Source organism: Nyctibius grandis, chromosome 1, assembly GCF_013368605.1.
Source record: "Nyctibius grandis isolate bNycGra1 chromosome 1, bNycGra1.pri, whole genome shotgun sequence".
Lineage (NCBI taxonomy): Eukaryota > Metazoa > Chordata > Aves > Nyctibiiformes > Nyctibiidae > Nyctibius > Nyctibius grandis.
The window spans coordinates 130,119,937-130,408,294 of record NC_090658.1 but is presented as its reverse complement, the minus strand read 5'-3'; the positions used below and the strand labels follow the sequence as shown (position 1 = coordinate 130,408,294).

The following is a 288,358-nucleotide window of genomic DNA, read 5'->3' as shown; positions in this document are numbered from 1 at the left end:
TGCTAGAAGTGTCTTTCTGCCCTGAAAGAACAGGTGAGGCCACAGTGAGTGAGGTACAGGGTAGAGCGGTTGGAAAGGGAAAGGCCTTCACACAAACTTAGGACAACAGTGTGAAAGTTTGTCCTGAATGCCATCCCCAATACAAGTCCTCCTGTGCTGAAAATCTGATCTCCTTCCTGGTGGGAAGCAGAGGAAGATGCCCCAAACAGCCAGCTTATGCTGCACTAGTTACATCCACCCCAGAAGAAATGGTCTCCCCTCTCCTTAGAAGTTGGCTTCTCCTGGAACGTAGCTTTTCTGGCTGTGACTTATTTCCTCTGACTCTAAAGGACTCCAGCACACCTGGCAATCCCTTTTGGGAGAGCAACCTGTAAGACTCATTCTTCTCTCTTGGAGTCATGATGAGGGTGGACTTCAGGGCTCCCTTCTACTCATGCCATCTTGCCAGATGGCAGTTGCCCCATCCTTTGGGGAGGAGTGGATGCAATGTAGAAAGTGCCTGTCCTCGACTGGTTCCAGAGACATATAAATTACTCAGCTCAAATAGGGTAAGTTGACTCAGAATAAAGGAATCTATCTGCAGTGAGTGCCCATGCTCACCTGGTTTTCTTCCAGATGCCTCTCAATAACCCATTTGCTCTCTTCTCTGATGTCCCTTAGGTGTAACATTGAGGTTGCACAGCCCCCACCCTCTTCTTCCTTTTCTACACAATATCTCACAGACCTGCCCTCCAAGCAAAGTTTGCCAGTGTCCTGAAATTCAGATCCTACCCAGAGCATCTGGGAAGCAGAAGGATGTTTGGTTTGAGATACTGTTGTGTATGAGACACCTCTCCTCCCACTCCCATATTCTTTGATATGCAGTGAAATGCTGGACCTTCACAGCTGTGGCTCTGGAGTCCTGTCTGCTGCAAACTATGACAGATGTGGCAGAGTGAGCTACTGTCTTTGTATTAAGGGAGTTTCTTAAGATGAAGCTGATACCTTCTGGAGAAGGTCACAATTTTGGGACATCACTGTACAAGAAATCCACTTTCCCCTTCACCTCCCGGGGTCAGGTGTTTGATGACAGAACTGGTGCCACAAAGCATTTTTATTTTTAATGACCTGGGCAAGTTTGAGGAGGAACCTTCCTAGAGTCTGTCTGTACTGAGCGTTCATTCTGCTTTAAAATATGGGGATGGAGAAATTGCAGGTTCACATTCCCCTATTCCTACCAAAACCTTCTCCAGAGTGAAGAGAACAGCAGTTTCTTGAGGGGAACAGCTATGTATTTCAGTCATGGAGAATATTATCTGATTTTCCTGATAACACCCAGAAGCTATCACCAGAGATCAGCACTCCGCTGGGCCTCTGCAATGAGTGTCCACCCTCCCTTGTTGTTAGTATGCTGTGCAGTCCAACAAGTGGGCATGATGTCCCACACTGGTTATGTCTATAGCAGTAAATTAAACAACTCCTGGACAGGTTTACGAGCATACTTCTGAGTACAGTTTTGGACCAAGTCAACTGAAAGTGTCCCAAATAGTCCTTGGATTTGGCTCGGGAGTTAGAATAGACCATTCCCAATAGGTGGTTTGAATGTTACCACCTTGCTTTGGAGGCTGAGGGAGTTTGGTAGCATGGACCTGGCCAGACAGCGCCTTAGAGCCAAGGATGTAGTCAACATTTACCTCATGATCACATGCAGATTTACTTTCCATGCAACACCAGCCTCCAGCACCAATACAGAGGCCTCACGAGCAAGCTTCTCTTCTCACAAGTGGCACATCCTTGGTGCCCATAGGCAAGAGTTACCCATTGCATGATAGACCTGCGTCTGAAGGCGAACAGCTTGCATAGCCTGCTTCATACTTGGGCTTTCTCTATTAAGGGATGGATCAAAGAGTCAGTTCTCAGTAACTGGGCTAAACATCTGTCTGGGTTCTTCAGGGGGTTGGGAGAGGGACTCAATAAGAGACACAAACTGAAGCTAGAAAACTGAAGCAGAGAAGCCAAAGCACAGCTCATCGACAGCAGTAGATGTGTCCCTCCATGTGTATGGTGGGTTTATGCACCATCCTGGGCAGGGGCATGGAGGAGCAGGAGGTGACAAAAGAGGTGAAGGAAGAAAATCAGGAATACGAGTTGAATCTGGGGGTTTGGTGGAGGAGACAGTCAATCGTTACTTATGGATTGAGTGGGAATGAGCAGGGACCAGACAGGTATCAGCCACTCAGTCCTGGTGTGAGTAGGCTCATGTGGGAGTCTCAATGCAGGGACCACACCACTGCCAGAGAATGCAGACTGCTGCCCTTGCAGCAGTGCACACAGGAGACACGGTGTGGTTGTGCCATCCCTTATCTGGGGACTCCACAGGGAGGTCACATCACCTAGAGCCGGCAGCAGACAACTGGATTTCTAGCTGCATGAAAGTTTACTCTAACCCTGGACCATCCTTACCCACCAGGTCTTCTACTCTCCCAGGCTACCTCATCCTGTGGTTTGATCATTTGGTTTTCCTGGAGCATCTTGCTGTGCTGGTTTTAGCTGGGGTAGAGTTAATTTTCTTCGTAGTAGCTAGTATGAGGCTTTGAATTTGTACTGAGAATAATGTTGATAATAGACTGATGTTTTAGCTGCTGCCAAGCAATGCTTACATTAAAGAACACTTCCTTGAACATGGAAGTGTTCAAGGCCAGGTTGGACGGGGCTCTGAGCAACCTGATTGAGTTGAAGATGTCCCTGCTCATGGCAGGGAGTTTGGACTGGATAACCTTTAAGGTCCCTTCCCACCCAAACCATTCTATGATTCTATGATTAAGCCAAGGACTTTTTCAGTTTCTCATACTGTCCCTGTCCTTCCAGCTTCTTCTCTACAAGAAGCTGGGAGGAGACACAGCCAGGACAGCTGACCCAAACTGGTCAAAGGAATATTCCATACCACAGGATGTCATGCTCAGTATATAAACTGGGGGGAGTTGGCCGGGAAGGGTGATCACTGCTCGGGGACTGGATGGATATCAGTCAGCAGGTGGTGAGCAATTGCATTCTACATCACTTGTCTTCCTTGGGTTTTATATCTCTCTCTTTTTGTTATCATAGAACCATAGAACCGTTTTGGTTGGAAAGGACCTTTAAGATCATTGAATCCAACCATTAACCCAGCACTGCCAAGTCCACCACTAACCCATGTCCCTCAGCACCACATCTACACGGCTTTTAAATCCCTCCGGGGATGGTGACTCCACCACTGCCCTGGGCAGCCTGTGCCGGTGCTTGACAACGCTTTGGGTGAAGGAATTGTTCCTGATATCCAATCTAAAACTCCCCTGGTGCAACTTGAGGCCGTTGCCTCTTGTCCTGTCGCTTGTTACCTGGGAGAAGAGACTGACCCCCGCCTTGCTACACCCTCCTTTCAGGCAGTTGTAGAGAGCGAGAAGGTCTCCCCTCAGCCTCCTTTTCTCCAGACTAAACAACCCCAGGTCCCTCAGCCGCTCCTCATCTCACTTGTGCTCTCAACCCTTTAGTTATGTCCCTTTTCATGAAATAATAATAATAATAATAATAATAATAATTATTATTATTATTTTATGTTATTTTATTTTATTTTATTTCAATTATTAAATTGTTCTTATCTCAGCCCATGGGTTTTACTTTTCTTTGATTCTCCTCCCCATCCCACTGGGACAGGGGGAGGAGTGAGTGAGCGGCTGTGTGGTGCTTAGTTACCACCTGGGATTAAGGCACGACACTTGCTAAAGACACACTCTTGTTCTGCTTTAAAAGAAACTCAGGATTGCCGGGATCTGAAATGTTGCAGATCTGCTTTTGGTTTCATACGCTCTGTGTCCAGTGTGGAAAAGAAAGGAGAGAATAAAAAGACACAGCACACTGCAAACATGTTATTAAAATGAACTGTTTATATTATCTCAGTTGAGTCAATACATTATAATGTATTAAAATGGAAAGGTACAAAATTGAAATAAATACTTTCTGATTCATGTATAAATCTTTTGTCAAGATGACATTTTGTTTGTTTTTTCATCAGTACATGTTTCAATAAAACATTTAAAATGACAAAGTATCGTTTAAAATATGGTGCATGGAAGAAAAGGTTAAAATCAAACAACTTTTGGCTTGTTTTGGCATGAGATCTTGACACAATCTGGGTTCCCCAAAACCACGTAAATGGTGGTAAAATATAAATGCTCAAACTTATTTAAAAAAATAAACAGGCTTTACAAAACCCTCTGATCCTTGACTTAGCCACTTTTCTGTATAGTCTGCACTTACGATATATACATTCATTATTGTCCAAGGGAAGACAGCCACTGACGTTCATTTAAAGAGCTTGGTGGAGAGGCCTAACAAACATTATGCAGCTGACGACAATTAACACGGTTTAAAAAATTCCCAACAGTGCAAAAAAAAACCAAACCAGCTCAGAAATCAAAAGCGTACAAAATGGGGCAGGGAAGAGGCAAGCGCACGAGCCCAGATCTGACGCAAAGCTCTAGGCGGTTGGGCCAGGCCTAACGGAACAGCTCTTGCCAGGATGGGCCAGCTGGTCAACTTCTCCTGCGAAGGTCTGCCATGGGCTTGTAGATCAGCCTGCGTGCTCACACGGGGCATCGCAGGCTCCCCTGCAGCTCCCGGGGGAACTCCTGGGAAAATCACCCCTTGTCACACGAGGACCTTCCGCAGAGGCTCCTTTCTCGTTCGTGGTGAAGGCGAGAGCTGCGCTAAGCGGAATATACTGGTGTGAGCCTGGCCTGGGAGAGGGGGTGATGTCTGGATGAGAAATTGCAGAGCGGGGAGGGAGGAAGGGGGGAGTGTGAGTGTGGGTTTGGGACCTTTGAGGAGAGGCAGTGGGGCATTCACTCCTAGGCAGCGGTTTTTATCAGGATCATGGAGCAGGCTTGTTCGTGTGCTTTAGTCTCAACAGTGTGCTTATTTTTTTGTTGCCGTAGCCATGGGCTGTTATGGTCCCTCTAACCTCTACCATGTGCTTATCGTTCTGGGGCAATGGACAGGGTGCTGCTTGGGGCAGGATGTGAGAGCATCAACTTCCCTCTTGGATAATGGTGGCTTTTTCCAAATTTCAGTATTCCGGGAACTTTTCAAGTTTCACCCAAAAGGGGAAAAGAAAACGGTTACAATAAAAATAGTATTAGAGAGAATCTTCCTCAGTTCAGGTTGGACATTAGGAAGAATTTCTTCTCAGAAAGGGTCATTAGACATTGGAAGGCGCTGCCCAGGGAGGTGGTGGAGTCATCATCTCTGGATGTGTTTAAGAAAAGACTGGACATGGCACTTAGTGCCATGGTCTAGTTGACATGGTGGTGTCAGGGCAACGGTTGGACTCGATGATCCCAGAGGTCTCTTCCAACCTGGTTGATTCTGTGGTATGCTGTGATATTCCTGCCAACCTCTGGATAAAACTTCTCAATGCCTGGTACAGGTCCTGCGGGTTGTATTTCTGCCAGCAAATTAAACGGCATAAACCAAAGAGTGGATTTTCTTTGTTTGGTTGTTTTTAAGGCAGTAGAAGATTTTATCACCTCAGAAAGGAAGTACAGCCCCATCCTGGCTCAGCTGAAGGGCAGGCAGGACTTGAGGCGGTGCTGCCTGTGCTGCTGTTCCTGGTGCTTTGCAGGCTGATGGGGACTAACTCCTTTTGGGTACCTGGTTGTTCCCATCCTGCGAGGGAGCATCTCATGGCACAAGCTGTTGGCGATGCTCAGAACGTTGCTGCAGGTGCAGGGCTCCCATAATGAAGGCAATCCCATTGCAAAGAGAGCCCTGTAAGGTTTGGGATGTGTGGGCTAGAGAGTCAAGGGATGCGAAGGGTATTTTTTGGAAAAAATGTTTTCTCTCCCCCGCACAAAAAGCCAGTGCGTCACAGTTAAAACTTCTTGGAAAAAGCCAGCTTCAAGCTGTTTCGTCTTGAAAAATGCCACAGCCAAGGGGAAATGAAGGACAGGATTTGAGGCTCTTGGATGTCGTCTTTGACATTTTCATTCAGTTTTTTTCATTTCAGAACAGCTTCTCATTGCAAAATGAAGGATAATTGATTAAAAAAAAAAGGAGGATGCAAGCAGGGAAAGATCAAAACAATCTCCCTCCAAGATACCAGAACTGGTTTTGTTGGCATATACATTGTTTTGCATATTTTTGTTTCATGTTTGCTGTTAGCCTTGAGATTTCCATGGGGGTTAGAAAAACAAATTCACAAAAATTCTTAAGGGACGGAACAATTCTTTCCTATCCAACTCCCCTGTGCAGAAAACTTGATTCACCTTAGCCAAAGGTCTCCCCTTCTGTATTTTGAGTTTGTGACTCAGTTTTCAAAGGCAAACGAAGCAGAAGTTCTCTGAGTGCTGCTTTCCAGTCAGGGACACCCACTCGAAGCTGTTCCAAGAATTTCCATGTACCAGTGTGTGTGAAAGGAGATAATTAATCCAACTGTTTTCCCTTAACCAAATTCACATGGTGTACAAGAAGGGTCTTTTATTGGCTCCTTTTCCACCTCTGGGAGGATAATTTGTTCTTTTTTCTTTAGTTGTTTTTTTTTTACCATTTTATGTCCTAATCCAATCTTCTTGCAGCTTTCAAAAGCCCACCTCAATGGAGGTCCTTAGATTACTGGCTTTCCTGAAGGAAGTAGCAGAAATTCCTGCACTTGGACAGAATGGTTTTCATTCTGTTAACCATTCATTCTGGTTAAGATGAACGTTGGGATAAAATAGCATCCTTTGCTGACTGCGGGGCAGGCTAGGAATGTGACAAGGTTTTCCTCTCCTCCAGTGCTAGTTGCTGGGATTCATGTCATGAATCCTGTCTGCTAGAGCCCGAATGCATTGACTGAAGTGTGCATGGTCAAGGAGAGTCTGTCTATGCATCAAGGTGCTAAACTCCTAGCAAAGCAGATAAATGATTTAAAAACCACTTTTCTCTGCACATCCTTTCAAATAGCAACCAGCAAACATTTCCCTGGATGTTCCTGTGGTGCTGTAGGACAGCCTGGAGTGGGTCACAGAAAGCACCGGCATCTCGTATGCAGCCAAAATGTGCACTTGCATGATTCTCCAGTGAGATTTTGCAATCCAAAGACTGAGTGTTCATGGTGGCAAAGAGATTGATTAGGTGGTTGTTGGAGGCTTGGGACAGTAGGGCAAAAAAATTTCAGCTATCACCTCAGGAATAAGAGCAGAGCTTCCCATATCTGATCTCCTCCACATGTCATATCCAGCGTTGCTTGCGGGGAGTCTACGTAAATGCCCCAAACCCTGGCATCAGATGAAAGCAATGAATAAAACTCATAACAGTGTTGACTTCTGCCAACACTGACGTCTCAAGAAAGAGTTTGTACAGGGAACGCTGATGAGCTAATCTGTGAACGAGGGGCATTTCTACCCCACCTTCCAGACAAGGATCTCAGTAACAGAGCCTCACAACACCCCTGCGAGGTAGATATTATTGTACCTGGGTAGGTAAACTGAGGCACGCATAGACAAAGTAGAGAGCAAGTGAGAGGAAAAGCTAAGACAAGGATCCAGGGATCCTTGATGCCAGTCTGTTGCTCTGAGTAGGATTTCCTCTCTGAAGAAGAAGACACGTGGCTGTTTGCTGGAAGGTGGGAGAGACAGACCAATGAGCTCCTGGGACAATGCATCAACATTCGTTTTCCTGGTTGAAGTCCAGGGTTCAGCTTGTTAAAGGTCAAAAAAGGACACTGGGCATAACACCAATGAAAGAGATAATCCAGAAGAGGTAAGAAACCAAGTTGGTGGGGGGACACACAAACAAAAGCACAACCAAAAGGTAGCTCCCAAGGGACATTTGTGGGCTCTCTACAAGAACACCCTCAACTGACCTGTGAAACTATGATGGAAAGACCAAAGGGATTTGCTTTTGCAGATTCAGTGGCTTCCAGTGAACCTTCTACCTCTTCATCTCGCAAGAAAGAAAGAGGGAAGGAAAGACAAAGAATGAGAGAGAGAGAGAGAGTGACTGAGAGAGGGGGAAGAGAAAGAGATAAAAAGATATAAAGAAAGAAGAAAAATAAAAGAAAGGAGGAAGAAAAGAAAGAGAAAGTAAAGAGAAAGAAAGGAAGAAAGAAAAGAAAGAAAGAATGAAAGAAAGAAAGAAGGAAGGAAGGAAAAAGAAAGAAACAAGAAGAGAGAAAGAAAAAGAAAGAAAAAGCACATGCAAAGCCACATAGTTTTCCCCGTTTGCAATCTGCCCCTGCTGGGACAGAGACAAAGAGGGTATTTTCCCTTCCAACATTCTGCAAAGTGCTGCTAGGCAGAGAAAATACAGGGCAGACTGTCCCATGCAGAAGGTTTTGGGAGATAGCACCTGGTGTAAGGTTTGCTACAATAAGTTGGTGATTCTTTATTGCGTTGGAAATAAAACAGTCATCTAAAGTCCTGCATATCCACAGCTCTGGCCTGAAAAATCTCAGCCTCACCTTGACTTTGCTGAATATTTTCAGGGTTTAGGGCTTGAAGGTGTTTTTTTTTTTCTTTAATTTTATTTGTTTTCAAGGATGGAAATTAAAGCTGGTCATGAGATTTGTTCATCTTAAGGGCAGGAAGGGGAAAGTCTGTCTGTAGAGACAGATTCTTCTCACGGGTTGCTAGTGAGGGTGAGTGAAGCAGTACACCCAGCTTGTAAACCAGTGTAATATTTTTTAAGAGGGTTTTTATCTAACCCCAGAACAGCCTCCTATTGAGCAAATCAAAGCTTGGTAGGTGACTAGAAGATGAACATCTTTCTGGCAGCTGGTAGAGGGCTGTGCCATGCCCTTGGCTGGAGCATGTTAGAATAGCTCCAGTTATTTCTGTGGGACTCCGATCATTTACATCAGATGTATGGTTAATTGCTCAAATGAAAACATTTTCATGCTGGCCTTGAGACCGGGGAAGAGGACCGACCATCAGAGGCTGACTGTCTGTAGGATGCTGCTCTAAAAGCCAGATTCCTCTTGATGTATGTGGGGCCACAAAGAGGCAGATAGACCAAGGGCAAGGTAACACTACATGACCATACTTCCAGATCGCATGTGTCAAGGAATAAGCTCTTTTTTAACAGGGCACAACTCCTCCCAGACGCGTTGGAGATACAGAAGGACAGTTTTGCAGAAGCAAATCTTGACTATTAGGAAAGGCTCTTGCAAGGGATTGAATACTGATGTCCTCCATCTGAGGATGCTCCACATACAACCTTGAGGGGTCTGAAGTAACTGATCTCACAGCCTTTGAAAGCAAAACTTGATTTCAGGAGGAGCTTTTCTATGTAAAGACTTAGGACTCAGGATTGACTGAATCCCTCTTGAGAAAGATCCACTGAGCATCACACCATGAAACATCAACCAGGTGATCTTCTCTCGCCAGAAAGCCAGTATTTGGGCATTTCCACTTTTTTAATGCAGAAACTCTGGATCTGGAACAAAATAAGAATAAAGCTTACCAAGCTGGGGAGACGATCGTCATGAGCAGCTTTTCAGAGATGAAGCCAATCCTGCAACAAATCACAGGATTTGTAGTCAGCATCAAGGCCACAAGCCGGCATCCATCAAGCTGTGCGATTTGGCCACAGGACAGTGCATATATCTGCATGCCAAGCAAGGATTCCTGCCAGTGCCTAATGTCAGGCTGTTTATTTCTGTCTGGATTAAAACCAGTTAGAACATCAAGCAGCAAAATCAGAGTGTAACCGTGGTTTAAAAGAAGTAGTGGAGATCAGTGAAGACTGAAAGTTAATTGGCCAATAGCTTTGTATAAAGAAGGGAGGTAAGGAAAGAGAGACGGATGGAGTTGTTTTATTTCTGGAGCAGAGGAGGGGCAGATTTGTTCCTTATGCTCCTGTGCGAAAAGAATATTTTAAAAGCTTTTAGGAAAGAAAAAGCTGATGAAAGCAAACTGGAAAAGTTTAGGTTACTTGGACAGCTCAATGCCCAACATCGTGTGAGGACAGAAAAAAAGAGGGGAACTGCTCAGAAGAGGGAAATTAAATGAGTCAACCTGTCCTCTCCAGTCTTAGTGTGGACTTAGCTGGAGTTGTGCATGTTGTACTTTTGCTAAGCTCCCCCAAAGGCGCGATCCACACCTCTTGCACTGGGCTGTTGCATAGAGTTGCCGTGAGCTGGCAGATGTTGGGCAAGTTCACCCCAGAGGCGGCTGCAGGTTAGTAACAGTGCTCTGCCACTTACAGGCTGCACGAGTGAGATCGTGTTATGCTGGAAAAGCCCTTTGAGACCCTCTGGGATGAATAACACAAAGAAATTGGATAGAGCTATGTAAGTTTAGCTCTGTCTTATTTTTGGGAAAGGCCACTGGAGATTTCTCAGGCATTGAGAGACAATAACGTGTCTGCATTGACCAGCGCAGGGAGGTCAATCCCAGGAGCCATTAATGGTCACTAAAGCCAGCGACTTTTGATGGTGTTGGTGCAGTTCCTGCTGGAGGCTTGGAAATGTCACCATTCTGGTAGTTCAGCAGAAGCAAAGCTTGGAGAAAACTGGTAAGAGGTGTGGTGGGGGTAGGAGCTGTCAAAACGAACCGTGACCATTGCCTGTGCGGTCTCCACTTGGACGTTTGGTCCTAGCTCTCATCACATCCATTGGCCAGAGTCAGCTGTGCAGGGCACAGAGCCAGCTCCTCTTGAACGTGGCAGGTTTGTGCTTCTAGAAGGGAGCATGGAGCTTATTGCGAATGCTGCAGGTTCACTGTGTTTCTCATGGTGGCAAGGGCTGGTCGTCCACACTCCGCTGCCGGTACCCCGTTACTTCAGCAGTGTTGGATGGCTGCCACTAAAAGCCAAATTCATCCATTAGAGAGCTGGGAGAAACCCCAGGAGATGCCTGCTGTGATCCTGATAAAACACGTGCTGCTGAGAGGAAAAACCCAGCCTTCGTTCATTAAGGAGGGACCAAATCCTGCCCTCACACCCCTCTGCTGTCAGAGACTGCCAGGCCTGATGCTTGGTGTCCTGGTGTCCGACTGGAGCAAACCACTCGGGTCCTCCGTGTCCCCATGGCACTCACAGCCTGGCCTCCAGCATCTCCCCGCCGGCAAGTAAGATCCCAAAGGAAAGTCAAACCTGGACTTCACAGCAAATTAAATGGAACGCAACTGAATCACAACCGTGATGCAAAACATCATTGTGCCGGACGAAACGCAGTTTCCACAACCTGGTTTTAAGGAACAGTATTACATATAGATAGATACACTATGCTAGATCTTGAGAAAAAAATAAATAAGTATGCTAAATAAACTAAGACATACAGTATAGGGGATATTCTGATCAACAAACCAATCACCATTAGAATCAAAAAGTAAACCAGCCTTTCACTTAGGACCCTAACAACATTTCTCAATGCACTAAGTACATTTTAAACCATGCAAGTTTACACAAACATCTTAACTAGGTTTTTTTTTTTTTTACTTTTTAAAACACCAACATTATGCATTTCTTTGTTAATTATATTGGTTAAAGTTGCAGCCGTTCACTGCCAAATATCAGATACATCATATACATATTTTTATACAGAATCTGGACAACACAACATTACACAGCCTAAAGAGAGAAAAAAAGATTATTTGTTCCTTTGTTTGTTTGTTTTTTTTCAGTTTTGTAAAAAATATGAAATGATGATAGGAAGGAGGGAGAAGGTGTGGGAAATCTTCTACCAAATTAAAGGATCATATCAAAATAATTCCCAAATCACAGTACAACAAGGAAAAAAAATGATTCAAACTCAGCTCCACATTTAAGATTCTCTTAGCTAAGAAACAAGACTTTACACACAGAATGTATCAGTATTTAAAAATAGAAAGAACTGCAACACCATGCTGTCTGATTCCAAATACATCTTATTTAAAAAAATACTTAAAAAGGGGAAGAAAAAAAAAAAATCAATAAACTTAGTGATTGCTAGGTTATCTCGTTGGTTTGGATTTCCTACCTACTCGCAATGCATTGCCGTGTGATGGAGCTGGACAACCAACGTGGCCAGAACGATGCCAGAATAAAGAAACGTCGTACGATCGGGGCAGCTGGAACTCTGAACGGGATCTGAAACCATCCAAATGGTTTGGGGTCTTTGCTTTTCCTTCTGCTCGGCTTGTTCGGGTGCACCTCTCTGAACAAGAGCAGGGGGTGACCTACTCGGTTCCCACGGCCATACCCTGCCCATCGACATGTAGCAATGCATATGTTTGATTAGACGGAAAGGAAACAGAACCTGGAAATTAACCATGGAGGATGCTGTCGTTGACACGGTAAGTATACAAAAATGCTAAAATCTCAGATATAATCAAAGATACAAAATCAGTTCTGACAAGAGGGTTTTTTTTTTGTTCTTTTTTTTTGTTGTTTTTTAATAGTAACCATTACAGTGCAAGGTTTTTAAAGTTATTATTACAGTAAAAGGTGTGTATCTGGTTTTACAGTAACTGTATCACTGATTTTTGTTATGTATAGTAGGTCCCTGATGTAAAGTGTATGCACCAGTTTGAGAGAAAACCCCGCACAATAACGGCTCTTTAGCTTTAAATACTTTTTTTTTTTTAACAGATAGATACAAAATAACACATCAATTTCACAATTTCACAAGCACATACTTTTGCCTTAATAAAAAGCATGAAAACTTTGTCGAAACCCCGACATTTAAAGAAATGTGAAAACCATTGAATGAGGGATGCGACTGTGCGTTTGAGTGACGGCATTCTGCCACCCCACTGAGCTCCTGGAGTTCACAGGTGATTTTGTGTCATCAAACTGCTGCTTCTCAATCACCCACCAGCTTCTGGCCAGGCAAACTGGTGTTCAGCTTCCCACAGCTGGGATTTGAGTTTGTGCATTTAACATTATAAATGATTGACTTTTTGCATGGACGAGTTCCCTAAAGAAGGGTCATCCATACCAGCCCCGTGACTTCAAGCCACAGATGTATTTGGAAGGGGCTCTTTCTTTTTTGAAATTATCAAGATGAGATGCAAATAACTGTAGCCCTGGCAATAACCCACTGCGTGGAACTAACTCAAGCAAGATGCTCAGCTCCTACCCCAAAAGCCAACTTCACACCTAAGGAAGCAGGCACGCAGAACACACCACAAAGGAGGCAATTCGGGAAATCGCTGTGGCGAAACTGAATTCAACCCCTTGATTCAATGGAGCTAATCCAGAATTACGTTCGTGCAACCAATTGCCCTGTCTCTGCCGGCTGAGAGAGCAGCTGAGGTCCCAGAACTTCATACTTGTGTCTACTCTGAAAGTACAGCAAAACATCTCAGCGCTCAGAGAGGAACCGTCCCTGTGCTGCTTGTCTGTCACTTGTGGTACACTGGAATATGCATCTTTGTACATCTCTATCTACCCTATCACATGCCCAAGACACACACATATGACTTAATGGATATAGCGTGAGACCCTACTGCTCCTTCAGCTCTGTCAGAAGGTATAGATAATCCTCCTGATCTCCTTTGGAAATAAATCCCTGCTAGAAAGTTTGCTTTTCTCTGCCGTATTTACACAGTAGTCTCCCACACTCTGTTTTCATTAACAGTGAAGACTAAACCCTCAGGGAAGCACTGAGTAGATGGACCATCCACTGTGGACCGCTGGCAAAGGTCACCAAGCACCACCAGACACTGTAGGTCAGAGTCAAATGACACAATGCGAGATTAGGTACACCCATCCTGCCAATTCGCTGCTGGTCAGACATTTGCAATCAACAACCTGATGCTAAACTCTGGTTTACAATCAACAGGCAGAAACAGCCACTTCTAGACTGTGATTCTTCTTCCTATCATGGAGGTGGCCAAAATGTGATGAACCACATCCTGATGGTGCCTGTTCTGGCGCAGTTGGCTATAGCAGGGGTATACATAACAAGTTCAGGTGGAGAAGCCTCTTACATTGACTTACAGTTAGGTGAGATAAGTCCCTCCATCCCTGACTACCAGGAGTTCAAGACACTACATCAAACAACAAGAACAAAAAAAATGGATTAAATTAGGACTAGATCTAAGTGCCAAGATGTTCTAGCAAGCAGACAGTCATCTCCATGTATCAGGTGTGGCCACAGTAGGAAGAATTATTTCAAGAGGGGAGCGGGAAGCACAGCTGAAACTCCACAGGGTAGGTAATAAGGCCTTACCATTGCCACTGCACCCACATATAGCCAACCAGAAGTTAAATGTCTATGTGGTTGCTTATGTGGGTCCCTTCTCCCATCCTAAAACAGATATGAGATGGATCATTTTCAAGAAGTATCAGTCTTTTCCTGTTGACCGCGGTGGGGATCTAGACAGTTGTGTTAGACTAGACATCTGCGTTAGGACAGTTTAAGTTTGGAGCATCCAGCCACTTACATTTGTTATAGCAAGAAGGACAATGCCCAAGCTTTAACCCACAACTACTGAAGCCAAAAGCTGTGACAGGCAACACACACCCTCCTGAGAGATGAACTCTCCACCTATTCAAAGGCATTGTCCATGAGCTGCTTTCTGAACTAAGGACTCTAGGATCTCTTATGCCAGCTTGGTTTCTGCACATGCTCCCTGGGGCTGGAAGTGTCTCTAGCTGGCATGGATAAGGTCAGTACTTGATCTTTGATCTCACACAGAAAGAAGGAAGGGCAGTGAAGCCATCAACTTGAATTTTCCCTCCAACGTAGTGTTTCTGTCCGCCCGAGCCAGGACATCAGTTTTTGATGTACTCGTATAAACATCGCTGTAAGCATTCTTATTTGTTAAATGACAGTACCTGGCTCATTATGAAATTGCAGAATTCACTGATTGAAAGGAGAACAAGTGATTTATGAGAAAAAGACATTGAACTGGAGGATGTTCTTGACCACGGCTGAGCAGTTATTTTTTAATCAGAATTCGATGCCATTTAACTCTACTTATGTTCACCAAGAGTTACTGGCTTACTGCAACCAGCTTTGACTTTTCTGAGTTAAACAAGCTTTAAAATAGTAGAAGTATGATGGTAACTTGCTAATTTAGTCAAACACGTTGGTTTTGCTTTATAACCATCTAGACTTTTATCTAAGCAAGAAAACACAGTAATCAGAAAGTAGTCAGGAAGATCTGAGGCTGCAGGTTAAATCACAGCTCCAAGAAGAGGCCTCCAGCTGACATCATAGCCACCTAACTACAAGCTTACAGCAGAAATGTCCCTGTCCCTTGAAGACTATTTCAGGAATTTATTTAGTGCTTGATTATTCAATTTCTACTTCCTTAGGTTGCCTTTACTCAGGTAAATAGGATGAGTTTCATCTGAGTTCAAGTTATTCACCAGAAAGTTTGACCCAAAAAAGTGGTGTGAGATATGTGGGATGAATCCCTCTCTAAAGGTGTCTGTCTCCTTCCACTGATGGTAGAGGAAGCAGATGCAAAGAGGTTAGACCAGGCACTTTAGCTTTTAGAGAGTGAAAGTTAAGTTGAATTAATCCCTCTTTCAAATTCTCTCCCCACTCCAAATGGCTAGGTAGGTAAATATACGATATTCAGGTGGGAAAGGCTACAGAATTACTTAAAAGGAAAATTTTATATTAAAAGAAAAAAGCTCCTATTTTGAAAATTTCATCTGCAATCTTCAGCTAAATGAAGTCCCAGCCAGAGTCTAGAGGAGGCTGGATGAACACTATGAGCTCAATGGAGATCAAGACAAATGTTTTTTCCAAGGTCTTCCATCCCTGCCTCCCTTTAGATTTTATTCTGAACACTTGTGAGATGGTAAGAAACAGCACAAGTCCAGCACAAGAGTGGGATGCTCTTGGTTGTATCAGCAGCCACACATTAGTTCTGGGGACACTACGTCATCCCATCAGGCTTGACTCCTGTAGTCAGCTCCACCATTGCTCCTCCGCTTCTCATTGCAAAGCCCCTCCATGTAGGAACCCACACCTCTCTCACAGCACACCTTGCTCTTGGCCTGAGGAGCTCCTCCACATGGCAAACCTGCCAATGCACCTCGTTTACCTTATTTTTAAAACCCACGTTCTTTTTGAGAAGAACTTGCCTTTGCTGGTGCAGTCTACCTAACACCGTGGGAGCTCACATCAATCCAGCTCATATAAAAGTAAAAAACTTGACAAAATCCCTGGTCAGGAAGAATGCTTTTCCCTTTAAAGAAAAAAGGTTCAAGGATTAGACACATTTAATCACAGTGCTCCTCTACCGTGGGCTTTCATTAAATGAGACGTTCCTCTTGAAGCTTGATGAACCAGTGGAAAAGCAGGCTAAGTATGGAGGCATGTGCTAGGTGTGTTGCCTCACTGCAAGAGGCATTTATTTAACTATGATCTTTATTCTAAAGCAAAAATAAATTTAAAAGACAAAGATAAATTTAACAAAAAAAAATAGCCTTGTAAAAGAAACAGCACCACTCCTCCCAAACTCTAAGCAACAGCAATACAGTGAACCACAAGCCTAACCCAAAAAAGTCTGAAAAGTCAGGATGTCCATGAAGACTTCTTTACTGCCTGCTCAGGAAATACTCAGATACTTAAAGCACAAGCTCCCAAGCTAGAAAAAAAGTAGTCAAAATTTGTTAAGCCAAGTTGCTTAAAGTTAGACTAGGTAAAGCTTTGGGATGCGAGACTCTGAGGCTAGTTGAGAGGGGTCAGCTTCATTATTCTAGGAAACAATGAAGACCTCTACCATCTACAGTGGTTTTGCCCCTTGGATATTAATGTCTGAACTTCTCTGATGAATCATGGATGGATGAAGGACAGCAGGAGTGTTGCCTCATTCTTACACAAAAGAATTTGCTGCATGACTAGTGAAAATGGCCTGTTAGAAAATCACCCTTGGCTCCTTTTGTAGTTGATGGAAAGAAATAGGCATTTCCAGAGACTGATTCATCTCTTATACTTTAGATATCTCTGCTAGGAGAGGTATTATTCTCCAAGAATCAAAGAAAAAGTTGAGCAGCACTAGCTTGAGTTTGGAGAGTTAACTTTTAGTTATCGAACTCTGATAAAAGTATCTTACCAGCAATATTCATTCTGTCCAAGCTCTTAAAAATTTGTGGAGCTTTGGATTTTCTGAAGTACTGACACATTTCAATGCTGTTCTATTCCATCTTGCACTTACCAATCTACCTCTGAGTAACAGCTATCTTAATTTTTTGTTCCTTCATTTCATGCCAAGGCATCACAGCTGCTTTTCCACAGCAGTTGTCAGAACAATTCCTGTCATCTAAATCCACCTGTAGGTTTTTTTCCCAGTTGGGTCACCTGTGTGCAGCCTTTGACTGTAGTCTTAGGTAGTGGCTTTGGGAACCAAACACACTGATCGCTGGAGCAACTCACAACGTGCAGATTCCAGCAAGATGTCCACAAAACTATCTGCAAGATCTGTGCTTTATGGAACACAGGGAATGTCTCAGCACATTAGTCCACTAAAACCTCTTTGGAAGATGCAAACATTTGTTCTGCCAGAAAAAATAATGTCGGTTTTGTGCAAGAAACATGGGTACACTGAAAGATTTCCTCTCAAACTGTAAGGTAGCAGACACTACAGTTCAAGCCTTTGAATGTTTTTTATATGTTGCAGTAAAAATCTGGAAGAGGTGCTGAAGGATCTTGTAGTACCCCTTTGGAAGGGGTTGGCAAGCTGATCTTAGTTGTTTAAGGCTGTGCTACCTTGTGCTGCAAGCTTACCTCAACTCACAAGCTAAGCAAAATTGACTATGACCAAGTCTGGGTAGAAGACCAAGACTGAAAGTGACTCTAGAGTTTCAGCAGGTGACACTTCTCTATTGAAAACCTAAGCTGGGGAAGAAGATGAAAACTAGATTGTTTGGAAGTGCTACTGTACAAATAAGGTATAATCTGGCCATTGAGCTTCCAATGACATGTTTTGCAGATATAGAAATAGTAGTGTCATCAACTTGACCGATAATGTTCAATGTGAGAAGTTCTTTTCCTTCCACACTCATAAAGAGTGTAAGAAACAGAAGATCACCTTGACAGGTAAGCAGTCTGCAGAGTACCCTTTAGAAATTGATTTTGATCTTGAGCCACTGGGAGCCTTATTATCTGAACAAACAGAGATTGATGCTTGTATTTGAGTTAATATCTTGGACTTCTTCTAAAGTCGAGACAGACACAGACATTTCTAGGACATGATTCATCTGACAAAGTGCAGGCAGCTGCTTTACGATGACAGGAATTGCATCCCAGGAGCCCATATTCCTTTCTACAGGCTGTAAAAGTGGCCTCCATTCATCTATCTACTCATGTGGGGCATCCACACTGTAGATGTCTAAAGTCAGGTGAGATGAATCTCACCTTAGATTGCAAAGTTATTATTTTTTTTCATCTTTTTGCCTCCCAAAGCAGCCAGGATGTTATGGAGCAAACAGAAAGCTCAAGGACCAAGAATCACTTATGTGGAAAAGATCCTATTTCTAGTGGAAACTCAGTCAAAATCCTAAAACTTCAGAGATTCCTACTGGAGCTCTGTGGGAGACCATTTCAGTTCTTGCTAAAGAGCCTGGGAGAAACTGCCCTGGGAGAATGACTGGGTAGCAGTATCTTGTCTCACATGTATCCATGTAAGGTACAGAGGGGTGACTAATTGTCATGGTAATGGAGATGAAAGATGCCTTAATAAAGAACAGTAAATCAGCCATGTACTAAAAGCTTAAGTTCTTGCTGCTAAGACAAATTTTCAAAGAACTAAAATGGCAGGGTATTCTCATAGTGTCCTTCTTAGTGCTACAAAAGCAATCAACATAAGATCCTACCATGATAGCACAGCTTGGACACAGCTAGGGGAAGAACATCTGACTGCACACCGGGCTGGTAAAGCTTGCAAGTGTGAAGGACATACCTTCTCCTGGAACTCCTCAAGTAGCTAAATAAAGTGTCGATGTAGCCATGGGACATGAAAATATCTAGACTTTAATCATTGCTTAAACAGTTTTTCAGATTAGACCAACTGAGAAGTGAGCAGAGAATAGTTTCTTCAATGACATGGGACATATTTGAAAGGGAATCAAATGTATCTCAAAGCAAGCAGGCTGGAAATGGCAGCGCTAATGGGTGGAACAGCAGAGCGAAAGAATTTTTGTCCAATGTCCCGATATCCCATCACGAAGGCTGAAGCAACAACGGGCTCCAAGGAACATCTCCATTGGCAATTTCAGCCCAACAGTTTGATGTGGGGGAAGTCATGACTGAAATGGTTGTGTCAGAGTAGTGATGTTGTAAATTAGCAATGCAGAGGTAACTGCACTGATGTTATCAATGTTCATCGACATTCCTCACTGACACCAACTTCTCTTTCCTGCACTGGCTTGAAATTTTCCATTTTTAAAAATGATGCTATTTGGTATAATTTTTAATACCAGATTCATTTCAGCTGTCTTTTTGTTCCGTGTAAACCAGGCACTTCTTTTCCCGAGAAAAGAACTGTACTGCTCCAGTAAAGTTTTATAGGTGATCTCTGCTGTTTTAGTTACCTATATCCGGCTGGTATGGATCAAGGTATCTTGTGCCATGATATAAGGAGAGGCAAATGCATTTGTTTTCTCTATTTATAGAAAAAAAAGTAATAATGCAAAAGCATCTGATGCACTGAACAGAGGACGCGATGGAGCAAGCAAATGCAAGTGATGCAGAGAGCTCTGCAGCCATCTGCTTTACCAGATCCGTGAACTCTCAACCCAGTCTCAAGTTGCCATACCAAATACCTCCTCAGGCCTCAGCTGATGCAAATTCTTTCAGCACTCTTGGCTATGAGTTTTGAGAAAGCCCAAGGCTGAGTTCCTAGTGAGCACTGGAGCTGAAGAAGTCTTTTGGGAAGAAGGCAAAGAAAGAATTACATTTTAGATCAATCTGGGACTGGGGGGAGGGAGGGGCAGCTCTAAAGCTGCTGAATTCTGCAGAAATATCTTGCTTGTCAGAGGGAAATGCACATAAACAGCACATTTTACACTGTTAAAGCTCATGCGGCACCGTGTCGCCTATTTTTTTTTAAAAAAAAAAGCAGGTGTAACAAGGCCATATGCTGTCCTTGAGGCTCTGTTGGCAGGATAACAAAGGGAAGGCATGGAGCAAAAAAATTCTGGGCTCTTCCTGGAACATACTGATCCCCTCAGCTCCCACGGAAAGCAGGGATGGTATTTTTGGAATTAATAAGAAACCTTTGGCACCTTGCAAAGTTGAAGTCTCTTGCTTTGGTGTGTACCCTGGGATAACAAAAGGGTGCAGGCCATAAGGATTAAAAGGGCCACAAAAGTTTGTTAATGCTGAAATGACAATGCTGAGGTAAAATCCACTGTAACACATTTCTAAATACTTCCTAGTCACGTTTTGGTAGCTGGCATAGCCTAAGGTAATACAAGAGACGTGGTTTAAAGGAGAGATATTTTAATAATAAAATATATATTTGTAGTAAAAGATATGATCTCTCCCTCAAACCTTGTCTCTCTTACCAAGCAGGGACTTGGTTGCAGGTCTAGTCTAATATTACCTCCTCTTGACTATCACACCATATCTTGTCATGCCATTTAACTAGCAGCTGGTGAGGTTCATGTTGACTATATATATAATAAACAAAACACTGCCAGGACCCTTTCTTTCTCCCTGTGAGAGTCTCCCTTAGCCTACAAGACAGGGTGCCCACAACCAAAGTGCCTGTTGTCTCCACGCCCCCTGCTAAATCCTCAAGTAGGGGATTGTTTGGGTCAATCCTAGTTGTCCCCAGACAAAACCGTGCCAAGGATCTTGCTTACAATTGAAAAATATTGACAACTGATTGCCAGTCCTTGTACCCAGGTCCTGTACTGCTTAATTTATTAGTGTGGATGTAGACAAGGAGTCCAGCAGGAATGGGATAATAATCTGTGGCTCTTACCAAGTCTAGAGCTTTTACATCTTCAGAGCACATCCAAATGTTATTCAACCCCTCACCCTGCATCTCAGTGGTATATAAAGAGCATGCTAGATCATGAGACCCCAAGCAGGTCCACCAGGAAGGTAGTTTGGTTGTTCATCTTGAAGACTGGAATTGGCTGAGCAGTACAGCGCTCATCTGGTGTCCAGGCAGATCTGTAAGAAATTCACTGCCAAGTGATGTCATCGGTGTTGAGCTAATGATCCAAACAGGGACTGGCACCAAGAAGAGCTGAGTGTCCTCACAGCTAATGCCATTATCACTTCAGAAAAGTAATTCAAGGTACATGTTTGAGACTCAGACCAGCCTCAGAGAAGGGACAGGCCCACTGAGTAGGGGGAAGATTATCCTTTCAGCATCTACCAGCCGTACACCTCCTCCTTGTACGTGTAGTCAAGGTTAAGGTCAGGCAGGACTGTGGGCTGGACAGCATGACCACTTTGGTGATTCCAGGCTAATTCTCTTCAGGTTTAAGATGATCCATCACTTGTTTGAACAAGCACCTTTTCCTGACAGTGGAATAGCTATAACAAAGCTTCACAGTTGCCACCTCAGGCATTATGTCCTTAGCCCCCTTTTCTAAGTGAGTCCATCTTCCAGAGAAGGATTTCAATGGGCTAAAATTGCAGCACTTTTTCTATATATTTTAAGCTCTGGTATCTTTTGTAGGATCTTCTGATGGTGCATTGGTCTCCCCTTCAGCATGTGAGCTTGGGCATGTCCTGTTACCCGACCATACAGCCATTAAGGGACCCAGAAGCCCTCAAACCATGGTTTCACCTTCATACCTTGGACATGAGTCTGCATCTTAACAGAATGGACATCTCCCTCACCTGCTGCCAACCATCTTGACTTGAACTGAGCAGTGAGTGAGCCGACTCTGACTCTGCAGGGCTCTGTGCCTCCAAACCTCAGGAGATAACCAAGAGAAAATAAGAGTCCCACAGGTGAAAGCCTCTGTCAATGCTCTGCTGCCTTGGTTTCTGTAAGGGCTTCATTGCCAGAACCTGCTCAACCCTTTACCCAAATCTTCTCTTTAGTAAGTGAGACAGCAGAAGACATTCCCAATACTATTGTATCCGCTTGTTATAACCCATCTGTTATGCAACAGTCAGCAAAGAGGCAACTCCCACTCAAATAGCACACTTTTCTCACCAATGCATGCTGCTACTCTATGCCAGGATAAATGTTGAGTCACCTCCACTGAAGCTGGTAAAGCTCTCCTACATTTACGGAGTTGAAGTAAGAGGAAAATTTTGCTCATGATAAAGCGGCTAAAATAAATGAGACCTTTATAGAAATGAACAGTCTTACCACCTCGAAAAGGGCAGAGAGCACAGCAGTGAGCATGAAGCTAGAAGAACCACTCTTTCCTCCACAGAGATATTGCACATGATGGAAGAGATACACAGAGCTTCTCAGTAAAGCAGAGCCGATGCTACAGAAGGACATAAAACCTCAAAGTCAGCATTTGCAAACCATCACGACATGATCACAGTAGCAAAGCAACAAGAAGATGTGGCAAGAAAATGCTTCCATGACCAAAACCAAAGGCATCCTGTTAGCATCAGTGGAAATGCTTGTGAGAGCAAGGGAAGAAAATCTAGGCTCCTTTCAGACAAAGAGATGAAGAAAAAGAAATGCTTAACACTTTCCCATTTCATCACACAACCCACCAGCCCTCTGAACATCTGAGGACACCGTTAACTCTACTTCAGACATTTGCTTCATCCAGCACTTATGCCTGCAGCTGCAGAGTGCAACAAGGATAAACCTGATCCCTTGTTAACTTTTATCAGCATGACCGAATCAGATCCACAAGTGATTTGCATGACCTAGTCCTTCACAAACCACATTTCGCTGCAGATGTGATAAAAACTAAGCTGTCTCTTCCATTTACTGGGTAGACTCTTTGTCACTCAGTTAAAAGGAGACCTTTTTGACTTTACAGTAGGTCTTGAAGCAAATAAGCACTAAGTACAAAATTCAACCCTATTTTTAAAGCAAATAAAGAACAAATAAGGCCAGGAATTCTGCATGATTTCTGAGCAGAAATGAAACAGCTGCATCTCTCTCTTTTGCCTAATGCAAGATGATTAATGAACAGATATAAAGGATTATATATTTCATGTCAAAATTTTGGGATTATAATGTTCATATAGGCAAAGAATGAAATAACATAATGGAAACTCAATAAAATTATAACAGTTTAACGATAATTGTGCTTTTTGGTATCTCAAAACCCTCAACCTTCATAAAGTCTCATTATTTCAAAATAAACCTTTCAAACAGCTCAGTAGAATGACAAAATGCTCAAATTCAAACACACACTTTGGAAGCATAATTTTCATATAGATATTTTTCTCATTGTTAGATTTTTTTTTCAAATCAACTCCAACTTGTAATTCCATCTGCTGTACAATTTCATGAACACATCTGTATTTCATTCCATATAGACAAAATACCACACCATAAAAATAGAAATAGCTGGGAACAGGCAACAAAAATAATACAAACAAACCAAAAACCAAGCCAGATTTGTACAGACACCAGATCAGAATGAGGAAAAAAAATGCTGTTTGTACTGAACAATTGTGCCAATCTTAGAGCGAAGACTACGCAGAAGGGGTCTCATGAAACCGACTCTAAATATGCATTTTGCAGTCCTGTCTTGTGCTTTAGGAGAAACCCAATAGCATTTTCTCCATCAGACTCATTTATATTTGGGTTTCATTTCCTGCATCTTTCTTTTTTTTTTTTTTTTTCCCTGATGGAATAGCTGTATTTAAGTCCAGTAGTATTTTTTTCTCCTTTCTTTAAAAAAAAAAAAGCCATACTCCATTTGTGTCCAATTCTTTCTGGCCACTAATTTTTTGTTTGCTTTGACAAAGCAACTGGGGAAAATGTTACTTTCCCCACAGTCTGGTGGAAAGGAAATGGAGAGGGTTCCCCTCATTCTGCTCCCAGTAAAGTCAATGCGTGAGATCCATGGCAAAAATTTCTAATCAAGCAAAGAGTCCCAACATTTGGGTTTTATGCTTTTTTTTCTAATTCCAGCCTATGGGAGCGGTGTGGAGGTTGAAGAAGGATTGCACTGGGCAGATGTGGGCTCTGTCCCCTCACATTTCTGGCATCAGGATCAAGCTGTGAGGCTCTTGGAAAGACTTTACTGGGAATGAACAGATGAGAGGTCCCGTCCACCTCAACAGTCCTTCCTGATGCTCCTCCCCACACTGTAGGACTCAGCCAGCATTTCTGTGCCAGATGTTGGTCATTATGGTATTGCTGGCTAGTCACTGGGTCCAAGGACATTTTCCACCACATCATAAGTGTACAAGAAGTAGGCAAAGTCCTGCTCACTGTACCAGGAGCTCCCACCTTCCTCATCCCTTCCATTGACAGAGCACAAGGGACCACGTGGTTCAGAAAAATGCACAAGACCAAAAAGTGAGACAGTTTCACTTGCCAGGATGATAGTTGTGCACTGACGATGGGAATCCTTGAACCTGGTTTTAGCCCATAAAGTTGAAGTATCTAATGTGAGCTCATCTTCTCAGCTCCACCACAGAGACAGGGAGAGACAGTCATCCTGAAGGAGACGCATCCCACACATCTTAGACAAGTGTCTTAGCACAGGGTGAATTGTCCTAGGGAACTTTTTGTCTCTCTCCATTCCCATAGAAAGGATCTGGATTAGTTGTCTCTGGGTCAGTGACTGCCATTAGACACACAACTTTTCAATGTCTGGAGTTAATTTCTATGAGTGTGGTCCCCACGCTCAGGGAAGTGCCACATTTCAATTATTTCAAAGAATTAATCCCTCTTCACCTAAATTGAAACAGATGAACATATTTTTCCTTCTTCAGTCCTAATAGCCCCTCTTTTTTTGCTGCCTCTCCACCTCCTGCCAAATTCAATGTTAAGATCAGACAAACCAAAATTGAAAGATCAGGACTGCAAATAATTTTCTTTCAATTTCGCTGTTTGATTCCAGTTACAAACAGGCTGTATTTGGGGGGGAAGAAAAAGTAAACCAATTGATGTTTGACAATTCTGGTGTCTATCTCACATCTCAAAAATATCACTTAAATGGAAAAGTGACAGAAATAATAACCATTCACTCATGAACACAACATCGATCCTAGTGTACACAAAAATAGGATCCAGACAGGATTTTACAACTAAGAAGGGAACATTACAATAAAGATTATGACATTTTATGAATATTCGTGTTATAGCTTTGAGCTTTATTGCAAAGCAAAAAATATATATTTGTATATATATATATATATTTTTATCTACATATCACCTCTGACATTGTATACAACACTAAATCACAAGAAATCAAAGAAATCATAGTGAGGTAGATACAAAACAAAGGGATGTTGAAGAATCCAGCTGCTAAATTTGGCTTAACGCAACTGTCATTAACATATGTATATCCAACACAGCAGTGAGCTTTGATTCACAGCTTAATCAATGGATCCTACTAACACTGATATTGATATTAGAGCCCATTTAGAAATAATACCATTTGGAAAGAGGAGGGAAAGGGGAAAGTAAATCAGAAGCATTTCCTACAAACTAGTCATCTCCAAGGGAAAATTTTCCATTGATTTTTCATGACTTTTAATGTTGATGAAACAATTCTGAGAAATAGCCTGTGTTCTAGGGGTACTAATAGTGCATGAGGGCAAACAAAGAGAAAGGACTCTACAGTAGGGGAATCTGCTGGGGCCGAACGTAAGTGAAAGAAAGAGAAACCATTTCCCTTCCCTTTTTAATGGCCAAGGGGAAGCAGCACACCCTGGGAATGCTTGAGGCTACATTCACCAACGTACGCTCGTGAATATCTGCTTGGACTCGTTGATGATGGCCAAGGAAACAAAGCTTCAGCAGAAGGGCAGCCCCTTGATAGAGTCTGTTGCTCTTTTCAGGCAACAGCAGATACGTGGCAAGAAAGACGGTGCAAGTGAAGTGACCAGGCATTGGTGTGACCAGTGTTGGTACACGGTGGGATCTGGCTGCTTGGTCTGCATTCCCCTAAGGAGACTTGTTAAGGCACCTGGATGACTGGGGCTCTTCAGTTAATTGTCGTCACAATAGCTTGGGAGGGATTGGGAATAGCCTTGGGCTTCCTGGCTTTTAAATTTAGTCTGTCAATCCAGAACAATGTGTACCTGGTGCTTCCACAGGAGAAAAGACATGAAGATGAGAAGCAGTGGGTTTAACTATGGCAAGGGGGAACCAGGTTGGATACAGGAAAACCTTTCCAATAAGGTTGAGCGTAGGGATGACTGGTAAAAGCTCTTCCTTGGGCCATTGGACCACCCTCATCCATGAGCTGGCATGTACAGCAAAGGAAGGGCATGACACCCTCATATCCCAGGATGCAGGAGTCACATTTTATCAGGTTTGTAAGGAGCTCTCAGGTGCTTGACATGAAACACAGGTAAAAACAAGTTTGAAGCTCTGGATAAGGCAGCTCCTTTTCTGCTGCTCAAACATCTCCTAATCTTCTTGCAAAGGTAGGAAGTGGTGCCCTGGAAAGAGTATAATTCCCCAGCTGTTCTATAAACAGTGGCAATCTGAGCTTTATTCTCATGTCATTTACAATGTCATGGCTGAATTAAAGAAAATGAAGAGAATTGACCAGAACAGATTGCTAATGAGCAGGAGAAGAAGCCAATGTGATTGTTACCAGGTTGCTGTGTGAATCTACTAAACAAGTCACTGTTATAGCTCAGGTTTTACTTTTTGCTTTTCACTTAGCCAAAGAATGACCTTATCCTTTAGCAAAACACACAGAAGATTATTGCTTGTGCATTGATTTTCAAGGGTTTTTTGTGAACTCCTAGAATGACCAGAAGACTGTCACAGAAAGTTTGTGTCACTTAAGAAAATCAAATTCCGCTCCCTCTTGAGCAGGTCCCACCCTGAATTGCAGTCTGATACCCTTAGTCCTGGGAGGGGAATGCCTGATGTGGATGTGCCACTTTGGCAGGGGCTGCTGAGCAAGCATGGAGCCATGCTGAAGGAGATAACTTTGAATGGCAGAGCAGAAAGAGGACAAGTCTTACAGTAAGCCATGGTGGGAAGTGGTTTGGAAGCATGGTAAATTCTGTCCACTTTTGGTGGCATCCAACTCACCTAAATGTAACCAGCTAAAGAGCACACAACTGATCTAAACCGGAAAGCAACTGGGATGAATCCCTACCTGGAGGTATCTTGCTGTCTTTCTTGAGTATGGAAGGGTCCTTGATAACTCACTGGATACCCACCTTTTCTGGCTAAATTAGAGGATTGGATCCCATGCTCATAGAGCCAGCAGGCAAAGTACTTTGGACAAACATCCCCAAAGGGGGCGGGGGGGGGGGGTGTGTGTCTAGAAATATGCTGTCTCTTGGGGTCTGAAAGCTCCAAGTGGCTTTATACTTGTCCACAAAGTGAACGTCTCCTGCTGTTTGCCAAACACACTCTTAAAGATTTGTTTTCTCATGTCACAAAAAGGCATTTCGAACTGAAACACAGGTCTGCTTTTATTTTAACTCTAATAGGTGCGTCACTTTGCTTTGAAGGGGCTGGGTAACCTGGAGAGGAAGAATATATTGCCAAGCATCCTCCATGTATTTCCTTCCCTTACATACATTTTCTTGGTGAGTCATGGAAGGAAGAAACATTTGCAAGTTCCTCCCTTTAAGAAACTGGAGTGTATGAACTTAAAAGATTTTAGCTGCAAGATTACAGATTGAGTCAAACTTGCCCTCTAGGTTCCTCCATTTGCTGAATCTAGCAATTAGAAAAGTATCTTCTTTTCTTTTTTTCCTTAAGGCTTTAGTACAAACTGCTAACTGGGGCAGAGGATGACTCCACTTGACCTCCTTAGGTAGGCACCTCTCAGCACGACATTTTCAGGGAAGGAAATTAGGTATTCTGCCTTAGACAATATGTAACATGTAAGGCTGGGTGAGATGTGCTGCCATAAATTATTTAGGTATGAATGTTGCTTTCTAGAGAGCTGAGTTAGATGAAGCGCTCACAGGATGTTTCTGAGCCCACCTGGATTTACAGATTAACCAACTGACTGACAACAACTGCAGTCATGAGGTTGTGCAAGATGGCAAGATTGCCCTCAGCTTTTCCACTACAGTTGTTTTCAGATAAATGTGGCTTTAACTTCAGTAAGAAGGCTGACATGAAGTTCTTGTTAAGGAGTCAAGACCAAAAGACTGGCTGGAAGGAGCATCCATGCTGCCACAGACTGATGTGGATGCTTATGTTCCCACTGACACATGAAAGAGATGCCACAAACCCATTCCCCTCATCCTTCCCACTTCTACTGGCTCCAGGAAGAGCCCTTTCTGTATCCACAGCTATGTATGATACCCAGCCCAGCTGTCCCTTGGTCGCTTGGAAGAGCTTCACTAAATCAGGTGTCCAATGAGTCAGAAATGGGGTTTCATCTGCCCTATCCCAAGAAATCTGAGGTCATAGAATCATAGAATATCTCAAGTTGGAAGTGACCCATAAGGATCAAGATCATCAGGTCTGCACATAGTATGTCGGACAAGGGTGGGTTAACACCAGCAACCCAGGGTTTTACCCTTTGCCAAGTTGTTTTAGGGCCTGGAGGTACCATGACTGAGGAGGGTCTGATAATGGTTATTTGAAGAGCATTAGTGTGGTGGCCCATGGCTCTCAAGGATGAGGAAGCCTTGAGTAGAAGGAAGGAGAAGCACAGCAGTGCTCATTTAAAACGTAATGGTGAGGAGATGAAGGTCAAAACATGGCCCAACGAGGCAGCAGAGGGGTTCCTGAACAGAAGAGAGACGGAGGACAATGGGTAGGTTGGTGAAGATCTCACTGTAAACTGGCCTGAATCACCTCCCACTGGTATCGAGGGGGACTCTGCGGTATTTGCAGAGAGGGGCCACGAGTGCAAAGTGCTTAAAGGCCTGGTAGGCATTAGCAACCCCAATTTGACAGGCACAGAGAAGTGGGAGAGATGTGCTCTAAGTTGCATGGTGAGTCAGCGGAGGGCAGGGGACACGGCAGCCACATCTCATAGTCTCGTGGTTTCCTGAGCTCATCGCTGGATGACCCTGTTTCCTCACCAACACTCTCTCCTTGGCACCCACTGGTAAACTGGGGTGGGGAAAGAAAGGTTATAAAGACTAAATCCCCCCAGGAATATGTGCTGTGGGAAACAGGGGAGGATAATTTTCTACCTTTCCTCTAAGGACAGGGAAGAAGTTTACCCAGTAGAGCCAAGCTATTTAATGTAACTTGAAAACCTTAAAGAAATACAAAAACCTGTACTTTTATGGTATAGATGGGCATGATCATGAGTTTGGATGTGTATATATATTACACACACCCTAACATGGACATACGCTATTATATATTTCTGTAATATATAATATAGTATATAATACACACACACACGCACGTGCGTGAGATACTCAAACATCTTAACTCCTCTTAATCAAAACTCTCTTCTCTGAAGGTCGGGTAACACTCACTACAGTTTCTATATAGACAACTTTGTACATACAAGTCGTAAAGTGCCTTAAAAAGCGCATAAAATTTTCTATGTAGAAAACTATATACATATAGCACACATATGTACTAAAACACTTGAAGTTAAGCCAAATTTCACCTTCATCTTCGCATCCCCAATACCTACAAAACAAAACCAGAATTAAAAAAGAAATACATAAGGAAACAAATAAAAAACCAAATCCTAAAACCCAAGAGAGAGAAAAATGAACCAAGAAACAAAACCAAACACAAGAACAGTGAACAGAAGCCTGGCACATGTAGAAAACATCGATTCACTTAGAGAACATAAAGAGGGTCATGTCCGAACCTCCCTTTTCTTAAAAACCAAACCAAACCAAACCCCTTTTGTTTGTCTGTTTGTTAGCTCTTATCGTTTGAGGAAAGACACAGTAGCACTCTCACCTTGAACCAGAGTTTGGAACTTTTTGTGTTTCTTTGTACAAAAGAAAAAACGGTTTAGGTTATGGAAAATAGTTGGGAAATTTGAGGTTGGAGAGAGAAGATAGAGAGAGAAACTGGAAGATTGCATAGTTGTGAACAGTGGCTTCTCATCAAGGTGAAAAAGTGCATCATCTGATAAAATAGCATTTGATTATTATTTTTTGTTCGGTTCCATATGTTTTTTTTTTCCTCAGTCAACTGTACATGTCACACATGAAAAGGTATATACAGCACACACACATGCTAACATTGAACGTCTGACACTGAAACAGCCATTCTTTAAATGTTCCATCAGAGTTTTTTCCATGCAAATTTGTATTCTTTTTAAATACATTTTTTGCTACATCCTAAGTCCACAAACTTGTCTAAGCCCATCTCATGTAATTTTGATCATTAGCAACACAAAAAGGGGAAAAGCACCAGAATGGCTCGGTTTGATCACCAAACCTCTGCTTTGACTTCTTTCTTTTTTATTTTTCATTCCTTCATTCACTGCTGGTTGTTTGCTTTTTCTTTTTTTTTTTTTTTCCTTTGTTCTCATTGTCATTTGTTTGCTTTAATTTTCCAGAGATGGGAAAAAACAATTGACTTCTTTTTTTGTAAGCGTTCTTGAGGTAAGAGTTAGGCTCAGCACCTGGGGCAGGCAACAAAGCTTTCAAAAGCATTTGAGAAATGAAGTGTGAGTCCAAACACTGTCACCAATGTCATAAACTAACAATAAAATAAGCAAACAAAAAATATTGCGATGAATATTCCAGGTTTCTGTGCTACCTACACCTCCCACCCTTTTTCCATCCCTCTTTCCTTTTCCCCAAAATCACAGACAAAATTAAAAGGAAATAAAAGCGACTTGGTGCATTTGCTCTTGCACCAGCCAAATGAAAAAAAAGAGGTGTTGTGCATTAAAAAGGATACTTCAAAAGCTTTTCATGCTTGTTGCCTGCCTCAAGTGCATTTTACTATATGTCTGATCACTTACATTTGTATAGGAAAGTCACATTTGTTACACTTCATACAGGGTCGCTTCATTTTTGTCCTTTTTTAACCTTTTCACTTTTTTTTGTTTTTTTGGATAAAGAGTTGGTTATAACAATCTACAGTAAGGCTGCACAGGAAGAATTCTGTGTATTTTTTTTTTTTCTCTAAGAACCAAAGTATATAAAATGAGGTTTGATTCTAGCACCTTTTACAGTATTATTGGTGTTGTTCCCTTTAGTAGAAAATACCTTCACTCAACATCTCTTCTATCATCTATCTATAGTTTCAGCGATACTTCAAAGGTAATAATAAGGTGATGATTGACCCAACCCAGCAGTCCCTTGACAAAAAGAAGTCCTCCCCCTGAAGTCAGGCAGAACTACTCGCATGAGCAAAGCAAACTGCCTTCGCCAGCTTCCCTCCTCCCTGCCAGCGAGGGCTGCGGCGCTCGGCTTGCTCGGATGCAGCGCGGGGAACCGAGCATCCAAAGAGAAAAAGAAATAAACCAAGTTGGTGTCTTACTGGGGAAGCTAAGATGGAGATGCTCGCCAGCGGGTAGTTTCACTCGTGGGGGAATAACGACCCGGTGGGTGGCATTGCCTTGGTGCAAAGAAAAGGCAAGGGTGCTGCCCCGGGGTGCCACTCTGGGATGCCACCCCAGGATGCCACCCCAGGATGCTGCCCCACCAGCCCCACCATCCTCCTTTCGCGGCAAGGGGAGACCTCCCCGTACCGCGGCGGGAGGAAGATGTCGCCTTGCGGCATACGCTGGAGATGGGGAGAGCTATTTGGGGAAACTGCTACAATGCGAAAGAACAGCTTTCACGGAGTGCGTTTCTGGGAGCGGGGGGGAGAAGGGCAGGAGGAGAGAAGGGAGCTGGAAAATGAACGTGGGAAAGAGAAGCTCCTTGCCAAGGCTGTAACGCTTTACAGGATGTTGAGCTGTTGGTTTCACTCGAGTAGTGTATAATCCTGCAGAGGAATGGTCCATTCCCCATGCAGCGGCATCAGAACCTCAATTATATATATATAATTATAACTATAGCAATATATCTGTCTATCTGTATTTATATATGTATACATTAAAGTCTGTTACTGCACTGGCACATAATACAGAGGAGAAGTACTGGCGTTGCTGTTTGATACAAGTGGTTGCCTTGACTGAAGTCCTGTGAAGGGTGAGCACCACAAGAAAAGGCACCACAGGGTTTTGAGAATTGAAGTGTTGCTGCCCTAACATAGCCTTCATCAACAAACATAAAGGGCTTTTTGGAGTTCATGATGGCAGTTGGGGCCAGGCCAAATTCTGGCCTCACTGACAGCAGAAAAAACAGGGTGTTCCCAGAAAAAATAGTGGGGTTCATGGAGGGTGGCTGGTGCCTTGGTGAAATCAAGACCAGAATTTGGTCTTTTAAGGGGCACGTTGATTTTGCAAGCTCTTATCTAGCACTTTGGACGCTTTTTAACAGCCTGCCTAAATTAAAATGACCACATCTTGCCATGTTCAACATGCTTGCACCAGTGTAAAGGAAGCAGAATTGAACTTTGAACATAATCTAACATAAACAGGGCACAACCTGACGTGGACTGCCTCCTGGGATGTGCTTGATGCCTTCAGCTTCCACTAATCCAGGGGAAGTCGAAGGCGCTCAGCAAGTCTGATCTCATCCCTCTGCAGAGCCCTGCCCTGCATATCTCAATCTGTCACTCCCCGGGAGCCCAGAGAATAAATTGTCCTGGACACAGACAACAATCCTGATGGGTTTACAGAAGTCCCGCTGGACGGAGACGGAGATCAAAATCTGCACATCTGGTTTTCCGAGGTCTTAGCCCATGCTTCTCTTTCACTCCTTACTCAGTCAAAACCTCCATTGCACTAAACTTTTGGGTTGGCCCTTGCTCTATTTCTTTTGCTCATAAATTCATGCTCAAACACACGCACACATGCACACCTTGCCCTCCAAGACACAGAAATTAGAGGAAGAGCTGGGGAATAAGACAGAGCCCTCCTGTCAAACGAGAGGTCACTACAGACGCTGTCTATAAACAACGGACTTCCCATGCGTAAGGTAATTGCTTGGTGATCGAAAAAGAAAAAGAAGAGACTCGCAGGCACTCTATGCCAAGTTAATAGCACCAGTTTTGCATCGTGTTGACACCTGTCAGCCCATCCCATCTAAACCATCCTAGCTTTTCAGACAGCTGCTGACAAGCAGCCTGCCCCTGCTCTCGGCAGCATTGCACAAAATCAAGGGCAACGCCACCGAGACCAGCAGAAATGCGCTTGCTGGACACGAGAGGATGGTCAGGTCTGCCCTCAGCCACTTTTCTTGGCCAGCTCAGAGCAGGGGGTGCTGGCAGTCCTTGTAACTCCCAAGCACCTCGTGTGCGGCTTGCTGGCAGAAGCTAGAAATGGTGTTGATACACCACTGTGGGGGAGAAAAGGAGTTGCCTGTGGCAGGACTTGAAGTAGTTTTCCTTGTTCATTCAGATCTATTTTTGGGGGTCTAATTTCAATCCCAGTCTTTCTGATCCCCAGTAAGGATGGCTCAGATGCAGAAGTGACCTATGAAGGAGCCAACCCCTCCCAGACTAACTGGCAGATCCTTGATCCTAACTTGGATGGACAGGCATCTTCACCTGCAAGCCACGCTGGGTCAGAATGGCACTGGAAGGACAACTTCAGATGAATGACCTAGGTCCAGAATGGGCTGAATTTCGTTAATAAGGCAAGATTCAAGGCATGGGCATGACTAAGTTTCAAGCTTAGTTAACAAAAAATGTACTTCTTGCTAGGAAAGCTTAAACGATTTTTTCTGTCTGATGTGCCTGATCGAGAGTGTCTGGAGTGAGCAAACACCTTCTTTGGAAGATTTCCAACCAGAAAGGATTTAGGGTGGGAGAATAAGACACAGGGATGCCTGTGGCATGAGCTCGGGAATGCACTTGATGACTCACGTGCTCTTTCCATCTCTGCTTTCTCCAGTTCCATGACCCGACGGGACTGTGCGAAATCCTTGGCTTCTCAGGTGACTTTCCTGAATGCTTCCCAAAGGGAGAGTGGAGCATTTCAGGGGACGGAGAAAAGCACTCCCCAAAAGCTTAGCGTGGCATCTTGGGTAGGTTGTGCTAGCCCTCCTCGAGAAACCAAAATCCATATCAGCCTGCCTCTTTGTCTCTCCTGGGCTGCATGGAGACAGGGGAAAGGTGACATGATGCATTGCTTTGTCCTGCTCTGCTCAACGCCACTGCAAGTTTTGATGTTAAGGACTTGAAGTGCTTCACCAACATTGAATAAATAATCCTCACGTCATCCTTGTGAGGTAGGCTTTACACCTCCCATTTTACAGATGGGGAAACTGAGGCACGGAGCGGTTACACGACTTGCCCAAGGTCATACAAACAACCATAGTGAATCTGAAGGCTGTTTTAGGGCAGGTCCATGTCTCTCTGTGCTTTGGTGAAGTGCTTAGCACAAGGGGATCCTAAGCCTGGCTGCAGTCCCTGTGTGCCTACTGCAAGGCAAATGGACAATATTCAGTGGATGCAGTTTATTGCATTCAAAAGCATTAGAAAAACCCAGGTGTCCTGCTTAAATAGCTTTTTTTCTTTTTTTACCATTTTGTAATGATTGGGGAATTTGTTCTCCTTGAATAAGGTTTATCTGAGGAATCAAGTGCAAGAGCATTTTCCAGGTTTTGAATGGTAACAAGTTCCAGCAGCGAGCAGCCAAATTTCTATGTTTATGGGAAAAGTGGCACTTCTGAAATATAATTATTTAAATTGTGCTGTTCTCTATGGCTGTGCCAATTTTCCAGTACTATCAAAATTCACTAATCAAAAATGCTCCTAGGATGAAAGCTAATTTGAGAAGATACCGTGAACTTTCCGAATTCACAGAATCACAGAATCAACCAGGATGGAAGAGACCTCAGGGATCATCGAGTCCAACCGTTGCCCTGACACCACCCTGTCAACTATATCATGGCACTAGTGCCATGTCCAGTCTAAAATTGAATTCCTGAAAAAAACTGAATTCCTTTCAGTCGGAAGGTTCTCAAGAGCTTTGCAAGAAGTACATAACTAGTCTGTCCGCCCAGCAGATCCAGACAAGGATCTTCAAACCCATGTTGCAACACCTGGGACCAGTATGTCAGGACTGGAGGTGGGATCGGTAATTATTAACATATTACACCTGCCAGCAGAGACAACCCTAAAATCCCCTTGGCTTTCCCAACCAACAGCCCACGGCAGAGATGGAGAGAGAACGTGTATCTTCAAGCATCGTGATTTTACCTCCTGTATACAACAGAGCATCCAAAAATATACACACCAAAGGGATAATATTTCCTCGCAATCAAAAGGTCATTCAAAGCCTCCAAAATGATGATCCTCCAAGATGATCTTTCGAGGTAACATTCTGTGAAAATGTATAGCCTGTCAAAATCCTGGTTTTAGGAGAACAGCTCCATGATGGGGCATGCCGTGTCAGGCTCCCAGGCACATCACCATAAGTCTACGATAGGAGACCATGCAAAAGCCTCACCCTAGCTATCATCTCATAGTGGTTTCATACTGGGTAATCACATTGACTTTAGTGGAATGGGCGGAACTTGGCTCAATGACATGAGTGAAAGTCACCAGGCCTAGATGTGAAACAGTCCTTCCCTGAGTAATTTAAACACTTTTGAAACTAATTCCCATTCCTCATTGGAACAAAAGGCTGGAATGGTCAAACAGTTTACAGAGTGGAAACATTAGCCAAACACATTGTTTTTTTCTGATAGGAAAGTGTTTTTCACCAAAAAAAAAGCGCATTTTAGATTCATTTTGGGAGGGGACACATTTTGTAGCTAATGGCAAACTTTGATGTTCAATGTAAAAATCTCTTCCCTCTCACTTCCTTACACAGAGAAGATGTGGGCCAAGGGATTTGGCTGTGATACCTATTTAGACACTTTTTTAGAAAACACGCATCACAGCTCTCCTCCAAATGGCTGCAATTACATCCAATTTAAGGCTTGTTTAATTGCTCGAGTAGTACTAAGAGGTCTACGGGTAATTGAGAACCAGTGCACTTCTACTACTTATCCATTGTAAATTTGTTGACCGATACCCAGTCTTGTAAATGCTGAAAAAAGCAGATTATATGGGAATGGTGTGAAACTGTAGTAACTTGAGGTGTTCGCCTGGGGTACACTTCATGTATAGTTTCTCTTGCAGCAGTGTCAGCTCAGAGCAAGTCCATTGAAGTCAAGTGGCTTCAACTTCAGGCTACTAAAACTTCTACGTGTGTGCATCCCTGTGTGCACTTGGATGCCCTCAGAAACTGAAATAAAATCCTAAAGCGAACAGATTGCAGGTGTAATCAGCTGGCATTTGTCCTGGATCTTCGCTACTTCGGAAGGAAGAGTGTTTGCATTTAAGGTGGAAGAAGGGGAGGAAACATGGGGGCAGCACGCAGGTGGTGTTCAGCTGGGTCTGAGGGAAGGAGGCTCTGGCACTGGCAGCGAGTTTTATTGGTAAATACCGACAGAAAGGAAAATATGAGCTGCTTGTCCTGTTGACTGATGAATGGGAACGACATCTGGAGAGAAAACAATAATCATTCCCTTTGAGTGGCATTTGGTATTTGAATTCTAAGGGCTTGAAATCAGATTTGAGGGGGTTTAATCCCTGCAAAGGAAGGCCCAGTTTGCTGCGTGTATTAACAGGGCTGTTCTCACTGCAATGGCCATACTGGTGGCAGGAGAAACCAGCTCTTCCAGTAGGGCCAGTAATGCCCAGTTTGGGCTCCGCTGGCACCAGCAGAAATGACTATTTTAGCATAGGAGTGTAAAGGGGTACCTAGACATCAATGGAGCTTTACTGATTTATACTGACACTGCGTTTGGCTCTCATTTTCGGTCTGATTTTGGCTTCCAAATGTCTTAAGAAGTGGAAGATCAGGTGGTACAGAATTTCCTCAGAAGGACCTCAAGCTTCTGATGGTCTTTTGTCACTGTTTCTACTTTAAAAAAAAAAAGCATACAAGGAGTATTTATTTCAGCCCTGCTTGTAAATCCCAAATTACTAGCACCTTGCACCAGAAACTACCTTCCTCATCTCAAAAAGCCCTTTGGAATTCACAATGTGTTCATATATATTAAAATATATGCACTGTTGCAGTAACATGCCATGTATGCTTTTCTATATTTCCACAGGACTGTGTATATAGACACAGACATACATGTTGATTAGTCCCTTTAATCCTGAAAACTCATAGCCACCCACTTCAGATCACGCCTGATATATAGTGTGAGGAGTTCTCTCTCTCCTCTCACTTTTTTACCTTCGCAGTTAAAATAGCCATTGCTGCTGAAGTGGGTCAAAGCAAAACAACTGGGTGCAAGCACAGCCAGGTGTGTTAACTGTTGAACAGTACATTTTCAGGAAAATTGAAGGGCGATTTATTCATAAGGTGAACTTTTTGTCTTTTTTTTTTTTAAAAATATATATATATATAATGCCCTCAATACCTTATAGGCTATATCCTATTTACTTCCACGAGGTGGGTGACATCTAGCTTTGAAAGCAGTCTGCATTTACATTTTTTTTACTCTGCTAGATACACATAAGACTTTTAATTGCTTTCAAAAGCTCACTTGCCCTCTCTCACCCCTCTCAGTCCATCCCTGTTCAAGACACAGATGTGTGGTGCTTCTTAGGACAAAGAGGGAAAATCTGTGTGTTGGCCAGCATTTGGTTGGGTCGAACAAAGCAGTTAGTTAGCATAGCACCGAAGGAGTTACATTGCTGGTTTTTTTTTTCCCAGCTTCAATCTTTTTTGGAACAGAAGCAGTAAAAAGAACCCAGAAGCACTGAGCTGAGTGCTTAAAACAGGGCAAATAAACGGCTGGGGAGAAGAACGGGGATGGAGCAGACCTAAAGCTGATGCAGATGAGCAGTGGCCCATCTGCAAGAGCTGGACTTCTGAATTTGCTCTGCCCCAGAGGGAAGATACGCAGCTGCCTGGTTAGTCATGTGGAAGAGCCTGTCCCATGTAGCCAGAAGATTTTGAACTACCTCCCTGTGGTGGATACAGAAAAGGGACAGAGAAAGTACGTGGCAGACCAAGACGGAGCTGGAGGAGGAGGGTTTCCTAGCTTCGTTCTTGCTTCATGCAAGGCAAGTCTTGGGTTAGAGAAGACAACGGCTGCCTGAAACGCCACCTGGTTATCCAGAACAGGCCAGATTTCACAGTCCTTACTCAGGAGAGAAAATGACACCCAAAAACAAAACTCAGGAGTTTTGTCTGAGTAAGGAGTGCATGAGTGGACTTCAAAAAGCTTTTCTAAAAGGGAGCAGGGAGTCTTGCCTCGCATTGCATTTCCAAAAGAGACATCATATAATGGTCAGGACACTCAGACAATAAAAACACTTGGCTCAAAAACAGAAAAAAAAACAACCCAGGCTTTCTATCACATGCTTTTTTTCCCCTTCCAAATTATCTGACCAGCGGCAATATTTGGAGCGATGAACTGGATCCCTTCCCTCGTTCTAACAAAAATTATCCTGGGTTTCACCCAAGTGTCTTGGGGTTCAACTAGGGATGAATCCACCTTGATGGACACAGAAACCACAGTCAAAACTCCCGCGGACGGCAAGGGAAGTTTTGCCTGTGGGAGGACGGTGAAGGCAGGCCTGGTCTAGTCTCTGGATGTGGCACATGTTTTTCTCCAGGAAAGCGGGTACTTCGAGAAGAGTTGCGCGTGAGCAGCGTTGAGTCTAGTTTATCCTTTCGCAACCCACCTTCGTCTTTCGCGTAAGGAAACAGTTCAAAGAAAAAAAAAGCTACTGTACAACCAAGTAAACTGCAATTATTGTGCTGTCCTAGGCAGTCAAGAAACTTAAAGGCAAAAACAAAAAAGAAAAAAGATTTTTCACGTGTTTATCAGTTGAGACTCTAGTTTTCCCATGCCTACAAGAGTCCTCAGCAAACAATATACCAGCCTCCCAAATAAGGTCCAGGCTATTCCAAAACAGCGTGAGCAAATTTTTCACTGTATTCAGATGGAAGCTGATGACTGAAAGATTAGTGCACATTAACCGTGGCTGATGAGAGCAACTTTTAAAGAAATTCAAGTATTCATCAGTAATCTGTTAGGTTCAGAAATACTTTTGTGATCTTTAGTTTCAAGTTTCCAGAAACAGAAAGGAAAAGGGAAAGGTCACCTGTTGGCTAAGAAAATAATATTGCAAACAGTGCTATTATTTCTGACCAGGAAAGCAAGGCTACTCAGTTGGCGCACAACAATTTTCTCCATTCCTTGCTTTTGGGGAGAGAAAAGACTTAAGATCACTTTCTCGACACACGCACGCACCAGCAGGTTTTCCTTCTGCGTGTTGTAACAAACCCCTTTTCTGCTCATTCCCCATAACAGCACAAACCCAGCGAGAATGAAATTTTTACGGCGCACTTCCAGCACCTCTCACACGCGTTTACTTAAGCCTCACAACATCCCTGTGAGGTAGGTAAATATTATTATACCCATGTACATATGGGTAAACTGTAGGCACAGAAAGGTTAAATCACTTGCCCAAGGTTACACAGCAACTTCATGGCAGAGCTGGGGTCGAAACCCAAGAGTACTGTCACCCAGAAATCTGCAATGAGTTTTAGACCGTGGCCACTTTCTACGCTCGCTGTAAAAGACTATCTGACAAACACAGCATTGCACAAATCCCAGTAACTCCACGTATTACAAAGTGCCTGGTTTTCAAACAGTTGCCTCGCTGCATGTGTCCCAAAGGGAGAGGGAAGTAACGTTTATGCTCTCAAATAATTTTTGTCTGCTTGCAACGCTTTCTTTTGTCGTGCTTTTTTTGTTGCTTGGTTTGTTTTTTAGTTTTCTAATATACAACAGGAAAGGATAATCCACATTATTTTATCAACAACATCACTTTCCAATTGGGTTGTGTGTATGTCTGAATATACATTAAGGTCCAGATGGCTTCTGCAGATTTAATTGTCACCAATTGCCTCCCTCCTCATCAGTGAAGAGCCAGTGGAACATATGCAGCTATCTGTCATCTCATTTTTCTTATTATCCTACTGTCTGAGCTTCAAGTAAGGAATGAGGGTTGAACACAGGCAATATCTAGCACAGCAGGAAGGCTCCTACCTTTCTTCACATCACACCTCAACAGGAAAGAGTCACCGCACCGTTATTCCCAAGTTCAAACACAACAGAACAATGAAGAGATTCTGAACGTGCTCATGGAGAAATAAGTGGGTTGCAACAATCTCTAGCGGTCCAAAGGTCTGGAAATGCGTTCTGCACACAGTGAAAGGTTTGCCCACGTCTATTTGGGATAGCCTCAAATCTTCTCGTTCAAACCAGGCTGAGATTCTCTGCACCAGAATACACCTGAGCTCCAAGGAAAAATAAAACCAGCAATAATAACCCTGGGAAACTATCATCCCCAAAGCCCCAGGGCTTTAAACAACTGCCAAAATAACAACATGCAAGCTTCAGCAAGCAGAGGGTACACAACGGAGTTCACGTCATCCCTACCATCTAACAGCGACTACCTTGGCTTCTGTGGGGATTGGCATAGACCTTATTTTGTTGTGGTTATTTGGGTTTTTGTTTTCTGGGTTTTCTTGCATGACCACATTTGATCTGAACAGAATCCAGAGAAAAGCTAACCAAGTAAAAGAAGAAAAAAAAATCCTAGAAAAGCCTGTCTCCGCAATTTTCCGCTGACTCTGGCAGCTTCCAAATTGTCTCTTGCCCAAGCTGCCCAGCAAGCAGGCACTAAAAGGTTTTGCAAATGCACAGTAGTAAGTTTTCCTTTTCAAAGCACCTCTGAGCTTCAATGAAATCGTGCTGGACGAACCTCAGACCACATTTTCTTCAGGAGGTTTAGTCAGGTATGTGGGTGACAGGTGTGTCATGCATTTCTGTGTAGGGATGAGGAGTAGGGATAAATTGTGAAGTGAATCTTGTGCGTACAAAAATGTATCTAAAGAGCACAGGATGATTGCTCTCTGAAAGGCAATAGCAACGCTCCCCTCGTGAGCAGCATCAGCCAGGCTTTAGCAGACCACTGACTGAAGCTTGAAATTAATTTTGTCCTGTTGCATCTAGTCAGCTTTACATAAAAATACATGCAAATGACTACTGCCTTCTGGCAGGTGCAGAGAAGGACAGGATGAAGCAGACAATTAGCTCCAATCCAAAACACTGAAAATATATATATATTTACACTTGAAATTGGTGGCTTGCTTGCACTTTCCGCTGGTAATTATACAACATTGGCTCCTCTTCTGCGGTTCAGGTTGGATATGCTTCACATGAAAAAACGCCTTGTGTGGGTGGCAAAGCATGACAAGGGCATGGGCAGGGACCTTGTAATTCCTCTATTTCCATTGTTGATTTGGTCTGGTGTGAATCATTCCTGTCTCCAGATTAGCTGCCTACAGATGTATAACGCTATCACACTAAGCATGCCGGCCATCTGACATGGATGGAGGGATTGGTTGACATCAGCACGATAAAAGTGACACTGTTTGCAAAATAACCTCAGCAAAAAGAAAAAAGTGAATGGAAAAAAATACTTTGTCCATTGAATCAGGCAGAAAAATGAAAAATGCCAGATCATAGCTGATGTACTGTGATGTCCTCCACCAAGTCCTGTATCGTGGTCTGTGGCATATAGTTACACCTTTATTAGTAAATTAAGCACTGCCAGGATCCGTTCTGGCCATGAAGCCAACTGAAAAGTGCTGGCCACATCCAGACTACTAAACTCTTTCACCCCTGATGCAGAGTGGCTGCATCCAAACTGCCGATTGGGGATGGTCTCTTGCCAGCATCAACACCTGTGCAAACTGTGCCCAAGCCCAGGGCTCGTTGGAGTGGGTCAAAACCATGCCAGGGAAGTTTTGAACAATGTAACAGTGGGGATGGTGGAACCCTCATGCCCTGGCTTTGCCCTGGATTTGCCCTGGCATGGCATAGCTGGCTGGTTTAGATGATCCCAGGGTGAATCCAGAAGCACAAACATGCCAGAGAAGTTGCCCACTGATCTTGTGATGTGAATACATACGGACTCAACCTTCTCCATGACAGTTTGAAAAACCGCTCATGCAGTATCTTCTGGCAAGAAGATGGGACATGGCATAACTAAGCTACCAGGAGAAGCTGAGGAGTTAAAAACCAAGTGAAACCAAAACAAGTCACTGACCATCCTGCCAAAGTGCACACCAAAAATCAAAGAGCAAAAAGACCAGGAGCTGAGGACTAGACTCTTAGCATTGGGATTAGTACCAATAAAGAGCTGGGGGTAATTTTCCTCCCCGAGCTTTTGGCGTGGCAAAAGGCGCTATTTGGCAACAAGATCACAGATAATCCCAAAAGGAAATGGTCACCACACCGAACTGTCCACCATGAGCTCGTTGGGTGTAGTGGTAGAGCACACGCTTTACGTTAAGGCTGTAATAAAGTCCTTCAAAGAGAAATAGTTCTTCAGGGTTGACACAGGCTCTCACTGGAAATCTGTTGCTAAATCAAGATGCCAGTGGATGTCATTCAAAGAAAGGACTAAAAGCAGAGGCAGAAAGTTTATGCAACTAAACGTGATGAAACAGTCTTAACACGCAGTGGAGGCACCTGCCTTCGTTGTTATCCATACTACGAGCCACACAGAAGGAGGACTTTGGAGCATGGATGTGTCAAGCCCTTAGTCAAGCTGGTTTGGCTGTGAGAAATTAGCACTGCATTGAGAGGTAAGGTCACTTCTAGAGTGTTTTGCCCCCCTGCTCCCGTAACAGGATGGAGAGGACAGCTGTTGGTGTGGCGATCTGGAGCAAGGGTCCCGTTCCTGAGGAAGGCAGGCTGCAGATGCTTATGAGAGGCAACACTGAAGGGTCTCCTCCTCGTCTCCTGATGAGTGTGCCTCGGCTCGTTGACTCATTTCACTGTCCTGGTGTGAAGTGGCAGGGTCCAGCTGCTCAGTGGGGCCAGGGAGTGGGATCACATCTCCAAACCAGACCTCAAGGTTGACAGGTTCGGGGAGGAGGACCTTCTCATGGTGCTTTTGAAAATGAGGGTGCTATCTCCTGGAGGAAAGGTCCCCGAGGAACAGCAGGGTTGTTTGTCATCCATTCCGTTCTCATGCTTATGCCAATGAAATGCAGGTGTGTAGAGGAAAGCTCTTCATGGAAGGACCAAGGAGAGTCTTTACACAGCGCATGAGCCTCAGGGAACTGGATCGGAGTAAGTCTACACTAGCATTAAAGGTGAGTCAAAAGAAAGTCCTGTGAGGAGAAACATAGGCCTGTTGCTGGAGGATGGGCACCTTTGTGTTTGTATGACTCAGTAGCTGGGGACAGCAAGTTCACTTCACAAATTACCTCTTTTTATGGAGACAGCATACTGATTAGGGAAGAAATAGGGCAAAATGTTAGTAGGACACTTGAGAAGGGACTGGTTATGGGACACAGACAATGGAGAAGGGAAATGAAAGCTTTTCACAAATATATATGTGTGTGTATACATATATGTATTTATGTGCACAGTAAACAAGGGACTGGGAATTTAGATAGGGGATGACAAGACAAAATCCCTCCCTTTGCATGAAAATGTGACCATCATATTGGTTGTAATCAGAGCCCAGAAACATTTGCCTGAAATGGAGTTTGACTGGGAATTACAGTACCAGTGACAATTTGGCTTCTTATAAACTTTGCCGTGTGTCTATAGTTTGGCATGAATGAGTCCTGCCCTCCTTGAAAGGGACAGACACCAGTTAAAAGTTTTCTTTACAAAACAAAATGAAACAACTGAAGAAACCCCAACATTTTCTCAGAACACTGCGAAGGATCACTGATTGAAAAAAATGTTTCTCTTCAGGTATATTCAGGCGAAGAAAGCATTCAGCTTCTTTAAACTGTTATATAAAATTGGTACTAGTTTCTTTAAATACTATTATAATTAAAAAAAACAACTGATTCCTCAAATTAAAAAAAAATCATAATCATAATTAAAAAATATCCCCCCCATACTGATCTTCTCTTCAGAATAGGTCAGCATGGAAGTTTTGCACCCTAGACAGTTACAGTATTTCTGGAATAAAAAATTGCAATTGCACACAGAAAATACTACAGCATTCACTTAAAAATACCTCATTTTGTTGTTGTTTTTTTTCCCCTCCCAAGCAGAGGGATGGTGGGATTGAAAAGATGCCCTGAAACGGGAATATTCCTTTAAAGGAGCAATACTCTCGCAACGGAAAAGGGTGTTGGATAGACGCAAACCCATGATTTAACTTGAAACAAGAGATTCCAGCACAGAAAACAGAATTCGAGAGATGTGAATGTTCAGACACCGAGCGGGTTATTTGGAAATGTCAAGACAACCACACAACCCTCGGCAGGTGACCATCTAGGCTTTGCCATCATCGGAGGTGGCGGCATCTCCTTGCGGTGAGAAGGCTAAGCTAAACCACGATGCTCTCGCTACGCTCTTGAACTTCCTCTGGTGGTGTTTCTCGCCATGTACTTACAGTAGAGGGTGACACGAGACAGTTTTTATCAGCAGTCCCCCACATGTACCGAGTTGAAGAATTCTCAGCTAAATCACAACAACAACATCAACAAAAATACAAAGCACCAAATCATCTCAAGACGTGAGTCAGTTTACAGGTTATTACCGTTTGAAGAAGTTTGTTGGTTGTTTTGTTGTTTGTTTTTTTTTTAATCCCGATTTTCATGTTTTGTTTTCCTTAAAAACAAAACAAAACAAAAAATCAAAACCCCAAAACCCCAAAATGGAACGAAGGATGCTTTACAATCACTTTAAGGCTCGCACTGAATGAGACATGACAGGTCTTACACGAGATTACAAATAATACATGTATGCCTTTCACAGCCTTAAAATGATACAGTAGGTCAAATTATTTTGCCAGTCACTGATCAAGTATTGTGCCTTTAAATTGACTCGCTTTTTGCTACTATGCTGAGTTTTATTATTACTGAAATATTTATTAGATATGTGTAAATGTACTTTAGGATGATGTTTTTGGTATATAATTTTGATGTTGGCAGATTTCTTATTTTCCAGAAATCAACGTGGCAGGCCTTATTCTGGGCTCAGACAGTTGTTGACTCCACTGAAGACAGTGGTGCTTTAGCGTGTGCAATTGTTCAAAACAAGATCAGATACTGTATTACCACATTAATCTGGTGCAAACCGACCATTACACATGGCCCATTTACACGAGGAAAACGGTTACGTGGTGGGATCGCGTTTATAACACGACTCGGTCAAGGCTCGCAGGCTTGGCCCAGTGGTGTTACAAATGCATTGCCAAATTGAGTTACAGACCTGATTTTGTCTTTCAACTGTTGGAAAAATCAAACTCCATTGGGGGTGTCTTGGCTTTGCTTTCTTATCTTTAGACATTTGGGTTTTTTTGTGCTAAATCCAATAAGAGCAACAAGATTTTTTTTTTCATACATTTCTCTCTTTTTGTTGTTGTTGTTCATTTTTTTCTTTTCCCTTTTTTTTCTTTTTAATTTTAAGGTTTGTATTTCAGTTGGTTGTTTTTTTCCTGGCATATAATCATCAAAGAGTTTTGCATGAGAAAGGTGACAGTACTTAATGAAACTCAGCACCTAAGGGCATAAGGCAGTTGTAGGTTTGTTTGTTTGTTTGTTTTTTATTTTTCAATCAGCACCAATCCCATAAATAATGTTCTACACTTGGTGTACGGTATAAAACTGATGTGGAGATGCCTCCTTCTCCACCTGTGAATCCTAGGTGTGGAAGTTGAAATACTGTTTCTTGTGTGTAAAAAACAAAAGAAAAGTTTTTCTTTTTGTTTTTACTTACAAAACATAGAGAATATCTTTTTTTTTTTTTATACATACAGCAACCAGAAAGAAAGCTTATCTGAAGGTTTGTGTTTGTTTCATGATCTGTGTTTACCGTAAACAAAAATAAGGTCCCCTCTTTTACTTTTGCTTTAAGGAGCTTTTAAAGTGAAGATTCATATTGTAGCAACTCATATAAGAGAGGTCCATCTCTATACCTAATACCTACAGCTGTGGGGGTGACATACTGGAGGATGTTGATAGTTCTTCTTAACCTCCTGTCTACAAAATGAGCATCCCATGCAGGATATCTTTTTCTTGGGATGTCAATCTTAATGAGAGGCCCCTCGGGGGGGTAGGGTCGCCCAGATGGAGTAGATGGTACCATTGCTCTCACCTGGAAAACGGGCAAGCAAGTGTCAGCTGTGAGTTCCTCCTGTTGCTCCGTGACCGCTCTGGTGGGCGTAGCCTGGGCCCCCCGGTACCCAGGGGTTTGGGGTGCCATGGGCTCAACATCGGGGGGCAAAGGAATGCCCCAGAGCAGCTCGGCGCAACAGGAGCTGACAAGGATCTTAGCTCTTGGCCCCATGGGATGCAGCACACCATAATATAACAGCATCAAAGCTATCCCAGCAGCAAAGCTAAGAAAGACACAACACAGTGCTGGCACGGCATATGAGTCAGTAGTGTCAGGATCTCTGTAAAAATACCAAAGGAGCGTCAAGGTAGCGTTCTCCGTCAGGACTACCGTGTAATACGCAAACATTCTGTATCGAGTCCGCCCTTCCTTGACATTAAACCAGCAGAAAATGTACACAATCCCTACCACCATGTTGAAGAGGATCTCCTCCCACTTAGACATGCAGAAATCTGTCCCACCATGGATGATCCAGAAAGCCATGGCACACCAATGGACCACTACAAAGATCCCAAAGTAGAGCTGGAAGATGGAAGCAAAGAGAGCAAAAGAAATAACTCGGGATGAGATGGTGAAGAAGCGCCAGAAGACATGGATGAGGGCCCCTCTGTAGCTCATACTCTTCTTGTCGTCCCTAGAGTCCCGAAGAAGCTTGTGATAGGAGGCTAGCACCCAAGCCAGGGACATCAGGGAGGCCACAGAGGACACACCTGCCGGAAGACACACAGATCCACTGAGTTAGACAGGAGGTTTGGTTGAAACATCATCTGCTCACTAAATTATTGCATCTGGGGCAGGCTCAGTAGCCCAAAGGTTCAACTCACGTCAGGTTGTCCTTACAGTCTAGAGGAGAGAAATACAGAAATATCAGTGTGGAAATTGGAAATGATGCTGTATTCAGTTCTCTGACACAGCACATGATGTTTCTCTTCATGAGCCGTTGGCTCTGCCACCCCACCCCAGCTCTTCTCTACAGGCAACAGCCTCTGTCCTCATCCTGCTTAGATCCTCATTTGAGAATTTGAAATCCAGATCCCATCTAAACGCTGCAGCCCAAGTATGAAGGTTATTTTCTGTAGAAAGGGGTCTGTCTTGGAGTGCACCATCGCAAGAGCACGACATCTATATTCCTTGTAACTGCATGGATCTTTTTTATTCTAAAATACTTTCATACAAGCAACATTCACATTGACTTGTACTTGATTCTGCCTTAATCAGGAATTCCTGTTTGCATTCGCCTTTGGAAAAAATAGGCAGTTTGTCAGGTTTTTTTTGTCACCCTATGGTCCCATGCAGATGAATATATAAATGCAGGGAACATTAAGACTCATCAATACCCTCCAAATGGTCCCAAAACAAAGAATCTGATCTCTCCAGCAACTACCCTGCCCTGTTCCCAGGATGGACTGAACACCTATATGGGACGTAGCTTATCTCCAGCCTTGTCTCCTGGATGGACCACAGACCCAAGTCACAGTCACGTCTCCAGCCCCGTTTCCAGCCCTGTCTCATTCTGCTTCTGGTGGGACCCCCTGGAGGGACCTTGGAACTGGTCCATCTCCTTGCCTTGTCTGGAACTGCTGAGGGAGCCATTACCAGCATGCAGCTCTGCCCAGTGCACTCAGACTCTGTGGTATTGCTCCCATCAGTGAGGGCATTGCCTCTGCTGGGGTCACCCTCGGTTCCCAACTCATCCCGCTGTGCCCTGGCATGGGGCAGGCACCCCATGATATTCCAAAGGGGCCTGATCTTATTCCCCATCACAACCAACACTATTTATTTGCTCCAATGGATAAAATAGTGCCCCATCACACTTCAGGAGCTTTTAAAAATGCAATACCATTGATTATCGCAAGGGTAAATTGAACAACTCATTGAGTAAAGCATCATAATAAAAATTAATTGACAGATTCCTAGGAAAAGAAAAGGCCACTGGCATCTCATTCCTTTGCTCCCACTGCTGCACACTGCACAACTGCTCTGCAGGTGAAGGAACAGATGATAGACTAAGATCCATGCTTGGGAAGTTAAATAATTTGGTAGCTATACTTTGATTGGGCCTTTGCCAAAGATTTCTCTGGGAGCATCACCTATAAAATCTAAAGAGGAAAAATGCTAATGGTTTCAAGCAAACCAAACAATGACAAACATCCCTCCATCTCTGATGTGTAACACACCAGAAAACAGGTCCTGCTCTATTTTGCTTTTATTACTTTAAGAAAACCCAAGGAGCAGCTTGCTGCAGCTGCTCAGTGTTAAAAGGCTAAAATATCTGAACCTCCTAAATTTATTATTCTCCTGTTTTCTTCTCCCTTTTCCCTCTGCCCACAAGGACTTGGGTCCCACGGGGATGCACAGAAGATCCCCTGGCTCTTCAGACCTCACTCTAGAGACTTTACCTCCTTTTTGAGGAGCCCACCCCACAGTGCGGTGGGGTTAGATTTCCCCTCTTCCAGCCAAGCTATGTCTGGAGGAGGAGTGATGGAAAAGGTGGCCAGGAAGGATGGCAGACCTCCATCTCTGCCCCTCACTGAAATTCTCCCAGCCTGCAGGTCCATCAAAACTATGCCTTTCCACCAGCTCTCAAGTCTCTCTCTGCATACCTTGCCTTTGGGCTTACACATGCATTAGCATTTCAGACTGAATTTAAAAAAAACCAACAAACTACAAACCAGTAAGACCAGTGGCCTTATCAAAGAGGGAAGTTTTAGGCCATCATCTTTAAGAAAAACACAATTTTCCCCAAGTTCTAAGTCCTCAATAAGAAACACTTGCATATAGGACTTGGGGAGTCTAATGGATGGAAACTTCTGAAAGTGAACAGCCTTAGCCCCAAACAGAGGTAGATTAGATTTATTTTTAACTTACTAGATGTGTTACATTTTTGGTAGACAAAACGGTTTTGGAAGGTTGAGCAATGCCACACAATTCATAAGGTGAGTGATGCTATGTGTACAAGTACTGTTTGTTGCAGTATCTTCTAGATATTCAGTTTAAAAACTTTCCATGATTAGCAGAAAAGAAAATGTCATGTATTATCTTATTTTAGTGCTGTTATACTAGAAACTTGTACGGCATTTGATGTACCTGTATACTGAAGTCAAGCAGCGCCAACCCACAAGAGAGAGATGTGTCACACTGGCTTAAAAATGTTTCTGTTGGGTTCATTTATTCTAGAATAGAGAGAGGAACAAAATACACCAGAAACAAAACCCCAGTGTACACATAAAGGCTTTTCCCACTGTAATGTTTTCAGTGCAGAAGCCTACACTAATCACAGTCTTTGCTCTAAATTGCACAGAGCTGGATGACAGTGTGTGTGTTGAGTCACTCATATTGCACGGTACCATGCCTGCTGATAGTCATCTGAACGTCTCCTGGAGTCAATAGAGAGAGGCAGACACCCCCAGAAAGTGATTCACCCTGTCCTAAGATCCATGTGTGGGACAAGGGGGGTTGACTCATGCTCCCGAAGTGTCTCGCTCCATCCCTTGACAGGAAGTGTGGGGACTTGCAAACACCAGCAGTCAGGCGGGATGAGTCCTACCCTTACAAAACAGCTCATTGCCTCCTCATTTGCACCAAGATCTGAGGGGGGAGAATGAAGTATCTCTAGACATTTTGACATATTCCTGCTGTTGTTTAAAAATTCATGACTCTGGTGAATGCAGATTTTGGCATCCTAGTGATGAGCAGGATCTGAACCTGGGTGTCAGGGGGGTGCGATCAGTAGGTGGACATCAACAGGAACCATGGAGCAATATGAAGATTTCTACAGTACTTCTTACCGTGTTGCCACAGAAATTATTCCCTGGCTATTTCATACAGGCTTAAATGACAAAGCACGCCTTGGCTTTTGTCATCTTGACCATGAGTTTCTTGTTCCCATCCTTCCCTATTACTTCTAGCCTGTGACATCTTCATACAATGTACAGTTCTCCCAGACTGTGGGATAAACCATTCCTTTCTTTTCCACTTCCCCAGGTCTTATTTCTAAGCAACTATAGAGAGATCTCCAATTATAACTAGACTAAAAAGTCCTAGTAAGTTGGATCACATGGGAAGTATTTTTTGATTTTGATATTGATTTTGCACATGGTGACTGACGCACCTTCATCTACCATGAGTGGGTTTCAACTCCCTTCCAAGGTTTGTTTATCAAAGGGTTGGGGTTGGTTTAAAACTGAAGTCACGTTCAAAAAACCCGCTCCCACTCCTCCCACTCTGTGCTTAGTCTTGGGAGTAGAAAATACCTACCATGCATTGCCACATCTCTATGGGCACTCTTGAGCCAGCAGGACATCATATACCATGGGGCTGGAAGCCCTATGGCTGCATCTATGGTATCTGTATCCCACCTGCCCATAACAAGTCAGAGTGGCATAGACTGGGGTTATCTTCAAACTCTCTGTACCAGTCTGTACACCAGCCCTTGAACTCCTCCTATCACCTGCTAGGAAGCAATGAGTGACTCACAGGCCATAGTCAGCACCATTGAGGAGTCAAGCCCATGTGTCTTGAATGACACATCACAAGAATTAGTTCCCCAAGTCCTTTTAGTAATGTGTCCTGAAGTCCATATGGTGAGACATCTTCAGCACAGTGAGGCAGAGCTCTATAATGTCCCCATCTGACAGAGCAAGCACTAAGATTTGAAGGATTTATCCAAGGTCTCATATAAAATCCATGCTATAGCAGGGAACAGATCTCCTTCATATCACAGTGCACCTGGCCAAGGCATTTCAGACAGGATTCAGCTCCTACTGTAGAGATTCACCTCGTGGCATCCACGGGTGAGTGATGTCTCTTACTTTACTCAATGAAAAAATAAGACTTAGTGCAACCATCACAGATGGGAATCCAGCAACATTTGAGATGCTCTAGGATACCCCAGACCTCTGTGTGGAGCTGGAAGATGTGACAAACTTGCATACAGAAGGCAAGAACATTTTTGAGCTGGGAGCTGGAGTAAGAAAGGGTATTCACAGAATCACAGAATGGTTGAGGATAGAAGGGACCTCTGGAGATTATCCAGTCCAACCCCCTGCCAAAGCAGGGTCACCCAGAGCATGTTGCACAGGGTCGCATCCAGGCGGGTTTTGAATATCTCCAGAGAAGGAGACTCCCCACCCTCCCTGGGCAGCCTGTGCCAGGGCTCTGCCACCCTCAAAGGAAAGAAGTTTTTCCTCATATTTAGATGGAACTTCCCATGTTTCAGTTTGTGCCCGTTGCCCCTTGTCCTGTCACTGGGCACCACTGAGAACAGTCTGGCCCCATCCCCTTGACACCCACCCCTAAGGTATTTGTAAGCGTTGATAAGATCCTCCTCAGCCTTATCTTCTCCAGGCTAAACAGACCCATCTCCCCCAGCCTCTCCTCATAAGGGAGATGCTCCAGTCCTCTGACCATCTTTGTAGCCCTTCGCTGGACTCTCTCTAGTAGTCCCTTATCTTTCTTGAAATGCAGAACTGGACACAGTTACTCCAGATGTGGCCTCACCAGGGCCATGTAGAGGGGCAGGAGAACCTCCCTTGACCTGTTGGCCACACTCTTCCTAATGCACCCCAGGACACCATTGGCCTTCTTGGCCACAAGGGCACATTGCTGGCTCATGGTGAACTTGTTGTCCACCAGAACACCCAGGTCCTTCTCTGCAGAGCTGCTTTCCAGCAGGTCAACCCCCAGCCTGTACTGGTGCATGGGGTTATTCCTCCCTAGGTGCAGGACCCTACACTTGCCTTTATTGAACTTCATGAGGTTCCTCTCTGCCCAACACTCCAGTCTGTCCAGGTCTCACTGAATGGCAGCACAGCCTTCTGGTGTATCGGCCACTCCTCCCAGTTTTGTGTCATCAGCAAACTTGCTGAGGGTACACTCAGTCCCTTCGTCCAGATCATTGATGAATAAGTTAATCAGGACTGGACCTAGTACTGATCCCTGGGGAACACCACTAGCTACAGGCCTCCAACTAGACTCAGAACCGCTGACCACAACCCTCTGAGCTCTGCCGTTCAGCCAGTTCTCAATCCACCTCACTGTCCACTCATCTAACCCACACTCCCTGAGCTTTCCTATGAGGATGTTGTGGGAGACAGTGTCAAAAGCCTTGCTGAAGTCAAGGTAGACAACATCCACTGCTCTCCCCTCATCTACCCAGCTGGTCATGCCATCATAGAAGGCCATCAGATTGGTCAAGCATCATACAAGCATGCCCTGTCATACAGGCATGCCCTGTCATATTCAGGGCATCTCAAATGTCACTAGGCAAAAGTCAACCAAATTGTTTCCTTAGTCATTATGGCCAGTGCAGCCAGAGCTGTACGAACGTCCAGTACCCTGGGGCTGTACTGCCTACATCTCCACTGAATCACAGAATCAATCATTTTGGAAGAGACCTCTGGGATCATCGAGTCCAACCATTGCCCTGACACCACCATGGCAACTAGACCATGGCACTAAGTGCCATGTCCAGTCTTCTCTTAAACACATCCAGATATGGTGACTCCACCACCTCCCTGGGCAGCCCCTTCCAATGGCTAATGACCCTTGCTGAGAAGAAATGCTTCCTAATGTCTAACCTGAACCTCCACTGGTGAAGCTTGAGGCTACGTCCTCTTGTCCTATCGCTAGCTGCCCAGGAGAAGAGGCCGACTCCCACTCTGCTACAACCTCCCTTCAGGTAGTTGTAGACTGCAATAAGGTCAACTCTGAGCCTCCTCTTCTCCAGGTTAAACACCACCATCTCCCCCAGCCATTCCCCATAGGTCATACCCTCCAGACCCTTCACCAGCTTGGTCGCCCTCCTCTGGACTCGCTCCAACACCTCAACATCTCTCTTGAAGTGTGGGGCCCAGAACTGGACACAGGATTCAAGGTGTGGCCTCACCAGTGCCAAGTACAGAGGGACGATCACTTCCCTAGACCGGCTGGCAAATACAAGGGAAGCTTGGACACCCCCATCACATGGAGACACCTTCATCGGAGACGCTATTTTTAGGTGTCTGAACCTGGAGCTGAACTCGCCCATCATCTTGAACTGCCTTGATGCTGACTTCTTGCCTTAGTAATTCTGCCTTTCTCGGGGAGCTAATGAACAGTCCTCAGTGGTAAACACACGTGGCGCAGAGACTGAGCAACAGCAAATGGTGGAGAGAAAGGAGAAAGCAGTGGGAAATAAGGCAGCTATATAAAAGGTTAAACTTTCTGAGAAGAGTGTCAAACCAAGGAATAGAGTCTCTGAGAGGAGGAAACAAGAGCCATTGCTTGGGATCATGAAAACATGAGCGGACTGGAGTATAATGCAGGGAACGATCTGATACCGGAGGAGGGGAGCATGAACCACTCTGAGTTCAAGTGAAGCTCCTGGAGCCTTGCTGAAGCTCGCAGGGGCAGGCTGAATTGCAGCCTGTTTTGGTTTTCAGCCTCTAGTTCCTACTGATGGCCCAGAAAAATAAAATGCCATCTCAGAAATACAACGATGGTCTTTGAAGAATCCACATCCACAAGAGAGACTGAGAACAATGACTCCCCTTAAATTACCATTGCTGTTTTTAAAGCCCATATATGTGCAGGAATAAAAACAGCACAGGGAAAGGCATCCCGGTCTATCTGGGCTATTCGTGCTATGCAGTTACACATGGTTTTACAACCAGTCTAATAAAAGCTGTAGACAAATCACACACACAAAAAATTAATATTTAAAATGAACAATATATACATTTTTCCCTTACTCGTGGTGTTGTTCAGCTGAGGATAGAGGTTTTTCACTAGAGGTGTGTACAGTCTTCATCACAAATCCAGCTGCAGGTTATTGGCTGTAAGCTGAATGCATTTACTGTAGCATATTCCCTAAGTATTTACTGTGGTGCCTGTCCCTTTAAAGCCAAAAACGATGCCTAAACGGTGCTCTATTTCTTTTTTGACATTAATTCTCCTGAAGATTTTACTAAAACAAAATGGGAAGATACCACCATTTCTCCCAGGTGAGCTGGACGGGAAATATTCAGTGCGACAGGAAACCTTCCATCAACCCCTGTGCGAAGGCAGCGGTTGCTTAATGCCAAGTGCCACGTCTCGGTCCCCCCCCATCCCTCGCTGGCTGCTCAGGCCTCTGTGCTGTGAACCCTGTCATCGTGTTTTCCCCTTTGGGTGGCACGTTCCTCCCTGAAGGTCAGTATGAATCGAGGAACAGGTTTTCAATTTGATGCACACACAGTGAAAAAGCATTTATATATAAAAGACATTGAGCCAGATTCTGCTCTTGTAGCAACATTACCTGAAAGATGCTCCCTCTTACTTTTTAATCTGTTTTTATTTATTTGTGCCAGATTAAAATGGGTCAGAATCAGACCCCAGGTCTGATTTCATTTGTTCCTTCTGTAGTTTGATGCTTGATCTTTCTTTTTTTTCTTTCCTTTCAGAGGAGGGAATGACTTTTGTCTTCTTTCCTTCATTCTCCCTCTTTGTTTTTGACTTTGAACATGGAAGAATACGGACCATTACCAGTATATAAATAATAAAGGACTGCACAGACTGTCTTGAGATTCATTTGCCTCATAGGACTTCAGGACACTTCCTTAACCAGTTTGTCCAGCGTGCCACCAGTCCGTTATGGTAGATGAGGACTATTCCACCCATGGCTAACATCACTCGTAAGTCTGACCCAGGAATGGCCTGCCCGCATCTATGTGCCACGTATTTCTACGGTCCCCTAACACTCTGCAGGTGCTCTGTGGGTGAAACCAAGCCCAAAAGATGAGCTGAACGTAATTTCAGTATTTTCAACTTCTCAGCTCCTATGGCTGCTTTTAATGGAAAGAATGGGGTTGGCTAAAAACCAGGCCTCTCCTCGGCAGCTGACTTATCTCACACATCTCAGATAATAGAAGATGAGTCAAGTCATGTTTTTGGAGGGTCTGTCTCTACCCAGTGACTACAAAGGGAGTCAACTTCATTTAGACAGTTTAAGGTAAAGTTTAAGCTGTCTGAGATGAATTCAGTTGCTTAGCGAGGGAGGTGGATCCCATCCTCAGGGCCCTAGAGAGCTGAGGGATCTATTCACCTTCGGGAGATGACTGATAAAGGATGAGGATTTGCTGGAACAGTTCCTGAAGATGAACTTCTCTACATTTGTCATGGGAGTCTGAGTTTACACTGAGATCTGCCTTTGGATGCGGGATTGCCAGTTTACCTCTCTAGTCAACTCAGAGCTGGAGTGACCAGTGATGAAAAACCAGAGCCTGACATTGGGAAGAGATGTGACTTGAACATTGGGTTTTCTACTGGTTACACCAGTGTCTTGTCCTTTGCTCTTTTCTCATGGAAAGTGTTTTGGTTTCATTGGGCAAGGAGCGAGTTTCAAATCCTCGGCATCTGCTCCCTTGCTAGGGAGCTGTTCTGAGACCTTCCTCCAAGGAGCATGCACAGCCCTGTTCTCCCCAGGACCTGACTCCCACAGGACACAGCCTCACCGGTCCATAAGAAATAGAAAACTGCTGGTGACTGTTTGGGAAGGCAGGAAGCAAAGGTAAGCAACTCGATTCACAGACCAGTCTCCAAGTAGATCTGGACAACAAGAAGAGGGTCTTCTACCACTGAAACCCACTGGAACTTTCTGACATGAGGCTTGCTTTGAGTTTCTATACAGGACAGTCCATGTCCAAGCTAACACAAGGAAGGTTCTCTCACATTAGACCAGAGGAACATCCATGTTCCCAAATCTTTTATTGTGAGAGTGTGAGAGTCCATAGCAAGGCATCTTCAGAACAGCTTGCTCACATGGAGAGTTGCTCTCCCACCCCTTGCCAGTTAAAGGCTGGCTCATGTCCTGAAATGTGAATGCTTCCTAAAACCTTTTCTTTTTTCTCAATTAGGATGTCCTCACTGACCCCAGAAACATTGGATCTCTTTTTAGTTCCCCTCCAGCCTTCGTCTTAGCACTGCCTTGAGGAACTGAGGTCCACAGGTTCACTACGGATTGTGTTTCAAAAGGCCTTGCTTTTCTCCCCTTTCATCCTGCTGCCTTTCAGTTCTCCCGAATGCCCCTTTTTCTCTACTGCTAGAAGAGGTGACCGGCCACGTTCGTCTGATCTGTGCTCTCATTATCTCAGCTGCTTCTGTTGTGTCTCCTCCTATTCATCTCCTCTGTGAACTTGGGAACTGCCAAACTGGCTCAGGCCCTAGGGCTATCCAGTCTTGTATCTTCTCCTGGATGCAAGCCAACCACTGATCCTTCTGCGGGAGGCACAAGTACCCTAGGCCAAACAGAAAAAGGATAATCTACCCTCTGTTTTGGATTGTCCTTGAATACCCTCAGCAAAGTGTCAAATCTCCTGTTGAAAATGTTGGCTATCACCCACCACATAAGGACTGGCAAAGCTTCCCCCTGTTTTAAAACACTCCTAATTAAGATCTTCCTTGTGTCATGTGCCTCAGTGTTTATCTCACCCAAGGAGAGCTGTCTGAGACATGGGATGAGCTGCTCTCTGGAAATGCCTCTCCATCGACTTTACCTGGAGTGTGGATGATCAGACTGAAAAGACCAAACAAGGAGAAGTGGGTAAGAGGAGAAGTACCCTAGATAGAAGTGGTTTGGCATCCAACAAATCCTCACAAGAGCTCAGAGGAGAGACCTGAGTCCCAGCAAGGTGAGGAGAGCAGAAAGGAGGCTTGGGGAAACCTGTTCCTTGCTCCAAGATAAGCAGAATAGCTGGCACGGACTTCTGCAGAGCAGAAGTTGCCAGACCCAACATAACGTGGGCAAATTCGCGTGATGCCACACAATGATTTTATACTACTGAAGGCCAAGCAGGCAAAACACAAGGTTGGACTAGATGACCTTTAAAGGTCCCTTCCAACCCAAACCATTCTATGAAAACAACCCCCCAACACCCTCCTGATGAGAGGAGGGTGCTGCCACCAGTGAGAGGACATATTTAAGTTGCATTTCGCTGAACAGCCAGACAGTTATCACCATCCTCAAGAAAGCGGTAGCAGAAAGACAATATCCCCCTGCTACATCAATGAGAAGAAGGTTGATCTCAACAAGCATATATGCACACAGTCCATAATAGCCTTGCCCCTTTCCTAGGATGCTGACTGCAGGTATCTCAGGTTTTACCTATTTATGTAGGCAAAAAAGCTGCTGACATCCACTCCACAGCTGAAACATTTCTGGCAGCACTGAGAAATCTCAGCCCGTGTATATGCACAGGTCTTCAAACAAGCCTCATATCACTTAGCTCACTGAGATCTTTCATCTTACATAGTGGCTCGTCACTGGATAACGGCTCATAAAAAATAGAAAAGAGGAGAAGGGCACATGGGAACCCAGGCCTTGAGAGAACCTGGGTCACTGTGGTGACATCTAAACTAACAAATGAGAAACAGAGCCACGACTATTCATTGACCCTGAGCCCAGCTGGCAGAGTCTGCCATGTCCATACTATTAAACTCTCTCAGTAGTTGCATCCAATCTGCCTTTGGGGAACGGTTCCTGGACTATGTGAACTCATTTTCTCATGCCTGGGAAAGCTTTGGGTAAGGGCTAGCTGGCCAAAACTGTACCAGAGACCATCTTAACAGAATCATTTGAGTGCCAGTGCTTGGGCTTTAACACTGTTTGCATTACAGGTATAGACAGTCCTCTGCCTATCACAAACATGGTCATATAATCCCCTTCATCACTTTAAAAATAATATGGAAGACCTGTGGTTCAACTCCTGGAGATGGAGCCTCTCATATTACCAGATTTTCCAGGCTGGGCTTTTTGGAAGAGTAAATTAGCCCAGGTGGCTGCTGCTTCCAGACAGCTCTGGAGAGCACAGGCACAGCAGCTAGAGCTTAGGTGAGGTGTAATACAGACCTGTAGATGGCTTTATGCCACCAAAATGTTATTTTGGCAGTATAGGTTAATCCTTCTAGGACTCTAGTCTCAGCTACGCTTTCAAAGCTATGTCTGAGGAAAATGCCAGCCTGACTCTATTGCTACAGCTAGATGGGCAAACCTTGCCTTATGGAGAAAAGCCCTCTTCTGAAGGTCCACCCAGCTGCTAGAGTCTCTGATGGGAGTCTAATGGTGGAGTTAAAGGAAATTAACTTCAAAATCACACTTTTCAGGGGGAGCAATGCATGGCAGGTGTCTAAGACCACTCAGGAATCTGGGGTGAGCTTGGTGAATAGCTTCAGTCCTAAAGAAGGTGGAGGCACTGGGAGACGAGAGGAGAGGAGAGGAGAGGAGAGGAGAGGAGAGGAGAGGAGAGGAGAGGAGAGGAGAGGAGAGGAGAGGAGAGGAGAGGAGAGGAGAGGAGAGGAGAGGAGAGGAGAGGAGAGGAGAGGAGAGGAGAGGAGAGGAGAGGAGAGGAGAGGAGAGGAAGGACATACAAAAAGACTAATCTTTCCTTTGTAATCCTTTTTGGTGTGACATTATTATGACGTTATTTATGACATGTAGCTATTTATTTTGAAATCACTCCTCCATTTTGAAATTTCCCCCAAATGTTAAGAAAATTCACTGTCCCTCTCTGACCAAAAGCAAACAGCTCCACTTCAGTGGATGCTATTTTGGGGGGTGTTAATATAGAACAGTTCTTTCCTTTGTGATTTTCGGCCAGTAAGGCAGAAATCTCATTAATCTTACTAATGGTGTTTTTGATGTCGGTGTGGGGCTACATTTGATGGTGTTTTCAACTAGAATAGCTGCTGTTATCGCTTAAATTGGGGTTTGAGTAGCCTGGTAACCCACACTCCCTGCAGTGAGGATTCAGGCTATCTTACACAAGTGCCAGTATCTCTCCAGGATCTTCCCACAATGCCCTGGTGCATCCTTCCCCAGTGCATCCTCCAACGGGCATGCTGAATCTCATGTGGACAGGGCTGCATCGAGGTTCATAGACACTCAGCACCAACAGCTATGTGCATCTCTGTCTTCTAATGCCACACATACAGGAATAAGAGACGGTCTGGGCTGAGCCTGGTCTAAATTTATCCAGGTACCATCACCTGGGCTAATTCTGCAGTGGAAATGTGCTGGGGGCGCAGCAGCCAGGATTTTCCGGGCACATTTTCGTTTGGAAATACATCATGAGAAACTCTTCTACGTGTCTATTTTTGTCAAAGGCTGTATGAATTGCCACTCTATTCAGAGTGAGATACCCTCTGCACAGTCATCACTGTAATTATAAAGACTTCAGTTAAATTCCCATTAATCTGAATGCCTTTAACAGCTGTCTCAGAATCACACTGAAAAAGAATCCCACCTGAATCCCCAAAAGTCAACAGCCACAGACAAGAGGATTTGAAGCTCCTCAAGAGACACCAAGAGATTTCACTTGAAATGCTCCATCAGGATGTCCTGACAACACCTCCAGCAAGGACAGGTTTTAAATCTATGCATGCAGAGCAAAATCACACTTTGTAGGCAATGTTACAGGGCAGTAGAGTCTGTCACAGAAACCTGGTTCAACCTGAAGGAAACACAGCCAGCAGAGAAGTGTACAAGTCATCTCTATAGATGTAATTTGCTTTTTCTTGGTGTACTTTCTGGTTCCTCTTGTGCTCACTTGCTTCTGACCTCAGTTCAGAAATCAGAGTAGCCTGAGCAGAGCCTTGTATCTACATGGCCATCAGTGTGGCCCAGAGGCATCCAAATCTTACCAGGCACCTGAGATGGGAGAAAAGTCAACCTAAACTACCTTTATAGTTAATATGGAGAACTAAGTGTCACCATTAGCATGGATCTACCATGGATCTCTAGCGACTAAAGACACCCAAGTATGACTGTGCTGCCCTTGTAGCCTCTTGGGTAGATGTGCAATGTTGTGTGGTTGTTGATTGCTGAGATGTAGGTTTTTTCCCTCTGCTTTCCCAGAGCAACATGAGAAAAAAAAAAACCAAATGTGATTACTTTAACCTGGAAAAATAAGATGGCAAATCCAAGAAGAGGTACTCTGGGAGGAAAAATCATATTTCCTATTCAAAGCTTGTTCTTTGTGAAGGACACTTTAGACACAACTTTTAGCAGCCAGTTCTTTGCTCAGATTCTTGAGTATATTGAATATCTGAGACTACAGCAGAGTCGCTCCCGATTTACACTCTGCAAAGATCAGAACGAGCCTCCTATACTGGGATTTTTTCAGACCAAATGATATTTGAACTCTACTGCTAGGAAACTTTAGAAGAGAAACACACCTTATGATACTAATAGAATGCACTGAAATGGGGAAAAAACCTTTGCTAAGGAAAAAACCACATGGCTTGATTAAAATAAAATCTTTCCCCATACATTTCTGTGTTTAGACTAGGGGTAGTTGACATGAAACAACACAACTCTGCAAACACATACAATATACTTGCATTTTAACATCGAACGTTTGATATTTGTTACAGCATCTTTATCCTGGCATTCTTTTTTAATTCAGATGAGAACCACGGCCATTGAGAAGAAGTTAAATCTGCCTAGCACAAGTTGGAAGGATGTTGTAATCTTGCAGGTGGGACTAAAATACTCTGAAAAATAAGGGAGCACGTCAGCACTGGGAAGGAAAGCCCCAGGAGTTCTGCTGTCTGCTTCTGAATATGACCATGAGAATCTCTTCCCTAGCACAGGTCTGGAGCAGCTTTTGAACCTGGGACTCTGTGCCTAGAAATCAGTAACCGAGCAAAGCCTAATTCTGTTGACTGCTACGTCCATGTCATTATTCTGTCTCAGCCTCCAACAGAGGGTGGCCCAATCCAGACTGCTTGTTGGGAATCATCCTCAGCGCATGCTAACACCTAGCCAAGCCTGGGAATTGTTTGGGTTGGTTCTAGCTGTCATGGGCTAAGAATGTGCCAAGGACTGTGCTGATAACTGAACCATGTGGATGACCGAGATTTGGTGGCTGTGCTCATGTTCTGATGTGTTTCAGTTTATTAGCATAGATGAAACCCAACAGACTCGTCACCAGATTGGGGAAGCAACATCTTCTGCCAGGGCTTAGTGAAGGAACTTCCTGCTATAAATACACCTCCCACGGCCAGTTCCTTGGAGACAAGGCAACATCAAGGCGATGTTTCAAACAGTCTGTGACAGTACCAAACACGGATCCTGCAAACCACCTCTGGTTAATGGTTTGGCCTGGACACAAAAAGTTTGCAGGCCATTAGAGAAACAACTTCATCCAGCCCTGGAAATGCTTTTGACCTGATGGGGGAAAGGAAGGAAACCCAACTTGGTTCACACTCATTGGCCAAGGTAAGAGGTCTTCATTCAGTGTGTTTAGAGATGACGTGTCAGCAGTGCATACCTTGCTAACCTTATGGTTTATAAATCTTTGTTGTTGTGCAAGGGACCATTGATGGAATTGTCTCAGCATAATTGCAGGTGAGAGGACTGGTCTCCTGAAAAGAAGGAGCATCTCAACACTTCTGGAGAATACACAGGGCTGGCATCATTAGAGTGAGTCTGGCAGAGCATTTCTGTGAGGCAGAGAGACAAAGTGACAAAACCAGATGTGGTGCAGCTGGTGGTGTCTCGCAGTGGGGTAGCTGAAGGCACCAGGGACACTGACTTCCAAGGATAACAGCAGGAACCTGTTTCTTCCTCTGCTTCCCATGCTTTGTATGCTCTGCAAAGGTCTGAGTGATGTGTAGCAGGCCAGAACTCAATGACCTGCCAGCATCCATCGGTTAAGTCATGCTCAGGTTGGCTTGTCTCTCCTGAGTCTTTTTGCCTTCTCAGAAGTTCATGTGTGTACAAGATGGAGTTGAGACTGCCTCTTCAACAGATTAATGAACATCACCTTCCCCCAGGACAGGCTGAGATCAAACCATGCGTCCATTCCCCTACTGCAAATGTCTGTTTGCACCTCAGGGTATTTCAGATATGGGCTTCTGTGATATGGAAATGGCCATGCCTGGTGGACGTCCCCCATCAGTGAGCGTCCGTGCGAAGACGTGGACATACTGAGGGCACTGAGAGCATGAAGTTGGTCAAATGCCACTTAGGACAAAAGTCATTTCAGGAGATTTCCACTGACTCAGTAAATCTGCTGCGCTCCCAGACTCAAGACTGTCACCCCGAGCTAATCATCTAAAACAACTGATAGTTTTTGAAACAAGAAAGTTCTTTGCTTCAGTACTCAGTGATTTTGAGCCAGTTGCATCAACCTCTGAACTACTCCACCTACATCAGGGTTAGAAACCCAGAGAAGTCCCTGCCTAGCACCTGCCCTACATCTTCCCCATTTTTTTTGCACATCTCAGTGGCTATGTGCCCTCTGTTTATCCAGGGTTAGGATGCTCTCCTGGATGCCTGATGTGAACCCCAGAGCTGCACATTAGAGCAACCTGAAGATGAAAAGAATTGAATTTCCATGTATTTTACTAGCCAATTGCACAGCAGTGTGCAGCCACCTTTTCCTATGCTCTAATCATGAGTCTGCCATGAGAGGTATGTCTCCAAGAAAGTCTGCAGCATAAAATTACCTGAAAATGCCTTAATTTCCTGCCTGGAATCTGTTTGGCATGAACTTGCTCCCCAGGAGCCTGCAGCATAGAGATCCTCTCCAAGACCTTAGGCTACTCCAACATCTCCGTCTGTGCCTCAGTTTCCCAGCTGGCCTGCAGCTCCTAGGAACAGCATGGGCTAATGCTTGTGTAGTGCTCTGATGATGCAACCCCCTCTCCATGATTACCACAGTCTTACAAAGCCTAAAATTGGCACCACTGGCTACCTGCCAGTGCTGTCCTGTGAATGGTGACTCATCTTTATTGGCTGTGGCATGTCATATGCGTGATGGTGGCACGTGATATGGAACAGAAGGGGTTTTTATCAGCACTCCAAAATAACAGAGAGAAATCTATGGCAAGGTGGTGGATGGAGAAGCTGCAGGTGGGGGTGGGCTAAGGGATGACGTCTCTCTTTGGGCTTGCTCCAAAGTCCATTGGAAAAAAAAAGCTGTCACTGGCTTCAAAGGCTGCTGGACCCAGTCCTTCCCCACCGCGCTGGGACGATACGGCTGATGATAGGGCAAGCCTTCCCCACGCCACTCACTGCCAGCGTGCCTCAGGCTTGGCCTGCTCTCAGCATGCCCGAGCAAGACGTCCTCAGTGCCCACTGCCAACTGTGGAGATGGCTTTTTGATGCTGCTGGGAGTTGGCCCAGGACCAGCGACTCATTTCAAGCAGGGCACCAAATTGCTATCTGTCATCCGGCTTTGGTGAGAAGGAGGGGAAGGCAGGGACAGAGCCATATGCCCCAGGCTGGCAAAGCGCTTGAGTCATATGAGTGGCCTCCCAGGCGAGCTGCTTATGTGTTTGGAGCTATCTGGGCATTTTGTGAGGTGCCTCCTTGGTCTGCTGATGAACATTTAAAGGGAAACTGTGGTTGACTCAGGACCAACTTTCAACACAGATTACCTCCCTGCCAAGCCCCTTCAGCAAGCACGCAGCTGGTGGGGTTCCTTGCCCACATGGGGCAAGTACATGTCGTTTTTTTTTGTACGGAGCCCTGTGGAATTTGATGCCCATGTAGAAAGGGTAAACCATGACTTATTTATGATGGGTAACTGGTTACAGGACTCTGCACAAATGGGGACAATTTTGTGTACTGAGGCCACAGAGATTTGAACTTGGGGTTTTGGATTAATGTTTGAGCACTGTTGGAATGTATATATTTAGTTACACCCAAATTGAAAGACATCTGTGGAAAACAGGCAGCAACACTCCACAACAAGCACTTTTCCCTACACATGGTTCTCCATCCAGCATGGCCTCTCCCATCCATAGTGCTCTGTGGCTGCATCTCTACTAAGAACCAAGTATCTGCAGGGATTGTTCTCCAACCCTGAGGCCAGCAGGCACACCCTGGCCCCATCTATGCTCCATCTCTTGCCATCCAAAAGTGGCCACCTCTAACTGCCTGCTGGGAATGGTCCCTGGTCTCTGTTTACTCCCAAGAAGTCCTTGGGGATTGTTTGGCTCAGAGTTAGCTGGTCCAAGCCAAAACCATGTCAAGCCCATGCTAACAGGGCAACAGTGGTGATGATGGATGCCTGTCCACTTGCACCACAGAACTGCATTTCTGCTGGGTCTGCTCGGTCCAGGACAGCATGAAGGATCCTGCACTAACTTCTAGTGCTCCTTCAAGGTTCGCAGTGCTACTTGTAGGACGACCTTTCAAATCTAATGAGTCCCTTCTCCACTTTCAGTGGAGCCACGCGAGTTTTAGTCTCTTCAGTTAGGTTCAGGCCACTGTTGATCACATTTGAAAACCACACCCTTGGGCACCTAAAGTCTGAAGGCTTTCTTTCTAACTTGGTTGCCCCAGCTAAGAAGCTTATTTTGATCTTTGGGGCCTGAGTGGGAAGAGGACTGAGTAAGAAGTAATCCATTCATTTGTTGTCCTTTAGATATGGCCTTGTTTTTAGATCTCAAAACATTCTTCAACAAGTTGTGGTGCCTTGGGATATTTCCTACCCTATGAATATATCTAACAGGACATTTAATGAAAATTAATGAAAGAGGGGAGATTTAGGTTAGATGTTAGGCAGAAATGCTTTCCTGTGAGGGTGGTGAGACACTGGAACAGGTTGCCCGGAGAAGCTGTGGCTGCCCCCTCCCTGGCAGTGTTCAAGGCCAGGTTGGATGGGGCTTGGAGCAACCTGGTCTAGCGGAAGGTGTCCCTGCCTGTGGCAGGGGAGTTGGAACTAGATGATATTTAGGTCCCTTCCAACCCAAACCATTCTATGATGCTATGATTCTATGATGCTGTTTCCTACAGTACATAGTTCACAGCATATCCATTATTCACAGCATAGTATTGGTTAACTATCAGCCTGTTATTGGAGGAAATTGACTGAGAAATTTATCTCCACATGAGACTTAACTCATTATCACCCACACAGGAAACCTCTCACTCAGGTGCAGGAGTGTTTAACTTGAGGTTGGCTCATTGCAAACCCACTCAGCTCGACGGGGAATGCCTTCTCTGGGCAGTGAGGACAATTGCTAAGCCACCCCTGCTGCTCATCCTCCAATACCCCACAAAGACCAGTTAAGTTTTCTAAACTAAGTGGCAGGGGAAAGCATCTTAGCATGCCCTTGCAAGAAAGGACAAGCCCTGATCATAAATGGCCTCCAGACATGGTACAGAAATAGTGAGGACATGATGAAACATAGGACTTTGCTTTGGGTGGGACAACAAAACTTGGCTACATCATTTGCGAACTCCACCAGCATAACCCTTCAGCCAACACACATCTCTAGCTGAGACATCTGTAATCCCTTTTAGTGCCTAACTTGCATCACTCTGCTTAAAAAAGTGACCCTCAGAGCTGAAGCTAATGTTGCTTTTTCTTAAATACACGAGCAGCTTCAGCCTACTTATTGCGGGCTGCAGACAGTGCAGGCACCTCGCAAAATCCCAGAGGTTTCAACAGGACTTTGCATAATGAAGGCTTACACTGCAAATCTCTTTCAGATCACCAGCAGGGTTACAGAGGAGACAGGCACAGCGTCGCTGGATAGACAGTCCTCTTTGTGAGGGGAAACCTGGTGCTGAAAACTGCAGCCTCACGCAGGCAAATTCCCAGCCAAAGCATCACATACAGCACTCATGACACGAGTAGAAGGACGTTAGAGGTTCTGCTAAATCTCATTAAGTCTTAAAGTAGCCATATGAATAAAATAAGTAAAAGGAAACCTCTTTAAGAAGAGATTTATGCTGGAAGACTGGAATCCCTCTCACCTCGCTAACTGCCTAGAAGCTGGGTGTTTCATTTAAGCTGGTTATACGTGCTCCTTTCCCTTCAGCGCAGAGGAACAGGCACCTCTGCGGGGTGAAGTGGGTTAAGAACGGTTTATTCTGCAAGAAGTGAGGTGGATTATCTGCTAGAAGTGATTGCAAAATGAAGATCTGGCTTGCTGGGCTTTTTTTGTTGTTGTTAATATTACGCCATGTTATTTAAACCAGGGGAGTCCTCTGGCCAGTGCTGTCCAGGAATCTGGGAGAGATGGCCACCATTTCATCCCATCCTCTCCTAAATCTCAGAGTCAGTTAAGGTGAGTGAGGGACAGGGCTGCATCCTCTTCAGAGTCCTACCACCTCCTTTTGCCTAACCCTAAGGGTAGGTCTAAATGCATCACCTGGGTTCTGTCCAAATTCCCTGGAGAAAGGGCATTATCTCACCTCCTTCAGCTGCTTTTGACATGGGCTGATCCATGGTTTGGAGGCATTCTTCCTCCCTCAACTTTTGTTGACTCTGTTTTGGACCCACGTAGCTGCGGCTGTAGCAGATGAATCACTCTCAAAGGGCCTGCATACCACCACTAGCTTCTTCCATGTGCATGTTCAGGAGCTGATATCAACCCATTTGTCCCAGCACAAAGGACTTCAGCTCAGGCTCTCAGCATGCACCTTCCAGGTCAGATCTGCTCATTCAACAGAGTACACTGAGTTCTTACTTCTTTCTTCTCTGTGCTATTTTCTGCTCTTCCTGAACATTGGGTGACAGCAGCTAAGCTGGGATCTGGTCTGTCTTGTGCTCGGGATGTGATGAAGGAATGAATACTGACCGTCATGAAATCTCAGGGGAGGTTGTCCCAAGCTTTACTGAAGCCAGGACTTGACCTCAAATAACTGCTCCAGCACTTCTGCTGCTGGTGGTGTCAGACCACGCAGGAGATGCTAACTCTTGGGTGAGCAGGGGCTCATTGGTGAAACTGATCCCTTTTTTGAGCACTGATGGAACAATAAACATGGGTTCCACCCAAACCTTTCAAACAGGTACCTCTCAGGGTAAAATGATTCTTGCAAGGCATGGTGAGGCTTTTCTTTCTTCCGTTCACCCAACAGATATGGAAACTTTGCTGTGAGGGTGGTGAGACACTGGAACAGGTTGTCCAGAGAAGCTGTGGCTGCCCCCTCCCTGGCAGTGTTCAAGGCCAGGTTGGATGGGGCTTGGAGCAACCTGGTCTGGTGGAAGGTGTCCCTGCCTGTGGCAGGGGGGTTGGAACTAGATGATCTTTAAGGTCCCTTCCAACCCAAACCAGTTTATGATATCATTCTATGATTCTATGAAACCAGAAAGTTAAGTGTTAGCCTGATTGCACCCCCTTCTACTAGTCCTCACAGTGCTCCCCTACTCACTGCAACAACAACAGGTGAGATCAGCTCTTTCTGTCACCGTGCTCCTAAACATCTCTGGAGGACATGCTCTGGGTTTGAGTAAAGACCTCCAGTGTATTCACTCTGCTTACCTCAACAGCTACCCTAACATGGGAACTAGGAGAAAAAAAGCAAAATTTCCTGACAGCCATTCCAGTAACTCTCTACAGCTCCTTAAATAGGAGAAGGAGATATTTGCTGACCCGTTTGGAGAAGACTGGAGCCTGGCTTGGCTTCCTGCGCTGGGCTTGGCATTGCAGTCTTACAAGCAGGGAGGACTGAGGCTTGGAGGGGGGATGTATGCCACATAAAATGGTAAATCGACCTTGTAGCACTAAATGAATCCGTAAGAGGCTGTGAACCATATGGAAATAGCTGGGGTCTGGACATATTAGCCCGGGCTGTACTTGGGTTTATAAGCCCTGCTGTGGCTGGTTTGTCAGCATGCATCCCTCGGTGACACAGCTGATGTTGTCCCTGCTCAGAGGCAGGACTGGTCTCTTCCCGTACCCTGTGACGAGCCACGCTCACATAGACACGATGAGCCAGGAGAGACTTGATTTGATTTTTAAACACACTGCCTTCCTAGCAATATCTATCCTCCTTTGGTTTCTGCCTGCTTTAAGGGAAAGCTTTGATGCTCCCTTTTATAATGGCTCCTCTCAGCATTTAATTTCCTTTTACATAATTATGTACTGGCCGCGAGGAGGAGGAAGATAGAAGCACCAACCAGGCATGGAGGAGCTCTAGGAAACCTTGCACCTGAGTCAGGAGCGCTGAGCAAGGTCTGCTGCTCGTATCCATCAGCGCGCAGCCCCGAGACGTGTGACCGCATCCCTGGCACAGAGCGGGGGAGAGGCAGGGAGAAGGTGCACTGGGGACCCTGAGAGCTCGGCTGCTGGAGCGTGACAGGCAAAGAGCCCTCCAGGGCTCGGGGAGGCAGGCGGGGACGTGCGCTGCCTCGGAAGAGAGCACAGCTTGCTCGGTGTGGTGGAGGAACAGAGGAACTGCATAGCTGAAGAAGCGGGTGGGGGGAGTTGGAAAATGATGCAGCTCGTTCGATGGATTAGGCAGCCATGCCTGGAAGTGGCAAACTGAAAGAGCCACAGATTGGAAAGCCTAGAGGGGTTATTCGGCCGTGTTGTCCGACCTCCAGCACAACAGAGGCCAGCAAACTTCACCCAGTGAAGTCCAACAATCTGCCTAATGCCCTGGCAAGCCTCTTAGGTTGTGATTTATACCTTTTTAGTAGGGTTAATAATGTTGGAAGCAGCAAGAAAAGGGTGCTGGCACATGTGAGCAGTTCTAGCAGGAGTTGTAGAAAGGCATGTTCATCATGTCATCACTTTGGAGGCCTGGAGAGCTCGTGATGAGAGGTTTCAGAAAAAGACTGCATAAATAGGAGAAAGGAGGCCTCTGTAAACAACTGTGATGGACATGCTTGAAGTATGGAGGGAGGGGAGAGGAGAGCAGCCCAACTTACTGATGCTCTAGATAGTGGTGACCTTGGTCCAACCAGCAAAATTTAACCCTGAAGAACTGCCAAGTTCCAATCCCAGCTCTAAGAAACCCCTCACTCAGGTCTGCCAGAAATGGCATGCCACAAGCAGGCTGTCTTTGGGAAGCATAACCCGAGTGTCATCCCTGGTGTGTGGATTGAGCAGGGGCTGAATAACGCAGCAGCTCATCTGCTGATGCCGCCATTGGTCCTTGGAAAGGACAATTCTCCCTTGAGCTGCTGACTCTTAGGCAGCCAGCATGCCCATGGGCATGGGCTGGTAGAGCTGCTCACCCCAGGGCTGGGACAGGGACATATGCCTCTTGATGGGGGTGGATGCCCCATGCTCCAGGACATCACTGCAGCAAAGGACATCAGAATTGTCAAACTCTTCCCTGTGGTTGCTTCCAAGCCTCTGCTCATCTATGCACCTTTGCAGTGATACCTGCCCTACAACATCTCTGTCCCTAAACAATCCCCTCCACTGCCTTCTCCCCTCTCTTTTCTTTGACTTGCTGAGAACCATGGTACCAATGACCAAGCCTTAATTCCTAGGAACACTTCAGAAAAGGTCCTGCAGCCTTTCTCTATAAAACCAAGCACCTTATACTACATTTCACACCATCAGAGCATTGCACAGGCATTGAACCATTTGTCCTCACAACACAAATTCAAATCTGACCAGTTTTATCATCCTACTTATGTAAGGAGGGAAACTGAGGCAGGAAATGATTGTGTTTGCCTACTGCCAGGCAGCGAACGAATGGTGACACTTGCCATAGCAGCAGAGATTGCCTCCTCCTCCTGACAACACCATCATTTCTTTAGACTGGACTGGGTGTGGGAGAGCTGAATCTCATCTGTTGACTGATAATAGTTTTTTTTTTTTCTCAGAATGAGAAAGAACAAGCAGAAGGAGCAGAAATTTTACCCAGCGAACGCAGCGCGGAGCTGGAATGAGATTTGTCCAAAGTGGCAGCCCCTTCCACGCCAGGTTGTGTAGGGTGGACGGTTAGCAAAACATCCATCGGCAGCTGAGCATGGGGTCAGAGGGGGGAGGCTGGGAGGATGGGGAGTGGGGGGCGAGGGGGCCACTTACATGGTAATGTTTCTGCACGGTTCTTTTGGATCATTATGCAGAGCTGTAGCACCAGTTGAGGGGCGCTCTCGAGGAAAGTTTCCAGGAGGCGCAACATATTTACGTCTGCATATTCGTACATCATAGCCCAGTAGAAACGCCGCTGGTGTTCCTTCCGCCTCTGGCTCTGGATCCCCAGGTACATAGTTCGGATATACCTGCAGGAAACAGGAGGAAAAGCCAAGCGTGAGACTTTGGCATGCATCAAATTCTTTGCTGTGAGGGTGGTGAGACCCTGGAACAGGTTGCCCAGAGAAGCTGTGGCTGCCCCCTCCCTGGCAGTGTTCAAGGCCAGGTTGGATGGAGCTTGGAGCAACTTGGTCTAGCGGAAGGTGTCCCTGCCCGTGGCGGGGGGTTGGAACTAGATGATCTTTAAGGTCCCTTCCAACCCAAACCAGTCTGTGATTCTATGATTCTATCAAAACCTGAGGGGGACAGGGCTGAGGGCCGAGCTGTATGGGTAGAGGGAGGTTGTCTGGGTGAAATGGGAGTCTGGAATGTCTACACAGCTCTAACACCATCTCCTGCAATATTTTGTATTGCAGGAGTGGGAAACCTTTCACTTGCACCACCCAAATGTGAAGCATGAGGGGTAGGAAATGCTCGTGAAACATTTGCGTGAGAAAACAACGCCCTCACTTTGTTCTCGTGATGAGGAGAAGCTACTTGACAAATGCTGGTCATGATACTTGGTGATGGCTTGACAGATTGTCTAAGCCCTTTCAGCACTCAAGTAAGGAGCTTCTCTCACGGACACCAGAGATTTGACCCCATTTCATCACAGGAGGAGCAATGAAACACCACCTTCACCTTCAGCACATGTGTGAGCCACAAATGCAAAAGGCCACAGCTTGCCACTGGTCAGCTATCCAGACTTTGGGCAATGTTGGACTAGAATGAGGTGTCTCATGCACAGACAGGTACTGCTTTATCTTCTGTTTCCATATCAGGCATGTAAGGAGACCTGCAAACCTCACCCTGGGGGCACAACTTCCCTTCAGGGAACATTTAGCCAAGCTTTGTAAATGGAGCTGATCACAGAATCACAGAATCACAGAATGTTAGGGATTGGAAGGGACCTCGAAAGATCACCTAGTCCAATCCCCCTGCCGGAGCAGGATTACCTAGATCATGTCACACAGGAACGCGTCCAGGCAGGTTTTGAATGTCTCCAGAGAAGGAGACTCCACAACCTCTCTGGGCAGCCTGTGCCAGTGTTCAGTTACCCTCACTGTAAAGAAGTTTTTCCTCATATTTATGTGGAACCTCCTGTGTTCCAGCTTGCACCCATTGCCCCTTGTCCTGTCAAGGGATGTCACTGAGAAGACCCTGGCTCCATCCTCTTGACACTTGCCCTTTACATATTTATAAACATTAATGAGGTCACCCCTCAGTCTCCTCTTCTCCAAGCTCAAGAGACCCAGCTCCCTCAGCCTCTCCTCATAAGGGAGATGTTCCACTCCCTTAATCATCTTCGTGGCTCTGCGCTGGACTCTTTCTAGCAGTTCCCTGTCCTTCTTGAACTGAGGGGCCCAGAACTGGACACAATATCACAGAATCACAGAATCACAGAATCACAGAATGTTAGCGATTGGAAGGGACCTCGAAAGATCATCTAGTCCAATCCCCCTGCCGGGGCAGGATTGCCTAGATCATATCACACAGGAACGCGTCCAGGCGGGTTTTGAATGTCTCCAGAGAAGAAGACTCCACAACCTCTCTGGGCAGCCTGTGCCAGTGTTCAGTTACCCTCACTGTAAAGAAGTTTTTCCTCATATTTATGTGGAACCTCCTGTGTTCCAGCTTGCACCCATTGCCCCTTGTCCTGTCAAGGGATGTCACTGAGAAGAGCCTGGCTCCATCCTCGTGACACTTGCCCTTCACATATTTATAAACATTAATGAGGTCACCCCTCAGTCTCCTCTTCTCTAAGCTAAAGAGACCCAGCTCCCTCAGCCTCTCCTCATAAGGGAGATGTTCCACTCCCTTAATCATCTTCGTGGCTCTGCGCTGGACTCTCTCTAGCAGTTCCCTGTCCTTCTTGAACTGAGGGGCCCAGAACTGGACACAATACTCCAGATGCGGCCTCACCAGGGCAGAGTAGAGGGGGAGGAGAACCTCTCTCGACCTACTAACCACACCCCTTCTAATCCACCCCAGGATGCCATTGGCCTTCTTGGCCACAAGGGCACATTGCTGGCTCATGGTCATCCTGCTGTCCACTAGGACCCCCAGGTCCCTTTCCCCTACGCTGCTCTCCAACAGCTCTGCCCCCAACTTGTACTGGTACATGGGGTTGTTCTTGCCCAGATGCAGGACTCTACACTTGCCCTTGTTATATTTCATTAAATTTCTCCCCGCCCAACTCTCCAGCCTGTCCAGGTCCTCTGATAAGTCAGGGTAGCACGAGGTGCCCAGATGTCACAGGATTCATGGCATTTAAGGAAGCCTTTCCTAACAGGACCCTTTCTAATGCTTGCTGATATTAATGATTTAATATTGGGTCTTTTTCCTTCTCATCCTGAGCAGTGGCTGTAACCTCGTGCTCTGAATTTTGGGATGGGAATCATTTCACCTAATGTCGACCCTGAAGTTGGTCATCTGAGCTAGTCAATGGAGAGAAATGTCCCCTCCTGGGACTGTTCATCTGTCCCACCTCAGATGCCAGCATGACGGTGGGATGAATTGCCTTCTGGAGGCTCTGGGAGGGGCTCACAGCACAAACTGGGGTTTCGCCAACACGATTAGATCATTCCTTGCCAGTCGGGGCGAGATTGCACAGCAAGGGAGAGCAGGAGGACAAGACATAAGCTTCCACAGCCTCTGTCTCTCCAAATTCCACACAGGGACAGGGAGCAGAGGTAGCTCTGCAAGCTCTGCCCTTTCTCAAGCACCTTGTCCTTCCCGTTCGCAGTTCACAAGCACAGAAGACGAAAAATCCCGAAAGACACAAGGACACAAAAAAAATGACGCTGAAAAGCCACCAGATGGGGCTCGACACTCGACAAAATGCTACACCAGTCATCTACGACACTGGTGACACTGGTGTGACATCCCCAGCAGAGCCCGAGTGGGGTGGAAATGCCCGTGAAGCCTATGGACACCAGTCCTCCTCCCACTCCCCAACATGCCCGAGGCCACCGCCTGTACTCGCCAACCCTAGAAGCTGCAGGATGACACGGGAATCCTCCCCCGCTTCGTGCGTGTAAGGAATTAAATAAAGGTAGTTTAGCTGGAAAGGCAAAGTTGGGGAGAGTGAGTTGTAATGGCTCAAGGACAACGCAGAGAAAAGGAGCATGTAACTGGTTTTTATAATATCACCAACAAAAGGCTGCCAAAACCCAAGGTGGTGGTGCTCAGAAGGTGCTGCCCAAGTGCATTTGGGCAAAGACAGCATCACTGCCAAACTCTTTCCAGAGATATTTCCTGAATCTGTCATGTAGTCTTGCATGGCCGCCCCTTCCCAGGAGCTCCCATTCCTGCTAGTACATGAAACCTAAACTCCCCTTCTGAAGGTTGAGATGATAATTTATCATCATCCTAGCCATGGACATGGAGAAGAACTTATTCATTTTCACCTTGCAGCAAGTCTTTCACCTGTTTGCACATAGTTACCATGTAAACCCCGATTTCTTTTCAGTTCCTTCTCACAGCTCACATTTTCTAGACCTCTACTCTTCTGCATTGCTGTCCCCACCAGCTGTTTCCAGTTTCTGATTATTTTTAAGACTGTCTTCACTTTTCAGAGCACTCACAAGTTGGCAGAACCAAACTATAAGAATGGCATTGAGTCACTCAAAAAGATTAAGAAGAAACTAACAGAAGGGACACCATGTCCTGCAATGATTTCTCCTTGACCTCTAGGAATTCACCACCATCCACACAGTTTAAGCACGAATGTTTCTAACTGGCCACAGTGAGAGGAAACGCCACCTATCCATGGAGGCAGCATGCATAAAAGGGCATAAGAATGCGTTGGATTAATACAATGCCCTGATCCTGTCTCCATCAACGGCCAGAACAACAGCAATGACAGTAATATCAAATTCTCTTGACTGTTGAGCCCACAGCCTTTTGCAAAGGTCAACTGTATCGTGCCCCCTCCATAGATGGGGAAACTGAGTCACAGAGCACCAAAAGGGCTCTCTTAAAGTCTTCTGGCATCAGAAACCAGATCATTTAGTGCTGTCCTCAGTCTCTAAACACCACAACACCAACACGGGAGTGGAGCACCGCTCTGCCTGCTGATGGTCCTCCATCCAGCGTGGACATACTTCCTTGACACCATAAAGCCCAGCCCTGCCCAATCCGATCAGTGCTGGAAGACCCAGAAGGACAAATCTGTCCCTATCCATCCGCCACGTGGGACTGTGACCTCAGGAATCCCTTGGCGTAATTTTGGCCAGCAAAACGTCACAGCCTCTTGAATGAACAGCACATGAGCTGACCAGCTCCAAGGACCATTTGCAGCTGAAGGGAAATGAACTTCCCTTCGTACTCTCTTTTCGGTCTGTGCAAAAATATGGTGCTCTCTCTTTAGCATCCTTCAGACCCAAAGAGAGGAAAGAGGGGAGTAGAAACCCATTCCTCCTTGATGCCAGTTGACTGGGAGCTTTCAGCAGAGAAAGTGCAAGAGTAACTGGGAAAAGCAGTGTTTCTACCTGGTAGGCTTTCAACAGTTAATATATACCTGTCTAATTAATCAATATAAAATTTCACCCAGCTGTAACATCGGTAATGCTTAACCCTATTTACGAACACGAACGTACAGCACTGCTGTAAGCAGTTTTATTTATTGGAGCGAGTCCAGAGGAGGGCGACCAAGCTGGTGAAGGGTCTGGAGGGTCTGACCTATGAGGAATGGCTGAGGGAGCTGGGGTTGTTTAGCCTGGAGAAGAGGAGGCTCAGAGGTGACCTTATTGCAGTCTACAACCACCTGAAGGGAGGTTGTAGCACAGTGGGAGTCGGCCTCTTCTCCCAGGCAACTAGTGATAGGACAAGAGGACACAGCCTCAAGCTTCGCCAGGGGAGGTTCAGGTTGGACATTAGGAAGCATTTCTTCTCAGAAAGGGTCATTAGACATTGGAATGGGCTGCCCAGGGAGGTGGTGGAGTCACCATCTCTGGAGGGGTTTAAGAAAAGACTGGACATGGCACTTAGTGCCATGGTCTAGTTGACATGGTGGTGTCAGGGCAACGGTTGGACTCGATGATCCCAGAGGGCTCTTCCAACCTGGTTGATTCTGTGATTCTGTGATTCCCGTGTATCTGTTTCTTTGTGGTATTTTATTTACTAGTTTGAGGGTTTCTTCCTACCTTTGCTAACATTGGTTAAGTGTAGACAAACTCTGAAGAAAAAAAAAAAATCAATGTCGTTTCACCTGAAATCTGTTATTCTCGGTCAAGCTGGTAGCAAACAGGATTCTATAATTAGACTTTCAAATCCATATTCAGGCCTGATCTTCAATCTTTAGCAACATGATGCTTCCTCTTATGTCAGTGAAAGCCATTCACCGCTCTGTGCTTTTGAAAATCAGACTAATTTATTTATTTAAGAGCTTAATTTTGGATACAGGAGCCTAACTTTGGGCTTCTTATTTTTTTTGAATGCTGGCTATTTTTATATACAAATATGTGTATTTGTGCGCATGGATGTATTTTTAGTTCTAAGTCCCATCATAGCTTCAAGAGATAGAAATAATTTGGGGTTGGGAGGGGGATTTGGGGCGATTTTCTTTAAATGCACAAAGGATTGGCTGTCCTCTCCATTCTGGCAGGGTTCCCAGAATTCCTGTTGGTATAATTACCCTCACGCTTATTTACTACGTATGTCGCAGTAGCATACAAACTGCACGGGGCAAAGTCACTGCTGTCCCTGCGCCAAAGCATGTTTTTAAGGAGCCAAAGCCATCGGCTCCTGAACTGTGGTCAAATAACCTCTGGAGAAAGCCCTGGGATGCCATCAGGAGGGAGAAGAGGAGATGCTCCTACTGTAAAAAATAAAAACCCATCCTCAGTGCTATGGAAAAAGATGCTTCACAGAACCACAGAATCAACCAGGTTGGAAGAGCCCTCTGGGATCATCGAGTCCAACTCCTGTCCCAGCATAGGACAGACCCAGAATTCACACCACGTGTCTGAGGGCACTGTCCAAGTGCTTCTTGGATGCTGTCAGGCTTGGAGCCATGACTGCTTCCCTGGGGAGCCAGTTCCAGTGCTCCACCACCCTCCGTGTGAAGAACCTTTTCCTAATATCCAACCTAAACCTCCCCTGGCATATCTTCCTGCCATTCCCTCAAGTTCTGTCACTGGTCGCCATGGTGAAGAAGTCAACACCTACTCCTCTACTTCCCCTTGTGAGGAAGTTGTAGACCGCAATGAGGTCTTCCCTCAGTCTTCTCTTCTCCAAGCTGAACAGACCTAGTGACTTCAGCTGCTCCTCGTACGGCTTCCCCTCTAAACCAGCAGAAAGTGTAGGAGGACACCTCAGGCAACAGACTGGCTTGAAATGAAGAGGATGCTGATGTGTAAGAGGGTTGCAGGAGCATGGAAAGGCACATCAGCACAGGCCCTGGGCTACATTTTGAAGAAAGAGTCCTGTTGGTCTGTCCCACACAACCACAAGCTGACCAAGGTCAGGAATCTCAAACTAACTCAGAAAAGAACTCTCTCATCCTCCAAAAGCAGATAGCTGCCTTCATATTCAGTATTGGGAATGATCCCTGATCACTACAGAGTCCTCAACCCTGCCCAGGTTATGATTACTTGGGAGAGTGCTAGTAAGCCTTGACCAACCTAAGCTAGTAAGACCAATACTAATAATTTAGCAGCATGATGAAGTTACAGTGCCCATGAGCAGGCCTTGAAATTGCCTAGTTTGCTAGTTTAGGTATATGGAAAGAGGGAAAGCAATAGGATTTGAGGTATTCAGTCCACTCCTGACAACTCCAGGTTGGGAAACTCTTCTTGACTAAGCACAGCCAAGCCGACTACTGCTTTCGGAGAAGCAAACCCTGGCTTGAAAAATGGGAGAGCACGCTTCAGAAGCCAGAAGCAGACCTCTAGGGAAAAGGAGGAACTCAGAAAATTGACTCTGCTGAGTAGGTTGCAACTTACACCTGCAGCACCTTACATGCCCCTTTGGATGAGTGGGATCTACCAAGACCAGGAAGGCAACAGGTACAACACTCTTTCCAGCATATCATTAACCTCTGCCACTTCTCTCTGGACAACCCTACCTTGCCATGGCAGTATGGTTATATCCTAGGTGTCATGGCAGCAATGCACACCGTATGGATGGACACCATCTCCCTCACCATCCCACGCACCAACCTACTCCCTGGTGCTCACTCCTGGAAGAGGAGGGATGGGATGGGGCGAGTTCTTCAGCTGAGAGCTCACCCTCCTGCTGTCTCTTCCGCAGGCGCTCCTGCTAACTCTTGCAAGGGGCCATTATCCTTATGCACTAGAGGGTTTTTACAGATTAAAAGCCCACTCCTTGGAAGGGAGGAAACGAGGACATGTGTAACTGCTCAGCTGGAAGGCTGCCTGAGTGTACCCTTAAACTGAGGTTATGTAAGGCCAGATCTCAGCTGGAGTGAGCTGGCATCCACAGAGCTCTAGCAATTTACACCAGCTGCGGCTTTGGCCTGCTTTTTTAATTTTAATGAATTATTTTCAATCTATCAGATATAAAAGGAATATAAGATGCAGCGCTCAAGCAACAGGGGAGCATGAAAGTAAAATGCTGTCTATTAAAAAAATCAAAATCAAACTTACAGTTGCCATCACAATTAACGTGTTCAATATCAACATTTGTTAGTGATTTTTTTTCTTTGCTATAATGTTGCAAGTTGGCAATAAGGATTCACAGATGGATAATTATTGTTCCTAGTCTGAGTATCAAAGTAGTAACTACGGGGCCCCAACCAGGTGCTGATACACCACAGCTTCATCTGGCTGCTTCCATGGCATCAAACTCCTCCAGAACAAGGTGGCTGCATCCAAACCACCTCTGGGAAATGGTTCCTTGCCTGGACTAGTCCTCAAAGGGTGTGTAGGGCTTATTTACATGACTGCTAGCAGTCTTGGGCCAAAACCATGCTGGGGACCATTGCTAAACTGGGAAAGATCACTTGCCATCTCAGAAGCAAGTAAGGGCACTTTAAATCTTCTCATAGGACTAAGCAAACAGTGCACAAACCCTTCCTTTAATCCAGCATCCTCATAGGTCATCCCAACCACATACGACCAAATCTCTCATCATTTGATGGCTTTCATCAGGGCCCTGATTTTCAGAATCGTGATTCTCAGAGCTTTCTGAAATCTGGCCACTTTTGGCATTTCTTCAGAATGAATAAAATGCAACAACAAGTGCATTCATCAAATGCTCCAGTCCTTCTGCCTTGCAGTTTCTGCCCTCTTCTGCCCGGTAAACATGCTCCAGTGTACAACTACCCCTTATCTAGTTAATTGCTTCTATCAGCTCCTATGAAACAATTAATAGTCTCCATTCCATGCCTTGTCTTGCTTATTGGAGGAGAATGTCACTGAACACAAAACAAGCTTATTCCATACTTCAGAGACACCTAAAAAGCATAAATGTGTGGCATGACATCATCCATGAGTTCTGTAGACTAGTAGGTCATGGAGGATACTGTATTTCTTCAGACAGAGTTTATCCTCATCTCAGTGCCAAACCTGGAACTCCAATATGAGACTTTATCCACCTTCTAACTTATCACAACATCACTGTGATCCAGGATCAGGCTTAGGAGTCACAACAAGATTACACCACAGTGATTTCATCAAGGTGAGAAGATTGGATTACTTGGCCTATATTATAATTTCTGAGTTAAACTGTACTGGTGCCTGCTTCAAACTCTTTTCATGTTTTCTAGCATCCACACATTCCAGTTGGCTTCTTATTTCCTTATCCCTGCTTGAAAACTCCTCTGTGAGTGAGATTCTCAAAAGCATTGGACAAGATATGTTCCCTTTAAAGCCAAAGGGTCAAGTCAAGTCAAACTTGCTGAATACCCCTAGTTCATAGACAGGATAACCACCACTTCAGGGAAAATACTGGTCTTTTTGTGAATTCAAAACCCTATTCTTTAAATGTGTGTATTTGAGAGGGGAAGATACTTGAATGTCCATTTATATTAGAAAGTCTTGCTTTTTGCAACATACTATTTGCAACTGAAGTATCTACTACAAAGAATGATAGTGCCAGTCTGCTGCTGCTGCTTATATTCTAAGCCAGTTTAAAGCTGTTTTAAAGCACAGATGGCTTTACTATACACCAACCACAAAAGAGGTATCTGATTTATTTTGTAAACTGTACATTGGGGAGGATCATATCATAGAGTGATGGAATAATTTACGTTGGAAGGGACCTCTAGAAATCTCTGGAGCCTCCCCGCTTAACTTTGCAGTTAGAGAAGGTTGGTCATGGCCTGGTGCAGCTGAGTTTTGAAAATCTCAAAGGATGAAGACTCCACAACCTCTCTGGGCAACCTGTTCCAGCATTTAACCACAATCATTGCAGAAATTATTTTCAGCCCAAGGTAATTTTCACTGTTTAAAGCAAGTCTACAAATCAACCCCTCCTTGAAAAGAGTCAATTCCATCAAATAGTTGGAGAGAGACAATAAAATAATGATGCTGCAGGATTTTTATGATCAAATTCCTGCAGCTTTGATGTTGGTAGGCTGATTTTATTTGTGGTTGATAATCTGGGGGCTCTGATGATACACAAAATAGGGAGCTGTGATTGATAATTTCAAAGTAATGTTCCCAGCTCCTCTGAAATTACTGCTTTGGTTGCAATGCGAGCCAAATGGGACATATACCTATACCACCTCCTCTGGGACATCGTCCATGGTCATTGTTCAATTCCCTTTTTACTGATGGTTCAAGCAGATGTTTGGCACTGGGAGACCACATGGCAGAGCTGCAGGTGTGCAGCTCATCCTGCTGACAGATACCGGGGTCACCACCCCCAGCAGATGCATGGGGCAGAAAACTGGGGCAAGGGCATCACTGCAGCTAAAGCTCCAGAGACCAAAAATGCGTGAGCTGCCCGTAGCCATGTAGCTCAGTCTGGGGGATGTTTCTGGGATTCATCTTTGTGACTATTCTCCTTTCCCAGCTGCAGAGTAGTTTTCTCTGACTCACAGACTGGAAGATCACAACCAGAAGAAGAGAAACAAATCATAAGTGCTAGCCCTAAACAGCCCCACTGATTTTCAAACTTTCCCAAATCTGGGCTGTTACTAAAATATCCACGCTTAGCTACAGCCTGGCTAGTATTTATTTATTTGAAAAACAGTCATGAATGTGTCACAGAATCACAGAATTAACCAGGTTGGAAGAGACCTCTAGGATCATCGAGTCCAACCATTGCCCTGACACCACCATGGCAACTAGACCATGGCACTATGTACCATGTCCAGTCTTTTCTTAAACCCCTCCAGAGATGGTGACTCCACCACCTCCCTGGGCAGCCCCTTCCAATGGCTAATGACCCTTGCTGAGAAGAAATGCTTCCTAATGTCCAACCTGAACCTCCCCTGGCGAAGCTTGAGGCTGTGTCCTCTTGTCCTATCGCTAGTTGCTCGGGAGAAGAGGCTGACTCCCACTCCACTACAACCTCCCTTCAGGTTGTTGTAGACTGCACTAAGGTCACCTCTGAGCCTCCTCTTCTCCAGGCTAAACAACCCCAGCTCCCTCAGCCGTTCCTCGTAGGTCAGACCCTCCAGACCCTTCACCAGCTTGGTCGCCCTCCTCTGGACTCGCTCCAACACCTCAACATCTTTCTTGAAGTGCGGGGCCCACAACTGGACACAGGATTCAAGGTGTGGCCTCACCAGTGCCGAGTACAGAGGGACGATCACTTCCCTAGACCGGCTGGCTACGCTATTCCTAATAGAGGCCAGGATGCCATTGGCCTTCTTGGCCACCTGGGCACACTGCTGGCTCACGTTTAGCCGGCTGTCGATCAGCACCCCCAGGTCTCTTTCCGCCAGGCCGCTCTCTAACCACTCTTCCCCCAGCCTGTAGCGCTGCATGGGGTTGTTGTGGCCCAAGTGTAAGACCCGGCACTTGTTCTTGTTGAACCTCATGCCGTTGGTCTCGGCCCATCTATCTAATATGTCATTGGCGTATTCATTACAACCCCAATTTTGCAAGCAGCTCTGCCCAGGCAGCCTCTCTTTGCCTGCATCCCATGGGCTGTGGGGCTCCCCTGGATATCCAAGTTGCAGAATCCTTATTTCCAGATCTTTGGTCGGTAAATCAATACAGCACCAGTGAACAGCTTTGTAGCAGGAGCTACTACTGTTTCGAGCCAGGCTCGTAGAAATCATGTTTATGTTTTTACTTGTCAATTATTTTGTGAGGTGTAGAGTCCTAAAACAGAAAAAAAACCCAAAGACCTCTTCAGCACCAGGGTATGAATGCCCTGTTTTGATTTTAGTGTGGGAAGCATCTCCGTGGCGTAAAGGAGCAGGCAAGGTAGCAGGGGCTGCTGGAGAGGGCAGCAAGTGATGGGTGCTGCAGAGACATGTCACAGCATCTATCACATGTGGGATGGTCTCACGTCCTAACACCGAGCCAAATGCCCTCTTTTGTCACAGATTACCCCCCCCCCCAAATTAGTTATGAACACTTAATCCCTAATCCATTTCCTATTTTACACATACTTATTTACTTAAAGTATACTCCGACACCTCGTGCTATTGCCTCTGGCGAAGCCTTCTGTTTTAAATCAAAGCTGTTAAATAGCTTTACACAGAAAGAAAGAAGTTGAACTCAGACTCAATTTTTGCATCAAGTATTAGGGTTTAATGTCAGGGCTCTCCTTTTGGAAATAAAACTGGTCCCAGTCCAGTAAGCCCTACAGGAACAGATGCAGCCAAAGGTCTTGAAAGTAAGCGGAGGTCTTTTGATAGACTCGTCTTGGCTCCAAGCAAAGGAAGTTTCAGGGCAAATCCAGAGAGCTGCCTGAGGGCTCCCAGAATGTGAGTATTCAACGGTACGATGCTACAGAGACATATGGGAATAGTCACCTTGCCCTCTCTAAAGGATGGGTCACATTGCAGTTCTTAATCCAGATGGTCTTCAGAGGTGATTTGGCATCACATGGACTCACCAGAGCCAGAGGATGTCTCAGGAGAGGAGAAGTTTGCATTGCTCTGGGAGGCCAGTCAAAGACAGGGACACATCTTCATCTCCTCACAGCTGTCTCCAAGATCCCTTGGTGGAGGATGAAAAAGGAACAGAGGGGAAAGCAATGGCTTTAACTAGCTGAATCCCCTGGAAATGGACTGGAGCACCTCTCTGATGGCTGGAGCACCTCTCCTGTGAGGACAGGCTGAGAGAGTTGGGGCTGTTCAGCCTGGAGAAGAGAAGGCTCCAGGGAGACCTTCTAGCACCTTCCAGTACCTGAAGGGGCTATGGGAAAGCGGGAGAGGGGCTTTTTACAAGGGCATGGAGTGACAGGACGAGGGGGAACGGTTTTAAACTGAAAGAGGGGAGATTGAGATGAGATATGAGGAAGAAATTCTTTGCTGTGAGGGTGGTGAGACACTGGCCCAGGTTGCCCAGAGAAGCTGTGGCTGCCCCCTCCCTGGCAGTGTTCAAGGCCAGGTTGGATGGGGCTTGGAGCAACCTGGTCTAGTGGAAGGTGTCCCTGCCTGTGGCAGGGGGTTGGAACTAGATGGTCTTTAAGGTCCCTTCCAACCCAAACCAGTCTGTGATTTTATGATTCTATGAAATGGAGACATAATGTGGTAGTTTTCTCTTCCAAGGGTTTTCCACTTCCTGAGTGATTTAACAAACCACTTTGGGGTAGCAGGTCCAAAGATCTGAACAGAGACAACAGGTTGCCTGTGGTCTAAACCCTCAAAAAGTGTTGTGGACCCCAGCACCAAAGAGGAACATAACTGGGAGCTGGTCCCCTCACTCAGAGGGGAACACTTACTATTCTCAGGCTCTGGCTGCTGGGGAAGATGAGAGGGACACATCTCCTGCTGGGAGATCAGGGAACTGATACGGGAACCTATATGGTTTTTAGGATAGTATTCACTGAATTTGCCGTATTTACTGTCTCCCTGGCCATCAAGCTCACTAATGCTGAAGCAGGACCTGAACACGCTAGACAAGACTTTTCTGTACAGCAAAGCCTCTCCTAACCCACATGGATGGTGGCTTTGTAGAGCTGAGGAGGTAGATGTTCCAGGAGAGACTTTGCCAGTGAGAGGGGATTTTTTTTAACAGCACACCAGAAAGACACCAGCCAGAAGCAACTTAGGGGGAGAGGACTCTGCCTAGAAAAAGGGGGGCTGATTCCTGAGGACCCAGTGAGGCTGAAAAAAAGCCCCTGCCTGATGCAGAGCTGCCAGGGTCAGAGCGGGTGCTTCTCAGCAGCGATCAGGAACGCTGGGGTCCACCCCAGCCTTGCGAGGGACCGTCACAGACCTGGGACTATACGTTCAGCAGCACATCCCCATCTCGTCTGTGCCGCAGGGGTCAAAGGCATCCCTGGAACAAGGCTCCCGACGTGGCAGCTTTGCACGAGGGTTGAGGCTGTCGCCTTCGTTTTGCCATCCGTTTGAGAAGAAGGAGCTAAAAATTGGGTAAGCGCCTGTGAAATCCTGGAAGAACCGCCTCAGATCCCGGCTATTTTTAGTTTCACAGAAGCTGCGCATACATTAGCAAGGGCTTGCCTTCCTCTCCGGGTGCGCAGGGCTCTGAGAAATCACACAGCGTCCTCCCAGCCTGCCAGGAAAGAGTTTAACTCTTGTTGTCTCACCACAGTCAGCCACATCCAGCTGCACCTTGATACAGACACTGATGGGGACCAGAAAAGGGGGTAGAAAGATCTTCATGGCCATTTTATCTCTAGCCAGGTGGAGGAAGAATACGGGGGTCTTTGCCCCATGGCCCTTATATCATTATATCTAGTGAGAGGAGCAGGGATCTTTGGTATCAGTTGGGAACTGGAGGGAAACTCCAGCACGGAAATGGCATCTGACTCCCATCACCATCAGCTCTTGCTGGGAAACAGCCACACTATGGGCTGAGAGGGGCAGGGAGGAGTTCAGAGCATCTGCAGGACCCAAGAGTTGATGTCTCAACTCCAATGACCTTTTGTGATACCCAAGATGGATGCCACTCATGAACCACCATGTGTCACCTTCAATGCACCCACCATGAGATGCTTAATCCGAATTTGCAATCTTTTACAGAATCACAGAATGGTTAAGGGTTGGAAGGGACCTCTGGAGATCATCTAGTCCAACCCCCTGCCAAAGCAGGGTCACTCAGAGCATGTTGCACAGGGTCGCGTCCAGGCAGGTTTTGAATATCTCCAGAGAAGGAGACTCCCCACCCTCCCTGGGCAGCCTGTGCCAGGGCTCTGGCACCCTCACAGTAAAGAAGTTTTTCCTCATGTTCAGATGGACTTCAGATGGAACTTCCCATGTTTCAGTTTGTGCCCATTGCCCCTTGTCCTGTCACTGGGCACCACTGAGAACAGTCTGGCCCCATCCCCTTGACACCCACCCCTAAGGTATTTGTAAGTGTTGATAAGATCCCCCCTCAGTCTGCGCTTCTCCAGCTGAACAGACCCAGCTCTCTCAGCCTCTCCTCATAAGAGAGATGCTCCAGTCCTCTGACCATCTCTGTAGCCCTCCGCTGGACTCTCTCCAGTAGTTCCTTGTCTTTCTTGAACTGGGGGGCCCAGAACTGCACACAGTTACTCCGGGTGTGGCCTCACCAGGGCTGTGTAGAGGGGCAGGAGAACCTCCCTTGACCTGTTGCCCACACTCTTCCTAATGCACCCCAGGACACCATTGGCCTTCCTGTCCACAAGGGCACATTGCTGGCCCATGGTGAACTTGTTGTCCACCAGAACTCCCAGGTCCTTCTCTGCAGAGCTCTCTCCAGTAGATCAGCCCCCAACCTGTACCAGTGCATGGGGTTATTCCTCCCAAGGTGCAGGACTCTACATTTGCCTTTGTTGAACTTCATGAGGTTCCACTGGCTGTGTTTCCACTGGTCCAGGCACATCATGCCAGGGAAACCATTGCTTGGACCCATAAAGGGCCCATAAAGGGCATGAGGCCGGGGATGGGGTATGAGATCACAAGCTCGCTGAAATGCACGATGCCTTTCAACATACTATTAACAGAAAATAATTGCAACATTTATTTCCACGTTTCTTCCTTCACAAAAGGATGCAAAGCAATGCCTGTGCGAGGCGCATGCAGGCGATCTCTGCGCTTCACAACCCCCGTGCATGTCAGCTCCGCTGCCCGTGCACTTTAACATTTTCCAGCTCTTTAATATTTATTACCTCTGCTGCTTTGTATTACTCATCAGCTATTCCTGGCCAGAGGAAATGTCCCGGCGGGCTCCGAAGCGTGTACGTACTCTGTTCTTTACGGGGGCTGTAAGTACAACAGTGGTCAGGCAAACACGCACACGCCGCACCGCATTGGGGCATCGCAGCCTCCTGGGGCTTTTGAGAAGTACAAGAGACTGGAGAAGAGGAGGCTCAGAGGTGACCTTATTGCAGTCTACAACTACCTGAAGGGAGGTTGTAGTGAAGTGGGAGTCGGCCTCTTCTCCCAGGCAACTAGCGATAGGACAAGAGGACACAGCCTCAAGCTTTGCCAGGGGAGGTTCAGGTTGGACTTAGGAAGAATTTCTTTTCAGCAAGGGTCATTAGACATTGGAAGGGGCTGCCCAGGGAGGTGGTGGAGTCACCATCTCTGGAGGGGTTTAAGAAAAGACTGGACATGGCACTTAGTGCCATGGTCTAGTTGACATGGTGGTGTCACGGCAACGGTTGGACTCGATGATCCCAGAGGGCTCTTCCAACCTGGTTGATTCTGTGATTCTGTGATTCTGTGAAGAGAATCAAATGAGCCTAACCATCCCCTCGCAGTGGCTTTTCAAAGGATGTAGTAAGCCATCAGGAGAGGAGACACAGCAGGAAGGTACAGGAGCCCTTACTTCAGCATATTTGTGCTGATCCCTGCAGGAACACCCTTTCCCCCTTGGCGTGCTTAGGAAGTTCACCCGAGCACCCTTCCCTGCTTTACTTCCAGTTATTCTACACGTCTCCTCCCAGCCCTGTGATTAACCATGAGCCTGCCAGCAGCTTTGCCTACTTGCAGAATTTATTCCAGCTGCTGGGGGGATCAGAGGCTCCCAGTAAGGATATAACACAACGAAGCGAGTCAAGCTACGCAGGAGCCTATGGGCTGCAGCACTTGCAGCTGTTTCATTTAATAGGTAACTCCTAATTAAGACTGACTCTAAATAACGTGACAAAGAGGACTACTTTCTAAGGGTCATGTTCAGGAGAAGAAATAGCCCAGGTACAGTATTACCCAGTATTACAGTAATTTTTCTTTTTTTTCCTCTTCTCCTACCAATTTAAAAGGAGCTTTCTGCTTGGAGCTTAGTAGAAGTGAAGCCACCTGACCATGTCCTCGCTCCACCACCCTCTGGGTACAGCTGAGCCTTCTTGTGCCAGCGGACAGTTTATCCAAGTGACACAAATACGGTCATAGAAACTTTCTACCAGTGAACAGCATCTGGGCTGCGAGGTACGGGATCCTGCAGCCCAGCCCAAGGGACTGATGTTCATGCACAGTTAGGTGCAGAAATGGAGGCAGAGAGGTTAAGTGACTGTCCCCGAGCTAGTGGGGGAAAGTGATGGCGGGGGGTGGTGTTTTTTAAATAGAATAGAATAGAATAGAATAGAATAGAATAGAATAGAATAGAATAGAATAGAAATAGAATAAAACAGATGATCGTCCACAATCTGGCCGATACACCAGCAGTCTGTGCTGCCATTCAGTGAGACATGGACAGGCTGGAGAGTTGGGTGGAGAGGATCCTCATGAAGTTCAACAAAGGCAAGTGTAGAGTCCTGCACCTTCGGAGGAATAACCCCATGCACCAGTACAGGTTGGGGGCTGATCTACTGGAGAGCAGCTCTGCAGAGAAGGACCTGGGAGTTCTGGTGGACAACAAGTTCACCATGAGCCAGCAATGTGCCCTTGTGGCCAGGAAGGCCAATGGTGTCCTGGGGTGCATTAGGAAGAGTGTGGCCAGCAGGTCAAGGGAGGTTCTCCTGCCCCTCCACACTGCCCTAGTGAGGCCACACCTGGAGTAACTGTGTGCAGTTCTGGGCCCCCCAGTTCAAGAAAGACAAGGAACTACTGGAGAGAGTCCAGCGGAGGGGTACAGAGATGATCAGAGGACTGGAGCATCTCTCTTATGAGGAGAGGCTGAGGGAGCTGGGTCTGTTCAGCCTGGAGAAGAGCAGACAGAGGGGGGATCTTATCAACACTTACAAATACCTCAGGCATGGGTGTCAAGGGGATGGGGCCAGACTCTTCTCAGTGGTGCCCAGTGACAGGACAAGGGGCAATGGGCACAAGCTGAAACATGGGAAGTTCCACCTGAATATGAGGAGGAACTTCTTTACTGTGAGGGTGGCAGAGCCCTGGAACAGGCTGCCCAGGGAAGGTGGGGAGTCTCCTTCTCTGGAGATATTCAAAACCTGCCTGGACACGACCCTGTGCAATGTGCTCTGGGTGACCCTGCTTTGGCAGGGGGCTGGACTAGATGATCTCCAGAGAACTTCCAACCCCAACCAGTCTGTGATTCTGTGAATAGAATAGAATAGAATAGAATAGAATAGAATAGAATAGAATAATAGAATATTTCAGTTGGAAGGGACCAACAATCATCATCTAGTCCAACTGCCAGTTCAGGAAGTCCTTGTCTCCCTGTCCCTGCTGGGTGGGCTCTTTGTCTCCTTTTGGAAGCGCAAGGTGAGTGCCTAATACAAAAGAAAATAAAGCCTTTCATTCTCACACACGTCCTTTCGACCTCCTGCTACTCAAAATGCTTCCCCAGCCCAATGGAATGCCTCTTGCATGCCTGATACAGCCAACGCAGCTGCCCTGCACTGCGCGGAGGATGTTTGCATTAACACTGACCATTGTAAATGCTTAGATGACATATATTATCTCAGAAGCACCAATAAATTGCTGAACGCATTGATCTAGACGTGACTCAGGAGTCACCACTGAATAATCTCTTTAGGCACCTTCCCCTGGCTGAGCCCGGGCAGAGTTTCTGCTCCCATCAGCAAAGCCGTAGAGGTCTCTTCCATCTTGAGCTTCTCCAGGGCAAGGCCAGCTTAAATGACACGTGGGGGCTATTGATTTCTGTAATGAATGAATGGATTTTCCCTTTCTGTGCTCACACCCCCTCCCTCTCCTGTGGAATAATTCAGCACCTCTGTCATTTACTGCCCAAATGCCTCTCCGAAGTGCAAACATGCAACCTTTCCCTGCTGGCATCGCACGCTGTCTCCAAAGCCCTGGCCTTGGCTCCTCTTCTGCCTTCTCTGTTTTCTCCTGCCTTCTCTGATCTTGCAGAGTGTTGCCTTCTGGAGGGAGGATTTAACCTCGTGCAGTGAGGCAAGGATCCCAGGCAATGGAGAACGTGGAAGTTTTCCTCCCAAGAAGGATGGCATATGGCCAGAGCGGTTGGGTAAGCTCAGACTGTCTGTCAGATGCTGCAGAATTGGCTGGGAAAGGTGGTGCAGCTGCCTGTTGGGATGGACCTGGAAGAGATTCCTGCACTCTAGGGATCTGCTCTTAATCAGGAGCAAAGCAGATGTCGTGGTTGTTGAGGAGCTGAAGGAAATACAGCTGGGGGTTTTGCAGTTATGGGTGGAAGCAAAAAAACCCCTGGTGTACACTAGGGTCAGTTGAGAAGCAAAGGGATGTCCTCTTCTGGCTACAAGGAGTCTCGCTGCTAGCCCAAAATGTCCTTTCTCCCTGCCTCCCTCGCTCCTCCCTAGGTAACCCCTTCCCACCATCTGCTTCTCCACAGCCAGGTCCCCATAGCTTACCTGAAGTGCCACAGCCAATCTCCTGCTTTTGAGACCCTGCCCTTCCCATCAACCCATGTTCAAGTGACCTGTCCTCCCTGAGACCTGCTGCCCTGCTGCTGTTGGCCACAGATTAGGGTGACCGCTCTACAGCTAAGGGACATGCCAGCTACCTGTGCACATGTTCAAAGGAGCCCTTTTGCAGGCACGGTCCCTAGATGTAGCCTGAAACTGTTACCCTTCCTGCCCCTACAAGTCCTGCCTTGCCGTTCACAGGAGTTAGGACCTCAGACATCTCATGGGACATAGCATATGTCACCTCCTACATTCACAGAGAAGATGTTGGAGACACCTGCCACCAGCAACCAGCTTGAACAGGCTCTGAGAGATGTCCTGCCCATAAACCTGAGATCACAGAGCTCAGCGTCCCACCTGCCACCTTAGGGAGCTGGGATTTGACATAAGTCCTCCATTACAAAATCTGAATCTGACTCAGGTTGCCCTTTGCCTCCAAAGCTAAGCCCTGACGGGTTAAAAAGTTGCAGCTGGCTCTAAGCATCTCAGCCCAGGACACAAATCCCTCAAATCCTAGTCTAAAACTTCAGGTATTTGAGTCCCCTAAGCAGGTAAGCTATGGCAGGCAGAACAGGAAGGCCCATTCAACACCAGTGACAGGTCTAGGCCACCAAAAGGTTCATAATTTCCTCTTCCATCCTCCCCTGCCTCCAACACACCATCCCACATGTTGGCCCAGACCTCAACACCCACTAGGAACAGTCCCTGTGCCCTCTCCCATCACTCAGGAGAGTGCCTAGATGGTTTCAGACCCCTTCTTGTAGGTTCAAACCCCTTCTTGTGGGTTCATATCCCTTCTTTGCTAGACATGAAGGAAGGGCTTGACCTTGGCCATCAAACATCACAGGCAAATCAATTAACCACCTTGACCCAACCAAGGAGACAAAGCTCTCAGATTCCTGTGTTGGGGCTACTGTGCAGGATATCTAACACTTAAGCATCTCCTGAGACACGGCAGTGTGTCAGGAAGACTCGTCTGCTGGCTCAAAGGGTGGCCCAGAGAGGATAATGCCAAGGCTCCATTCCCTGCAGCCAGAAACTCTTCCTTAGCTGCACAGGGTGGCCCGGTGCCAGTGGACTGGGTTACGAACACGGTCTCATGTGGACACCCTGTTGGAAAGAGAATGCTGCAGGTCTCAGTCATCTCCAGGCTATGGAGGGAACTAAGCCTCCAGCTTCTAGCCACTCTGCCTGCATGCCCTGCCTCTTGAAGTGGCAGCTAAAAGCGGGACATCGATCATACACCTTTTAAGGTAGCTTTGTGAATGAATCCCTTTTCCCTTGCTTTCCTCACACAACCTTTTTCTCTGGGCTGTAAGGAAAGTTTTGTGTCAAATGTTTCCCCCTCTGATGCCCCCAAGCCTATGGGGTGGCCCTAGATGCTCCAGTTGTTTGCAGCATTTTGTTGAAGCTCCAGTTCATGTGTCTAAAAATCTTTTCTGGAGATGCAGAAGTAGACCCAAGTCTCCTTGAATGGGATTTCCTTTCTTACTTCAGCTGTCCAAAAGTGGGAAACCTAATTTAAACTCATCATCTTGGTTCCATCTGTTATCAATGGATAGAAGAGGGAGATTTCCAGAAAGCCATTCATTCCATCCCAAGATAAGTGCCTACAACACCTCCTACAGATTTCCCATTGCCTTCCCTTGACTACAGAAGGGTCCAGACAACTAGCTGAGATCTGATGGCTGATACCAGATGTCTCCCATCTCCTTGGCATCACTTTCCTATCAGATGCCTCTCACCTCCTTGTTGTCATTTTGATATGCCATTTTGAGGACTCATTTGTGCTGCATGCACATATTTCCCCACAGAAAAGACTTGGGGGTCATGGAGACTGGGGCAGTGCCAGGGACAATGCTAACAGGTAGGAAAGGATTGTCCTGTGGGAAGTAAAGTTCACACTAAAATTGAATGCATTCCCATCTGGCAGCTGGAGTAGGAGCTCCAACAGCTGGCTGGGATATTTTTCGTTCCAGCCATATCTTAACTTGGCTTTCTTTTTCTTTGTGGAGTGAACTCACAGCCTGGGGAAGATGACACACATCATGAATAGCTCTTGTCTAGAATAGACCCTGTCCCACAGCTTCCATGTCCTTCCCCACCCAGAGGAGTAGTCTTGCCTTTCAATGAAAATCCCCACAGAGGACAGTCACACGCATAATCCCCCAGCTGGCTTCTCCAAGGCATTCCTGAAGAAGCTGGAGACCAGGGACAAGACTCATAGGCATCTGGGACTCTTTCAGAAGGTATCAAAGACATCCATGGACTGCTAGCAGGTAGGACACAAGGCATGCAGAAGACCTGTGCCCTTCTAGAGCCACAGCTGAGGGTGCATTGGGACACTCACAGCATCTTGAATGGTGGTGGATGGCCTGTTTGGATAACTGAGCGGAGCTCCTGGGTCTCAGCCCAGAGGGAGAATCTATGACAGCAGGCCACCAAGCCAGGTAGACCATCTCCACCCTGCCAGAAAGCAGGCTTTTCTCCTCACCATGTTATTTATTTCATACAATCATAGAATCATAGAATGGTTTGGGTTGGAAGGGAACTTAAAGATCATCTAGTTCCAACCCCCCTGCCATGGGCAGGGACACCTTCCACCAGACCAGGTTGCTCAAAGCCCCATCCAACCTGGCCTTGAACACTGCCAGGGAGGGGGCAGCCACAGCTTCTCTGGGCAACCTGGGCCAGTGTCTCACCACCCTCACAGCAAAGAATTTCTTCCTCAGATCTCATCTAAATCTCCCCTCTTTCAGTTTAAAACCATTCCCCCTCGTCCTGTCACTCCATGCCCTTGTAAAAAGACCCTCTCCCTCTTTCCTGTAGCCCCTTCAGGTACTGGAAGGTGCTAGAAGGTCTCCCCGGAGCCTTCTCTTCTCCAGACTGAACAGCCCCAACTCTCTTAGCCTGTAATTTCTCCACCTACACTTTGCCCATGGGGAACCACCCAATTTATTCGCCTCATGCCTGGAGATCTTGCCCTTCCCTGGCCCCTGTGGCCCACTGCATGCACTGTCTGGAAGAAACCCTCGCTATGAGACTTGACAGCAGAGTCTGCATGTCCCTGCAAGCCACAACTACAGGGACTCTCTGCCCTCACACCCTCCAAGGCTGCTAGTCCTCCTGTCACCAGCTATGCCCTTTGACAAAGATGTCATTGTTCAGTGCTTGGATAAGAGAAGCAGCATATAAAGGCGGTTTGGGGGCTCTCTCGGTAGGTTTGTAGGCAGCAGAGAGTGGTACATGGACAGAATACATCTCTCTGAACAGCTTTGTTTATTAGGGCAGCAAACGGAGAAGGTTGGGAAGCACGAGGGAGCAGAGCAGCAGTCATGCAGTAGAGCCAAGACACTGTCCACAAAGCCTGCGCTCCAGTATTGGATCAGCCCTATGAGTAAGTGCAACCCCTTTAATTTCTTTCCTTAGGACTAGTGATCAGCTCCATAGGAAGCCAAATCTAACTCGTATTAGTCATTCACAACTGGTTATTCAACTCTTGCACCCCATCAACCCCACATTAAAGTTATTCATAAATAGATCCTGTTTTCCTCTCCCATTCAGCCAATCCTGACCACTATTTCACACGTGCTTTATTCTAGCAATGAGTGAAGTAACTTGTCCCTGGCTGCAATGCAGGGTTGAGAGACCTGGGCACAGACCCCAGGAGCTCCCAGGTATCACTGTTATTTGTATTATAGCAATGTTAAAAGGCTTCTGCTGAGATCACAGAATCACAGAATCACTCAGGTTGGAAGAGACCTCTGGGATCATCGAGTCCAACCATTGCCCTGACACCACCCTGTCAACTAGACCAGGGCACTAAGTGCCATGGCCAGTCTTTTCTTAAACACCTCCAGGGATGGTGATTCCACCACCTCCCTGGGCAGCCCCTTCCAATGTCTAATGACTCCTTCTGAGAAGAAATTCTTCCTAATGTCCAACCTGAACCTCCCCTGGCGAAGCTTGAGGCTGTGTCCTCTTGTCCTATCGCTAGTTGCCTGGGAGAAGAGGTCAACTCCCACTCCACTACAACCTCCCTTCAGGTAGTTGTAGACTGCAACCAATCAGAGTTGGATTGTACTGAGTCCGGTGCATACACATAGTAAGAGATAGCTCTTGCCCTAAAGGTTTTACTAACTAAACTGCCAAGGACAGAAACACAGCAAAAGGAAAGGATGTGTTATTAACAGCAGGGGACTGAGGCATTGAGAGATGCAATAAATCTCCTGTGGTCACGGAGGGAGCTTGTGGAAGAGACAAAACCTGACCCTTGATTTCCCACCGACGCTGTCTTGTCTTAGTCATCAGGGAAGATGCACGCTGGGAATCTGTGTGAGTTGGGAACTTTGCTGATGGTTCAGGTGAGGCCAAGACCCCTGCCAAAACACACAGCCCAGCACAAATGCATTCTTGCCCCGCCCCATCCTTATTTGTGCATGACTCGGAGGGAGGAGAAAAGCCCCTTCTGATACCACCACCCCCAGTGTCAACTGGCTTTGGTTCACCCAGGCCTTTTTACAAAGGCATAGGACGAGTGGGAACGGTTTTAAACTGAAAGAGGGGAGATTTAGATCAGATATTAGGAAGAAATTCTTTACTGTGAGGGTGGGGAGACACTGGCCCAGGTTGCCCAGAGAAGTTGCGGCTGCCCCCCTCCCTGTAAAAAGTAAAAAGCCCCTCTCCTGCTTTCCTGTAGCCCCTTCAGGTACTGGAAGGTGCTAGAAGGTCTCCCCGGAGCCTTCTCTTCTCCAGGCTGAACAGCCCCAACTCTCTCAGCCTGTCTCCATAGCAGAGGTGCTCCAGCCCTCTGAGCATCTTCGTGGCCTCCTCTGGACTCGCCCCAACAGCTCCATGTCCTTCTTCTGTTGGGGGCCCCAGAGCTGGACGCAGCACTGCAGGGGGGGTCTCCCGAGAGCGAAGCAGAGGGGCAGAATCCCCTCCCTCATCCTGCTGGCCACGCTGCTGGGGATGCAGCCCAGGGTATGGTTGGCCTTCTGGGCTGCAAGCGCACATTGCCAGCTCATGGTGAGCTTCTCGTCAACCAGCACCCAGCCTTAGTCTTAGTCTTGAACATGATCCTGTCCCAGGGCACTGACAGCCTGCTCATTCCTGGACAGTCCCCTGAAGAAGGGTAAAGCCTTCAGGATGGGACCCCACAATTCATGACTATGGCTTTAGGAGGGCCCTTGGCTCTAATTTTCTTCACGACACAGACTGCTTATTTGTGCATCGCACTTCTGATGCATCCCAGCATCGAAAAACATCACCCTGGCTCAAGTAGACTTTATGTTTGAGCTAGAGCCCTTGGGCTTTGCAGTCTGCCCCCCTCCCTCTCTCTGGGCTTCAGCCACCCTTGGTGGAAGTTAATTTAGGATGCCAGCCTTCAAGTGAAACATGGTTTGTTTGGGAAGCACCAGACTAAGGGCAACTGTCCATGCAAAGAGGCAGTTGCAAAGAAAGGGCAAACCTTGTTTTTGGGAGTATCAAGGCAAGTCCCCAAAAGGCAAAGCTGTGCCTGAAGCTCCCACTGTCACACTGATCAAAGTCAGAGATCTTCTTGGTGACCACCACAGCACCATCCCCACCAATATCATTTCAATAAAACACAAAGCAAACCAAGTTACGGTAACATGGCTTTTCTGCATGGACTGGGTTGCTCTCAATCAAGGTCTCTTAAGAGCATGTTCCCTAACAATAGGGCTTCACCATAATGGTGTCACCAAAGACTGGCAATGCCACTCAAGAGCCCATGGTTTTAAACAACGTATTTTCCTTCACCGCTATGAAAACTGCAGCGCCTTCACCCGTTCTAATGAATAATGGGAGTGTTTCTGCAAGCTTGCCATGGTAATTTAAAATCAATTTTATTTTTGTATCACATTATAACTTTTGCTATAGGAAATTAATGCTTTAGTAAATCATATAATGTCTGCAAACACAACAAAGCACATTAAATGGTAGTACTGCAAGTTTTGGTTGGTTTGCAATGGAAAAAACAATGGATATATGTATTATAATTTAAATATGTACTTTTGTAGCATATCAGCTATGAGAAACACTGGGAAGGTAGGTGAATCTGGAATGGACCATGACATCTGCTCAGTGATGGAGAGGAACATGCCCAGCCACTTAAGAACAAAAGGTACCCTTGGAGGGATCTTCTTGAATTGTAGAAAATAAAGTGATTGTACGGCTGGGACTTTTCACACCTCAGCTATCACTTTTAATAACTTTCATTCAATGTTTTGCAGGAACAGTATGACTACATCCATGCTAGAAAACTCATCAGCACATGGGAATGTGGAAAAGGGCTGAAGCCTGGCTGTCCACACTTCAATTGCTAGCGTGGTCCTGCCACAGCTTTGTGCTAGGAGAATTAGCCTTCTCCAGACCGTTCCCAGGCCTGGATGAGAAATTAGCTGAAGCCAGGGACCATTTGAAATAAAACATCTGAGGAGTTGCCACATCATTTTGGTGACTGAGAGATTTGATTGTGCAAATGTGAGCAGACCACACAGGTTCGTCTCAAGGTTAGAGAACAGTCACTGATTACTTCCCTGGTTTAAACATAGCCACAAAATCTGGGCTTCAGGTCCCATGTTTTACTTATTTCTCACTTGAAAGCCAACAGAGAGAGCTCCTTTTTAAAAGGTGTGAGGTTTTTTATAAGGAAACTCCATGGATGGCTCTAGAAGACCTTTCCCCATAAACCAAAGGAAGCACATAGAGGATGGAAGCATATTTTGGGGTTAAAACCCAACTTCTCTTTCAGTCTTCTGGGTGGTTATGTTAAGGTGATCAGAGACTGTGGTGAGAGATGATATTGTGCCTACCTAGATGGATTAAAAAACACCACTAAAATCACTAATGGTGCTCTTTCTACTAAACAGAGGTCTAGTGAAGCAATGCACATAACTTTTTTTGGTTCACTGGTGGAACCAAAGAAGAAACTAAAAGAGAAGTGATGCTGGAGGCAGCCAGCGAGAGCAGATCCTCGTGGGGTAGCTCGTGGTGGGTAATGGCTGGAGTTCAGATACCTGCTCAAAAATCAGATGGATGTGGCAGGGGTGGACAAAGGCCTTGGGGTGAGCATGGGTGGATCCAAGGTTGCCCCAAACGAGGCTGTGCCCAGCCTGCACATGCGAGTCAGGCAATGGGGCTCGGGGAGGTTGGGTGCCACCTGCACATGCATACCCTTGGGAGAAGCCAGAATGGCCAAAGCATCACCTTGCTGTGTGCATGATGGTCGCCAGCCCCATAACCAGTGCTGTGGAGGGGGTGTTAATGGGTGGAGGTGATAAATAAAGCTCACTTCAGCCTGTTGTGCTGCAAATCATAGAATCATAGAATCATTTTGGTTGGAAAGGACCTTTAAGATCATCGAGTCCAGCCACTAACCCAGCACTGCCAAGTCCACCACTAAACCATGTCCCTAAGCACCACATCATGTTGGATATGATCTGAACCCATGCCTTCTGCTGGCTGTCAGTTGGTGTCACCAACTGATTACAAGGTATGGTGGAGGACCCTATTCATCCTCCTGCATTTCAGGAATGATGCTCAAACCCTCCGGTGACACTGGTGTGAAAGCCAGAGCTGTATCTTCCATGGCAAATGAACTGCTCCAGCACTCCCAGACTTATGGGGCTGGTTTTCTCTCTGTTTTCCCACCGTTGAGCAGAAACTGCAGAATGTATTGGTTACCTACAGTCCTTTCCATGACCATCACTTTGATAAAAAAAATGCTAAAAAGAAGAAGAAGAAAAAAAAACTCGCCCGTGTCTGAAGTCCCCCATTTAAATTGCCACAGCCATTCAAAAGCGAGGTGTTTCATGCTGTCCAAACCTCCAGATTACCCAGCCCAGCTCTTTAAATGCACAGGAAAAAAAAAAAGGCATTATGCTGGGCCTTCATCTCCTCTCCTGATGATGCCTGCTTTCAGCCCTTGCTGTCAGCAGTCCCCTCCTACCATCAGAGGAATCAAAGGTGAAACCGGTTCCAACATGACAATAACAAAAGCGTCGGCTCCTCGCTCCCAATCCACGAGTCATTAGGAAGTTCCTGCCTTTCTCCCAGTTAATGAGCGGAGGGAGAGACGGGGATGGTTTTGCTCTGTGTTTGAGAGCCAGCTCGGGAGATGAGACCCGCCATTCAGTGGCTTTCACAGGAAAAACGCTCCCCTCCCAGGCTCTAAAAAATCCTCATCAAAACTGGGGTGCGCAGGTGGACGCAGCCTGATCCGAAGGATGGAGGAGGAGGAGGGCTGGCGATGGATGGCTCCTGCATAGCCCGGTTGCAGAAAGCCCCTCTGATCGGCCCGTGTGTTGCCCCTCATTTCCTCGGAGGCATTTCGTAGGTGGGGGTATGAATTTTTAATGCAAGATGACTTGGGGATTAATGCCAAGGGTGCCTGGCATGGTAGGTAAATGGACAAGCCAGGGTGGACATTTAGTGTGGACTTAACAGAAACCTCCTCAATGGTATGGAGATCCCAGATCCACGTCGGACAAGAGATCTGGTTTGCTTTCCTTAGCTTGGTGGCATTTGTAAAATGGGGGCAAGAAGGTAAAATTGTGACAGATGGGACAGAAAGGCTGTGTCTACACCCACAAAACTTGCCTTCAATCTCTTGGCCCCCTCTTCCCCATACGTGCCAGGGTATGGGAGACGCTCCCCATGCCCATATGGACACGCCTAGCTACTTCAGAAGATGGGATCTGGAGCCAGAAGACCATCTTGGACCCAAAATGAAACCCTTCCCATGAAAGCTTTCCCAAGACTGGTGTTTTCCCACCTAAATCAGTTGCTTTAGACAAACTGGCACCTTCCTTTGGGGGACAGTAAGCAGCTTCACTGTAAAACGCCTTGCTTGTGTTAATGAGCATTTTCCCAGGTGCAGACACGCAGGGACCCCCCACCCCTGCCACATCAGTTGGTGAAAGCACAACTATACGCTAAGAGGTCTGGGCTCTGTAAAGCCTCCTGGGAGCTGGCAGGGTGTCTCGTAGGCTTCCTGGTGTACAGTATGTCCTGGGGGATTACTCACGCAATGCCACACCACTACCAAGTTGTATGGGCAGGCACGTGCAGAAGCAAGTACAGTGAAAAATAAAACCTTTCTTGCCCCATCCCCTATCATCCCAAATCAGTGAGAGGCTGCCTGTGCCTGGGGTGCAACGTCCAAGACAATCACTGCTGACAGTGCCTTCAAGGGACACTGTCAAAGAGTTTTAGGCTCATCATTTTGTGAGGGAAAGATTTCATGACCCACTTCATGGGAACGAACCCCCTTTGCAGACATGCTGGGAGTGCAACCTGCAGCCGGTGTGGCTTAACCCCTGGTTCCCACAGCCGGCCACGCTGCAGGATGGTACCACCATCCTTGAAGGTGACGGTTGGGTCAAAGAGGCCGTAGGAGAGGTTGGGTGAGGAGTCAGGTAAGGATGAGGAGGTCTATGTGGAAAGCTCATATTAGGTGGATGGTGGCTATGCTGCAGTGCAGCCAGACCTGATGGGATGGGGCGATGCCCTTGGCTTCTCCTTCTGGTCCATGTTTTTCTAGCAGTTTGGGTACTGCAGGTCACCAGCTTGACACGAGACGTTGGCAGCGCCTTGGGGTTTGTGGTGAGCGGACATGCAATGCACTCTCAGGGCATCAGGTTATTCACGTCTCCAACATCAGACGTCTCATGTCAACCACGCTTCCTCTGCGGCCAAGGGAGAGCAAGGGGCAAGTGCAGAGGGTGACCAGGGTGACTCAGCTCATGAAATCAGCCTCCTGCACTGAGTCACCCTCCAGAGGAAACTTTCTCTTGGATGGAGAGCGGGAGGATGAGGTGGTACACAAAGCTCATGGGCAGAGGAGCAGCAATGGCTGCCAGTGCTTCTGATGGCTGCAGGGGATGAGGCTCTTCCAGGTGGCAGTCAGGGACCCACTACCCACACGTCCATCCACGCTGGTGACGTGCAGTGCCCTTTGTATGCAACAGGAAAAAAAAGCTGTGTTTTTTTACAGTGAGAGCCACCTGATGTGTTTCAGAGGCCTGATTGAGGCCGAGATGAACTATGAGTTTAATTATAGATTATATACCTCATTTGGAAATATCTCCATTGCCAAAGCACCAGGTCAGGTGAGGTGAATCCCATCCTTCTGGTCCAACTGCTCTCCTACTTAGAAACCATCTACATATTGACCTACGAGGAACGGCTGAGGGAGCTGGGATTGTTTAGCCTGGAGAAGAGGAGGCTCAGAGGTGACCTTAGTGCAGTCTACAACTACCTGAAGGGAGGTTGTAGTGAAGTGGGAGTCGGCCTCTTCTCCCAGGCAACTAGCGATAGGACAAGAGGACATAGCCTCAAGCTGCACCAGGGGAGGTTCAGGTTGGACATCAGGAAGAATTTCTTTACAGAAAGGGTCATTAGACATTGGAAGGGGCTGCCCAGGGAGGTGGTGGAGTCACCATCTCTGAAGGGGTTTAAGAAAAGACTGGACATGGCACTTAGTGCCATGGTCTAGTTGACAGGGTGGTGTCAGGGCAACGGCTGGACTCGATGATCCCAGAGGGCTCTTCCAACCTGGTTGATTCTGTGATTCTGTGGTATTCACCCAAATCCTTTTTCTGTCACTGGACTGTTGTCCCACTTTCATCTTTCCTGGGATTTTGCCCACAAGTCTCTTTATGTAATAACTCTGGAATGAATTTTCAAACTGTTTGTTTGTTTGTTTTTTTTTAAATTTATGAGTACCATGCAGGACTATATATCCCAAGGAAAAATATAACATGAATAAATAAACCACATACACATATATATACCCTTATACATACTCTTACACATAGATATAGGTTCATATGTATGTACAAACCTACATGCATCCATATCTATGGCTTATTTATTCATTATAGGTGTATATACATGTGTATATATACACACAGAGGTATATGGTATACATAAATAAATGAATAAAAACCTGATTTATGGCCTATATATTTATATGAATAAACAATATGTGTGTATATATATGTACATGAGCATATACATGGTTTATTTATTCATTTATATATCTGTACAAACAATCTGCTGCTGGTGGAGTAGGTCAAACCAGGAATTCCTGTCCGATGTAAATATAGGAAATCAGCTTTGAGGTCAAGCTGGAATAAATAAAAGAGTATTTTGAAGATTTTTGTTTAAAAGACCTTTGGAATGATTTGGGAAAGCTCTTTTTAGAAACCTAGGAAATGTCACTTCTTGGCAAAACTTTTCTTCCTGGTTGTATTTCACTTTTTAAGCTTCATATTCAGTGTATGCCACCTGTAGTGCTGGATGGGATAACCCATTACTGTGTAACGTATTATCATGGCAAAACACTATTTCAAAATAAAATAAAATATTAAATTAAATTAAATTAAATTGAAAAGGGCAGATGTAACTTAATCCAGATTGAATCACTGTCTTTGGAAAGGCAAAGGGTTTCTCACTGGTGATCCAAGGAAGCAGCTAGGTCCTGGCACCCCTTGTTGCAGCTAAAGGTAATGAGAAAAGTCACTTTATTGGGTTCCTGCTCCACATGGAGGCATCAAGAGACCGTGGCCAAGCTCTCGCTATCCTTCCCCTGTCCCCACACTCTCTGAGGCACCACATGAGCTGACCTTTGCTCACCATCTGGCACATCCTTCAGTCCTTCCATTACTCCCCTGCCTTTCTCTGGTTTCCCTCCTGAGCTGCAGACAGCGGGTCTGGACAGAGTCTCCCCAGAGCCACCACAGCAATGCCGGCGGTAGAGATCGTATCGCTGCTCCTGGCTGCTTGGGAGGGATCACAGAATCACAGAATCAATCAGGTTGGAAGAGCCCTCTGGGATCATTGAGTCCAACCATTGCCCCGACACCACCACGTCAACTAGACCATGGCACTAAGTGCCATGTCCAGTCTTTTCTTAAACACCTCCAGAGATGGTGACTCCACCACCTCCCTGGGCAGCCCCTTCCAATGGCTAATAACCCTTGCTGAAAAGAAATTCTTCCTAATGTCCAACCCGAACCTCCCCTGGCGAAGCTTGAGGCTGTGTCCTCTTGTCCTATCGCTAGTTGCCTGGGAGAAGAGGCCGACTCCCACTGCGCTACAACCTCCCTTCAGGTAGTTGTAGACTGCACTAAGGTCACCTCTGAGCCTCCTCTTCTCCAGGCTAAACACCCCCAGCTCCCTCAGCCGTTCCTCGGAGGTCAGATCCTCCAGACCCTTCACCAGCTTGCTCGCCCTCCTCTGGACTCGCTCCAACACCTCAACATCTTTCTTGAAGTGCAGGGCCCAGAACTGAAGAGTTGCAGAGACATTCCCCTCCTGCTGTCCCTGCCCTGGGGTTTAGTTCAGCTTTTGATAAACTCGAGGGTAGCTGGCCAGAGGGGCTAATTTATTAATGCCTGGTAAGAGGGGAAAGCAGACACAGAGCACAGCCCTGGACCGAGTGCAAGCCAGGGCAAAGAGGAACGTCCCTCCACCATGGTGAAGGATGGATGTGCCACCTGGGAGCGCTGGGGGATGATGCTCCAAGAAGGGGTGAACACCTTGCTAAGGAGGAAAAGAGAAACAGCCAGGATACAGCCCTTTGCCTCTCCTGGAAAATCAACAAAGCAAGCAATAGTAATTGGAGAGCTACTCGTAAGCTGGGCATCTTCTCCCTTGCTAAAAGCTTTGCCTGTAGCGCTGAAGGAGCGGCTTGTGATAAACATATATATACATTAAAAATATCTGCTCTGACAAGCGTGAAGCTGGAGAGCAGAGAGGGAGGGGAGGAGGTAAGGCGGGTAGGAATCATAAATCAAAATATTTTGCTGCTTCTAATTAAATCCACCAACCTGTTTGTAACAAAACCGAGCTCGGTCAACGGGAAGAAATGGAGATGAGAAGCTGCCACTGCGTGATGGCCATGGTGGCCAACTGCTCCCTCCGTAAAGCTGAGCCTCACGCAGCATTATGGTGGCCTTGGTGTCTTTACACTGTGTTTTCAGCTTCAGAAAACCCTTCAACCATCTGTGCCAGGCAGAGGGAGCGGGAGAAGGCAGAGCAATCGCAGCTAAGCAGAGCAGAGGGGGAGAAAAGCATTGCAGGCTGTAAAGGGAGGGCTGGAAACCTTCTCCCTGCACTGCCTCCTCTCCAGCCAGACGGCTGCAATGTGCTTCTGCCAGCCCTGCAGCCGCCGCGGCTTGTGCAGCCCTCACAGCCCCAGAGTGGGTCAAGAGAGCAAAATCAGATAAAAGGGAGGATTGAGAAAGGAAGAAAGCAAACAAGAAATCATGCTACTGCTTCACTGCCCAGGGTGCTGTGTGCTGTGTGTTTGTGGTCCCCACTCAGCTCCAAAAGGATGCAGCAGAACTAGAAAAGGCTCAGGGAAGGGTGAAGGTGATCAGAAGGATGGAGCGGTTTCCATAGGAAAAGCCATCATACAGACCAAGACCTTTCAGCCCAGAAAAGGGACAACTGATGTGATATAAAATAAACAGCTGTAAAATCATGAGTGCCCTGCCAGGAAAGATTTTCCTGGGAAGAGCTAGGAGCACCATATGAAATGTTTAGATGGCAGTTCAAATCTAGCAAAAGGGAGGCTCTTTTATTTTCTATACAGCACAGTGAAACTGGGCAACTCCTCATGCTGCCAAGCATTTAGAAAAAAAATAATAGACAAATTCAACTACTGAGGAAAATTCTGTTATTAAATTGACAGCACCGCATCTAGCTCAGGAAGGCCCTTCAGGAGCATCCTGGGATGCAGCATCGTGGGCTTGCCTTGTTCTTACACCATCCTGCTCAACCTGCACTTGGTGGACTTTAAAGCTGGCTGGTCCAGCACAAGTTATTTTTTTCAATGCCAAACCTGCCTCATTTCAACTTTCTCAGCAAATTCCACTCAAAAGTTGAGTTAGCATCTTCAGGGCAGGCTCTGCTGAGCCTGCTGCTTGTGACTGCAGCAAAGGTACCCAGTGCTCTCAAATCTTGGACACAGATGGATTTGCTGTGGCTTTCCCACAGCTCCCTCAAAATCTGCCTGAACTGAAGCACTTGAAGCCTCAGAGTTGGTCAGGGAGAAGATGTGTGGGCTGAACTGTGATTTATCCACACCCATCTTCTCCTTGCAAATGTCATCATGCACTCATTGCATGTTGGGGCCAGATCATGGGAGGAAGGTGGTTGGGGATATCAAAGCCATAGAATCACAGAATGGTTTGGGTTGGAAGGGACCTTAAAGATCATCTAGTCCCAACCCCCCTGCCACGGGCAGGGACACCTTCCACTAGACCAGGGTGCTCCAAGCCCCATCCAACCTGGCCTTGAACACTGCCAGGGAGGGGGCAGCCACAGCTTCTCTGGGCAACCTGGGCCAGTGTCTCACCACCCTCACAGCAAAGAATTTCTTCCTAATATCTCATCTCAATCTCCCTTCTTTCAGTTTAAAACCGTTCCCCCTCGTCCTGTCACTCCGTGCCCTTGTAAAAAGCCTCTCCCCAGCTTTTCTGTAGCTCCTTCAGGTACTGGAAGGTGCTAGAAGGTCTCCCCGGAGCCTTCTCTTCTCCAGGCTGAACAGCCCCAGCTCTCTCAGCCTGTCTCCATAGCAGAGGTGCTCCAGCCCTCTGAGCACCTTCGTGGCCTCCTCTGGACTCGCTCCAACTGCTCCATGTCCTTCTGATGTTGGGGGCCCCAGAGCTGGACGCAGCACTGCAGGGGGTTCTCACGAGAGTGGAGCAGAGGGGCAGAATCCCCTCCCTCGCCCTGCTGGCCACGCTGCTGGGGATGCAGCCCAGGGTACGGTTGGCTTCTGGGCTGCAAGTGCACATTGCCGGCTCATGGTGAGCTTCTCATCACCCATCACCCCCAAGTCCTTCTCCTCCATCTACTACGATCTCTTCAGCAGGGAGTGGTGGAGCTGGTCCCAAGATCTTACAAACCACCTACAACTCTTTTCACTTTCTCGAGCTTTGCTCCCTCCCTTGCACGCTGGCTACTGAATGGATTAGGGGATCTTTATTGGGCGCTAATGTTTTTCTAGCCATTGTATTGATTGCGAGTGGAAATCTGCTGACCTGTTAGAAAGAAAGGAGGAGGTAAAAGAGCAAGCTCTGGAGAAACACACTGAGGTTACTACTACTCTTCAGTCATCAGACAAAATAAACACTGTGAAATACCCACAGGTTGGTTGAAGTGTTGTGTTAGTGCTAAATATTGCTGTGAAGTGGGCAAAGTGAAAGTGACAACTGAACACTTTAATAAGTGACTGGGATTTTTTTTCTTCACGGGTGCACAGAGTGGGAGGTGGCGTAACGAGACAGTAATGAGCTTCTGGGGTGATTACCCTTAGCACCTAGGGTAGGGAATTTCACTTGAGAATGTCATCAGATTCCTACCATGTGTTTTAGCTTCCAGAAAGCTATCCAGGTTTGACTTATCCATGTAAATAATGGTAAAAAAAAAAAAATCATGGTCCCTGTTGGTGATTTGTTCCCATTACTACCTTCCCACACTGTTCAAAGATGTGAAACTTGTTTGAAGTTGGAATTTGACTGACATCCCTTTCCAAACACAGGAGCTCACTAGGCGATTTTTATCTCCTACAGCAGATATTGCCTTTCTGAGTGTGAGTAACTGATGGTGCCTGTGCAAGAAGTGGCTGTGTTTTTAGAAATCAAAGGTTCCCCCCGTGGGGCTGTTCTGACTTGGGAGACAGGAGCCATGGGAACCATTGTTAGCATTTCACAGCAGAGTGGGTTGATATTTTTTAATCAACATTTGCATGCTTTAACTTCAATTCTATTTTATTTTTATCCATCTCCTTTCTCCTTGTATTTTCAGAGGACAAAAGGAAAGAAAGAAAGAGAACTTTTTAATTAAACTTTTGAAGAAAAAAATAGTACAAAGTGTTCTTTATATTGCAGGAGATAAATCACTGCAAACATTTTGAAGAGCCCTACCTATCCTACTGTGTTTGGCACGTTATGTCAGTGCAATCATACCTCAGAAGTGATCTGGGGTCCAAGTTTGACTCTAGGTTGAAGGAGGCCAGCAGATGAGCTTAGCTGTCACTACCTGCTTATCAGACTAAGGAACCAAGCCAAGGCAACGTGATGCTGGACACATCTTGGGTACCTCTGGCAACCAACAAACATGCCACAACCGTCCTATCCTGATGAGCCACACAGGCATGCAACAAACCGCGCATTTGGGCACAAGATCTTCCAGATGGACACATGGAGTTCCTCTGTACTCGGCACTGGTGAGGCCGCACCTTGAATCCTGTGTCCAGTTCTGGGCCCTGCACTTCAAGAAAAATGTTGAGGTGTTGGAGCGAGTCCAGAGGAGGGCGACCAAGCTGGTGAAGGGTCTGGAGGGTCTGACCTACGAGGAACGGCTGAGGCAGCTGGGGTTGTTTAGCCTGGAGAAGAGGAGGCTCAGAGGTGACCTTAGTGCAGTCTACAACTACCTGAAGGGACGTTGTAGTGAAGTGGGAGTCAGCCTCTTCTCCTGGGCAACTAGTGATAGGACAAGAGGACACAGCCTCAAGCTTTGCCAGGGGAGGTTCAGGTTGGACATTAGGAAGCATTTCTTCTCAGAAAGGGTCATTAGCCATTGGAAGGGGCTGCCCAGGGAGGTGGTGGAGTCACCATCTCTGGAGGTGTTTAAGAAAAGCCTGGACATGGTGCCATGGTCTAGTTGACATGGTGGTGTCAGGGCAATGGTTGGACTCGATGATCCCAGAGGTCTCTTCCAACCTGGTTGATTCTGTGATTACACCTGCGTTAGTAAATCAAGGTCTTAAGCCTGACGCTTTTTCATCTGAACTTCTTCAGGACAGTTCTTGCTATAAATTTTGCCCACTCTTAAAAATATTTGGCAAGCTTCAGGAGTTAACTTGGTTGGGGACAGCAGTCCTCAGTCAACAGCCACTCTGTTTTGGAGGGTGAGAGAGTTTAATAAAATGGATGTAGCCAAAAGGCTCTGTTTTATTTATTACGTATATATGTAGCCAGAATTTCCTGACCTGCAATTCAGCATGGCTGGCTTTCTCCTAGGAAATATCTTCCTGTAGTGACTGGTAGAAATTCAGACTATAAAAGGAACCAGGAATGGGATACACCTCTCAGTTACTAAAACTAGTAAAGGTTTTGGGGTTTGATACACATTTTTCAAAGGAAAACTCAACTTTTCAGCAGAGAAAGCTTAAAACTCCACAGGATTACAGAAATATCATGATGTTTTTTCCCTAGGAGCTGCGATTCAGACACTCCATATTTTCAGTCTCAATAGGATAAGGTTTCTGGGCAGACTTGCATTTCCAGGATGTACCAGCCTTCTTCCCTGCATATGTGACATTAAGGAGATAAAATCCAGTGTCCTTTCATGAAGAAGACATGGAGACACCTAGCACATGCTTCTGCCCCTGGGCCACCCAGACTTTGTTGTCTCTGTCTTTGTGCCTCCAGAAGCAACTGCCAGGATGGTCACTTTGGAGCTGACTGAAACCCTCATGGGTAAAATGCTGGCCTTGACGTGGCTCTTCGTGCAAGGAGATGGAGCAGAGGCCATGGTCTCCTAAGCATGATCCCACATTGTAGTCAAAGGGGGGGAAAAAAAAGAAAAAATGAAGGGAACCTGCAAGAAACTCCTCAGGGGGAAGGTGCAAAGGCAGAGCGCTCTGTGGGCTGGAGCTGGGCTACCTTTAACTGCATACCAACCACTGCCAATGAGAAGGAAAGTCTGTCTGGCCCAGCATTGCAGAAACTTGCCCTGTTGGTGGGCTCCAAAACACCCTCCTTTTGCACACCTGCAAGGAGGCATCTCCCCTAGTAGCCTGTGCTATACCCCTTGAGACAGATAGCTTTGAGGATGCCACCTAGCCTCTTGCTGCTGGTCTAGAAGGGCATGGGGCTCCCACAGGTCCCATATCCAAACCACCATCCCACATGGATGTCTCTGGGTATCTCAAGTGATGCTAGGCACCCAAAATGATGAAGCTGAAAAAGCAGTATGTAATGAATAATGCAACAAGCTGAACTGAACCTTAGGTGACTAAAATATAAGTGTCTACTTTTGAGTTAGTTGCCCCAGGTCCTTTCTGTAATCAACTGAGAGAAATGCATTTGTGCTACTTCAGATGCATGTTTCCCTCCATTAACTGTAAAGGGGGTCAACGTAACAGCTCAGAAATAAGTGTCTACATTGTGGAGGTTTTCTTCTGGTTAGATGACTCACATTATTTATATCGTCTTGTTTTTCCCAAAGGTAGACGGCCCTCTGTTCATGCTGTTTATCCAAGAATCTCAGTTACTGTATGTTGTAGCCACCACTGCCTATATATCAAAAATATGAATGCCCTGAGTTTTTTTTAAAACATCCATAGTGGAAGGGATGGGTTACTACACCAGACGAGAAGGCATCAGCTATTAATAATACCTTACTCTGTATCAGACTCTGTATTTAGGTTGGACATTAGGAAGAATGTTGAGAAGAAAGATGTTGAGGTGTTGGAGCGAGTCCAGAGGAGGGCGACCAAGCTGGTGAAGGGTCTGGAGGGTCTGAGCTCCGAGGAACGGCTGAGGGAGCTGGGGTTGTTTAGGCTGGAGAAGAGGAGGCTCAGAGGTGACCTTATTGCAGTCTACAACTACCTGAAGGGAGGTTGTAGTGAAGTGGGAGTCGGCCTCTTCTCCCAGGCAACTAGTGATAGGACAAGAGGACACAGCCTCAAGCTTCGCCAGGGGAGATTCAGGTTGGACATTAGGAAGAATTTCTTCTCAGAAAGGGTCATTAGCCATTGGAAGGGGCTGCCCAGGGAGGTGGTGGAGTCACCATCCCTGGAGGTGTTTAAGAAAAGACTGGACATGGCACTTAGTGCCATGGTCTAGTTGACAGGGTGGTGTTAGGGCAACTGTTGGACTCAATGATCCCTTAGGTCTCTTCCAACCCGGTTGATTCTGTGGTTCTGTGATCACACCTCTCGCTATAGAGTGTCACTGTGGAGCTCCTACTGCTTCTGCTCTGCTGTCAGTGATGGGCCAACTCTGTATGGGCTGAACCAACACTACCCCAGAACTGGGATAGAGAAATATGAAGACATCAAAGAGGGATATTTCAGGAGAAAACAAACAAAGGGGAAAAAAAAAGCCCTCTGCTCTAGACTACCAGTAGACTAATGCTAAACTCTTCCTCAAATGCTCCTCAGTTGGCTCATTAAACACCGCTGAACACAATGAACTGACAGAACACTTTTTCACTGGTGCCAACAAGGGTCTTGTCATGCTTCCATGGACTTTGGAGCAGCATTTTGGTCATCAGACCCAATTCTCCTGAGCAGCTTGGCAGCAGTAGCCTAGACAGCAGTCAGACCAGCTAATGGGAAAGGCAGGGAGGAAGGCTCCCTCTCCACATGCTGGCAAGGAAGATCCTTGGATCTAATGGTTCATATCCTGGCCTGCTCCTCCTTGTGCAGGAGCATTTGCCTGTCAGATTAATAATGCAGTCAATGCAGCTTGTCACCATGCATAAGGTGAGCTGTGATAAGCCCAACATTCGATAAAGCTGTCTTCAACACTGACAGCTCGTGTAATTTCCCAGACTGTCAGCAGCAAAGGAACAGAAAGAAATTTAATGGGACTCTTCCAAAGTATTTCTTTGGCTTCCTGATCCTGCCACCAGTGGGGGGAAAGCAGGCAGGTGAAGACCAGGATCAGTAACAGGGTGCAGTGTGCCATGGCAGTCTGAGTCCCCACAACAAAACCCTCCCATCTGTCTTTGCTCAGGCACCAAGTTTGGTTGATAAGGGTAACTGCAAAGGACTTCTGTGAAGTACTTGGCTTTGTGTCATGCAATACTCAGGTGGAAAACAAGCTCAGCACTGTATCAACATAGCTTCTGCTACCAGGGTTCGTATGGGCTGGTTAACATATCTCCTGTCTGGTTCAGGTTGCAGAGAATCACAGAAACTTTGGGTGGAAGAGAAATCTGGAGGCCCCTCTCTGACCATCTGCTCAAAGCAGGACTATGCCCAACACCTGATCACGTCAGCCATGGTGTGGGCTAACCAGGTCTTGACAATCTCCAAGGATGGAGATTCCCCCACTTCCCTGAGTACCTCTTCTACTGCTGCACAACCTCCTAGTGAAAAAAGCTTGTCCTAATGTTCCGCCTGAACCTCCCAATATCTTGGAGAAACAACTGAAAAATGGCCAGAGCCAAGGGAAGTGATGTATGAATCTGGGTAACAGTTTGGCATTAGAAGTAAATTCTCAGTGGTACCCAGTGACAGGACAAGGGGCAATGGGCACAACCTGAAACATGGGAAGTTCCATCTGAATATGAGCAGGAACTTCTTTACTTTGAGGGTGCCAGAGCCCTGGCACAGGCTGCCCGGGGAGGGTAGGGACTCTCCTTCTCTGGAGATATTCAAAACCCACCTGGACGCGACCCTGTGCAACGTGCTCTGGGTGACCCTGCTTTGGCAGGGGGTTGGACTAGATGATCTCCAGAGGTCCCTTCCAACCCTTAACCATTCTGTGATTCTGTGTAAAGAGGCACCGAAGAAAGAGCTGGAAAGTATAAGAATTCTAGTCTGACATTTTAAAAACCAACTGTTTCCATCTCCCATGTCAGCAGTTAGCTCAAAATAAAATGGAAAAATCACCCTGAAACAAAGGAACTTTTTTTTAATATATCCAAAAGCAGAGGGTGAGCTGCATTGGGAAGGGGAGGGTCTGCCTCTCGAACACAGAGCACTCAAAATCAGGTAGTAAAATCAGGGGTGGATCCCCCTTCATTCAGTTTCCTCCTGAATTTCCATCCCTGATTGAATGCAGGCGGCACCCTTAAGCAATATGTGGGTGTCCCTCTAACCACGCTGCATCCCAGCAGCCCCTTGCTCTGCAAACCACGAGTTCAGAGACCACACCACGCATTATGTCATCCTGCGAGGAGGAGCTGGGCAATCCTGCGACGACTTCTTTCCTAGCCCTTTTATTCAATCCTTCCTCTAACAGCACTGCTGAAGAACTGGGAAAAGAAAAAAAAAAGCAGCCTGGCTATAGGGGAAGGGTTTTACAAGAGGAGATCCCACGCCAGGATCTCCCGATCAGCATCCCCAAAGGAAAAGTGCTGCGGTGCAGGGTTGAGAGTGGTTAAACCACCTCCCTGGCTGCTGTTCACCTGCCGCGCGTAAAAACCAGCTCGCTCCCGCTTGCGAGAAAACCCGTGTGCAGCAGAAGGTGATGTCATCCCTTCCCCGCTCCTGAAATCCAGCTCCTTGCTGAACAGGGCTCAGGGCTCGTGTTATTAACACTCCCTTTTGACACATCCTGTGCTCTGATGATTTCTTTCTTTCTTTTTTTTTTTTATTTTCCACTCCACTTTTCTCTTTTTGCTGCACAGTGACCAGGCTCCTGAGAATCAGGTTGATTAAATTTCTATGCCTCGCAGCTTCCCTGGAGTCCACATAATTTATGTAAATACCAGAGATAAGAAACGAGGGGGAATCACAAGAAAAATGGAGCATTAAGCCGCCAAGATCCATTAAATTCTCCATCACCCTTTTCAGAATCTCAATGTTCAGCCGTACCGCCCCCATGTTTCCCCCCTGCCACAGCAGCGTGGATCAAATTAACACTCATCGGGCTGAGGAAATCCACAGGATCAGCCCTGCCTCCTGCCTAACATTCAGATTTAGCCCTGCCTGCAATGAATCAGCGCGGAAAACGAGCCCTGTTTGACAAACAGGTGGTGCAGCTGGTCGCAGCCTCCTTGCCTGGCTGTACCACGACGCAATGCCGAGCAGCTGGAGCTCCCTCCAAGCAGAAATGATGCAGGGCACATCTCAATGCACACAGGTATTAGCGGGTAAAGCAAGACGAGGAGGGCTTCTCTGTTACGGGTTACTTGGGAGACCCTCTGCACGTCTTTGGGGTGTAGGTATCAGGTACCTGTACGCTGTCAGGTAACAGAAGGTTAGTCTGAGCCCACTGTCATGACCAGACCTAGCAATCCCCGAAGTCTGCCCAAAAACAGCCCTTCAACTCAAAACCCTGGAGAGCTGTGCTGGGAAGGAGAGGGAATAAGGTCAGCAGCCTGTTGCCCTCCTTCCTGCAGGCTCTGCCCTCCCTAAGCCCTTCCTAAGCACCTTGCTGAGTTTAAACCCCTTCTCCAGCCCGTTCATCACTTAGCTGTGTAGGTAGGGCTTCACAACCAGCAAACATCTCCATGAAATAATGCCATGACATCAGTACTACAGCTCGGTGGTCTATCATCTTGTTAAACTGTTCCTAGCACTGTTTTGGCCCACACTAAGAAGCAAAGACCAAACACAATTCTCAAGGTTGGTTTGGGAAGTGGCCTGGATGGGGGATGGTTTCCAGTTGGCAGGCTGCATGGAAACACTCTGTTTTGAGAAGGATGCAAGGACAACAGGGACAGGAGACATACAGAATCACAGAATCAATCAGGTTGGAAGAGCCCTCTGGGATCACTGAGTCCAACCATTGCCCTGACACCACCATGGCAACTAGACCATGGCACTAAGTGCCATGTCCAGTCTTTTCTTAAACCCCTCCAGAGATGGTGACTCCATCACCTCCCTGGGCAGCCCGTTCCAATGTCTAATGACCCCTTCTGAGAAGAAAAAGGGTCATGATAGTAAGGGCACGGCCAGATTGCACCAGTTGGCCTCAGGGCCAGCAAACACATCTGGAAATCCATTCTGAAGGTGCACAACCACTGGGGAAGTGTCATCCCAGGCACGGGACAGCTGTCTACGTGTGCACACACACATGTCCACCACCTCTGCCTGCTCCCACGCTGGGCTGAGCTCAGTTTGTGGATGAGAGTCACCACGGTCACAACGTCCACCATCAACAGTGGTGCTCGAACCTGCTTTCCCAACTGGCAGCTGAGACCACTTCTGGGAGCCTCGGGGCTGGCCGTGCTGTCTGGAAGTCACTCAGACCCAGACACCTCCTCTTACACACAACCTCCTGCTTCCTGGGATTTCAGAAAATACAGTTAACTCCAGCTCTTCAGAAATATGTATCTTCCCCTCTCCAAATGGATGGCATTACTAATAATACCACGGACTTTTTATTTAAGTTTTGAGTTCACGGGCAGCACGTCAATTGCTTTTCTTAACAAGTGTGACAGACAGAAACATCTCTTTAATGGAGCAGAGACTCTCCAACAACAGTATGATTTTAGGATGCTGGAGCTTGAGGAAAAACATTGCAAATCCTGAGTGGTGATGAAGTCCCAAGAGCAGAAGCCATCAGCTCTCTCTCAACCCTGTCCCTAACTTGGATGCTGCAGCATTACCTTGCGTGTTCCTGCTTACAGTGCTAACTCTGCAGAGTCAATCCTTGGTGCCTGTGCCCAGGGCACAATTAACTACTCCAATAATCAACTATCAACTTATAGATCTTTCAATAGTCATCCAGGATCAAGATCTAATTAGGACTACAAATGAGTTAATCATGTGTGATGAAGTCTTCTAAGAAAATTACACCCAAGACTTACATCCTGGCTGAGCTGCAGATACTTTTGACAAAGCCCCAAAGCAGAGACTAAAATAATGAAGATTAGATGGACTGACGGGTATGAAAAAACAAAACTGCATAGGTTTCAAAAAAAAAAAGGCTACCTATACTCTGCAGCTTGGAGTGCTGAATTATTTGAGACAAATGTGATTTGACAAATTCCCTTGAAATATCTAATAATTTCACAAATCACTTTGCCCCAGCACTCGGTGACTAGGAATCGGAAGAGACCTATTGAGTCTATCCCCTTGCCTGAGCAAAATATCTAGTTTTGAGCTGTGGGCAAATGAAACACGCTACCCAGACTGCCCTTGGTCACAGCCAAAAAAAGGCCAAGGAGAAGTGACAAACTGAACTTCCAAACCAACAATGGAAACAACACAGCAGAGTCTAAAGGGCCCTGTAAATAATATGTGTGCCCGACATTTAACAGGGTTTGAAAGGCCTGTTCCTTGGCTTCATCCCATCCCATGGATGCATCATTTGCTGTGCTATCATGCTAAAAATGACTACGGTCATTAGGAACAATTTATGCTTAGGAAAATAATTACGGTCATTAATGGGGCTGAAAGCAGATGCCATTAGGAAGCAGGAGTGGAGTTGTGACAGCCGACCGTGCATGCGATGTGACTGACGTACACAGCAATTATGGTGTTCATGTGATTAGGCATCCCGACTAACTCCAGTTAAGGCCCAGAAGGGAGCCAATAAGTGATATGTCGAAGGCATGTCTGAGAAAGGCCAATAGGATCACAACAAGACAAGCCACAGCAGCGTCTTGGAGAGCTGACTGGAAACACAGCATAGGTGGTAGTCACCAACAGACACTGTTGACCACCATGGTGTACAAAGTGTGCCTGCAGTTTCAAGTCTACTAAAAATATTCAGTGAGTGGTGTCAGTGGCTCATAAACGAGGTCATGTCTGGCTCTTGGACCATAACTTCACAGAAATATGATGTCTGCAAAGAGGTGCCTAAGGCAGATGCCTAAGTCTTTGGGCCAGTTGATGGTATAGGTAGGACTAAGCAGGGGTAGCTGCGTGGAAGAGATGGCTTATCCTCTGGTGTAGCTCTCCCAGTGGAAAACAATGGTGAAATGAAATCTATAAGCATCCCACGAGGATCATGTTTTCAGGACAGATCACATGCTGTGACCCAGGAAACACCGGTCTGAGAAACTCAATGAGAATGAGAAAGTCCCGTCTGGATTTCCTTAGGCTGCCTCTTTCTGTGAAAAGCATGGGATTATTGGCAGTTAGTTAATAAAGCTCATTTGGGTTGTCTAAAGCTTTAATATATCACTTAACAAAAGACTGAATTTGGAAAGGACAGTGGTTAGTGACATTGGCCAATGGTTGATTAATATCTACACTAGTAATATAAATATCACAGAATCACAGAATCAACCAGGTTGGAAGAGACCTCAGGGATCATCGAGTCCAACCGTTGCCCTGACACCACCATGTCAACTAGACCATGGCACTAAGTGCCATCCAGAGACGTTGACTGCACCACCTCCCTGGGCAGCCCCTTCCAATGTCTAATAACCCTTTCTGAAAAGAAATTCTTCCTAATGTCCAACCTCAACCTCCCCTGGTGATGCTTGAGGTTATGTCCTCTTGTCCTATCGCTAGTTGCCTGGGAGAAGAGGCCGACTCCCACTTCACTACAACCTCCCTTCAGGTAGTTGTAGACTGCACTAAGGTCACCTCTGAGCCTCCTCTTCTCCAAACTAAACACCCCCAGCTCCCTCAGCCGTTCCTCATAGGTCAGACTCTCCAGACCCTTCACCAGTTTGGTCGCCCTCCTCTGGACTCGCTCCAACACCTCAACATATGTGCTGTTTTCATTGAGACCAGCTAGGAAGGGGATTTTATCTCAGCATACGGCTGTTCATATCGAAGGCAAATCTCTTCCATCCCAAAAACAGTAGCCTGAAGTCAGCCTTGCTGGGTACCCTGGCCACACATATGTGTTTCAGGACATGGATGGCCACAGTTTTGCTCCACAGAGGACAGCAGTGATGTCCCAGGCGTGATCAGACCACTGTGCAAAGCCCCAAATCCACCTTCTGATATGACATCCAGGAAGAGTCATGCTCATCCAGGTGCCATCCACTTCTTTGCTACTCCCTGGTTCAAAACACCTTCCTATCCCTTCATTAACTCCATATCCACAGACCATCTACTCTCCTCAGCTTCCAAGTTATACTCTTGGGGAGCAAATTTCCAGCTGGGTCTGTAGACAGACTGAAAAACGTCTTATTCCTTCAGCGGAGAAACGACTGATCATGTTTGTGCTCCCTGCTCTAACCACGTTGCTTGCAAGCATCTGGTCTCCCATTGACTTCCAGGCTGAATTTTGCCAGTTCAGCAGCTAGGATCTTGTTGTGATTTAACTTGATAAATTAAGGAGCCTTTTAGCACAAGGGAACTCCCCGGCATTTATTTAGTGAGCCAGATTAAATCAATCCATAGCATTTTACCCTGTGCAACCTGCTCTAGGTGAACCTGCTTTGGCAGGGGGGTGGACTAGATGATCTCCAGAGGTCCCCTTCAACCCTAACCATTCTCTGATTCTGTGATTCTGTGATTCATTGCGTGCAAATACGTGACTGAAGGTCAGGAGCACAGCCCAAGAGCGTGACAGGGAAACTTCTGCCAGCCCTGCGTGCCTTGGGATTCCTGCTGGTCAGAGGCAAGGTGTCACCAGAGAGAGAAGCACATGAACAGGGGGGTGGCAGGGAAAGAATGGGTTAAACCATCACAAAATATACTGTTCTGTCAAACTTCCCATCTGGTTGAATTAAGCACGACACAAAATGAATTAACTGTTTGCAAACTGAGGATGTTTGTGTCCCAAGGCATCCCTTGGGTGGGAAGACATAGTAATGGACAGCAACATTGAGGTCCCACCATCAGTAAGTCCCTAAGTGTCAGGAGGATAAATACATTAAGGATGCAAAGAGCTCAAACGCTAGCAAAAAAGGCTGTTTAGTTTTGCAGACATGGAGTCCCTTCATACTGTATTCCAGCAGGTGGTACGTGAAACATGGTGGCAGGAGGCAGCATCGCCAGACTTGAAGTGTGGGAAAGGCTAATTAACAGGCAAGCAACCCAGCATCCAGAAAGTGAATCTGAACAGGCAGCAGGGAAAGATTAAGGCAGCCAGGAGCACAAGCTTGCCAGGGAGAAGAGCCTCCATAAAGGCATGGGAAAAAGAACTAAGGTCAACTGCAGAGGTGACATGGATGAGAAGAAATCATAATACATACATATATTTTTTTATCACTGCATTGTTGGGTACAAACTCATACAGAATCACAGAATCAATCGGGTTGGAAGAGCCCTCTAGGATCATCGAGACCAACCATTGCCCTGACACCACCATGGCAACTAGACCATGGCACTAAGTGCCATGTCCAGTCTTTTCTTAAACACCTCCAGAGATGGTGACTCCACCACCTCCCTGGGCAGCCCATTCCAATGTCTAATAACCCATACAAGTGAATAAGAGTGGTGTCAATGATAACTTCCCAAAAGATAGCTATTGGATGATTTTGAGACCCAAAGAAAAAATGGGAGAGTTGACCAGACAATCTCCTGAGGTCCCTTGCAACCTCAAACACTCTGTGATTCTGTGAAATGCCTGTAGTGGAGAAGGTTGTGTCCAGGGACTGCAGTCAACTCATGTAGTCCAAAGCCAAAGAGGAACATGGGCTCAAAAGATCACTTGCAAAGCAATGGGAAGGCAGCCTTTATGGAAAGACAGACGAAAGTCTGATAGCAAAGACAAAATGCAGAGAAATTCCACAAACTTGCTTCCCACAGGGAATTAGACAACAGCTGAGCATGAAGGGAGGCCAAGAAGCAAGACTCTCGTTCCCATCAAGGTTGGTTCCTTGCAGTGTGGCCACAGAGCATGGACAGTCCATAGAGGCAGGTGAGAGAAAGCCAAACCAGCCAGGTTTGCATTAGTAACCTTTGGCTCCTGCAAGCCAGCAATCATTTGCAAATGGAAAGATATAAAAAAGATGAAAAATATGAAAAAGGAAGGTGTAACTGCCCATGTGGAGTATGGAGGAAGTAAAGTAGAAGGAGGAGGCGTCCTAAGGCTGTCTGCCTGCCTGAGGCTGGAGAGCTGAGTTCACTCCTGGCCACCCTTAAAAGAATGTGTTTAGAGATAAAACCACTTAATTTTAGAAGCATTAAGCCTTTTGCCATGCTGGTGCTCAGGGCAGACCAGACGGTGGTCCTTGGTCTATTCACACCACCAAGAGCAGGTGAAGGCAGCATCTCCACAAGCCTTGCAGGTAGGAGAAGGTGGACGAACCCTTGCCTCTCCACTCCACCTCCTGTAACGATATAAAGAGTGGGAGGCAGAACAACCCACTTGTGCCATGCCCTGAGTGCCTCTTTTTGCTCCAGCACCACTCTTTTTGAGGCTCCTGTTCTGTCTATTTGTACTGTCTAAAAGGATTTCGTTGCTCCCCCCTTCCATCTCCTCCTGCCCCCCACCCATCCCCTTGGCTCACCTGGAGCTAGGAGGGCTGCTAAGGCACTTTGGGAGATGCAATGGGAACAGAGAGCAGCAGTTGCACTGCTCACAGGCCCTGGGTTTGCTGTGGGAGGAGGAGATGTGGTGGAAAAGCATCCCTTCATGTTGCGCTGCCCACCAGCTCCCCGTGAAAAAGGGAGCCGGGTGCCCCCCTTGCTCACGGATGTAAATCCACTGATATGATTAGCGTTCCTCCAGATTTAGGGCAGGATTATTGAAATCATCCTCTCCTTTCTCCCCACAAAGAAGGATGGGAGGAGCTGGACTTTTGGGGATAAGGCTCTTTTTTTTTGGTGGGGGTATTTATTTAACTGCCTGCTTAGCCAAAAATATACGAGGGATGAGCTTTTCAAAAGCTCTCAGAATCAATCAATCAATCAATCAATCAACCAGGTTGGAAGAGAACTCTGGGATCATCAAGTCCAACCATTGCCCTGACACCACCATGTCAACTAGACCATGGCACTAAGTGCCATGTCCAGTCTTTTCTTAAACCCCTCCAGAGATGGTGACTCCACCACCTCCCTGGGCAGCCCACTCCAATGGCTAATGACCCTTGCTGAGAAGCAACACTCTGCTCCTTCATTGATTTCAGAGGTATAACCCATTGACTTCACTAGGAGCTGAGATAGCCCAGTGCTGAGCTGCTTTGGAAAATCCAGCCCTAAAAGCATAAATTCTATTAATCTTTTTTTAAAAGATTTTTATAAAAACTATTGCCGTACACATTATCACGGGCTTTCGGCACAGCTCCCACAAAGCCAAAGACATTTTCACTGCATCTTATGAGGCAGTCATAAAGAACCTACTGTCTGCGTTATTGAGCTTTGGTAGATATTTCTTTGTCCTTTACTTGCGGCTGTAGCCTAACAGTTGTGACAGATTTCATTTAAGATCCTTTATTTACAGCTACGATGCCCTCTCATTTAATCAGCCCTGTCCATCTCGCTTTGCACATTATATGTGGCTAACTGTACCCCGGCTGATTTGCTGGTCTGCTTCTAAGAGAAGGACGGGAGACACAAGGAGCAAAACCTAGAATTACAGAACCACAGAATCCACCACGTTGGAAGAGACCTCTGGGATCATCGAGTCCAACCATTGCCCTGACACCACCATGGCAACTAGACCAGGGCACTAAGTGCCATGTCCAGTCTTTTCTTAAATACCTCCAGAGATGGTGACTCCACCACCTCCCTGGGCAGCCCCTTCCAATGGCTAATGACCCTTGCTGAGAAGAAATTCTTCCTAATGTCCAACCTGAACCTCCCCTGGCGAAGCTTGAGGCTCTGTCCTCTTGTCCTATCACTAGTTGCCTGGGAGAACAGGCCAACTCCCACTCCACTACAACCTCCCTTCAGGTAGTTGTAGACTGCACTAAGGTCACCTCTGAGCCTCCTCTTCTCCAGCCTAAACAACCCCAGCTCCTTCAGCCATTTCTCACAGGTCAGACCCTCCAGACCCTTCACCAGCTTGGTCGCCCTCCTCTGCACTCGCTCCAACAGCTTAATTAGAGAGCTAATGACATTTTCCCTCTCCCATAGGTGAATAGTGGATGTCACATTGTTCTCCCCGCTTTTGAGTTTTCCCTGGGCACTCGGGCAGAAATTGCTGAGTAGATTGCAAGGGTGGGTAGACCCCATCAGAGCAAGATGTAGCCCTGACTACTATTGCTGAACACATTTCTTTGGCACTGGCACCTCTCCTGCCCCTATTGCCCTAGTCAAATCGACCAGAGATGGTAGGATGCCTCAAACTGACCTACAGTGGGCATCTCTCCCATTGGGCAAGCAACCCTTTCTTGGTCATCCAGGATCTGAGCGATGAACACCACTTTCTGAACATAGAACACTGGGAGCTGCAGTTGGATGATGTCCTGGAGCACGCTGGTGCTGGCGCTGTAGTGGCACCTCGCCCCTGCCTGTACGGGAAGCCAGGTCTGGCCAGCGTGAAGCACAAACCACCTGGATCACTTGACATCCTCCTGAACCTGCTGGCCAGGTAACGCAGGATGCCTAAGTTAGTCTCACCTAGTAGGTAGTCTGATCATGACCCCGTTCACTGTGATCTAGCAAAACTGCATATACTCTGAACCAAAGGGACACTTCAAGTGTTTGAACCTGGGCCTTGGGCTAAATTCTTGGTGTGGTGCAGTGCCCACAGACTCAGCCACTCGGGACTGGTGCTCGATGTTTCACATACCTGCCACTGCTTCTGGAAGCTTCCCTGACTTAGGAAGGTGAAATGGAGATGCTGTTCAAGTTTTGTTCACTTTTGTCCACTAAGACAAGGTCTTGTCAAGCCACGTGCCAGATATATGTGCACTTCAGGACACACGCTGGCAGAGGACCCACAGCATCAGCCTCCCCAGCCACCAGCTGCACTGCAAGTTCTCCTCCACACTGAAGCCACCAGCTTTGAAGTTTGGCTAGTCCCACGCCAGTTCATGGGACAGCAGAAAAACTGTGGCTCTGGACTGCAGGGGTGTGAGGTACAGAACTTCAGTGCAGAGGGAGTACCAGGAGAGAGACCAACATAGCAACTCTGCTTGTGAGAGCACACAAGAAGAGATGCTAAAATGGACAATCCTGTCTGAAGAGCATCCGTGAGACGTGGGTTCCCATCACAGCAAGCTACATTTGCAGTGTGGCTCCTGGGAGAAGAGCTGTGGCCTCCCCACCACCTCGACATGCTCCACGCTCAAACCACCACTGCTTCACTCAGCGAGCACAGCTCCTCTTCTTGCTGCAGACCTGGCTGAGAAAGCCCAGCTAGTATCTTCATATTAGCATCATCACCATAATCATTCCCTTAGGGAGCACATCAAGAGGAGGCTAATGTGAAGAGATGGGCTTCACCATCATCTGTTCCAAAAGTGACAAAGATCTCTGGTCATTCTAATCTCTTGAGGATTGAGTCCTGCAGCCGAAGGGCAGCTATGCAAAAGGTCTGACCTCACTGCACTTGAGAAGTTCACCTGAGGCCTCGTTAGTGCTAGTCTCCCTGGGGACCTGAGCTGTCTCGGTTGGTCACATCACGGGGGCAGGAGACAGATGATCTTACAGAGAGTTTCCCCTCCCTGATTTAATATATTTTGTATTTCACTAATCCTGATGCCTTCCCACTGCCCTGGAGCTCCCTGTGTACCACAGCTCCTGCGGTTTATTCAGAGCAAAACCTGGATGGGGTTTCAAGCTATGAAGAAGTACTTTTCTCTTTGATCTTCCACCCTTAAAGTATCACCCCATCACTATCCTTGCCCTGTGCTAACTCCAAAAGTGCACCTAGGAACCACCTGGGCCAATGCTATTGGCCACAAATCATGTCCTGGCACTGCCTAATTCATCTATACAGCTGTAGTCTGCAGGTGGCTCCCTGAAATGATGGAGCAGTTGATATCTCAAGCCACTTTCAGGCACTTTTAAGACTCAGGTCTGATACACTCTTGCCATGTGACTGCTGGGATACAACTCTTGACTCCTTGGTTTTATACCATGGTCATTGGAGGCCAGGAGGTCTGAAGACCACAGGACTAGAAAAGAGCATCTGATTCATGGAGTACCTCAGGGTGGCAAAATGAAATACCTTAAAGTGCTGTTACAACATAGAAACCACATTTTACACCATCTGGAAAGCTTGCAGGAGTTTTGTGGAAGCAAAAGCAAGTCCCAGTAATTTAGGAAGATCACTTGCTGCCAGGCGCAAAACCAGAGGTGAGCTGCTTCATGGCTGCTTGTTTTCCTGTCATCGATGCCCCACAGTACCACTCTCAGAGAGAAATTCTCACCTCTCTCTTTTCCCTCTGTCTTTGTCTCATAGCAGAGTGATTTTCTTTACGCTGCTCTGGAGCTAGAAACCTCTGTGGCAGAGCAGGGGGTTCTGTGCTCAAGAACTTCAGATTAATTACTGATGGGACCCCTTCTTTCTCCATGAATAAATCAGAACTTTGCTTGCAGTCTCCTTGGGGACTGTTCAAAAGGCTCCTTCCTGCACTCAGGCAGGAATTTGTTTAATTCATGTCAGTGGGGACTTTTTCCAACAAACAATATCACAATGCCATCAAGCTGAAGAAAGCAACATGAAAGGGAAGACCCACTCCCCATGGTGGTCCGCCACACTCCTGTGGTAGATGGTGGAGACCACAGGGTCTCTCTGCCAAGGTCCAGCTGTTGCCTCACTCACCAACACCACATCTGATGCAAGGTCAGAGAAATGAGGGGTTCAGCATTGTCCCTTCTGGTTCTGCAAGCTAAATATCCCCAAGAAAATGTGGTTACCCCTTGGACATGCACCCTGTGCACTTGATGCTCTGACTTTCTAGAATGATGCCTACACATAGCAGGTGAATTAACACTGACCCAAACAAGTCCCCAGATACAGACTATCCCCATCAGAGCTTAGATACCCCAGGGTCCTTTGCTCAGGCAGCTTATACCAGCCACACAACATTGCTACTAACAGCTTCCACTTAACAGACCTCCTGTTGGCCAACGACAGCAGAATAGGCTCCTTTTTTTTCTTTTTTTTTTCATTTTTCATCTAGATCAGTTCTTAGGATAAGTAGATTTGTTCATGGCACCTGGGATGAAATTTCAAATTTTAAAATTCTTCAGATCTAGAGAAAAGATCAGCAAAAATACAGAAACACTAAATTAGTGGTTCATTAACTTGTACACCAAGTGGTAAACAAATGGGTAGACGATCAGCACTACACCCAGAACGGAGCTCTCCCAACTCCAGCTGCTAGTCAGGCTACCGATCTACAAAATTTTCTCTGCAGATTTATTTTCAGGGGAAAAAAAATCACTCTGATTACAGCAGGAAGAGAGTTTAGAGTAGAAGAGCTATTTCCCAGCGGTGCTGGGGGCTCTTGCACTATATCACATCACCGCAACTTAAAATATCACCGTGCATCAGCTGAGACTTGGTTATTGCTCAGGTGTGTGTTTTTACTCAGAGGTAGGTATTGCTGTGTGGCTTTATCCTCCTCTCTGAGATGTAAAATTAAGCTGAATTCCTTTGAATTTTCTACAGGCTTGCCTGCCTATCCAGTTGGTTATCAAAGCTCAGCTGATTTGTGCTAATTTCTTAACCTGGTTTTGTGGCAGGGTCCCAGGTGGATTGAACTAATTTGGAATAAGGCGTGTCTGACTCTGGAATAAGAGTATCAACACAGGGAATTAATTACGAAGCACTAATGTCAAGTACGTAGTTCAGAATAAGTCCTTGGATAGATGAGGCTTAAGGCTATCTCTAATTCTCTAATTTTTCTCAAAAGCAGATTTTTTTTCCTTGGTCTGTCTCTTGATCTGTCTGTCAGGAAATACTCACACAGGTCTTTTGCCTTTGCCTCATTTCAACCCTCAAGATCAGCCCCGTGAATGGGATGCTCAGTGTGCAAAGTCCTTCACACACTTAGGGCTTCATCTTGCCCTTTGAGTCACTAGGCTTATTTTGTCTGAAAGAAGCTGCTCAGTTCACAGTCCCCACCTAATCAGAGTTTCTTAAGCTTTCCTAAAGACTGGCTGTATGGGAGCAACCCAAAAAATTGAATTGAGCCAATGGAAAGCGTGATTTCCAGAGTGAGTGAGTTACTCTGCATTCAACCTCTACGCATACACCCTCTCTCAGTATTATTTTCGTTTATTTAATTTCATTTTGAGGCTAACAGGGGCCATTTGTTCAGAATATGCATATCTGGGGTTTTAATTTACCTGTCTTAGAAGATATTCTGACAGACCTTCTGCCGTGTCCCCATGTAAATTCAACCTCTTAAGCCTCCACTAAAGTTCAATTGTCTTTAATTACCGTGGTTTAATTTATATGCTACAGACTCTCCACCCGCAAAAAACCTCGAGTGGGATTACAAAATCACAGAATCACAGAATCAATCAGGTTGGAAGAGACCTCTGGGATCATCGAGTCCTACAATGGTAGAATGCCCTGACACAACCATGTCAACTAGACCATGGCACTAGGTGCCATGGCCAGTCTTCTCTTAAACACCTCCAGAGATGGTGACTCCACCACCTCCCTGGGCAGCCCCTTCCAATGGCTAATGACCCTTGCTGAGAAGAAATGCTTCCTAATGTCCAACCTGAACCTCCCCTGGTGAAGCTTGAGGCTGTGTTCTCTTGTCCTATCGCTAGTTGCCTGGGAGAACAGGCCGACTCCCGCTGCGCTACAACCTCCCTTCAGGTAGTTGTAGACTGCAATAAGGTCACCTCTGAGCCTCCTTTTCTCCAAGCTAAACACCCCCAGGTCCCTCAGCCGCTCCTCATCACACTTGTGCTCCAGACCCTTCACCAGCTTGGTTGCCCTTCTCTGGACTTTCTCCAGCACCTCAAGGTCTTTCTTGTAGTGAGGGGCCCAAAACTGAACACAGTACTCAAGGTGCGGCCTCACCAGTGCTGAGTACAGGAGGACGATCACTTCCCTTGTCCTGCTGGCCACACTAGTGCTGATACAAGCCAGGATGCTGTTGGCCTTCCTGGGCACACTGCTGGCTCATATTCAGCTGGCCATTGTTCAACACTCCCAGGTCCTTTTCCATCAGGCAGCTTTCCAGCCCCTCTTCCCCCAGCCTGTAGCAGTGCATGGGGTCGTTGTACCCCAAGTGCAGGACCCAACACTTGGCCTTGTTGAATCTCATACAGTTGGCTTCAGCCCATCAATCCAACCTGTCAAGATCCCTCTGCAGAGCCTTCCTACCCTCCAGGAGATCAACACTCCTGCCCAGCTTAGTGTCATCTGCAAACTTACTGAGGGTGCACTCATTTCAAAGCACAGCTGATATCTGTGCCCTCTGTCCTCCTCACCCGTCCTCCAAACGCAGACAATGTTTTTTTTGGTTATTTGCTCAAATTGTTTTCAGTTAGAGATGAAGTGCATGGGCAAACCTAATTGCAATATAACCATGACAAAGCAAAGATAAATATTAAACTTAGTTTGACTGGATTGATTTGTAGAGCCACCAAGAATGATGCTGTGACATAAAAATGCTGTAAAGACGTCCTTAGAAAAGTCCGTGTGGACAGTAGATAAAATAAGGGGACAGTAGATAAAATAAGGGGATCATATTGGGCAGATCCTTTGGAGATCTCCCAGAGGTAAGGTGAAGTTTCTGGCCTCTGTGTCAGACTATGCAGTCTCTGCTAAACTCAACAAAGTGAATTATTGCTTTGACTTTAGCACTAAGGAAGGGTAATTCTGTGTCTTGATTGCTGCTTGAGTAAACTTGTGACTCCCTTTAATGGTTCTGGTGTGAGTAGTTGTAAATAAACCTAACAAAAGTAACAGTTAATTGGACCTTAATGCGATCTGATGTCCAACATCTGTCTCCACAGGTAGTCACGATGCTACAAAGTGTAATAGGTCAGGACACAGTGATTGCTGTGCCTGGGTGTATGTACAGAGGACGCTTGCTCCACCGCTCTCTTCTTCCCGATGTTTGACACCCCCCAGACATGACGGACATGGCATGAGCTGGGGAGGCTGAGGAAGATGCTCTGATTTCATAGCAATGGGCTGCCAGTAGCAGCGCTCATCTCTCAAGAAGCTCTATCTAGGCAGCGGACATCCAGCTCCCCTGGACTGTGTTTGCTTGAGAGATGCATCCACTGCTGAGGTGGCAAGAGCCAAAAGATGATGGGAAAGATTTCAGGTGGATGCACCTGTCTGGAAAAGAACAACTAAAAACCTCTGGCCAATATCAACCAGAGCTTTGCTCCAGATTCAGTGGGGCTGGGATGATTCCCTACCGGCTTAATGGTGGAGCTTGTTGCTCTGGCATCTAACACCAACAACAGACTTGGTTGTGGTCACCGCAGAGCTGCACCAGCATTGGAAGTGCCACCCATCCGTATTTGGGAAGGGGCTAAGAACAAGATCTCCTCCAGGAGCCGTCATCTCTGCAGGGAGAAGGTCCAGGATGCATCCCATCTGCAGCTTTGCTGCTAGATGTGCCTCCTTGCCTGCCAGAGCTCTTGGGATTAACCCTGGCGACTGGGCACCCCTTTGGGAAGTGTTTGACAGGCTTTGCCCAGTGAAAGCCTCAATTTTACAACCCAGGCAGCAGGTGACAGTGTGAAGATCTCAAAAGAAGATTTTGCATTTTCTCAAGAGTAAACACCACTCCTTTCCCTGAGGCTCATCAAATATCAAGCCATCTTCAGGTACACAGCCTGTATTTTCGACCTGCCCTTCTACATACATCCCTGGGTGCAAATCTGACATACCCCAAACACGCATGGAGGACTGTCTGCTTGGCTCCCAACCCCGCCAGCACCCCCTGACCTCCCCTGTAGGGAGAGATTGCCAGGATGTCCCCATGAGTGCCCAGCTCCTGTTCCCAGGATCCCTGTGTGCTCTGCACAAGGGCTGGGGTTTCAGTGATGTCGTTTCAGGAAGGAGGGGGCAGTGATGTCAGCTCTTCATCAGCAGCTCTCCTGCACACACGTGCACACACACAGGGACTTCAACAGGTCTCCTGTGAAAGTGCCTACCCACCCAAAGTAGGGCCAGCTGGGACATTAGATGAGGATAGCTGAGGATTTCCCTCGCTGCAGCCCATCCCCACTGTCTGTCATCCTTTTATTGGGCATCTCTGAGAAAAGCGTGTTTTGATCTTCACCATACCCCCAACTCAATATTAGAAGACAGCAATTCAACTGCCCTTCACCTTCTCCTCCCTGGGTTGTGCGCACCGGCTTCCCCAGTCCCTCCTTGTAGGTCAGGTATGAGTAGACAGAGGACATTTCCCTGCAATGAACCTGGGATAAGTCACCTCTCTCACTCTGCGACTCACTCTCCCCTCATTTTCTCTAGCAACCTTCTCAATATCCATACAGAGCAGACATTGTCAACCACCTGTGCAGCCTACAGTTGCTTTCCACTCAGGGACTCCAAACACTTTCCAGTCTCCTTGAGAAACTTCACACCTCCAGGTGACTGCCTAGCATACATGGACTTGCTTTTCTCAAGCTTGTGTCATCATCGCACCTCAATGCAACCCACCGACCCCCAGTGGTTGAAGGACAATAACCCAGGACAAGGCCATGACTCTAAACACCACCACCAGGCACTGCTCTAATACAAAGCTGAAGACACCAGAAATAAGGAGGGCATTCAGCAGACTTAGATTAAAAACCTGGAAATAGAGAAATCCTGATTTTGGCTGTGAATTCTCCTACCCTAAGAACCCCTCAAACGCTGGTTTCTCCTCCTTCCCGTAAACCCTCTGTCTTTTTTAAGAACAAAAAGATTGATGAAGCTTAAATAGATGGATTACCTGATCTGCATACTCAACGAAGCTCAAATGCTTCATAAATGTGACATGAGTTTTAACAGTATTTAATGATATGCATTAATCAGTAATTCTTTAAAGATGTCAAACATTTGTAGATTTAAAAACTTCATAACTTTCAATAAATTCAGTGGGGCTTAATGAATTCCTCCAGATTTATACACCTTCTGAAACATGCTCCATCTCAAACAAATTCAATAATGTACGCAATTTTAAGAGAAAGGAAGAAAAGAAGGAAGGAAGAAAGAAAGAAAAAGAGTGGTGGGGGGGAAGAGACAATTTATTAAGTCTTGATTTAATGGGAAATAGATGTATTAAATCACTTCAACATCTTATTATGCTACTTGATTGATTTTTTGTGCAGTTCTGTGGAAGAACTCTTGATGCAGCAAGGGGTGGGGAGCTCACAGGCTGAGCAAGCCACTGGCTGAACAAGCATCCTCTGTGAAAAATTTGGGGTCACCCCTTTTAAAGTGGGTGGGGTGAAAGAGTCCAAAATGGGGGTTCATCCCTGAGGAAGTGATAGAGAACTGAAATGGTCAAACTGCATCCTAGGAGGCCACGGGGCCAGGGTGAACACTGATTAACACTGAGCTGACATGGGACGTTTTGACTATCCAAAAAAAAATATATCCAAAAAGTAAAAATCCCACTTGTCAAATTATTTTCCACAAAGAGAAAGGTTGTTCTGCAGAGCAAACAGGTACAGGATCTCAACTTCCTTCTCCCAGTCCAAGAAGAAAGTAAGAGCTGAGATAGTAACATTTACTCTTGGGTGGAGTCTGATTTTTCCACCATTTCTGGAAATTTTACTGATTCAGAAGATCGCCTCTTTACGTCTCATTTACCAGCGCGAACTTAATTATTTGTATTATGATAGTAGTTGCATTCCCCTCCTTAGAAAAGGGATAACACACAGCTGGAGTCAGTCCTCCCCAGATGATTTACGGTTATTAGCAGAAGAGTTTCATTTACATCCTCCCATAGCACCGAAGCACCAGAGATCTCAGCCTAGGTCCTACAAAGGGCTGTCTTCCAGCTCCGATCAGGAGTAGCGCACTGCAGTGATGGGGGAGTGACGAACCATGTGAAACGGTGTCAGACTCCAGAAGAAAATCCCAACTCCCACATCACAGAATCACAGAATCACAGAATCAACCAGGTTGGAAGAGACCTCTGGGATCATCGAGTCCAACCATTGCCCTGACACCACCATGGCAACTAGACCATGGCACTAAGTGCCATGTCCAGTCTTTTCTTAAACACCTCCAGAGATGGTGACTCCACCACCTCCCTGGGCAGCCCCTTCCAATGGCTAATGACCCTTGCTGAGAAGAAATTCTTCCTAATGTCCAACCTGAACCTCCCCTGGTGAAGCTTGAGGCTGTGCCCTCTTGTCCTATCGCTGGTTGCCTGGGAGAAGAGGCCAACTCCCACTTCACTACAACCTCCCTTCAGGTAGTTGTAGACTGCAATAAGGTCACCTCTGAGCCTCCTCTTCTCCAGGCTAAACAACCCCAGCTCCCTCAGCCCTTCCTCATAGGTCAGACCCTCCAGACCCTTCACCAGCTTGGTCGCCCTCCTCTGGACTCGCTCCAACACCTCAACATCTTTCTTGCAGTGCGGGGCCCACAACTGGACACAGGATTCAAGATGCAGCCTCACCAGTGCCCTGTACAGAGGGACGATCACTTCCCCAGACCGGCTGGCTACACTATTCCTAATAGAGGCCAGGATGCCATTGGCCTTCTTGGCCAGCTGGGCACACTGCTGGCTCATGTTTAGCCGGCTGTCGATCAGCACCCCCAACTCTTTCTGCCGGGCCGCTTTCTAACCACTCTTCCCCCAGTCTGTGGTGCCTCGGCCTCGAGGACGCTGCTCCTCACGAAGCTCCGGAGGTTGCTACGGCTGGTGAGATTTCATTTTCCAACCGGGTGGCTGTCCACAGACATGGACTGCATTGTTGAAATCAGCTATTTCACTGCAGTGTTCCCACCTTGAGAAATATTTGAAATATTCTGTAACCAAAATAGGAGACTTCTTTTTTTGAATTAAGACTATTAACTCCTAAAACATTGTTTTTATTTTACAGGATGATATTTTGATTTTTTGGAATCAGAAGGCTGCAATAGTAGCAAAAATATAGCAGCGAGTAGCTGCAAAATGAGGCCTGGGTACCAATTAGCATATGTGTATGTATATGACCCTATACATATATGTTTCTATATACATCTATGTCTCTATATACATCTATATCTGTATCCATATCCACACAGCTATGCATACACACACTCTCTTTAATATATAAATTTTGTTAGTATTACTTCTGAAGCAAACTATTTCAAAAATCCAATTCCACAATCATATCCTAAAGGTCAACTTCTTACCTCCATTTGGTACGAACACAAAACCTGGATATTCCAATTCCCCCCCACACCTTTGGTAATTACATGTTTCAGAGAAGCTCTTTGCACAAAGGAAAGCAAAGTGAGAGGCAGGGGCAGGGCTGAGAGCAGAGCAGGGGAAGGAAAGAGGACATAACTCATCCTCATGAGCGAGACATGCGTACAAATGGACTGGGATTTGTCCTAAAACAACTTCCCATGCTCATGTCAGAAAAAAGACAAGAGGGACCATAAACCCAGTGAGTTTAGAGAGAGGAATGAGCCTTTGCTCTGGCTTGTTCAGGGAGATATTGATTCTCCCATGCATCTCACCAGCCTTCTAGTCGAGATCACTCATCCCACTCCTACAACATATTGGATATATAAATCTTAGGGGATGGTCACTGAAAATGCTCTCCCTGCCTTCACAAAGGCCACTCTACAAGGGGTGAGCATGTCATGCCACAGGGCACGTTGGCTGCTCTTAGATGATGGGGCTGCAGAAGGAATCACAGGGGCACACGCAGCCACTGCAGGTTTCATAGCAGGTTGGCGTTGCCTTTTCTCAGTCATAATCACCTCGTGGCAGAATCAAAAGGGCACAAAAATCCAAGCAGAGGAACGCAATGGTGCCAATGTAGGTCAGGGTCTTGCCACAGATTCACCAGCAGTGATATGCCTGTGGTTCCTCAAGGTCTTCCCCAATGAGTTTGCATACCTAGGAAGGCACAAAGAAAAACTAGCTGGATTTGCACCCAACAGCTGCTCTCTGAGTGAGCCCTTGGTTTTTGCATAAGTATTCTGAGACCTTCTCCCTTTTTGCTCCCCTCATTTTATCCCCACTCCTGCTCATCACTGGGGACAACAAAAAAGGAGCAAAGGTGCTCTGAAGCCCCTACCCCAAACTGATGCCTCTTCTGTGCTTGTCAGATGCAACAGCTGGGATGCTATTGCTGCCCATCACAGCTTTGGCAGGACCCTTTCTCCATCAGGCAGTGGGGATGCTGAGCCCCTGTGGTGGGATGCACAGGGATGCTGTCATCCATATGGAGATTTGGCCATCCATATGGCCAGGAGGACAAGGGAAGTGATCGTTCCCCTGTACTCAGCACTGGTGAGGCCGCACCTTGAGTACTGTGTTCGGTTTTGGACCCCGCACTACAAGAAAGACACTGAGGTGCTGGAGCGAGTCTAGAGAAGGGCAACGAAGCTGGTGAAGGGTCTGGAGCACAAGCGTGATGAGGAGCGGCTGAGGGAACTGGGGCTGTTCAGCCTGGAGAAAAGGAGGCTGAGGGGAGACCTTCTCGCTCTCTACAACTGCCTGAAAGGAGGGTGTAGTGAGGAGGGTGTTAGTCTTGTCTCCCAAGTAACAAATGACAGAACGAGAGGAAATGGCCTCAAGCTGTGCCAGGGAAGGTTTACATTGGAGATCAGGAACAATTTCTTCCCCGAAAGGGTTGTCAAGCACTGGCACAGGCTGCCCAGGAAAGTGGTGGACTCACCATCCCTGGAGGCATTTAAAAGCCATGTAGATGTGGTGCTGAGGGACATGGGTTAGTGGTGGCCTTGGCAGTGCTGGGTTAACGGTTGGACTTGATGATCTTAAAGGTCTTTTCTAACCAAAACAATTCTGTGATTCTGTGATTTGCACCCAGGGTGCACGTTGCCGACGTGCTGCTGGCTCCGCTTGGCCGAGGGAACGCGCCACGCGTCTGACTCACTCCTGTCGCTCTTGTGCTAAAGGATTGGCTGCTGCTTGGACTCACAGCATCCTGGGAACTTCCTGGCTCTCAGGAAGAGTTAGGAGACAAACAGAGGAAGCAAGTCTATAATTGCAACAGAGGGGAAAGCTGCAGGGGAGTTTGTCTCTGAATGACAAACAGGAGCTGTAAAGGCAAGAAGAGGCTGAGGGAAAAGGGACAAACAGTAGCGAGCGTGGCTTGACCTGCTTCATTGCATGGGCTACAGTCAAGTTCCGTGGAGAAGGGGGAGGCAGGTCTCACTCCTCACCCCTGACCTCACACAGCAGCACCAAAGCACTTTGCTGTGGCCACCCACATGTTGGACCATGCAAATCAGACCTGTACTTGAACTGTTATTGAAGGAGATCTTGCCAAGGCCAGAGCACCCTGATGGCTTGTTGTGGCATTGATAAATAACCCCTAAAGCAATGCTATGGTAATGCTTAGGGCTGCTGATCAAGACTTGGGCAGAGAGGAGATACTCTCGAGCTGAAGTGGTCTACTGAGTCTACAAGTGCTAGGAAATTGAGCCACAGAGCAGTGATCCAAGTTGCTCAGTGCTCCTCTGGCCTGGATGATGCTGCCCTCAAGGAAATAAGCCTTCCAGGGACGTGCGAGAAAGGACAGTACTCTCCCATGAAAACACAGAAGTGATGCTCCCTAGAAACACATGAACTTCATCTATCAACTGCAGCTGGTTTTGGGTTGCTTGTCTTGCCTAAATTCAAAGGGACCACCCCAAGGACACACAACTGGTTGGAGGCACCTAGGAAAGGAAAACTTGAAGAGCTTCTGGGAAAGAGATTAGAATTTTCCTACAGCGCCTTCTCCCGCCCTGTGTTCCTGGCCTTGCTTGAAGGCTTGGGTACTCGTTGTTCTGAAGCTGGGGCGATAAAAAAAAAGTCTGTGGCCTTTTTGGATAATATAATAAAGACTTAGATGCTTTTCGGACGTCAGCTGCTGCCAGTAATCAGCACTTCCCAGCTGCTGAGTCACAAATAGCTTGAAAAATATTTCCAGTCCTTGCTCTCCTGAGAGCTAATCCCAGAATGGGCAGTCTTAAAAAAAAAAGAATCTCCAAACTACCAGAATGGCCCCAGAAATCTCTTTTAAGGAGATTAGTTAGATGTCAGTTCTGGACTGTCTTTATCTTGTGGCTTTCTCCTCCATGTTCCCACCTCTTCTCTTTTCCCAGGACATCCCCACATGGTTGGAAAGGTCGTTCTGTCCTTCATCCTGTCCTTGTGCTGGTGACAAACATAGCCCCAACCTCCAAATCATCCCCATCCCCAACGTCTCAGGACCTCCTCTCCTCCTGGCATGGGCTCTGCCCTTCTGCTCCCTCCTCATACCTGCCCTGTCCCCTCTCAATGTCTGTCCCTGCCAGAAGATCAGATAATAAAGTGTTTCACTAAGAAACAAAGAGATTTTTTTGCCCCCGCCTCCACTTTTCAGGAAGAACAGAGATGTTTCTGTGTGGGGTTGTCCACAAATAACCAAACATAAACCCTTAGCATGGCTATCTGCAAGAGATCTTACCCTGGTGTCCAAAGGGCTCCTCTAAGTTTGTCTTAAGCTCATTCAAAACTGGTTCAGCAGTATTGCTAAGAATAAACAGAAGAAATAACCAGCTCCTTTAGGACACTTTTTTTAAGTGAATGCCAAGCACGCTGCGAGAGTTGTCATCATTAATTAGGCAGAAAAAAGGCCAGCTGAAGCCAACATGAGTGTGTCCACGCAGCTGTTTCCATAATTATAAATAAATAAATAAATAAATGTATATATTTTAGAGCTCCTTATCCAGCTCAGGCCTTAAAACTGCTTCCACACCACCAAATCCTCACTCGACAAAGTAGGGTCATTGCACCTGAGCTGCCTGTTGGGGATGGCCACTACGCTGGGCTGGGCTGGGCTAACTCCCAAACTCAATCCAACAACCACTTGGGTTGGCCTTCCTTGGCCAGCTCAAAGCTGTGTCAGCAACTATGACATCATTTTAGTAGTGTGGATGATTGAGTTCCCTTGTACCTTCTAATTTGCTCATGTAGGTGAGGCTGAAGCTGATCTCCACCTTTCAGGTAGGGCAGGAGATGCCAGAAGCACTTCAGAGCACCATAGCCCCATGTTGTCACAGTGGAAACCACACCTAAGCAGCTTGCTCTCAGTTAATGTCTGGTATGACTGCGTAGGTTGGTGTCTCCCATGTTGGAAATGACATTCCTGGAACTGCATGGCCCCGGTAAGGTTGAGGCTGCCCCAAGGCTGGGAAAATGGGAGAGGAAAGCTCAGCCTTTAGATGCAGCTCCATATTGCTAAACTCTTGTGTCCCACTACTGCTGCATTTACTGGTACAGACACCCTATGGCTCTCCCTGCTTTCCTCTGGATGACCCACTGCTCTTCCCCTCTCTCCTTGTGACCCCAGTTTTTCTCTCCCAGGACACTCCCAACTCCAGAAATCTCATTCCCCTTCCCTTTGCAAGGACTCAATATTTTTATTTAAACCCAGGACATGGGAAGACATGAGACATCCACACGGAGACAGCCTAGCAAGAGCAAAAGCCTCTATAACTCAGCAGAGAATATTTTTAACAATAATAACCGGATGGCCTGGCCTACAAAATGCTGCTACAGGGCATCCATCCCAACATGGCAACGCTCCCGAGTGGCTGCTGGGACTCTCTGAACTAAGTTTAGCCCTGAAATGAGCTCAGACCCCTCACTGAGGTCTCTGACTCATGGTCTCCTAGCTGAGCCGGTGGAAGAGGCTGCTGCTTCCCCCTCCAGCCCGATGCTGATGACTCCTTTGCCATGGGTGGCTTTCTCTACGCCAGAGTAGAAGACACAAATGCACCCGTGGGACATGGCGTGAGCTTCACCATCCCCCCATGGTGACAGCATGAGGCTCTGCTTGTGCTGAGAGCTTTGGCTCCAAGGGATCAGCGACTGCCTTGGGTTGCTCCCTGCTCTGTTTTTGACTTCGTTTTTCTCACTGATGCTCCCGGCTGCCTGTTGCACATGAAAAAAACCCAGTGACCAGGGCCAGACCGCGTGGACAGCCTGGGGCTGCGGTTTTGCCCAGAATCACCCACTGAGGATCATGGCGTGTCCTTGCCAGACCCTGCCTCGAGGCTCATAGCTAGCACACACCCAGGAGGAGATGTCCAGGGAAGGACTTTGGTGTGCCCCCGCGATGCTCCAGGGTGACATCCCAGCATCACCCCAGGCATGGGGACTCCCACGCTTTGTTCGTCATCCCGTGGCTGCCCTAATCGTGATTTTTCCCCAGGGAGCACCACCTCCTCCCAGTCCTTCCCCTGCCACAAATGCGACAGCCAGATCCAAGCTCTGCCTCCCCGTGAGCTAAGCGCTGACCGGGAGGCCTTCAAGGCCTTACAAGGGCAAATAGTGACAGGACGAGGGGGAGCGGTTTTAAACTGAAAGAGGGGAGATTGAGATGAGATATGAGGAAGAAATTCTTTGCTGTGAGGGTGGTCAGACCCTGGCCCAGGTTGCCCAGAGAAGCTGTGGCTGCCCCCTCCCTGGCAGTGTTCAAGGCCAGGTTGGATGGGGCTTGGGGCAACCTGGTCTAGTGGAAGGTGTCCCTGCCCGTGGAATGGGGGTTGGAACTAGATGGTCTTTAAGGTCCCTCCTAACCCAAACCAGTCTGATTCTATGATCTTTACAAAGTATTATGAGACATGGATAACAAGGAAATAAATAAGGAATAGACTGGGGGGGGACACCCCAGGAATCTCAGAGCCATCACTAGGAATATGCACAGGTGAAGGAGGGGCAGCGAGGACCGAGCTTGCTATTTTAAGGACAAGCTCCAATAGTAAAGTAATCATCTCCTGAGCAATGCTATTTTCTGGATCCATGCCCTCAAGTCAGTACGAAGCCACCGTGCTTTCTATTCCAGTCACACCAAAGGCTTCTCACCAATCTATCCATCTTAATCTGAGCCCTGGCAGCAGCATAGCCCCGCTGGGGTGGAGCGGTGCCCGGGGACGGGAGGTGCTGAGCTGGGTGCATCCGTGCCAGCCCACCCATGGGCACACCGGACCATCCTCGCCGTCGCCTTTCCCCCTTCTTTCATCTGCATCCTCGCTGCTGGTGCTGGACAAAATGCCTCTCACGTAATCAGTTCCCAGCCTCCCTCTCCTCCTCCCCTCCGTCGCTCTCCTCCCTCCATCCCCTCCTCTAGCGCACAACCGCTACAGATAAAGGGATCGGTCCTGCAGCGATGGGGTCATTGCAGGAGCTGTTTGCATGCACAAAACCCCTGTCCCCACTGCAGCACCGAGTGACAGGACCCGCTGGCCACGGGGAGCCAAGGAGATGCCAGGATGCTTCACTCAAGTGATGCCTGCTCCTGCATCCCTCCTCTCTGCCACCCCAGCGTGGTGCCCGGCTATTTGTATGCCGTGTTCCCCATCTCACAGCGGGTGAAGAGCCTGGTCCGCCGTGCAAAAGGCACGTGCACAACCTGAGTGCCTGCTCGGCACGGAGACACACGTGTGGCACGAAGCCTCCTTCGCCCCCTCCATGAACAGCATGTCTCCCACCTCCCACCCCCACCCAGGGCATCCAGCCCCAACCAGCCCACAGCAGCGCTAAAAGCTCTTCCTCTCGCTATTAGCGGCACGAGTGTGCTGCCTACATCACCAGGCAGGAGCTGCACTTCATGCTTCAAGGATTTCCCTGCAAACTTCACCTTCAAAAGCCCAAGTCCCCAAAGCCCCAAGGCACAAGGTTTCCTTCTGCTCAGTGCTAACAAGTGGTCAGGAGCTTGGGGTTTTTGTATTGTTTCCTAAATATAACGTTTCTTCGGAAGCCCAAGAGATCAAAAGCCCTGCTGACTTCTAAAAATGATGTTTATATGGAGCACAAAAGGATCTGGACTTTAAATAAGTGTATATACACAGCAACGCGCTTCCACACCAACACACGCTTACAGAAGGGCCCTCCCAGACACAAATTACCCTCTATTTATGCTTTGGGAGGAAACTTTCCCTGAGGCTGTGTGTTTCCTATCTACCCAGACAATACCTAAACGCTAAACATTGCAATAAGAAATATACTGCATTGAAAAGCCTGATCCACCCAGGCAATTTTGGTACCCTTTGCTCCTAGACACTTGGATTTAAACCTCATTTTTTCCATCAGAGAAAAAACCCTGAGCTCCAAGACGTGCCTCCCTCTGTGCCTCAGTTTCCCCACATGCCTCACAGGCTCTGGACTCAGATGACATAGCCACAAGTTTGCGACATGCCCAAGACCTCTTTCTGCTGAAAGAAATCATCCACATATCAAAAATCAAAGCTGAGAAAATGCTCATGGCAAGATGGTTGGGTTTTTTTTTGGGGGGGGGAGAATTTGTTTTGAGAATTTTCTGAAAACATGTATTTAACGTGATCCAAAAACCAGCCATAAACCAGTCACGAGAGACCTAAAGTCTAAAAACAGGACCTCATAATTTCTACCAAAGCCGTAAACCAGCTCAAATAGGGGCATTAATCAAGTTCTTTCAGCACAAGCTTTGCAGCCCTCAGGTGATTCAGATTTGGTCTTTACATTCATTTCCCCATGAGCACCTTTCCCCCCCCCACTTCCCACCCCTTTTGCCTCCAGCTCAGCTCAGCATTTAGCAAGGCAATGCTCTTTAAATATATTGATAAAGAAATATTTATTTATACGCTCAGCAGGTGAGTTTGAGTGAATGAAGCTGAGGAAGAAGAGGAAGAGGAGGAGGAAGAGGAAGAGGAGGAACAGAGGACGGGAAAGGGTCCTCTCCTATGAAGACAGGCTGAGAGACTTGGGGTTGTTCAGCCTGGAGAAGAGAAGGCTCCGGGGAGACCTTCTAGCACCTTCCAGTACCTGAAGGGCTACAGGAAAGCAGGAGAGGGGCTTTTTACAAGGGCATGGAGTGACAGGACGAGGGGGAACGGTTTTAAATTGAAAGAGGGGAGATTGAGATGAGATATTAGGAAGAAATTCTTTGCTGTGAGTGTGGTGAGACACTGGAACAGGTTGCCCAGAGAAGCTGTGGCTGCCCCCTCCCTGGCAGTGTTCAAGGCCAGGTTGGATGGGGCTTGGAGCAACATGGTCTGGGGGAAGGTGTCCCTGCCCATGGCAGGGGGGTTGGAACTAGATGATCTTTACGGTCCCTCCCAACCCAAACCATCCTGTGATTCTATGTTTGCACATGTCTGCACCCGTGTCGGAGATGCGCAGGGGTTGTAGCTCTACTGATAAAATCACTTCCAGGGTCGCTTCCTTGAGCCCATCTGGCCCCGTCAGGCCGTATCCAGACTGTTCAATTCTCACCTCTTGCCACACTGCCTGGGTCAGGTCCTCCCCCCACAAGCCAGGATATAGGTGCCCTAATAGTGTACGTAAAGGTACACACATTCACAAACACACAAACCTGGAGATTTTTAGGTTCCCCACCGCTCCTAAAAAAAGAGGAGGGGGAAAAAAAAGAAAAAAAAAAGGCAACAAACCCAAACCTCTAACAAAATAACAAAATATGATCCTGCTACAGAGTCATTCCAGGTCCCTAAGACTAAATTGGAGCAGATCCCTGGGAGTCACTTGAGCAGCAGAGTGCTGCAAGAGCCAGTCATACACCCCGCAGCTGGCAAAATAATAATAATAGTAATAATAATAAGCCATGTCCAATCAGCCCTAATATCCATCACCGCCATCAGGTTCGATGGAGGATTAAGAACTGGAAGCGAATAAATACGCCTGTGATTTGCATTGCATTTAGAGACTGATTGGAAATCCCAGTGGAGGCAGGTTTTCAGCCACGGATGTATTCCAGCCGCTTCTCCGAGCTGGGGCCGTTGCGGCTGTCTCTTGGCCGTACTCTTGTCTCTCCCATCATCTGATCCTACTCCTCTTCCTCACTTCTCACTTCAGTTGTGCTGTGGCTGTAGCTGGGGTCATGCTGGGCTATAGACCAAGGTAGAGGGACAAAGCCGATGACAGTCTCATGCACCATCAAAATCAAGGACTTACTCTGTCCTGTGTTAGTGACCCCCACTGCCTCAGCTTGGATTTAACCTCCCTAAACACAGGCACACAACTGAGGGCTCAGGTTAGCACCTAATATTTAGTAGGATAAACCAGGGCTCATCCTGGTGCTGGTAAAATACTTATCCCAAGCCCAGAGAATCACAGAATCACAGAATCAATCAGGTTGGAAGAGACCTCTGGGATCATCGAGTCCAACCACTGCCCTGACACCACCCTGTCAACTAGACCATGGCACTAAGTGCCATGTCCAGTCTTTTCTTAAACACAGCCAGAGATGGTGACTCCACCACCTCCCTGGGCAGCCCCTTCCAATGGCTAATGACCCTTGCTGAGAAGAAATGCTTCCTAATGTCCAACCTGAACGTCCCTGGACGAAGCTTGAGGCTGTGTCCTCTTGTCCTATCGCTAGTTGCCTGGGAGAAGAGGCCAACTCCCACTTCACTACAACCTCCCTTCAGGTAGTTGTAGACTGCAATAAGGTCACCTCTGAGCATCCTCTTCTCCAGGCTAAACAACCCCAGCTCCCTCAGCCATTCCTCGGAGGTCAGACCCTCCAGACCCTTCACCAGCTTGGTCGCCCTCCTCTGGACTCGCTCCAACACCTCAACATCTTTCTTGAAGTGCGGGGCCCACAACTGGACACAGGATTCAAGGTGCGGCCTCACCAGTGCCGAGTAGAGAGGGACGATCACTTCCCTAGACCGGCTGGCTACACTATTCGTAAGAGAGGCCAGGATGCCATTGGCCTTCTTGGCCACCTGGGCACACTGCTGCCTCATGTTTAGCCGTCTGCCGATCAGCACCCCCAGGTCTCTTTCCGCCGGGCCGCTTTCTAACCACTCTTCCCCCAGCCTGTAGCTCTGCAGGGGGTTGTTGTGGCCGAAGTGTAAGACCCGGCACTTGCTCTTGTTGAACCTCATGCCATTGGTCTCGGCCCATCTATCTAACCTCTCCAGATCCCTCTGTAGGGACTTCCTACCCTCCAGCAGATCGACACTCCCACCCAGCTTGGTGTCATCTGCAAATTTGCTGAGGGTGCACTCAATCCCTACGTCTAGATCATCTATAAAGATATTGAACAGCACCGGCCTCAGAACTGAGCCCTGGGGAACACCGCTAGTGACTGGCCGCCAGTTGGACTTTGCCCCATTCACCACCACTCTCTGGGCTCGGCCATCCAGCTACTTTTTAACCCACCGAAGAGTCCACCCATCCAAGCCCCGGGCAGACAGTTTGTCCAGGAGGATGCTGTGGGAGACAGTGTCGAATGCCTTACTGAAGTCTAGATAGACACATCCACAGCCCTGCCCTCATCTACTAAGCGGGTCACTTGGTCATAGAAGGAGATCAGGTTGGTCAAGCAGGACCTGCCTTTCATGAATCCATGTTGGCTGGCCCCAATGCCCCGATTGGCCTGCATGTGCCGTGTAATGGCACTCAGGATGATCTGTTCCATCACCTGGCCTGGCATCAAGGTCAGGCTGACAGGCCTATAGTTCCCTGGATCGTCCTTCCGACCCTTCTTGTAGATGGGTGTTACATTTGCTAATTTCCAGTCAGCTGGAACTTCTCCAGTTAACCAGGACTGCCGGTAGATAATCGAGAGTGGTTTGGCAAGTTCATTTGCCAGTTCCTTCATTACTCTGGGGTGAATCCCACCCAGGCCCATAGCCTTGTGGGCGTCCAACTGGCACAGCAGGTCACTAACCGTCTCCTCCTGGATTATGGGGGGTTCACACAGCCCCCCGTCCCTAACTTCAGGCTCTGGGGGCTGAGTCTCCTGAGGACAAGTGTTGGCAGATGATGATGTTACATTGGTGCCTTCTAGTGTCACACAGCAACGCAGGAATCACAGGGATGGGGACAGGGAATTTGCGTTACTCCTCCATTCACCTCTGGATTCTCTTTCTTTCCTCACCAAGAGCCTGCTTTTTTCTTTCTTTTTTTTTTCTGATGCTACAGGGAGGAACGGGTTGACTTGGAGAAGGAACAGTGCAGACAGATCCATCAACTTCAGCCTCGCCAGCGGGGAGGAGCCGAGCCGGCAAGCTGCCGAGTCCCGGCGTGGAAAGCAGCAGCGAGATGTCTCTACCTCAGGGAGATCTCTGCATTGAGGGATGACGGGAGAGCCCCTCAGCCCCCCTGCCTCCCCGAGTCCTCCTCACTCTCGGCATCCCCTCTCTGCCTCCGCACCAACTGTCTCGTTACCGTGACAACGGTTGGCTCACACGAGCCTCTCCGCGATGCAGCACTTGCCCACCCCAGCGCAAAGCACAACCCATGTTGAATGTGCATCCTACATGGGATTTTGCAGGGCTGCCATCAAGCCAATGCCCTTGGGCTGGGTGCTTGGAGGAAGCTCCAAATTGCAGTTGAATCTTGGAGCGGAAAGAAGCCTGCTCGGTTGGGGATCGTCTCTTACCCAGCTCCTAGGGCAGGCTATCAGAAGAGATGGATGCTGAGAGCAGTCAGGATGCAGGAAAGGCAAAGTGGCAAATCCTCGCAGTGCTCGAGGCCAGAGCTGATGCTGAGGTACACGTCTGCAAGAGAATAAACCCATGCTGGAGCCTGGTCTCCAGCCCTAAGGCCTGGCCATGTCCACACTATTAATCTTTCTCACCCTCCTAGGCAGGATGACTGCATCCCAACCACTTGTTGGAGATTGTCCCTGGCCCATGCCAGCTCCTGAGCTGTGCCAGGGATGGTTTGGGTAAGTCTGAGTTGGCGAGGGCTGAAACAGTGCTAGGGATGCTGGTGGGAGTGTGAGGGTAGAGAAGATTGAACCCCACCCCTTGTGTCCTGACTGTTTCATTTACAACTTACAATAAGCAATAATTCAGCTATGGCAGGGCCTGGGCAAACATGACCACATCTCCTGGCTGCTGGCAGCATGCTTTTAATTCATTGGTGCCCTGGCTGATGGCAGGGCAGATGCCTGAAGCAACAGTAGTGACTTTCATCAATGAACAAATCTAGATGGTGACTCACAAAACATCCTTTCAGTTGCTTCTCCTCTGCTCCAGGGAACAGATTCAAATGCCAGCTACTTTGGCTAACCAGCCACCAAGGACATGAAGCCACCTCTATGGACACTGCTAGGAGTGTTTGCAGTGTGCAAGGTCTATGCCTAGGAAAGTGGCCACATGGTGGGACAAAAGAGCAGGGAGGATTTCACAGAATCACAGAATCACACAGAATCACAGAATGTTCGGGATTGGAAGGGACCTCGAAAGATCATCTAGTCCAATCCCCTGCCAGAGCAGGATTGCCTAGACCATATCACACAGGAACGCGTCCAGGCGGGTTTTGAATGTCTCCAGAGAAGGAGACTCCACTACCTCTCTGGGCAGCCTGTTCCAGTGTTCGGTTACCCTCACCGTAAAGAAGTTTTTCCTCATATTTATGTGGAACCTCCTGTGTTCCAGCTTGCACCCATTGCCCCTTGTCCTGTCAAGGGACGTCACTGAGAAGATTTGCGTTAGTGTAGGTGGAAAAGGGACTATAAAGAAGTGCCCATGGATAGAGACGGGACATGTAAGTTGGCTGGAGCAATCACCAGCTCTGCACATCCCTGCTGAGCAGTTAGGAACCAGGAGTGAGGGCTGGGAGGAGAAAGCAGGGAATACACTTTCCAAAATAAGCATGACTCGTTTAGTTGTATTGCTAATGATCGGGAAACGTGGCAGCCCTGGAACCTGGAGCCCAAGCAAACAGTCAAGGAAACATCCCACTCTTGCAGGTCTTCTTCCCATCCCAGTCCTTGGCACCATGACCAGCAAGGTGAAGGGAGGACTTTGTTTGCCAGCATAGTCCCTGGTACAGTCTTGGGCCAGACCAACAAGTGCTGTCCCAAACTATTCCACCATATGGTTTCTAAAGAGGACCCAGGACCAGCTGCTACACAGATAGGTTGTCCCATTTGGTTCCAATCCTACATCCCCACAAACATCACAAAAGGAGTCACCTGGGTGGAAAAGAGAAAGGGAGGCAGACAGAGAGAGGGCACACATTTTGTCCTCCTCTTCGCAAGGAAAAGACTGTCCCATGATCTTACCCCCGCAGAAGACATCAGTGAATCCAGGTGGGATGGACAGCCCTGATCAAGCTTCAGTCGAAACTTGCACCTTTTGAAAAAGCTCATCACAGCAAGCCTGGGAAACCAGACTCAGCCGTAAATCTCTGAGACAACATTTTGAACTCTGCTATAGCAAACACACCAGTGGGAAAGGAGTAAGAGCAGAGTATGTTGAAAGAGAGTTGAGATCTGTAATCAGCATAGACATGGATATAGGAGAGGGCATGATGACTATTTTCTCCATTCCCATTTTAATTTGGGCAAATCTGATCTGGAGGCAAAATCCTTCTGCTTTCCAGTTAGGGCTCAGGGTTGGACACCAGGAATGAGGGAGTTATATCTACTGCTGCCTGTTCTGGCCTATGGAAATAAATCAATGGAGGCGAAAACACAGCTCAGTGTGAACCTTGGACCATTGGAGAAGGAGTTAATTAGCCCCCCTGCAGCTAATTGTTGCCATGAGATCAAGCGTTTTGTGCTCTTTGGAGAATGCCAACCATTCAATGGCAGGACAAAGTGGGGGAAAAGGGGAAAAAAAAGAAGCATCACACTTGCTGCTGGAATTTGTTTGCAAGACCACTTTATCAGGGTCAAGAGAAAGGCAGGCTGGTTTACACCGCAGAGGGCCAAATCGCTCAACCTACTAAAAGGCAGCTTGCTGGGGGGTGAGAGCCTGCTCCTGCCAGCTGAGGATCTTCCTAACGGGGCCCAAAGGTGATGGAGATGTTACTTATAAGCAGCCAAATTCCCAGTGCATGAAGGAAGGGACTGGCGTGGGTAACTCTTCTGTATCACATGGAGTCATGTTTTAACACGGGTTGGGAACAGAGTCCACTTCAAGACCTGGACCCCTAGCACCAGTGGGAATAGAGGCACCAGTGAAATATGGGGTTGACCTCATCGACATTGAGAAAAAAAGCTCAGATTCACTTTGTTGCCAGAACAAACACTGACCACCTGTACTTAACAGTGTGAAGATACAGCTCTGTATTACGTACATACACGCACACACAAAGCTGTCCCAAGCATTAAAATTTAATTACAAGGAGCATACCAGGAATAACCATTATCAATTATATATTACACGCTGCTTTAGTCTAAAAGAAATCTAATGGCCCGGGGGTTCTGCTGCGAGAAGGAGTCTCTCTTGCAAGGTTTGAAGTTGGTTGTGTTGAGGAGCTTTGTGAGTCACCACACATCTGCTCATCACCACCCACCCAGCCCCGTATCGGTACGGTGGCGAAATCCAGCCCAGGAGGTGCCTTACTGACTGTTTCCCCTGGCTCCATGCAGGTCATGCTGGATTATGGACCCCTCTGTGGGATGCCCAGGGCAGGACAGGGGCTGAGGACTGGATCTTATGGCTTTCAGAGAGGTTATTCTGTAAAGCTCTCACTTCTCTGTCTGGATGATGCCACTGTGCCATGGGGCTCCAGCTCTAGTGCTCCCTCCATGTGGTCCTTGTGCACCCAGGCCTTCACGGACAGCCTTGCTCTCAGTTTATCATTGTATTAGTACCAGAGCCCCTTACGTGAGCCACCTGGTCACCTGAGATGCCATCTACAGCCATGGGCACCTCCAAAAGTGGCTGTTCCTGTTGTCTTGGACACCTCTCGTGGGTGGGATGACTGGAGGTGTCTTCACTGCTGACAGAAGACTCTTTGGTAATGACAGAAGGCTCTTTGGTGACCACAGTCTCCTCCTTTAGATACTTTGATCTAAACAAAAGACAGGACCCACATCCCAGATCTGCAGCATGTCCATGAATTTGCCCCATACCATTTCCCTCCAAAAGCAGTGCCAGCCCTCTTTCCAGCATTTGCAGCCACCCAAATCTCCTCTTTCCAAGCCTGAAGGCTGAGCAACTTTTAAAAACCAAGACAGAAGAGACAACCTCCTGCGTTCTCGGCGTGCTCCTCATTGCCGCCTCTGCCTCCAGCCATTTAGCCCCGACCAGCCCTTGACCTGGCCCTATTGAAAAGACCAACTGGCTTCTACATCTTCACGTTGAGGAATAAACGTTTGCATTGTCCGAAGGTTTTCCAGTTAAATGATTCGCAGACCCTCCTTTGTAGATGGCAGAGAGCGAACAATCCCAGTGCCCTGAAAGCTGCTGTCTAATAAAAGGTAATGACAGGGACACTAAGCTGCGATGGGGCGGAGGGAGAGGCTGCCCTGCTAAAGTCTTAACACTGATATTTTAATCTAATTAGGGCTCCTGTGCATGCCAATGCAGCAGCTCCTGTGGAAACCTCAGCGTAAAGGCAGCCGGGTGGGTAACAGCCAGGTCAGGGCTTTGGCCACCCCCTCAATGCTTTTGGGGGAAGATGGAGATGGGGAAGGAGAAGGAAACTAAACTGCAAAGCCAGCTAGACCCTGTCCAGTGGTTCACAGGGAAAAGGAGTTTGACAAAACATGGCTCGGCAGGTAAAAAAATTATTTCATTCGTTTTGGGGCAAGTTGAGGGGTTACTAGGCTGGTAGAGACATTAAAGCAAGATGGTAGAGCAAGCCCAAGCCCAGTTCAGGAGGTAGGATAAGACAGACACCATAGCCAAGAAGCAGAACGGACCTGGCCACCCTGATGGGTGGGAGACAGCAGCAACAGAGAAGGGACATTAGTTGCATGGACATCAGCTGGGCTAACGCTAAAGCGAGTCCCTCATTTCTCTGCTGCCAACAAGCCCATTGCTGCATTTTGCAAGCCCTCCTTCTCTTTCCCATTCGGTAGATCATGCCTGAGAAAGTGATTTCTCAGGATGCAGATTAAAGCAGAACAGCAGAGAGCCCCCAGTGCAATTATGAAAAGGAAGTAATAAAAAATAGTAATTAAAAGTCGTATTTCTGCTGGGTAAATGCCTGGGCAGGGCTAGGAGCTGTTGGAGAGAAAGATGCCTGATAGAGGATGCAGCAGAGGTAGAGATGGCACAGAAAGGCTGTGTCTGCACCAGTGGATGACACAGGGACAGGGATTGCACCATCCCCGCTGTTACCTGTTAGCACAGCCCCGTGCATGGTTTTAATCCAGCAAAATAGTCCTGGTGGGCAAGACTGGGAGTTAGCACAGGCAGTGTGGATGCCTCCACCCTGCTATGATGGGTGCCTCTATGTAGGGGCCAATTCAGGATTCCTGCAGGAAGAATCATAGAATCAAGAATAGGTCACAGTACCACAGAATCACAGAATCGTTTTGGTTGGAAAGGACCTTTAAGATCATCAAGTCCAACCGTTAACCCAGCACTGCCAAGGCCACCACTAACCCATGTCCCTCAGCACCACATCTACACAGCTTTTAAATCTCTCCAGGGATGGTGACTCCACCACTGCCCTGGGCAGCCTGTGCCAGTGCTTGACAACCCTTTTGGGGAAGAAATTTTTCCTAATATCCAATCTAAACCTCGCTTGGTGCAACTTGAGGTGGTTTCCTCTCATCACTTGTTACCTGGGAGAAGAGACCAACCCCCACCTCGCTACACTCTCCTTTCAGGCAGTTGTAGAGAGATGAGTCTCCCCTCAGCCTCCTTTTCTCCAGGCTAAACACCTCCAGGTCCCTCATCCGCTCTTCATCACACTTGTGCTCCAGACCCTTCACCAGCTTCGTTGCCCTTCTTTGGACTCGCTCCAGCACCTCGATGTCCTTCTTGTAGCAAGGGGCCCAAAACTGAACACAGGTCCTATTGCTAGAAGCAGAAGTGGTCACAGGGAAGGGGATCTGGTGGCTGAGGATCCCTAGGCCCATTGGATCCTGGTCTCTGCCGTGACCTGACTGTGCCTCAGTTTCCTATTGTATCAACCAGGGATGATAACGTGTCCTTTGGACGTCCTGTCCGTGTAGATGGTGTGGCAGTGGGACACATGGCTTTCCAGTGTGGCTCCTGAATTGGAGGTGGGGAAAAGCAAAGCACTTTGGGTGGGATGGAAGAGGTTTCTCTCACTGAAATGAAAACATGGCAAGATTTTTATTTGGTTCAACCCTGTACCAAGCACATATGACCTCCTGGAGTGACAGCCAAGGCGTAGCCTAAGGGCATCTCTGATTGGACAGGGGAATTACTAGAAAAAGCCCCCACGTAAAGGAAACATCTGTATATGTAAATTAACCAGAGCCTCTTCTCAGAGGTCCTGAGATCTTCTGTTTTGGCTGCCCAAACTGCAAACACTCTTCCAGGTCCTGATCCAGCTGCACATGCAAGGATCTTGCACCACCTGTGATGCCTCCTGCACCCCTGTGGGAGATGAGGTACATCTGCCCACTCCCTGACCTGGTGTCAGCCCCTTGGACCTGGGCAAAATGAGATCTCCTAGGAAAGGGGTTTGCAGGTGATTGCAGTCTCAACATGCTGCTCTTGGAAACTTTAACCAAGCTCCTGCCATGGATGTACAGGCAGGAGAAGCTGCCAGTAGGATGACTGCGATGAGACCTTCCCAGGAGAGGCTTCACGCATCATCCATCAGCCCATTTCAGCTGCAACGACACGGCGCCAGCCCCAAAGGTAACAGATGAGCCCCCGACCATGATGAACCTTTTGGCAAATGCTCAAAGAAAACCCAAAGCCAACAACCCTAAAGCCTGATGGGACTCTTTGCCTTCCTGCCGCTGAATCACCAGCGATGCGGGCAGCGGGAATTAAACAGAAGAAATAAGAATGGAGCAACAGTCAATGGAGATTGTAAACACGAGCCAGATTAAAAACTTAATGGGTCTAAGCAGGCACCGAGGGAAAGCAGGGTTGGGAGGGAATGGCGTTGAGAGGGAGGGGGGCTGGTTTTGTCTGATGGGCGGGAAGGGCTGTGAGAAGATCAAGCAATCCTGCTGCACTCAGGGGAGGGGAACCAGATGCTCAGGGAGCGGGAGCTGGAAATGCAATTACTCTCCCTGACACGCAGCTGCTGCTGAGCTGGGCTGGGTCGCACCCAAGAGTTCCCAGGAAATTGGGAGTTGTGTGCAAGACAAGGTGGAGGTTCATGACTTCCACCATCCCACCGCTGGCTGTGGTCCCCACATGGGTTTTGGGGCAGGGACTGGGGTACAGAGTGATTTGAGGGAAGCTATTTGAGGGATGATGGAAAATTATGCATATGGAGGAGGAAAAGGTTTTTCGGTCCTGTGTAAATGTTCCTGGGACAAAGTGGAGATCTGCTCATGGAAAACAACCTCCTCAGTTCCCCCCATAAAAAGGAGGGTGCTCAGGCCAGCTCAGGATGAGCCTGGTGGGTGAGACATGTGCCTCAGATGTGGAAGACTGAGGCGCAAATCCCTGCTGCATTTACTTCTCTGTGGTGCAGATGACCATGCTAGGTAGGATCTTCCAGAAAGTCTGTTCCAGAAGAAAAGAAGTAGCAACTCTGGGGTTTGACACACCACAATCTTCCCACCGAAGAGCCATTTTATCTACAAATCTCTACCTGGCTTTGTGCCATCAATGATTCTTTCAGCTGCTGTGTTTTCTCTGGGTAGACCTGGAAGCAAAGTGCTCCAAATGCCCTGTGCAGAGGGATGTTCAACCTGTCATTTTCCGAGGATGTCCAAGAGCCTCAGGGGTCTCAGCCACCTCACAACTGAAGAGGTCTATAACTGTTGGAAGAGGGAATATTTTCTGGGCCAACAACCTGATGAATTTCCAACTCTCACACTTTTTTTTTTTTGTCTTTGCAAGCCATTTGGAAATGATTGTCAGACCAGGGATGGGCCAGATCTGGTGGCAAGATGGTCCTTCAGAAGATCAGGTGCAAGGGCCATGGTCCTTGTAGCTCTCCTGAAAACCCTGCAGCATGTTAAAACAAAGGCTTTCCTGGTGTGACTCTTCCCTGTCCAAAATGCTGTACCTCAGCTTCCTCAGTCTCTGAGAACGTATCCTTACTGGTTGAGATAAGAAATGCTTATTCAGAGAGCAAATATTTTTGTTAGGATATCTAGGATTCAGATCTGTGTTGCAGGTGTTGCTTGTCCCTCACACTCGAGTTTCTGGGAGCTGGTCTGAACTTGCAGATCCCCAGTGCATGGCACGTGCTGAGCATCAGGTTTAGAAGAGCTCCAGCTTGGTCCCCTAAAAGCTGCCTGACCTCAAGAAAGTTCAGAAAGGATCACAGAATCACAGAATCAACCAGGTTGGAAGAGACCTCTGGGATCATCGAGTCCAACAATTGCCCTGACACCACCATGTCAACTAGACCATGGCACTAAGTGCCATGTCCAGGCTTTTCTTAAACACCTCCAGAGATGGGGACTCCACCACGTCCCTGGGCAGCCCCTTCCAATGTCTAATGACCCTTTCTGAAAAGAAATTCTTCCTAACGTCCAACCTGAACCTCCCCTGGCGAAGCTTGAGGCTGTGTCCTCTTGTCCTATCGCTAGTTGCCCGGGAGAAGAGGCCGACTCCCACTTCACTGGATGACCAGATGTGCAGGTTTGGAGCCCGTAAGCTTGCTGGCGTTCTCTTGCTGTATCAGCCAGCATAATAAAACCATGCTCCTTCCCTATGAACTTCCCTTCCATTACAATTTGTGTGATCGTACTTTCAGTGCTGTACATAAATACACCTTAAGTTTCACTCTGCCATCCACAAGAGGTGATTGAAAATGAAAGCCATAAACAATCAAGCCAACATCAGCTTTACTATTATTACAACCGTTAGGAAATTTCAATGTTCTTGCAGTATCCCAGGGTTCAAAGAAAACCCACCTTTCCCATTTGTCTCCTAAAGTGTTTCTTTACATGCTCTAACATGAAATCATTACGAGACCTCTCCCTACGCTACGGTGCAGCTAAGAAAACAAATTGCTCTGTGAGTAAAAGAGCAAAGCGAGGTGGGTTTCCAAGGGATGCTGGATTCTCTGGTGTCCAATATAGCACAACCTCCAACGAAAGATTTACCCAAGGCTGTTACATGCATAAAGTCCCTCTAATGGGTGGTTTTGCTGGAATTTAAGAGCATGTATGCTCCTGGGCTGCTTTTTCCTTCACTGAGGATACGAACTGGTCCCTCCTCTCGGTCTCTTCTCCTGGGTAACCAGCGATAGGACAAGAGGAAATGGCCTCAAGTTACGCCAGGGGAGGTTTGGTCTGGATCTCAGGAAGAATTTCTTCACTGAAAGATTCATTAGGCATTGGAACAGGCTGCCCAGGGAGGTGGTGGAGTCACCATCCCTGGAGGTGTTCAAAAAACGTCTAGATGTGGCACTTCAGGACATGGTTTAGTGGGCATGGTGGCATTGAGTCGATGCTTGGACTTGATGACCTTTTAGGTCTTTTCCAACCTTAACAATTCTATGATTCTATGATTCCTCTCTATCCCTGTGCCTGGTTTTGTGAAACTTGTAGGATTTATCCTCTGCCAAATTAGTATTAAAAGATGTGAGGGGTTCCTCGGCTGCTGGCAGCCACCCTCCATTGCTATGTAGGTCAGGGTTCCTTAGGAAATCAAAGTAAAGCTGTGATAGTCACTTCGGTGAAAGACACTGCACAAAACCGAACATGAAACCTTTGGAAACAGATTTTTGCACCTCTCACGCAAAGACAGGCATTTTAAATGTCTCTGAAGTGAGAAGATTTGACTTCAAAATTTTCCTCCAGGCTCTAACACCTAAGGAAAAAAAAAAAGAACAAAAAAATGGAATGCTGATGATTTTTTTCTCTACTCGCCTGGTTTTAGTTAGTTTCTGAGGGCCTGACGTGCATCCTGGAGAGCTTGGCACTGGCAATGCCATAGGTGAAGTCGATAAATTTGAAACATGGGGGAAAGAGATGGTTGATGACATCAGTGTGAGCTACTGATGGGACAGGGATTCTGCCAGGTGACTTAGCACTCATCTCCAAGGTGGTGGTGACCAAGTTCTCTACCTGCTATGCCTGTCATCCCAACCGATCTCTGAGACCACCATGGAAACGCCAACACGTGCTGTAGCATCGTGCAGACCTCGACCCCATCCACTTTTTGGACCTTCTCAGTGTGTGAGCCACCTTCTCGTGTCCTCCTCCAAGAAGGGATAACAGCCCTGTATGGCTGCCCTTGGGAAGAGGGGACATGAAGGATGCCACCTTCTCTGAGCATGCACAGAATCACAGAATCAATCAATCAAGTTGGAAGAGACCTCTGGGATCATCGAGTCCAACCATTGCCCCGACACCACCATGGCAACTAGACCATGGCACTAAGTGCCATGTCTGGTCTTTTCTGAAACACATCCACAGATGGTGACTCCACCATCTCCCTGGGCAGCCCATTCCAATGTCTAATGACCCTTGCTGAGAAGAAATGCTTCCTAATGTCCAACCTGAACCTCCCCTGGCAACGCTTGAGGCTGTGTCCTCTTGTCCTATTGCTAGCTGACTGGGAGAAGAGGCCGATTCCCACTTCACTACAACCTCCCTTCAAGTAGTTGTAGACTGCAATAAGGTCACCTCTGAGCCTCTTCTTCTCCAGGCTCAACAACCCCAGCTCCTTCAGCCATTCCTCGGAGGTCAGACCCTCCAGACCCTTCACCAGCTTGGCCACCCTCCTCTGGACTCGCTCCAGCACCTCAACATCTTTCTTGAAGTGCGGGGCCCAGAACTGGACACAGGATTCAAGGTGCGGCCTCACCAGTGCCGAGTACGGGGGGACGATGCACATATGTCAGGGTGTGTGTTTATACATTTGTACTGATGTAAGCTTGAGCATATGCATGCGTGTGTGCACAGGTGTGTGCATGCCTGTTTCTGCACCCATGCATACGTGTCTGGGTACGTGCAAGCTGGTTTTTGCAAGTGTGTGCATAGCGTACTCATGCAATGGTGTGTACACACACATGCGGACACATGGGAGGTGTGTGTGTGTACCCAGCCTTGTGCGTGTGCCCTTGTCCTGGTTTGGCCTAAACCAGGCCAATTTTCCTTTCAGTGATTTTTACTTTCAGCTAAGTCTCTTCTAAGTAACTGCACTTTCTGAAACTAACTGCATGTTTTGCAGACAGTGTCTGCTTCTAGGACCGATAACACTCGAAGTTTGTAGTTATCGCTGAGGCACCGGTAGGGATGTTATGCAGAAAGGCTCTTGCTGTACTTAGTCTTAGAGAAACCAAGGTCACTGCTGAATTCCTCACTGCTTACGAGTGAAGAGCTCAAGGGGGGTCGCACCTGCAGGGAGGAGCGGACAGGGCAGGTGACCCAAATTTGACCAACGAAAGGTATTCCATCCCATACACGTCACTCTCAGTATAAAGCGGGGGGATCACGAGGGTCTGGGCCTGCTGGTTTTGGGGGCCTCTGCCTGCTTGGGCTGCTTCGGGCTGCTTCTGCTGCTCGAGCCTTTGGCCAGTGTCCAAGGAGGACTCTGTCCGTTTTCCTGCTGCCCCTGATCCCGATCCGAGCATCCCTGAATCCAGCTCTCGACGGTCGCTGGGCCCAGCCTGGGCCTTCCCGGAGCCTGCCCTGCAGTGCCGGGGGTGACGTGGCCAACATCGTGGGAGCTCGATCTTGGTTTTGTAGATATTTGTATATATTTAATTATTTCCAGTATTACTATTGTACTCTTTTCTACTGTTATAGTTTATTAAAACTGTTTTAACTTTCCAACCCGTAAGTCTTTCTCCCTTTTCTCTTTTCCTTCCCCTTCTGGGGAGGGGAGAGGGTTAATTGTGTCTGCCCCCAGTTTAATAACCAGCCCAGCTTTAAGCCCTGAACACGAAGGGTCTCTTTGCCCTCCAGAGCGTGCAGCAGTGTCCACGTGTGGGTGCAGGGGATGTGCAGCTGTGTGCACGTGCGCATTTAAGGGGGTCCAAGCAAACCCCTTCCACACAGACCCCTGGCTCTCCCCAGAGCTGGGCTGGATTGCAGCCATGGCCAGGGCAGGCTGACCTGCACCGCGCGAGGTGTTAACGAACGGTAACGGGATCTCGCTGTGACTCATCATCACGGATCTGACAAACTGTTGATCTCATTGATAAAAGCCCGGAGGGTTCGGGCACCCAGCCAAATCCCTCCACTTCATTCATGGAAAGGAGGGCCGGGGAGGGAAATCGGCTGGGCTCAGGTCCAGGGAACAGAAGCACAAGCAGCTCTGGCTATTGCAGAGAGCCCTCCGATAGCCATGGATGGAGGCCAGAGGCACGGGCAGGAGCCTGGAGCCGTAGCCATCCCCACGCAACGAGGGTCCAGACAGAAAACAGCAAGACAGCATGTCCTGGGCCAGAAATTCTCCTCGGGGGGGAAGAGGAGCAGACCCTTCGGCAAAGCCCTGTCCCTGGGAAAGGTCATGTCCTTCTGTCCTTGTGCAAATAGTGGTGGACTTGGCAGTGCTGGGTTAATGGTTGGACTTGATGATTATAGAATCATAGAATCATAGAATGGTTTGGGTTTGAAGGGACCTTAAAGATCATCCAGCTCCAACCCCCCTGCCACAGGCAGGGACACCTTTCCTCTAGACCAGGTTGCTCCAAGCCCCATCCAACCTGGCCTTGAACACTGCCAGGGAGGGGGCAGCCACAGCTTCTCTGGGCAACCTGGGCCAGGGCCTCACCACCCTCACAGCAAAGAATTTCTTCCTAATATCTAATCTCTATCTCCCCTCTTTCAGTTTAAAACCGTTCCCCCTCGTCCTGTCACTACTTGTCCTTGTAAAGTTCAAGCAGGGTTGGGCTACCTTTGCCAGGGGAAACCTTTCTCCCATCTCAGGTGCAACCAGAAAGAGATCATGTCATGTTCCAGGGGCTAAATGCATCATCTTATGTCGATAGCACAGAAACTTCTCAATGGACTTCTTTTCAAGTGTCAGGTCAGGAGACCTGACAGCCAACCCTATAATATTTTAAGCTGTGAGGATAAGAACTGAACGACAATCCTCTCTCAGAAGGCAGTGCATAAGGGACCCAGGCTTGGATAGGCTGAACACATCTCGTTTTCACTGATAGCGTCTCCAGGTCTCATGGATGAACCGCAGAGAGTGACAGCCTGTCAAGGACAAAAGACTATTCAGTATGACCCCACCTGGACTTTGATCTCTAGCCAAACCTGTTGTAAGAAAGAGAGAGATGATGGCTGGTTTGCTTTAAAGGCTTCAGCAGGGGCTTAGGTCAGTCCAGCCCCCAGACTAGTGTTGGATTAGTCTCACTCCACTGCTTTAATGTGTCTGTAAAGGTTAAGTGCTGATTCCTGAAGGTGAGAGAGATGCTGGTCTGTGGTAGAGTGCCCAGGAGGGAAGGGGACTCAATCCCACCACCTACTTGGGGCTGATTTTGCCAAATCACAGAATCAACCAGGTTGGAAGAGACCTCTGGGATCATCGAGTCCAAAAATCATTGATCCCACAGGAGACAACTTTACAAAACTTGAGCCTAACACAAGGCAGACATGCAACAGCAAGAGCAAAACACCTACAGAGATCCCAATCCCGCTACTGGACCAAAGCAAGCAAACCCTTGGAGAGTGATCTACACCATCCCCTCAGATCCTCATGTTACTTCCAAGCCTTGATGCAGCATTTGGGGAAGCGCCTGCCTAAGTACTAGTGACTAACTACATCAAGCCGAGAGGAAAATTAATACTTTAGCTGCGTATTGTAGCATTAGTCACGAGTTTCTGTGCATGAAGAAAGTCGATCCCTGTGTTGTGCTCTACCCACACAAGCAGTCTCATTGAGATCCAGAGTTACTCAAGCAGGGAAAGTCAAGCAAAGTGAGGATGTGTGGGTAGCTTTCACAGTGCTTTTAAGGTAACGTTTGAGGTTGCCAGCCAATTTTTCCTCTTGAAATTCACTGAGCAATTTTCTCCCTCTTGTAATGCTTTTTTTTTTTTTTAAACCAAATCCACATTACAGAGAAAAATGGCAAGAAACTGTAATTGTAGAGGAGGGGAGCGAATGAAGAGAAGGGAGAGAAGGCAGCTGTATTGACCATCTGCTATACCGCTAAAAACACCCACTTAAGTATCTGTTTACAAATCAAGTTGCCTGTGTTAGTAGAAACAGAGGCACTTCCTTCAGAAGTATCAGACGACTGGCTGCCAACACGCTGAGTTTATTAGGTAGCAGACTGGGTCTTTGTGAAAATGTGTGGTAGGAGGAATAAAACCAAAAGCTGTTCTTAACAAGGAGATATTGAGAGGCACACGTTAGAAAAAAACAGTGCCTGCAAGGAGCTGCAAAGAGTGTCTACCCCTGAGCCAGCTGCCATTGCTAGAGGAATCCTAAGCTTTCTTAAACACAAGAAACATCTTAAAAGGAAAAGAAAAAGATAAACACTCTCCAGCTCCAGCTTTGTCTCTCTTGTTTACCAAGGACCACATCCAGGAATGCTGTACTGCCACAGAGACGTCTCGTGGCTGGCTCACAACATTGTTAGCAAAACTATTATTCCTTTCAAAAATTGACATTCCCAGTTATTTTAATATTTCTTTACTCACTGAATTCTTGGAGTGCTCAGAATCCCTCAGGAACGGGTTATGTACCATTCAAGTGTTTATCTTCAAAAGACAAGACAGTTAACACAAGACTGTTGTGTTAACACTGTGCAGCTGCTGGTGGGTTCAGGCCTGGGCTGTTTGGCATCCTCTCAGCCCCAAATCATAGAATCATAGAATGTTAGGGGTTGGAAGGGACCTCTGGAGATCATCGAGTCCAACCCCCCTGACAGAGAAGGACCAATCTAGGGCAGGTTACACAGGAACACATCCAGACGGGTCTTGAAAGTCTCCAGAGAAGGAGACTCCACAACCTCTCTGGGGAGCCTGTTCCAGTGCTCTGTAACCCTTACAGTAAAGAAGTTTTTCCTCATGTTGAGGTTGAACTTCCTGTGCTCTAGCTTGCATCCATTGCCCCTTGTCCTATCGCAGGGCACAAGTGAAGAGGTTGCCCCTTTCCTCTTGACACCCAGCCCTCATCTATTTATATACATTAATCAGATGCCCTCTCAGTCTTCTCTTCTCCAGACTGAAAAGCCCCAGGTCTCTCAACCTTTCCTCATAAGGCAGAATATGCGTCACAGTCTGGAGTGCGGCCATGTAAGATCCTTAAGGCTCAGTCTCCTGTAGTTGCAGGTAGAAGCACACCATGCAGTTAATTTGCCTTGGATGCTGGATCCCTTCTCCACAGGTGCCAGTGAAAAGCACATCCCTCCTTTCCACAGGGTTCCCATTAAAAGCCCTGCCTTCAAAACACTTTGGTGGAGACCAATGGCAGAGCGTGACTTTGAACCTCCCACACCACCTTTATGTGGAATTAAACCTCTGTTTTTAGGAGCACTAGAAAACTGCAAATGAGACCAAGTATATGGGGCTGCACAGGCACCTGGGAACAGATGGGTGGAAGACACAAGGCATCAGAGATCAGTCACTGCAGCCTGTGGGTGTTGGCATGTGATCACCCACTCTAACATAGACATCTAAAATAAGTTAAGATGAACTGAGTTCAGGCAGTGCCCATTCACGCTTGTTGCCTACAGAGCAAAAGTCTTGCCTAAAGACTATGCAAAGAGTTTTTCTCAGATGGAAACAACTGTGGACGTTAGCAGCACGGTTCACTTCCTCATGCATAGCCACCTCCTGCCATCTGAGATGTCCTGAGGGATCTCCCACACTCACGCATGTCATACCTTCCTGGAGCAACACCCAGTGGCATCTCAAACCTCATCAGATACTTACTGGTGCTAACCAAATCAATCCCCAGTGATGGGAGTCAGGTCTGGACTCAGAAACCTATATTCTTGTAGTAGGTGTCTCCATGTGAGCTGTGTGCCCAGGCTCTCACCACAGTGAAGGAAAAGGGTCAGTGACTCAGGTTGTCCCACCAGCCTCTAGCTGCTGCTCCAGCCCGTCTGCTGGCACATCTAACAGCCTTATGAGGATGCTCAGATAACCCAGCGTGTCTTCAATGGCACTAGCTGTCAATATGTGGATAAACACTGCTCCCTTAGTGGCACTGTAGCCAAATGCAGCACTTAGGTGAAGGACCAGAGGAATGACTTCCAGGTGAGACCATCTACTTTGCCATTCTTCCCCCTTTGGATAGGTACTGCTATACCCTCACTGCAGAGGAGCCCGAATGCCTATCAGATGGCATTGCGTGGAATTCATATCCATTTTATACAGATAAACAAAAAGCCCCCCAAATACCTTCTAGAGGTGTGTTTAATCACAGCAGGGGTAATGAAGCATCCCAACCCCTAAGCTGTCAGGTCATCGCTCATAAATGCCTAATGATGCAACCGGAGTTTTAAAGATGTATTGCTCACTGATTCATATTTCCATTTTCATCATTGCTCGAGAAACAGGTGCAGGAGGATACAGCTGCATTTTGGGAAGTCTGCACACACAGCTGAGGCTGCCTCAGTTTTGAAAATCACAGAATCACAGAATCAACCAGGTTGGAAGAGCCCTCTGGGATCATCGAGTCCAACCATTGCCCTGACACCGCCATGTCAACTAGACCATGGCACTAAGTGCCATGTCCAGTCTTTTCTTAAACACTTCCAGAGATGGTGACTCCACCACCTCCCTGGGCAGCCCCTTCCAAATAAGGGGCTGTGCACTTCTGACACAGCCACTTCGCAGATGATGCCCTTCAGAGAACAAAAGTTGACTCTCCAGGAACTACCTCACCATCCCATTCCACCCTAAAAAGGATTTTTGGGTAACAGCAATTTTAGGGTAATGTAGCAATAATGTCCTGAAATCATCTGGAGGAAACAAAGCTCTTCTCTGATTACAGAATTCATGGGACAGGACTTAAAAACCAGGGAACAGTGTAGGTAGAGTTGCCATAAGACTAACTGCACTCAACGCTCCCAGCTCCAGTTTCTGGGATTCTATAAAATAGGAAGCCAGGTGCCTGCTGTGTTGGGAACATAATCAACGTAGTCAAGAAGTCCCAGGAGAAAGATGTTTTAGGTGCCAGATATCAGTCAATGAACTACAAAAGTATTCCCCTGGCTCCCAGCTTGGCCACTGCTGGGTACACATGGCAACAAGTGGAAATGAGATTTATGACTAGCATTTATTTCATGAAACAGGAGCTGTTTGCCTTCTCCTGAGGTGGCTGAGTGGTACGGACACCTTTGCCTCCTATGCAGTGCCATCAAGACAGTGCCTTGGTTACAATCTTTGACTCCAGCTCTTCACCGAAGGGGTTGCAAATGTAATAACAATCTGAGTATTTACACAATTGTGGATCAACGAGTGGCCATGACGTTGATGTCCAAGGCAACCACAACTATTGTAAATTAAAGCTGTTCCATCAAGGTCAGTCAATTTGCATTTCTTTACATCCATGAGAGATCTGGCTTGTACTCCAGCTTAGGCATAAGCAGGGGTCAAAGTGGGACTCTGAAAATATCGGTACAGATACTTAGAAATGTTAAGGCAGATGGCACAGCTCCCTCCTAACTTCTGCCCGCAAAAAGCCCTGGCAAACTCCTCTGAAGTTCTGGCTGACCTGTCTGCAGCGAATGCCCACATCAGACCGTACAAAATCATGGCCATATGCCAGGGATCTTCTCCATGACAAACAGTCCCACCAGTAGCCCTTCACATCTCTTCAGCAAAGCCCTGCCTGGCTTTCCTCCCTTACACGTTAGTTTTCTCTTCCTGAGGAGCCCAAGGAAGAAGAGCTTGCACAGGCACGCCAATTTTTAAGCTCCAACGATGGCAGCGAGCAGGCCAGCCCTCTCCTGCAGCCTGCAGTAGGCTGGTAAGTCTGCATGATAGCCAGATCCAGGCAGCTACCAGCCATTCATCTCCTGCAGGAGACAATATTCCCCGTCTCTTTGAACAACTGCATTTTACGAGGGAGTGAAAAGAGCAGACACTGCCGATCAGCTGTTAATGCTCACTCCAAAGATGAAAACATTTAACATGAAATCAGATCTCAGGGGATAGGATTTTTTTTTATTATTCTCTCTCTTTTTTTTATTCCCTTCCCTTTTAATTCACTCCTTTATCTCCCAGGCCTTGATAGTGTCAAAAACTGACTGATGACTACGGTGTTAAGTTGCCTCTGGTTAAATCAAACACCGCTTCAAGCAACGAATGTCTGGCTAGGAGCAATTCAGGAGTGACGGGGAGAAAGGGAATAGGCTATGCTCCTTTGATGGGTGGAGGGAAGCATGCTCTTGGACTGATGGAGAGGAAGAAAATAGCCCTGTGCCAGTTATCCCCATCCTCTGGCACAACATTGCTGCCCACAGTGAGGGTTCAGATAATTTGGGCAAGAGACAGGGTCTGTGAGGCTGGTGCAGGATGGGAGAGGATGCTCCCATCAACACTCCTGCCCAGCTTGGTGTTGTCTGCGAACTTACTGAGGGTGCATTCAATCCCCACGTCCAGATCGTTGATAAAGATATTAAAGAGATCTGGCCCCAACACTGAGCCCTGGGGAACACCACTGGTGACTGGCTGCCAGCTGGATTTAACTCCATTCACCACAACTCTTTGGACCTGGCCATCCAGACAGTTTTTTACCCAGTGAAGCATATGCCTGTCCAAGCCACGAGCTGCCAGCTTCTCCAGGAGATGCTGTGGGAGACTGTGTCAAAGGCTTTACTAAAGTCTAGGTACACAACATCCACAGCCTTTCCCTCATCCAGTAAGCGGGTCATCTTAGAATCACAGAATCACAGACTGGTTTGGGTTGGAAGGGACCTTAAAGATCATCTAGTTCCAACCCCCCTGCCACAGGCAGGGACACCTTCCACTAGACCAGGTTGCTCCAAGCCCCATCCAACCTGGCCTTGAACACTGCCAGGGAGGGGGCAGCCACAGCTTCTCTGGGCAACCTGGGCCAGGGTCTCACCACCCTCACAGGAAACAATTTCTTCCTAATGTCTAATCTAAATCTCCCCTCTTTCAGTTTAAAACCGTTCCCCCTCGTCCTGTCACTACTTGCCCTTGTAAAAAGTCCCTCTCCAGCTTTCCTGTAGCCCCTTCAGGTACTGGAAGGCTGCTAGAAGGTCTCCCCGGAGCCTTCTCTTCTCCAGGCTGAACAGCCCCAAACATCTTGTTTATCTTGTTTAACAGCCCCCCAACATCTTGTCATAGAAGGAGAGCAGGTTAGTCAAGCAGGACCTGCCTTTCACCATTGCGATACCAGCTTTGAACGCATTGCCATTACCGACGCTGAACAGCCATGCAGCCATTTCAGGTTGCTCACAGATGTCCAAATCTGAGCTGAGTTTTCTTCAAGGTCAGTTCCTGCCTCTGTTCCCACCAGGTGAAGCTTCTCCGAAAAGCCGGTGCGCTCCTCCAGCTCCACTTTGTGTCATTTTACATTAGCATCAACGCCACTTAGAGCAGCAAAGCACTGCTCTTCATTAATTTAGCAGGGCTGTTCCACCACCTTATGCAGATGAACACTAAATACATTCTGTGAGCAGCACTGGGAATCAGTCTCCCACTTGAAAGAGCCAGTTTGGTTAACAGAGAAAGCTGAAAAGTCTGGAGAAAGAGGTAATTTTAGGAGCAGGTCTGCAACATGTTAGGTATGAGCCAGGCTCCCTATAGTGAAGGCTGCATTTATATGGACATGTCCTTGGAGAAGGAGCTTGTCACCTTGGTGGCGAGGTGGAGTTCCCACCACAGTTCTAAAGCCACACAGCAGTCATGATGCTGTCTCTGGGCTATTATCAGCCCCTCGGAGCCCAAACACTCCTCCCAAGGCTGTGTAGCCTTTTGTATGCTGCATATTACAAGTTGCATAATTTAAACACTCAAGAGATGTCCAAAGTGGGGTCACAAATCCAAACTCCCTTGAATTGCTCAAGCTGTACCAAATCGCATAAGATCTCAGAAACTGCTGTGCTGGATCAGACTCATCCATTTTCTGTCTCCAGCAGTAGTCAATAACAGATACCCAAGGAGAACATAAGCATTGGGTAAGATGATAGTTTCCCACAACACTCCCAATTAGGTACTACATATAGAGGTGGTTTTTTTCACATTTTCTAATTCTGATGACTTTTCAAGCTACGTAAACCTCTAGCATCCACAGCCCTCTTCAGGAATGAGTTCCACAGCTTAACCTACATGCCACGTGAGGACAATGTGGTGCACAGGAGGATGCTGAAGGCAGGTGTCTGAGCTCAAATACAGGCATATGAATACTGCTGACCAGCTCCCAGATCAGGGGTGATTTGCATGTGGTAAGTTCAACACTGGCAGGCAAATCCCCATCCACCCTGAAGGCTCTCATGAGTTCCTACATGAGAGGAGCCGGCAGGATTGCATGAGCCCTTCTGAGCCCTGACACATTTTTATTTATTCAGCAACCTGGTTCCTGAAGTTGGTTTTACCTTGATTTGCCTAGCCGAAACCGGTCACCCACATCCAAAGAGCACCTCTTTGGTGGTGGTTTCCAGAGCATGTATCTGGCTGCACCTTGAATACTGTGTTCAGTTTTGGGCCCCTCACTACAAGAAAGACACTGAGGTGCAGGAGCAAGTCCAGAGAAGGGCAACGAAGCTGGTGAAGGGTCTGGAGCACAAGTGTGATGAGGAGCGGCTGAGGGACCTGGGGGTGTTTAGCCTGGAGAAAAGAAGGCTCAGGGGAGACCTTCTCGCTCTCTACAACTGCCTGAAAGGAGGGTGTAGCGAGGTATGGGTTGGTCTCTTCTCCCAGGTAACAAGTGATAGGACATGAGGAAACGGCCTCAAGTTGTGCCAGGGGAGGTTTAGATTGGAGCTCACGAGAAATTTTTTCATGGAAAGGGTTGTGAAGCACTGGAACAGGCTGCCCAGGGCAGTGGTGGAGTCACCATACCCGTAGGTATTTAAAAGACGAGTAGATGTGGTGCTGAGGGACATGGGTTAGTGGTGGCCTTGGCAGTGCTGGGTTAATGGTTGGACTTGATGATGTTAATGTTTCTTTCCAACCAAAATGATTCCATGATTCTGTGACCCCGTGGGATCCCAGCAGGTCAAAGGAGTGCTGTGCCTCAGTTTTTCCTGTGTTTTGACTGCAAATGCTCTAGATCTGGGGCTATTTCTGCTCGGGTGCATGCACAGAAAACACTGGATGTTGGAGTACATCACGGGTTTCCCAGGGAGGGGTGGCAGCCAGTGGGGTTTAGTTTTCTCATTAACAGTCACTAAAACTTCCAGACACCTGGCAAAGGGCAGCTTTGCTTGCACAGTCTGACAATGCAGTGCACAAATCCAACGCCTCCAGGACACACGTACCACTTCCCTGCTAGGAAATAAAATGGGTCACGGCCAGTTCTCTGAGGGCAAGCAGCATGGCACAGCTCACATCCATATGGCTAAAATCACCCATCTCCAAAACAGGCTGGCATCATGCCTGTTGGAAAGCGTCCATGCTAAACCCTCAAGCATGCCCAGATATTGTCTGGGAGAAGGATAGTTGGTCTGGGTCAAAACTGTGCTTGGGACTGTGGTAGCAATTTAGTGGTACAGATGGTCCCGGACCAGGATCCAGCCTTGTGCCCTTCCCCTGGTTGGTTTGTTAGGGCAAATATAGAGACATGGCCCTGGTGAGCTTTCAGACTGCACACACAGACCATGCCTGCAAGGACCCACCACCCTGGGCTGGCTGGCTATGTCCACACACGTCAAGTCACAGATGTGGTTGTCACCAGGGTGGATGCTACCACCCTGACAAGAAGGTTCAAAGGTTTGGTGGCTAGCCCCAGTGGGAGCAGACTTGGGCACAAACATTACAGCAAAAATCACAGCCAGCCAACTCTGAAGGAAAACGTTTACATGCAGGGTGACGCGGGCATCCATGTCCAACTGTCCCCTTGATCATCAATCAATCATCATATGAATACCCACACAACTCTCTCACTCACAGAATCACAGAATCAATCAGATTGGAAGAGCCCTCTGGGATCATCGAGTCCAACCATTGCCCTGACACCACCATGTCAACCAGACTATGGCACTAAGTGCCATGGCCAGTGTTTTCTTAAACACCTCCAGAGATGGTGACTCCACCACCTCCCTGGGCAGCCCATTCCAATGTCTAATAACCCTTTCTGAGAAGAAAAACAGAAAGACTCCAACAGATGGTCGTCATCTTGGTGGCTATGTGTACCATTGTACATAAACTAGGAGACGCACCATTCCCAGGTCCTGAGAGCTTGCTGCAGCTAAACCCTCTTGCCCAAGAGCGGAAGGGTCTACCCAAACCACCTCTTGGGAATGGCCCACGGCTCTTCCTAACCCCCTGATTGTGGCTGGGAACTGTGCTAGCTGGCCTGGGTCCACCTTATCTGCTTGGAGTTCATTGCTTTCCTTCCCACTGAATAATGCTGTGCAGGTGTGTACACTGATGCACACCTTGTTCTACGAGACCAGGAGCAGAACAGCTCCTAGGAAACAAAACATCATTCTGCATGCTTCAGCACCCAACTTCTTGTTCACATCCTCTGTGGCTCTGCAACGAGAGCTTCAGCTGTGTGTGTGTCACAGCTTTAGTTCCGTGGTCTTCTGCCCTGGCTCTGCAACACATCTGAAAGGCTTCAAACCAATCCTGAGGGGACATTTATTATTACAGCTTTCACGTTTGTACTTTTAACCTCCTTGAAGAGTTCCCAAGGATAGCCAGAGGAAGGATACTATTTTAAGTGCACGAAGCAGACGAAAAAACCACAAAATTAGCACTTAGTGCATTTAGCAGACTGGCAAGTGGCATGTTTGATCTGATCCTCAGGTTGGAAAGGGTTGGACTTCCTTGTACAGAAGCCGAGCAGCATCCTCCTCCCAAATCAAATTTCAGCCTCCAGTACCACCACCTCGCAGGCTGTAGTTTCAGAAGATGTTTTTAAGAGCTGGGAGCACGTGCCCACCCCCGTATTACGTGAACACACACTACAAGAGCGCAATCGCACAACCAAATTAATTTAATTAATTTAAGAGCAGCGGTGCTAGAAGAGCTCCAGTGCATGCTGGCAAGACATCAGCAATCCAGCCTTGCAACAGCATCTGCTTTAAGGAGCTCAGGGACAGACAAACAGCCCACGCAGAAAGGCCACGGGTGTTTTTTGCACGCGATCTTTTTTCTGGCAGGGAAGTGCTATCAACCTTACAGCGTTGGAAATAGCAAAAGGAGGTGAGAAGTCTCCCCAAAGACATCTAGGAGGTCTAGCACTGCTCGAATTGAACGCGCTCCATCAGGCTTTTCTAAATCAGAGGGCACTGCCTTGTGAGCACTAAAAACTGATGGACATCTAAGTGATGGGAAGAAACAGCCCTGGCCAAGCTACCTTACAACCTACTGTAAAAATTCTTGTGTTCTCCTCCAATCTAGCTGGCAGTGGCTAGGCTGTGAGAGGGAGCATTATAAGCCAGGGGAGAGGGGGAGGTTGTTTCATATCAGCCAATATAACAACCTCCTTTTCAGGTTCTCCTCCCTAGGCAGACCCACCACTTGCTGCTGATGGAGCCATCCCTCTGCTCAGGTGTTTGAGTGCTACACTACGGCTTTCCGGTCTGAGCTCTTGGAAACAGAGAGCAAAATCCTCCATTTCCACAGGCTCTTCCTAATTTTGAAATTTATTTTGGTGTGGTTCCTAAAATGTTTCACAGGAACTATTTGTATGCCCAGCAGTCAAGACTACCAGTCTGCGACTCAGCTCCAGGTTAAGGTAGCTAACCACAGGTGCCTATCTGTAGGTGCTTCCACTTCCACCACAGCCACAGGAGTTCTAGCCCATACAGTCAGCAAGGCTGAGAAAGCAGTTCAGCCCTCCCTAAAACAGATGTCTCCTCCAGGACAGCTAGATTGACCTATGAGGAACAGCTGAGGGAGCTGGGGTTGTTTAGCCTGGAGAAGAGGAGGCTCAGAGGTGACCTTAGTGCAGTCTACAACTACCTGAAGGGAGGTTGTAGCGGAATGGGAGTTGGCCTCTTCTCCCAGGCAACTAGCGATAGGACAAGAGGACACAGCCTCAAGCTTCACCAGGGGAGGTTCAGGTTGGACATTAGGAAGAACTTCTTCTCAGCAAGGGTCATTAGCCATTGGAATAGGCTGCCCAGGGAGGTGGTGGAGTCACCATCTCTGGAGGGGTTTAAGAAAACACTGGACATGGCACTTAGTGCCCTGGTCTAGTTGACATGGTGGTATCAGGGCAACGGTTGGACTCGATGATCCCAGAGGGCTCTTCCAACCTCATTGATTCTGTGATTCTATGCTTGAGTCTCTTGCCCACAGGAAGGCATCTAGCACCAACTGTGATGCCCCAAAGTATTTCTCCTGACCTTCAGCTGCTGTTTCAGAGAAGTGCAGCAGTCCCATAGGCTCTGTGTCATGTTTGCCAGTCCTGTACATCTTCCTATGGAAGAATAATCCTTCCATCAGGCTGCAATATTCCTTCAGGGCAGCAACCATCTAGTAAGGATGAGCAGCACCTTCAGCACGTGGGTAATTTCAGCTGGGGACACTGGGTACTATTGCAACACCACTTCTGGGAGGCAGGGCAGGCAAAAACACGACTGTGGATCTGCACATGCTGGGAAGAGTCAAGACGATGTGTGGGATATGTTTTCCTTTTGTTGTTCAGGTTTACTCTTTGGTCGTCGTTGCTCCAGCTGTGATTAATTCTGCAAACCTTTTGGGGATGCTAACATTTTTATTACTGTGCTACTAATAAGAGAGGTTAATTAGTCCCTCCTCTCTCTCAGCTGATTGGAGGTGGTAGCTGTGCTGCTGTGGATTTAGCCATCACAGGCTGTGATGAAAGAGCCGTTGCTGGGAGGACAGAGCCACGGCCGGTGCCTGTGCACCAGATCTGGAGCAATGGGAGCACCAAGTTCAGCCCTTGGGTTCAACATATCCCAGGTCTCCTTGTAAAGCTCCAGTAAAGGAAGACCCTGGCCCCCAAGGCACTGCGGTCTCCTTGCTGGTGGCTCCAAACCCATGGGGAAACACAGGGTGCTTCCAGCTGGTACCGTAAACCCCTTCCACTGTCCCTCTAGGTCATGCATTTGAGATGATCTGGGCATTCCGTCTCACCTTGTTCTGTCCTCTGGACCCTGCCCCAATCCAGCCTGGACTCGCTCTTGATGTACTGGGGAGACCAGAAATAGGTGCCATGTTCCAGCATGGTCTCCAAGATACAATGGGATCAAGCTGGTCTCTACTAGGGACACTTCTGTTGCCCCCTCCTTCTTCCACTTCCATGCTATGTTTTCCACTCTGCCTTTTCTAAGCCCAGACCCTGCATATTGGCAGAAATTACTGCAGTGAGTCCCCAGGTGCAGGTCCACGAAGTTGGTCATGCCCATCTCTACCTGCTCTACTCATTGCTCCTCAGGGACAGCCAGGCTTACCTGATGGCCTTCTGCTCCTTCTTCTACATCCATGTCATGGCAGCCCCAAGGCCAGGTCTGCAGACCAATCTAAGGTTTGTGGGGCTAACAGAAATAATTTCATTAATGTGAATTCGCACAGGCCTTTGTGTGAGGATCTCCCCTCTCTAGCCAGCACATCCTTTTTAGCTTGTAATACAAATGCTTTTTGCAGCACAGCATGATGATGGTGCCCATACCTGCAAGAAGATGCCAAACAGCAAAAAGAGCAGCAGTCACCTCTCTGGGAAGTGCCTGGCTTCACAGAATCAATCAATCAGGTTGGAAGAGACCTCTGGGATCATTGAGTCCAACCATTGCCCTGACACCACCATGGCAACTAGACCAGGGCACTAAGTGCCATGTCCAGTCTTTTCTTAAACACATCCAGAGATGGTGACTCCACCACCTCCCTGGGCAGCCCCTTCCAATGGTTAATGACCCTTGCTGAGAAGAAATGCTTCCTAATGTCCAACCTGAACCTCCCCTGGCGAAGCTTGAGGCTATGTCCTCTTGTCCTATCACCAGTTGCCTGGGAGAAGAGGCCGACTCCCACCTCACTACAACCTCCCTTCAGGTCGTTGTAGACTGCACTAAGGTCACCTCTGAGCCTCCTCTTCTCCAGGCTAAACAAGAAGCTCTCCTGGGATGGGGCATGTGCTGGTGCCTCCACAGCAGAGTAGGGCTGGAGCCTCCAGCTCTTTGTTTCAGGGGAGTCTGAACTTATGCAGATACTTTGCATTTCCACTCCTCTCTCCTGGTGAAGCAGGAGTGTTCACCCTTAGTTGCTGGAGAGTACAGACTTTCTCAGAAAAAATATATTTTCCAAGAAAGGATCTCTAGGAAAATGAGATACTTGATGAAAAGCTATCCCCTTACCTTCCCTCCCAATTATTTTTTAAGTATTATAGATGTGAAATAAAATATTTTTATTAAAATCTCATCAAGGAAACAAAAAAAATCTGAAGAAATATTCATACTAAAGCCAAAATCAACTCTGAAAAATTACTAAAGCAGAAGAGTTAACCCCCAGACAGTAATTTCTTTCCTAGGGAGACAGCAAAGCCTCTAGAGCTCTGTACAGAGGGACTACCACAAAGTCTGGAATTATTTCATTTTATTGTTTTTGCTTCAGAGTAATAACAGCCTTTCTGTAAGACTGGGGACTGGATTTGTCCTTATAATATGATCTTTTTGTAGCCTACAAGTAGTAGGAAAAGGACAAACTCTGGCAGCAAATGGACAAGACCTCTGGACCCTTAAGGTTGCATCGTTCCCTCTCCTGTAATCTCACCCACTGCATTCAGAAACATGATGGTTTTGGCTGACGAGAAGCTCACCATGAACCGGCAACATGCGCTTGCAGCCCAGAAGGCCAACCCTACCCTGGGCTGCATCCCCAGCAGCGTGGCCAGCAGGGCGAGGGAGGGGATTCTGCCCCTCTGCTCTGCTCTCGGGAGACCCCCCCTGCAGTGCTGCGTCCAGCTCTGGGGCCCCCAACATCAGAAGGACATGGAGCTGTTGGAGCGAGTCCAGAGGAGGCCACGAAGATGCTCAGAGGGCTGGAGCCCCTCTGCTCTGGAGACAGGCTGAGAGAGTTGGGGCTGTTCAGCCTGGAGAAGAGAAGGCTCCGGGGAGACCTTCTAGCACCTTCCAGTACCTGAAGGGGTTACAGGAAAGCTGGAGAGGGGCTTTTTACAAGGGCAAGTAGTGACAGGAAAAGGGGGAATGGTTTTAAACTGAAAGAGGGGAGATTTAGATGAGATATTATGAAGAAATTCTTTGCTGTGAGGGTGGTGAGACCCTGGCCCAGGTTGCCCAGAGAAGCTGTGGCTGCCCCCTCCCTGGCAGTGTTCAAGGCCAGGCTGGATGAGGCTTTGAGCAACCTGGTCTAGTGGAAGGTGTCCCTGCCTGTGGCAGGGGGGTTGCAAGTATATGATTTTTAAGGTCCCTTCCAACCCAAACCAGTCTGTGATCCTATGATTCTATGATGGTTTTTTTTCTCCAAAAGCAGAACGAATCATGATACGCTGGAATATGCAAGTGTTACTGCTCAGGTTAATCCACCCAAAGTCTTTCATCTCCTGTAAATCCCCGATCAGAACAGCAGTCTCCAGCGAGGGGCTTTCTCGCTTACTCCCCTGATGGGATTTAATCTCTAGTCAACTGCTCCTTTGTCTCCCCTAAGAAAAGCCCTGGGAACTACTGACTGTCTGTTTCAAAAGGTGAAGGAGCAAAGCAAAACAGTCATGTACTGAAAAAGGAAGGATAAATTGCTTCCTTGGGTAAATTGGAGCAGGCCAGTGCAGGCCGGTCTACCACAGAACCCATCCCTCCACCCAGTGCTGAGGTAACGTGGGGCTCCAGTGGTGGGACTGGCTCATCCCTCAATGCTACTAGTGAGAGAACACTTACATTTGGTTTTCAAACACATCTGAGAAGCAAGAATAAAATACCTTTCCAATGAAGCTACAAGGAGAGGGAATCACAGAATCAATCAGTTTAGAAGAGACCTCTGGGATCAGAGTCCAACCATTGCCCTGACACCACCATGGCAACTAGACCATGGCACTAAGTGCCATGTCCAGTCTTGTCTTAAACCCCTCCAGAGATGGTGACTCCACCACCTCCCTGGACAGCCCCTTCCAATGGCTAATGACCCTTGCTGAGAAGAAATGCTTCCTAATGTCCAACCTGAACCTCCCCTGGCAAAGCTTGAGGCTGTGTCCTCTTGTCCTATACTAGTTGCCTGGGAGAAGAGGCCGACTCCCACTGCGCTACAACCTCCCTTCCGGTAGTTGTAGACTGCAATAAGGTCACCTCTGAGCCTCCTCCTCTCCAGGCTAAACAACATGAATGGGTCAGACAAAGGAAACTTATTTTGGTATGTAGGAAGCATGAAGATCTTCCCAAACAAACCAGCTGGACCTTAAATGTCAGGCAAATCCTTACTTAAGAAGCGCATCAGTAGGTACATCAATCAGACAAGCCTTTCTTCCAGCATGCACATGAGCGAATGAATACCTCAATTATGGCTGTGTGTTTCATTGCACTTGACCTTAAGAGTCCAATGCTTTATATGAAGGAATTTAATTCAATTAGCATACCCATGGGGTTTTCAGCCAGGCTACTAACTGACCCGCTGATGTAGGACATTTAAACGTACTGCAGGGCACTGAAGTTCAAATGTACCATCTTCCTCTGCTTTCCATTTACAGTCCAAAAAAAAAAGGACGTCAATGATCCCAGCAGAGGTGGTATTTGTTGCAAAAACACCCCAATATTTGTTTTTGCAGTTTTACAGGCAAGAAATATTGGCTGCTATTCTTCAGGAGAAGCTGCTTTGCAGCTTGTAGCAGCTTCTCCTGGAGAATAGCAGCCCACTGGAGACGCTGCTTTGCAGGCTGTAGCAGACTCGTTCTCACATGGGTCAAACACAGGTAGGTTGGTTTTGTTTTGCTTTGAGGGAGGAGGGTTTTGTGCTGGACAAGCATGAAGGACAAGGCAATGTTCATGGGATCACTCATGACCTTGACAATACCAGTTGTTTATTCTTTGTTTCTGGAGCTAAAACTCAGTACCTCGACTCTCTGCTACAAGACCAGCTTAACCCAAGCCACTAAGGAGGACAGTCTGAGCACATCCACTTTCTGATAGGACCTGACCTTGCTCATATAGTTTGGCCAGCATCCTGACCAAGTTCTTCTTGACTGCACAGGCATCCCTACAGCCAACTAAACCAGGGCACAGGCTTCACCTCTGGGATACTGATGATCCACATTGCTAACGGTTAGCAGGCTTTGTGGCACAGTTTTGGCTGACGGAAACTCACGTTGACCCAAACAATTCCCAGGCAGTGTCCATTCCTAACAGATGGCATGGAGAAATCGCAGCAGGTTGCCTCCCCTCATCCAGCACAGTCTTCCACCACCAGCCCACCACCTTCATGTTCCCTGGGAGATGCAACACAGCCCTTCAGCTTCACGCTACATATACATCACTCCGGCAGGCTACAACACAGCTCTCGCATAAGTCCAGATACTGAATAGAAAAGACCACAAAGATGATGGTAACAGCACATCAGGGCTACTGCTTTGTCATGGAGGAGACCTAGGGCCCAGTGCTGTGCGGACGTGGCAAAATTTGTGCATTGAATCTTTCATGTCTTCTGGGAAGAGGGAGGCAGACCCCAAAGTCATGGGAAAATACGAACAGGGTCACTTGAGCACCAGGGCATCTGCACAAGGGACACTACCTCTCTCCCTCCAACCCATCAGAGGATGATTTGAGGGGGGAGGCAGCATGAATCCTAACTTGGAACACCAAATTCCACTTTAAACAAAGTTTTTTTAAAAATTCCCAAGTCTGCATGCAGGTGTGTTTTTTCACGAGACGAGGAAAGAAGGTCAAACTGGAAGGTCAAAAACTTTTGAAACACCAGTGACACCACAAACTCTGTAAAACCGGTGGCTATGTCCTGCTTCTCCTCCATGTAAGACATGGGCAATGCTGTATCCTTTCTCCTTGGCCAGAATTTGCCAACACAGATGCATATGGTTTGTCCTTTACCGTGTACACATGTGAGTGACCAGCAACGCCTGTTGCACCCTAACCTTAGCACAGCATCCCCCTGGCTGAACAACAAGATGGGTCTGCACCCAGGGAGGTCTGTGCTTGCAAGGCTGCAAGCAAGAGAAGGAGAAGGCAGCAGGAATCATAGAATCGTGGAATGGTTTGGGTTGGAAGGGACCTTAAAGACCATCTAGTTCCAACACCCCTGCCATGGGCAGGGACACCTTTCCTCTAGACCAGGTTGCTCAAAGCCTCATCCAACCTGGCCTTGAACACTGACAGGGAGGGGGCAGCCACAGCTTCTCTGGGCAACCTGGGCCAGGGTCTCACCACCCTCACGGTAAAGAATTTCTTCCTAAAATCTCATCTCAATCTCCCCGCTTTCAGTTTAAAACCGTTCCCCCCCATCCTGTCACTCCATGCCCTTGTAAAAAGTCCCTCTCCAGCTTTCCTGTAGCCCCTTCAGGTACTGGAAGGTGCTGCAAGGTCTCCCTGGAGCCTTCTCTTCTCCAGGCTGAACAGCCCCAACTCTCTCAGCCTGTCTCCATAGCAGAGGTGCTCCAGCCCTCTGGAAGGGGAGACGAGATCTCAGAAAGCACCGAGGAAATTCAGGGAGTGGTGGGAATTACCGAGGCGGACGTGAGCCAAATACCTAGAGGAATGGGCAGATGGAGAAAAAAAAAGTGAGGCTTCAAAAACTGGAGGCTGGTTCCCAGTGCTTTTGCTCCGAGGATAGCAGGGATGCAGCAAGGGAGCACGCCTGGCGAAGCAGGGGGAGGCAGAGGCACCGACAGCTCTCATCCCTCTCCAGGGTATCTCCGAGCTGCGGATAAAAAAAGGAGAAAAACCATCCAGCGACCTCGCTGAAATTAGAAACTTAACAATGAACACGCTCCACATACAACTTGCCCGTCTCTGTAGCCATGGAGACGGCTACAAATCTGTGTCAGCTGCAATCCGCTCTCCAGTTCCTAAAATTTAAACGAAAGAGGAGGGAGCGGGAAGGGGGAATTCCTCTGCACTGTTTGGCTTTGATGTGCATCACGTTTAAAGGCACAGGGGATTATCCGAGCCTGATGCCGGATAAAGCGGCGGCTGTGTAGCAGCTGATGTGTGCTGGCCACGTTTCCCTACAGCAGAGCATCTCCCCAGACTCCGTAACGGCTGTGTTGAAAAGTCTTGGTGCCAGGGATGAACCCAATCCCACGGTGTTCCCAGGACGCTACAAAGCATCAGCATCATCCTGGAGGCAGCAGGCTAGGGTAGCATCTCAGAGGGGATGGAAGGACCAGGAGAGCTGGGAAAGGAGCATCCAAGGGGTCGGTGCAGGGGTTTGGAGGAGAAACACCCAGGAATCACAGAATCACAGAATCAATCAGGTTGGAAGTGACCTCTGGGATCATTGAGTCCAACCATTGCCCTGACACCACCATGTCAACTAGACCATGGCACTAAGTGCCATGTCCAGTCTTTTCTTAAACACATCCAGAGATGGTGACTCCACCACCTCCCTGGGCAGTCCGTTCCAATGTCTAATGACCCCTTCTGAGAAGAAAAGGAAGAAGGCTGGTGGTCTCTGCACAGCAAAAAGGGCAGAGTCAGAGAGGAATTCCTGCTGCCAGGATAGCAGGAGAGAAGATGAAGCAGGAAGGAGAAGGATGGGACCAGAGACTTGTTTCTCCTGGGCTTAGAGGTCACATCTGGGATTTAGAGCATCAACAACACATCTCAAGTTGGGCAGACTGTTGGCTGGCTCTGTCTGCAAAGCAGCAAACATAGATGTCTATATTTCTGGACAAGACTTACAGCCTTCTGGACTTGTAAGCAGGTTCATGGATGAGCAGGAGTGGCATATTGAACCTGTGACTATATAGAAAGATCACGGAAAGTTGCCCTTTCAGCCAGGCAAGAGCAAACCAGGGGATGTAAGGAATAAAAATAGCCACTCCCGAGACCTTCATGGAGAAATTCTCCCCCATCTTGGCAAAATGTAACCAACCAACAATCAAACACCACCTCCCCCAATACTCAGTCCCCAGCCCTGACAGTTACCAGGATTTGGGTCATTTTAACCTCTTCTGCATTTCCTTTTATTTGGGCTACTTTTGGTTGCTTTGGCTCATTTCTGCTACTATGCACCTCAATCCTATTGGTGCTGCTACATGGAGTTGAAGGCAAGATATCATAGAAACATAGAATCATTTTGGTTGGAAAGGACCTTTAAGATCATCAAGTCCAACCATTAACCCAGCACTGCCAAGTCCACCACTAAAACACGTCCCTAAGCACCACATCTACACGGCTTTTAAATCCCTCAGGGATGGTAAAGGGCTGCAGGAAACTCAGCAGTACAAGAGGAGATTAGAGGACTCTGAAACTCTTACATCAATGAAATAATACTGACGACTACACTGCCAATGCTAATTTATCCGATGCTGTCCTCAAACCACGCCATGGTGAGCAGTGATGATCTACTGAGTTACAAAGCAAGGAAGAGCTCAGGGCTGTTCTCAACCCTACGTCTCTGAAGACTCCTTGGGGGATGCTGTAGGCTTTCCCATCAAGGTCACTAGGGAAAGCTGGAGATGTCCATTCAGAGAGGTAAAAGAGACACGGACTATTCCAACTGGCTCCATTTGTTTCAAGGGCAAACCCACTGAATTATCCACAGGTGACCAGTGCAGAAGCAGGACGCAAGTTGAAGCCACGATGATGGAGAAAGCAAGCTCAGTTCCAATCAATTTTTGTATGACTGGAGGGTGCTATTGGCTACAAATTCAGGATAACCCACCGAAAGCAATCTAATTTCCCCCTACATTCATTCCCTGCTCCACCATGTTCCCACAATATTTCAGGGCCAGTTTGGATGGATAAGGTCGAGAGACAAGACGTTATCTAGCGGAGGAAGACATCCAGGCAACTATCTCTTGGGCATGGATGCAAAAGAGAAACACACCTCACAGTGACTGTAATAACAGAATGACCTACAACTCCTACTTCATTAATCACTTCCATGGAATAAGCCTTATTCCAACAGGGGTGAAATTACCCAGCTCACTGCAACGCACTGTCAGATAGGTTACTGCTTGATTAAGGTCTAAAATGTGCATGGAGGATTTATTGAAATGGTCTCATTTGCTGCAATGCAATTAATTAGAGATACATTCCCAGGCAGGTGTATTTTTAATGCTATCTGATCACTCTTCAAAAAAGAGAAAGAGAAAAAAGAAAAAAAGGCCAAGTTTAACTCATTTTAAATCAGGAAATTCAATGCATCAGTGTAAATCCTCTTTCCAGAGCACAGAGATTCTGCTTTTTCTTTCTAAGAAAAACCCTTCAGAAAGGGAGGTGGTAGAGTCACCATCTCCGGAGGTGTTTAAGAAAAGACTGGACATGGCACTTAGTGCCATGGTCTAGTTGACATGGTGGTGTCAGGGCAACGGTTGGACTTGATGATCCCAGAGGGCTCTTCCAGCCTGGTTGATTCTGTGATTCTGTGAATCTTGGATTTCCCCCACTGGTGAAGCGTAGCTGAAAGCAGCACTTGGACTGGAAGGAAGAAAGTAAACAGGAGCACTTGAAGCAGCCTGTTGAACACCCCACCCTGACTAATTAGCAGGGCTCTACTTGTTACGTGCACTGCAGTAACTTTCCAATTAATTCGTTCGTGTTTGCAAAGCCACTGAAAGAGGCAAAGCATTAAATATAGATGCTAAATAAAAGGGAATAAAGAGCAACCAACACTTAGCTCTCCAGGTTTTCAGGCCCCGTCAGCAGGGACATTCACTCACTGCCCAGAGCAGACTCCTTAACTAAGACCCATAAGTGCATTATTAATTTTTCAGTAGCATCTACCAGACCTAATGAAGACTCAGTTATGCTATGCATGAGGACTTGGCCCAGAGGAGCTTTAAAACCTCCAGCTTCATGGCTGGTTAGGGTCACTGCTGATCTCTATCTCAGCCATAGGATGGTCTGGGCACAGACCAGCATCCCCTTTGCAGCTCTGAGTCCTCTTGCTGCCCATTTTCATGTTCCCAAACTGGCTGCCCCTGCCAGGACGTGGACACAGGATGAATCAGACAGCCATCACCCATCCTGCCTCTCCCAATCTGGACTCTTCACTAAACGGTTTTATTTTTGACTCTTCTTGCTGCCAGTGAGTAAAGACAGTTGCATCACCAGGAGCAAACTAGAGCCAGGGACCTTTCTATGTCTCTGCTATTAAACCGCCCTGGCATCCAGAAGAGGGTAGTCACATCCAAACTGCCTGTTGGGAATGGTCCCTGGTCCCACTGGGCATCCAAACAGTTAGCTTGGATGTGCCCAGGATTTCTTTGGGATGGCAATGCTAGTATAGACATGGTAAGGACATGATATAGTGCTGGCTGGATTGCATGATAGATCTCAACATATCCTGGATTGGGTCTAAAGATCCTGGTTGAAGCCAGGCACTGGTGACAAGCAGGACTCTGCAGAGCTGCTCTTCCTTGATGAAGGCTCTTTGCAAACACTTGTTTTGACATCACAAAGTCCTTGTTCTGATCCCATTGGCAATATTAAATAGAAAAAATAATCCTGTCATCATAGGGAAAAGCCTTAACACAGGATTCAAGACCATCCCAATGGCTCTCAGCAGGGAACAAAGCCACCCCTACTGTGAGGACACTGGTGGAGATGTCTTTCAGACTAACATGGAGGTGCACCTCAGAGTTGGATACCTCTTGCAAAGAGCATGCTGCCAGCCTTCATTTTTAAAACTAAGAGGGAATTTCAGCTTGAGCGCAGGGGTCTGCATTGGTTGCACCTATGGCGAGAAGACCACGGTAGATAGTTTAAGACACCTTAAATTCACGTAGAAAAGTCACCTCCTTCCCTTCTGAATGGCTATCTATCTTCCACAGCAGCCCACAGTTATGGGCTAACCTCCAGAGAAGGTATCAGCTTCCTGAAATCCACCCCCAGAGTGCCTCTCATGAAGGCCAAGGGGTTTTTGAATTGTTCCATCCATCCCTTGCTCACATCACCTGCTGTTATTTTATCACACATGATGACCAGGGGGGAAGCATTCAAAAAATATCCTCTTTGCATGTCACCCCATGACCTCCAGGTGTTGAGGAGACAGGCTTATAATCTGTGCAGTCAACTGGCACGTTCCCTTGGTTTAGGATTACATCAATTATCCCTATTTTTAGGCTTGAGGGTAAAGTCCCACAGTCCACAACAGAGGCAAACAACTCCCAAAGAAAAGGTATTAACGTATCTTTATATTCCAGTCTTTGTTAAGCTCCATGAGGGATCCATCAAGAACCAGAAGCCTACCGATTTCCAAAGCCTGGAGTACTTCCAGGATTCAGTTCTGCTCCAACCCAGCTGTTTTTTTTCCCCCCTTCTTTTTCTTTCCTTGTTCTCCGTTATCCGCAGGAGTTCGCTTGCCTCAAAGTACCTCCTTGTACTTCATTGAGCTTGTGCCATTATTATCCTCCCTGCAGGAATTTTTCTACAGGAGGTTTAAAATGCGTGATGCATTTCTTCATTTGTGGCTGCATCCTCATTGCTCTCAGCAGCCAGAAAGCACAACATCTTATTAGAATTTTCTCTTTGATTAAGCTTGCAAGCTAATAGCTTCCTTGCTGACCTGCCCCTAAGACTTGCCCCAAGACTCCTTGTGCAGATCTCCTCCTTATTTTTCAAGTCATTATAATTCATCTGCACAAGTGTTGTGAACTCTGTGCCAGACGCCGCGTGACAGAGACCATTGTGATGCACAAACAGGGTCATCATCAAGTAGAGCTAGAAAACCTCTGAATGATGCTCTGGACTCTTCACGTCCTCCTTTTTGATACAGCACTACCAAGACGCAGGATTTGGGAGTATGGCAAGGCAGGTTATGCAATTACAGAATCACAGAATCAATCAGGTTGGAAGAGAGCTCTGGGATCATCGAGTCCAACCATTGCCCTGACACCACCATGGCAACTAGACCATGGCACTAAGTGCCATGTCCAGCCTTTTCTTAAACACATCCAGAGATGGTGACTCCACCACCTCCCTGGGCAGCCCCTTCCAATGGCTAATGACCCTTGCTGAGAAGAAATGCTTCCTAATGTCCAACCTCAACCTCCCCTGGCAAAGCTTGAAGCTGTGTCCTCTTGTCTTATTGCTAGTTGCCCAGGAGAAGAGGCCGACTCCCACTGCGCTACAACCTCCCTTCAGGTAGTTGTAGACTGCAATAAGGTCACCTCTGAGCCTCCTCTTCTCCAGGCTAAACAACCCCAGCTCCCTCAGCTGTTCCTCGTAGGTCAGACCCTCCAGACCCTTCACCAGCTTCGTCGCCCTCCTCTGGACTCGCTCCAACACCTCAACATCTTTCTTGAAGTGCGGGGCCCACAACTGGACACAGGATTCAAGGTGCGGCCTCACCAGTGCCGAGTACAGAGGGACGATCCCTTCCCCAGACCGGCTGGCTACACTATTCCTAATAGAGGCCAGGATGCCATTGGCCTTCTTGGCCACCTGGGCACACTGCTGGCTCATGTTTAGCCAGCTGTCGATCAGCGCCCCCAGGTCTCTTCTTCCTAAACTCAGGTGTCAATGTCACAAGGAGCTCTCTCGTGCCTTCACCTTTCCTCCGTGACATCATTTTGCCTTTCAAGGGAAAAAAGCAAACAAAAGGGGCTTTTGAGCGATTCCACCACCCGGTTGTCCTTGCTTTGCTTCCCAAGCCTGTGTGACAGGACAGCTCACAGCAGAAACAGAACAGCAGCCGGTACAAAGTCAGCACTTGAAGTGCTTTTGGACATCCACTCTCAAATGCTGCATAGGTTCAGGGATGATGACAGGCCGTGAAATCCCGGAGGCATTGTTATTTCCATTTTGATACAAGCTGTGAAGCAGGACAGGAGAGCAGGAAGGTTGGTGGTTGGAAGTGGCCTGGGACACCTGCCTCAAGATGGGATGAGTAACTCTCTGCATGTCACTTTCTCTCTGCTAAATACGTGTCTAGGTGTGTTCACTAGTAGAGGCATAACTTAATGCAGTTTTCTCCTAGGATTGCACTTGACTGAATTCAGTGCTGCAGGTTTTAGGTAAAGCAGGATTACAGGTTCTCTAGGCTGCAGGACAGTGGCTGCCCAGTATCCACCTCTGTGCTTTGCAACTCCACAGCCTCCGAGCATTGAAATGGAGAATGGCTGCAGGGAACGGGTGGCACAAAACACAGCCAGGGGCAAAAAAAAGTGAGTGCTTCATAAATACCTGCAATAACTTAAACCAGGGAAGCAACGCTGAGATGGAGCACAAGTTTCAGAGATCACATCCATATGAAATACATCTTTTTATTAAAGGCCAACATATCCTTGCAATAGGAAAGAGTTTATTCTAAGTGGGGAAGAAAGCTTGATACCATAGCAAGGAGGACTGCATAAGTAAGGAAGCAAAAGAGGACAGGTAGGGACAGGCCTGGGGAAGCAGCTTTGGTGATGCCAGGGAATTGCCATGTGCAAGCCATCCATCAAAATACATCACACAAGACCTTCTTCATGCACCACACCCTTGATGTGAACTTCAGTTCAGGTCCTCAAAGCTATTCAGGAGCCTACTTTCAAGAGAGCTGGCTGCCCCAATGTGTCACCCTTCATGCTCAGATGCCCAGTTCTGCAAGTTCAGAACAGTCTTCTCCCATGTCTCCAGGCAGGAGCTCCTTCTAGGAGGTACCATAACCGATGAGCCTCATCAAGAGCCTCATATGGTAAAGCATTACACTATTAAGACCCCTCCTGTAAGCACAGGCAGTGGTTGCTATCATAGCTCCTGGGTAGGATTCATCCAAACCAAATGTGAATGTTCCCAGTGAAGACATCCATCACCGAAAAAGTCTGTGGAGATGTGTCCAACATCAGGACACCAGAGACAGGCAGCATGGGGAGTGGATGAAGCCACTCCCCATGCTTCGCCAGGGGAGGTTCAGGTTGGACATTAGGAAGAATTTCTTCTCAGCAAGGGTCATTAGCCATTGGAAGGGGCTGCCCAGGGAGGTGGTGGAGTCACCATCTCTGGATGTGTTTAAGAAAAGACTGGACATGGCACTTAGTGCCATGGTCTAGTTGACAGGGTGGTGTAGGGGCAGCGGTTGGACTCGATGATCCCAGAGGTCTCTTCCAACCTGGTTGATTCTGTGATTCTGTGTGATTCTGTGAAGCCACACGTGAGGCTGCAGAGCTGCATGACATCTGCTCTATGACATGACCCTGAATAAGGATAATCCACCAAGTCACACTTAAGAGGGGCAAGTGCTAACCCTCTCCCTCCTACCTCCAACAACCTACAGACAGTTATTTAACCCTGCTATAAAAATAACACCCAGACTGTCCCGCTGTGCCAGACAGAGCACAAACATCTAATAGGCAACAGATCTTGTCCCCAAAAAACCTAGCAGGAGATCACTGGGCAGCTAGATCCCTTTGTCCCAGGACTCAGTAGAGTATTTTATTCTCTATGCAATGCTGATTCTCCCAGCAACATGGAAAAAAATATTCCTGCCCACAAACTAACCCAGCAGAAACTTACTAGCGCGGCAAAGAGTAATGCCCAGCGTGGATTTTTGCACTTAGACATGAATAATCACACATTGTACCCGAGCTTCATGAGTGACACTATTAAAAGGAAAATTAATATTAAAAAAAAATGCAAACCAGCCCTTTTAGCAGAAGCAGTTCCTGGTGCAGAAGGAAAGCGGAGGCTGCGCCGTCGCTCAGCTGTCTCTGCACTCACGGCTCCTTTTGAATTCAGAGTTGATAGAAAAACAGCCTCCCACTCGGGGCTGGCTTCCTTCACATCTCGCCCTCGCAGCAAGCCTTGGCGGCGGTTCCCAAGGCCCCAGCGGGTCTGCCCCACACACACAGACAACAGGTTGCACGCAGTTCTCACAGGATGCTCCTGGCTTTCCACCAAAAAAACACGTTTCAGTGGTGGCACATTGCTCTGCCACCTAAATCCGTCATGGGAGATGCTTTGTGGATGGTGCTTCACCAAAGTAAGCAGATGCAATTCCCAGGAAGGGCTGCAGCCCACTGAACCGCGGGTGTCCGGGTCCAAGTCTCCTCACAGAATCACAGAATCAATCAGGTTGGAAGAGACCTCTGGGATCATCGAGTCCAACCATTGCCCTGACACCACCATGGCAACTAGACCAGGGCACTAAGTGCCATGTCCAGGCTTTTCTTAAACACATCCAGAGATGGTGACTCCACCACCTCCCTGGGCAGCCCCTTCCAATGTCTAATAACCCTTTCTGAGAAGAAATGCTTCCTAATGTCCAACCTGAACCTCCCCTGGCGAAGCTTGAGGCTATGTCCTCTTGTCCTCTCCAGGTTCCTGCTGCAGCTGATGGAAATACCTGCATGCAGCCAGCGAAGGCTGCAGAGGTTTCCTTCCCTGGAGCAGACTCGTACGTGTGGGCGTAGGAGGAGATGAACACAATCCCATCCTGGCTGGCTGAGCGCCTCTTTGCTATCCTCACTCGACCCCTAAATTCACACACAGCTCAAGCTACAGGAGGTTTCCCCAGCTGATCCGCTCCTTGCCTGCCTGTCCGCTCTCTGCCATGGAGATGCCTCATCCAGGACTGTGGCAGCACTTGAATTTGCAGCAGGGCAAACGCACGGTGTGATGGCTGCGAGGGCAGCTGGGGCTTCGTCACGCGCGATGGCATTTGTTCACTGAAAATGAACATTTTGGTTAAGAAAAAGATGGGAACACGCACCTGAGCACAGCAGTTCTTCCTGCAGCAAGAGCAGTGGGCTCAGCAAAGGTGGGAGCGAGTCGGTGCTGAGTTCCCACGGGGTTTCACCGAGTGATGGGTCTCAAATTGCATTAGCTAGTGATATTCACCCCAGGGGCCTCAGAATCAGAAAATCCTGGGCCTGAAGGGACCACAGGGACCGAAATCCACCTGGCAGCTCACTGACTGCTACGCTTGCTCTGGCATCGGCTCTGCCCGTCGCGCGTCCCTGGAAGAGCTGCTGGAGCCTGGGCCTGCTTGTGTTGACGCTCCGAACTGCGTTGTGACAAAGCATGGGCTTTCTTGGGCAGTACTGATGGAAATCTCCATGCCGTTCTCTCACTCCAGAACACAAAAATGTGCACGCGTTGGGTTTCTGGCAAAATCAGAAGTCGTCTTGTGTGCCCATCACTTCCTACTCAACTGCAAGCTCTTACGGAGGCACAGTCTGTTATCTCTTGCACGCTCAGCTGGAGACTGCTAAGACCTAACATAATCCAACATCTAACGGAGGAATCAGAGATGTTTCCAAGCTGTGAACAGGACTTTGGAGCTGCTACTGCTCTCCTCTGAGAAGCTGAGCAGCCCGGCTCACCGCTGCCAGGCTGCCGCGGCTGGTCCTGCTCTTCGGCAGACAAGAAGCGGTTGAGGTTTAGCACGGGCAGCGCAGTTGGGTTTGACGTACCATCTGGACAGCTGTCAGGCCTCCTCTCTTGGCAGCAAGAGACCACATTGGTTTTTTCATCATTTCCAAGTCCCACATGCTCTCATGTCTTAATCTGCTTGACTAGAGCCGTGGGACCACGAATCAAAGCAGCTGCACAAGACGACACCGGGAAATCTTCCCCTCTGCCACCCTGGCCAGTACTCGCTGTAGAATTCTTAGATGCCAGAAGCCCTTGAGGGTTTCACAGAATCACAGAATTACACAGAAACACAGAATCAACCAGGTTGGAAGAGACCTCTGGGATCATCGAGTCCAACCATTGCCCTGACACCACCATGTCAACTAGACCAGGGCACTAAGTGCCATGTCCAGGCTTTTCTTAAACACAGCCAGACATGGTGACTCCACCACCTCCCTGGGCAGCCCCTTCCAATGGCTAATAACCCTTTCTGAAAAGAAATTCTTCCTAATGTCCAACCTGAACCTCCCCTGGCAAAGCTTGAGGCTATGTCCTCTTGTCCTATCGCTAGTTGCCCAGGAGAAGAGGCCGACTCCCACTTCACTACAACCTCCCTTCAGGTAGTTGTAGACTGCAATAACCCCAGGAAGATCTCTCTATTTCTTTATTTGAAAAGACAGCACGTGGAAAGGCAATCAGTGGGGAACGGCTGTCTAGAGCAGGCTCTAGAATTCCCCAAGCTGTGGCACGCACTGCAAGAGGTGCTTCAGCTGGGGCCAAGCCTCTCCCCAAGCTGCTCTACACCCTTCGTAGCTCTTGGGCATGGCCAGGTGGCCTCTCAGCATGGTATATTTGGGACCCCTGAACACTGGGAAGACCCCAGCTATCACCACAGCTAAGGAAGCAACGTGAAGCTCCTTTGTCAAGCTGGGTCACAGTGTTGGTGGCTTCCCGTGGTCCAGATGATAACTTCACAGCTCCATCAGAAGGGATCACAGGTCTGGAGGCTATCTCAAGGCCCAGAGAGATTTTGCAGAGAGGAGCCTGCCTGGTTTTGACGGGAGAGAAATCCTCCTGCCCACACACAAAGAAAAAGCACTGCAGAACACTTTGAAAGCTGTTAAACTTCCCTCCTGGGAATTTCTCCCCAGGTTTGAGTTTTTTCCTTTTGTAAATAAAAAGCACGTTTTTTGTGGCCACAGAATCACATGACGGGACTGTTCTCACATCAAAAGGTTTCAAAACTCACTTAAAAAAAAGAAGATTCATTTAATAATCACATTTGCAGTTTGCAAAGCAGCTCATTTATAGTGAAGAAAGGATGAACACTTCACACAGAGCAGAAGACATCCACAGGAGAACAAGCTTCATGCAGCAGAGGATGGATGGACATCTACCCTGACCTTTAACAGGACCTGGGCTGTCCCACCTCTCCCTTTCACAACACCACAACCAGCTTTTTACAGGCAGAAACTCCAGCCCTGCACACACCAAACACCATCGTTGTCCACCACGCGTGCACCGAACGTGACAGCAACTGCTCCCACCGCTGCTGCTCACCCTCCACAGGTCCTGCAGTCCTCCCCCTGCACAATCAGCTCAAACCCTTCTCTGCAACTCTTTGTCGCTTCTGCTGCCACAAAACCTACTTGTCTCAAACCAATTACTCCATACCATCAAGGATTAGGTGAGAGCAGACTTGTCAAGCTGAAAAAGACGCACCGCCTTTCTGAAGTGCAAGTTTTTGCTGTAAAGCTACCTTGAGCTCCTGGTGCTGTTAACTCAAGTGCTTCTTCACACAAATAATCTCTTTAGTCAAAAGTGAAAGTGTTTTTAAACTGATTTGACTGGTAGGGCTGAGGCTTGCAGAGGAACTGGGGGAAAACAGCCCATCACTTCTACAAGCTCTGCTCTGGGGTGTGGAAAAGGGAAATGTCAACCCTGCAGGGCCACTTCACAGTCCTGCAAGTATCTGCACTGCGCCCCAGCTGACAGCAGTGTTCAAGCCATGGGATCTTGCAGTTGGACTAGATGATCATTGTAGGTCCCTTCCAACTGGAACTATTGTATATTTTTAAAAGGGTATGGAGTGACAGGACAAGGGGGAACGGTTTTAAACTGAAAGAGAAGAGATTGAGATGAGATATTAGGAAGAAATTCTTCACTGTGAGGGTGGTGAGACCCTGGCCCAGGTTGCCCAGAGAAGCTGTGGCTGCCCCCTCCCTGGAAGTGTTCAAGGCCAGGTTGGATGGGGCTGGGAGCAACCTGGTTTGGTGGAAGGTGTCCCTGCCCGTGGCAGGGGGGTTGGAACTAGATGATCTTTAAGGTCCCTTCCAACCCAAACCATTCTGTGATTCGATGGTTCTACTCTAACATACAAATCCAGTTTCAGGTTACCTTGACCTGGATCAAGATTTCCACAGCTCCCTCAGTCAAAGCCCTGACCCAGCACAAACTCACCCTGATGGCCTGAATTTATTAAAAAAAAGGCATATCTTCATGCCAGGTCCACCATCCTCCTATGGGCACACAAGGCTGACAAAACTACTGCATGCTTGGCTAATCTGACCAGACTAGGACATTCTTACAGTGACCACCATCTCTTGAGCTTGGCCAAGTAGAGAATGGCACCTCAAGCACAGATGACCCACAAAAGCTCTGCAGGAAAGCCAAGAGATATCAAGCTGACCAAGTGAGGTCAGTTCTGTGCCCTCCAGGAAGATGCTCCCAGCTCAGTTTCTGAGCAACCTGGTCTAGTGGAAGGTGTCCCTGCCCATGGCAGGGGGGTTGGAACTAGATGATCTTCAAGGTCCCTTCCAACCCAAACCATTCTATCATTCTATGATTCTATGACCCAAGTGCCACCACAGCCAAGGGGCAGGTAGCATGATCCATTTTTGGCAGATCCCTACCAAACTGCAGCAAGGCTTTTGGATGAGACACAACCTTAGGAGGTGCTCAGGAGGGCTCCAAAAGCCACACACTGAACTGAACCTCTGGATCTCTTGCACCTCCAGGGGACTGGTGTGCTCCAGCCTCTGCTGCTGTGATTCCTCACGCAGCATGTTCGCAGACCCACCTCTCCACTCGTGAAAGCCAAGGAGTTGAGGCATTGCCTGTGGCAGAGGGACAGGGTACACCACTGGGACAGTAACACCTTAAGCCACCACATCTGGACGCACCAGCCCTTTTCTACCAGAGTCAGAGAAACTGGCACATGGATGGACAAGTTGCTTCTTATGAACATTTCCTAAATAACCAAATTTTGTTCAGTACTGGATGCTACCACTTTCATTGCATGTTAGATTTTCATTCTCCCGAGCCCCACTTGTGGCTCAAGACTGTACATAAGGAAAATAAACGTATTTCAGCAGAATGAATGGGAAAACAGCCTTGATCTCACCACCACGATCTCACAGCATCCCTGTCCTGCTCTGCGTGTCCCCATTTCATGCAGATCCAGCCTGAATCCCAATGTCTACATATGCTTCTGTAAGTGCTGTTTCTCATATAGGGATGGCATACACTTGGAGGCTTGCTTTAGAGATCAGGCGAGGCAGCTCTGAATGACCCAGGAGCTACAAAGGGAACGATCGCACCTTAAAAGCACACAACTAACCACAAGAGTCATTCAGTTCAGAGAAGAGGCTGGTATTCAGGCTGCAGATGGAGAAAAATTATGTCAAGAGCATGGTTCAAACCACTGCTGTTTAAATAACCTCCTCCAGACAGCTTTGGTAAACATACTGCTATAAAGGAGCCCTTCTGCTGCCCACAGAGAGACTCTGAAGTCAGTGTGATAGCGATGGGTCATCTGGACTCCTCTGCTCATGCTTCTTGAGCACCCTGCTCCTCTCGTAAAGGGGAGATGCTCAGAGGGAACAAAGACTGGCTGCTACTCTTGATCCAGAAATATGCTGCTGTAAACCCCAGACGGGACTCCTCGCCAGCTCAGTGATGCCAGGAATCTGACACTGGCCCAGGCTGCCCAGAGAAGCTGTGGCTGCCCCTCCCTGGCAGAGTTCAAGGCCAGGTTGGATGGGGCTTGGAGCAACCTGGTCTAGTGGAAGGTGTCTCTGCCCGTGGCAGGGGGGTTGGAACTAGATGGTCTTTAAAGTCCCTAACCCGAAGGCTGTTAGTGCCTGTACCCTAAAAATCACGGCAGAAGCCTCAGCTTAAAAAGGGCTGTATGAAGGCAAAAGTTTCAACTTGTCTTCTCCGGGCAGGCAGCTGTGGGCTGTTCAATGCACGGAATGTGCTAGAGGGGAGACTGAGCACCCCCTCAGCAGCAACCAGCTTCAAACCAGTGAGCCTAAACCCAGATTTGTAAATCCACACTTAGGGATGCAAATAACAGCATCCTAATTTTTGAAAGCACTACGGCCTCACTCCCTTCCGTAACTGAAGTAAACACCATGGTCAGTGTCTATTTTACAGCATATTATTTAGTTTTAATACTTTCCAAGACTGGTTTTCTTTCTTTTCAACTGCAACTCCACCTTTGGGATTAGTGAGTTTATTTTACGATGGGATATTAAGAGTAGGCAGACAGTCTTTTTTTTTTTCCAAGCCAGTATTGAGAAGGAACAGATTAAATCATTAAATACACACAAGCACAGGAAACACTGGAAACTCTCAGCCATTATCCTATGAAGAGAACGCCAATGCAAACACTGTAATAAAACATTCTTCACTGAAATCAACACTAATTTTCCGAAGCAATCAAATCCATCCCCGTGATCCCTCCTCCTAGGGAGAACAGCCAGCACGGCTAAACTCAGATCTATGTGGCTCTATGCTTAGATTTGGCTCAGACACGCTGCAAATCAATGACTCCAGAAAGGTCTGCTACGGAAAAACTCCCGACAGGCAACGTTTGCTACAGCACATGGCACCTCTCCTGACAGAGCAGCAAAGAGTATGATGCTGCATCGATATGGGGCTCCAGGAAGGCTGAAGCTTCAAGCTGCAAACTTGTTGAGGTCACCTTGACCACTATTTGGACATGGATGCGTGTCGTCCAAGGGGACAGTCTCCTAAGAGAGCTCAGCCACGAGGAACACCTCCAAATGCTGATGCTCCACCAGCAGCCCAGAAACAGCACCAAGTCTTTCACAGTGCCTCCTCCTTCCTAGTCAACCCACAGAGGTGAAGAAGAAAGTAAGAAAGGGCTAGAAAGTAAGAAAGGTCTGATTAATAACCCAGCCAGCATCAGAGGAGCAGGAGGAGAGGACACATGTCATAGAATCATCATATAATGGTTTGGGTTGGAAGGGACCTTCAAAGCTCATCTAATCCAACCCCCTTGCCATGAGCAGGGACATCTTCAACTAGATCTGGTTGCTCAGAGCCCCGTCCAACCCGACCTTGAATGTTTCCAGGGATGGGGCATCTACAACCTCTCTAGAACTGTCTTTCCCCAGCTATCTGCAATTTGTGGATTGCCTGCACCCAGGGCTGTGCTCATTTTTCACACAACACCCACGCCTGTTCCCAGAAGGCTGTTGGTACCTCTCTTTGATGGCCCTTAAATCTTCTGAGGTAAGACAACGAATAAATGTTCCAGCCAGGTTTTCTATGGTGGGCGCATACCCTCCATGATTTCTTTAAGGATCTTGTAGCTGGCTGCGGGTAGTGGATTTTAACACTAACACCTGAGAAATACTTAAATGCTCCTCCCTGCTGTATAAAGTTACCCAAACAAACCCACAACAAACAAACAAAACCAAGACTTCTCTCTCTCAGACATGACTGGATAAAATTTTAATGAAGTCATCTGCAAAACCATGCTTCAGATCATAATGATCTTACCAGGTCTGAAGAGGACCATGGTGGGTCCATGATCCAATCTGCCAACACAGGTATTGTAGGACAGACATTACCAGGATCCATTCTGGTAATTCTGAATCCATTCGACAGTGGGATTGAGTGCGCCCTCAGCAAGTTTGTCGACGACACCAAGCTGTGTGGTGTGGTCGACACGTGGGAGGGAAGGGATGCCATCCAGAGGGACCTTGACGGGCTTGAGAGATGGGCCTGTGTGAACCACATGAAGTTCAACAAGGCCAAGTGCAAGGTCCTGCATGTGGGTCGGGGCAATCCCAAGCACAAATACAGGCTGGGAGGAGAATGGATTGAGAGCAGCCCTGAGGAGAAGGACTTAGGGGTGATGGTTGACAAGAAGCTCATCATGAGCCGGCAACGTGCGCTTGCAGCCCAGAAGGCCAACCGTAGCCAATGTAGCAACCGTAGTGAAAGCTGCATCCTCAGGCTTGCAAACAGCCAAGCACCTCCGTGACGGAGGCTGAATCATTTCTCCTGTCTGTATCCATGGCACAGGATCAATTCACCTTTGCTAGGGCTCCTCCTGTGAATCACTTAAGAGGGGTAATAGTTAAACGGCTTCACAGGAAGCAGTTTTAAAAACGCCCTGCTCCGCTCTGCATAAGATGAGAGAGCTGCCACAGAGAAGGGGGGGAAAAAATTCAAGCACGTTCAGCATCTTATGGATTAATCCTAGGCCTAGAGCCAGGATAATTACTGCCAGAAGGAATAAAAGTAACATAAATATAGGTTAACGCACAAAGGATCCCGTTCGCAAGGTTTTACACATCACCAGCTCAAAAGAGGATTTCTAAATTTAATTATAGAAAGATTATAAAAGCAGGTAATACCCAAAGGGTCATAAAAATGATTTTACTATAGTGATGAGAAGAAAACAACAACAAAAAAAAATAACCCAAACATTTTAAATTAAGTAGGGCAGCCGATAGATCTCTTGGAGACCTTCCGCAGGATCCAGAGCAGACCACTCGCCGGGGATGTGCACGTGGCACCCGGCTAAAGCAGCGTCCGCCACCGTCTTCCAGAAATGCCATTTCCAAGGGAGAACAGATAAGTCACTCTGACAGCCTGGCAACCTTCCAGCGCTGATTTACTTGAAAACACCTTAGCTTTTTATAGAAGCTGCTCCTGGTGGCATGAACATGCGATGGTCTGGTCAAAGCCATGTTCAGGTGGAAACCCACCTTTTCTGCAGGGGTGATGAGAGCAGCCCTGAGGAGAAGGACTTGGGGGTGATGGTTGACGAGAAGCTCACCATGAGCCAGCAACGTGCGCTGGCAGCCCAGAAGCCAGCTGTATCCTGGGCTCATCCCCAGCAGCGTGGCCAGCAGGGCGAGGGAGGGGATTCTGCCCCTCTGCTTTGCTCTTATGAGACCCCCCCCTGCAGTGCTGCGTCCAGCTCTGGGGCCCGCAACAGAAGGACACGGAGCTGTTGGAGCGAGTCCACAGGAGGCCACGGAGATGCTCAGAGGGATGGAGCCCCTCTGCTATGGAGACAGGCTGAGAGAGCTGGGGCTGTTCAGCCTGGAGAAGAGAAGGCTCTGGGGAGACCTTCTAGCACCTTCCAGTACCTGAAGGGGCTACAGGAAAGCGGGAGAGGGACTTTTTACAAGAGCATGGAGTGACAGGACGAGGGGGAATGGTTTTAAACTGAAAGAGGGGAGATTGAGATGAGATATTAGGAAGAAATTCTTTGCTGTGAGGGTGGTGAGACCCTGGCCCAGGTTGCCCAGAGAAGCTGTGGCTGCCCCCTCCCTGGCAGTGTTCAAGGCCAGGTTCACACTGCTAAAAACTGTCAGAAACGCACATGTACTTCCAAGTGCCTACACACGCTAATTTACTGTAATATAGTTAATCTTGTAGATGATCTGAAAAGAGAAACCTCCGTCCCAGTGTACACAGCACAATATTCAGCTTTTTCTCATCTTTCTGCTGGCCCCCTCTCCCTTCTGGAACTGCTGCCGGGTTTTTTCCCTGCGGTGCTGCACGAACTCTTTAAGTGACTTGCAATAATAGTGTGAGGTGTGAATAAAGGGTGAAGGCACAGGGCAGGAGCAGAGATGAGGGTTCAATTCTGGGATCTCTCGGGCTTACCACTAATATACAGATAACCCTTAGCAACTTGAAATTATACCTTTTGACCTATAAAACACCTTTTTGGTGTATAAAATGTATTTCTGACCTATTCAGTACTTTGTACTCCAGAAGGCAGTGCCTGAACCATCCCCAGGACTGATCTGGGTGCTAACCTAACGCGGCTCTGAACAAGCTTTTGTCAGGCCAGCAAAACACGCTGTCATTTTTAAATGCATCGCTTGTGTACTTAAAATAGATCACGTACTTCAATGCTCTGCTGGTCTGCTGCCGCGATGCCCGGTGTGTGTAAGGAGAAAACGTTCTGAGAGTGCTGCCAACACTGAATGCCTGTAGAAAGGCACTTCAAAGCATCACAGACAAGGATTTTTTAAGCCTGAAAATACACATTTATTAGAAAGAAAACATGTTTTTACAAACTCATCACATATAAAACACAGTGCATTTAAAAAAAACCCTCAGGATTGACCATTTAAACCATCCACTGCTGGAAAACAGCACCACGACCCTCCTCTTTGCGTTAATTAGCAATATTTCTGCACACATGGCTCTTAATCTTGTTTCACACCAGTTGTACTATGATCCACACTGGACACTACAAGCCCTTTTGTATGTAAATATGTTCAGCAGTTCAAAGACCAACACAGAATCACAGAATCAATCAGGTTGGAAGAGACCTCTGGGATCATCGAGTCCAACCATTGCCCTGACACCACCATGGCAACTAGACCATGGCACTAAGCGCCATGTCCAGTCTTTTCTTAAACCCCTCCAGAGATGGTGACTCCACCACCTCCCTGGGCAGCCCCTTCCAATGTCTAATGACCCTTGCTGAGAAGAAATGGGTTATGATAATGATCCATCTGCCTTTGCAAACCCTATACTGCGAAGCAGCGACATTATGTATACGGCACAGGATGAAATGGGATGCAGTAATGGAAATGCAAATTGAATCACGGTATCAAGTAAGTACCTCTAAATCAGAAGCTACACAACTGTTTAGCAGAAGAAGTCGTAAGAAGCCCAGTCCCCCGAGACGTGTAAAACTGGATTAGACATGAACTTCAAAACCAGGATGATGTGGAATAATCCTACGCTGGCAGAAAGGGATCAAAGCTAATTTCTCTCTCTAACTTGCTTAATCTTCTGCGGAGATTTCTGAACTCTGGGTACACAGCAGGTTGTACGTTAAAAACCTCTCTCTTTTTTAAGGTGCAGCAGTGGCTAACTGAAAACACAGCAAGTTAAATATCCCAGAGAGCAGAGGTATTTTTAACAGGCTTTTATAAAGGAATCCTACGGCCAGGGACAGCAGGTCTGCAGCGAAGGAGAAGAACCGTTACACTTGGGTACTGTCAGGATGTCATCATCCAAATCACAGAATCTCAGCATGGTTAAGGGTTGGAAGGGACCTCTGGAGATCATCCAGTCCAACCCCCTGCCAAAGCAGGGTCACCCAGAGCACGTTGCACAGGGTCGCGTCCAGGTGGGTTTTGTATATCTCCAGAGAAGACTCCCCACCCTCCCTGGGCAGCCTGTGCCAGGGCTCTGGCACCCTCACAGTAAAGAAGTTCCTCCTCATATTCACATGGAACTTCCCATGTTTCAGTTTGTGCCCATTGCCCCTTGTCCTGTCACTGGGCACCACTGAGAAGAGTCTGGCCCCCTCCTCTTGACACCCCCCCCTAAGGTATTTGTAAGCATTGATGAGATCCCCCCTCAGTCTGCTCTTCTCCAAGCTGAACAGCCCCAGCTCCCTCAGCCTCTCCTCATAAGAGAGATGCTCCAGTCCTTTGCTCATCTTTGTAGCCCTTTGCTGGACTCTCTCCAGTAATTCCTTATCTTTCCTGAACTGGGGGGCCCAGAACATCACATCACATCTGATCTCAGTCCAGAAATCCCAGGATGCTTTTACTTTTACATACATATATATAATTTTTTTAAATTACTTTTACTTTTTTTCCCTAACCTGGCTCATACAATCCCTGAAACACAGCTCATGGGCAACTCATGTCACTGTCCTGGCAGAGGACTGCGGGTGCTCAGGCAGAGGATTTAGCGCTCTGCTGAAGAGGGACAGACCTGAGCACAGGAGGAAATTAAAAGCCAAGGGGTGAAATCCCAGCAATACCGAAGCCAGCAGCAAAGCTCCCTGCTGTGCTGCGTGGTGTTTGGGACCTCACCTGAGGCTCTGACCTGTGAGATCGCACCGTTCCAGCAGATGCTGCTTCAGCCTCGCCTGCTCAGCACAGGAGAGAGATTTCCCTCTTCCGTGTCGTTCACACCGTAGCAGAAATCTTGCTAGACCTCGGGCTAAGGCGAGCCCCAGCTGACTCAGCACTGCAGGTGAAGTAAATCCCCGACATCCCAGCTTCTGTGGAAGTTGGCTTCTTTGCTAAAAGAAGCTGCATTTGGTCCACGTGTGCATCGTGGTTTTCATCACACTTCTGATATCAGTTGAGTTTGAACCCCTCCTCGGCCAAAGCTTCCCCCTTCCCTCTACTGTTCTCTGTGGCAGCTCCTCCAGGTCTTTTTCTGCCCTGGACTGGTTTCATCTGCTCTGCACGCATACAGTGTTGTATGTGTTTATACACATAGATATAAATATCTCTATATATTATAGAAGTATCTATACATAGATATATTGAGGTGTTGGAGCGAGTCCAGAGGAGGGCAACCAAGCTGGTGAAGGGTCTGGAGGGTCTGACCTACGAGGAAGGGCTGAGGGAGCTGGGGGTGTTTAGTCTGGAGAAGGCTCAGAGGTGACCTTATTGCAGTCTACAACTACCTGAAGGGAGGCTGTAGTAGAGTGGGAGTTGGCCTCTTCTCCCGGGCAACTAGCAATAGGACAAGAGGACACAGCCTCAAGCTTCACCAGGGGAGGTTCAGGTTGGACATTAGGAAGCATTTCTTCTCAGAAAGGGTCATTAGCCGTTGGAAGGGGCTGCCCAGGGAGGTGGTGGAGTCACCAGCTCTGGAGGGGTTTAAGAAAAGACTGGACATGGCACTTAGTGCCCTGGTCTAGTTGACAGGGTGGTGTCAGGGCAATGGTTGGACTCGATGATCCCAGAGGGCTCTTCCAACCTGATTGATTCTGTGAGATACACCTCACCTGGATCTGCTGTGTGGACTTATAAGTACAGCACCTTAAAAAAAACAACCAAACAACAACAACAAAAAAAATCCACTCCTTCCCAACATTAAATGAAACACATTGATCCAAGCACTGGAACATCTCACCACTCATAAAAACCTTTCAGACCTAAAAAAAAAAAAGAAAAGAAAAGAATTAAATAAATAGTAATGCTCAAACATTAACTAATCCATTATCAATCAATGAAAGCTTAAGTGGTGAAATAAAAAATAAAATAATGCTTTAGACCTACAGGAATTGAACCACTTGACAAAAACCTGCTTCTAAGTACAACAGGGATTTTTTTCCACTTGGTGTACTTTCATGTTCCCATTTATTGGAGGAAAAAATTTAGCAGAACTGAAGGAATACAGTATTTTCTTGGTAAAATAAAACTAGGTGAATTCTTGGCATCCCAACAATACTTGTAGGCGTTTGGCTTTATATTTAGATGCACTATTTTTGAGTGGAATACAACCAAGGAGAGATGAGATTCAGACCTATCAGCAAGAAGCACAACTGTAAGGGACAGTCCCCTCTGGAAACTGAGCTTATTTGTACCCAGAAGTGACTTGTCTTTAGGGTTTGGTGGATGGTAGCTGGAGGAATCCACACCCCATCGTGTGTGGCATCCCATGGGTATGGACCTCCTCTTGCTACAGTATATAGCCTGCAACCAAGAAGACCTATGAAACACAGAGAGAGAAGCCACTGATAAAAGTCTTTCCAGTAATTTCAATGATGAGAGGATTTTATCCTAAAAAAAGGGTATTTTTTTTTCCTTCTCCCCCTCTGTAAGGCTATTACAACAGAGTGCTCTCCTGGGGTTTCTAGATGACTGGAAATGGCATCTTGAACCAGCAGCTGGTTTCAAGCATGCTCTACTCGTGGTCATTCAAGCTAATGGCAGCAATGCCACAGGGTACGACCGCGGCCTCGCAGGGCTCTCATCCCAAGCCATGGTGTGCTCCTGTCATCAGCACGTAAAGCTTTCCGTGTGGCTCCCCAACCCTGGCAAGCCAAAGATGTTTAAGGATGTCTGCAACCATGGCTTTTGTGGAGATGGCACCGTACAGAAGAAAACAATTAAATCCCTTGTTGCGACTGGCAAAGGTCTCCCTTGGCAGAGGCAGGATGCCAGCGGATGGCTTGGATTAAAGTAAATATTGACACACATCCCCCTTCTAGGACTACTGGCCACACGGCTCAGATCCAGGACAAGGTGGTGCATGGGAATCAGCACACCAACTTCCCTGCTGCGTGGCTAACACCACCCACTTTGGCAGCTCTCGGTGGGACATCGCAGCTTACGTACACAAGGAAAGAAATTTTAAAGGCACCCGAGGATGCTCAGAGATCAGCTCCTGCTGATGCGGTGGCAGAGTTCATCCCACCAAACATCAGCTGTCAGAGAATCACAGAATTGTTTTGGTTGGAAAAGACCTTTAAGATCACCAAGTCCAACCGTTAACCCAGCACTGCCAAGGCCACCACTAACCCATGTCCCTCAGCACCACATCTACATGGCTTTTAAATCCCCCCAGGGATGGGGACTCCACCACTGCCCTGGGCAGCCTGTGCCAGTGCTTGACAACCCTTTCGGTGAAGAAATTTTTCCTGATCTCCAATCTAAACCTCCCCTGGCACAACCTGAGGCCGTTTCCTCTCGTCCTATCGCTTGTTACCTGGGAGAAAAGACTGACCCCCACCTCGCTACAACCTCCTTTCACTTAGTTGTAGATAGGTGGGTAATCAGTCAAAGCTGGAGTCAACGGAGGGACAGGATCACAAGGAGAGGACACATTCTGGTCCCAGTACCATTGACTGAGAGGGAGCCAAGACAAGTAGCTCCGACTGGACACCCAACTTCTAGATAAACGAAGTCAGCTGGAAAAAAAAAATCCCAGCAGAGTAAAGTAACCACCTCGAAGCCTTTAAAAGAATATTGTAGAGGCAGGTGCAAATAGATTAGTAACTACACCTTATACTGGGACAGGAATGGGGATATTTAGTTTGGGATGAGACATCCTTCCATGCTGTATGTGCACTGGTAAAAGGACACTGCTAACTGATAAACCCAGAAGTACTCCAGAAGAAATAGTCTACTTAAGAGTTTACACTGTCATCTAAAAAATATCCTGCTGGATAAAAGGCACAAAGAAATTAAGTACAAAAAGGCTAGATCACATCAAATAACGATTGGCCATAAGCAGATACATTATAACACACTCATATCTTTGCTCTGTTAAATATTAATTTAAATGGACACATTTAAAGAGACATATAATATGGATAAGCACTTTTTGTTAGAAGAGAGCAACCCCTGTTAGTGAGTAAGAAAGGAACAACTACAGAGGAGAGTAGAACGAAGAATTTCATGCAAGGAGCAGTCCAAGAATGAGAAAAATATATGGTACAGTAACCTGATCCATACAGTTTTCTGGTATGGACAATAAAATTCTCATGTGCATATATTTACACGCATCCAGTGCGGCTCTTCTAAATTAATTCCACTTTACAGGACATTTTTTTTAGATTTAGAATTACAAGCTACCTGATATGATATATTGTTGTCATCCAGAATGGGAAGATTATTCAGTTTGAAAAGATTACTCTAGTGAGTACAGAGTAACACTATGCTAAAACACACACTCTGTCTGAAACGAGCACTTATTTAGCTGCAACTCAAACCTGAGCGGTGGCTGCACACGTCTATCACTGCACAATGTGAGGATAGTTCTTCCAAAAGCTTCACGCAGACACCCTAAATATATCTTGTGCCAAAACACAGCAAACGCTCTCTGTAATAAACCAATCTGTAAAGGATTTTCTTTTTTTTTTTTGCTTCCTTCTTAAGTTCCAGCTTCAAGGAGCACTTGGGTGTACTCTCAGCCGCGCACTCAACTATGAAGTGAAATATCAACCTAAGCACATGCCTACCTTGTTTGCTCCACTGCTGTTAATTTACAGACAAATTTGCTACATCTGCCAATTATCTGTCCGTACAAAACCTTATATCCTCCTCCATCACGTGGGTTTTTGCTTGGTAAAATGCTGCCTCACCTCCCCTCTGCTCCCAAAGCACTGGCTTTTGGGGGAGTCACAAGATACCCAGGACCAGCTGGAGCACCTCTACTATAAAGACAGGCTGAGAGAGTTGGGGCTGTTCAGCCTGGAGAAGAGAAGGCTCCAGGGAGACCTTCTAGCACCTTCCAGTACCTGTAGGGGCTACAGGAAAGCAGGAGAGAGGCTTTTTGCAAGGCCATGGAGTGACAGGACGAGGGGGAACGGTTTTAAACTGAAAGAGGGGAGATTTAGATGAGATATTAGGAAGAAATTCTTTGCTGTGAGGGTGGTCAGACCCTGGCCCAGGTTGCCCAGAGAAGCTGTGGCTGCCCCCTCCCTGGCAGTGTTCAAGGCCAGGTTGGATGGGGCTTGGAGCAACCTGGTCTAGTGGAAGGTGTCCCTGCCTGTGGCAGGGGGGTTGGAACTGGATGGTCTTTAAGGTCCCTTCCAACCCAAACCATTCTATGATTCTATGATTCTATGACTATATGCAAAAGCAAATCCCGCAGAAATGTAAAGAGAAGCTGTGTAAAGAAGCAGTAGTTGGGTCTGAAGACAAGGAAACAGGAGAATGACAGCACAACAGAAGCTTTGCTTTTTCTCATTACCATTTTCTTGGAAGTTTTTCAGCACGACGATCTCCTACAGCACCTTCTATGATGAAATCAGATGATGTCAAAATAACCCCAGTTCAGCCTTAACGCTTCTTGTCTTTTGCTTAAGCTAAAAATAAAGATACACATGGATGATTATGAAATGGCAGACACAAGAAACTGAAAATAATGCTTTGTTTCAGGATTCTGGATTACAATGAATTGTGAAAAAAAAATCAAGAGACAAAAATGCTTTATCTTAAATGATGGATATAATGTATATATATTATTATATATACACTGGAACAATAAATGGCTCATCTAAAACACATAATTGAAATAAAAAAATGTATTATGTTTCTGACATGATAGAAATGAATAGAAATCTGCTTAACAGGAACAGAAAACACTTGGGCCACGGTGTATTCCTGATTTAGGATAAAGGCGTTTTACCAGTTACACAGCTGCAATTACCATCACCTCGGTCCCAAACAACAGCGTCGGGGGAGATTATTAGTGGCTTATTTATCATATTGAATTACCTGTCGTGTGCGCGCACAGAAGTACCGGCTTAGGCATTCAAACGAATTGCCTCCAAGAAAAGCCACCCTTCTTTTTATTGTCCTCAATTTCACACCCAGGCCAACAACATGTAACGTAGGCACGTCAGCACGCAGCGGCACTTCGAGGAATCCACACTGACACGACAAGAACTAATCCTATTATTTCCTTAACGGCATCTGAATAGGCATTTTCCAAGTACTGCTTCTTTATTGTGAGTTTAACCCATGTGTTAATTCTCTTACTGAGATCTCAAGCTGCTTTCTCTAGAATCGGGGATTTAGGGGAATGAAATCCCTTCTATTCAATTTCGTACTTAAGAGACAAACCTTTCAAAATTAAACGGGAGCCTGCAGACCGTTTGCTTTAAAAACATCACTTCTCTTTCCAAGGCATCGGAAAATACTGCTAAAGCCCACTTTAGCACGTAGAAAATAAGTTTTTAGCACTTCTCAAGTTCAGACCTGACAGCAGTTTGGGCAGCTGCCTTTAAGTAAGAATCAGGACTGCAGAAATACATGACGGAAAAGATTTCCAGAACGATTTTAATGACAATTCGATGAGTGAACAACCAACTGGCGCTCCATTAGAGTCAATTATTTCCTATGACTACAATTCTTCTCCAAAAAACCACAATATTCGACAGCCGGCTAAACATGAGCCAGCAGTGTGCCCAGGTGGCCAAGAAGGCCAATGGCATCCTGGCCTCTATTAGGAATAGTGTAGCCAGCCGGTCTGGGGAAGTGATCGTCCCTCTGTACTCGGCACTGGTGAGGCTGCACCTTGAATCCTGTGTCCAGTTCTGAGCCCCGCACTTCAAGAGAGATGTTGAGGTGTTGGAGCGAGTCCAGAGGAGGGCGACCAAGCTGGTGAAGGGTCTGGAGGGTCTGACCTACGAGGAACGGCTGAGGGAGCTGGGGGTGTTTAGCCTGGAGAAGAGGAGGCTCAGAGGTGACCTTAGTGCAGTCTACAACTACCTGAAGGGAGGTTGTAGTGGAGTGGGAGTCGGCCTCTTCTCCCAGGCAATGAGAGATAGGACAAGAGGACATAGCCTCAAGCTTCGCCAGGGGAGGTTCAGGTTGGACATTAGGAAGCATTTCTTCTCAGCAAGGGTCATTAGCCATTGTAAAGGGCTGCCCAGGGAGGTGGTAGAGTCACCATCTCTGGAGGTGTTTAAGAAAAGACTGGACATGGCACTTAGTGCCATGGTCTAGTTGACTTGGTGGTGTCAGGGCAGTGGTTGGACTCGATGATCCCAGAGGTCTCTTCCAACCTGGTTGATTCTGTGATTCTGTGCTATTCAAAGGTGACCTAGTGGGAAAAGACTTGGGCAAAACAGACTCCTACCAGTCACTTCCCTTGGCTGAAGGAATTTTTGAGCACACCGTGCTCAGAGGAGTTTTCCTTTCTGTAATCAAATATTAAAACATGAAGCAAAATGAAAACAAACATCTTACTCTACACACACAAACACACTTTCTGTGCTTCAGAGCAAAGCCGCAATAGCAGATTTGCTGTGGGTACGCAGGAACTTATAGGTAGCATATTAAATATTGATTAAAAATAAATCCATATAATTAGGCTTAAATTTTAATACCCATGTACATTTCTCTATAATTCATCATGAACGGAATGTTATAAGGTTCCACGAGAGGCTCCGGGTTTAATTTTAATTATGCATTTATTACATAATTCACAAAATTCAGTAATGTGCAATGAGTCTCCCAGCCATTCAAGTGAGTAACGAGATTTATCAGCCCAGTTTGTCACACAACAAACAGGATTCAGAGCGGTTATAAAGGCGGGTGATGAAAGATACATGGAGGGAGGGAAGAACCAGCAGCAGCTTTATTTCCATGTAATAATGCTAATAATATGCAAATAATTCCCCATCTTAATGAATACTTCAGATGAGCGTCCCGTTCAAAACGGAGATCGCCCGCTGAAAGCTCGCAGTGGAGGAGGAAACACGGCAGCTGAGCTGCTGTGAGTCTTCAAAGTGTTTTTGAAGCCACGAGGTTACGACTGCTGAGCATCCGTCCATCCCCACCTGCCTGAAATGCTGCTGTCACGTAGCAGAAGGTATCTAAGGTCTTCACTCTCCTTACGTCCTGTTTTTAAAGAGTGACAATCACATCAAAGCCACCTGAAAAAATGTGTGTAATTTTCAAAATATGCAGGGATCCACACATACCTCTAGGGATCTAAACCTGGCCTCTGGAGCACAGCTCTCAGGGCGCATACGAGAGCATCTTCAATGCCCAAACCTCCATCGGACTGGGACTTGCTCTCCTAAATACTTCTGGTGACTTTTCAAAATTGCATTTGGAAGTTTCTCCCAAATCTCTGCAATTATTACAAGAGTGAGCCTTGCTGTCCGTCAACAAACATTTTAATTCACTTCTTTTTCCCTCCCCCAAGCTTTTGCAAACCTCCCCCCTTTCAGCAGGTATCACCTCCTCTGGGAGAATGGGTACATGCTCAGAAGCAGGTGATACCAGCTATTATAACACCCTTGAGCCACCATGGTTTTGCCTTCCCGAATTATTTTATCCTCAAACATCTCCTGGGAACTCAAATATTTAAGATTTGCCACTTGCTCACAAAGCAAAGCCACCCCCTGACTGCAGCATCCCTTCCCACGTTCTCACTCGAAACCCACTTTTTTCATTCCTGCTTAGGCATCTGTTTCATTCAGCTTCCCACATCCACACGTCCCTTCTCCAGTTTCCAGTTTCTCTCCCCTTTCAAAAAACCCTTAGGAGAAGCACAGACCTTCGGGGTGTCTCCCCCCTCTGCTCTCTAACACCCAATTCAAGGCTCAGGCCCAATGTCAAGTATGACAGACACTCATGGACAATACAACCTCGTGTTCTCCTTACAGCTGAGACCCTTCCTGCTCATCTTCAATTGTCCTTCAAGGGGACATGGTCTAGTTGACATCGTGGTGTCAAGGCAATGGTTGGACTCGATGATCCCAGAGGTCTCTTCCAACCTGATTGATTCTGTGATTCTGTGACACCTTCCCCCTTGCCTTCAGTCTCCAAGTCTATCCATGAAGTGGTCCAAATTTACTTGCCTTCTTAATACACCAAACATGCAAACTGCTGTCACTGTAAAGTTCTGAGTTTATCAGAAACACTGACCCTCAGGATCATGCTGCTTCTCATACCTCCACAATTTCAAAGGCACTTCAGAAATAGAAAACCACTACTGCTCTGCTCCAGCTGGATGGTGGCCTCTTCACCCACCACTGAGACGAGAGGTCAGCTTGAATCCTTGAGCAAGAGGCTTTTGCTCCCACCTCTTCCAGAAATTTTCTTATAATTGGAATTGACAACATTACAAAAATGCCTTAATCACAGGATTTAAAAATATATAAAGATATACGGGGAAGTGTACTTTTTACTTCTTGATTTTCAGCATTTCAGACTCATACTCTCCAGATGAATTTTTGCAACTAGAGTCAGGAGTGCACATATACATTTCATAAGCACAAACTGAGGGTTTTTTTCTCAGGTGATCACCACGTATCAGCAGCTGAAGCTCTAAAAGGAAGAACAAATGCTCTCCCAAGTCATAACATTCACAGTTAGTAGCTCTACCTTCCTGTACGGCTGCTGAATCAGCAATCCCACCCTCCACAACAGTCACCTGCACTGTTTTCTTTCGCCTTGTTCAATGAAGGACACGATGAGCAGAGATGATTTCTAAGGTTGCTACATGGGTATCCCCTTTTGAAAATCCAGATATATATAATCATAGAGTCACAGAATGGTTTGGGTTGGAAGGGACCTTAAAGATCATCTAGTTCCAACCCCCCTGCCACAGGCAGGGACACCTTCCACCAGACCAGGTTGCTCCAAGGCCCATCCAACCTGGCCTTGAACACTGCCAGGGAGGGGGCAGCCACAGCTTCTCTGGGCAGCCTGGGCCAGTGTCTCACCACCCTCACAGCAAATAATTTCTTCCTAATATCTCATCTAAATCTCCCCTCTTTCAGTTTAAAACCGTTCCCCCTCGTCCTGTCACTACTTGCCCTTGTAAAAAGTCCCTCTCCCGCTTTCCTGTAGCCCCTTCAGGCACTGGAAGGTGCTAGAAGGTCTCCCTGGAGCCTTCTCTTCTCCAGGTTGAACAGCCCCAACTCTCTCAGCCTGTCTCCATAGCTATTTTTATGCACGTATACATTTATACGTTACTTTTAAATATTTATATATGTATATATTTACACATATTTTATACATATCTATGTATTTACCTACATATCTATCCCATTTTATGTTTATCCATGTCAAGATTAGTCCGACAATGCAGCTCCAGTTTTAAGTGCACAACATCAACTTTGTTTTTCCCCTAATAGTTGCATTTGCCACACTTCTGCTCGGAGGCAGCCGCACAGTAGAAGAACAAGCTGGCACGTGTAAGCTTTGGTTGTCACACAAGTTGTTTTAACCTTCTCAGTTGCTTTCTTATGGACAGGTAACTTATCTGACCGTATCGTACGTATGTTACAAGCTTCACCAGGGGAGGTTCAGGTTGGACATTAGGAAGAATTTCTTCTCAGCAAGGGTCATTAGCCATTGGAAGGGGCTGCCCAGGGAGGTGGTGGAGTCACCATCTCTGGAGATGTTTAAGAAAAGACTGGCCATGGCACTTAGTGCCATGGTCTAGTTGACATGGTGGTGTCAGGGCAACGGTTGGACTCGATGATCCCAGAGGTCTCTTCCAACCTGATTGATTCTGTGATTCTGTGACACAGCAGAAGGAATTTTAAATATAATTTGTGTTTGTAGAGGTTTTATAGAGATAGAGGGAAGAGACACTGAGCTCCCATGGAAGATATAGGCTTAAAATCAGTCTGAGCCCACCAAAGAGCATGATGATGCTGAATGGAGGTGGTGGATCCTCCTCCTCCCTCATCCTTGGGGTAAGACTGCAGTGTGAACCTCTCCTTTCCTGGTCACTGAAGAATCTGCACAAGAAGCCCTATAAATGACAGAAAAACCTTCCACAGGCCTGCAATACCCTCCTGGGGTCCAGAGCAGCCGACCATGAGACACAAGCCCCCGGGGATGCCAGGCTTCGTTAGGTCTGGCAATCACAGCGCTGCTCATGAGACATCCAAACTGGAAGACAGCAAAACAAGCCTTTACCAACCTCTCTCCTCTGAAATCCTCAGCTCCAATGCTACCATAGGACTTCACTATGAAATCGCTGGCCCTTCAAATATTTTGCTTATTTTGACCTCAAACACAGAGGGTAATTTGCTGCTTTCACAGAGGGACCAGCAGAGACGGGATTTTTTCACCATCTGATCCAGCATCAGCAGAGCTCCCCACTCGCTGAATGCACAGCACACTTTCTGAACTAAAAAAGAAACTCACTCCTCATCTTTCACTTAAAGGATGCCTTTAGACACCAGATGATAGTGTCCTGTTCCCACATACTTACTGCAAAATATCAAAGTTGCTGCAGGAAAGAAGAAATCCTGAGCCAGGAAAAGACACAGAGACTTTATTGCACCCACTGAAATGCATCATTTCCAAAATAAAGAGTGTAAATTTAACTGCCCTCATAACCCTGACAGCAACCAGTCTATTGGTCAGCAGAACTACTCAGGAAAGACACCGAGTCTGAAATAAGTCAAATTACGCTTCACCGTTCCTCTTCCATGTACGTCATGGGCAACGCAAGGGTGAAGAAGAGGTGGCAGCTTCAGCTGCCTCTGAAACAGTCTGATCTAGGAGAAAACAGAGCACTGCTAACTAGGGCATCATGAAATTCTTCAGACTCCCAGTGATATCACAGATTCCCGATAACCCACGAAGCCCTTGATTCTTCCCCAAAACACCTTTGAGTAGATCCAAGCACGCAAACGAAAACAAGCAGGAACAAGTCTTGCAGCAGGACTTGAAGGGACTGTTTCAATCTGCTCTTTGCTTACAGAACCCAAACAAAATAGAGGAAGATGGACAAATAAGCAACCAGAGCAGCACGTCTAAGCTACCAGGTGAAGGAACATCATTTAATAACGCAGTTTTGTGGGCAGCACCAGAGCTGGAAACCTTTAGTCTGGCCTCTATAATCACCACTTGAAGCACTCTGTTGACACAACAGAACATGGCTCAATTTCAAGCACCGTTGAGGCTGAGTAATTTCAAACATCTTTTAATGTTTGTAGATAGTCCAGAGGGAAGTTGGATGAAAAGATCTCCAAGGCAGCCACGTGAAAATAGATACAAAACCCTTCAAATCATCACAGTGCCGGGCAGGAGGGAGGAACGGAGACTGAGGAAGGAAAGGGGGAAAGGTGAAGATCCAGCCTTCCAGCCAAACTGCTTAAAGCATTTATTTATGTCCAGTGCCTCCATTACAAGTTTATAGTATGCCTTGGGGAGCAGTAACAGATTGGTACTTCAGAATTAAGATTTTAAGCATAATCTGTACCCTTCTTTCTTCTCACAGTATGAATACTCCCATTAGAGGGAGGTCATTCTCCTGTTTTCTTCTGGGTAGCAAAGAAGTTGCATGAGAAATCAGCAAAGATATTAAAACAGCTGGACTTAACCAGAATATTACAGACTAAGGCACTGGTGCTTTTAATGAAAATCTGGGAAAGACAACTGATAAACCTGGGTTAGAAACAAAGCATGTCAGGAAAACCAGGCAGATTCATCTACAGAGCTTCCCCTAAACTTGTGAGGTCAACAGAGAGTCCTTTGAAAGTCTTAATTAGATTTATAAAGGACAAAATTAGCTGCTTGGTGTTAGTATTACAGCATCTTCTGGAGGGTGATCCAGCAACAGGACTACCTTGTGCCGAGTGGTGGTCAAGTGTGTTAGAAAGACATTTGGGGAAACCGAGGCATGGGAATGTAAAGGACCTCCAGCATATCAGCATCTTCTAAATCAAGTCCATGTAAATATTAATGACCCAATGACCACACCACTGCTGTCATGTATGGAGATGGCTCTGTTTTTATGGTGGGAAAGGAAAAGGCACCAGGACTGTCAGATTTGCTCTAGAGACAGAGATGGGGACAACTGTAGAGCTTCAATCTCAGCCTTTGGATGGCTGGTCTGCAGATCCATCTGCTTGGGACATCTCTCGCTGCATCTACCACTTCTGAGTGTCTCTGGCAGCATCACTTTTAGAGCTTCAAAGGAAAGCAAAGTTAAATTCTTCCTACTCGTTTGCAGCAACACAATCACTGTGCTTTCATCACGAGATGATTCATCCCCTTGTATAGATCCACACGGCCACTGCAGACAGGATCAGGACAGCTTACTTTTTCCCTAAGTTAAAAGCACTCTTCCAGCACCCTACGGCACTAAGTTTTATGGGTATTCAATGGGTGAAGAATGAAAAAGGGTGGGAATGACAGCAAAGGCCCCCTCCCATATCCCCTTAGAGAGAAGAGAGAGCCTCAGAGGCAGCTGCATCTAACGAGCACCAGCAGCTGCGGAAGATACTCCTGAGCCTGTGTTGATGTTCAGGTTGGACATTAGGAAGAATTTCTTCTCAGAAAGGGTCATTAGCCATTGGAAGGGGCTGCCCAGGGAGGTGGTGGAGTCACCATCTCTGGAGGGGTTTAAGAAAAGACTGGACATGGCACTTAGTGCCATGGTCTTAGCTGACAGGGTGGTGTCAGGGCAATGGTTGGACTCAATGATCCCAGAGGTCTCTTTCAACCTGATTGATTCTGTGATTCTGTGATACCTAAATAGCTGACCCCGAAACCGTTTCCTAAAGGAAGATTTTCCTCTATGCAGCCAGACAGAGCACAAGCTACTCCACCAAGCCCCTATTAATTTGCCATTTGCTCACACCCAGCAGAGGTAAGGAGTAAATCAGCACCTCCGCAGTCTTGTGACAGACGCCGTAGATTTCCTAGACAGACAAGACTGTAAGTGCTGCCCTGCTGGGACACTGCACGCCACGCCAATGGCACGTTAAGAGGATCGTGATCCCAGCATTAGCTGTGTGAGCGCTACCAATAAATAGCTATTTTTCAAGCTTGATTTCTCCAAGTTCCCATCATTTCCCATTTTGATGTGGATTCTTACTGCGAGCAAACTCATCACTGCCCAGCTCACTTTGTCCATCCAGCCCAGACACCACGTTTGCTCACACGAGACGGCGATATATGGAGTTTTCTTTCAAAAAATGAGGAGTGTCAGCATTTTTGTATCACTCTTCTGGAGCAAAGGTGATCTGTTGGTGCCTGAGGTGAAGAGATGCTACCACACAGCACAACCACCCCATGCAACAGCTGCTCTGACAGCTGGGACAGCACCCTCCAAGCACACAAAATTTCCTCCTGTGTTACTGCTTAAGCCTCTTCTTGGAAAAAAAAAGGCAGTTTGTCTTTAAATCAAGACAGTAGAATTCATCTCCTTTGCCCCACAGAGGACTGAAGATGCCAACAAAACACTTTATCACATGCTCAAGTAGCCCCGGCCGTTGGCATGCTTAAAATCAAGATGCGCTTGATAGTTTTGCTGAGCCCACGCAGGACCCAGGCTGTCTAGGGCTGTGATGGAGTGACCATCCCTGGAGGGATTTAGAAGACGAGTAGATGTGGTGCTGAGGGACATGGGTTAGTGGTGGGTTTGGCAGGTTAACGGTTGGACTCGATGATCTTAAAGGTCCTTTCCAACCAAAGCAACTCTATGACTCTGTGACCCAAGTGAAGTCCCATCCTTCACCCCAGGCATGGTGTTGGTGGATACTTAACTCGCCCCTTCCAAAAGTAGGAGCAAATTTCACGAGAACTCCACTTCATCAGGCCATGGTGAAGTCACAATCAGTCTGGCAGGTGGAAAAGCCGTTTTTAAATGCGTTGGGAGGGTCAACATCACTGGGAGAGCAGAAGAGGATCCGTTATACATTCAGGCAGTGGCAGGTTCTGCGGCAGCTCTCTATTGCCTGAATGTAAAGCAGCCTCAACTGAATCTCACTAATTCCTTCAAAGGCTCTCGTACACTCATCTCCACAGATTACACGGTAAATACGCTTTAAGAAAGCACTCTCTAACCCCAACAGGGCTATTCAAAAAATAAGGCTTAACCAGTTGACCTCTGATTATCTTCAACATTTCACCCATCTGCCTCCAATACACAAATTTCAGCCTCAAACACTTCCTTAAGGGTGTTGCAACTCGATGTTAGTAAAGCTATTGACAATGCCTTAAATGAACTGATAGCATGAAAGCATCCAACTACCCTAAGGAATCACAGAATCAATCAGGTTGGAAGAGCCCTCTGGGATCATCGAGTCCAACCATTGCCCTGACACCACCATGTCCACTAGACCATGGCACTAAGTGCCATGTCCAGTCTTTTCTTAAACACATCCAGAGATGGTGACTCCACCACCTCCCTGGGCAGCCCCTTCCAATGGCTAATAACCCTTTCTGAGAAGAAATGCTTCCTAATGTCCAACCTGAACCTCCCCTGGTGAAAAGCTCAGCAAGGGCCATGAACGCTAGACCCCTCCTGAATGTCACCGTGTCCCACGTATGTGACATTTAAGCAGTATTTCTGCTCTCGAATGCCACAGCCCCAGCTGATAAATCAGCACCACCCCATCAGGGTCTGGCCCACTGTGTGCAAGTCTAACACTCACACAGGATTAGCCCAAATGAAATGACATGAACCCAAATCCTTAAATGTTAATTAACTCCCACACGATGACTTTAATAAGAAACCTTTCCAGTAACTCTCCATTTTGTAGTGACACTGTTTACAAAATTTGGGAGCTGTGAATAAAACCGGAATCGCTCAACAGCAGCTTTCATTAAATACAGCAGCCTGCAAAATAAATGAAATTTGACACAAACTAAAAATTAGTGAATCGTTTCCCTGATGGCTCCTCCAGAGGCAAAGGTGCTGGCATCCTCCTCCAGCTCCTTCGTGCCCTCCTTCTTCCTTGACACCTCTGTAACCAGTCCATCTGTAGCTTGTGGGCTGCAGGAGAACTGCTATCATCCATCAGCGTGGTTGGTCAGCAAGGGTTATCTCAAACCTACTGGGGTACCTTCTGTCCCAGGTTATCTTTAAGGCTCACCCACCTTTAACTGCAGCCAGGAGTTCATTCCGCCACCAAATACTTAAGAGGAGCTGTTGCTAGTGACGAGTTAAGGCTTTTTTTGATGGTTGATGGGAAGCTCACCATGAGCCGGCAACGTGCACTTGCAGCCCAGAAGGCCAACCGTGTCCTGGGCTGCATCCCCAGCAGTGTGGCCAGCAGGGCGAGGGAGGGGATTCTGCCCCTCTGCTCCGCTCTCGTGAGACCCCCCCTGCAGTGCTGCGTCCAGCTCTGGGGCCCCCAACATCAGAAGGACATGGAGCTGTTGGAGCGAGTCCAGAGGAGGCCACAAAGATGCTCAGAGGGCTGGAGCACCTCTGCTATGGAGACAGGCTGAGAGAGTTGGGGCTGCTCAGCCTGGAGAAGAGAAGGCTCCAGGGAGACCTTCGAGCACCTTCCAGTACCTGAAGGGGCTACAGGAAAGCAGGAGAGGGACTTTTTACAAGGGCATGGAGTGACAGGATGAGGGGGAACGGTTTTAAACTGAAAGAGGGGAGATTTAGATTAGATATTAGAAAGAAATTCTTTGCTGTGAGGGTGGTGAGACACTGGCCCAGGTTGCCCAGAGAAGCTGTGGCTGCCCCCTCCCTGGCAGTGTTCAAGGCCAGGTTGGATGGGGCTTGGAGCAACCTGGTCTAGTGGAAGGTGTCCCTGCCTGTGGCAGGGGGACTGGAACTAGATGAACTTTAAGGTCCCTTCCAACCCTAACCACTCTGTGACTCTATGATTCTATGAAGCTTATTTTCAAGTCTTCAGTTTGCTGGGGGCCGGGTGGCACTGCCCAACGCAGTTGTGTGTGCACCGCACACCACAGGATTTCAAGATGCTGCCACCATCCTGATGGCTGTAGACTCAGAGAGCAATGCCAGCTGCCCTCCGGCCTCTAAAAATGGTGTTTCCCCCTTTCCAGCCCCCTACGTACACTATTTAACATCTAATATAGACACTGTAAGCAGCTTTGGCATTTGAAGGCCTTCCACTGAGTGCAAATTACAAGTTCGGTCTCTTTAGGACAAAATCTGTCTCACTGTGCATTTGAAAGCACGCAGGGAGATCCTGATGCAGGCAGGGGCTGGAGATTGTTTCACTTACAAAGGGAAAAAAATGCACAAATACATCTTAAAGAAAGGGGAAGATGGAGCAGGAGCCTTCAAATGGATGCAGCTTTGATAGGAACAGGAAAAAAAACACCACAGGAAGAGAAAACCACAGAATCCCAATTTGGAAAACAAAAGAGCTGCAAGAGGCTGATTATGGCCTTCATTAGCAATCCCTGCTCAGGGCTGGAGCAAAAGGAGCATCGGAGAGCAAAGCCATCGCTGGGAAGAGCTGAAGGAAGGACAGTTTGCTGCTTTCCAGGAGCGGTGAGCTACAGGGACTCTTCACACATCCGTTATCCGAGAGGAGAGAGAGCAGAGCATCCTCTTGCCCGTGGAAATGAATCTTGGCTCAGGAGCGAGACAGCACCTTTAGAGTGGAGGAAGCGCCTACATCCAATTACACTGCCTTAATGAGTCTAAGAATAGATGAATATTTTATCGGGTTTCACCCTGAATATTTGGAGGGTTTTTAATTTCAGAAGAAAAAGAGGATGCAAATTCACGGCAATGGCACGGTGGGGCATCCAGCTGGTTCAAAAAGAGCCGTGGACGTGGTCTTGCAACCCCTTTACTCCGCTTTCGTGAGACCCCCCCTGCAGTGCTGCGTCCAGCTCTGGGGCCCCCAACATCAGAAGGACATGGAGCTGTTGGAGCGAGTCCAGAGGAGGCCACAAAGATGCTCAGAGGGCTGGAGCACCTCTGCTCTGGAGACAGGCTGAGAGAGCTGGGGCTGTTCAGCCTGGAGAAGAGAAAGCTCCGGGGAGACCTTCTAGCACCTCCCAGTACCTGAAGGGGCTACAGGAAAGCGGGAGAGGGGCTTTTTCCAAGGGCATGGAGTGACAGGACGAGGGGGAACGGTTTTAAACTGAAAGAGGGGAGATTTAGATGAGATATTAGGAAGGAATTCTTTGCTGTGAGGGTGGTGAGACACTGGCCCGGGTTGCCCAGAGAAGCTGTGGCTGTCTCCTCCCTGGCAGTGTTCAAGGCCAGGTTTGATGGGGCTTGGAGCAACGTGGTCTAGTGGAAGGTGTCCCTGCCCGTGGGAGAGGGGTTGGAACTATATGATCTTTAAGGCCCCTTGCAACCCAAACCAGTCTGAAATTCTATGATTCTATAAATCCCAATGATGTAGCTGGACCACAGACACGGCAAACCAGATGAGATGTCACCCCTCAGACTGAGGCCATCCTCTGCCACCAGCACTATAGGTTCAGCCACAATTTTGAGATACCTTCTCTTGGGGAGGATGGGACAGAGCAGGATTGGGTGCAATTGTAGCCGTCTCCTGGGTTTATGCAACAGAATTCTCTGCTCATGCTCATGTCCTCCTGCAAAGAAACCTCATGACGTAACAGAGCATCCACCCCTTTCTGCAGAAAGATGTAGCAGTAATGGCTCGACATGCTCCTTTGTACACTCACTGATCTGGATCTTCTACTGACAGCTCTCCCTACAGGGTGGTAGGGCATACCCTGAGCTAAGACCTGCCCATAGCAATCGATTTGGGGGCATATACTGGTTTACCTGATCTCCCTGGGCAAAATTCTCTCCTTCCATCTTGAATTAAATCTAAGCATGAAGCAAAAGCGGCTGCATTTGTGTAGCGATACATGAAAGTGTCTGTAAAGCATTTTAGGATCCTTCAGGAAAAATGCTAAATATCTGTTCTATAATTCAATATATGTTAATATATTCACCACAGATTTCGACTCTCCAGTTGCACAGGAGAACCCAAGAAAATCGGTGCTGGCTGAAATGTTATGATGCCAAGGGATGGAAATGGTTCAGGGTCTCAGAATATTCAACAAAGTTTCATATGGGGTGAAGCAAAAGACCCTGTTACAACAAAGGCACGGGGTACAATAAGGAGTGAGCTCTGCACTCAGGCACGCCAGGTTTCACCTGCAAGTGCCAAAGCCTCAAGCCAGATGCTGCTTCACGTTTCTGTGGTTGTCAAGATCAAAACCAAAGCCTGCCTCAGCCCTCACACAGCGAGGGCCCTGCTCCTGCTTCGTTCCTCTGCTGCTTGCCAGGTTAAGCATCCTTCTTGCTTATTTTTCACTGCATCCTCTTCTAAAGAGCTGTACCCGAGGTGCTTCTACCCGCCAGCAGCTTTTGCCTGACATGACCTCAGGAGGACAGGGCTTCAGACCACAAAGCAAGAGCACTTACCCTCTTTTTCCATAAACGCACACCACTAATTGCTACTTCTTCTGGACTGTAACATATTTCTGTTGGCTGCTTGGAGCAACTCTGAGCACATAACTGCCCTCCATTGTTCACGCTCTTCAGCGTACACACGAACAAGAGAACAGAATCACAGAATCAACCAGGTTGGAAGAGACCTCTGGGATCAGCGAGTCCAACCATTGCCCTGACACCACCATGTCAACTAGACCATGGCACTAAGTGCCATGTCCAGTCTTTTCTTAAACACCTCCAGAGATGGTGACTCCACCACCTACTGCTCTTCCAACGTGCTCAGACATAAAGACTAAGCAACATCTTACGTTTAACAGACTTAGTGCTATTTTAGTAGGTGCTAAATTAGGGGAGTGTTTGAAACACGCTCACCTAAGTAATCGGTGCTCACACACCACCTGCTTTTACACCTTGAGAAAATAAAAAAAATCACTGCTGCAGCATGTTGCACGTGGGAATACTCTCCTCTACAGTCCCCCTTCAGTTTTCCCCAAGTCCCTGGCAAAAGCTCTGCAATTCCTTTTCTCCCCCAGCATCTTTGGTTTCTCAGTGACCATTTAAGCAAGTCACTTCTGGACCCCAGCCCTTCTTTCAAACCTCCTCCTGTTTTGCTGCGCTGCTACCGATAATCCATCTCAGGCCTGACAGCTGGAGCACTGCCGAAGCGAGCTCTTGAGTGCCTGAGCAGGAGGGGCAGGAGAAGCACTTTAAAGTATTGTTCTCCAGCAGTGAAGCACCCTTTCCTCCCGCCTCGAGCAACAGCAACCCTTCCGTTCCGTTGGTTTCTAACAATATCTTCCTCCTGCCGCAGAGTTACAAAAAGCCCGACCTGAAAATCAGCTCTTAAAACAACCGTCAGCAGTTTTTAAAGCCTCTTAAGTAGTATAGTGGAAGGAGAAGGGAAACCAGCTCGCCTCGGAGGCAAACTCCAGTTCAGCTTCACTTAGCTATAGAAACTAAAATATATATTAAAAAAAAGGGTGCACATTGGTAAACCTGAGAGTTGGCGTGTTGCAGGTTGGCAGAGCACAGGGGTTGCTGGCAGATGGACCGTCACAGCACACCCTCGTGCTGTGCAGCGAACAGAGCAAGACTGGGGGTCTCCAGGTGTTTCGTGGAAGGACAGCGGGAGCTGTCGAAAGCTGCTTCAACCCACCCTCATCTGGGGAGAAGGAAGAAGACGACATGTCTTAACAAGGACATGGAGCTGTTGGAGCGAGTCCAGAGGAGGCCACGAAGATGATGAGAGGGCTGGAGCACCTCTGCTATGGAGACAGGCTGAGAGAGTTGGGGCTGTTCAGCCTGGAGAAGAGAAGGCTCCGGGGAGACCTTCTAGCACCTTCCAGTACCTGAAGGGGCTACAGGAAAGCGGGAGAGGGGCTTTTTCCAAGGGCATGGAGTGACAGGATGAGGGGGAATGGTTTTAAACTGAAAGAGGGGAGATTTAGATGAGATATTAGGAAGAAATTCTTTACTGTGAGGCTGGTCCAGGTTGCCCAGAGAAGCTGTGGCTGCCCCCTCCCTGGCAGTGTTCAAGGCCAGGTTGGATGAGGCTTTGAGCAACCTGGTCTAGTGGAAGGTGTCCCTGCCTGTGGCAGGGGGTTGGAACTAGATGGTCTTTAAGGTCCCTTCCAACCCAAACCAGTCTGTGACTCTATGATTCCATGTCTGTTAATTACAGGGCCCAACGCCACCTCTTAACCAGCAGCAGTCGCCTTAACCAGCTGCGAGCCCGTCCCGGAGAGGCTCCAGGAGCTATGAAACACACACCCTTGCTCACAGCTTAGCTCTAACCCTCTGGAGATCCCGGCAGATCCTCACCTGTCAAAACACGGGCAGGCATCACAGGAACTCGATGCAATCGTTAAAAGCCTTTGAAGACGGCGCGCTCAGAAAATGTTCGACCAGCGCAAGGTAATGATGCATGTCTGCAACAGGGCTGCGGAGTGTCAGCGGGCAGCGGGTATGCAAAAGCACACGCTGCATTCGTTCTGCGCTGAAGCAGGGAGAGGATCTGTACGTGTGCCATCGACAAATGCATCAAGGATTTATTTAATTTTAATACACTCACTGGTAGGGATCCAGCGATACTCCTGTGACCTTCATGTTCTCATTGCCCAAGTGTGTATTTCACAGACCAACATATTATAAACCACCAGGTAATGAAAGCACGTTTATAATCTGACAAACCACCATGCCTAGCTAGGTTCAGATGAACAACTTAAGAACTCTTGTGTTACCGTTTGTTTTTTCAAATGGAAGATTAAACCAAGAAATCATGACAGAGATCTACTGGAGAGAGTCCAACGGAGGGCTACAAGGATGATTAAGGGTCTGGAACACCTGCCTTATGAGGAAAGGTTGAGAGATCTGGGGCTTTTTAGTCTGGAGAAGAGAAGACTGAGAGGGGATCTGATTAATGGGTATAAATAGGTGAGGGCTGGGTGTCACGATGAAAGGCGCAACCTCTTTTCACTTGTGCCCTGCGATAGGACAAGGGGCAATGGATGCAAGCTAGAGCACAGGAAGTTCAACCTCAACATGAGGAAGAACTTCTTTACTGTAAGGGTTCCAGAGCACTGGAACAGGCTCCCCAGAGAGGTTGTGGAGTCTTCTTCTCCGGAGACTTTCAAGCCCCATCTGGATGCGTTCCTGTGTGACCTGCCCTAGACTGGTCCTGCTCTGTCAGGGGGGTTGGACTCGATGATCTCCAGAGGTCCCTTCCAACCCCTAAAATTCTATGATTCTGTGATTCTATGTTGCACAGCACTCGACAAGTACACAGCTGAGAGTTTGAAAACCCAAATTCCTGAGAAAACTGAGAAACCTGCTTAAGAAATATGGCAGGGGTACACTGTAACACCCATTTACTTTTCAATGCTACTCTTGGAAAATGTTTGCAAAATGGCCATTCACGATCCCGTCTTTATTATCTCAATGCCATCACCGCCACATAGATTTTCATAGAATCATAGAATGGTTTGGGTTGAAAGGGACCTTAAAGATCATCTAGTTCCAACCCCTCTCCCACGGGCAGGGACACCTTCCACTAGACCACGTTGCTCCAAGCCCCATCCAACCTCGCCTTGAACACTGCCAGGGAGGGGGCAGCCACAGCTTCTCTGGGCAACCTGGGCCAGTGCCTCACCACCCTCACAGCAAAGAATTTCTTCCTCACATCTCATCTCAATCTCCCCTCTTTCAGTTTGAAACCTTTCCCCCTCATTCTATCACTCCTTGCCCTTGTAAAAAGCCCCTCTCCCACTTTCCTGTAGCCCCTTCAGGTACTGGAAGGCTGCTAGAAGGTCTCCCCGGAGCCTTCTCTTCTCCAGGCCGAACAGCCCCATTTGCCTCTTAGTAAATGCAGAGGAATATTTAGATGTCTCAGAGTTCCAAGAATGGAAAGCCATTCCCATGTTAAGAGCCTCAAGAAGCAATAAATCATAACATTTCAAAAAGGAGCTGTTTTTGACTCCGGCATTCCTGAGCTAAATTACTTGTACCATTAGAGAAAAGTAATTCCATGTGTGAGAAACGCGCAGCAGCACTTTGGTGATAAGGGTAGAGAGATATTTGTACTAAAGAGGGAACGTAAGCTCCATTTTAACGCAGACTCGCTGCAGCCGCAACTCTGGAGCCGTTAGCAACGTCTCCTTGGCTTTCTCCAGGGATCCACTCAGTATCACTATCACATACTTCTCCAGAGTGATGAAAGCACATTATAGGCTGATAAAAGGCAATCTGTGGTATTTCTTACAGGTCTCCAAAGATGAGCAATTTATTAAAAAGAGCTTTTCAGGAACCTGGCAAAAACAAAACGTTCTTCATCAAGACCTCATAACAAATCCATCTTCCCTTAAATAAATTCCTAGAGCCGGTGCTATGAAGTCGCTCTTCCCTAATTGCCGCTGTTTCCCATTTGCAAATCACAAGTGGTAATGCCTCTGCGCTTGTCAGCAAGATTTATCAACCCAATCCCGTGCCGAAAGGTCGCATGAGTAAATCCAAGTGCAAGCGGTTTGAGCAGGAACCCCCCCTCTCTGCCTCGAGCTGCCGCATTGATAACAGCGCACAAAACCAGGATGACACAACACGTAACGAAATAGCCTAAATAATTAAAAACAAAACTATAATTATCAAAGTAAAAGAACAAAGCAGCTCTGAGATGTAACAAGCCTTGCTTTTCTTATCCCCTGTTCACTTATCTGCAACAGGTCTCCCAGGCACTACTGTGAATCAGAGTAATGAAGAGATGCTCCAGGGTTTGGTTCAGGGCTACTGCATCCAGCTGTGCATAGTTATGTGTAGAAATGTCTTTCACAGAATCAATCAGGTTGGAAGAGACCTCTGGGATCATCGAGTCCAACCATTGCCCTGACACCACCATGGCAACTAGACCATGGCACTAAGTGCCATGTCCAGTCGTTTCTTAAACACCTCCAGAGATGGTGACTCCACCACCTCCCTGGGCAGCCCCTTCCAATGGCTAATGACCCTTGCTGAGAAGAAATTCTTCCTAATGTCCAGGATCCTTCATTAGAACATCCTTCATTAGAACAAAAAGAAACCACCAGAAAACTGAGGATCTTATCCCTACTTACCACTTTATACCACTCCGGCAGCGTAAACACAAGAATAAATTATACCCACACCTCCTCTAACAGCAGCATAAACGAGCTGTAATGTAAGCGATGATCCAGCTGAAGATTTCAAGTTAAGAACTAAAGGAAAGACAGAGGCCAGATGTTTTGTTGTCTCGTGCCTTCCGCAAACGCTGCTTCCCACGTGCGGTGGAGTTGTTCACCTCTCCCTTGAACAGCACCTGGGAACTGCAGCATCAGACGAGACACTGTAAAAGCCAGGCAGGGAAATGCCCAATAAATGAACCGTCCAAATCCTCCTTCTGCTGTGTCTGCACCTTCACTTATATAAAAATCTCCCTCCTGGCCCACCTGCTGCCATAAAGCTCTCTGATTCATCCACACAGCCAAGAACAGCTTAAGCCAAGCCCCTCCCTGTGAAATCAGGTGAAATCAGCTAAATCAAGCCAAGTGAAATAGAATCATAGAATCACAGACTGGTTTGGGTTGGAAGGGACCTTAAAGATCATCTAGTTCCAACACCCCTGCCACAGGCAGGGACACCTTCCACCAGAACAGGTTGCTCCAAGCCCCATCCAACCTGGCCTTGAACACTGCCAGGGAGGGGGCAGCCACAGCTGCTCTGGGCAACCTGGGCCACTGTCTCACCACCCGCACAGGAAACAATTTCTTCCTAAGATCTCATCTCAATCTCCCCTCTTTCAGTTTAAAACCGTTCCCCCTCGTCCTATCACTCCATGCCCTTGGAAAAAGTCCCTCTCCAGCTTTCCTGTAGCCCTTCAGGTACTGGAAGGCTGCTAGAAGGTCTCCCCGGAGCCTTCTCTTCTCCAGGCTGAGCAGCCCCAACTCTCTCAGCCTGTCTCCATAGCAGAGGGGCTCCAGCCCTCTGAGCATCTCCGTGGCCTCCTCTGGACTCGCTCCAACAGCTCAGAGAAGGGCCAAATAACCAGGCCTCGTATTGTGTGTGAGGAACCCTGCTCCTTACCAGTGTATCTTTATTCATCACGGGTCACACCACTTGATTTCAGGCACATTATCCCTTTGGCTTCCCAAGGGACTCTGCAGATTGAGTGCCACCTCCAGTCATGTGCACTGACTGGGGTCACCACCTGACAATTCATCCCTTGTAGCAACATGTCATCCTCAAAAACCCTGAACAAGAGATGACCTTACAACAATGGACTGATGGGGATGCAGGAGACCGGGGCAGAAGGAGAAGCCTGGCGCAAGCACCTAGCCCTGATGTCTTCCCACCAGTGCTCGTTCCTTAACTACAGCACTAACATCAATTTTTCCATTCTGTTATTATTTTAAACACATAAGACTAAAAATAGAAGGCATAGCCGTGCAGCTCAAACATGATATGCCTCGACAGCAGCGTGGCACATTCAAGTCACCCTGTGATTTATTGACTCTGAGATGTCTCCCTTCTGTCTGGGTCAGGACATCCTACTCCAGAACCCACAGTTATACATAGATTTACAATCCTACCGTCTGTAAAACCTTATTCTCCTTTTCCTCCTAAAGTTTTGAAGGATTCTAGTTCACCACTGAGACTCCAAAATATATCATCTAAGTCTCTTATAGCCAACTGAGAGCAGAAAAATGTCAGAACACTTGTTCCAGGATTATACTATCAAACTGGATTGGGTGGGTTCAAAATATTTTGGTAGAGAAAGATTTTGGAAGCTCATCTTCTGAATTACACTGCAGTGCTGAAAAAGCAGCACTCAGCATTTCAGTTGAAGCCTAATTCAATTTTACTCTGACTCAAAATAAAAAAAAACAAACAGTACGTTAATCCCAAATCCCAGAAAAAACGACTTGTAAACACTCTCCGTCTTCCTCACCCATGCCGAGGAGGGGTGGCCCATGTTTTCAAAGCCTGTGAGAAAGCAGATGGTAGCCACCTAATTCAGATTCGATGCAATCTGCTGCCGGTGGGGAAGAAATCTTCTCCTACAAATGTAAAACCTGGGAAGTTCAACCCACTTCTTAGTTTTGTTAGATGTTTTGTAACAGTTTTGCCAACAGACCCAGCTATGCTCAGGGAGAACACATGCTTCTTGTTCTCAGCCTTAACTCAACAGCGAAAAAACCCTCGGTTCATTCTGGGAATGGTGAGTTCTCTGCTTGCTTAGCTCTTACCCTTAGTCTGGCTTTGCAACCTGCACAGGCACCAGTCATGACAACATGGTACAGCCAGACGGGTACAGCTTATCGAGCTCATCTTTTTATCACAGCGTCTAAGATGTAAGAGCAATCTAAGATTGCTCTAGTGAGACCCCCCCTGCAGTGCTGCCTCCAGCTCTGGGGCCCCCAACATAAGAAGGACATGGAGCTGTTGGAGCGAGTCCAGAGGAGGCCACGAAGATGCTCAGAGGGCTGGAGCACCTCTGCTATGGAGACAGGCTGAGAGAGTTGGGGCTGTTCAGCCTGGAGAAGAGAAGGCTCCGGGGAGACCTTCTAGCACCTTCCAGTACCTGAAGGGGCTACAGGAAAGCTGGAGAGGGACTTTTTACAAGGGCATGGAGTGACAGGACGAGGGGGAACGGTTTTAAACTGAAAGAGGGGAGATTTAGATGAGATATTAGGAAGAAATTCTTTGCTGTGAGGGTGGTGAGACACTGGCCCAGGTTGCCCAGAGAAGCTGTGGCTGCCCCCTCCCTGGCAGTGTTCAAGGCCAGGTTGGATGGGGCTTGGAGCAACCTGGTCTAGTGGAAGGTGTCCCTGCCTGTGGCAGGGGGGTGGAACTAGATGATCTTTAAGGTCCCTTCCAACCCAACCCAGTCTGTGATTCTATGATTCTAAGATCTTACGGAAAATACATATGCCTTATAGGTAAATGCTTTTTGTCTCAAAACCATGCTGGTGGCCTGGTGATGAACTCGCTCCAGTTTGTTGAAGGTTTTCTTGTCTTGTGGGGCACAAAACTGGATGCAGGATTTCCCGTATGCTGAGTAAAGAGGGTCAAGTCACTTCCCTCTGTCTACTGGCTGTGCTCCTGTTTAAAGAACCCAGGATGCTGGTGGCTCCCGTTGCTGCCAGCATCCAAGGGCACAACCTCCCAATCCTTTTCAGCAAGCTGCTCCCCAGTCAGCTCGTCCCCAGCCTGGACTGTTGCAAAGGGTTCTCCACCCCAAGTGCAGGACTTTGCATTTGTCCTTTCCAAATTTCATGAGCTTCCTGTTGGCCTATTCCTCCAGCCTGTCCAGGACCCTCCGACCAGCAGCCCTGCCCTCCAGTGTACAGGATTTGTGCCATCTCCGAACTCGATGAGGATACTCCATCAGGTTTACAGAGATGCTAACAGGACAGGTCCCAAGACAGACCCTGTGGTGCTCCATTTGTACCCTGTCCTCCAGGTAGAGTATGACCCTCCAAAGCCAGACCATCCAACCAATTTTTTACCATTTAGTTGTCCACTCGTCCTCACCATAACATCCCAGTTTGGATACGGGGATACTGTGGGAGACAGCGTTGAAAGCTAGAGTCGAGGATAATGGCTTCCACTGTTCTCCCCTCACCCACAAATCCAATCACTTTAACCTACAAGACAATCAGATTGGTCGGCCATGATTTACCCTTGGTAAATCCATGCTGACTGCTCCCAAACTCTTTCTTTTCTTGCACATGCCCAGAAATTTGTTCCAAGAAGACTCACTCCATGATCTCCCCAGGGACCAAAGTGGGGCTGACTGGCCTGTAGCTCCTTGGGTTGTCCTTGTGGTCTTAGGAAGATGGTTACAATATTCGCCTTTCTCCCGTCATTGAGGGCCTCCCCCAATCTCCATGAATTTTCAGAGATAATAGAGAGTGGTCTTGCTTTAACATCAGCCACCTCTCTCAGCACCCACAGATGGTGCCCATCAGGTCTCACAGACTTGCAAGTAATCCCTGACTCAACCCTTAGCCACTTCTGATGTTCCTCTGCATCTCCACCCCCTTCGCTAATCACAAAGGCCTGGGAGACCTTGCTGGGGAAGACCGAAGCAAAGAATCATACAATCATAGAATCATAGAATGTTAGGGGTTGGAAGGGACCTCTCGAGATCATCGAGTCCAACCCCCCTGGCAAAGCAGGACCAATCTAGGACAGCTTACACAGGAACACATCCAGATGGTGCTTGAAAGTCTCCAGAGAAGGAGACCCCACAGCCTCTCTGGGGAGCCTGTTCCAGTGCTCTGTAACCCTTACAGGAAAGAAATTCTTCCTCATGTTGAGGTTGAACTTCCTGTGCTCCAGCTTGCATCCATTGCCCCTTGTCCTATCGCAGGGCACAAGTGAAAAGAGGTTGCCCCTTTCCTCTTGACACCCAGCCCTCACCTATTTATACCCATTAATCAGATCCCCTCTCAGTCTTCTCTCCTCCAGACTAAAAAGCCCCAGATCTCTCAACCTTTCCTCATAAGGCAGGTGTTCCAGTCCCTTCATCATCCTTGTAGCCCTCCGTTGGACTCTCTCCAGTAGATCTCTGTCCCTCTTGAACTGGGGAGCCCAGAACTGAACTCAATACTCCAGGTGAGGTCTCACCAGGGTAGAGTAGAGGGGGAAGAGGACCTCCCTTGATCTGCTGGACACACTCTTCTTAATGCACCTCAGGATACCATTGGCCTTCTTGACCACAAGGGCACATTGCTGTCCCATGGATAACTTCTTGTCTGCCAGGACTCCAAGGTCCTTCTCCACAGAGCTGCTCTCTAGCAGATCGCCTCCTAACCTGTACCTCAGAAGGCACCAAGGATCCCAGCCTTATCTGTGTCCACTGGTGCTGTATCCAGCACCAGGCCACAGTGCAAGAGTAGATGATCACCCTGCTACCCTTGCCATCCCCTTGCAAGCATCAACTCTAGGTGAGCTCTGGCTTTCCTAACACAAACTCTACACGCCTGGACAATGTTTCTAACCTCCACCCTTGTAGCCACACTCTGCTCTACCTCCTGCGTACTGCTTTTTCACATATTGAAAGCAAAATGAACCACACTGCCCTGTTGTGCCCTTAGCAGAGGTCGTAATATGGTGCCTCAAAGTGAAAAACCTCTTTGACCCCACTCAAAACTCAAGGATTTGATAGTTTTTCTTGCCAAGAGATGAAAAACTCGCTAACGCTGCTAGTGATTAGTTAAGCCCCTTCACAGCAGCCTGTAAATAACCCTGGCTTGACACAAATGCCAGTGGTCACAAAGCTTCAAAGTCCTCCTTCAAAACTGGGCAATTTTATTTGACTGCGTTTCTCTGTGCAGGAATTAATTTTGGAGGTTGATGCCATGTGATACAATCAGGATGTTTTAGTTCCTGGAGATAAGATGACACTTCTCCTCCTACCCACAGCTATGAACTTTAGAAGCGTGACACAGATTTCCTACAAACCTACAAATCTTTGCTTCACTATTTCAGCAGCCTCAAAGTGCATTAACTGTATTTAAAAGAAATAAAAATCACTAACCTTAAGTTACAACATTTCTGTGATCCCTGATGTTTTATAAACATTCAATGAAGCTTTCAATGACACATCACAGAATCACAGAATCAATCAGGTTGGAAGAGACCTCTGGGATCATCAAGTCCAACCATTGCCCTGACACCACCATGGCAACTAGACCATGGCACTAAGTGCCATGTCCAGCCTTTTCTTAAATACCTCCAGAGATGGTGACTCCACCACCTCCCTGGGCAGCCCCTTCCAATGGCTAATGACCCTTGCTGAGAAGAAATGCTTCCTAATGTCCAACCTGAACCTCCCCTGGCGAAGCTTGAGGCTGTGTCCTCTTGTCCTAGCGCTAGTTGCCTGGGAGAAGAGGCCGACTCCCACTTCACTACAACCTCCCTTCAGGTAGTTGTAGACTGCACTAAGGTCACCTCTGAGCCTCCTCTTCTCCAGGCTAAACAACCCCAGCTCCCTCAGCTGTTCCTCGTAGGTCAGACCCTCCAGACCCTTCACCAGCTTGGTCGCCCTCCTCTGCACTCGCTCCAACATCTTTCTTGAAGTGCAGGGCCCAGAAATGGACACCGTATTCAAGGTGTGGCCTCACCAGTGCCGAGTACAGAGGGACGATCCCTTCCCCAGACCGGCTGGCTACACTATTCCTAATAGAGGCCAGGATGCCGTTGGCCTTCTTGGCCACCTGGGCACACTGCTGGCTCATGTTTAGCCGGCTGTCGATCAGCACCCCCAAGTCTCTCATTCCTACTCTCAGTAGCACAGAGCTGCCTGGCTTTGGTTTTCTCTCCTGGAGAGAAACGCAGCTCTGAATTCCCCCATGACTGATCGTAAGAGTAAAAGAAGAAACTGGACAACCCGCTGATGAGTCGGGTTGAGCTGGGAACTTTAGTGGAATACCAAAAAACATACCACGACAAGAGACTGGAAAGCTCTGCTAGTCGTTCCTTTTCTATGCTCCCACAACATTCTTCCCTGGCCCCATCCCAAACACATATTTTTCAACACTTGGGCTTATAACATTCTCCTGTTATTGCAACTCTTATGACATGGGGGACGAGGTCATACGGGAAGACTTTTCAATGTAATTGATGCATTTTCTTGGTGCATTAATCCATGTCAGATAAACAAATGTTACGAATAAAACCTATCCCCAAACTCTGAACTTATTGAGTATCAAAGATTTTTTTTTATTTTTATTTCAACACTAAGTTGCTCATAAACCATCAATATCCACCTTCAAGACTTTAATAGAACTAAAGAAGGAAGAATATGACTGAGAGAACCTGAATTTCTTCCTCTTGGAGAACTCGAAGTCCCAGATGGCTCTAATCCTAACCCTAATTTGGGTCCCAGGTCAATCCCTTCTCACACCTCTCTTCAACCAGTGACATCGTACATTCAATGCCAGCAACACACTTAAATTGAAGTATGTCAGACCGGTGGCCCACCTTGGCTGATGTCCTGCCTACGTAGGGGACCAAAACTCTTCAGGAGATGGGAAAGGGACCAGTCCATCAAGCCACTCCTTCCACTTTCCTCTGTGGAGGAGAATTACCAGAAGCTGCCTGCAGCCTGGAAGAGGAGCTGGAGGAATTTGTTACTGACTTGCTCCCGTGCTAAAAGCAAAGACACAAAGTCTTTTTAACCCATTTAGATCCATCAAATCACGTAAAGACGCCTCCTCTGCAACTGCTTGATATACTCCTTGATGAGCAGAACAAGAACATCCTTTCTCAAGCGATGCAAGGTTTTGCATTTTCCACCTGCTCTGTCTTGGAAAAGCTTCTGTGGCTGAACTTCGCCCAAATCTGCTGCTGCTGACGAAGCAGCACCGTTGTACTCCAGCCTCATTTACCATCACTTGTCCTAGATTAGGAACTTTGGGGGCAGGATCTAAGTCAGCAGCTAGCGCAGATGGGCCGTGTCAACGTTTAATCGAGGAAGGGTGCTACCAGGTGATGCTGCACCAGTGCCAAACCTCGCTCTGCCAAAACCACTCTGGAGACCGTCTGCAGCATTTACAGCACTGGAAGAGCTGAACCAGGGTCTGTTTTCTCCTTTGGAGACGGTCTAGCTGCTCTCCTTGGTTTATAAATCGTATGTCACCACTTCAGGGACTGTCACTAGATGCTGGACTGATGCCCACCCTCAGGCTCCATCCAGTTTAGTCCCTGGCAAACCAAACCTACGTTAAACCCAACGCAATGCCATCACTGCACACACTGTGCACTTGAAATTATGTGCCAGCTCTTGACCCATCAGGTCATCTCTTAGACAGTATCAAGATCAGGGGCTGAGTTTTAGTGCCCTGGAGCCAAGGACAAGACTACCCTCTGTCTCTTAACAGTGTAATTGCACAGAATACACCTCTCCAGAAGTACTCTTGCTCGCTTTAAAGGTTAGACGTGGTTTCACAAGACTTATTTCCATGAAATGAGATTTTTATCCTCCTTTTTATAAATCATCTGATCTCACAGTATACTTCAGCTATAATATTAACTGTACAAATTCAGACATTCCCAGGCAGAAATGTTAAACAGGGAATGGTCAAGAAGCGGAGAATGATGTGCAGGGAACTATGAGGGATACAGACGGATGCCAGGTTTAAGAGCATTACAACATCTTGCTTAGAACAGAACATAGGCACATGCAACCATTTTTCACTAATCATGTGAAAAAACTTTGGAGAAGATGAATAAATCAAAGAGATAATTAAGAAGGGACCATTTCTGAAAAGTGACTGATAATCCAACTGCATAAATTCTGGAGAAAGAAGTCAACACTTAAGTCTTAACATCTCCTTCAACAGAGCCTTCCACTTTCAACCTCTGCCACGTTGTTGCTACCTTTCACTTGGCAGCCAGGAGAACTTTGTTTGAAACGGCTGTAAAAACGTGCAAGAGCTCTCCTTGCCTGTGCACGCCAGCGCTTCCCCCATTGCTGCTCGCAGAACCGCACTTGTGCTACACCAACGGCAAGAGTCACCAGCGACGTAACCTAAACACAAAGATAAAGAGCCTTTCGATCCTGGACATAGAGGCCTTAGGTTTAGAATCATGGAATCACAGACTGGTTTGGGTTGGAAGGGACCTTAAAGACCATCTAGTTCCAACCCCCCTGCCACGGGCAGGGACACCTTCCACCAGACCAGGTTGCTCCAAGCCCCATCCAATCTCGCCTTGAACACTGCCAGGGAGGGAGCAGCCACAGCTTCTCTGGGCAACCTGGGCCAGTGCCTCACCACCCTCACAGTCAAGAATTTCTTCCTAATATCTCATCTCAATCTCCCCTCTTGCAGTTTAAAACCATTCCCCCTCATCCTGTCACTACTTGCCCTTGTAAAAAGCCCCTCTCCCACTTTCCTGTAGCCCCTTCAGTTACTGGAAGGCTGCTAGAAGGTCCCCCCAGAGCCTTCTCTTCTCCAGGCTGAACAGCCCCAACTCTCTCAGCCTGTCTCCATAGCAGAGGTGCTCCAGCCCTCTGAGCATCTTCATGGCCTCCTCTGGATTTGCTCCAACAGCTCAGAGGAGGGCCAGATAACCAGGCCTCGTATTGTGTGCGAGGAACCCTGCTCCTTACCAGTGTATCTTTATTCATCACGGGTCACACCAGTTGGACAGAAATTACACATCCATGTAATATCATACCCCTGACTACTTGGCCTAAATAGTAATAAGTCTGTGTGTGTCTATAGCAAAACGGGGAAAACCACAGTCGTCTAATAGGAATGCAATCCACTGCCTCACAATGCAGTTTTGGCCAGATCTTAATGCTGTGGAAATTGCATTTGCTTCAGCTATCAAACCTCCCTCTCATTACCTCACTGCTACCAGGCTTCTGATATAATTGACATGATCACTTGCAACGGTTCGGAAAGTTTCGATTTTAGAACAGCCAATCTTGCCCTCTTTTTCTGTAGTACTTTAGGGTCATCCATTTATACAATCAGATTTTTTCCATATAAATGCTCCTTTCTTGGAAAATAAATTAAAAATAGTTCTAATTTCCCAGTAATTAAGAATATAAATAGAGAGAAGGTCACAAAAAGTTTCTAAAAGGACAAAACAAAACCTCTTGCTTTTCCACCTAAGAGGATCAGGCTTCCTGATTATTTCTGTCTGCAGAAGAGCTTGTCCCCAACACAAACTTCTCCAGGGGAGGTTCAGGTTGGACATTAGGAAGCATTTCTTCTCAGAAAGGGTCATTAGCCATTGGAAGGGGCTGCCCAGGGAGGTGGTGGAGTCACCATCTCTGGAGGTGTTTAAGAAAAGACTGGACATGGCACTTAGTGCCATGGTCTAGTTGACAGGGTGGTGTCAGGGCAATGGTTGGACTAGATGATCCCAGAGGTCCTGATTGATTCTGTGATTCTGTGTGATTCCGTGATCATCCTCTGCCAGCAACTGAGGCAGATAAAACTTTTCACAGAATCATAGAAAGGTTTGGGTGGGAAGGGACCATTAAAGGCCATCTAGTCCAACCCCCTGCCATAAGCAGGGACATCTTCAACTAGGTCAGGTTGCTCAGAGCCCCGTCCAACCTGACCTTGACTGTTTCCAGGGATGGGGCATCTCCCACCTCTCTGGGCAACCTGGGCCAGTGTTTCACCACCCTCATCATAAAAAATTTCTTCCTTATATCTAGCCTCCTTATATCCTTTGCTCTTTTGACTCCCAGGTCCTCTCCACACAGACTCCTCTTCCCTTGAACAGGGACTCTCTTACTCCTACAGGAGTTACACATTCCTCTGTGCTTGCAGGCTTACTCCTCTGCTGCTCAAACCCAGGCTGGCCGAAGAGACAGCAAAAAAATTTAAAACAAAGAACCTAAAGCTTATACGTCTGGTATTTCCTCTTAACACCTCTTCAAGCGTTCACTGTTCATTGAGCCTTTCATTTCCTTCTCAAATAACCTCCCACTGAGTTAAACCAGCACAATCGAACAAAATCTCAGTAACCAGGCCAACATACGGAGCTCACATGTATCTACAAAGCACGTCGAGATCCATCACACACCCTGCCATAGTGCCACGCTCTGCGATGCCTTGGATGCCGTGTGTGATGCCTTGGATGCCGTGTGTGATGCCTTGGATGCTGTGCATCTGAGTTGAGATCGGCAGCAGCCGCAGGAGGAAAACCAGAGCCCTGGATTCAGATTATGGTGTCACTTCTGTCAAAGACTTACTTGTAAAAGAGCAATGCTCCTCTGAGATGGCCAGATCTATTGAGCAGAGAGGGTGATGAACCTCAGTGCATCATGGATTGGTATCTCCCGGTGAACTCACCCATGGACTCTCCGACACAACGTGTGGCAGCTTTTACTCCGTGGGGACCGTAACAGGTTTTTCTCTCCCCTCTGCTTTCATGGGCTCTGCAACAATTTGGTATCTTCAAAACCTACACCAAACAATTTGGCTGAAATTGGTCAAATTCAAAAGTTACTACAGGGACTGCCTCTGTGTCTTCTGCACACATGTTGGTCATCACAATAAGCATCAACTAATTTAAAAAAAAATTAAAGATCACGTGCTTTATGCTGTGCTTTTTCATGATTCAGATCCATTTTCCTTGGGGAAAAAAAAAAGTAATCACAGAATCACAGACTGTTAGGGATTGGAAGGGACCTCGAAAGATCATCTAGTCCAACCCCCTGCCGGAGCAGGATTACCTAGATCATGTCACACAGGAACGTGTCCAGGCAGGTTTTGAATGTCTCCAGAGAAGGAGACTCCACAACCTCTCTGGGCAGCCTGTGCCAGTGTTCGGTCACCCTCACCGTAAAGAAGTTTTTCCTCATATTTATGTGGAACCTCCTGTGTTCCAGCTTGCACTCGTTGCCCCTTGTCCTGTCAATGGATGTCACTGAGAAGAGCCTGGCTCCATCCTCATGACACTTGCCCTTTACATATTTATAAACATTAATGAGGTCACCCCTCAGTCTCCTCTTCTCCAAGCTAAAGAGACCCAGCTCCCTCAGCCTCTCCTCAGAAGGGAGATGTGTTTAGAAAAGAAGCTAAAGATCACTATGGAAAATGCTAATCAGGTTTTCTCCTAACTTTTTAAGCAGTAGCATAAATGCAACCACTATTTCTTCTAAATATTAGTCACCCCGTTCTGCAAACATTTGAGGAAAACTAAATAAAATTGGCAAGGACTAGCCACACTTCTCTCCTTGTACTGGAAGAAACTACAGGTTTACTAAAGCTTTGATGACACCAGGGTGACACTGTCACAGCAGTGACGAAGCTCCTACCAGCTCTCACCAGCATTCTGGGTTCATTTCACACTGCAGCTAACTTTAGACTGGTCGGCAGCAGGCTCCGTAGGAGCCAGCAGTGTGCCCTGGCAGCCCAGAGGGCAAACCACAACCTGGTGGGCATCAAACACAGCATGACCAGCTGGTCAAAAGAGGTGTCCATCCTGCTGCATTCAGCATTGGTGCGGCCTCACCTTGACTACTGTGTGCAGTGCTGGGCCCCACCGTTTCAGAAGGATGTGAAGGTCCTTGAATGCATCCAGAGGAGGGCAATAAAGCTGGTGAAAGGGCTGGAAGGAATGTCCTGTGAGGAGCGGCTGAGGACTTTGGGCTTGTCTAGTTTGGAGAACAGGAGGCTGAGGGGCAACCTCATTGCTCTCTGAAGCTTCCTGAGAAGGGGACGTGGGGAGGGAGGTGCTGAGCTCTTCTCCCTGGGGTCCTGAGGTAGGATCATAGAATCATAGAATGGTTTGGGTTGGAAGGGACCTTAAAGATCATCTAGTTCCAACCCCCCTGCCACAGGCAGGGACACCTTTCCTCTAGACCAGGTTGCTCAAAGCCCCATTTGAACAACTCAAAACTGCATCAGGGGAGGTTTAGACGGGACATTAGGAAGCATTTCTTTACCAAGAGGGTAGTCAAGCACCGGAACAGGCTTCCTAAAGAAGTGGTGGACGCCCCAAGCTTGTCAGCGTTTACAAGGCATTTGGACAATGCCCTTAACAACATGCTTTAACTTTTGGTCTGCCATGAATTTGTCAGGCAGTTGGACTCGATGATTGTTGCAGGTCCCTTCCAACTGAAACACTCTAGTCTATTCTAATTCCCTTTATATATCTTTTTATTTCACTTGACCACAATGCCCTCTTCTTCTGGTCCCTCTGCCACATTCCTCAGCATAGACTCTTTCTGGACTGTCACGGTCCAGCTCCCCCACTGCCCCACATCTTGGTCTCAGCTCTGCGATGCATCCTTTCCCACAGCTTCAACTTGTGCATCCTTTACCATTTACCTCCTCAGGAACATGATAACCTTCAAAGTGCTTATTTTAAGCAACTCAGCAGCTGCACAGATCTATGCAAAACAGCAAGCCAACTCTCTGCCACTCTCTGCTTCAGGTTCTGCTCCAAACTGGGGCTGCCCAGGGAGGTGGTGGAATCACCATCTCTGGATGTGTTTAAGAAATGACTGGACATGGCACTTAGTGCCATGGTCTAGTTGACAGGGTGGTGTAGGGGCAACGGTTGGACTCGATGATCCATGAGGTCTCTTCCAACCTGGTTGATTCTGTGATTCTGTGATCCCTGGGATTTCTGAAAGAAGCACTGAATATCCCACCCCCTCCTTCACACTCCTGCTAGCCTCCATCCTTCTCTTTCACTGCTAGCTTTCTTAAAAGCTCGCATGGTCAAAGAGGACACCTGTACCATAAGAGCATAGCTGTCTTTCCTCTCCTGCAGTCTTCACAGTATTGTTGTAGAAATTTTCACATAATTGTTGTAGAAGTTCTCATGAATTAAGCAAATAAGAATCAATAGAGATGAAATAGAATTAAGAATAGAATAATTAATACGTCTATCTGAATAAACACAGGTGGGCTTTCACAATCCATGAATATTGTTCTCAAAGCTCCTTTGTATAATCCTGACCTACGATTGAACAATCAGTCAAAGCTTAATGAGTAGGTAAGCAGAAAATATTAATGAGTAGGTAAGCAGAACGCCTAGAAATATTAATTTCTGATGATTCTAGTAAAAAGAATGTATGGTTGACCTTTTTTTTTACCTTAAAAGAGTATAGAATACTTAGAAGTAAGAATTAGTAGAAATAAGGTTCTAAATAGACTTCAGCTATTTTAGGTCAATATTTAGGAGATGCTGGCAGTGGAAACCAGACTCTGGTCAACCAGGATCAAGACGGGACGCTGATCACAGCCAGAACATCAAGGATGGGGTGTTGACCGAAGCAGGAGTGGAACCAGAAGATAAAGATCAGCTGACCAATGGAGAAGAATGGCCTTTTGTGGACTTTTGACAAATGAAGAAAGAGGAATTGAAATAGTAGAATTTTAACAGAAGCACATGAGAAGTTTGTGATGTAATTACTTATTAGTTTCTATATAAACTGATAGTGAATTTGAGTCAGGTACCATTCACTGCGGTGGTGGTCCAACTCTAAGTTGCTTTAATCAAGAATCAGCAAACCTAGAGACCTGGACTCTGCCAATTTTCTTTACCAGATGGCAAAAGCCAGACAGGCACACTTCCCTTTCTTTCTGGTGAAAATTCCTCCACTTTATACACTAAGCCCGAAAACACAGAAAACAGGTTGTGCCTACGGAGCAGGTACACCCTCTTTGGGAAGGCATGTGATACGAGCCTGATTCTGTCTCCACAGGGATGTTCAGTGATGCAGCACCTCCTAAGAGCAACCAAAGTTCACGTGCAGCACATACAGAGGCGCCCTGAGTAACCCCGTGTCAATCAACACCACGCTTTCAAACACAACGAGCACGCTATTTTCTCCTGGCACACCAAAACCACATGCAAAGCCAGGTACAATTCCAAAAAACTACTGCAGGTTTCCCACTTTCCTCCCATTCCACGTACCCACTGCAGAAGATCGTAAGTGAAAAAATACTAAATCCAAGATGAACCAATTACAAGATGACCCAGCTCCCGCTCTACTGACATAACGATTTCATATTCTGGCTGCAAGGTACGCGAGTCTACGGGCTCCGGACTCTGCCAAGGCAACACATGGATACCACGAGGACCCTAACAAGGCTGACAGCAGACTCCTTCCTTACATTCTCTGCCAGGTATTCTCTGTGCCAGAATATTCAACTGCCTCTATCCCCATCCCTGAGAAAATACCCTCCAGCTCTGCCTTACCCTAATTGATGGGCGAAGTCAACTTGCAGCAAGTTTGCTGATGATAAGAAGCTGGGAGGTTTGGCTGATACACCTGAAGGCTGTGCAGCCATTCAGCATGATTTGGACAGACTGGGAGGTTCAAACAAGAATAAGTGCAGAGTCCTGCACCTGGGAAGGAGTAATAAAATGCACCAGTAAGATTAGGAGGTGATCTGCTAGAGAGCAGCTCCACGGAGAAGGACCTTGGAGTCCTGGTGGACAACAAGTTATCCATGGGACAGCAATGTGCCCTTGTGGTCAAGAAGGCCAATGGTGTCCTGGGCTGCATTAAGAAGAGTGTGTCCAGCAGATCAAGGGAGGTCCTCCTCCCCCTCTACTCTACCCTGGTGAGACCTCAGCTGGAGTATTGCGTTCAGTTCTGGGCTCCCCAGTTCAAGAGGGACAGAGATCTACTGGAGGGAGTCCAATGGAGGGCTACGAGGATGATGAAGGGACTGGAACACCTGCCTTAGGAGGAAAGGTTGAGAGATCTGGGGCTTTTTAGTCTGGAGAAGAGAAGACTGAGAGGGGGTCTGATTAATGTGGATAAATAGATGAGGGCTGGCTGTCAAGAGGAAAGGGGCAACCTCTTTTCACTTGTGCCCTGCGATAGGACAAGGGGCAATGGATGCAAGCTAGAGCACAGGAAGTTCAACCTCAACATGAGGAAGAACTTCTTTACTGTAAGGGTTACAGAGCACTGGAACAGGCTCCCCAGAGAGGCTGTGGAGTCTCCTTCTCTGGAGACTTTCAAGACCCGTCTGGATGCGTTCCTGTGTGACCTGCCCTAGATTGGTCCTGCTCTGTCAGAGGGGTTGGACTCGATGATCTCCAGAGGTCCCTTCCAACCCCTAACATTCTACGATTCTATGATTCTATGAACATCGATCAACAGAAAGCAGCGGCCCAGGTCACACCAACCAGCGCAGGTGGCTTTTTATTTCCAGGGTTTAGACAGTCTGCAGTCATACCTAACGGCTGCTGAGCAAACCCTGCAGAGTCTGGCATTACGAGCTGCGTTCCTGCTTTCTCAGAAGCCAGCAGTTAATGGCATTCAGCCTGAATCTAGAATCACGGAAATATCTTTATTAAGCATGTCAGAAAACGTAGCAAAATGCTGTGTCGAACAATTGGCCGTAGCAATGCTACTCAGTTCTGCAAAGTGAGTCTGTATCACAACTGATGTGTTACATAAAATATATGTCAGCATTTTCCTAGCAATAACAATACGGGAGTTTCTGAAAACCTTAATGCGCTGCAAATAAAATATTTGCAATGCACATGGAATGGTGGTCACTGCGCAGCTTAACACAGTCAGCTGTAATCTCACACGTCTCAATGGCCTGAGAAGAGCGCTGAATAAGGCCACCTTTTTAAGGTACCTACACAGCGCTGAGTCTTAGGTCTTACATATTTCAGGTATAAAAGTAACATACTTTTATTTAGCTCTATCTATGCATTCACAGAATCACAGAATCAATCAGGTTGGAAGAGACCTCTGGGATCATCAAGTCCAACCATTGCCCTGACACCACCATGTCAACTAGACCAGGGCACTAAGTGCCATGGCCAGTCTTTTCTTAAACACCTCCAGAGATGGTGACTCCACCACCTCCCTGGGCAGCCCCTTCCAATGGCTAATGACCCTTGCTGAGAAGAAATGCTTCCTAATGTCCAACCTGAACCTCCCCTGGCCAAGCTTGAGATGTGTCCTCTTGTCCTATCGCTGGTTGCCTGGGAGAAGAGGCCGACTCCCACTCCACTACAACCTCCCTTCAGGTAGTTGTAGACTGCACTAAGGTCACCTCTGAGCCTCCTCTTCTCCAGGCTAAACAACCCCAGCTCCCTCAGCCGTTCCTCACAGGTCAGACCCTGCAGACCCTTCCCCAGCTTGGTCGTCCTCCTCTGGACTCGCTCCAACACCTCAACATTTTTCTTGAAGTGCGGGGCCCACAACTGGACACAGGATTCAAGGTGCGGCCTCATTCCTGCATATATGGAAAAAAAAAAAGGAGATGAAAGCAAGGAAGGAGGGCCAGCATTAGGAAGGAGACACAGGCAACAAAGTTTATTATGAGGCTTAAATATTGCTGTGATTAGTCAAGCTAAGAAAGGAAGCAGAAAGATTAAGAAAAAGATGAATGGTTCATATAAGGACAGGAGGGAAAACACTATAGCAAGGGGACGGGGAAATAAAAAAAAAAGCAAAAAACAAACAAACAAGCAGAGAAGGATTGACTTTTAAATGAGATACAGTATTGCCTGGGGTCAGAGAAGAGTACCAGGAGTGAGGAATGTACCCTCAGAGTTCATCAAGCGTGTGATTTCTGCCTGGAAATCTGTTCAGTTGGAACTCTTGCTGCTGTCTGTTACAAGGCTTTTTGAATCCATCCGCTGCTGAGTGCCGGGCTCACACACCCATCAGCAACACATCTCAGCAGGCTTTCACCAAAACAGAAGCTGCTTTGAGCACCTACATGGATGGAGAAACCCTCCAACGTAACCCAAGCACAGCCCAACAGAGATGGCCTCCTGTGACGTCTTGTGACCTGACCCTATGGCACAAATTGGAGCGAGCTGGAGCGAGTCCAGAGGAGGGTGACCAAGCTGATGAAGGGTCTGGCGGGTCTGACCTACGAGGAACGGCTGAAGGAGCTGGGGTTGTTTAGCCTGGAGAAGAGGAGGCTCAGAGGTGACCTTATTGCAGTCTACAACTACCTGAAGGGAGGCTGTAGCAGAGTGGGAGTCGGCCTCTTCTCCCAGGCAACTAGCGACAGGACAAGAGGACACAGCCTCAAGCTTCGCCAGGGGAGGGTCAGGTTGGACATTAGGAAGTATTTCTTCTCAGCAAGGGTCATTAGCCATTGGAAGGGGCTGCCCAGGGAGGTGGTGGAGTCACCGTCTCTGGATGTGTTTAAGAAAAGCCTGGACATGGCACTTAGTGCCATGATCTAGTTGACAGGGTGGTGTCAGGGCAATGGTTGGACTCGATGATCCCAGAGGTGTCTTCCAACCTGATTGATTCTGTGATTCTGTGAAATTCCAGTTAACATCAGCGCTCCCACAGACTCCAGTGGGGCCAGGATTTCACCTCCTGTCCCTTAAGGGTCTGAGCTGCACTGGGGCTCATCCTGAACCCCACGGAGGTGCTGACACCTCACTGCTGAGCTCTGAGCAGAGACCTCCTCCCTCAAACACACGTTCCCATCCAGCCTCACTTGTCTCGCAGCCCAAAATCTTCTGCTGCCCATCAGCCCAATGCCCAACAGAGATGCTGCCACTTTATCAGTAAAAATCCCTCTGGCACAGCAAACAAAAAAACAAGAACAAAATTCAACTGAACAACTGGAGAAGGAAGAGCTGTGCACTGGATACACCCAGCCCCGTGATGCTCATGCCCAGCAGCACTGACAAGAGCAGGACTGCGTTGGTGGCTGCGCCGTGTTTCAGCTGCCTTTGAAGAGACAGGTACCAGCAGAAAGAAAGTGTTTCTGTGAGTGCAGTCATCCCAGGAGAGCACTTCTGAGAGGTCTAGGAAGCCTTTTGATTAGAAGGGAAATTGGAAATCCTAGCTCCAGATCCTAGCACGTAATAGGAAAAAAACCCTCTGTCACCAAAACTACCCATTTAATTTTTTTCACAGCTCTACCAGAAAATGAGTTACACAGAGAAACAGATTGAGGAGAAGGAAGAACAGAAAGGGCTGTTAGCGTGGTCTCACTATCACCTCCACGGATGCTCCCTGCTTCACGTAATTCTGCCTTTGTCTAAGCCCACCACAGAGAAACCGCCACACTTACCCATTTTAACTGTGATTTCTCCTTAGAGGTGACATGACTGGGTTCTGATTTTGATGCATCTCAACATCTATCAAGGCTGCTGACCTTAAAAGTAGTGCAAGGTGCCTGTCGGACTGTTTCCAGCTCTGCTTCTTCCTCGAAAAACTGCATCAGACGAGGACTTAGGACTAAGCCCAACAACTTAAATTAGTCAGTCCTCCAGGGAAGGATGGTATCCACGCACATTTGATGGTGGAGAGGTTGAACACAGAATCACACACATGGAATCACAGAATCAATCAGGTTGGAAGAGACCTCTGGGATCAGCGAGTCCAACCACTGCCCTGACACAACCATGTCAACTAGACCATGGCACTAAGTGCCATGTCCAGGCTTTTCTTAAACACATCCAGAGATGGTGACTCCACCACCTCCCTGGGCAGCCCCTTCCAATGGCTAATGACCCTTGCTGAGAAGAAATGCTTCCTAATGTCCAACCTGAACCTCCCCTGGCGAAGCTTGAGGCTGTGTCCTCTTGTCCTATCGCTAGTTGCCTGGGAGAAGGCAGTACACCATCAGTAGAAGGCAGTACTACATCAGTAGTACTCCTTTGCTACTGCTATAAAAAAGAAAAAAGAAAAAAAAAAGCCACAACAAATAACTAGAAGGCTGGACCAGTCTTGAGTCAGAACAGTCTAAGCAGCTGATCCTTCTCCCCAGGTCTTCTGTCTCCAAGGCTTTGCAGCGTGGGGGACAACATCCACACCACAGAGAAGCTGGCGTGTTAATAACACAGCTTGTGCAAAGGGAAGAGAGGTTTCCAGGCCTGGCTGTAGCATCCTGGGCAGAGACCCAGCTCATCCCGGGACCTGGTGGACCAGGTGAGGACAGCAATGGGCTCTAGGGGCAGAGAAAAAAGGCTTGAGGAGGCGAAGCTTTAGAGGAGCAGGAGGGCTGGGAGGTCTGGCAGGCCCGTTGGACAGGCAAATTTGCTTTCTTAGGTTATTTAGGGTATCCCCCTAAATCTTCCCTGGCCCTGCCTTGTCTAACGCTGCCCCTGCCAGAGACACTAATTTTCCCTGCCCCATCTGTTTGGATTTGCTTACTCACTAATTTACACAACGTCTAGCTCCGCGGTGGCTAAGCATTTTAATCACTGTGATTAACACACTGAGCAAGAACAAAACAAAAATGGTTAATCAAAGGCTATTAACAGTGTTTGAACATCTAGACGCCGCTTTTTACACATGAATGCTGGTTAACGATCATCTCTCCAGAACCTTCATACCGTCTCCGATCTCTTCGTCCTTCTGCCAGCTCTGCAGTTTCCCACAACCACATCAGGGATTTTGACCCATTTGGCACCAGGAGAATACAACACTCTCCTGCAGGAAACACTCAGGCTTTTCAGCCTGTCTGAAGTGCTTCACGCCATGAAGCAATCACAAGCAAGAGAAAAACCTCATGAGACCAAGCACGCTCAGCATCAGAGCATGACAGCGTGCTGGACATGCAACCGGCGCTACAATGTGCCAAACTCCCCGTGACTCCAACGTAAAGAGGGTCCTTCCTGAGCCGAGGAGTAGGACAGATATCCAAAAACAAGAAATGCCACAAAATGCCATTATTAAATGCATGATGCCCTAACTAGTGTTTGTTACAACAGGAGTATTATTTCACAGAGCCACAGACTGGCTGGGGTTGGAAGGGACCTCTGGAGATCATCCAGTCCAACCCCCTGCCAAAGCAGGGTCACCCACAGCACATTGCATGGGGTCGTGTCCAGGTGGGTTTGAATATCTCCAGAGAAGGAGACTCCCCCCTCCCTGGGCAGCCTGTGCCAGGGCTCTGGCACCCTCAAAGGAAAGAAGTTTTTCCTCATATTTACATGGAACTTCCCATGTTTCAGTTTGTGCCCGTTGTCCCTTGTCCTGTCGCTGGGCACCACTGAGAAGAGTCTGGTCCCCTTCTCTTGACACCCACCCTTAAGGTATTTGTAAGCATTGATAAGATCCCCCCTCAGTCTGCTCTTCTCCAGGCTGAACAGCCCTCTCTCAGCCTCTCCACCTCTCTCAGCCTCTCCTCATAAGAGAGATGCTCCAGTCCTCTGACCATCTCCATACCCCTCCACTGGACTCTCTCCAGTAGTTCCTTGTCTTTCTTGAACTGGGGAGCCCAGAACTGCACACAGTTACTCCAGGTGTGGCCTCACTAGGGCTGTGTAGAGGGGCAGGAGAACCTCCCTTGACCTGCTGGCCACACTCTTCCTCATGCATCCCAGGACACCATTTGCCTTCCTGGCCACAAGGGCACATTGCTGGCTCATGGTGAACTTGTTGTCCACCAGAACGCCCAGGTCCTTCTCCACAGAGCTGCTTTCCAGCAGGTCAATCCCCAGCCTGTACTGGTACATGGGGTTATTCCTCCCTAGGTGCAGGACCCTACACTTGCCTTTGTGGAACTTCATGAGCTTCCTCTCCACCCAACTCTCCAGCTTGTTGAGGTCTCACTGAATGGTAGCACAGCCTGCTGGTGTATCGGTCACATTTATACACACACATATGGAGTCTAGCAGTGACATAAGCCTGGGCTTACTCCTACAACCAACATTATGTGAGCTGGCAGGTCACCTCCTGGATGCAGTACTCACCACCCACAAAATTATTGCCGGCATCAAAACAGAGCCCAGTGCCCAACTGGGAATCAGAGCCCCACTGGGTGAAGCTATGTCCGTACACACAGAACAGGCTCTGGCTCAAGGATCGCTCACAGATGCCAGGCAGAGGGTACACAAGGAAGGCAGGAGATGCCCAAATATCTGGATAAAGTACTAATTTTAAAAGCCCGAGCCTCTAAGAATGAGTTACCTGGGCAGGGAAAGCATGTCTTATCTGTGTTTGTAAAGCCCTGCGTGAATTAACAGCCTTACACAAACAGGATTTAAAACAAAAACACAAGTGCAACTGCAGGGTTTATTGCTTTAAATACATCTCCAGTGGTTTACACTGTGAACACAGAGCTGAATGGCTTCATTTACGAGTCACGGCTGCTTCAGGTAAAGCGTAAACGTACGTTGGTTTGGGGTTTTTTTTAATCTTTAATACAACTAAAAGCAGCCAAAAAAGTTTGGCCACTCTTCCATGCTTTCAGTTCAGCAGCCTTCAACTAGACCTCCTGCCACTTCTGTCACTGACCTCCTTCTGAGCCCCCTTTGGCCAAATGATAAATTTTATTTTTCTTATGAAATAAGGCATGACAACGGCAGTACTGGGCTCTGGGCTGGTTCTGGGTTCAAAAGCCACCAGTAAAAGCTGAATGTTGGGTGAATGTCCATGATAACCAGTAAAGTTAGAAAATGCTACCGACCCATACCTGCACACAGACATTCATCTCTCTCTTGCAATAACAAAAGGTCTATTTGGTGGTAAATTAGAAGGAAATTAAATGAGCAGCACAAGGAAATACCCTCGCTCTGCTCTGCTTTTACCTCCCTTTTCCAACAAATCACCACTTTGGGGATATTAATCATTTTAGCTATATCTTCGCTTCGTTAGAAGAGGTGTATGTTTACAGCAAAAAAGCAGTTTTGAGGTTTTTATCTCTGGGTGAAATCCTGTGGAGACATGGATCCAAAGTCACGGTGCTGTGCAAGAGAGAGTAGGACAGCCATCTCAAGATGGACCTCAATTACCTCAGTCAAGATACATCTCCAGTCACTTAGGTCCCTTAATACAGCATTACCAGCCACAGAAAGTAATAACCACAGTGAATCTGCACATTATTAATTTAAGAAGTCTGGTTGGTAGATCCTTGCATTGACCGTCCCAGCTTTCCACCAGCTCTACTCCATCGTCGATTGTTTATTTATTATTTACTATCTAGGTGTCTCTGGGACAACTTAATACAGTAAGATAGTCTCTCATCTCTTCCCTGCTAATGAATGTAATAAATAACTACAGTAAGCATTATAATCAATATCACACTCTGCTCACATCCTGGAGAACACGAGGTCTGCGGTCTGCAGTCCTGAAGATAAAGGGTTTCTGTGGGATCCACATCTGCTCAGTGCTCAGAGCGAGCAGGTGAATTAGCAGCAGTGGGCTGGGGTACCAGGGGACAACCGTGCTCTCTAGAGGGCTGGGAAGGCATCATGCAGTTGATGTTTTCATGTTTCAGATGAGATATGAAGCGCAGGTGCCTGCTCACTTGCGCTCACTGCAAGCGAACCTCGAAAGCAGCAGTAACAGTCAGTGCCCTGTGGGAAATGCAACAGGAGGTTGCTCGAAAATGCAAAATATGATAAAAGCAAAGAAGAAGGGGTGGGAAGAGACATCAAAAGTTTATGAACGGAGTAAACCTCAGCAAAGAACCCTATGGATTCACTCCTGTTTTGAGAAAACAGTGCCCCGCACTTCAAGAAAGATGTTGAGGTGTTGGAGCAAGTCCAGAGGAGGACGACCAAGCTGGGGAAGGGTCTGGAGGGTCTGACCTACGAGGAACGGCTGAGGGAGCTGGGGGTGTTTAGCCTGGAGAAGAGGAGGCTCAGAGGTGACCTTAGTGCAGTCTCCAACTACCTGAAGGGAGGTTGTAGTGGAGTGGGAGTCAGCCTCTTCTCCCAGGCAACTAGCGATAGGACAAGAGGACACAGCCTCGGGCTTCGCCAGGGGAGGTTCAGGTTGGACATTAGGAAGAATTTCTTTTCAGAAAGGGTCATTAGACATTGGAAGGGGCTGCCCAGGGAGGTGGTGGAGTCACCATCTCTGGAGGTGTTTAAGAAAAGACTGGACATGGCACTTAGTGCCATGGTCTAGTTGACATGGTGGTGTCAGGGCAACGGTTGGACTCAATGATCCCTGGGGTCTCTTCCAACCTGGTTGATTCTGTGATTCTGTGATTCTGTGATTCTGTGATTCTGTGAAAATAAATTATGGAATGGGGAAGTACTATTAACTGCACAATATGAACAGGCTGGAGCTACTTGGAATTTTCCTTCCTACAAGGCAGGATCACGGAAAGCTCTGAGATACTGAATTAAACTGCTTTTTTGCTTTGTTTCCTGCTCTTACGAATTCAGAAGAACCCCACACAAGATTTCACGTTGCCACTTGTTGAAGCAATTATATTCCTCAGTTCATCTTCTTCCTGACCCGCTCCTACACTGACAGCTCCAAGGCACGAGCCAAACCACGTTACCCAGAAGCTGAAATCAGAATCGAGCTTTTCTCTTTAAAACAGCTGTCACCTCTGAGATTAGTTAGTACACCACTTGGTAGCCTCTCAGGAAGTGTTTAGCCGACACATCTTCTTGCAGCGCCCATGCTTCCTTCTCACTGCTTGTCCTCATTCAAGATTTTTCTTCAAATCAAGCTGTATATCATAGAATCTTTTTGGTTGGAAAGGACCTTTAAGATCATCGAGTCCAACCGTTAACCCAGCACTGCCAAGGCCACCACTAACCCATGTCCCTCAGCACCACATCTACACGGCTTTTAAATCCCTCCAGGGATGGGGACTCCACCACTGCCCTGGGCAGCCTGTTCCAGTGCTTGACAACCCCTTCTATGAAGAAATTGTTCCTGATCTCCAATCTAAACCTCCCCTGGCACAACTTGAGGCCGTTTCCTCTTGTCCTATCACTTGTTACCTGGGAGAAGAGATGGACCCCCACCTCGCTACACCCTCCTTTCAGGCAGTTGTAGAGAGCAAGAAGGTCTCCCCTCAGCCTCCTTTTCTCCAGACTAAACCCCCTCAGTTCCCTCAGCCGCTCCCCATCACACTTGTGCTCCAGACCCTTCACCAGCTCCGTTGCCCTTCTCTGGACTCGCTCCAGCACCTCAAGGTCTTTCTTGTAGTGAGGAACCAAAACTGCACCCAGGATTCGAGGTGCGGCCTCACCAGTGCCGAGTACAGTGGGACGATCCCTGCCCTAGTCCTGCTGGCCACACTAGTGCTGGTACAAGCCAGGATGCTGGTGGCCTTCTTGGCCACCTGGGCACACTGCTGGCTCATATTCATCTGGCCATCGACCAACCCCCCCAGGTCCTTTTTCACCAAAAGCAGCTGGAATCATAACCTGCTGCAGCAAAAGCAGTAGGGACCCAATTCTCGATAGATCCTGGGGCAAGTACTCCACAAGGCAAAAAAAAGAGAAAAGCAGGAGAAACCACAGCTTAATGACTCGTCTGAGAACGCATCTCTGCTGCTGAAGCTACTCCTGGTTTCACGCCAAGGCATCTCTGTGTAACATCGCCCCAGGTCCCCTGTTCATTAGCACGCGCGTCCCAGGTGGGAGACGGTATCTGATCCTGAGGGGATATTACAACGCCCGTGTCCTGTTTTCAGAGCTGGGTTTCCCACCTCCTGAAAGGTGCTCAGCTCTCTTCGCAGCAGCTGTAGAGAGCACGGGCATTTTTTTAAGGCAATCTCACCTATGAAATCCTTCACAGTAAAACACACTTCGACTGCAAGGTAAATAACATGTTCATGCTAAAAAATCCAACAGCGAAAGAGAACTTTCTCTATACGTGTTCCTAAAGTCCAATACACACAAAACATAATAACCCAATAAAAGTATCAAGAACAAACACAAGCTTTCCAAATCTTCACTGTGCTATTCAACGCAGCTTCTCATCTGACTCTAGTCCTGGTACTAACTCTAACCAGAAGATACTGCACATACAAACCCTAGAAACTGCAAGGATCTTCAAGTCTTTTCAGTATAAGACAAATTCTCAACTGACATTACTCTCTTGATATGTCACCAGGAAAGAACTTGGTCCTCCACGTCTACACCACTGAGAAGCTGAAAAACCGACTTTGCAACATTCAGTATCTTCCTCCACTTAAAAATAAGAATCTCCACAATTAATCTATAGGAAGATGCTTCTTGCATGGCTATTTTCTGCCTCTGCAAGCGGCAGAAACTCGCCCCGCTGGTTTCAGCTCTTCCAGGATAACTTAATATGTCTAAAGCTCAAGTGATTGAATGAGATGAAAAAGAAAACCAGTTGTAATTGTCCCATTCTTGATTTTTGCAGGAAAACAATCTCAAACCCTCAGAATTCATAGAATCATAGAATGGTTTGGGTTGGAAGGGACCTTAAAGATCATCTAGTATTCACACCCTTACGTGGGGACCTCCCACAGAATCACAGAATCAACCAGGTTGGAAGAGACCTCTGGGATCATTGAGTCCAACCATTGCCCTCACACCACCATGTCAACTACACCATGGCACTAAGTGCCATGTCCAGTCTTTTCTTAAACACCTCCAGAGATGGTGACTCCACCACCTCCCTGGGCAGCCCCTTTCAATGTCTAATGACCCTTGCTGAGAAGAAATTCTTCCTAATGTCCAACCTGAACCTCCCCTGGCCAAGCTTGAGGCTATGTCCCCTTGTCCTATCACCTCCCTATTCAAAACAGTAAGGAGACACCAAGTGAAGCAAAATTTTCTAAACAGCACTGAAGAAAATTTTGCCAAACTTCAAAAACCCTCAAAGGACTGAAGTATTCATCACGGGCTATTAAACACACGCCACCTCCTGCTCAGGAACTTTCTAAGCCGCAAATGCCAGATGACAGCACAATAACCTGGAGAAAAATCACAACGCACCTGCCCGGATCCAACGCCTTTTCCTAGGCCACCCGTGCTCTTTTCTGTTCGTCATCAGAAACACGATAATGAGCTGCACGACATTTTAGCCCAAGATCTCTGAAGATACAAATGCTTCAGTTGCACTTTCCTATACTCCCACAAAAGCTCTTTCAAGCATTGTGAACTGTTTTCAATAACTGGTAGGGTTCAAAAAAAAAAGAAAAAAGGTATTTTATGCTCAAATCGGAACTCCATTAAAAACACCAAACATTGATGCTTCTTTGTGGTTTCTTCCTTTAACTCAGGCAGTCACTACAGATCACAGGGAGCTCTGCACAATAGCTAGTTATACCTGTCACCCAGAGCCCTGACCCGTTCAGGACACAGAGTTATTCCTTTAATTCACTAAAGGCCCGATCGAACGACTGCAGGACACCCCAGGAATGGCCCCCATCAAAGCCAACGCAGAGCAAGAAAACCCAGCGCCGCGTTGCGAAGGACAGGGAAGCAAACAGCCTTATTTAGATAATCCGGCTGGTTTGACCCAAGGCGATACAACCTTATCAGATGACAGAACTCCTGTGGGGGAAAAAAAAAAAGCATGAGATCATAAACCAACAAAAGCTGTCTGTGCTGGCTGAATCTGGAGGTTTTAGATGTTTTCCCTCTGTACTCGGCACTGGTGAGGCCGCACCTTGAATACTGTGTCCAGTTGTGGGCCCCGCACTTCAAGAAAGGTGTCAAGGTGTTGGAGCGAGTCCAGAGGAGGGCGACCAAGCTGGGGAAGGGTCTGGAGGGTCTGACCTACGAGGAACGGCTGAGGGAGCTGGGGGTGTTTAGCCTGGAGAAGAGGAGGCTCAGAGGTGACCTTAGTGCAGTCTACAACTACCTGAAGGGAGGTTGTAGTGGAGTGGGAGTTGGCCTCTTCTCCCGGGCAGCTAGCAATAGGACAAGAGGACATAGACTCAAGCATTGCCAGGGGAGGTTCAGGTTGGACATTAGGAAGTATTTCTTCTCATCAAGGGTCATTAGCCATTGGAAGGGGCTGCCCAGGGAGGTGGTGGAGTCACCATCTCTGGAGGGGTTTAAGAAAAGACTGGACATGGCACTTAGTGCCATGGTCTAGTTGACATGGTGGTGTCAGGGCCATGGTTGGACTCGATGATCCCAGAGGGCTCTTCCAACCTGATTGATTCTGTGATTCTGTCTGCACATCAACCCTATTGCTGTGGTCTGTGTAGTTGCACGGGAAATGGTGTATAGAGGAAAATAATAACTATGCCAGAGAGCTGGGTAAACAGCCTAATTTAAAGCAGGAATTTCTTTTTATAATTCTACTCGTATGATTAGGAAGAGTAATATATATCCTTTAACGGGCAAATAAAGTCATTTCAGCGTTATCATTAGAATCATCGAGCAAAGGATGCATGAGCAAATTTTATGTTTGGGATGGTAAATTTTCATGGTCATTCCCTGCTCCTACGAATGTGCTTTTCTGAAATCTAATACAGTGCGTAACAGCACTTTCAGTAAAACCAGCCTTAAATTGTCAGGCTTTTAAGTTGCATTTCTATTATGAACCTTCTCTGTTGTTGCTCTCTTCGCAGCTAGTTCTTCATTATTGGTAGGAAGATGACCCTAAAGGACTTCTGCAACGAACGCCTCTTTAACTTAAACCGTTAGTAGCTCCTCAGCCTCTGACACTTTCAAAACTTATCACCTGTGGAGTCACACTCTCCCAAATTTGGGTTAATGTTGAGGTCCCCGAGCAGGAAGGCTGCCTGCTGAAGAGCCAAGCCGGGACTAGCTAGGGCGGAAAAGTCAGGCTAGCAAGGCTGCATCACAGTCTGCTGGTGTTCAAGCCTCTGCTTGAGAGTTTGAAGACTCTTTGGCTAAGAAATGACAATGATATGTTGCTCTTCCTTCTATTACCACTCGTTCTCACCCATTACGCCTGCTGGAGGAGCTGGCTGGGCTCAGATGGGCTCCAGGGCTATGGAGAGCTGCCAGGCACACTGCCTCTGCATTGGAGGGAAACAAGGGGAAGGTACCCAAACTCCCAAAACATGAAACTTCATGGGCTGGATGTAACCCCAGCAGACGATGCTCGAAGAGCAGGCAGAGTCAACCTGGGGCAGGTAGAAGTTCCCCTAGCAAATGTCTTAGGTGACCCAACAAAGTCTGCACAGAACAAAGAAAACACTCAAACTTTAAAAAAAAAATGTTGCTGTTTACTGGTTTCTGCCCCTCAGTTCCATGAGTACAGCAAGTAGCCTAACCCTGGAGACACTCGGTTTATAAAACATAACGACCACAGCAATGCAATGTACCAATTACACAGAAACCCCAGGTTTGGGAAGAGGTAAGAGTCCAAATAAAACACTTTGACCTACCTTAGCAGCACTGCTGAAGAAAACAATACCATCCCAGCCAAAAGTTGAATACACTCCCACAGAAGGAAAATGGGTAAAGAGCAGAACACAGAAGACCAGCACTGCCAAGAGAGGAGGACACTGCTCATCTCGGAGCTCTTGATAGTATCTCAGAACTGCGTCTGCTGTGCAAACACGAATGCAAACTCACAGTTACAGTTACCACAGATTAAGTGCCTTACTGAAAGGTTTCCTTCTGGAAAAGGGATTGGAAGAAAAACAGATTTCTTTACAGGTGACTGCTCTTTAAGCCTCATCGGTAAAAATCACAGAATCACAGAATCAATCAGGTTGGAAGAGACCTCTGGGATCATCGAGTCCAACCATTGCCCTGACACCACCCTGTCAACTAGACCATGGCACTAAGTGCCATGTCCAGGCTTTTCTTAAAAATGTGCTCTACACCTCAGCTGGGGACAATGGTCCTACCTGGAGCCTCTGGCAGAAAGTGCCAGGGGAGACTCGAGGTCGACCCCTAGGATTTTGGAGTCGAGGATACAAGGGCTCTGAGGCCAATTACACCCCAACTGAAAAAGAGATACTGGCAGCATATGAAGGAGTTAGAGCTGCCTCAGAGGTAATCGGTACTGAAGCACAGCTTCTCCTGGCACCTCGATTACCAGTACTAGGCTGGATGTTCAAGGGTAAGGTTCCTACTACTCATCATGCAACTGATGCTACATGGAGTAAATGGATTGCATTAATTACACAGAGGGCTCGAATAGGAAACCCTAATCGCCCAGGAATCTTAGAAGTGATCATGGACTGGCCAGAAGGCAAAGACTTCGGAATGCCACCAGAAAAGGAGGTGACACGTGCTGAAGAAGCCCCACCATATAATGAACTACCAGAGGATGAGAAGCAGTATGCCCTGTTCACCGATGGATCCTGCCGTCTTGTAGGAAAGCATCGGAAGTGGAAAGCTGCTGTATGGAGTCCCATACGACGAGTCACAGAAGCCACAGAAGGACAAGGTGAATCAAGTCAATTTGCAGAGGTAAAAGCCATCCAGCTGGCTTTAGACATTGCTGAACGAGAAAAGTGGCCAAGGCTGTATCTTTATACTGACTCATGGATGGTGGCAAATGCCTTGTGGGGGTGGTTAAAGCAGTGGAAGCGAAGCAACTGGCAGCGTAAAGGTAAACCTATTTGGGCTGTTGAACTGTGGCAAGATATTGCTGCTCGGCTAGAGAAACTAGTCGTGAAGGTACGTCATGTAGATGCTCACGTACCTAAAAGTCGGGCAACTGAGGAACATCGAAACAACCAACAAGCAGATCAGGCTGCTAAAGTGTTCCAAATAGATTTGGACTGGGAACATAAAGGTGAACTATTTTTAGCTCGGTGGGCTCATGACACTTCAGGTCATCAAGGGAGAGATGCAACATACAGATGGGCTCGTGACCGAGGGGTGGACTTAACTATGGACTCTATTGCACAGGTTATCCATGATTGTGAAACATGCGCCGCAATTAAGCAAGCCAAACGGTTAAAACCTTTGTGGTATGGGGGGCGGTGGTTGAAATATAAATATGGGGAGGCCTGGCAAATTGACTACATCACACTCCCTCAGACCCGCCAGGGTAAACGTTATGTACTTACCATGGTGGAGGCGACCACCGGATGGTTGGAAACATACTCTGTGCCCCATGCCACTGCCCGGAACACTATCCTGGGCCTCGAAAAGCAAATCTTGTGGCGACACGGCACACCAGAGAGAATTGAGTCGGATAACGGTACTCATTTCAAAAACAGTCTCATAGATAACTGGGCCAAAGAGCATGGCATCGAATGGGTATATCACATCCCCTATCATGCACCAGCCTCTGGGAAAGTTGAACGGTATAATGGGCTGTTAAAAACTACCCTAAAAGCAATGGGGGGTGGAACCTTTAAAAACTGGGATAAGCATTTGGCACAAGCTACCTGGCTAGTTAACACCAGAGGATCTATCAACCGAGCTGGCCCTGCTCAGTCAGACCTTTTACATACAATAGAAGGGGATAAAGTCCCTGTGGTGCATGAAAGGAATCTGTTGGGAAAAACTGTCTGGGTTCTTCCTGCTACGGGCAAAGGTAAACCCATTCATGGGATTGCTTTTGCTCAAGGACCTGGATGTACTTGGTGGGTGATGCTGCAGGATGGTGGAGTCCGATGTGTCCCTGAAGGTGATCTGATCTTGGGTGAGAATACTTAATTCTGAACTGCATGATGTTAATTGCTGCATAATACTAACAGTGTTCATAAGTGTCTTTCAGGTTGAAGCAGTGGTGATGAGACCGGAGCTAGCTGCAAGTGGAGTCCAGTAACCTCCTCGAGACTGACATCTTTAACCTGCAACCCGTGGGCACGAACTGTGACAAAGCTCATATCATCTCTCCTACCCTGGGAGACTCCTAGCCAGATGGAAACCCACAATCCTGAACTAAATGAACTTGATGAACTTTTTTTTTTGTATAGAGATGAATCATAAACTAATGTTATCTGTATATATTTTAAAATGAAAAGTTAGTGGTGATCTGAGTATGACGTGAATGGTATGGAATAAGGGGTGGAATGTCCTGGTTTGGCCTAAACCAGGCCGATTTTCCTTTCAGTGATTTTTGCTTTCAGCTAAGTCTCCTCTAACTAACTGCATGTTTTTGCAGACAGTGTCTGCTTCCAGGACTGATAACGCTCGAAGTTTGTAGTTATCACTGAGGCACCGGTAGGGATGTTGTGCAGAAAGGCTCTTGCTGTACTTATTCTTGAGAGAAACCAAGGTCACTGCTGAATTCCTCATTGCTTACGAGTGAAGAGCCGAAGGGGGGTCGCAGCTGCAGTGGGAAGCAGACAGGGCAGGTGACCCAAAATTGACCAACGAGGGTATTCCATCCCATACACGTCATTCTCGGTATAAAGTGGGGGGATCACGAGGGTCTCGCTCTCTTTCTGCTATGGCCGGTGTCCAGGGAGGACTCCGTCTGTTTTCCTGCTGCCCCCGATCCCGATCCGTGCGTTCCTGAATCCAGCTCTCGACCGTCGCTAGGCCCAGGCTGGGCCTTCCCGGAGCCTGCCCTGCAGTGCCGGTGGTGACGTGGCTGACTTCAGGGGAGCTCAATCTTGGTTTTGTATATATATTTGTATATATTTGATTATTTCTATTATTATTATTATTCTTTTTTTTTCATTATTATAGTTTATTAAAACTGTTTTAATTTTCCAACCCAGAAGTCTCTCTCCCTTTTCCCTTTTCCTTTCCCTCTGGGGGGAGGGGGGGGGGGGGATAACAGAGGGCATCTGCCGCAGGTTTAATCGCCAGCCCAGCTTTAAACCGTGACAAATACAAATACAAGGATAATGGCAGCCTAATGAAGTTTAGTCTTCAGTTAATTCGCACAACCAATTAACACTATTCCCAGTGGAAAGTGTTACCAAGGCAAGAACCCTTTCGTTGACCATAAGGGTCAATGCTAGGCAAAACACCCAGTCTAAACACGTGTGTTTTAATTCTTTATTAGGGAAGAGCAGCTCTGCTTTAGAGGGCTGGAGTCCTTTACCAGCAGTAAATCCACCGCCACGCACAAGAACCCAGCACTGGATCCCAACCAGAAACCCTGTCCCGATTACAGTCCGGTTCCTCGAGCAGTCAGGAGGCTTAAATAGTTTTTTGTTCAAGCGAGCCCCATTTTCAACGTGGCAAATGGCACTAACTAATGAATTTTCAATCAGCACATCCTTGTTCATCAATTTCGACATGAAATACTTCAGCTGCTCCCCTACAAAATCAAAGTATGATTTCACTTTTCCTCTCCATCTCCCCCTCTTTCAGGACCATCAAAGCAATTCACCCAAAGCAAATGAAAGACATGTGACCTTCCCAGTTTTTTTACAGGATCACAGAATCAATCAGGTTGGAAGAGACCGCTGGGATCATCAAGTCCAACCATTGCCCTGACACCACCATGTCAACTAGTCCAGGGCACTAAGTGCCATGTCCAGTCTTTTCTTAAACACCTCCAGAGATGGGGACTCCACCACCTCCCTGGGCAGCCCCTTCCAATGGCTAATGACCCTTGCTGAGAAGAAATGCTTCCTAATGTCCAACCTGAACCTCCCCTGGCCAAGCTTGAGGCTGTGTCCTCTTGTCCTATCACTAGTTGCCTGGGAGAAGAGGCCAACTCCCACTTCACTACAACCTCCCTTCAGGTAGTTGTAGACTGCAATAAGGTCACCTCTGAGCCTCCTCTTCTCCAGGCTAAACAACCCCAGCTCCCTCAGCCGTTCCTTGTAGGTCAGACCCTCCAGACCCTTCACCAGCTTGGTCGCCCTCCTCTGGACTCGCTTTTAGACACCTTTGTTAGCAGTGCTGCTTTACAAATCCCCTAATCCCCTGAAAGAAAGGGGAAAATAATCCAGTCCCAGGCAAAGAAGTCAGCAAAACATCAGAAATTAAACTTAAACCCTGGATTCAAACTCCCTGCTGCAGTTACACAGCTCCCAATAATTGTAGTAGCTTTTTTTGCTCTGAGAACACAGTCAAATACCCAAAATATAAGGGTCAGAAATATTTTGCCCCCACTGCTATAAAATTGGTCACTTCCCAGGAACGACAAAGAGCCGGTTCCTGGTTAAAGAAGCAACAGGGAACTACGGTGTTCAAACAGAAGATTCAGTGGTTCAACCCAGGCAGAGCTTGATTGCAACAAGGAAAAATAATGAGAGCCTTTAACGAAGCTCTAATTGTGCAACAAGCCATACCAGGAAAAAAATGTTTTTATAAATGGAATTATTTAACTCCATAGCAGTAAAACAAAGCCTAAAAACACGCTCTGCACAAATGGTAATAAAGCATCACTTAAAGTGGTGTTTTGAAGCATATTGATGGAGGGATTATTCAGGTAAACGTTAGGCAGAGTTTTAGTACTAAAAAAGCAGCGTTTCATCTTACTTTTTGCTCTCCTGAATTTTTGGAACCTTACTTAGGTTCAATTTTTATTTTCTTATGAGGATATGTAGATTTTTTCAGACAACCTCTCCAGACTCTCCTGAGATACGGGACATTATCAGAAAGGACTGAGCTATAAGACCATCCCTACAGGGTTCACTTGTCTCCTCTTGTGTTCACTGTCTGACAAGCAGATCTCAAACCGGTGGTTGCATCCCCATCAGGGAAGCCACGCCAGTTTTAGAGCAGCTGAGGAAATGCTTGAGAACATTTGAACTTAGGGATGCCGAGGTTTTCACATGATAAAACTGTAGCAGATCAACCATAATTTTTTGCAGAATTGTAAATGACACCTGAAGTCCTGGCTGTATTCAGCTACTGAAGGATGATTAAGTTGAAAATCCACAATTTCTTCTAATCTTAAATAACAGGAGGCAAGATGTGATATTACTGGGAGCTTTTTGAAATCAATCAATAACTATTAAAGCTGGATCCCATCAGCTACCACCAGGTATTAGCCACTTTCGCAATATTTCAAGTATCCAGTTATTCTTAGATACAGTTAAAGTAGTAAAATGAAGTGGTCTCATACTGACACTGCGATAAATATGAGATTAAATATAGAACAAATTTATTACTCCCTCAAGTCCTACTGAGTGTCCTGATTTTCCTGTATCCACAACAGTATAGTTTATTTTGATGTTTCATTATCCCAGATCTAAAGTGCACAACTTTACGGCATGAGGTTCAACAAGAACAACTGCCGGGTCTTACACTTCGGCCACAACCCCCTGCAGCGCTACAGGCTGAGGGAAGAGTGGTTAGAAAGCGGCCCGGTGGAAAGAGCCCTGGGGGTGCTGATCGACAGCCGGCTAAACATGAGCCAGCAGTGTGCCCAGGTGGCCAAGAAGGCCAATGGCATCCTGGCCTCTCTTAGGAATAGTGTAGCCAGCCGGTCTAGGGAAGTGATCGTCCCTCTCTACTCGGCACTGGTGAGGCCGCACCTTGAATCATGTGTCCAGTTGTGGGCCCCGCACTTCAAGAAAGATGTTGAGGTGTTGATGAGAGTCCAGAGGAGGGCGACCAAGCTGGGGAAGGGTCTGGAGGGTCTGACCTATGAGGAATGGCTGAGGGAGTTGGGGTTGTTTAGCCTGGAGAAGAGGAGGCTCAGAGGTGACCTTATTGCAGTCTACAACTACCTGAAGGGAGGTTGTAGTGAAGTGGGAGTCGGCCTCTTCTCCCAGGCAACTAGAGACAGGACAAGAGGACACAGCCTCAAGCTTCACCAGGGGAGGTTCAGGTTGGACATTAAGAAGCATTTCTTTTCAGAAAGGGTCATTAGACATTGGAAGGGGCTGCCCAGGGAGGTGGTAGAGTCACCATCTCTGGAGGGGTTTAAGAAAAGCCTGGACATGGCACTTAGTGCCATGGTCTAGTTGACATGGTGGTGTCAGGGCAATGGTTGGACTCGATGATCCCAGAGGGCTCTTCCAACCTGGTTGATTCTGTGATTCTGTGAACTAAAAAGCAAAGCACGTGCTGGTTCGAAGACCTAACCCAGCCACGCCGGGAACGAAGGAAACACCAAACTGAATCCCCAGATCAAGATGATCTCCAGTCCTCTGACAGCCATCATGCCCTGCGTAAAGCAAGTGGCACACACACACACACACGAGTGATTTGTGACACTGAGCGTGTGTGACACATCGCTGCACCCCTGGAGAGCCTCTGGGCTGTGAGAGGAACATGCCCACAGGAGACGACTCTTCCTAATACCCTGCTTTGAAGAAAGCGGAATAATCAACCCATTTTTAAACCACTGTTTTTAAGGGCTCTGAGGAGTTTTAAAGTAAATCAGCTAATTACTCAGCTTGCTTAAAAATACACATTTGATGCACAAATGACGTTCAGCTGGGGCTGGGTGCAGACGGGTGACCCCACAGGTGCAGGTTTCTGGCTTGCTGCCTGTTCTGCGCTCCAAGGATGGTCCCAGCTTAGCCCCACTGGGTCCTCGCTGCAGAGCAAAGCATGCTGAAGAAAGCTGCAGGAGCAACAAAACACCGTCCTCCCCCATCAGCATCGCAGCTGGATGGGTTCACAAGGACACAAGCATTTGGGTCTCAGCTAGATCATAGAATCATAGAATGGTTTGGGTTGGAAGGGACCTTAAAGATCATCTAGTTCCAAACCCCCTGCCACGGGCAGGGACACCTTCCACTAGACCAGGTTGCTCCAAGCCCCATCCAACCTGGCCTTGAACACTGCCAGGGAGGGGACAGCCACAGCTTCTCTGGGCAACCTGGGCCAGTGTCTCACCACCCTCACAGCAAAGAATTTATTCCTAAGATCTCATCTAAATCTCTCCTCTTCCAGTTTAAAACCATTTCCCTTCATCCTGTCACTCCATGCCCTTCTAAAAAGCCCCTCTCCAGCTTTCCTGTAGCCCCTTCAGGTACTGGAAGGTGCTAGAAGGTCGCCCTGGAGCCTCCTCTTCTCCAGGCTGAACAGCCCCGACTCTCTCAGCCTGTCTCCATAGCAGAGGGGCTCCAGCCCTCTGAGCATCTTCGTGGCCTCCTCTGGACTCGCTCCAACAGCTCCACGTCCTTCTTGTGGTGGGGGCCCCAGAGTTGGACGCAGCACTGCAGGGGGGGTCTCAGGAGAGCGGAGCAGAGGGGCAGAATCCCCTCCTTCGCCCTGCTGGCCACGCTGCTGGGGATGCAGCCCAGGACACGGTTGGCCTTCTGGGCTGCAAGCGCACATTGACGGCTTATGTTGAGCTTCTCCAACCATCACCCCCAAGTCCTTCTCCTCAGGGCTGCTCTCAATCCATTGCCCACCCAGCCTGTGTTTGTGCTTGGGATTGCCCCGATCGACATTTCCTTCTTGCTCAAGCAAGATCCAGAAAGTGCTTTTTCTTACCCTCCTCCCCAAACTCAGCCGAGGTGGCACAAATCAAGGATCTCGTCTGCCCACGCAGAACGTGGCCTGCGGATAAAAGCCTGGGTGCAGCTGTCGAGCACTAGCCCTGCGTGAACAATAAATCAATTAAAAAGACACCTGACAAGATCACGTCAAGCCCACGTACGGTGACGGAAAGTGTTTGATGGGTAACACTGCATTCTCCTCTCCACCGGATGGGAAAGTAGGTCTTTCCCAGTGATAATGGCAAGATGGTTAAAACCAGCAGAGAAATGTTGATAGCCCACCGCTTCCCAGAGCCATTCTGCTCCCAGCCACGAGGGACTGGAACGGTCTGCCCAAGGAAAGGCGTATTTATGCCCATTGCCAGAAAGGGAAAGTATAAATATTTCCAAAGCTTTATGAAGGCTAGTACTTACAGTCAGGCTTTGAAAGGGAAAGAATAAAGCAAAATATTCAATTAGAAAAAATTACTATAATTGCAGGTTCTATTTTATCCCTCCATTAAAGCAATAAAGTGCCTCGAAATATTGCTGAGCTGGGATACAGAGCTTAGTGCTACTTTACATTTTAATATACATTCAGGGGGGCTAATTTAATTTAGATTTACATGAGGGTCTTCTCTCCTTTCTGGCCCCTACTGCCTCCCCCTACGCTTCTTAAAATACGGCTGGATACACACGCATGCTTCTCCCCCAGGCCAAGGCCATACACCCAGATCTGAGGCTGGACATACATTCTGACACGTGCCAGCACAACTCCAAAGCCAGCGAGGACATCAAGCACGTACCTGCATAGGTCCACACCTACAGATCACAGAATCACAGGATGGTTAAGGGTTGGAAGGGACCTCTGGAGATCATCTAGTCCAACCCCCTGCCAAAGCAGGGTCACCCAGAGCACGTTGCACAGGGTCGTGTCCAGGCAGGTTCTGAATATCTCCAGAGAAGGAGACTCCACACCCTCCCTGGGCAGCCTGCGCCAGTACAGGCTGGGGGGTGATCTACTGGAGAGCAGCTCTGCAGAGAAGGACCTGAGTGTTCTGGTGGACAAACAAGTTCACCATGAGCCAGCAATGTCCCTTGTGGCCAGGAAGGCCAATGGCATCCTGGGGTGCATTAGGAAGAGTGTGGCCAGCAGGTCGAGGGAGGTTCTCCTCCCCCTCTACACGGCCCTGGTGAGGCCACATCTGGAGTAACTGTGTGCAGTTCTGGGCCCCCCAGTTCAAGAAAGACAAGGAACTACTGGAGAGAGTCCAGTGGAGGGGTACGGAGATGATCAGAGGGCTGGAGCATCTCTCTTATGAGGAGAGGCTGAGGGAGCTGGGGCTGTTTAGCCTGGAGAAGAGAAGGCTGAGGGGGTATCTTATCAACATTTACAAATACCTTAGGGGGGGTGTCAAGAGCAGGGGCCAGACTCTTCTGAGTGGTGCTCAGTGACAGGACAAGGGGCAACAGGCACAAGCTGAAACATGGGAAGTTCCAACTGAATATGAGGAGGAACTTGTTTCCTGTGAGGATGACGATGCCCAGTTAAAAGTGTGCTTGCCTGCACCTGAAACCTCTGACGTCTGATTTTTTTTTTGTTGGAGGAAAATGTCCGATTTCTGCTCCCCAAACATCAAACAAGATCCTCTTGGAAACGTAAAATCATACAACTTTGCTCTAACGGCACATCAATCCCACAGGAAGGGATTTGGTATTGGAAGTCACTGAGCAACCAGCCGCCGAGGCTGAAGAAGGAGGCTCTTCCTCCCAGCCCCGGCTCTCGCCACGCTTTCTCCACCCTACAATGCTACAAACCGCCGTTTTCTGAATATAACCTCGTTCCTCCCTGCCACAGAAGATAAGTGAATCTTATTTTAGGGAGCCCTTCATCCTCTTAATTAAACAAATTAATATCACTTCTCCGTATCTCATAGCCTCTATTATCTTTTGTGAATTCCTACAATTCTGTTGTAAAGATACACTGAAAAAGCACTAATTGAGATAATCTCTGGAATTCAAGAGTCGGTATATTTTTAGCCATGTTTTAAAACTATTTTCCCTTTGTTTCTGGAATGCCTCCCATCCTTCCTCCCATGCCAGACTGTTTACATTATTTAAATGCCTTCTGCTTATACCACTCTACAATTTTTACTTCAACAACATCGGCCTCCGTTGCTCTTTTTTTTCCCTTGCTTAGACATAACTGGGATGAATTCCAATCCCAAACTCAAAACCTCTCCTGATGCTTCACTGGTGTCTTCTGCGTTTGGTACACCAGGCAACGCGTCACTGCCAGTCCTGTAATCCAGGACTGCCTGTGTGGGGGAACCAAGCATGAGGAGTTAAACTGCTCTTCTTTTACAACAGAAATCGGGGAAATGGTGATTGTCCCAGACACTGGAATTCTCTGCAAACTCACAGAGATACTTGTCACCCCCCTGCTTTAGCAGACAAGCCTGAGCCACCTACCGAAAGGATGGGGGAGCCCATCACCCCTTTATTTTTGTAGAGAGCTGTGACCTCCGGTGACCACCGTGCAAGCAGAAGCACAGCCCATCAGCCCTGCCCCACTGCTGCCCTATAGAAAACCCCATGGAGTGAGACCTGCGAGCTGAATGAGCCAGCAATGTGCCCCTGTGGCCAGGAAGGCCAGTGGTATTCTGGGGTGCATTAGGAAGAGTGTGGCCAAGAGGTCAAGGGAGGTTCTCCTGCCCCTCTACACTGCCCTGGTGAGGCCACACCTGGAGTAACTGTGTGCAGTTCTGGGCCCCCCACTTCAAGAAAGACAAGGAACTACTGGAGAGAGTCCAGTGGAGGGGTACGGAGATGGTCAGAGGGTTGGAGCATCTCTCTTATGAGGAGAGGCTGAGGGAGCTGGGGCTGTTCAGCCTGGAGAAGAGCAGACTAAGGGGGATCTTATCAACACTTACAAATACCTTAGGGGTGGGTGTCAAGAGGAGGGGACCAGACTCTTCTCAGTGGTGCCTAGTGACAGGACAAGGGGCAACGGGCACAAACTGAAACATGGGAAGTTCCATCTGAATATGAGGAGGAACTTCTTTACTGTGAGGGTGCCAGAGTCCTGGCACAGGTTGCCCAGGGAGGGTGGGGAGTCTCCTTCTCTGGAGATATTCAAAACCCACCTTGACACAACCCTGTGCAACGTGCTCTGGGTGACCCTGCTTTGGCAGGGGGTTGGACTGGATGATCTCCAGAGGTCCCTTCCAACCCTTAACCATTCTGTGATTCTGTGAAGGAGGCTCCAGCAGCCGGCCACGCTTCTCTGTCACTTGGGTTTGATTTGCTTTTACCGCAGGTTTAATTAGAGAGGTGATAAAGGCAGCTCCGGGTGCCAGAGCCTTTTGCATTGTGGCTCCTGAAGAGTTTTTAATAAGAGTTCTGCCGACTTGGTGGGGGTTTTACAGCAAATTTTTCCTGCATCAAAATGACCTGCAAAGGTGGAAAGGGTGATATGGCACAACAGCCTATTGAGTTTTTCCAGCAGAAGTGCAGACCTCCACAGTGTTAATTTAAGCCTGCTCACAACAGGCTTGTTTTTCCTAGTCCCCATTCACAGACCCTCTAAGGCAGCATTTGTGATGAACTCCTGGCTTAGTCCTATTTCCCACTGGATTTCAGAACAAGGGAGAACATGCCTATTCACAGAATCACAGAATCAACCACGTTAGAAGAGACCTCAGGGATCATCGAGTCCAACCGTTGCCGTGACACCACCATGGCAACTAGACCATGGCACTAAGTGCCATGTCCAGTCTTTTCTTAAACACATCCAGAGATGGTGACTCCACCATCTCCCTGGGCAGCCCATTCCAATGTCTAATAACCCTTTCTGTCCCTCAACCCATCCTGAGCAAAAGGGAATACAATACACAGATATTTATTTGGGATGCAAAAATCCTCAACAACCTCTGCAGCAAGTAAACCAAATCATCATGACGTGCAGGCGCGTAGGCAGAGCGGAGCAGAGGAAGAAGAGGTCCTCCCCATAAAGGCTCTGGGCTTGAACAGAGGAGGTTTCAGTGAAGCTGCCAGTTCTGCAAAAGATCTTCTGTGCAGCCGAAGTCACTTAAGGACAGACTGTGAATATTTCATAGATGAACCTGAGCTCTCACGGATTTCAGAAGAAAGGGGATGTGAGGAGAAGCACAGTCTTCAGGTCCCATTATAGTTTTGGGGACACATTTAAGATTGCCTTTCGCTCTATTTTTTGTCTCTTGACCAAGACCCAATTTTGCTCTAAGGGGACTGCTGGTTCAGCCAGGGCTTTGAGATGCTGATGGAAGGAATAATATCACAGAATCACAGAATCAATCAGGTTGGAAGAGACCTCAGGGATCATCGAGTCCAACCATTGCCCTGACACCACCATGGCAACTAGACCATGGCACTAAGGGCCATGTCCAGGCTTTTCTTAAACACATCCAGAGATGGTGACTCCACCACCTCCCTGGGCAGCCCCTTCCAATGGCTAATGACCCTTGCTGAGAAGAAATGCTTCTTAATGTCCAACCTGAACCTTCCCTGGCGAAGCTTGAGATGTGTCCTCTTGTCCTATTGCTAGTTGCCTGGGAGAAGAGGCCGACTCCCACTTCACTACATCCTCCCTTCAGGTAGTTGTAGACTGCACTAAGGTCACCTCGGAGCCTCCTCTTCTCCAGGCTAAACAACCCCAGTTCCCTCAGCCGTTCCTCGGAGGTCAGACCCTCTAGACCCTTCACCAGCTTGGTCACCCTCCTCTGGACTCGCTCCAACACCTCAACATCTTTCTTGAAGTGCGGGGCCCAGAATATACCCATTTACACTGAAATAATGAAAGCAGATACACGCCACCCGAGCATGTGCATACTCTAAGTGGAGTACTCAGTCCACAGGTCAGATTTGCCCAAGGGTGGACAAAGAGCAACTCCTGAGACCACTCCCGAGCAACGTAAACGTGGCTCCTATGTTACAGCAGTTACATATAACCAAACACAGGCTGAAACTGGAATACAGGGTGGTGGGCAATAGAAATTCCCAGAGTGGGGGGAGTTGCAAAAAAAACAAAAATCCAGCTATGGGGAGCTGCAGTGGGCTGCTGCCAGCCACCCTGGGACACAGTCAAATGCTCAGTCCCACAACCCAGGAGAGTTTCAGAGCATCCTTGACACTGTGGGCACCACCAGTCCCCAAGGACATGGGACATGCCTGTTGATCTGCCCTGCAAAGATTGTGCTGTTCTGCTCCACAGGGTCAGAAACACAAGCTGGTCCTCCCACTGCCAGACTGCTGCTAGGTTTGAGCGTTTTCTAAAGGTTCTTCTCCCCAGGAAAGCTCTTTCCCCATTGTCTTAGGATCCAGTTTGGAAAAGCATCTCAGTGCCCTAAAGCAGTCATAGCAGACTAGGGCATCAGTCTGAATCCCAGCACATCAGAAGAATAGTGGCCCAATGATGTAACAGTATTTGGCACATGTTCTTTATTTATACCTTTAATTACAATTTAATTTCATCTCTAGCTACAGCAAAGCATTACTCTGATTCATAGTTCCTCCTGCCTAAAACCTTTCAAGTGTTAAAACACTGGCTTACGCTACCACTGATTTTCATGACAGTGAAGTGCTAAAAATCAAGTCAGGATTCAAGAGAAAGAAAGCAAAATGAAAGCACAGGGAGAAGTTCTGTGCAGGATCCAGACTCCTCCACAGGCTCACCTTTATTCCCCAAGGAAAATTACACGTTTGACGTCCAATTTCTGTTCCTTGCAGTCTCAAGACAGCGAAAGCAGCTCTCCTCCAAGGAGATGCTTTATCACCATCAGTTCTACCTCCATCCTTTTCATTAAAGGAAATGCTCCCTGAATAACCTACATTTGTACTGCGAGGAGAACCACTGCAAGGAAAAACGCTGGCTCAATGCAGCTAAAAGCAAAATGGAAGTGTCTAGAAAGGTAGAAAATAGCTTATAATTTTAACATAAAAAAAAAAAAGGGTGAGCCACCTTTCCTCCCTCCCTTGGCACGCTGCCTCCCTTCCACCAGGTAGACTGCTTTCACGTTCCCACTGAGATAAAGCCATAGGGCACCCGGAAAAAAAGGCACGGCTGTCTGTCCTAGAGTTCAGCGTGAAGCCTGAGCAACTGAAAAGCGATGTTCTGGTCCCAGACCAGCATTTAGGAAAGCTGCCTGCAACCCAGCTTCAAAGCAGCCCTCTTCCCTTGTAGTTTTCGGACTCCTGGATTTGGTCTCTTGAAAATACCTACCACCAGCGTCCTCACCTTGAAAGCTACGGGAACGTTATGCTGGTTTCCATAAGAACAAAGTCAGGTCACCAAAGCATTTCTGGTTCCCCTTCCTCCTCCCCACATACCATGGTGGAGAGGTGACCGCAGGACCACCTTACCCACAGGGCACCTCATGCCCATATGGCTCTTCCTCAACAGAATCCAAGGTCCAAGAGGAAACCAAACTCCAGTTTCTCCTCCAAATCCTGTTCACCCATCTATCCAAGCCACACTGTCGCTGCAGAAACACTGAATTGCATGGGAAGGTGAGTTCCTACAAGGTCAGGGCAGCATGTTACTTCTTCCAAGAAAAGGTCTGGAGAGAACTCTGCCCTCTCAAGGCTGGCACAGCAGATCTGCTTCAACATCTGTGGTTTGACCCCCTCTAGTGGGTAGCACTCAACAAGACATGGAGCCTTGCCACCACCCCTCAACCAATGGAGACCCTACTCAAGTCATAAAGCCTTTTCTCATGATTATGATGATTATTATTATTTTCCTACACACACAACCGACCTGCCCTGCACTTCAGATTCAATGTCTTTGGACCTCTACACCCACAGCCCAGCACTTACTTAGAGATCCTGTAGAAAACTCTTAGAAATGGGGGCAGAACGGGTAAGGTTTTGGGAAGGGAGAACCACCAAAAAAAAAAAAAGCCATACCCCAGACCTGATTTTGTAGGGAGATCATATTTATCGTCTATCCTCAAACGTCTTCCCTCTGCCAACTTGTCAAAAGCTGACAAAACTCCATACTATAAAAGCAAGCTGTTAAAACTTGGCTAAAGGGAAAAACTCAGCTGCCAGACAAGCTAACCAGAAAAAGCTGAAAAAAAATATTCCAGTGTGCCAGGGCAGGCAGTAAATTTACAGAAAGGCTCTACAGAGCTGAACGTCCCAAACGAAGACAACGAGGCAGTATTAGGTCAGCAGCTTCTCGTTCATCTGTCATTTGACAAGCACATGTCTCCCACTTCAAGGGACCTGGGCAGATATCTCAAAGAGCTGTAGCTGCCTGTGTGTCTAAATTATCCCAAGCAGCGTGTATCTAACTCACGGGTCATCCCAGAAGGAATTATTTTAGTAGAACTTAAACCCACTCATCACGTAGTCATTAAATACCACATATTCCATTTAGACCCATTGATTCATCCTTCCACCTCCGGGCTTGCCGAAAGATGAACAACTCATAGATTTGGTCTTTCTACTAATAAACACGTTGTCAAGTTTTCGCCTAAATTTTAGGAATTTTTCTTTTAATCACACACATACACAAGGTGTTTTTAATGTCAGAACAGTGAAAAGGTTGGTCTGGTTGTTTTTTTACAGAATGTTTTTCTTCTAAATATGTATCCAAAAGAGTTTTAAAAACAAAACCCACAAACATATTACAGGCAAGTCACGAAACTGACTGTTACTGACAGTTTTAACAGACACCGAGCAATTTCCAGCTGATCAGCATTCGTTTTAGCTCAAATTCCACATACTGTTAATCCAATGGAATCCAATAATGTTTTCTTTAATAGTACTTTATACTCTAAACCTTGTACTCCAGGACAGCAGTCATGACCCACTAACCCACTTACAACAGAGGTTAAGGAAAGGTACATCAGACACAGAAGTTAGTTATACTCTTGTCATTAATACAACTTGTGCAACTATCAAAGGTACAAAAACTTCAAGTCAAAACTATTTCTCCTGAATTTACACAGCTGAATGGCTTCAGAAAAAGCAACAGCCCTGGCAAGCTCTGACGCCCGACCCTATTTCCAGCAAAACCACAGCACTGCAACATCCCTCCTTAATGAACAACCTGTCTGCAGCTCACAGTGCAGCAGCTCAATAGTGAGTGCGAGGTGCCCAACTGGCAGCCGTTACTTTGTGCACAGTCTGGCTGAATTGTTCTAGTCCTCAGGATCACCTAGGAGATTCGAGATGAAAGGTGAATATTGGAGATTTATAAAGGTAAAAAGCCCAGGAGCTGAGCTTTATCAGTGGGAATGCCATCTGAGATCACGCTTCAAGCAAGAATTAAATATATATATATACACACATGCACACAGACACACACATTTTTACAATGTATATATGTACTTTCTTTGCAGCAGCACCATAGGCAAGCGGTGTTAACACAGCCCTCGGTTCTCAGCTGAGCAAAAACCCACCACAAAAAAACAGGACTATGATCAAGCCCCCCCCAGCACCCCTCTCTGAAGAGTCACTCTCTGAACAGGACAACAGAGGACATGAGAAGACAAAGCCCCCACTCGGGCTGCTCAGAAACAACGAGCTGCTGCTCCCACAACCCCGACAAAATGAAGAGACGATCTCGCTAAAATAAGAGCCTGATGTATGTTTACATTTCTGCCATAAAATATTATTTATTCACCATCTTAGCGGCAAGTCTTCCCAACGGTTAGGACAAGAAGTCCTTACGGAATTGTGTTACCCCCCACATCCAAACCCAGACCACCCAACGTACTCAGGACAAGGATTTCTGTACAACTCCGACCTGCACCTCCTCTATTCTTCACGGCTTTGCTTCCAGCTGCTGAGCAACAGCCACGACAGCCTCTACACAACGCACCATCCCCATGACGCTACAGGCAGTCGCAGCGCGTATCCCACGATCACACGGTGCTGAACTCACATCGCCCTGGGTCTTCCTCCTCCATCCCCACGTACAAACCTCTTACCAGCACGAAGCGATTTAGCTGCAGGCAAACCCCACTAAAACAGCCTCTATTAGTCCCATCACCGCATTCAAGATTAATTTTAATGGCGTTTGCGATAGCCGTAGTGGGGATGCACAAAGACACCCTCGTGAAGGCGAGCCCACCGATCCCATGGAGTTATTCTGGCTTTGGTCAGGTACTGGGAGGCGGCTCCAGGCTGACCACGCTGTTCAGGGTGCCTTAAAAAGCAGGAGCGACGTGGTAGCAGGATCAGCGATCAACAGGAGAGCAGGCTCCCTTAGTTCAGGTCTGCAGAGCTCCTTCCCAGTCCTTTTCAGCAGTCCCAGCCCTGCACAACCTCAGAAGCAAACATTTTTTCTCTGCATTAACAAAGCCTGGGCAACTTGAGCCTTGCAAAAAAAATCACCCCTCCACGTGCACCCCTTCGTCTCTGGTTGTCCCCCTCCCCATCCGTTCACCCAGGCGTGCCGGGGGGGATGTTTTAACCAACGCCAGCTCGTATCACGGCTAACACGAAATCATTTCTTTTCGCCTGGCTCGGAGAGGGTAAAAATCCAACTTGCCAGAGGAGCCATCTGCATCGAGAAGTGCTTTTGCTGATGGGATCACCAGGGAAAGCAGGAGAAAGGGTCGCGTACCAATTCATTATCCTGGCATGCAACACCTGCAGACAACCCCCCTCCCGCCACCCCCCAGCCCAAATCTCCGCCACAAACCAAACAAAAATAATAACAACATAAACCCCCAAGCAGAAGTTGAGAGCAAATGTGCTTCGAACGCTGCACAAATGACATTGAACATGCAGAAGAAACATGTATTTGCTGTTGCGCTGCACGATTTCATGGGCTGCTTTCCCAGGTCCACACCTCAGGCACCTTTCCCACGCAGATCCCTCCCCTCCACCCCCTCAGCTTCTTTAAAAAAAATAATAATAATAAAAAAATTTTTAAAAATCTTTGAGGTGTATATTCATTTTCTCTGGTGTCCTCAGAAGAGGTGTCAAGGCCCTCCCCTGCCACCCACGCATCCCTCCCCCAGGCTCAACCATGCCGGCTCCATCTTAACTCCAGCCACTTCTTCACCGATTTCATTAGGCAGCAGAGTTAACCCCTTCGGCCACCCAAAGGGAGAGGGGAGGGAAAAAAAAAGGACCTCCCCATCCATCATCACTTTCTGCCTTCCCCTTCATCTTTTTTCTCATCCATATCCCAGCAAAAAATTCCTACAATCCACCAGTGAGGTTATTTTTGCCCTTTAATTCCTCTGGGAAATACCAACGCAGGGACATTAACCCTTCCAGCGAGCCCCTCCAGGGCTTCCCACTGCTTCACCGTGACGTGCCATCTTCTCCCCCCTTAAAAAAACTCAGCGTCTTCCCCCTAAGAATTATTTTAAAAGCTACAAAACCCACCCGACCCCATCTGCAGCCTCTTCCCTCCAGTCTAACCCATCCGTGGGGCAGAGGGGTGCAACCACCACCTTGTGACACAACCTGGAGATGTCCCCCTACCCTCCATCACCCAACACCTCCCACCCCTTCCATCTTATTCACCCGCGTCCCAGCTCAGAGGACGCTGGGCCACGCCGGCTCTTGCCAGTTGTCCTTACAACACCCCTTTCCGTAAGACGGGCATCTCTCTGTGGAAGCGTTTGCATCTCCAGGCTTTCATCCCGGAGAATCCCTCCCTGCCTCCTCCCACGTCTCTTTTTGGGGAGGATAATGCAATTTCCAGCTCACTCTGGAGGATGCTTTTTTATACCTGGGGTCACTTCCCAGACCCTTCCTCTGGCCAGCGTTTCCTCCACCCCAGGACCTCTCCTTCTAGAGGGGAACAGTCCCCCGTCCCTGACCTTCAGTCTCACACCGGCAACCCCAACGCCGTCCCCACTCCCCCGAGGAGAAGGTTTCTTCTCTCGCCCAAGCCACAGCCGAGGCATCACGCTGCGCTTTTCCACTCCCACAACCCGCTCCTTCGGTGCGGGGGGGTCAGCAAGCGGGGGGCTCCCCGCCACCAGGTGGGGAGAGGCTCTCGGGGACGGATGCGACCCTCATCCCCTTGTCATCTACGGGGGGTTCGATCCACAGCAGGAGGACACCGACCCTCTGGATAGAGCACATCCCAGCACTCGGCAGCTGGGGGTCTGCCACCTGTCCCCCACATAGACCCTCTCTGGAGCAGTCCCCCACTTTCTGTGGGGCCTTTCACTTGACGTCCCCCCCCCCCCGTCCCCCTCCCCAGGGCCACAGGACCTCCCTCTGCAGCGCTGTCGGTGCAAGGGTCACCCCCAGCCCCAGGTCTGCCTCCATGCTGTCACCCCTGTGGTGTCCCCGCCACCAGCTCTTGTCGGGAACAGTACCCCCCGCCATCCTGCCCCACGTCTGTGGGTCAGCAAGAGCCCACCCCATCCCTTGAGACACCATCTACAGCCCCATGGAGCTGGAACCCCTTCCATCCCCCATGCTTGTGGGGGGCACCAACACGTGTCCCCTCCAGGTTGTGAGGTGACAGCAGCCCCTTTCTCCTCTCCCCACCCCCACATACTCATCTCGGGGGCATCCCTCCTCCCTTCAGGGCTCTCCTCAGGCTTCACCCCAAATCTCCACGTGGGATGCAATGACCCACGTCCTGCTTGGACCAATGAACCTCACTCCTCCCACCTAGCACAAGGGGGGCCCTCACACCTCCTCCACCCGGAGCAGCACTGACTTATGTCTACCTCAGACCATGAGGTGACAATGACCCCCATGTCCCCCACCTCAGCCCCTTGGGCTCATTTTGTGGGAATTTCTCGTCCCTTTGAGTCTCTCCTCACCCAAAGTGGGAGTAACCCCTGAATCTCCCCTCCTTCTCTGTGTGAAGGACACCACACTGATCACGACCACCTCAGACCACGAGGTGACATTGACCCATGTCCATCTCAGACCATGAGCTGACAGTGACCCCTATCTGCCCCACCTCAGCCAGGGGACAGTGACCCGCTTCCATCTCAAACCATGAGGAGACACTGACCCCCATCCACCTGAGACCATGAAGTGACAGTGACCCCAGTCCACCCCACGTCAGCCAGGGGACAGTGACCCACCTCCACCTCAAACCATGAGGTGACACTAACCCATGTCCACCTCAGACCACAAGGTGACACTGACTCCTGTTGGCCCCACCTCAGCCAACAGACAGTGACCCACCTTAAACCATGAGGTGACACTGACCCATGCCCACCTTGGACCATGAGGTGGCACTGACCCATGTCCATCTCAGACCACAAGCTGACAACGACCCCCATCCATCTCAGACCACAAGCTAACAACGACCCCATCTGCCCCACCTCAGCCAGGGGACAGTGACCCACCTCAAACCATTAGGTGAGACTGACCCACAACCACCTCAGACCATGAGGTGACACCGACCCACGTTCACCTTGGACCACAAGCTGACAGCAATCCCCATCCACTCCACCTCAGCGAAGGGACAGTGACCCACCTCAAACCATGAGGTGACAGTGGCCCACGTCCACCTTGGACCACAAGCTGACAATGACCCCCATCCACCTCACCTCAGCCAGGGCACACTGATCCACCTCCAACCATGAGGTGACAGTGACCCATGTCCACCTTGGACCACGAGCTGACAGTGACCCCCATCCACCTCACCTCAGCCAGGGGACAGTGACCAACGTCCACCTCAGACCACGAGCTGACAACGACCCCCATCCGTCCCACCTCAGTCAGGGGACAGTGACCCACCTCACACCATGAGGTGACACTGACCCACATCACCTCGGCCCATGAGGTGACACTGGCCCGCGTCCACCTCAGACCATGAGCTGGCAATGACCCCCATCCACCTCACCTCAGCCAGGGGACACTGAACCACCTCAAACCATGAGGTGACAGTGACCCACGTCCACCTCAGACCATGAGGTGACAGTGACCCACGTCCACCTCAGACCATGAGGTGACAGTGACCCACGTCCACCTCAAACCATGAGGTGACACTGACCCACGTCCACCTCAAACCATGAGGTGACAGTGACCCACGTCCACATCAAACCAGGAGATGACAGTGACCCACGTCCACCTCAAACCATGAGGTGACACTGACCCATGTCCACCTCGGACCACGAGCTGACAACGCCCCCCATCCGCCCCACCTCGGCCAGGGGACAGTGACCCACCTCCCGCCCCACCTCAGCCAGGGGACAGCGACCCGCGCCCAGGACGCGCCGACCCACCGCCATGTCGGGCACCCAGCTCACGGCCACCCCCTCTCCCCGCCCGGTCCGGGATGGGCCCGGGGGTGGGGGTGGGACACCCCCGGCCGCCCCCTTACCTCCAGACCTGCCCCATCTGCAGCAGGTGGATGACGGACTGCCAGACCCAGACGGAGATCCTGCAGAGGCGCTGCGCCCCGGGGGTGGCGGGTCCTCCCCGGCGGCCGACGGCGCCCATCATGGGCGGCCCGCGGCTGCTGAGGCCCTGCACGGCGCCCAGCCCGCCGCCCGTGTAGTCCTGCACGAACCAGCGGAAGCTGAGGATCTGCACTAGCACCGAGGGCAGCAGCACGAAGGCCAGCGTCAGGCCGCACCACACGTAGTCCCGCCGGCCGTAGTGGTGCAGCGCCAGCCACAGGTCCGTGCCCACGTCCCCCAGCAGCACCAGCAGCGCCAGCACGATCCACAGGCAGTCCAGCCACGGCCGCTCGGCCGCTTCGCCAACCTCCGGCGCCCGCGGCGGCCCCTCGGCGGCGGGGCGCGGGGCCAGCGGCTCGGCGGCGGCGGCGGCGGCGGCGGGCGCCCGCCCGAAGAGGCTCCGCAGGCAAGCGCACCGGCAGCCCCAGTAGCAAGACGACGTGTTGCAGCAGTGGCAGATGTGCAAGGAGCTGCTGCCGCCCGGCTCCTCCGCGCCCTCGGCCGCCGCTGCCCCGACGCCGCCGCCGCAGACGCCCGCCGCCGCCGCCGCCGCCGCCGCCTCGTCCAGGTTGTGCAGCTGGGCGAAGCCCACGCCGCCGCCGCCGCCGCCGCCATCCGACTTGGCCGCCATCTTGCTGCCGCCGCCGCGTCTCCGGCCCCTTCGCCGGGCGCGCTCGCTCGCTCTGGCCCCCCCCCCCCGTCCCCGCTCCCGGCACCCCCCCACCCGCCGCCCGCCCGCCTGCCCGCCCGCCGCTTCCGGGGGCGGCGCTTCCGCGCCCGCGCAGGACGGGACGGGCCGCCTAGCGACCGCGCGGGGCAGCGCCGCGGCCCGCCGGGACCGGACGGGGCCAGCCGCCACCGGGCGGGACCAGCCGCGCGAGGGAGCGGGCCCGGCGCCCGGCCGCGCCGCCCCCGCGCTCGGGGCCGCTCTCTGCCGCCGCCCCTGCGTACCGGCACCCGGCGCTGCCCTCCGGCCCGCTCCCGTTGCGCCAGTTCCCGTTGCACCGGCACCCACTGCCGCCCTCCGCCCCGTTCCCATTGCACCGGCACCCACTGCTGCCCTCCGCCCCGTTCCCGTTGCACCGGCACCCACTGCTGCCCTCCGCCCCGTTCCCGTTGCACCAGCACCCGCTGCTCTTCTCCCCGTCCCCTCTGCGTTAGCACCCACAGGATCCATCGTGCTTCTTCCCCCAACCCCCGTGCGCTGACACCAGCATCCCCCAGACCACCCTCAGCTGGGGGCCCTTGTGCTGACCCCGTCCCGCTCCCAAATCGGCACCCCAGCCCGGTATCTTGGCCCTCAGATCCCTGTCCTGCAGTGCAACCTCCCTGTCCCCGTGACCTGCTCACCCTCAAACCCCAGGACCTCCACTCTGCCACCCAGGTTGTCCTCAACCCACCCCAAGCCAGACTGCCTCCCCGCTTCCCACCTCCAGCAGCTCCCTGGTACCTGCCAGGTCCAGACCCTCCTCTGTGTTTCTCTTTGCCTTTTCCGTTCCCATGGCCATGCTGGGGAAAGGGGGCTCCTGTCCCACCCCTGTCCCATAGGTTCCCCATCGCATAGCAGCAGGGTCCAAGCACACCTCAGCACCCTGACCTCACATGGCCCCAGTGCCCTCCCAAATTCCCCACTGCAGTGTCCTCCTGTCCCTCTCCTAAACACAAAGATCCCCCACCCTCCGTCCTCCTCTGCGCTTGTCCCTTCCTCTCCCGCTTTGGGCGACTCCGCTTCACCCACCCTGTTCTTGCAGGGTCAGGCAAACTGGCTGGCTCCTCTCCATGGGCCCAGCTCCTTGCTGGAGGAGACCAACCTCCGGCAAGCTGAGGAAATGCCTCCCAGCTCCGGTTTTGGGATCTGCCTAGGGCTGTGCTTCACCCCAGACGTGTGTTTCACCAAAGGACCCACTGGCAGGCCGGGGAAGCCAGGTTCAAGGTCCTTCCCCCCGCCCTGGTTCCCTTTCTACCCGTTCACATTTGTTCATTCACCGTATCCATCTTTTCTGTGCTGTCTTGTGCTGTCCTCTGTAGGTTACAATCTCCTCTGTAGGCTACAATCTCCTCTGTAGGTTACAGTCTCCTCTGTAGGTTACAATCTCCTCTGTAGGTTACAGTCTCCTCTGGAGGTTACAATCTCCTCTGGAGGTTACAATCTTCCCTCCTTTCTGTTGCTTTTTTTCCTCACTCAATGTGTGCTCCTTCCAGATGCTCCTTCTCCAGCTCTTTTACTCTCCCGTGGGTTCTTGCTTCTGCCTCTTTCTGCCGGAGTTTGAATTCTGCCCTTTCTCTTTTCTTTTTCCTCCTTTTTTTTTTTTTTTTTTTTGAATTATGGCAAAATATCAGGGCTGATAGATTCAGGGCTCCAGAACTGGCTGCTAAAGTTACTGCTTCGAAGAATCTAAATTCCAACATGGAAAAAAACCCTAAGCAGGTGGGAAGGTGCATGAGTGCAGATAAAATGCTTTTTCCAGGGACAGAAAATTAATTTAATCTTTAGAAGAGTGGGAGGACTTGCATAAATTAAATAAGCTGTCACGGAAGCATGTATTTGGCCTTTCCAAGTGATGTCGAAGGAGTTCAAAAGTTTTGCGGAGTCTGAAAGACGCCACTGGTTTTGAAACGGCTGGATCCTCCTACAGCAGAGAAACAGAAGAAAAGAACCACAAAGCAAAGCTTTGTGCATTGTCCAGATGAATGCACTCTGCTGCACGCCCGTAAGTGGCCAAATCAGATTAATTTGTAGTGTGTAAAACTCCAGCACAAAGTTCTTCAAAAGGAGGAAACTGCTGTTGTGGGTATAAAGGGATGGGGGAGGATGTGATCCCACGGATCCCCACGATGCTGAATTGAAACGTTGCAAATATTCCCTTATTTTCTGCTGACTTAAGCTGTGGCAAGAAATATGAATATGGAAAGAAATGAGACGAACGCCAGCCCTCAACTTGGCCAAAATGAATGCACGTGCATGAGGCACGTACAACAATATAGATGTAATATAAAATCCCTCTCCTGTTCGACACTTTGAAACCTAAGCAGTAAATACGTGTGTTAATTCTCACAGCACTAAGAAATAACAACTCTTCTCCCGGGCAGCTAGCGATAGGACAAGAGGACACAGCCTCAAGCTGCACAAGGGGAGGTTCAGGTTGGACATTAGGAAGAATTTCTTCTCAGAAAGGGTCATTAGCCATTGGAAGGGGCTGCCCAGGGAGGTGGTGGAGTCACCATCTCTGGAGGTGTTTAAGAAAAGCCTGGACATGGCACTTAGTGCCATGGTCTAGTTGCCATGGTGGTGTCAGGGCAATGGTTGGACTCGATGATCCCAGAGGGCTCTTCCAACCTGATTGATTCTGTGTGATTCTGTGACTCTGGGACCCATATTCTTGGGTGAGAGACGCCCGTATAAAGCTTAAACTTTTGTTTTGCAGTATGATGAGATATAAATGGAAGCATTCCTCATTTCTTCAAACTTTTCTATGTAGCAAATTTGCTACATATGATTTGAAAGAAAAAACAAAACCAGCACAGAAGTAATAAAACTATTTGGTCTTATTATTTAAATAGAAGTGTAGGTGCACATTGCATTTCATGAACCAATAAGGGGGCAGAAGAGTCATCTGTTTTGATACGAAAACAACCCAAACTTGTGCGATGAGACATATGCGTGGGAGAAGACAGCAGTTAAGGATTTTAGCGTTGGCACGCTAAATGAGAAAAACAGTTGCTTGGGCAATATATGACACAATACTATACACTGTTGAGACTGCCTCGGAATTTTTCGGTGCAGTTGTGGCCACCTGTGTCCAAGAAGGGTGAATTCAGGCTGGAATTGGTGCAGGGAAGAGCCAGGTGTTGATCAGAGGTCAGAACAGTCTGACTTCCTACCGTGGACTCAAAGAATTTGGCTTGTTTCATTTAGCAAAATGAGATTGGAGAGGGAATATGTTTTCTGCCTATAAATACATCCTGGAAAGTAAATGCAAGTGAAGGGAAAGACACTGAATGGCAACAGTAGAAGAGTAAAAGAGGAGGAACTGGCCATGAATATATTTAGTCTAGAAATCGGAAGATCCTTCCAGTAGGAGTAACAGAGACAAAAAAAAAATAGTAACTAGTTTTAACACATAGCTTCCTAACTTTGTAACGGAAATTGCATGCCAAAATGAAACAACAAACAGTTGGGATGGAAGCCCTTGAAAGATTTTCCAGCTCAGATCGTCTCTCCTTGGAAAGATCTTGTCCGTTTTGATGCGTGGTGTGCTACGTGCCTTCCTGCATCGGGCGATGAGTCACGGATACATGACTCTGTGGGTGGCCAGAAGTGATATCTCCACCGCTTACATCTTCATTCCTGATTATCCCATGATGTTCTCCAGCTCCCGCCACTCACTTATCACACAGCAGAGATGCGGCTGTGTTCAAAGCACCCCGCAAACCCCTCATTTCCCTGGTACCCACAGCCACCACTGCATGGTCGCTTCAGCCAAGGACACGGGAAAGATGCTCTGCCCCTTCAGTCAAGAAGAGCTGCAATCCTGCTTTCACAGAATCACAGAATCAATCAGGTTGGAAGAGACCTCTGCGATCATCGAGTCCAACCATTGCCCTGACACCACCATGACAACTACACCATGGCACTAAGTGCCATGTCCAGGCTTTTCTTAAACCCCTCCAGAGATGGTGACTCCACCACCTCCCTGGGCAGCCCGTTCCAATGTCTAATGACCCTTTCTGAGAAGAAATGCTTCCTAATGTCTAACCTGAACCTCCCCTGGCAAAGCTCAAGGCTATGTCCTCTTGTCCTATCATCTTTGTCGTAGCACTGGCCCGTACAGAGAGCTGGAAGAGTCATTAGTCAGAGCCTGTTTCTTTTATTAGCCAACACTATGTATTTTTAAGGGGTTTTTGGAAGTTTTGAGTGTCAATCATTGAGATCTCACTTAACTCATACGTTGGAGAGGAGACAGCTTTTCTCTGTGCTAAGCAGCGACCCACACTTCCATCCCGCTGGAGGCACTTGTGGCCGGTGGTCTGTGTAAACTCTGGGTGACTCGTAGATCTGCAAGTATTTATAGAACATACTTAGCAAGTTTTCCCTTGCAGCACTCAGAGCTCATCTGTCTGTGCATCGCATTTCATGTTTTTTCTGTTCTTCAGAAGGACCAGCGAGACACCAGGAAGGGAAGGCATGTTTGGTGCTCCAGCAGCACCCAGCAAACCAAGGCATGGGCTCATAACCTTCTTGTGCTGGTTGGTTAAAGGCTTTTTTCATCCTGATCAATACACTAATTGAGCTGTGTGGTCTTCCATCTTCCAGGCATTTATTCAGATCAGGGGAACAAACACTATATAGAGAGAAGTACATAAGCCAGAATCAGAGTTGTGTAAATCTGGCACTGCCTCATTTAAATAACTGGGGGATGGATCCGGCTGAGTGTTTGGTGTATGTGGAGTACTCTGCTACCAGCACAGATAATTACAATTAATGGACATTTACTTTAAGCAAAGTAGGTCAGAAAAATGACGTCTTATTTGTGTCATTAGTTTCCATCAATCACTTCCATGGTTTTTGCTCAGTTCCCAAGTCAAACGAGTGTGGGCTGACAGCCTTGCAAGCTCAACTTGGTATTGTCTCTAAAAATCAAACTGCATTATTTCTGCCTCATGCATCATCACTAACAATAAAGCATCCACCGCTGGAATATAGCAGGTGGCTTTTTTATTCATGCATGAGGCAGAAAAAAACTCCAGCTTCCTTCACCACGACGTTAAAGTCTCCGCAGTATTAAAAGTTGGATATGTTGGTAAACTTGTTATTGTGTAAGCTTGACTTAAACACTTAGGTCAGTCCTTCTGTCGATTAACTTCTGTACTCTCTGTTAGACTTTTTGAATGATACGTGTATGTATCGGGGGAGGATTGGCACGATGCTGCTTTTGCTGCTACTTGTCTCCCTGTGACAGCACTTTGGGACATGAGGCTCTCCAGGAAAGGTGCAGAAGGTACCAAACGTTACGTATGGAAAAGCCAGCTCACAGTCATCCTACGAACTGCCTCTAAGAGAGTGTGAGGAATGTTTGGTGAAGCCTTCCAGTTCTAGCACTTCTTTTTTTATTTGAGGGCTCGATTTTTGAGCTTTCAGTTTAGCAATGCAAGGGACTGATAAGTGTTATCAGTGACTGTCAATAATCATGTGTGAGTTCATCCCTACTGATACCTTGAAACAACTGAACATGGTGTGTTCTCACAGCTGGACCAGGTGCTTGGCTTCTAATCCCATTTCCTTACAACTCTATAATTTCACGTGCGACTGAGTAGTTTTGAATGCTGTAGACTTTCCAGGAAATATGTTAAAATTAAAGAATATGTTTAGGGTCCAGTAGTCCAACCAGGTGCAGGTCCTTGTCAAAGTAAATATCCCTGCGAGCCACCCTGGTTTCACTCGCTGAGGTTTTAGCTGGATGGGGCTGTCACAGAGGAAGGCGTCTTAAACAAGACTCCTCTTTCTGGCTGTATTTTTGGCAAAACGGAGTCACTGATATAACCTAGAGAGGTTGTAAGGCTTGATTAAAGTCCCTAAAACATGTTCAGGTCCCCAGGTGTTACATGATAAAAGCTGGATATCGATTCTCTACTAAATATATAATTACATGAATCCCAAACTTTTCTCTATTGGACTGTAATATTACATTTAAATCACTTTACGTCTCCTGACAAGTGTAAGAATTAGTATGGTCTTGGCAAGTGTGCATTAGCAAACTTCATAGTTCCTGTTATCTAGATCTTACCTGCGGTGACACGGTTTACTCAGCTCTCCTCAGGCTTCCTTTAATCTCCTGAGAGCTGCGACTGTTTTCATTTATTACTGCGCATCAAAAGGAACCCGTCTCTCCGCCTTCAGAAACCTGCCTTTGTGGGACACCTTTCAGATGCAATCAGCTGAACCGGTGACATTGGACGCGTGATCGTAGGGCCACCTGGGGACTGGCCTGTGCACAAGAAGGTGACTGCAAGAAGCTTTCTGACCTGCCTGCCTTTTCTTTGCAAAGCCTTTTTCAGCTTTCCTGTTAAACCAAGCACAAGCACAAGCTAATCCCCTCGGCTGTGTTCTTCGAGGTACTGGTTACCCAGCAGGAAGAAGCAACGTGACTTCATCAGCCAAAAAACGTGGTGAGCGGTGCAGGGAACTGTATGTTTCTCCCCTTGGAAAAGCATTAACAGCTAAGACCTCCAATTTGATGGACTTGCTTGGTGCTTTTCCAAGCTAGGATTTAGGAAAAGCAACTACACAGCATTTCCTACTTCCCCCCATGGGGCTCCAATGATTTAATTGGCTGTGAAGGGCAGGGACGTATCTCGTAGAGTAGCTGGCTGCTGTTGTCAGCGTGCTACACTGCTCTTCGGCCTCAGTGAAAAAGAAAGTTATCAGGTGATGCTTCCCTTTCTGAACTGGGTGCACGCAAAGGTTGGCCACTGTGCTGATAGGAACTGCACATAGCATATAGCTTTTCTGTTCTTCTAGGCTACCGGGAAAGCCAATGTATGGCCATGGACCGTGGGAGGAAGTGGAGCTGGATTTCACACCTTAACTTGGAGCAAGTCCAGAGGAGGGCGACCAAGCTGGGGAAGGGTCTGGAGGGTCTGACCTCCGAGGAACGGCTGAGGGAGCTGGGGTTGTTTAGCCTGGAGAAGAGGAGGCTCAGAGGTGACCTTATTGAAGTCTACAACTACCTGAAGGGAGGTTGTAGTGGAGTGGGAGTCGGCCTCTTCTCCCAGGCAACTAGTGATAGGACAAGAGGACACAGCCTCAAGCTTCACCAGGGGAGGGTCAGGTTGGACATTAGGAAGAATTTCTTCTCAGAAAGGGTCATTAGACACTGGAAGGGGCTGCCCAGGGAGGTGGTGGAGTCACCATCTCTGTCTGTGTTTAAGAAAAGCCTGGACATGGCACTTAGTGCCATGGTCTAGTTGACATGGTGGTGTCAGGGCAATGGTTGGACTCTATGATCCCAGAGGTCTCTTCCAATCTCATTGATTCTGTGATTCTGTGAAATATATTCCCTGTAATGTGACCCCCCCTTTCCAGACAAACCCCTGATGCTTATTTTAATACCTGATAATGCTGTAAACCTCACCCAAACCCCTGCATGTAACAGAATAATGTATTTACCTTTAATTAATGCTGTCACTACAGAGCTGTTAATTAAATTCATTACCTTTTCTATCAATCCAAATAAAGACAGAATGTTGCATTAATCCCACCCTGCCCAGGTTTCCCCTTGGAAAACAACAAGGAAAAGGGTGCTGGTGGTAGCCTCTCTGGTGACTGTAGCTTCTTCCGTCTCCCTTTAGCTGAAACATCAGCCCAAGCATTTCCTCTTTCTAGTGTGGGCTTTTACACCTTAGTGTCTCTACTCCCTCTCTTCGCGGTCCTTCTTCTAGTTGAAGTACTGCAGAGAAATCATTTTCCCCGATTCCCTACTGAGCTTGTGAGATCCTCCATGGACCATTTTCCTGAAGCTCTGTCCACCCCAGGTCTTACTGGTTTTCTCTCCTTTTTCCTCCCAAGGACAGAATTTCCATTCCCATTTTATTCCTATTATTTATGTCGTTGACATCTTTGCGACCCTTCTCTTCTCTTCATGAACCATGCGGGATTTCTCGCTTTTGTATCATTTTGCACTCTATAAATCTTTTTCCCCCTGCCTTGGCTCCACTACAACCACCATTTCTACAACTTTAGTCCTGAATAAAATGCCTTGATCCAGTAGAACCCCTATTCTAAGTCAGTGGGAGCTGGATTCAGCTCCGAAATGAGACATCTGAGTGTCTGCATCCACATGTGAGTTAGGTGTCAAAGTTCCCATCATAGTTAAGAAGGAGCTCACCAATGGCTCTGGTCTATTGCCCACATGCAGACATCTAGTGGCATTTGAAAGGCCCCAAAGAATCTCAGCTCCAAAAGGGCTTGGGTCTCCTGTACCTCCTGCATCATACCTGTCAGTCTTGGAGCAGAATGTCCCAGCCACCTCGGGGCATCTGAAGTGGCAGTAGACATTCAGAAACTGCATCTAGCCCAGAGTATTCTGCCATTAGTTTTGGTTAGACCCCCAGTGCCCATCCACATGTACCTATTACTGCTGTTGGTTCTAGGCACGGCCAAGATCTGTTCTCCCTAAGAGCTGTCAGCTTCTTCTCAACAGCAGCAGAGGTAACAAGCTGGCTTCTCCAGGGATCTTCCCACCCTGTGCCCCGTCCTCTCCTGACTCATCCTCTCTTGGCAGGAACAAGCTCCAGTTTCAGGCAGCAACATGGAATTTCTAGCCGTTTTGAAGAGAACCATTCATCTGGTTTTGCCACTTAGCATTAAGTGATGTAAGGAGATGGGGCATAAATATTGTTTATTCTATAACCGAGCAAAGATCTCTTTTGTAGCATATCAGAAACACTTTATTTCTTACTTCCTTCTATTCTCTCACTATATTAAAAGCATCACCATTTCCCTTTCTCTTTTTTTTTTTTTTTTTAATGCTTTTAATTAATTTGGCTTTGCAAAGGTCGTTTAATGTCTCAGGGGACAGATGAGATTTGCCCAGCTTGAAATGGATGCCTAAGGTCTCATCTGTATGGCAAAAATCACCATGTGGCCATTTCAGACAATGCCTAAAAATTAAGTATTGCTATTCTGAAGTCTTGGTTCAGGCACACACTGTGCTTTCTGATATGTGCACATCACCACCGTATCCAGCTCTGGCAAGTGCTCTTATCATTTCTTCCATCTGCCAGCACACACAATATTTCTGAATCTGTTAATTAAGGAACTGAAGTTTTGCCCTAAGATACCAGAGTAACTGGTTAGGTTTCTTTGCAGCAAAAACTAATGCTTGCCTTGTCCATAATTACCTAAATTGTTGAGAAAAATGATTCTGCTTTCATGTTGATTCACTTTTGTAATTTCATTGCCAAGGCTAAGTGTGGCACCCATTTAAATTATCTCCTACTCTCATTTTACTCAAGATATGTTATTTCCTAACAAAGATTCAATACGGAAAAATGGGAAGGTGACAACTACCTCCTTCATCAGTGCAAATGACAATAATCTCCTCTCTTCCACTGTGTGAAAATAAACATTGAATCATTCAAGGCAGAAATACCCTTCTGCATTTAGAAATACGGATATGGAAAGGCAACACCTGCTCTTGTTTATATAGTCATAAAACTCAAGTTTATCTAGTGATACCATGGCAAATCACAGAATCACAGAATCAATCAGGTTGGAAGAGACCTCTGCGATCATCGAGTCCAACCATTGCCCTGACACCACCATGTCAACTAGACCATGGCACTAAGTGCCATGTCCAGTCTTTTCTTAAACCCCTCCAGAGATGGTGACTCCACCACCTCCCTGGGCAGCCCCTTCCAATGTCTAATGACCCTTGCTGAGAAGAAATTCTTCCTAAATACTTCAGGAGATCAACAGCAGGGTGGACTCAGACTGCAAACGTCCCCAGCGTTTTTCCCAAGAATATGCACATTCTTCACTCTTTTGCTATACTTGCACGTGAAAAGGGAAGATTAATTTTCGTTCCTGTTAAATTATTGAAATTATTTGTACTAAAAATCATCCCATACAGCAACTCTGCTATAAATTCCTGCTTTCGAAAGCTCTCTGATATTATTACTAGCCTCTCTAAAGCAACATTAAACCTCCCACAAGTGATCACCTCTTGTAACAAGTGCTGTTGGGTGTGCAGAGACTTGTGGTGAGGGTGGGCTGAAGGTGATGGTCCAGTGAGAAGACTTTTGTTGGGCACTTAGCTGCTGGGAAGAGCACATGGAAACCTTTGCCAGCACACTTCTAGATGTGCAGTTCTGCACAGTAAGTAGTTGTCAGTACTTGACTGGAGCATCTCTACAACTGGAGCATCTCTCTTAGGAGGAGAGGCTGGGGGAGCTGCGTCTGTTTAACCTGGAGAAGAGCAGACTGAGGGGGGATCTTATCAATGCTTACAAATACCTTAGGCGTGGGTGTCAAGGGGATGGGGCCAGACTCTTCTCAGTGGTGCCCAGCGACAGGACAAGGGGCAACAGGCACAAGCTGAAACATGGGAAGTTCCATCCGAATATGAGGAAAAACTTCTTTACTTTGAGGGTGGCAGAGCCCTGGCACAGGCTGCCCAGGAAGGGTGGGGAGTCTCCTTCTCTGGAGATATTCAAAACCTGCCTAGAAGTGACCCTGTGCAATGTGCTCTGGGTGACCCTGCTTTGACAGGGGGTTGGGACTAGATGACCTCCAGAGGTCCCTTCCAACCCCAATCAGTCTGTGATTCTGTGATTCTGTGACTTGTCCCTTTGCAAACACTTACTTGAAGGCTTTTTCAATGGCTTTGGGACATCCTCTGTGCCTGATGCCAAATATGCTTCTCTTCCTAGTACTCTTTTCCTGGAAGAGTATCTTCATATGCTAACATGAGCCACAGTGAGCGACTTTGTGATTTGAAATGGAAGGACCATGTACAAGTGCCTGGGTGCCTTTTCCAGAACATGGGAGCATTTGCTTGTGGGAACACAAAGGGGAGTTTTTTTCTCACATTTGATTAAAAAGAAATCCCTGACCTGCCACAGAAAACCACTTTCAAGATCTTAAATCCTGACCGGTGCTAGACTCTGCAGTCTTTGCCCGGGATAGCAAATGGGTAGGGAGCAGGATGAGTGAGCAGAGGTTTGTACGTGACAGTGTGGTCACCAATGTGAGCATGTTCAAGATGATGAAAGTTTGTGAAGAACTTGGAATTCTGCATGATAAAACATGGTGTGATCATTAGGTATATTATAAGGGACATAACTCCAATTACCAAATGCATATTTCTTTAATCATGTGCATGTCTTCCATTCACAACCAAAAACATCCACCTGGCTTCAGATGGAGGTAGACCAAGTTTTGAAGGGGTTCATGAAAGTTTGTGACTTCCAGAGGATCAGCTAACTGCAATGACCTCTTTGCCTCCTAGATCCCCATGAATCCTCTTCCTGGGACTGAGCAAACCTCCCCCCAAAAGTGGCTTTAACAGGAGCACTGCAGGACCCATAGGCCCCATCACCTCCCTGGCAGACCCGCTCTGCGCAAGAGGAGCATCCCCCATGGCTCACAGCTTTGCCCAGCCCCACTCGGGGCTGCACGAGTGGGCACCTTTGTGGTATCTGGGTCTGAAAGGTATTTTGGTATACGTTGAGGGTCCAGATGCTGCGTAAAACATCTATGGGGAGCTGAGAGTGCAAAAATTTTGGCCAAGTCCTCGAACAAGAGGGGAAACACTGTCAGAAAATCACCTTGGGATTGATTTGTCTGCATTGTGCCATAACCCAGCAAAGCAGAACAGAGGGGGAACTCCTGGAAAGTTTCTCATTTCTGGAAGGGCCAAAAGCTTTTTGCAAAAGAAACTCAAAATTAACTGCATAGAATAACACCATGCTTCTCAGAGATTACATCCATCTTAGTACAGCAAATAGTTACCTTATCTTGGAGGTTGGGGCTTTTTTTGCAAGAGCCTTTTGAGTTTCTGGAGCGTCTGATTTTGTGGACATGACCCCAGCAGGCCAGCTGGGGCCAGAGTGAGATCCTGGAGCCGTTGGGTTTGCAATAGAGCTGTTGCATGTGCCGGGTCTGGCTGGCTCATGGAGGCTGCCATGGGCAGGCAGCATGGGCAGAATGAGCAGCTCCTTCAGCATTGCTCCCCTTCGTACTGGTTTTCAACCCCATCACAAGATGTGGGACATAGAATCATAGAATCATAGAATGTTAGGGGTTGGAAGGGACCTCTGGAGATCATTGAGTCCAACCCCTCTGCCAGAGCAGGACCAATCTAGGACAGGTTACACAGGAACGCATCCAGATGGGGCTTGAAAGTCTCCAGAGAAGGAGACTCCACAACCTCTCTGGGGAGCCTGTTCCAGTGCTCTGTAACCCTTACAGTAAAGAAGTTCTTCCTCATGTTGAGGTTGAACTTCCTGTGCTCTAGCTTGCATCCATTGCCCCTTGTCCTATCGCAGGGCACAAGTGAAAAGAGGTTGCCCCTTTCCTCTTGACACCCAGCCCTCATCTGTTTATACCCATTAATCAGATCCCCTCTCAGTCTTCTCTTCTCCAAACTAAAAAGCCCCAGATCTCCCAACCTTTCCTCCTAAGGCAGGTGTTCCAGTCCCTTACTCATCCTCGTAGCCCTCTGTTGGACTCTCTCCAGTAGATCTCTGTTCCTCTTGAACTGCAGAGCCCAGAACTGAACACAATACACCAGGTGAGGTCTCACCAGGATAGAGTAGAGGGGGAGGAGGACCTCCCTTGATCTGCTGGACACACTCTTCTTAATGTACCCCAGGACACCATTGGCCTTCTTGGCCCCAAGGGCACATTGCTGTCCCATGGATAACTTCTTGTCTGCCAGGACTCCAAGGTCCTCCTCCACAGAGCTGCTCTCTAGCAGATCACCTCCTAACCTGTACTGGTGCATTTTATTACTCCTTCAAATAATGGCACATAATGTGCCATTATTTCCTAAACAGCTGATAAATAAACCTGCACAGAGCTCCAGGAAGCTTGCACAGAAATCAAGAGTAAACTACTCCAAAGGCAACCCCTCTCTCACCCCACTGAAAATACAAGTTCTCCAGGCTCTGCTGGCTTCTCTTTTGATTCCTCCTCATGCTTTGAGCCATTCTTCTCTCCGCGAGGATGGGTGTTTAGATGCTCGCCTTCTAATCAGCCACAATTACAGCCTTTTCCAGTATCTTCTGCTGCCAAATTGGAGGGGAAAAAAAGAGAAAGGGTTTTTTAAAAAAGAGAGGGAGGCTAATGCTTGAAAAGACATATGTGTTTAGAGTTGTTGGCAGATTTGTAAACTTATTAGTGCCTCCACACACCATGTAATTAAGATCTACTGGTAATTAGTCAATAGTTAAAAATAGGGGTTGGTATTGTGCTACTGAAAACGCCTACAAAATAATGTGTTCCCTGCGCTCAAGATGCAGTTAGTGTCTCTAAAAAATGTTAATTTAAAAAACATATATTTGTTTTAGAGCCAGATTTTTTAGCAAAGTAGATTTCGGTGTGTGTATGTGTGTGCATGTGCGTGTTCAACCTATTTATCTTTGTGCATTTATGTGTGTTTGAGTGATGTCCAAAGAGACTGACTGCGTATTTTGTCTTGGATAAAAATGTTAAGCTATAAAGCTGCAGACTCGACACAGCCGTGGAGGGAATGGGAGCTTTTCTCATCTGTAGATTTCCATTGAAATAAACCTGCCCATCGAAGGAAATTGTTCAGAAATCCACAGGAATGGCAGATGTGCAGCACCATGGGGCAGATGTCTGATGTTTGGAGAGTCGTGCATGTATTTTCTAAATATTCAGGGATTACCACAGTCTATATGTATAATCCTTCAGTAACCTGAAATGTCAAAGACAACGCAAAAGCTCTAATGCCTTGTAGCAAATGTTTGGCCAAACTGCCCTGTAAGAGCAGGCATTCCCACACACATTTGAAGTCACTTGTCCTTATCCTATGAAAGAAAACCGAAAAGAGGCGATGTGCTTTTTAAATTTCTTAACTCCTTCTTTATAACATGGTCCAGAGCAGCATGAGTTGCTGGGTGATGTCCTGAAAGGATGTCTCATTTGGCTGTCATAAGCAATCTGCGGTGATTTGTTGTGCAGACAGGCATTTGTCTCAAGTAATCCAAAGGACTTATTTTGATCGCTTGAGAAATCCAAGGAACCGATAGTCGACTCAATGGGGGATTCATTTATTATGCTCCCAAACCACTCCTAAATCTTTCCTTATGTCACGTCAATGGATTTGTCAGGCCACCCTCACATAGCAGTGATGCTCTGGTGGGGGAAATTTACCCTTGCCAAGTGAGTTAGTTGCTGTGTTTATAGACCTCTCTCTGAAGTACCAGTGGTGAGTGAAATTCTGCTGCAGGAAAAAAACTGAACTTTGTTTTATGCCCTTGAGAGGAATCTTCTGTTGATCTTAGGAAATAAAAAAACCTACTCCTATTCCATAGTAAAGCAGAAAAGATCAAGCCTAGAGAGTCCTAGCAAGGGCCAACAAAGTTATTTCACAGGTTGTTCATGGTACACACATGAGTTAACATCTAGAAAGCCCTCCAAGGATGCATGCTACACAGACACCAGGTATCGCTACCTTTGAGTTCACAGCAGGATTCATAGTAATGGTTCTTTGAAGCTGAAAGTGAATTTCAGTTTCATTGTGTTCAACTCTGGAATTTATAGAGTGAGGTTTTTGCTCAAACACCTGAATAGCTATTGAAACTCTTTTTCAAATAGTGTTTTCAGGTATGAATGTGTCCTTTCTCCAGCCTGTTCTAATGTCCTCTTCCCCGACTGATTAGGAATGGTAGTTAACCAACACATGGTATGGTAGTTAACCAACACATGGCAAATACTTTGGGAACGTCATAGTTAATTACATTGGACCCACCAGCAGAGCAATACTCGATGGTGATAATTAAAATGTATATATGTATATCAGTGATGATGTTTGTTTTTAATCAAACAAAATTACTGATTGCAAAAAAAAATCCAAACAAAATGAAACCAACCACCTTTGAGCAAGGAGTAGGTTTAAGAATTGTGATACAGTTGTGTATGAGGAAAAGACAGACATTCGTTATAAGAGTGAATTAGTTTTAGATCATTATGTGTTACATTCTGGTGTGGAATTCTTTTGATTTTTTAATTGAAGAGCACATAACCAGTGACTCTTACAACATGGAAGACTCTCTTCTCCAGAATTACCCTTCCATTGGAAAACACTGGTTTAGGAATAAATGAGCACTGCGGCACTGAGGGACAATGCAGGAGGCATGCTCATGCACAGAGTAGGCCGTGCTGTGTAATAGCCCTGCAGAGGAACCAGTGGGGATCCTTCCTTTGGAGCTGTGCCTGTCATCTGCAGCTTTGACTGGGAGAAGACATGAATAGGATGTCTCTTCTCTCCTTGGGATCCAGGAGAAAGTAGGCAAGGAGTTCTTGGGGGGGGTAGGAATGATAAGGACATGGAAAACGAGAGATGAGCACTCTGAGGATATGATCGCCCAAGCCTTGTTTCCTCAAGAAACCAGAAAGACATAAAAGAGCCTTTATTCCCTTTGCTCTTCTCTTTTTCACTGCTTCAAGCTCTTTTATAAATCACCATCCCCAAGTCTCACTGTCCAGCTTGGGCTCACTCGGGACTCAAAGACAACGCAGCCTGCAGATTCACCTCGGGGTTGATGTACATTTCTTTCAGAGAAAAGCTTCATTCGTCAGCTAATCAGCCTTCACTGGGGACCACCAGTTGATCACCAGTCATGTCAGTGCTTGGAAACAAGTCACTGTGTGAAAACTGCTGGAGCATGAGAACCTCTGAGACACCCAGCCATCGAGGTTGGACAGTGACAAACCTCTCCAGTGAGACTCCTGACGTGTTCTTCATGGACTGTCCCAGAGCTCTGTGCAGCAGAGACTGCAAAATATTGGAGGACTTGAGAAATGTGAATAGGGACCAACTGTTCACCGTCTCTTACAGAATGGGAACTAGGAAGAAAAGCCCATTGCAGGCAAATAGCAACAGGTTCAAGGAATCCCCTGAGCTGAAAATGACTAGAAAGTGGGAAATTAGTAGAGTTATGTATCATATGTAGTTGCCCCGTTCTTACTTTCCTTATAGGGACCTGTTAATGGCCAAAACTGGGGAGAAAATATTAGGTGCATCCTTGGTTTGAACGAGTCCAGCTCTTGTAATGATCTTGGGGCAGACTGCTCCCTGGGAGGATGCACACCACAAGTCCATCAGTTTGGCCCATTGTGAGATGAGGCTGGAGTAGCCCCCATACTACTGTCTCTGCAATGTATAATCCATGTTATAGAAATTTTCACATAATTAATGTAAAAGTTCTTATGAGTTAGGCAGACAAGGATCAATAAGGGTGAAATAGAATGAAGAATAGAATAATTAATATAAGTCTATCTATCTGAATAAACACAGGTGGGCTCTCACAATCCATGAATATTGTTCTCAAAGCTCCTTGTGTAATCCTGACCTAGGACTGAACAAATCATCAATCAAAGCTTAATGAGTAGCTAAGCAGGAGTAGGCCTAGAAGTATTACCTTCTGATGATTTTAGTAAAGGGGATGTATGGTTAACCTTTTCTTTAACTTAAAAGAAATATAGGACACTTAGAAATAAAAATTAGTATAGATAAGGTTTTAAACATAACTTCAGTTGTTTTTAAGGTTGAATGTTTAGGAGACACTGGCGGTGGGAACTGGACTCTGATCAACCTGGATCAGGACGGGACGCTGATCAAGGCAAGAACATTAAGGACGCCGATCACAGCAAGAACATCGAGGACGGGGTGTCAACCGGAGTCGGAGCGGAACCAGAACATAAAGATCAGCTAAACAATGGAAAAGAATGGACTTTTGTGGACTCTTGATGAAGGAAGAAAGAGGAATTGAAATAGTTAGTGGATTATTAACAGAAGCTTATGAAATGTTTATGATGTAATTGATTATTAGTTTCTATATAAACCGATAGTGAATTTGAGTCAGGTACCATTCACTGCGGTGGTGGTCCAACTCTGAGTTGTTAATAAAACCAGCAAACCTAGAGACCCGGACTCTGCCAATTTTCTTTAACATCCATTGGTGTTTGCTTCACAGTGATGTCTTTTCTTCTGGGTTGGAAGTTTTGCTTTGAAAGGCAGTTCTGATGACTCTGATTTACAATGGCAGCAACTTCAGTGGCATTTAAAGAGACTGGAAGGAAGAGATAAATGCGCTCGAAGATAGCTTAATAAAGCAATGGAAGAATTGTTCTTCCCTCTAAGGTTCCTAAACACTAAACCAGGAATGGGAATTTGTCTCACCTTGTTTTAGACATCTAAAATTTGGACATCTTGTTCAAGCTGATCCTTCAGAGTTTCTCTGCAGGACTTGGAAAGGATGCCAGCACATCTAGAAGGCAATTCCTCTCCCTGTTTTAGGCATGCACTTTGGGACAGGATGAACCATGCTCTGGAGATGCCTGGCTGTGGAGAGAGTGCAGAGCACTGCACAGGAAATCTAGCTTTTAGAGGGCTGAAGTTAGGCAAGAGCAACCCAGACTAGGCAGAGCTAGCAAAGCCATGTTCAGAGATAGATCTGTCCCCCGACAGCTCTGGACGCTTTGATTAGGTGACACTTTGAGTCTTGCTTCTTAGGTTGCCAGAGCCTGAGAGACATGAATGGTGTGCTTGGTCTTTGGGCGAGTGTCACAAAGTGCTCCTTGCAGCATGTCCTACAGGAAACCCAGCCAGTACCGGCGAAACCTACCTCCTGCTCTGCTCAGGTGACGGTCCATGCAATACAGAGGGGAACCTGGGGAGATCAAGCAAAGCTGGAGGGTAGCAAGGACTCCTCAAAGAAAAGTGTGAGGATCTCAGTTATCTGCTAGTTAGGCTGATAAAAAGGGGCACGGGGGATTTTGCAGCACAAATGCTCAGGTTGAATCTCTGAGAGGATAACAAGCTCTGGCATTTTTAGGGCAGAATAAAAAAAAAAAGAAGAAGCTGAAACAGCAGCAAACAATAACACTTGATCTAAATCTTACAGATCACTGTACTTGCAATGAATCCAATGGGGCAACCATCCAGGTAAGGACTGCAAAACTGGGCCTGCTGGATGAGACGTACCTTGACCCAAAATGTTCTTAATTGTCCTTTTAGCTCCAGCAGAGATTGTGTAGCCTTGACTAGTCACTCCTCAGCTCCTCTAGTATTTCACCTGCAACAGAGGAAAGAATCCCCGTTCCTCTGAGACATAAAGAGAGACTTAATTCATAGACCTGAACACTAAGAGTAGTTCTGCTGATCCTGCACAAGACAGGTCAGAAAATCCTGCCAAGAAAATTCTACGTTAGAGAAAACACATTCTTCATGAGGAGTGGCATTCATCACGCTTTCAAGTAACCACCGCTTTCTGCTTTGCAAGGTGCTGTGAAGATGCAGCGTGTCTGTTGTGCTAGCTATTAATTAATTAACATTCAAGAGAGAAGCATCCAGTTCCACCTATGTGAGCAAGTTGCTCTGTGCACGGAGTGCTGCAGCTCACGGCTACCAGGAGGATTCGGTGCAAGATGGCAGCTGGGCTGGGCCGGCAGGATGCGAGACAGCAAACTCTTATTTTCAGGAGCCATGGTTGTGTCACGACACCCCAGGGACTAGTGCACACACACTGTTCCTTGCCCTATGTTTCTCACAGGGAATGCAATGCCAAAGCTTTGCTTGCACGTGCTTTCAGTACATAAATGCACACCACTGTTTCCACCTCTTTGTCAGCAGTTCCTTTATCAGGTCTTAATCACAGAATCACAGAATCAATGAGGTTGGAAGAGACCTCTGGGATCATCGAGTCCAACCATTGCCCTGACACCACCCTCTCAACTAGACCATGGCACTAAGTGCCATGTCCAGTCTTTTCTTAAACACCTCCAGAGATGGTGACTCCACCACCTCCCTGGGCAGCCCCTTCCAATATCTAATGACCCTTTCTGAGAAGAAATGCTTCCTAATGTTCAACCTGAACGTCCCCTGGCGAAGCCTGAGGCCGTGTCCTCTTGTCCTATCGCTAGTTGCCTGGGAGAAGAGGCCGACTCCCACTTCACTACAACCTCCCTTCAGGTAGTTGTAGACTGCACTAAGGTCACCTCTGAGCCTCCTCTTCTCCAGGCTAAACAACCTCAGCTCCCTCAGCCGCTCCTCGGAGGTCAGACCCTCCAGACCCTTCACCAGCTTGGTCACCCTCCTCTGGACTCGCTCCAACACCTCAACATCTTTCTTGAAGTGCGGGGCCCACAACTGGACACAGGATTCAAGGTGCTGCCTCACCAGTGCCGAGTACAGAGGGACGATCACTTCCCCAGACCGGCTGGCTACACTGTTCCTAATAGAGGCCAGGATGCCATTGGCCTTCTTGGCCACCTGGGCACACTGCTGGCTCATGTTTAGCCGGCTGTCGATCAGCACCCCCAGGGCTCTTTCCACCGGACCGCTCTCTAACCACTCTTCCCCCAGCCTGTAGCGCTGCAGGGGGTTGTTAATTAATAATTAAACAGAACATTTAAATCCTTATTCTTATATATGTGCCTGAGACCTGTCTGTGGGGCAGAACATTTAAACACTAGCTGTCAGTGCCACTTGCTTAAAGGAGCACAGATGGGCTTCAGATTAACTTTGGGTGTAAAGTTTTTCTGAATCAGGACCTTGACTTTTCCATTCTAAAGGACAATCATCTAGGTACAGAGAAGTGCAGTGCAAGAAGACATCCCATTTGTTGCAGGAGACACAAGCTAGCACTGTCTTTGCAGGAGCAAATATGGGTGGTAGGACCTCACAGGTTCCTCCTGAGACTTCAAGTCTATCTTCAGTTGGTTAATAGAGGTTAATAGAGGTTAATAGAGGGTGACTTGGTAGTTGGGCCTCACCTGAGAGTCAAAGCCACATATGCATTCAACTTTAGGAGAGATCTCAGTGCTTTCAGTCCTGGGACACATGTATTTTCCATCCCTGTTGTTCATTCAGCCTGGCTGCATGTTGGCCTCAGTGCATCCACTCTCTGGATTTTTCCTGATGGATGGGGCTGTATTCATCTTTGACTTTCCCATCCAAATCACATGAATCACAGCTTGGGTGTCAACAGGTGAGTGTTACCACAAACGCCTTTGAGGGCATCACCGCTGGGAAAAAGGGATGAGTCTTCTCCTACCCAGCCCATTACTGTTGTCTGCTGAGGACTGGCCTCTTAAAGAGTGTGAAGAGCTCTGCTGTGACAAGGCTTTAAATAAGCAGAGACCTTGGTGTAGGGGCTTGCAGCTTCTTCACAGCAATGGGTACATATAGATCAGTTGAAACTAAGGAAACATCAGTGGGCGAGTCTTGAGGTGTGACGATCTCCAGATCTTCCCTTTACTCTCACCGGAACAAGATGGATCCATCTAATGCCTCTTTGATCAAGTACAATTTGTTGTTCAACATTCAGAAAATGTGTGATCTGTGGCTTCCCAACCATTTTCCAGGACCTATCTTTTTTCTTCAGAAGAACTTGAAGGTGTCAACAAAAAACTTGCACAGGTGAAGGATGCTGGACTGAGTAGGCTCTATGGGCTCTATGAACAGAAATGATCGATGAATATCACAGCTGACTGCCAGCACTGCAGCAAAGCTTGTTTTCTTTGCCCCAGTGCTCGGTGAATTGCGAATCCGAGTGCATTTGACAGTGTGAAGGCAGCGTAACAGTCTGGCGGCTGGTACCCCGGTGGGAAATCCTGCGCCTGGCTCCTGTTGGCTCACTACGTCAGGGAGCTGCAATCATGACTGGAGGTGATACCTTCATTTTCAGGTGCGACTGCTCTTTCAGCCATTTGCCTTCCAAAATCACTCTTTATTGCTATGTGTGAAAACCTTCACCACTGCGCCAAATTACTGTGTATCAGATGGGAGCATTTTCTTGGCGCTGGTTTTCAATAGAATATTTCACAGCTCTCTGCTTGCTGGGAAACATCCATTTCTGCCCCAGTCTGTGCTGACCTGCAGAAGTTACAGGCTTTCACAGCCTCCTGATGCACAGCTTTTGTCCTGTAATCAAACACGCAGCCACTTGGATATTTAGGTTTGAAGAGCACTAATTCAGCGTCCCCTGTACCAGCCACAGCAGGTGGTTTTTTTTGACCAGTGTTCCCATTACTGGATGATGCCATTTCTCCAAGCTGCTGTTTGTCTGTACCATCTTCTTACCTCCAAACATACCAGTTCTGCGGTGCTTTGTTCACTTTGCAATGTCAAAGAATTGTCTTATTGCTCTGTACAACTACCTGAAGGGAGGTTGTAGCGGGGTGGGGGTCGGCCTCTTCTCCCAGGCAACTAGCGATAGGACAAGAGGACACAGTCTCAAGCTTCGCCAGGGGAGGTTCAGGTTAGACATTAGGAAGCATTTCTTCTCAGCAAGGGTCATTAGACATTGGAAGGGGCTGCCCAGGGAGGTGGTGGAGTCACCATCTCTGGAGGGGTTTAAGACAAGACTGGACATGGCACTTAGTGCCATGGTCTAGTTGACATGGTGGTGTCAGGGCAATGGTTGGACTCGATGATCCCAGAGCTCTCTTCCAACCTGGATGATTCTGTGATTCTTATTGCCATGCTGCTTTTTTCTCTTGCATATAGTGGAAATTTTACTTGGCATAGGCCTGCACAGATTCTGATTTCTAAGTTTTATCCACATAAATGCACGTAGACCACCATCTTTGACCCCCAGCATGATACCCACTAGGGTGTTATGTTTCTTCTCTGGTTTGTAGTAGTGTTAGCACCATGGCTGGTCTTTTCATTAATGTGAATACCAATGGCTTATCATGGGAGGGAGGTTCAGTGTTTTAGTGTTCACTGAGGACTCAGGGCTTCTTCATCGGTCCTCGTTCCTGAACTGCCACCTGCAGTCTCCGAGGATATTTCAGACTCCATTGCATAAGTGCCCTCTGGTCCTTTCTTGATGTTTCAGACTACGGTTTGCTGTTGAGGCTATCTCCTGAACTGCATAAACTTCCAAATGTGGCAGCAAAATTGGCTCACTGTAGCACATTAATTGTACGTTTTCCTTTCGTGATCTCCTCGGCTTTTGCATAGGAGTTGCCATACCCAGTTAGACCACTGGCTCATCAAATCCTGCTTCCTGCCTCCGGCGACAGCCTAAACCTGAGGCTTCAGAGGATACCTCCACAGCACACCAAACTAACTGCACACTTCTGGGTGCGTGAGTGGAAAACCTCTTTCCTGCCTGCCACTAAATATCCACTTATGCGCTGAAGCATGAGATTTGATTACCTTTATTACAGGATCTTCACGTGCAGAGCTACAAATGTTCATGGTCATGCAATTATCCAGTCACAGCAGTTGACTCAGTGACCTTCTTTGGCAGTGAAGTCCATAAATTGGCTATATATAGTGGAGGGAACTCCGATTTGCTGCACCTCCTTGAACTTTACCTTCAACAAGTGACATCCAGTGACTTTTATTATACACGGCAGGGGAAAATGGAAAGAGAGTTTCAGGCCTGTTTTTCCCTTTTTTTCATTTGAATATCCTCAAACTTTTCTTTTGCCTTTACAAAACATTTCTGCATTTTTGACCATTTTCTTTCCTTGAACAAGATTATACTTGTGTTGCTCTTCAGGCTTTTCCAGCACCCTGGAGCAAAGGGGAATATCACCCATGAAATGTCCAACATATCCATCGGCTTCTCTGGGTAAAGATCTCAGGTATGTTTGGGAGAAGAGCATGGCTATTATACAAATACAAGAAGGAAGGTCATTTCAAGGGCTGACACCATCTGAGGCGCAGCAGAAGAGGGAAGATGATGAGTGCACCCAGTTACACTTTCAGGGGAAATTTAGAGACAAGAAGAAAGTCAGTGATTCAGAGTATAATTTTGCCAGAGATCATATTTCTCAATGAAAGTATAGCAGGTATCACAAGCAACAGGAGGAAGAGCTATTCAGGGAGAAGGGAAAAAATGTTAGTTTTAAGCAAAACAATGTTACAAAAAACATTTAGCATCTCTTCAAGCACATGCTACTGCAGCCTTGAGTGCAAGGAGCCGTAAAAGTGACTAAAGCAAGAGTCTCAAGAGCGGATTGCTCAAGTGAAAGGAAGCTGGAATGAAATGCCAGCCAGCCCCGTCGGTCCCTCCTTCAGAGCTGCTCAGAAATGCCTGATGCTTTCTGACTGGATAGCCAGGGCTGGAGTAGTTACACAGTTACAGCATTTTCACTTTTACAGTGAAAAGGAGGCTTCTTTTCTTTGCGTGAGTTACAATTTTGCCTCATATTTTTTGAGCTGACACTGTTGGTGAACATCTTTGCTGTATGGTCCTTCTGGTTTGCTCCTGGCCTGGTCATAAAGGCCACATGGCCACTGTCCTTCTCTACCATACTTGAAGCTAAATTCCCTCGGCTATGGCTATACCTGGGAATTAAATAATTTGGGGTGCAGTCACCCATGCTGCTAAATTGCCAGTTTCAGCCCAGGTAAACAAGTGCTGACCCAAACAACCCTGGGAAGCTCATGAGATAGCATAGACCAGGGATGATTCCCGATAGACCATCTGGAGGGACCACCCTGCTGGGTTTTTTTTTAGGAGAAAACAAGAACACAGAATCAATCAATCAGGTTGGAAGAGCCCTCTGGGATCATCGAGTCCAACCATTGCCCTGACACCACCCTGTCAACTAGACCATGGCACTAAGTGCCATGTCCAGTCTTTTCTTAAACCCCTCCAGAGATGGTGACTCCACCACCTCCCTGGGCAGCCCCTTCCAATGGCTAATGACCCTTGCTGAGAAGAAATGCTTCCTAATGTCTAACCTGAACCTCCCCTGATGAAGCTTGAGGCTACGTCCTCTTGAGTCCTTCCCTCCCACGAGACCACTCTCTCCCAAGGGGGATCACAGCCACCAGCCCCCATGATACTCTCAAACCTAGCAATGCTGAGCCGTTCCCCGTTCCTCCATTCCAGCCACCTCCCCCACATGCCTTCCTTCTCTAATCCTCAAGGAGCCACAGCTTAGGAGCCCTAGCTTAGCCTCGCATGATGTGCACGTCCCATTGTCCCCCTCTAATAGCATAAGCCCTGCATGAATCCCCTTGATTTTAGGGCACGGCGTGTTGCTGGAATTCCTTGCCTTGTTTCTAGTGCTTTCTAGTGGGTCTTTTCTATTATTTATTTGCTGGATATTCAGAGCATGGTAAGACGTATTATCGTTTAGATTTTAGAGGGAGTATTTGCTTTCAATATAGATAACAAAGCAGGGATGCAGCGGAGGGGCAGTGGTCTATATCATGCATCCTCTGGGTGCAAAAAATAGAGTAACAGGTTAAAGTCATCAAGATGAAAAGTTCCCTTAGAAAAAAGTCCCAGCTGTGACTACCTGGGCCAGATATTCCCAGCATCGATCAGCTTGATCATCCTCCCATGCCACGTACTGTCAAACAAGCTGCTTTAACTAACTGGCTTTGGGGCACTCTCGCCAGTTGGCTTGCTAGATGAAGGCAGTATGGGATTGGGGGAAAAGGCTTGTGTTGGGATATCCTAGAGAGATGGGGCAGGGTGGAAAAGGAATGCAGGCTTGCAGAGTTTCTTTGACCATGCAGGTAAGAGCAGTGATGGAGACCATCTCCCTTTGTCCATGATGGGGCAAATTCTTCACTCCTTCATGCCCATGGAAAGGAGATGAGCAGACTGGATGCATGAAAGGGAAAGAAAACAGATGATGCATCCATAAAAAATGCTTTGGTGTGGGGGCAAAGCAGTGGTCCCAGCAGGGAACCATTTGTTCTCAGGGCGCTCGCAAAGGGGCTTTGCCCAAGACTTGTTTAAGCAGCTTATGGCCATTAAACAAATGTTTAATCTCCAGGAAAGTGGGCCACAAGGCGGGCAGGTGCAAATGTCAGAAAATTTTCTGTGGAAAGGTAAAAGGAACCTCTGAAATCACCTAACAG

At 47.5% G+C, this 288,358-nt stretch overlaps 1 protein-coding gene across 2 annotated transcripts; it reads right to left on the bottom strand.

The window, feature by feature from the left end:
* Positions 1-45,847: 45,847 nt before the first annotated feature.
* XKR6 (XK related 6) lies at positions 45,848-263,400 on the bottom strand. Of its 2 annotated transcripts, none has more exons than XM_068403020.1 (3): positions 262,691-263,400; positions 69,908-70,104; positions 45,848-46,875 (listed from the first exon to the last, which is right to left on the bottom strand). In XM_068403020.1, the coding sequence occupies exons 1-3, from the start codon at positions 263,398-263,400 to the stop codon at positions 45,911-45,913; spliced, it is 1,872 nt and encodes a 623-aa protein (XP_068259121.1). In that variant the 3' UTR covers positions 45,848-45,910. The 2 variants fall into 2 exon arrangements, 1 of the variants encoding a protein (XP_068259121.1); XR_011048371.1 differs by lacking the exons at positions 45,848-46,875; positions 69,908-70,104 and adding exons at positions 190,862-191,045; positions 194,591-194,705 and having other exon boundaries at positions 262,691-262,773.
* Positions 263,401-288,358: the final 24,958 nt, after the last annotated feature.

Excerpts from the sequence above, each read along its gene's own strand:
- XKR6 (XM_068403020.1), bottom strand. The coding sequence starts at position 263,400 with ATGGCGGCCAAGTCGGATGGCGGCGGCGGCGGCGGCGGCGTGGGCTTC. Across the intron at positions 70,105-262,690 it reads CAGATGGGGCAGGTCTGGAG|GTATATCCGAACTATGTACC; the intron begins GTAAGGGGGCGG and ends TGTTTCCTGCAG. Across the intron at positions 46,876-69,907 it reads CCGTGCAGAAACATTACCAT|GTGTGTCCTCTGTGGCCTCC; the intron begins GTAAGTGGCCCC and ends GTCTTCCGGCAG.